This window comes from Vanellus vanellus, assembly GCF_965231255.1.
Source record: "Vanellus vanellus genome assembly, chromosome: 2".
NCBI classification, from domain to species: Eukaryota; Metazoa; Chordata; class Aves; order Charadriiformes; family Charadriidae; genus Vanellus; species Vanellus vanellus.
The window spans coordinates 104,251,480-104,539,837 of record NC_138906.1 but is presented as its reverse complement, the minus strand read 5'-3'; the positions used below and the strand labels follow the sequence as shown (position 1 = coordinate 104,539,837).

The 288,358-nt window shown below is 42.3% G+C and overlaps 2 protein-coding genes across 2 annotated transcripts; both read left to right on the top strand.

The window, feature by feature from the left end:
* The first annotated feature begins 47,093 nt into the window (after nucleotides 1–47,093).
* Nucleotides 47,094–246,373, top strand: CARMIL1 (capping protein regulator and myosin 1 linker 1). The gene is made up of 37 exons (XM_082479631.1): nucleotides 47,094–47,147; nucleotides 51,166–51,263; nucleotides 129,447–129,497; nucleotides 133,846–133,905; nucleotides 136,156–136,277; nucleotides 138,356–138,453; nucleotides 138,805–138,875; nucleotides 139,005–139,078; nucleotides 144,200–144,275; nucleotides 146,862–146,950; nucleotides 151,081–151,175; nucleotides 155,392–155,478; nucleotides 160,115–160,218; nucleotides 162,175–162,252; nucleotides 162,368–162,444; nucleotides 163,377–163,481; nucleotides 168,250–168,319; nucleotides 172,590–172,671; nucleotides 174,016–174,115; nucleotides 174,203–174,257; nucleotides 179,842–180,014; nucleotides 182,380–182,448; nucleotides 186,777–186,870; nucleotides 189,129–189,227; nucleotides 191,684–191,812; nucleotides 192,066–192,197; nucleotides 197,589–197,764; nucleotides 199,800–199,887; nucleotides 202,851–203,000; nucleotides 220,700–220,766; nucleotides 221,085–221,281; nucleotides 225,774–225,880; nucleotides 227,586–228,018; nucleotides 233,906–233,984; nucleotides 236,847–237,080; nucleotides 239,784–239,918; nucleotides 245,750–246,373. The coding sequence occupies exons 1-37, from the start codon at nucleotides 47,108–47,110 to the stop codon at nucleotides 245,884–245,886; spliced, it is 4,131 nt and encodes a 1,376-aa protein (XP_082335757.1). The 5' UTR covers nucleotides 47,094–47,107; the 3' UTR covers nucleotides 245,887–246,373.
* A 12,058-nt stretch (nucleotides 246,374–258,431) lies between these two features.
* SCGN (secretagogin, EF-hand calcium binding protein) lies at nucleotides 258,432–287,892 on the top strand (the record flags this gene model as incomplete). The annotated part of the gene is made up of 11 exons (XM_082499481.1): nucleotides 258,432–258,504; nucleotides 259,237–259,307; nucleotides 271,071–271,163; nucleotides 271,463–271,552; nucleotides 272,257–272,313; nucleotides 273,214–273,291; nucleotides 283,636–283,691; nucleotides 285,438–285,483; nucleotides 285,601–285,660; nucleotides 286,313–286,381; nucleotides 287,764–287,892. The coding sequence occupies 11 exons, from the start codon at nucleotides 258,432–258,434 to the stop codon at nucleotides 287,890–287,892; spliced, it is 822 nt and encodes a 273-aa protein (XP_082355607.1).
* Between the last annotated feature and the right edge of the window lie 466 nt (nucleotides 287,893–288,358).

The following is a 288,358-nucleotide window of genomic DNA, read 5'->3' as shown; positions in this document are numbered from 1 at the left end:
CTAGGCATACAAAACATATTTTTTCTTTAAAAAATGTCAAGTAACTAATACAAATCCACTGCACTGGAGAGCGAATGAAATCCCATGGCATCACTGTGCCCTGCTCTCACAGTGGGGAGTTTGGCAGAGCTTTGCTAAACACCCTGGCTATGACGTCCTGTGAGCGATGGCACCGCCAATGGGGGCTATGAGCACTGCCAACAGCTCTGGCAGCCTCCTGGGCAAGCGGACCGTCCCAGCAGAAGAAAGCTGTGAGCACAGCTTCTTACGTTAGTGCACTCTCGTTAGGCAAACACCAGCTTGTACTGGCTATGCAATCACTTAATCTGATTATGGGCTGGAAATATGGCTGTCAATGAGGTTCCTGTCTGAGAAGTCTGCCTCATGGAAAATACTTTGCTCCTCCTGACAGTAACTTGGTCTTTAAAGAGCAGGAAAAATGTTGAAATATGACACAATAAAATAATTACAAATTATTGCAGCATGTGCTCAGTCGCCTTATGCAAATCCCAGGGTGTGGTCTACATCTTGTGCCCTCTCGTCACAAAATAAACCCTCAGCTCTTTTCCTTGTCAGTGGATTTTTGGCAGCCAAGGAAAATGAAGTGCCACTAAAAGCTGACCGTCTTATTCATGGAATAACTTAAATGGAGAGTGGTTTGGATGTTTGTGTTCATTTTTTAGCATATCAAATGCCTGATTATAAAAGCAGCCCTGCCAGGAGGTGAAGACACTGCTCGGTGCTGGCTGGGATGGTCTCCGAGCCTGCGATGAGTGGTACAGAGCAGCCACATCTCCCCAGCAGAAGATGGTATTTCCGTACTCATCGCCATCCCTGTTGCTCTGGGAGGAGGCGAATGCCTGAGAACTCCCCTTCTGGCTCCCCCCAAACCCCACGGGGCACCTGCCTTCCCCCTCGGCATCAGGCTGGGAGCTGCTGGGGGCTGCCACCCACCACTGACCAGGACATCAGTTAAGGACAGAGGTACAGAGGGAAAATCTAGACACGTAGAAAATTAAAATAGGGCTGGAAGACACCTGCAGAAGTTCATTCTCCTGCCCCAAGGCAAGACCACTGCAGACAGATATTGGCTAAATTGTTCTCAAGACCTCTGGTAATGGGGATCTGAGCCTTTCCCAGCAGCCTGTCCCACAGCTCTGTGGTCTCCACCCTTAAAAAGGTTGCTTAAAGTCTAACCCAGATCTGTCCAGATGCAGTTTAAGACCAGACATCAATGCAACCTTTACCTTTTAGCAAATACGTTGAATTTATGTACATTTTAAAGCAAATACATTGATTAGGGATTTTTTCTTTACTTTTCTTGAGCAAGATATTCAGGAAGCCTTTATTGGCAATAATCTCAAGTCTTTCCCCTGAATTCCTTGTTGACAGTCACTTGTCAAAGGGATGACACAAAAGCTAAGATTGATTTAGGAAGCAAAAATATTCATGTATCAAAAAGACTTACGGTTCTGAGTCTAACGTCCCCTTTCTGAAGTGAAATGAGTGCTGCGGTTTCATGTCATACCCTCAGCTTTACAATAGTGACGGGCTGCAGAGCAGAAACAGCTGGGCTTGTGCTGTGGGGTGGATGTGATGGGTTGGCTGGCTGGGCTCCCTGTGGAGTGACTGGCTCTGGGACCCCAACCCCGTGGGCAGCAGGATGACTGCCGTGGGTGAGTGGCCCCCTTGCTGAAACCAAGGCACAGATGCTCCTGGTCCCCCAAGCCCGGTGCTGCCTGGTATCCCACAAGCACCTCTCTTCCTCCTCACTGCCTCCCTGTGCCCCACCAGGGGCTCCTCCCGCACTGTCCTGCGCTGACCTCACAGCTGGGTTTGCACGAGAAGACTGAACCACACCTGATACTTGTTGCTGCCAAGAGGGGAAGTTTCGGATGCTTAAGTGCGGCCACAGCCCTCACGCTTGGCACCGGTTCAGCTCTGCTTGTTGCCGGCCACTCGTGCTAGCGAGCATCTGATACTGCGCTGTACGTGAGGTGTAACGGGGAAACAAGCTGCTGGTACAGAAAAACCATGTCTGGGTGAAGCAGTTTTGAGTTGTTGGTGGTGGGAAAACTCTTTTTGTGCATGACAAAGAGGGGCAAAACTTATTTGTGGTGGAGAACGAATGGGGTGATTCAGCTGAAAAGCATCACGCATCATCTGTTGCGGTAGCTATCTAAATAGCATCACGCATCATCCATCGCTGGTAGTTTTCACAAGCAAAGGAAATAGTTCACCTAAGTAAAGGCTTATTAAAACCAGTAATAATAATAAAAAAAAATTAAAGGCAGAGAGGTTCATATCTAAGCGCACATTCAGGCGTATGCAGTGCCCAGCTGCAAGTGCTAGAGCACTCCGACTAACAGTGCAAATAGACGATGCTATGTGGTATTGCTTTCATTAATTGCTGCTTAGAAATATCTCACTGAGAAAATCAAGGAAAGTCATAAAATAGCAGCAAGTTGTTTATTTGCATGACTGTCCCAGCAGGAGAACGCTGTTTTGCACAAGGTTTGAAATCCCAGGGAGGGCAGGGTGTAAACAGGGGAACGCTTAACCAAGATTGCAAAGTATGGTCCAGCAACCCTAGCAGCCCCCAGGGGAGAAAAACTCTCCTACGTGAATGTTTGGCTTCATTCCTCAGCATCACAGGAAGGCTTTGGCACAAACAGAGTCTTTCTGGGCATTACCAAGATCATGGTTGAGGTAAAATGTTTCTAAAAACTTTTAAAAAGCTGTTTCTGGATGGCAATGAGAGGCAGGACTCAGAAGGTCTATGTGGACATTTCTGTGGCTGCTTGCTTCACAAGGGTGCTATGCCCAGTTTTTGCGGGAGATACGAATGGTTTTTCCTCACTAGCGTGTGGTACGGTGGAGCTACTGATGTCTTACTGTGTATGAGTAATTTCTTTAGTTCAGTGACTGGCTGAACACGCAGTGCTCACCTTGCCATGGTCAAGTGTCATCAGTGCTCTGGAGCAGCAAGCTCAAATGGTTCCAAGGTAGATAAATGAAGCGCTCTGCTTTTCCTGTGTGCTTTTTTCTGGGACCTTAGCACCTCACATTCCTGCCTGCTCCATGGGGTGGTCAGAGGTGCCAAAGCTCTTCTCCTAAAGCCATTTTTCTGTAGGTTTCTTGGTTACAGTCTCTGCCTCCATCTACCTCAACATGTCTACACAAGTGTACTTTGTGCATAATACATCATTTTGGTGTATGAAGTGTTTCGTTGACCCAAGTTATGCTATGGATGTTTCTAAACAGCCATAGTAGAAGGTAAGCTTCCTATCAAGTATGCCAATCCCAGAAAATTTTGTTGTGAAAATAAGTCTCCACTTGAGCCTCACCAGGACAAATGTGCCTCCCAGTGCCATGCAATGCTCTGTGCTGCTGCAGGAGTACCAGGCTGGGAGAGCCTGGGTGTCCCAGAAAAGGTCAGAACAGCAGGCAGTTCAGAAAATAAGTTTAAAAAAATAATAAATCATCAAATATGAAATCATCCGAAAATACACAAAGTTCTTCACTATTAAGGCAAACAGCCCCAGGATCAGCATAAAGGTTTGGGGTGTTACATGCTGTTCTTCAGCTCTGGACAAATCTGTATGTGAGGAGCAAAGGCAGCACAGCCATGCCAGAGCTGCTGCTGGTGTTTCCCAGCCGTGTGGATGGGAGGCACCATCAGAAGCCGTCTTTAGCAGCACAGCTGACAACTGACGGGCAAATTTGTGTGAAGGGAGCCCAAACCATCAACGCCCTTGATACGCACGGCAGGCATTTCAACAACTGCTGAAACGCAGCTGCCAGGGGAATTCCCTCAGGACACCCTAGCTCTACAGAAGGATTTTAGGAATCAGGAAGGGACATTTATTACCTATTTTTGTTATTGCATCACTTAGGGACACTAGCTCAAAACTTCATTTTTATAGCAATGTTAGTGTGGCTCTACTGGCAGAACTTTGGGGCTCTTCAACTAGAAAATAATAGCAATCTTTTCTAAGATTTATACTCCAAACTAGCTGAAGTTAGAGGGGCCACCTAGACTGTAACACATGGTCTATTAAAGTTAGGTGAGCCAAATTCCAGCAGTTCAACTGAAGCTTGAAGTCTGTACCTCTCCACAAACTGAGTTACTGGAGCAGCCCGGGTAACTTTTTGCTCTGTCTTCATGAAACGTGGGAGCTCTGGACTGCATCACCTTTGTTCACAGAACCTGAGTGTAACTGTATGTAATGTTTGTCTGCGATAGAAAATCTTTAAAGACAAGATAAATTAAGGAAACACAACTGAGATAAGATCAAAATAACTTGAAATTGGAACACTTGAAAACTTGGCAGAGACTTTGCTTAGGAAGTTTACATGGCAGGGAGGAGTGTGATCCCCCAAATGCTGGGGATCAAATTTCCAAAATTACAGCAAAGATATGCAATAACAACTCCATAATATTTTGATTAGGAAGGAAGCAAATAACATACTGCAGGATGCTGCTGCCATAGCACACCCCTTGGCAACACCCTTGTTACAAAAAAAGAAAAGAAAGAGGGGGGGGGAAAGGAAATATTCCTATTGCTTGAAGATACATAGAGGTAGAATTCAACGCTCAGAGAAGACATTTGCAGGCGCTTCTTCCCTTATCATCATTTTCCTCCCTGAATCTATCAAATAGCAATCTGCGTTTACAGAAACCCAGTTGTAGCCAAGTAGAAAAACTTCTCATCAAGACCATTGCTGCCAGTGATTGCTTCTTTGGGGTCTAACTAGTGTAGCAGGCTTTCCTCTTTTGCTTTTCTACAAATTCTTTACTTCATTCTTCATTCCTGGTCAATCCCATTAAGGTAGCACACACCTGTCACTGGTCTAGGCTCTCAGACAGTGGCACGCAGCGGCCTCTTCAGAGAGGACAACTTGGTTTTAATCATCCACTTCTGACAGTTTTGGGATTGAGGACGTTTGAGACTGAGGTTAAGGATGCAGCCATAGTAGGAACTGTTCTTGCTCTGTGGGCTAGCTTGTTCTTGAAACCAGGTTGCTGGGTGGTAAGTAGCACTATCAGTTCCTCTCTCATGAGTGCCCACCACATCACCTAAAATAGAGAAGTGTCCCAAAGGCCTTGTGTCTGCCCAGGGTACAGAAAGAAGGTGGTGTGTTATTCTTTCCAAGACTGCACTATCAGCACTCTCTGCATTTGAGTTCTGCTTTCATCCTGCAGAGACTTTCTTGCTGCATGTCATGACATAATCTAAACCTGAAAAACTAAAGTAGGCCCACAAAAATGTTTCTGAAGACTAGACCTGGAAGTAAAATTCATAACTCTACTAATATTAAAAAGTAATAAGTGCAGCAGAGAAATTGATTTCATGGCACACAATAATTCTCCCATGTCTTATCCCAGTTAATGCCTTAATGCGGTAACTACCTCTCTCTTGTTGTCACTCTTACAGGGGCTAATGACTCCATCACCCTTTTTCTGTCTAGTATTCCCCATTACTCCATAGTTACAAGCTACCTTTTTCTCTTCAGATGTCTAAATTATTAGTATTGTTGGGATAAACTCAGTATTTTTCTGAAGATATTCCTTAACTCCCAGTACACATGACTTGGAGTTAAAGTCTGCTGCTTCCAACCCGAAGAAGAGCTTCTGTGCCCAAAAGCCCAAATGCCTTTGCATTTTCAGTTATATCTGCCAGCTGAATAACAGAAGGTCTCCTTTGGTCTTGTATCACTGCAACTATTAATTTGTTACTTCTGCTCACTAACAACAGAGGGTTTTGAACCTGTTGACTAGGCTCATTGCTAGCACTGAACAGTTTTAATGTGGAAACTGGTGAGTGCGTGTGTGTCCATATATCCTGTGAGGAGTCTTATTTCAGACAGAACAGCTACCTTGCAGCGAGAGAACAGGCTTAGAAGATGCTGAAATTCAGAAGAACTGGTTTATATTCCTGACCCCTCCATTATACAGTTTATATAATTGGACATAATGACAAAGTTAGTAGTTTGTATCTGGCATCCGGTCCTCCCACAGATTCCAGTAATGTACTGCAGCTTCATAGCTTTTCCAGGTTCTCCTCTCTGAGTATTCCTATTGCTAAATGTTAAATGTCAGCAGTTAGCAAGTAAAACAACTCTCACATAACGGATATTCCAGCAGGATGCCTTCCAATACAAAACAAATCTTTCATCTTATTCCTAACACCTTAAAAATATCTTTTAGCAAAAACTAATGTACGTGTAGTAGGTCACTAGAAAATACACAGGTTACCAATTATACTATCTTTATATCATCCTCCAAAGAGAAAGAGGGTCCAAAGGTAATTTTACCAATCCTGAATCCCTCATGACTATTGCTGCAATGCTAATGAAGTTGCAGAGGGAACAAAAAGGAAGGACAATATTTTCCAGAATTACAAGAGTTGGAACAAACATAAGTTTAGACACATTAAAAGACAGTGAATGAAGCACAGCAGAAACCTATCACAAAGATCTCGGGAAGTGTTGCGAAACCAGAATTTCACCTGCTCTCTTGTGTGGTCCTGTGTGCTTATGCATAATGGACAGGCTAAGAAAACCAACCCCACACCCAAATGAAAAAGAACAAAGCATGTTTGCACCTACACTGCAACTTTAGTGGAACCCGGCCACCTCAGTCCACTGGTGACATGGAGACTCAAACTAGCCGAAGCTCCTCAGAGGTCATAGGCATCAAGATTTTCACCAGTAAGCATACACACACAAGGTTTCACTACTGACTCTTGGAGAGGGTACCAAATATCTCAGCACCTCTCAGACCTGAGACTGTTTTCAATGCAGCAGCCCAGTGTCCCCAGGCAGCTGGAGAAGGTTTCTTCACAGGATAAAGCCACTTATGTGGGCCTTGAGGTGGTCCCATCCACCCTGCTGTTGACACCAGCACTTACCTACTCCCACCATGAGCCCTTTAATGGAGTTCACACAGGAAAACCTAACCTACAAAAAAATTGCCCCAAGCAGCTGGGTCTCCTGGATGTGCTCGTGATACTCCTAACATACACACCAGCGTGTGGTTTGGCACAACACAAAGCAGCTGTGTCACTTTATTATTCAACATTTACGATTACCAGGGATGCTGGCCACGCCTAAATCCTCTTGTCGCTCTGGGCTTTAATTAGCAACATGTTCAAAATACTTTCAGTGCTTCTAGATGATAGCTATAGGGGCCTGCAGACAATGCTGGATGGTGCCAGCAGCCCCATCTGTAAAGGGAAATGTAGCTGGGTGTTAATGAATGTCACAGGTACTTATCATCACTCAAACAAGCTACAGAATTAATTTCTATCAACATCTCTATTTATAGAATCTCTGGATATTTAACAAAGGAACAACAGTGGTAAGTTAATAACCAAAAAAGACAGGAAAAGGAGGTGTTTAGACCATTTAAAATTTGCATGAAACTATTGTGGCTAATTAGCATGAAATCAGGAACTGAAGGTAATGAGGCCGAAGTCAGCTTCCTCCAGATCATGCCAAAGCTTAAACACTGTAATAAGGAGGCACAAATCATAGACTCATAGAATGGTTTATGTTGGAAGGGACCTTGAAGATCATCGAGTTCCAACCCTCCTGCCATGGGCAGGGACACCTCCCACTAGACCAGGTTGCTCAAAGCCCCATCCAGCCTGGCCTTAAACACCTCCAGGGATGAATCTTCCACAACTTCCCTGGGCAACCACCCTCAGAGTGAAAAATTTCTTCCTAATATCTAATCTAAATCCACCCTCTTCCAGTGTGAAGCCATTCCCCCTCATCCTGTCACTACATGCCCTAGTAAAAAGTCCTTCCCCAGCTCTCCTGTAGGCCCCCTTTAGGTAACCCTCCAGCTGCATACCTTGGTGCACTTACTTTCCACCTTTGCAGAAAACTCCTCCTTGTGCAAGATCAGGCCAATGCTGACAGGAGAATGACTTTTCCCCAGTATCCAGTGCTGTTCACTGCTCCAAGCAATTTATTTTTCTTCCCTCATGCTTTTTCTCCTTTTCTGCCTTCTCAAAATGGGTATTGCCGGCATGTGAGCAGTCTCTGGGCAATGGGTACCTGCCTGGCTACCTGCATGGGTACGGGGCCAACACAGAGCATCTGCGCTGCAGGTGCCAGCAGTAGCCATGCTTCTTCTCCGGCGGGGAGCTGTTATCTTATAAAAATCACAGCTCACAGAAAAACACCTCACACTCTATGAGAAATGCCTTCCTTACAGGCTGCTGTATTATCTGAATAAAAACATATACATTTATCTTATCTTGCATTTTAATATTATGAGCTGCAGCATTTGAGGATGGCTTTTTCAGCTTTAGTTGATAATTGTGCTAATTTTTCCATCTAAATTAAACCACACTATGCTTAGTAGGAAAAAGCGGATGCATTATGATGTGTATTACAGAAACGTTGAATAAATGTTATGAGGAAATGCTTTTGTGATGATGGTCAGCTGCCTTTCTTGTAGCAAGAAAATATGAAGGCATTGGGAATATGGCAGGACTCAGGAAACTTAGGTGGAGGGAGTTGGAGTTGGTCGGCCCGGGCAGAGTAGCTTGGAGAGTCATTGTTGATAAGGCTGCAAATGGCTTGTCCTCTTGTTTTCCCCAAACCTGTTTCTCTAGACCTGACGTAATTGCTTGGGAAGAGCATCGTAGAGACAAACTAATTTGTCCCTTTGAACTAGCAGGTAGGAGGACACGCCATCTGTAAGTAAGTGGGCACATGTTTTGAGCCCAACAGGGTGTGAGCCTGTAATGAAAGTGCTCTCTGTAGGAGCCAAACTTTGGTGATCTGTCTTAGACACCTACTGCTAAAAGGAGAGTCTATGTAAGTTTTGAGAGAGGGGTTGTTTCCTTTTAATTATTTATTTGATGTGGCTGCACAGGAGATACACCCAATGGAGCGCAGAGACCTTGGCAATAAAAGACTGCAGACGGGACTTCATCTGAAAGAAGATCTGGTTCTCCTGTTGGTGGGCTCAATGCACAGACTGCCTCAAAGGGGATGACTGTGATCATTACTGAGAAGGAGGTCACAGCAAGCTTAACCTTTGGCAGACAGAGCAGGATGTTGTACTCCTTAGTCCTTTTACGGTGTCATCTAAACCAAGGACAGGAGAATCACACCACTCTTCCTCAGCTTTACAGGGTGGTTTGTTTGGTTTGGGTTGTTTCACATTAAAGGCCATGAATGCCTGACAGATTGTACCAAATTCTGCATAATTTGGGGGCAGCTGACTATCAGACGTACTTTGCTGAAAGCCCCAGTCTCCAGAGTACCTTCTCTTCAGGAGATCTAGAGGAAGACTTTCCCTTGGGAGATTTTAGGACTTCATGCTGCATCTTTGACGAACTCATTGCAAGTCCATTGGTGGTCCTCACTCCCAGCATCTGGGAGAGGAGACTTGGGCCCTGTTTCAGGGGATGCACAGCTGCAGGGAGGGCAGGAGAGGCTGCAGACATTTGCTCTGCATCCCTTCTTGGGGAAAATGAGCAGTCACAGTCTCTGGTGGGACCCATGGGGTCTGGAAGGAAAAGGAGGCAGGTTTATCTCACAGGGCAGGGGCCATGGACCCCTCAAACCCCTGATTAAGTGTTTGCTGTATCAAAAATGGGCCACCAAAGAGCTGTGACCACTAGACTTACTCTATATTGTGTTAGTAAAGCAAGTGGATTTAGCAGCACATGTAGATTTATCAGGCACACAATTTATTTGCATTTATTGAGCTTTATCCTGCCTCCAACTCGATATGTGCAATATCAAACTGAATATTTCTGTTCAGACATACTTTGTTTCTATGTGTGTGAGCAGTCCTCATGAAGTAATGGAGAAAAAAAAAATACCCCTTATTTTTGACACTTTCTTTCTATGGATAACTTGACTAGAGGAGGCTGGCGTAATCAACTCAGCATCTCTGCTCCAGCCACACTGTAAAGTTACCGTACTAATGAAATCATAAGCTGGACATACATTTTTGCCTTCAAGGAATAAATGCTCCCCAAAAGCCATCTGCTACCACAGCGAGAGGGGTTTAAGCTTCTGCTTTTCAACAACATCAAGAGAAAAACCCGCAAAAGAAGGAAAATCAGAGCAAAAGCCTTCCACAGGTGTGTACGCTGCAGGATGGGCTATTTTACAGAGTGGAGAGCAATTTCAGGAGAGGGACTCTTTGGGGCTGTGCAGAAGGACAGCTCTCCCGTTCCCCTCCTGTGGTGGGTACAGCACCCCCCAGAGCACCCACTCCCATGGGTGTATCCGCTGGAGCACGCTGCCAGCCCTCCGACGCACACAACGCCTGCTGCCAGCGCGTCCAGCTCGCTCACGTTGCTGTCATACGTACACACCGGGCCTGTGCTGGAAGAAAACTTAAACTGAGAGGGTACATGAAATCTGTTGTTGCTACTCTTTGGGTTTCTTTTTTTTTTAAGTAAATTACATTTAATGAAAATACCTGAGATACAAAGTACGTTGTTTTCATTTTAAGTAGCAATTATGGTTGCTAATTAAAGCAATACCAAAATAATTGTGTCATAGTACAAAAGCAATGCACACATTTCTCCGTGCCAGAAAAATAAGATTATGACCTCCAGTCATAGTTCCGGAAGAGATACTGCTTTACTAATACTTTTACAAGGCTTAATTCAATGTGCCTATAAGAGAGAAGAACTGTGTACTGTATGGCGCAGGACACCATGTCACATAAAGACGCAGAGAGAGTTCGCAACAGTCCCTTTTCTTAGAATTGCAACACAATTGGACAAAGAATCAGCTTCAAGTAATCTCACATTCTTCTCTTTCTTTTGTTTTTCAAATCTTCTTTTTATGCTAAAATATAATCTGTAATTCTGTCTGTATGGTTTTCTTTGCCTGGTGCCTTCATATAGATACATCTTTGACCATCTACTCAGGGAAGCACTCATCGGATAAGACTGATTTCCTGCAACAAACTAAATAGTCTTTTAAGAATAAAAGAAAGGCACATCCTCCACAAAAGCTAATTCATGCAGCATGACTCTCTGAATATATAGTCTAGCAATACACAAGGGTTGGAAGTGGCACAAAAGATCCTCGAAAACACTTCTAATTGATTAATTCAGCAGGGTAGCGCAGTGGAAATGATTGATTTTAGTCTACCAGACCTCCCACTGACCTTTTCAGAGATGCTGTTGATTGGTACTTGAATGGACAAATTTGAATACAAATGGCAATGTCACAATAGCCCCCAAATTATTTAAAACGAAGTTTTCCCATCATTTTCATGTATCAAATTGATTGCAACAGGTTAAAGAGGCCCCAAAGACCAAAGCATTTTTAAATAAAAATGTATCTTTCAAATAGTGACAGCAGTAATGTCAGTATTAATGACTGATGTCAAATGAATGATCTGATTGACAAATACTAGGTGACTGTGTTCTCCTTAGACAACGATGAGGCATAACAAACATGTTGATAAGGACTATTAGAAAGGATAGGAAAAACCACAGTAGTAGTCTTTTCTGAGGTCATCAAGTTAGTTTCCTGTTTTATCTGGATTTGATACAGCCTTTGCAAACCAAACCAAGGGCGTGTTCATCACCAATGCTTACTTAAACTTTAGCTGCCCTTACTTTGCCAATCGATGTAAAAATATTAGTGACATGGGTCAATATTTCTACTGCTCAGCTGGAGTTTGGAGGGCAGGTAGTAGCTGCACTGATGACATACAATTACAAAATACTGAAATGAGAAACAGTACTATTTGTAGGTGCTTGATCCCCCAGGCTTGGTTCAGGCAAGCTCCCGGCGCAGATCTGACTCACTTTCAGAAGCCATGCAGACCTGCTGCAAAGAGAAGTGGGTTTATTGCCCTTCCTTTGTCAGAATAATGCTTGAACATGGCTTGTGATTTTAAAAATAACCATTTCATTTTGCTTCTAGAGTATTCATGTGAAATATTGATGTGCTGACAGCAAAGGAGGCAGGTGGTGGCTGTGAAGGTGAGGTGGTGGCCCCTCGCTTCATGGGAGGAGGATCACTGCTGTCCTCTGCCCTGAAAGAAACCTCTTGTTGATGAACTTATGGATTTTTGGAAGCTTCTTGGCTTCTCTGGGCCACTGTCCTGAGCCAGGGCTGTGGGCGTGACATGGATTTCACACATGGACAGCTGTGGGGGCAGTGGAGCAGTTGAGAGCTCAGCGGGGTTAGAGGACATAACCTGGCTCCTGGTTTGAGAGGAAAGGCAGCCTTTCTCCTTCTCAGCATCCCTAGTACAAAGTTAAATACATGGTTTACTTGTGCTTGGTGAGACTTGCCTAGATTGCTGAGCTCTGCAAGAGGGGGAAGCACACAAACTCATGCTCATCAAAGGTATTTGGGTACCTTCTGCTGGTATTTGCAAAGAGACTTTGGTATTTTGACATCTTTTGAGGATCTAAACCTGCTAACGTGGTTTCCCTTCACAGCTTCCAGTGGTCGCTGGCTTTGATCAGCTCAGCGATCAGACCCGACCTGTGCCATCAGGCAACCTGTGCCAACTGCGGAAAATTTCACTAAACAAGCTACAAGTGTGTCTTCAGATATCACAGTCGGGACTTATTCAGGCTGGCTGGGACTCAGTTTTACATGCATCTGTTTGTCTCAAAATTTACCAACTGGTTCTCTGCAATCTCAGCTCTTATTTATATATATAGTCAACATTTCTTACCGTTGTGACTGTAAACTGTTAAATTATTCACAGAGTGTAACCAAGCAGCAACACCTGCCCAAGCTATGAGCTGCTTGAGGGGGGTGTCAGTACAGATGTTCCTGGTGAGCACCCAGCAGTCCTGTCTCTGCTGCCCCACAGCCTGCAGAAACGCACAGCTAAGGAGGGGAGAGGATCATCTCGTACGCACCTCAAAACTTTTCCTAGCAAACGACCTAAGCAGATGGCATTCCACTTTGGAGCGAGGAACAGCACCTCCTGGAGAAGTCCATTCTTCCCCTCCACCAGCTGGCCCGGCAGCCAGGAGGGAAGGGCAGCATAGCAGGCTCACATAGGACAGGTCTGGATGAGGAACAAAGCATCTCCCACAGGGACTCCTCCCTGTGGCTGTCAGTCACCATGCAGGGGCGGTCCATGAGGCCATGATGCTTTTCTTCTTATCCTCTACCCCTTGACAGCTTACAGCTTTTTGGCTGCATGTCAGAGGCAGCCCAGGCGTGCTGGACTGGACTGATAGTTCTGCATCCCACCTGTGTGTCACACAGAAACAGCATTTTTGTGCGATCCCCCTTTAGGTCCCTCTTGCTAGGGCCGTGTCAGCACACCTCTCATTATTCAGCATCTCCATCTTCTTGGGGTTGCAACAATTTGGGGTTTTTCCTTGTTACAGGTGTATAGGAAGCACCACTAAAGTATGTGCCCAATTAAGCGTTGCTCGTCCCTGTCAGCAGTCACACACGTTCATGAAATTGTACACGGGCAATCGGAAATGGTTTAACCAAGCCTATTACTACAAGCAGAACATTAATGAGCAATAATTAGTTCACTCAGGAGCTGTTGGATTACCTCATGTATTTAAAAAGGAGTGGGTTTCTAATATAATGCCAATCTTCATTACAGAGATATCATCAGTTAATAGTCATCCCGGCATCAAGAAGATTTTGCAGTTTCTCAATTCCTGCTGAAAAAAAACTTGCTGAAATAGTTTGGTGTTTCAAAAGAGCATCTGGGTGTATTAAAAAGACCCCATAAGCATGTGTAGGTAAAATATTAATTACTTAAGTTTTAAACCATGCTGGATTTATCCAGCGCTCTTGTACTAGGAAAGCAAAGGAAGTACAAGCAATTACAGGCAAATCGAATTGCTCTGTCTACGTTTTCTTAGAAGTTTTTTTTCCACTCCAAGGTGATTTGACATTTTTGGGTTAGACTTAGGAACTCAGTGTGGGAGCCCGGCTTTGTACTGCTACTCCAAACAAGACATGATTCAATTATGCATCAGCCCACCCCTTCCCCAAAACTAAACCCTCTTAGATCCTGAACTCCCTTCAGCACAGGTTTTAAATAGAAAGGATAAGTAGGGTAAGGCTGGTTGTGGGAGCTAATTTATCTTCGATATTTTCCATGAGGCGATTCCCCTGACCTGGCTAGACTCTCAGGTCCCTGGCTGTGTTTTTCTCTTGATGGGAGGCACCGACCTCCTCACGCTCGGTAGATAATCAGGAGTGAGAAACGGAGGCAATTCTTCATTGCGGAGCTCTCCTCTGTAAATGGGTCTATCTACTACCGTGCCGTGATTTGGCGAATGTGACAGATTCTTTAATATAGGGGTTCAAGTTTTATCTCAGATTTTATATTAAATAAAAGGGCCTAGTTTCACTGAAGCATAGTTGTGTGAAAGCATTATAAGGCTGTTGATCTTATGTAAAAGTATATAACGGATATTCCTGCTGAGCAGTTCTGCAAACTCGGTGACAAACTTATTGCTATTATTTTACTGCAAGCCGTTTCCTTAATACTTGGATATGTTCATCTTTTGTCAGTTTTGTCTTAGTGGTCTAAATTCAGGATGTTGAAAACAAAATTAAAAATTTGAGCTTAATTGCTTTGTCATTTTTGAGTATGCTAGTTTGCATCCAAAGAGTTTATCCCAGCAGTTTGACTTCTTCCTGAGAGCAAGTGGTGTAACATTTTTGAAAGTGGAGAGTTTTGCTTGTCACATACATGAAAGCACCTTTTGGTGGGTATGTTGGAGAACAACTGATATGAAAAGTAGAAGTGAAGAGCTCACTTCAAAAAAATTGGCGACTCTAAGTTAAATGAAAAGCATTTTTCAATTTTATTAGCGCAATGGTAATATTTCTCTGTTGGTCTGTATTCCTCCCAGAATTTGTGCGATGCATACTGATATTCCCTAAGCTGTCCATCACTTAGAAAGCAGCTGCTTTCCATTATTTAATACAGACACATTACAAATACTTCTGTAATTCGGTTTCTCCTCAAGAGAAACACCCCACTCTTGCAGAGGTACTACAGCCAGGGGCGACTACAGCCCACGCCAGCTTTTGAAGGTGACTTGCAAAGACGACTTTGGGATCCGGTGGCTTTGATGGAAAGCTGTCACCAGCACTCAGAAGCTTTGATGAATGCGGCTGCTGCCTATGGCACAGGATCATAATCTGCAAGGGATTAAAAACCATTTCATCATAAACACCGTGCCGTAGCGTCTACCCCGATGACAAATTTATCCTGCTTGGGTTTAATTCTTCATCTGACATGACCTAAGTTTGGTTCTGTTTGATCTTTTAAAATATGTTACATGCTTTTAACTGGACTTCTCAAACCAGATGCTCAGAGTAGTGGCCACTCCATGCCTAGTAACTGTACTGAGGACTTTAAGGCTTTTACGCATCTTTTGCATTTCTTTAGCCCCAGTGTCCTCCACTCTGCGCAGGCAGAATCTGTTGTTCCTTTTCATCACTTTCCCTTTGCTTTCCAGCTTAGTTTTCCAACATGTCACTCCTTACTCAGATCGAAAGGATTAACAGAGCTAAAAAGCTTAAGTAAAGCAGTCATTATATTTGGCACAGGTTGACTAGTGCCTATGCTGCAGACACTGTAACCATTCTGTTTAAATGACCAGCTTTGGAAGAGCTGATTATTTTTTTCAGCTGACTGCTAAACCCTTATCTATTTTGAAAAAAAAAAAAAAAAACAACTTAGGATTGAAACCCTCTTTAGAAAATCACTACAAGGGGGATTTATCTTGACTAATTTTATCAATCAAGTTTTGGGACTAGCCTAAGCCTGTACTGTTCTTAGAGAGGAGAGTGGAGGAACTGAGGATCATCAGAGGGGTAATTCAGCAGGAGGCAGTGGTATAGCAATATACAAAATGTCCAGATTGCTCCATTCCCTTCATCTTCAGAGCAGGAGCTGAGGGTGTTATGCTCAGACGCGAAGGTCGTGCTGCGGTCTCTGCTTGGGAGAAGATGCTGTGGGGCAGTTCCCATCTCCCCCATGTAGTGCAAGGCTCATGCACCTCCTCAAAGTATGGGCTAAGTGGGATTTAAGTGATATTGGCCCTAGGCCCACTCAGGGATTTAATTCCTTTGGATTTTATGTAAGCAGTTACCAAAGCTATTTAGTGCAAGGCATTAGGTAATGTAGCCTGCTCTGAAGATGAGGGGCTTATGGGGGTTTTTCAGATGTTCAGCAGAATGGCGAAGTCCTCGCTTTAGGAACATAATGGGTTTAATGCAAAAAAAAAAAAAACCAACAAAAAAACAGTTAGCTGTTGGACGAAGTTATTTCTTTACACTGCCCCTAGTTTTTGGCAAGTATTGTTTTATGCTCAGATGAAACTCGCTGCAAGTCCCACGAGTGTTGGCAGAAGTTTACTGTCTGAACACCTTCCCTTCAGTCAGCCGTTGTCACCTGAGTGAGGAGCAGTAGAGCCACCACGACGACGAGAGCTATTGCATCAGCATGACACTTTTTAACTGTCGCTGAGCATGAGACCGCTATCACTCTGCATGAGAGTTATCAGATTTGCTGATAATTCAGCTGAGAATGCCTAAAATTTTGTTGTATCCAAAAGTATGTAACGGAGAGGGTGTTATAGCTAAGTCTATAACTATAAAGCAGAGTAGAACCCTCCAAAGGAAGGGGAAAAACACAACCAACAAAATAACTATTGCTACTGGTTTAAGTTTAAAAAGTTTTTGTCTGTCTTGCTCAGGCAATTGCAATTATCACCCATTTGCTAGGAATTTTTAATATTGGCACCTGTGAATTATTACATGTTATACAAACATCATCTACTACATTTTCATTGCCAACTGCCCTACTGCAGGGGTCTGCTGCAGCCTCACCATTAAGCTGTCAGGTTCCCTGGCTGTAATGAGTAATGACAAAGCAGTTCCAGCTTCTCTGAAACACACCTAAAAATGAATGGTTGGGGGTGTGATATTAAGAAAAACAAATCAAACCATGCAAATGTCCTTGAGGTTGTTTTCAAAGACTTATTGATGTGAAATACTCAGTATTTTAATTGGTTTTCGAAGCGTACCTAGAAACCCATTATGATTTTCCAGTCACTGAAGGATCGAGTCTAAGCATCACACGGCTACAGCGCTAACAAAGGCTCGGTGGGAAGAGGTTTTGCACAGCGATGGGTGAACATTAGTCATACTTGCATATTCTTTCCACATGTTAAAGGTCTGAGCAGACAAAGAGCTGTGCCCTGGATGGTTTTGAAATCCATCAATCTCCGTCGGTCCTGAATAGACCCCTCCGAGTGGAAAGGCTTTTTTGCCCACGCAAGTATCACAGCGCTGCACGGGGCATCATGCTGTCGGGTACGTTACAGTATGTTTTCCAAAGAACATTTCCCTGAGGTAAGAGGCAAAATATAGCTCTTGTATTCAATACTGCATGAAGTCTACTCCTCTGCAGGAACACAATCTCCTCCTCCCTTCCCAAAACAACACCACCATTTAAAACTACATTATTACCAAGAATGAGCAGGACAAACAGCACACTTTTTTTTAATTGCCATTTCAGGGTACTTTAAAGCCAGGCTCATCTATTAGCTTATAGAAGATTGTTTCCGTTTACAAATATGAACAATATTTCTGTACTGCTTTTCCTAACACCAGTGACTTGTATAAATACTTTTTTTTTCCTGTGAACAAATCACATGTACTATGAAATACGGTAGTTTTGATATTGCATGAGGCTATGCAGTTCATGTACAAATCGAGATTTTTCCATTTTTCTTTCTTTTCCAGATGACATTTTTGCTCCTCATTTCTTGCTTTTCTCTTCGTTTTGGTGGCAATTGATTTATTTTTTTTTTACTTGGAGACAAATTGAAATACACAGCAGACATTTTCCTATCTAAATTGTGCAGCCAGTTTGGAGCAGAAATAATAAAGGGCTGTTCACAACATTACTCTAGTAGTCCTTGCTGGTAAAAAGAAAAAGTGCCTAACAATGAATACTTAATGAGATGAGATCAAAGCTCACCATCAATTCTTTGCCCTAAAGGTTACAGGTTGTGAAAGCTACATTAGCACCAGAAGGATATCGCTTTTGAGGCCCACCCTTTCTAGGCAAACACTACACTGGACTCCTGATGCCTGGCAATGCCCCAGGACGGGTTTGTGGTGGTGACAGGCGGTGCTACCAAGGGCTGCACCCAGACCTGGACCTGAACCCGGACCCAGACCTGGACCCAGACCCAGAACCAGCACGGTGCTGAAGGTGGCTGGGGCTTGTGGGATGAAAGTGCAGATAGGCCCCAGGTGTGTTGCCTCCCAGCCCCATCTGGGATTATGGCTCTGAACAAGCCACTTAACATTTCTGCTGCAGCCTCCCCACCTCTTCCCCTTCACCAAATGCTTGCAGTGATACGTGAAGTGGTACGGATGGGTCCAATCCAGCAGAATAGCTGTAAAGACCACCCAAGACTGGGGACCTCACAACCACTGAGCAGTGGGCTGGCATGGCAAGCCAGCAAAAGCCATCCAAAATGCTCCTCAGCCATACACCCAGCAGAATTTCCCAATTTGCTGTCCTGCATCACGGACATACAATCCTTTTTCTCTGTGTGAAGTCTTAAGTTTTTTGTGCAAACCCCATCTGTTAAATTTCAGGAAAACCCAGAGAAAGCTCCTCCCCACAGATCCCCAGGGCTTTAAGATGTGTTGGTGGCCAGAAGCCAAGTACGTTTCGGGGAGTAGCAGTGAACAGCTGCTTTTCAGACTCTTCCAAACACAGTTTTAAGACTTGCTCCATGCAGTTAATACTAGCATGATTCAAACTCAGCTTCCAACCCTGGCCTGCTTTCCTAAGGAAACATTGTACATGTGATGATACTCTGATCATTAACGTTTTTTAACCCACTGGCCAGCTTCAGTCAAACTTAGCAGCCAGGCAGCAGTCTTGGAGACCCCAAGTTCCTACAAAATTTCATGAACCATATGTGGCTGGGCCGAGGGAAATGAAAGAAAAAGCAGGTCAATCTGTATGAGACCCCAGAGAGCCCAGGGAGAGGAAGATGCAGTGGATGCCCCACTCCAGGAAAGCTTCACAACATTTTTCATCTGTGTGGCTGCAGGACCATCTAGCAGGAAAGCAGAATCCATTAGTTCCAGTATTGGTTTTTACAGTAGTATCATGAACTTACACTCTCTGTCCAATGTCTCCCACAGTATTGGAACTAGCCCTCCCTGCGACGTGAAAATGGAGAGTCAATTTCATGAATGTCAAAAGCCTCTCAGGGGGCTTCTCTGGTGTGAGCTGCAGTTGCTTTCCCTTGGCCGGAGGGACAGCCACATCCAGCGAGGCGGTGAGGAAAATGTTGCTCTCCATTTGAAAACATGCCTTTGTTCAAAGCAGCATTTTTGCCATGAGCACACGTGCCTGTAGGGAGCTTCCTTCAGGGACTCGGCTGTAAAATGGGGCCAGAAGGGCAGGCACAGAAGGACTGCAAAGTCCTCCGGCTGTTCCTCTGAATAACTGCTTTAACAAGAAGGTACAGTGACAGTCTGTGCTCACAGCAACTTCGGAAATAAGCCAGCAGTAGTTTCTTTACTAGATTATTTTTTTTTAATTCTAAACTGCACATTTATAAACAGAAGAGTAGCAGGCCTCTTGTAATAGCAGCAGTTTTGCTGCAGCATCTCAGCAGAAGGCAGCTAGGGAGGACAAGCTGAGTCTGAGCACGAGGAACTCGTAAGGAGCAGACCCTCATGACTGGCCTCAGCACCAGCCACGGCCACGCCAGGTCACAGAAAGCCAGGCTCCTTCACCAATGCAGGCTAAAGCAATCTAATTAAAGATGCCAGAAGTTATTTCTAGTAACAAAGCAAACAAACACTCTTCTAACTGATTGATATTTTTCAGACGCATTTAAAAAAAAAAAAAAATCTTTATCCCCCTTTTTCTACTTTTTCAGTGCTGTAGTGTTTCCCTAAGCCAGAGGCAAGACAAAAAGATGGGCTGGGAGAGATATGCAAAGATAGCACCATTGTCAACCAAAGAAACCTCCTTCAATTATTCAGAGTATCTGCAGTTCTCAAATTTCCCATTCTTACAGCTTGAGCTAAATGGTGCTGCATGCATTTGGCAGTAGTTCTTATTAACTCAGAGGACAGCCTGAATAACATATGTATTCACAGGATAATTAATGTCTAAAGTGAATGTTGCGGTAAGGAGTTTCCATATACATTCCCCAACTATCTGCCAAATGCATATTTGTAAGGAGTAGGGAGCTTCAAATGGAAAAGGTAATCCTAAGTAGACACGAAACAGAACTGCTTCTTTTGTCTGCTCCATTAACAACTAAAAAATCGACCATAAAGCTGTGCCACACTAAAATACTCACAAAGCTGCAAGCATCTAAACCCAGTGAGCAACTAAACAACTGACAACTAGGAAAAGCAGACTTTCTGATATCTACCAGTAATATTTTGAATCTGAAAGGCAAACTAGAGTTCAATTCATGACAAAACCATATTTAAGAAGGTAAATGTGAGAGCTGGGTGTCTATACTGCAATGTTATGAGTTAGAAAAATTCGAACAGACCTTGGTAACTCCATGGATAAACTAGGCTAATGAAATGACGTGAGCTCTGGGCAGAGGTGTTGACAGACAGCATGCTCATTTTATCATATTTATCCTTTTGCAGTGTACTCTGAATGGCAGTCCCATTCCAAGATCCCTTTTACAATATATAACCCTCCTGGTAGGGGAGAGGATGCTTCAGTTTGTCGGCCACCCAGCCCATCCTCCCGAGTCACTGCGTTGCACCTCCTTAGGAGTGATTAAGCACTATAGTTGCCTGAACCAAAGAAATCCCATCTGTTTCCCCCCTTTGTCACAGATGTGTTACCCTTGCTGAGTCCCTGCAGAACCACTGGCAACATATCTCCCAGAAAGGGAGTCTGAATAAATCAGCTAGAAGTGGCTGGATCTCCATTCAGCGGCACCCGCTGCAGTATATAAGGTCTGTCATGGAAGGCAAGCAAAGTACCTCCAGTAAAACCATGGTGAAATGGTGAGTAACGTACCCCAGCACCTTACAGCAAGGCTGGATATACATCAGCTCAGTGATGTGCACGTCTTCTACCAGCCAAAGAAGCGGGAAGACTCAGGACATTATCTGACATTATCTGCATTGTGACATTTCACAAGCCACCGATCTGCTTCTGTTCCTTTCAATCCAACTCTTTTCATTCATGCAGCTGGTCAAAAAAAGGGGTGGGTTTTATTCTGCATTTTTCCATATTTGCCTTCACAAACACAAACCATCCCCTCATAAAACTCTCTTAGAAATGTGAAAAAGGCCATGCTAGGAAGGGACCCTTTAAAACCGGCCTCTCCATGCTGGCCCCATCCACATGGTGGGGTGGGTGCGAGCCAGCAAGGGCAAGGGCATGGGGGTGGACAAGGGGGAAGGGGCGCGGGGGGATTGTACGCGACACTTACTGCAGAACCGCCGCCGCCTGGCTCCGCATCGCCAGAGCCGCGTCCGCACCCAGTGCAGGCACGGGGACAGGTCCATGGCTCGAGGGGCTGCCCGTCCCCGGGGCCACCTGGGGCGGCCCACTCCCCACCGGGCAAACCCGTGGCAGCCCTGGGCTAAGCCCCAGGCCGCCGGGAGGATGCGGCGGGTGGATGCTGAGGCCCTGCTGTCCCTCCGTCGCCATGCCATCTTTTATGCATGAAGGTGGCGGCGCGTAATTTCATCCTGACTCTCCGCGCCCGGTGTGTACGTGAGCTCCTGCGACGCGGAGGAGCCACGGCATCGGTCCCTGGGGAGAGCGAGCTCAGGGGGAGGCAAGGAGTCTGCAGTGCTCCCAGGGTGGGGGAAGGCACCCGTCGGAGAAATAGTCTCTGTGGTATCGGCTGAAGTTCATCCATTCGCAGGTCTACAGGCGCTGTGCTCTGTGTGGACCCCAGAGCGGGAAGAGGTTCAGGGATATGAGGATTCCCTACAGAAACCCATGTGCACTCTGGTCACAAAACCATGGCCTGTGTTTGAAACCTCATCCCTGCTGCTGCCACGTGAGGAAACAGGGGTGCTGAGAGTATTTGAGCGCAAGAAAGGTTTAGCATGTCTACGTCAGTATTGCACTGGTAGGGGTGGTCAGCATTTCTCACTTTTATTCTAACTTCACTTTTGATATTACCATAATCCCCAGAGTGCCACTCATAACCCTGTCACTGCTGTCCGAAGCACTTGTTTTGTAACATGACTAAATGGCCTCTCCACCAATAAGTTGGCAATTTAGGAGCCTGATCTCATACCTGTAAGTTTTGCCTCAGCAAATACATTTATGTTTTTTACTTTAAATGTTCCCTAGATCACAAGAAAGAGGTTACTGTACACACACCCCCAAGCACACCCTTTACCAGGCAAGAGTAAAGCTAAGAAGTGGGTCTGGAGCACATGACCTGTGTTGTAAACCCGTAGGCAATGTCCTTCTCGGCAGGACTCCTAAAGTCTTTCCCTATGGCAGGTCCTGCTGTGAGACCACTGAGACCACCCCGTTCCCCAGGAGCCAGTACTGGGTCCAGTCTTGTTCAACATATTCATCCATGACCTGGATGAGGGGGAAAAGTGCAGCCTCAGCAGGTTTGCTGATGACACAAAACTGGGAGGAGTGGCTGACATACCAGAAGGCTGTGCTGCCACACAGCATGACCTGGACAGGCCAGAGAGTTGGGCAGAGAGGACCTTAATGAAGTTCAACAAGGGCAAGTGTAGGGTCCTGCACCCAGGGAGGAATAACCCCATGCACCAGTACAGGTTGGGGGCTGACCTGATGGAAGGCAGCTCTGCGGAGAAGGACCTGAGAGTCCTGGTGGACAACACGTTGACCATGAGCCAGCAATGTGGCCTTGTGGCCAAGAAGACCAATGGTATCCAGGGTGCATTAAAAAGACCATAGCCAGCAGGTCCAAGGATGTTATCCTCTCCCTCTATTATTCTCCCTTGGAGAGGCCACATCTGGAGTACTGTGTCCAGTTCTGGGCTCCCCAGTTCAAGAAAGACAAGGAACTACTGGAAAGAGTCCAGTGGAGGGCTACGAAGATGATCAAGGGACTGGAGCATCTCTCTTATGAGGAAAGGCTGAGAGACCTGGGTCTGTTTAGCCTGGAGAAGAGAAGACTGAGAGGGGATCTCCTCAATGCTTATAAATATCTAAATGGCAGGTGTCAAAAGGATGGGGCTAGACTCTTTTCAGTGGTATCCAGCGACAGGATAAGGGACGATCTTGTGCATCCTGCTCTAGGTGAACCTGCTTTAGCAGGGGGGTTGGACTAGATGATCTCTAGATGTCCCTTCCAATCCCTACCATTCTGCGATTCTGTGATTCTGTGAAGGCTGGACGGGAGGTGGCAAGCCCTGCCACATGCACCAGCATAACAGGAGAGCGATGGCTGGCGGGGTTTCAGGTTTCTTTGCCATTTGAATCCATAGTAGGGTCATCCAAAGGGCCACGGTCATCGATTTTTTGTGTCTGATGTAGGCAGGTAAATCTTGTGCTCTCATTGTAATGATTGATAAAACCCAGGAGATGTATTTGAGCTTCATGAAGAATTTGCTTTGAGTCTTGATTCATTGTGCAATAACTTCATTTTGAGACCAGTCAAAGTGAATTAGCGACATACTGTGGTGGACAACACTGCTGGCGTAACAGGGAGCAGCTGATCCAGGTTATTTTCTCTACCGACGTGCTGCTTGTATTTCAATTGGCATCATCACCTACTTCTGTTCCGATCAAGAAGAATTCATCATATGATGCTTTGGGTCTGATGAAACCATTGCTGTATCAGACTGGAAGGGATTCCTGGCTCTCCACGTCCAGTCTCCAGCTGCCTTGGCAATCCCAGCATATTTCCAGTCTTTAATAAATTATATCTCAGAATTAGGCTTCCTGCCCTCTTTTACTTGAGGAATAAGGAAATACGAGTTGAGGCAACTTTATGTGGTGAAGAGTCACTTTTTGATTAGAATTCAGCACAGCTGTGATCTTAGTGTCATCAGTTGCTTGCAGTGACTCTGATGCACATAATGTACAGCAATAAATGAGATATAACAGCAGGTATGTGTGGGCTGCAAATAGAAATTAGATCTGAAATGAGGAAGGTATGATGGCTTTGGTGTATTTTATGCTTAAATAGTGCTTATAATTGTCTTTTTAGAATCATACAGACAAATAAATAAGAATAATTTAAGACACTGACTACGTAGCATTCAATTTTGCTTGTTTAAGGAAAATACATTGCTATGTCAAGTATATTTGTGCTGACGATAGCTTGTTTTCTTCAGTATTTGATATTTGTCCTCCCGCTTTTTTGTTCTTTTTTAAAACACAAACACACCTAAGCTTAGAATAAGGTATTTGAAGATATGTTTTTACCTTAGAGTAGGCAGAAGTCATCATTTTCACACTTGATTGGTTCCAATTCATTATTATTTTCTAAATAGCATTCTGGGTGATTTGCATGCAGTCATCTGGCACCGAAGCGCAAAGGAGACTTTCAGAAAAGCTTAATTATGCACATCATTTTAGACACCATCCCCCCTTCAATTTTCCTCCAACTCATTTTCTGTAAATGAATGGTGACATGTCAGAGTCACAAGGCAGGGCACCCAGTACACGTGGCTTTCTGCATTTTACTTTAAAATCTTGGTGGAGGGGAAGAGACATGCAATTGCACAGTAGAAATAGGAACTGCTGAGCCAGTTCGCACCTAGTCACGTTGCTCCTGTAACTCTAATCAGCAAGAAAAACCTTGGCGACAGCCAACAAAGGCAACAGCCTTCAGTCACTGCAGAGTTTCCAGGGTTAAATATAACCACTCAATCCATTGCTCGTCATTGACCTACCAGCACAATGTGGTTTTCTAGCGGCTTCTGCTATTGCCCTACAAAGACAGAGACCTCCTGCAGATCGTGGTGGCCGCAAGTTGGTGCCTGAAGCCCTGACATGTGGCTCTACTAGTTTTTTCCCTAACATGCTGCTCATAGACACAGTTAATAAGCCTTTTCCATCAGCAGAGGTGATCTGTTGTGGGGCTATGTTCCCCTACTTCTCTTAAAGGCTTTGAGATGCTCTGACTGCGGTATAAACAACAATTTTTCAAGTTAGCAAACCACAAGCCTGCTAAATGTCAGATCATTGTACTTCGGCATGTCAGATGTCTATTTTGATGTACAGTGGAATTCAATCTTATTTAATGCTTGAAAGAGGTTGATAAGGTGTAGTGATGTTAGCGGATGTCAAGAGTACATAGTGTGCTCAGTGATGGAGTAGCGTTTCAAGGAGAACTTCCACTTAAGCCACTCACTTCGTGTGCTTCAGTGCAATGCTTCAGTTAGTTAAATCACTGGATAACAGGGTTTATAAATGCTGTAGGGGGAAAAAAAATAAAGTTAGCATTTGTGCCTCAGGATACAATCTCTCCCGCTCAACTCGCATACTGCAGCACAGTCCTGTGCTGTTCTTGTGCCACCTACTGACCGGTTCCTCCTAACTTTTAATTCTTCTTTTCCCTAAATGGAACATTTTCCAGTTTACTTTTAAATGCAAATATTTGATGTTGGATTTTGCCCAAGTAATTAGTAGCTAGTGAATACAGTCAGTCTTCATGCCTTGATAATAATCTCTAATTTAGAGCCGAAACACTATCCTACACTAGTTGGTTCAGTAGAAGAAGAACAGGATGGGCTGGACTGGGCTGGGCTGGGCCGGGCTGGGATGGGACAGAGGATGGGATGGGATGGGATGGGATGGGATGGGATGGGATGGGATGGGATGGGATGGGATGGGATGGGATGGGATGGGATGGGATGGGACGGAATGGGATGGGATGGGTCAGGACGGGATGGGATAGGACAGGATGGGATAGGACAGGATGGGATAGGATAGGATGGGATGGGATGATCTGTGTTATCCAGCATGTCAGATCCAACAGCGCTTTATGTCCTTAAATATGTAATTCCCAGCTGAAATCATTATGATTGCACAAATGTTCAAAAGCAGAAGCTACCTGGAGAGTTTGCTGTCTGTCCATAGGTGTTTTTCATGACATGGCTGAGCTATGGCAAGGGGTTGACCTCTTCTTTCCATACCAGGGAGAGGTATTGAAATGCAGGCTGCGGTGATTTCTTTTGGCTTTCCACACCCCTGAAATCAAGAACTACTCTGAAGAATTAAGAAAATGCTTTTGACTTTGTTATCAAAAATCAAGGCAATGGCTAAATGAATGTGTGTGTCCCCACCTGGGACTTTGCTGAAGTGCTTACAAAGTGGAAAACACATACCCTATTTGAGCTGTAAAGCTTTCTGGTTGCATCTGTCTTGGGTAGATAAACCCCAGATCTGTAGGCCGGCCTAAGACTGTCAGTCGCTCTGCCAGCCACTTGTTAGTAGGCTGGATATTGCTATTGCTCTGCAAATGTTTCTGATAGCCATTGTCTTCCTTGCTTTGTCCCTAGCAGTTAACCTTCTGAAGGGCTCAGGTTAAAAAGACTTATTCCAGCCCTCATGCAAGAAGCGACTGAAACCTGTAACGAGTGGCACACTGATGTGACAAGCCTGGGATTGGGGGTCTCAAGCGACTGCGGCATCAATCAAGAATTTCTCCAGAATAACAGCATCAGTGGACTGTGCAGGCTGCTATCAGAGCATGTAGTCCTTCCTGAGCTTTTCATAATGAAAAGGGTGATCAGATTGGCACCCTTTTCTACGTGTGGTCTTCAATGATCACTTTGCTCTGGGGCCAATGCAGCCTTGGCCAGGTCAGGGCATGACACTGGAGAAGTTGCTTGCAGCTGCAGCTTCTACCTCCCACTTCTGCTCTCCTCCAGCTGCACATTTCAGTGGGGCCACGACCTCGCTGTGTATTTTTTAAAATATGTGGAAAATAAGCTTTCAACTTCCTTCATTGCTGCCTCTTGCAACTCTTTCTTCAGCAGAAAGGGAAAAATGGGAAGATGGGATAATAGGCTTCTTCACCCTAATTTACAGCATAGTGGAAATTGCATATACTCTTTAAAAGGGATAACAAAGGGATCATGCATAAATTTTGTGTTTGGGGACACAATATTTTCTTTTTCATTATTTGAAGTTCAGTGTGTGATCTTAGTTAATTTTTTTCCTTGCATTTTACTTGTTGGCCTGCCGGCAATTTCTTCTAAAATTAATTGGATTAATCATTCCAGAAATCTCAACTGGATGATCACGTATTTACTAAATGGTTTTAGAAACAATTTCAGATATCGGCAAGCATTTGGATTATGCCACTAATAAACTTGGCACGTCATTGTACTGGAAGAAAGTTTCTCAGGTAACTGAGAGCTGTCTTATTCTGAGCTCAACTACGCTCCAGACAGGACCTGCCACAAAGCATCAAATATTTAGGATTTAGAAATAAACCAACATTTCCCACTTGTATACATAGATTTGAGTCAGAAACACTGCAGGAAGCTCACCTCTGACAAAAAAAAATGCTTTCAGAACAGCTTGCTGGCCCAGAATAACAGCAGGAGACGTAACAGTCATACCTCTTGAAATATTTATCTTAGCATTTTCCCATTAAACATCGAAAATGCAGCTGCACCACTTATGGGTCAATAAATATTGTACTCAAGGCACAAATCTGTTGTTTCCTTAATCTTTTCCTAAACTTCCCTCTTTTCACTTGCAGACAGCTACCTGGTGCAGGGCAGCCTGCTCACTGAGCCGGGCTTTCAGGCTATCCAGACTGTCACAGGTGTGAGAACTAAACCCTCTCAGATGGATAAACTCAGCGTGGATGGGATTATGTTTCTGTAAAAAAGGATGCCTAAAATGGGAGCTGCTGTGAGAGTGGAGCTCATGTGGCAGCTGCCAGAAGGACTTTACTGTTGTCGTCTGCCTCCTTGAAAAGACCTACCCAAGCAAAACACCAAAAAGTATACAGCAGACTCACGTGTGGTAATATAGTAGCCATGTTTTACTTAGATAAGAAGCAGGTTTCACTATAAAAGGCTCTTAATCAAGAATATTTGTTAAGTGATACCCATTCCCAAATTTACTGAGCTGCTTTCTCTCTTTTCCTTTTAAGCCTGTTCCCTTACTCATTTAAAGTATAATTTCTGATAGTCCTTTTAATCATCTCTTCTATCAGTTTCATCTCATATTTCTTGGTTTTAGTTCTACTCTGTATTCTCCTAAAGGTTATCTCTTCTTATTCTTTTTAAATATGTGTTGACTGTTAACACACTGCTGTTTTCCATAGCTCTGACTATATTTTTATTATTCTGCATCTTTCTCTTTGAAGTTACTTTTTGGCAATTGTGGTTCCAGCATGAAACACAGCACTCCAGGAGCTTCACAAGGACTATGTGGGCCAGAAACGTATGTCCTTTTGTACGGTTATGCTTTTGCAGCACCACGGTACATAGTCCCATATCACAAGGGAAGCTCACACACTGTTTGTTTTTCAGTCTTCACAATTGACTTTCTGTAAGTAAATTTACTTCTTAGGATTCTGATTTCATATTTATATAAAAGTGATTATTACTGTGCTTCAATAATTTTTAATAATATCCCATAGAATAAGGAATGCTTAGACATAACTATAACATATCTGGTTACCTTAAATCAGAAGAGTTCGCACTTAGACTACTAATAATATTTTTAAAGTTGAGTTATCATTTTCCTTCCACTACCCCTTAAGATAAATTATCTGCTTTAATAGTCCTGTCAGAAGGTGGGGCTTACCTTTTAGAATGGGCATAATCGAAGAATCCACAGCTATTGCAGCTAATATTATATGGAGTCCCAGTGCAGTCACGTGCCTTCATGATTTCTGACTTTGTAAAGCTGATAGAGACCCTAACAGTGTGATTCAAAGCCAAAGAAAAGTGTAAACCTGTATTCTAACCTATTGTGTTCACAACCTGAGGTTGCACAAGACATCTGGTAGGAAAGAAATAGGTTCAAATTACTCTGTAGTCTGACACGAAATTTCCCTTCCCCTTGCTCATGACTCAGATGCTTTTACTCGCTGACTGCCTTCGAGAAGCACGCCTGCCTGATGAAACATTTCTGGGCATTGCTTCTCCCCCCCTCTTCCAAAACAAATGACTGTATAAAAAGAACCTTTTAGGCTTATTCCAGGGACTATTGCAGAGAATCAGACTTTAACTCGCAGTGCGCTGCTGTGGAGGTTCATCAGTGGTCATCCAGAAAATACAAAAAAAAATCATTAATACTGCAAAGTCATGCTTCAAAAATAGTTTGCCTCGATCCCCTAGGCACATTCATTTTTGTCCTGAAATTGTGAAACTTCCAGGCTTCAAAAGCTGAAACTTGAAAATTACATCCCAAATAGTTGTAACAAAACTGCAAGAGAAGGCACCCTGTGTCTCCAGTGGAGCGTTAGCATTTACATCATGATGTAAATAAACTGTGAGTTAGGCCTGAGCTTCTCTTCAAAGTGAAGACCCTCATCATGGCTTTATTGAAAGATTTCTGGTCTGAGGCTCGGCTTGACATGTCACACAGCTCGCTGGGATAACTATAACTCAGAAAATGATAGAAGAACTGAGGTTGAAAGGGGTTTCTGGAGGTCACCTGGTCCAACTCCATGCTCAAATCAGGATCAACTTCAGAATCAAATGAGGTTTCTCAGGGTCCTCTCCAACCAAGCTTTGAAAGGTTTCCCAGGATTAAGCTAAGAAAGCAGTACCAAATACGTAAGGTCCTCTACCTACATTAAATGAACATGTTTGGTCCTGAAAACTAACAATTCCTGGTTCTCATCCTAGACCCATTTTTTAAAATGCTAGGACTCCTTCCCCTCCAAGTGTGTCCGTAACTGAAATTGTACCCAAACCTCACATCAGTATGTTTTCCCTGGGGTGGTCATCTAGAGGTGTCTTGTCCTCTGTCCTCCTTTCTGAGTGTAACCATGTTGTGGTAAATGGGTGACACCTCTCCTATGGGGCACAGTGGCACAGCCTCAAGGTGGCATCTGCAGCTGCTGGCATGTGGCACGGTGCAGCCTATGAGGATTTTTTTGTATTTTCTGGATGACCACTGATGAACCTTCACAGTGGTGCACTGCGAGTTAAAGTCTTTGATTTATTCCAGCAGGATTTATCCTACAAAGTGGATAAATTATTTTGCCTTTCCTGGCTTTGGTTCAGTGTGAGGAAGGTGGGGGCACAAGGCAAAACCACTGGCTTCTACTGGGACGGAGGAGTATCTCCTGCACAGCAAGGCCAGGAGAGGAGGATGGCTGCAGGGCGTCCCTGCAGCTGCAGGGCCCCTTGTCTGACCCCTTGCAGTGTCAAATGGGACCTCCTTGCATCTCTCTACTACTTGCACTGGGGACGCTGCCACCCCCTCTTGGGCACCTCTTCTGTGTGGGAGGAGGATAGTTTCTCAGGTGAGGGTTTTGTGACACAATTTTGGGTCATGACACCTAGGACCATATGAAATACTTTAAAGCTGTGTGAAGCAGTAAGAAAATGTGCTGTCTAAAGGGATGCCCCAGAGTCCAGGCAGGGTAATTCCACCCCAGCTGACATGCTGGGTGGTCAGGTGCCATTTCCATGGCTCTTCCAGTGCAGTGCTGGATCCCTCCGACACCCTCTGGATGGGCTGACAGAAATATGGTTGCGCATGCAAACCCCACAAATTTACATTGTCATGGGATTCGGCATATGTGAAAGCATGACCCCATTCACGCAGTGTTGGAAACGTCCAGTCTACTGCAGCTGAATAGCCTCATGCTGGGATCAGCCTTTATCAGAGGCTCCAAAATGTTAGTCAGCTCCTGAGCAGAGGTAGCTCCAGCCAGGAGGACTGAGGTGGTTGATGCAATAGGTGAGTGGAGAAAGAGCTGCCATCGCCTAACATGGAGAAGATAAAGAGAATGACATGCAAGGTAATGCACACAAGACCTGCAAACAGAATTGTTACTGCTGCCAAACTGAGATGCGGTTGGTGTATACTGGGAGGACACATGATGTCCAGGAGGGCTACTACACAAGCTAAATGTTCACATGAAGCCAATTTTTCCAAACTGGAGAGTTCAGAAGAGGCGTTGCTCTTCACTTAGGAAAGAGGTTTGGATGACTCTGTCAGCTCCAAAGTTCATAAAGGTTCACACACAAGTGATTTTACAGCCCATATAGCAACAGAGCTGGGAATCTGCAACACTCTGACTTCGATACGTTGTACAACTTAAAGCATCTTTGAAATTGTCACCATGAATAAATAGTCATTTGCATCACTGTAATGGTTACCTGTGAAAAAGTCAGTGCTTTTTTTTTTTTTTCCTGGGCATCTTTGAGAGATGAGTGTTGTACTTTGGGAGAAGTTGTGCACTCTGCACAAGCCAAACACACTGTGAGTGAGGTAACACTTTTATTGCCAGCCTCTGAACTAGCCCAGTGGACTTTTCAAGAGGAGGAGGATGCTTTGTATTTTCTTCCTCACTATCCTCTGTTCTTAGGACAAGCTTTCAGTCAAAATCTGAAAAAGTTAGACGTACCCTCTTTGACATCTCTGCTCGGAATTCACCTTTCCCATACTGACGTACAAATTCTCATCTGACATCACCTAAACTGGATGAGCAGGAAAGTCTGTTTTTCCCCCTTCACTCTGTTGCCTTGTCTTCCCAGCCCACATCCCCACCTTTACTCTGTTTTGCCTAGCTGACACTTCTTGTCCACAACGTAGACAGTGACAACGAGGAGATATCTAACTACCCTTTGAGTACTTTATTGGTACAAACCCCAGCACACTGGGTTCTTGGGAGTTAGTGTAACTTCAACAATAAAAATAAACCTCCACACAGGAGGAAACGCTGGGTTGAAGTGAGGGCTGTTTCAAGCCCTTTCCACTTCCTTGAGCTAAAAAGATTTTGAGGCTCCTGTTTTTTTACTAATACAGCAATCAAGAAGCCAGAGGTTTTAAGAGAATCTCAAAGTTTGTGTGGAAGTTTTATGGTGGAAGCAGAAGCAACATCCTGAAGTAGCCAAAATTCATCCTGTCTCCAGGTCACCGTGGTCTTCTTAGGCATTTCTTCTGTTGCCTCGGCTGAAGTCTGTCCTGAAATGGGCTGATGAGGGGTTGGGGACCCATGGTGAACAGTTTCAGCAATTTCCGCAGAGAGGCCATACTACTCGTGCTCACCCAGGTCTTGCAAATGCTTCCAGCAGAGAAAAATTATTCCTCAAATTCCAGCAAAAGACTGGGAGTGAAGTCTCCCACTGAGATGATCCTTGAGCTATCCTCTCCCTAAAGGGTAGTCTGGCTGGAGCAGAAAACCCCTACATGGCTGCTAGAGGAGCAGAGCCTCCAAAGGTATTTTCTCTTCCTGGAAGACGAGAAGTTTAATAATTCTTAACCATATAAAACCATAAGGGAAAGCGCATAAACCCATACTTATGCTGATATTTTTTTTTTACTCTTTAAAGAGCTAAATAAATGATGGTTAAAGAAAACTTTGCTCGATAGGGAATGGCCAGATGATTCAAAATGCAATAGGATTATTTTTAGTTTAGCGCTTTCTGGCCACAAGGTGTCAGTCCTTACTCACAAGAAGAACTGATGTCTGCTGTATTATTCCGGAGCAGAGCTGGAGCAAAGTTTACGGCTCTGCCAGGAGCAATGGCAGTTAGGGAGATAGAAAATGAAAAGGCAGCAAATGCAAGAAATAAGCATAAACCTCAGCTGCAAAGTCTTCACCTTTCATCTTGTACGGAGATCACATGCATGTTTTGTAGTATTAGATAGGCAGCTGAACCGCCATAGCTAATGGTTAAACCAAAACTCAATTCCATTATTATTTTTCTGCAAAATTTCAGTTTTGATGGGATAGGTTAAAAAGTTGTACTCACTTCAACATGTTTCTATTTAATGAAGATGTGAAAAAGACCAGCAAAAAAGAGAAAGCTCCAGAGGAACATACAGAAACACTTAACACTTCTGAATAACAAGTGACAGAAGAAAAAAAAAGTGAGAAAAAAAGAAAAGGGAAAGCCAGGCCTTCAAAAAGCTCGGCACCATTTAAATGTCTGATAAATAGCCAGATTTTTCAACAGTGCTTTAATAATGAAACCCCTTCTTGCCAACTGATGCTGTATAAACAGCATTTTTGTCTTCAGAAATCTTAAGAGAGCGCTAATAGTCCAGCTGAAATATAGCAAAGATATTTTTCCCTTTCACCACAGCTAATGGACACTGAATTCCCTCTGGGTTCCCCGGGTGAACTTAGTTTCCTCTGAGTGGCTGTTCTGCATTCAAGTACTCGCCCTGAGTGCTAACGAGAGAGAATAGTGCTGATTTGCTGAAGAGGAAAAATACAAATTACATGCCACATGTAATTTAGCAGCATTCTGAACTGTCTCTTTCAGTTCTGCTATATTTTTTTCCCTGTGAGCAAGGTTGTGTGTGAATATGCACAGATTTGTGCTCCATGGTGTCATATTGCTTGCTGGAGGGGAAGGGAGACACTTCTGTCTCCCTATAGGGATCCATTCCAGGATTGGAAAAAAACTAGAAAAGGGAGAAAACCCTTTCTGTCCAGTTGACAGCAAAATAGTCTACTAGTGCATCCACGCTTTGAAAAGTGACTAAAGATGATGCGTTTTTACCAGCGTAGGTATCTCCTGACCTTAATCAGTTTATCCTTGGTGCTTCCCATGCCTGTTAGAGCCACCGGAGCCAGCAAGCTGTCGCTGATGGCTTCAGCTGATGGCCACGCGGTCACGCAGGCGCAGACAGGGTCCGGAGCTTGTCAGCAGGACCTGTAACTACTAGTGATGGAGCCTAAGATGGACGAAATCCAGCTCAACTGCTGGAGACTTGGCTGAGTTGGCAGCTCAAGAAAAAGCTTTCTCTTTCAAACCAGGCCTAATATATGGGGAAATCTTCATTAGACAGTAAACATTACAAGGTCTGTGGAGGGTCTCTGGGGAGAGCAGAGCTGCGCTTCGGCAAGGGAATTAGCAAAAACTAGGTGGGTCTTCTGAGGGAATGAGAAGAAAATGAGAATTTAATGCCCTTGGAAAAAAGCAAGGAGGCTCTGAAGACTGGTGATGTTCCTTCAGGAGAGATCGCTTTGTGTAAATGTTATAGGGAACGCCAAAGACTTCACTGGGCAGCTTCCAACCCCTGCCCTCTCCCTCTGTCCTTGCCTGGCCGCAGTGTTTGTGCTTGGAGGGGTGAGCATCTCCTGCTGCCTCGCAGCTCAGCAGCTTTGGCACATGTTGCACTCAATTCTCTGGCACATGTTGCATTAAATACATTGGCATGTGTTGCATCTCCCCAAACTAAACGGTGTACGTTGTGTGCTGGTGCCTGGGCTGGTCCCTTTTCTGTGTGTGGCGAGGACATCCGGCACATTTTCCCCGACACAGAGGCGAAGGTTTTGTGGCTGAACATCCTTGTTTTGGAAATACGGCATCACGGGGGCCTAATTCCTTTGCTGAGAAAGGAAATGAGTCGCTCGGGTGTGTGCAACTGGGAAGAGTGAGGAGGAGTGAAGTCTTTGTGTTTGCGGCAGTTTTTCCCCTCTTTTTGTTGAATCATGGCTAAACAAATAAATCAAACAATCCAGGACGGCCATGGGACAAAATCCGAAGAGCACTCTTAATGTGCAGGTAAAGCATGAATAAGTTCTGCCAAATCCACGTTCACCCCGAGATGCTGACAACACGCATTTTGATGCTTATTGAAGAACATTAATTTCAGATGCCCTCTGATGTAAAACTGAAAATAGATACAGCTACTCCCAGGGCAGCAGCAATAAACTAAAGGTTCGCGGAGTTCCTAGCTTGCTGGGAAACATGCCTACGAGACTGCCCTTGGGAAGGGCTGCGCAGCAGCCAGCTCAGTTTGTGTCAGGCTGTTCCTGCTCAGCCAAAGGAGGAGGTGCCTATACCCCCCCCGCTGAGCCCCCCAGTATTCCCCGGGGAGAGGGATGAAGCCACGATGGCAATTGTGGCTGCTCTGTTTGCAGCTGGGGTAGAAGAAAGATGGATCTCCTCAATATTTTTTAAATATTGTTTCTTTTTCTGATGTCCACCTCTCCCCCAAAAAAACAAGTTTCTCTTCTCCCAAGATCTGTTTTTCAAGTGTCCGGCTATCGCTGCTGCAGAGCCCAGGAGTTTCTCCACCAGGGCCCTGACTGTGCTGAAGTGAATGCTGAATTAGCTCTTCAACTTCTAGTTTCACCCCAAACCACTCTTTGCCACCTCTGCTTGCCCCCCAGCCCTGTCTGCAAATATTACAGTATGCAGGTTGTACTGCAGACTCACTGTTTGGGATATTTTTAACAAGGTTGTTTCTGCCCCTCATTCTCCAAATTAGGGTTTTGCGTTATTGCGAGTTTTACCCTTTGTATTTAAATGCTCTGCAGTCGAAAGAGAGGTAGGAAAAATCCAGGACCATCTGCTCGCTTGCAGCAGGAGGAGCGGCACTGCCAGCTCCATGCTGCCTTGAATTGGGCTGACCTGCCCGGCTCCGCTCCGGCACCCGGGCACCTTGGTGGGGCCGGTGCAGCCCCTCGCTCCCTTACAGACCCCTCCGTCTGCCGCCAGGCGTATTTCAGGTCATATTTGTAACCCGCCCGTACGCCCATCAGAAACACAGCTGTGCTCACCGAACATTTTAATGCGAGTTGCCTGACAAAGATTTCAGGCTTCTGTTATGCTGAATGTAAACTAGGGGAGAACTTTGTAGAGTAGGGTAGATGGTTGGACTCGATGATCCCAAGGGTCTCTTCCAACCTAGACAATTCTATGATTCTACGATTCTGTGTGCGTAACACTGGCCAAGGTTTCCTGTTCATGAAGCTGCCTGGGGATAAGGGGGACTCACTTGTCTACCCAGATAAGCTCAACTGTACAGAAAACTGAATAAAGCCACGCCACGTGTACAGAAACAGTGCAGGTACGTAATTTTTTCCTATTGAGGTACATAATATGTCATAATTTTTTACTGGCCACGTGATGGTGTATCAAGTCAGTGCGAACACCTTGTGGAAGTTACACAGGTGACCTTTATTATTTGCATCAAGTGAGGTAGGTTTTGCCTCTGCTAGGATTTTATGCAGATTCAGCGGGTAACGTGTAAAACCAGATCCTTCGGTACTTCAAAAAAAAAGCCTGCAACAACATTTAGCTATGACTTTTTTAAAGCCAGCAAAACGATGCCAGGAGCCTCTGTGTGCACACTGGAACAAAGAGGCTTTCTTAAGAGTAGAGGAAAAATGAAAAAAAAGACAAGGAAACAACCAGGCAAGGCCAGTGGTAGACCACGGGGCTCTCTAGGAAAGACTCTTGGCTGCCTGTGTCACTTGCTGTGTCACTTGGTATGTCACAGCAAACCCTCTCTTTCCTCTGTGTGCCAACAGAGGCCACGGCCTACGTATTTGACATCCGAGAGCGATGGAATTTTCCAAAGCACAAAATTTAATGGGTTGTTACGAAACAAGAATCGGTTTTGACCTCTTGCTGAAGAATGGGGAGCTAATGCTTTCTATCAGCAGTGAGCTGTTAACGCGTTGAAAAGATGATGCTGATTCCTTGATGGCGGCGCAAATGAATTAGAATGAGGGAAGGCAAATTGTCATCTTGTACTGAGCACCTCATAATTTTGCTGTCAGTTGAAGAGCTAAGATTACTGCCAGCAGCAGATAATACACAGTGAAAGGAACCAAAAGCATCAAGTTGCAGAAAAAAAAAAAAGAAAAGACTAGCATGTGTGCAGTGAGGCAGGGAAGGAAGAAAGGGTAATAAAAACCTGTTCTGAACAGTAAATTAACCACTTAGGGGCAGACTGAAGAGTGCTAAATGCTACTGGATCCTTTCTGTTGAAATGAAGATGAAAAAAATTAAATTCAAACTCATCCCAGACGCTGCTTTGTTTCACTGCACATAATCATAATAAACTGATATATTTGTGCTTTGAGAAATTGCGTTACAGAAAATGACAGCCAAGGCTGATGACTGGGGAAAATGCTTCCAAAAATCTCTAATCAAACTCATGAGTAGATTTTGAGTCCACCGGGGGAGTAACCGTTTCATAATTGTTTTCAGAGATCATTTGAGCACTTGAACTTGATGAGAACTGGCGCTTATATGCTAAAAGCAAACTTCAGGCTGATTGTGAAATATGCTGTTCTTGTTGTGCTAGTTTATTATGTAAATAATCCAGAGCAGGAACAGAAATAATACCATTTGACCTATACCACTGACCGAAAAGTGCAGCTTGCAAATTGTGAATGTTATGTTGAGCCATATAGTTCCCTATTTTCTGTCTTTATGTCCCAGCCTAAATAATGTGGTCTTGTTTCTGCTCTTCTAGCTGGGAGGCATCTGTAACTGAGATCAAAATGTAGCTGGAGATCAGAAACTGCAAATAGTTACTCGTAAAACTGCGCTTTGTAGACAGTTGATTATTTTCTGAATAAGTATGTGGGTAATTCTTTTCTAATAACAAGTGTATTCAGCAACTATGTGGTCTTTTCAATGGTGATTTGAGATTAGAGAAATGGAAGAGTAGTCTAAAGCATTCACAGCAAGTTAAAAGATCAGCTGTGATTTTTTCTGGAGTATCTGCCCTTTATGAGTATGATCTCAATATCATGATATTCTGACTTGGTTTTCGCTTGGATTTTCTCACCTGGTTTATAGTACAGCCCTGCAAAGACCTGTAATGGTCCGGTGTTGTGGGTTAATCCTGGCAGGCAGCTCAAACCCATACAGCTGCTTGCTCAACCCCCGCCATGGGATGGGGGAAAGAATAGGAGGGGCAAATGTGAGAAAACTCATGGGTTGAGCTAAATACAGTTTAGTAAGAAAAAAAAAAAGGAAACAAAGAAAAAAAAATAAAAAAAACACACCCACAAACAAATGATGTAAAAAACCACAATTGCTTTCCACCAGCTGACTGATGTCCAGCCAGTCCCCAAGCAACAGCAGCCCCGGAAAACTTCCTTCCCCAGCTTTTATTGCTGAGCTCAGTGTTGGATGGAATGGGGTGGGATGGGATGGGATGGGATGGGATGGGATGGGATGGGATGGGATGGGATGGGATGGGATGGGATGTCCCTTTGGTGAATTTGGGTCAGCTGTCCCAGCTGTGTCCCCTCTCAGCCTCTTCCTCACCCCCAGCCCACTCGCTGGTGGGGCAGCATGAGAAGCAGAGAAGGCCTTGATGCTGTGTAGGCACTGCTCACAACAGCTAATACATCCCTGTGTTATTATCAATGCTGTTTTCATCAAAACCCCAAAACATAGCACCATACGGGCTGCTATGAAGAAAATAACCTCTGTCCCAGCCAAAACCAGTACACATGGTCAAGTGACCATGAACTGTGGCAATAGGGTGAGCAGAAACATCTCAGTCTGGTTTTGCTGATGACGTGCCATGGAACTGCAAGGCAGGCTTTCCTTCTGCAACCTCCTCATATTTGTGGCTTATCTCAGGAATTTCACAAGTGTTTTTCCTGCTACTGTTCTCAAAGTGCTCCTTTGGCACTGCTGGCTTGAGGTCATTGCCTCTGCAGCAAAACGTCCAGTCATTTAATTGTACTGGAGAAGTCCTCTGAGCACCCTTCATCATGCAGGGGAGGAGAGACAGAGCATGCTTAGGCTAAGTATATACTCCAGAAACAAACTGTGCCAGTAACTATACCCAGCCCCTGGAAAGCAAATATCTGCACTAAAAATCAGTTCTCTGGCGTAAGCCTGCCAAGTGCCACCTAGCAAACAACTCTCCATCACTGCACAGTGATGGAGGTGTTCCACGTACCCCTTTGAAGACTAAGGGAGCTCATTAGCACAGATACAAGACACCCCATGCTCATCATCCTCAGCACCCATCAACATCATACGCCATTCAATTTACTAGTAGAAATACAGCCTTTCTCTTCACATACATGGTGTAGCGGTGTTTCTCCTGCTAAAGCTACTGATGTGAGTTTTAACTCTCCTTTGCTGGGCAGCAGAACACGCAACTGGAGTGTGAAGTGAGGTTGGTCGGTTGTTGGTGGGCTTCTCTGTGGTACCCTGAGAGCTGCAATGAATGGCAAGAACTGGTTCTTGCCCCTTCAGCAGACCAGAACCTCTTGCTCCTTCAAAAAACCAAAACCTCTTACCACATTTGGCATGTGACCTGAAATACCAGCCACTTTAGGAATTAGAAATAGGGCTTGCAATTAATAGCCTAAAGATACTATTTTTCAGTAAGGCTGAGTAAACAGCCATAAGTGGAGGTGAATCTACTCAGAGGAACATATGCATGTACACTAATGAAAGGAGGGTGTGTGTGTTGGTGATAATCCCATTGCATAAGATTTTTTTTCAAATTTGAAAAATGGTGATTTGAACCTGAAAACTAGCATTTTTTAAAATAATTTGCTCCAAATTATTGGTGACATATATGTATCCAGAAAACTGTGTGACCTCAGCTTTGCTGTGTTAGTCAACCCTTATGTTAACATCCTGTTATGGCCAGCCCTAAAAACGGCAATCTTATTTTGCCAGTAAATTCCTATTACACTGCAATATCATATCTGATGCTGTTTTATGTTAGGGACATGCAGCTAGGATGTTCTTGCTGTTTGCTCACATTGCTTTCCCTCTTTGCTAATTCCTCTATATGCTATTGGTAAAACTTTCATAAGTTGTTCAGGGATGACTGATATTCCTTACTTTATTTTACAAAACATATAGGACAACTCTGGATGCTATGGCATGGCATAGCATCCATGGCAAGGAGATCCTCTAAAAGGATCTCATCCTCACACGGAGCTCTCTTGAAGTGAGAGGCAACCGTGGATTTCACAAGGTAGGTGCAAGCCTGAGTGCAAAAAAGTGAGTCCTCTAAAATAGTAACTGAACTAAGCCTAACACTACTCCAATCTGTGAAGAAAAAAGACCAACACGTCGTTGATCTTGACCACCATTCAGCCGAAGCTCTGTAAATGTTTTATCATCTTAAAGGGGTGCAGGTTCTTTGCATTACAGAGGAGAAAACTTGTGCAGAGGGGGCAGAAATACCACACCAAATATTACTGCCACGGATCATATCAGAGTTCACATCTTCTGTGTGAAAGGAGGAGAATCCTGCAGTTGTATGTTCTATCTGCATCCCTGTCTTTTCCTAAAGGTGGTAGAAATTCAAAAAGCTGGTAGCTCAATGTAGCTAGAAAACTTTTTGGCATGTAAAATTCATCTGTAATTGCTGCCAGTCTTCTCTTTAGTCACTGTATATTCAACTTTTTCTGGTCCCAAGGCAGTATAGTCCAAGATAACTTTTCCTCCACACTTCTCACTCCCTCTTCCCTGTCCCTCGGGCTGTCACATTGTGAGCTGGAGGGTTATGTGTCTCACCATTTAGGCTTAGCACGCTCTCTTAAAGGCTCTTCTTGACACACCACATGGTCACTGACCTCTTCAGAATGTGCTGCTTCTGAGAAAGCTTTTTGAGATTTAAACAACTTACTTTTTTGCAGTAGAGGTCGCTAAGTTGAACGAAAGGTTTTGGTATTAATGGAAGGGCTGTTAGTAGTTTCTGTGGGGGAAAAAGTAAGAACAGTAAAGGCTGAGGGAGAAGCTCAAACTTTTAAAAAGGAGAGAGAGAATTGTGTTCAGTTTGAAATTTAGGTCAGAACTACTCCAGATTTATTTTTGTATGGGTTCATTTCATCCGCTTCACTGCCATGAAGAAAGTCTATCCTCTTCTTCATTTATCTCGGACAGTACAAATAATGTCTATGGAGCACATTTCACCGCCTCGATTCCAGAAGATAGTTAATCTCGTGGGGCTGATGGAAACCCAATCAAGGCATGTTGTTTGATTAAGTTGGAGTCAACGGTAAGAAAAAGAGACTTGCTGAGACATCAGACATGATAAAGTCTCTAGTAGAGGAGACCCTAAAATGGTGCAGCGTGATTTAGTGACAGGTGAGCCGAGGAGCTGCAACACTCTCATACCTGTTTTAAATGCTTTAAAATGTTACATTTTCATTTGGTATCTTGCTAAGTGTATGTCATGTCTGACTGGTAATGCCTGGTACAGAACAGAGAAAACCAGGATGCCAATTTAGGAATCATCTGCTTTTGCCCTCTAGTTCCACATCTGAAGTCATAAAAATTATAACAATGTCTAACTAAATGTGATGGGATGTGCAGAGGATTATGCTTTCACGTGAGAGCTAAGTAGCAGGAGCAGATGAGCTCTTAAGAAACAATGATCCTGGTTTTATGCAAATATGCCCGCTAAAAACGAATGAGGGAAGAGGAATACGGAAATAGATGATATAATAATACAGTAGAGTAACCAGAATTATTCTGAATAGATTTCTCTTATTAAGATTTTCATGAAGCGTCAGCTGCTCTTTGTAATTCTCTTCTTAACACTACCATCAAAGTATGCCTTATCAAAATATACATCTTTGCTGCTGCATTTATATTCACCCCACTTAAAATCGAGACAAAATACGTTTTTTAGTGTGCAAGGTACTGAAATAATCATAAGAGCATACAGCAACCCATACTAAAGGGTTTGAAAAGACTCAGTCACAGATGACAGCAGACTACTTACAAGTGTGCCATTTCCTTTGCCAAACTAGTGATTGATTGATTGATGGAGGACATGCATTTTTCCCTATCAATTTTGTCTCAACTGGTGAAATCCAAAGCAGACATCCAATCGTTCAGCAATATAAGACGTATTTATTATTGTGCAATTAGCTAGCTACTTGTTTTCTGCTCTTTTTCTATTTAATGTTTCATGTCAAAAACATCCCTAAGTCCTGGAACGTCTACAGGTTTCTGAAAAGATGTAATCAATGTGAGGGGCCCAAATATCACATTTAATGGTATCACCACACATAGACAATGAACACAAAGACAATTATTGGGTAAAAATTATAACAAACAAACAAAAAACTGGAGAGAGACCAAAATTGGAAGCGCTATAAATTATTTTTAGGCTGAGTGGAAATAAAGCTAGCACAGATGGGTGGACTTCATGAACTCCTGAGCTTGGGCATAATTGGCAGTGTGTATCTTAATTGTGCTCCACTTGCTTCCATAGCGTGGCAGGTTAGCTGCCTTTCGGCCTTTAAAACACCCCTAATAATTGCAATGATTGAAAAGCAACATTTCCTTAAACCACATCGCTCTTGGAGACACCTGACTGGCTGGTATTGTGGCATATGAGACCATATGGCCCCATTCTGTGTGCATTCAAACCAGGGCAGTAACCAGTATCTATGGGGTGTCAAAGGCATAGCTGGGGAAGAAGTCACCCCTTTGAATTTGTTCTTAGAAATGCAACTAGCAAGGCTGGGTCATTTATATCCAGAGCTGCTCTCTGTCCTGTCTTTCACGAGACACTGTGAGCTTTTGCTGCATGCTGCAAAGCAGCTTTGCAAATCAGATCGGATCATCTGGTTCCTCCCACCACCACGGTGCTCTGCAGCAGGATGACTCCAGGGTGTGACTTGAACGTTTGTCTGACACCTGCTGTTGGCAACCAAAATCTTTCCACTGGCTTCAGCGGGAGTAGGATCACCCTACTGATCGCATCATAACATTGATAACATCATACTGTTGCTTCTCAGGAAAAAAAAAGGACTGAGATTCCTCAGTGCTAAAGCCATAATCCAAGTGACGGAGAAGTTGGCAGGGAGGACATGCAGCAGTTGAGACTACGAATAGCCTACTTTATGACACTGTGTGTGGCTTGGCACCAACTCATATTGACACCTGCCTTATCTGCAGGAGAAAGGATTTAGGCTGAGAAGGAGGACAAGGGCAACAGATTGGCTGGAAGACAGGAATATGATATACCGTATGACAATACAGGGCGTGAGATGCCGTGATAATACAGACCCGCGAGAGGTGGAGTCAGAACTTCCTCAAAAGTTACTTCATGTAATTAATGGTTAATCTGATCCATGAATGCTACTTTTCTTGAGGACATTTCCCCCCAACACCCCTTTCTGTGTCAATTGTGTCCCTGATCAACGTCTTCTGAAACTCCTAGTTCCCCCCTGCTCCGTTACTGTCAGTTAAGTATAAGCTGTGGATGCTGCAACACTCCCTGCAGCCGTCTGACACACACGATCCAGCCCACTACTCTCAGCAGCACTTTTGTCATACCAGAAACTGCAACAACTTGTGCAGTCTTTAGAGAAAAAAGTATATCTCCAACAAAACCACACAGACCCCATTCCTGTGGCAGACAAATCAGTTACCCTTTGAATGACTTTTAAAATCTCTTCATAGGTCTTCTGCTCTGGTAGCAATGCTGCGCTATGACTGGGGTGTGATCCTAGCTACGGCGCCCAAGTTGTGATCATTCGTATCAATGCAGGTAACGTGAGGTCAGGAGGCCCTGCTAACATAGCAAGGGACTGCTCAGGAGCAGCTCGGGGCATGAGCTGCACCTGAGAGTTATGGGAATGCCACTAAGATCAGGCAGGAAACCCAGCTGAGTCTGCCCCAGTTGTCCCAGTTTAGCTTGGGCAGCTCTGTTCTCTTCAGCTGTGCCGATGTGCCTCTATCGGTGGGCAAGGAGGGATAAAAGATGATTAAAATTCAATTACTGAAATGACAAAAATCCCCTTTATGACCGCCTTCACCGATTTGGGTTACAACGCGGTATCACAATTTCTCACACTGGCACAGCACAGGAAAGCGGTAAACAGCTGTGAGTGGGTCAGGGTGACTTGCTGTAGGGGGCTGAACTTCTTCAAGCATCCTTGCTGCTGGGGAAGACGCCTGTGACAGCTGCAGCCCTGCTGAACGGACTAGTGGAGAGTAAGGATTGCCAGGGAAGGATGAAAATCGCACGTCTCTACAAAGCCAGCAAACTCTCTATGGTACAACATAGCACAACACTGCTGAGAAGAGTCTCCATTTGGGATTGTCTAGGAGTTGATTGTTTGGGAACCCTGGGAAGGTGGTCCAGTCCTCTCTGCGCTGGGGGGGGCTGGCCCTTGGGATTGGAAACATCCTTCTTCTCACAGGCCAGACTGACATGATAGCACCAATATCTAGGCATTACCATAACTATGAAGAGCGGGAAGCAGCAGCCTGCCTGCGCAATCATGTTCTGCCTCCTGGCCAGGGAATAAGGAACGGGAAACGATGTAGTTTGCTGATTGAACCTGGCCTTGGGGGCACAAATCCACCTGAATTCACTCTGTTCCTTCCCTACCTTGAACCAGGTCCAGTCTCCTTGGCTTCAAACCAGGCATTATACAGTAGTGTTGGCAGCGCTACTTCATTAGCCTGTAGAGTTGGTGATTAAAAAAACAAATCAAATCAAAAAAGCCTTGCCTGCTACCATCATTCATTCTTTTTTTTTTTTTTTTTTTTTTCCTTTTTACACATCCTGGGCTTGCCGTGCTGGCCAGCCTGTGTGGTAGGAAGCAGGGAGGGAGGAGGTGCTAGCAGTATCCCAGCAGAACGCTGCAGGCAGGCAGGCCTGGAAGGAACGCATCATTTTTGCAGCTGATGCATGCTGAGAGGTCTGCGACTGTCTGGCAGCAGCCAAGGAAGCAAGGTCCACACTTCAAATACTGTTTCAGATAGAAAGTGGTTCAGTGCAGCTTGAAAAACTGTCATGCTTCATGTGTTAGCGGTCATAGATTCAAAAAATGCGCATTTTTTTGCAGAGCAGGTGAATAGTGATGGAAGAGAAGATATCTTTCTGGAAGTTTTAGCTGAACACAGACAGGCATCAGATTCAGCACAGAAGTAACTGCATGAAATTACATGGCCTTTCCTATGCAGATGTAATGATCTGATTTTTCCCTCCTGGGTATTAGAAAAGATGTGAACTTCTCGATTCTTTTTTCATTTCCTGCTGAAAGATGCTCATGTTCCTCAATGGAAGCAAGCTTGAGTGTAAACAGCAAACAAGAAACGCAGGCTGCTGCTGAGCTGTGAGGAAGAGGTCAGCAAGTATTCTGCAGAGACCAGAAAAGGATGCAGATACAGTGAGGAAAAGAGAGCAGACGTTCATCAACGGAAAAGGAATACAGTGCATTATATATATATATACACACACATACATATCCAGATAAGATTTGATTGACATTGCTGTATATTAAAAGCACACAGCTTCTTTACTATATTCTTTTACGGATATATTCACTTTTTGTTTATTTGCTTTAAAGGACGTCCTTGTTCGTTACATGTAAACATCAAGCTGGAAAGAGAGCAAATTGTAGCTATTTCTTTCCTAATCCTGTCTGTATTGGTAAAATCACCTCTGACATTATTTAGAGAGCTGGCTGGTGCCATGGGGAATCATAATAAAATTGTCTGACAAGTCACAACAATTTCAAACTGCTAGTCATGAAGACCAGGGTATGCAGTAGTTCCTGAGACACAGAGCGCAGCAGTGTGGCATTGCACCAGCAAAACAACTCTTCTTGGATTTACACTGTTGCTCTCACCTAATGCATTTCAGGTTTCTTAATTAGCCATAAACGACTTTGATCTCCCAGATCCATCACTCACTTGTAGAGTGCTTGAAATATGAGGTTTATGCAGTAATCCACCCCTTTAGGATGGCGGGCGACCAATCACAGTCCTGCTGCAGTGAAAATGATCCTTTTCATTGAAACTAGGCATCGCTACCAGAAGCGAGCCGAAGGATTTCCAGAGCTGCCGAGCCTCTTCCTTCACCCTCATCCAATAAGCGTCTTTCTGGCCTCATTTTTATAGGCACAATTAGGCAGCTCGCGTGCCGCGTTTCTGTAATGTGGCTGTGAACGGGCGACAAGAATTCTCAGCAGTGAAGCGCAACGAGCCAAACGTTGCCGCTGGTGGATTCTTCCTCGGCCCTGGGAAGGGAGGCACGTTCGGCTCCCCTCCGCCTCGCACAAGCTCAGAGCCTCTTGCCATTGCGTTCCCCGCACAGCCAGTTCGCCGGGCAACCCCTATGCAGGGCGTTATCTCAGAACAGGTGCGGAAGCGGCCGCCGTCCCTATGGAGATAAGGTGGTGGTGGTGGGGGGAGTGAGGGAGAGGCAGACGAGTTCTGGATCAAAGGTTACCCTCTGCCAGCGGCGTGAAGCCACCCAGCCTGGGCAATCTCCTTTCCCAGCTGGTGGGGACAGTGGCTCGGCGATGACCCCCCCCCCCCTTCAATACCACACACTTTTTTTCAACGACATGAGCCCAGAGGACAATTCCCGGGCAGCAAAGCCTGAAGGTGACACCTGCCAAAGGCAGAGAAGGCCGCTGCTGTTACCACAGACCCCGGTGGCGCCCGGGGCCTGCGGCGTCCGCGGGGGGGGGGCCGGGCCGGTTGAGCGGCGCCACTCGCGGCCGCCGGCAGATGGCTCCCGCCGCCGCCTTGCCGGGCCCGCCGCAGCGCCGGGGGCTGCTCGGGCGAAGAGGAGGGGCCGGCTTCGCCGCGCTGAATATCCCAGCCCGCTGCCTTCCTCCTCCTCCTCCTCCTTCTCCGCGGTGGGGCGGGCGCGATGGCTCCTTGAGGGCGATGCTCCCGGCCGCCGCCTCCACCTCCTCCGCCGCCGCCGGGTGCTCGGTGGGCGCGGGCGGGCGGCTCCCGGCGGCTCTCGCGAGGTGAGGAGGCCGGGCCGGGGCGAAGGCGCCAGCCCTCCCGGGGCGGGGGCAGCCTCCGCCGCCTCCGCCTCCTCCCGCCCGCGCCTCAGCCGCCGGTGCCGGGCGGGGGGGAGCCGGGCGGCGCGGAGGGGCCGGCAGTGTGAGGCGGGGGGGAAAAGGAGGGAGCCGGCGCGGGGGCCCGTCGCGCCTTGACGGCTGCCTACGGGCCGTTCCTCTCCGGGAAATGCCCCTCCTGGCCGCGCCGGTCGCCGGGGGCGTCATGTAGCGCGGCGGGAGCGGGCTCCGCGGGGCGGGAGAAGCCCCTTCCCTCCCTCTCTTCCCTCCCTCCCTCCGTCCGCCCTCACGGCACACACGCAGCAGAGAGAGGCGCACGGCCGGCCCTCCTCCCCCGCCCCGCTGGGTGCATGCCCGCCTCGCCTGGCGGAGGGACGGCGAGCCGCTGAAGCAGCCCCGCTGCCGGGCACCCCCGGGCGCCGGGCAGCGCCACCGCCACCATGGCCGAGGAGAGCTCCGACGTTCCCAAAGAGTTGATCGGTAAGGGACGGGGGATGGCGACTGGGAGGGCGGGGGGAGTCCCGGGGGAAGGTGTTGAGGGAAGGAGGGGTGGGGGGGAGCAAGTTTGGAGGCCGCCGTGCGCGACCCCGGGCGGAGGTAGGGGGGATGTGGGGAGAGCCGGGGGGGGCCGCGGTGATGGGGTGGTTTGTGGAACCGGGGGAAGCTCCGCGGGGGGCTGCCTGGGGGAGCCGAGGGGTCTCTGCGGCTGCCGGAGGGGTCTTTGGGGGGCGACGACTCCGAGGAGCCGCCGGGGGGGGGGGGCGGCGAGGCCGCGCCGCCGGCGCTTGGCCCCGCTGCTGTGTGCGGGGAATGGGCGGGCGGGGGCTGCGGGCCTGCGGCGGGCAGGGGCTGTACCCGCGGAACCGTCCCCGGGCAGCGTGGGGCTTCTCTCCCCCGCCCCCCCCCACCCCCGCGACGGGCGGTGACAAGCGACCCGGCGCCCGGTGTGCCCGCCATCCGGAGGTGACTGGCGGGGGGGTCGCCGGGGGCCCGGCAGAGACGCGGTGACAGTGGCCCGGTCCGCCCGTGCCTCCCGCACCGGGACAGCCGCCCCTCCGGCCGGGTCAGGGCCGCCCGGCGCCTCAGGCGGGCTGGGGCTCCCAGCTGCGGCTCCCGGCGTTGCTTTTTTTTATTCCCCCCCCCACCACCCATGGGCTTTGCGTAGTTTAAGACTCGTTTTCCTCCTATGTATGCATGAGAGCGAGGGTATTTGTAATTAAAGTTTTATGGCCACATGCAGACGAACCGCTCCATGTTCCGTGGTAGCGCTTAGGAAAGCGTAGGTGGTGGTAAGGTCCCTGAAAATGTTGGCATCGCTGTGGGGGGACCCTTCGATAAATGGATCATTAACACGGTACGCTGGTAGCCAGCGTCATTTGGGCTTTCGGCCTGGTCCTCAGCCACCTTGCTCGGGCCAAACTTCCTTCGGTTTTAGCTGCAGTTTTTGCCTGTCGAAGAGAGAGCTAAGGATGGTTTATTTTAAAATGTTGCCTATGTTGCCTTAATGACAGATGGGAACAGAAATTTGTCGAGCAACGAGGTACATGCTGCATTGAATGCAGTCCTCACGAGCCTCTCCTAGTTCACTTACGCTGTTGCATTTCCTTCAGTTTCGTCAGCCAGCGCTATTCACAGGAACTGGTTTTAACGTTTATAAAATATTGGTAAAAATCTGGATGGCAAGTTGCAACTGTTGCAGAATGTTTTTCTGTATAGACAAAATAGCTCTATTTTGCAGTCCTTTTAGCGTGCAAACTGTGCTTTAGTCTACAGTTTACTACTAAGAAGTGATGAGCTGGGAAGTGTGTTGGGAGTAGCTATAGCCAAAACCATTAACAACTTCTTTTTTAAAATGGCCAAGCATGTTGAGGTGCTAATACGTGGTACTTACTCACTGTGGATCTGCCCTGTACTCTAGTATGCCATGAGTGGAGTGTGGTGCATATTACAAGGAAGAGCAAAGAGACCATCTTCACTCATCCCATTCTCTGGTGCCTTTGGATGATTTTAAGAATTATCCCCCAGTCCTGGCACGCTGCACCCACCCAGGTTGCTTTGCCAAGGGCTCTTCTGGGGCATGGGGATCTGTTCACGTAGATTGGTTTGATTTCTAGCAGTATTTTGGTGTCTGCATGTTAAAATTTAACCTTTTAAATAGGCTTTTTGTAGTAACCTTATATTTTGAGAACAGGATGAAAGAAAGGATGTGCCTTAGCACTTAGTGATTGGAGTGTGGAGATTAAACTGGGAGTAGGAGTGTTTGAGCTGCAGTTTTTATTCTGTTACTCACTTCCCGTGTGACCTTTGTTGGGTCTCGTAGGTCATAGTCTTCAAAAAAACCCTCTCTTACTGTTGGCTTACCTGGATCTGTTCCTTTTGAGGTGCAAGTGTCTGAAGGCAGGCACACATAGTCTCCGGTGTTAAAAATGAATGAGCACTTGAAAATGAGAGCCTGAATGTTGTGTTTCTATCTCTCAGTCTGAAAAACTGTTTTGCAAGTCCACTTTCCGACAATGTGTAAAGAAGTACCCTCAGTCACATAGGAAGCATCTGTGAAATCTACGTCTTAGCTCTTTGAAGAAGCATTTCTAGCCCTTTCTGGCAGATAGAGCCTTGGAGGGAGCTGACATCCTGATGCTCTACAGAGGAGTCTCAGGTGCCAGGCCCTTTCTCTGCCTGTTGTGTGTTGAAGTACGAGTGCTGGAGCTGAGGGCCTGCAGTCGTTCCCACTGCTGCTGTGTGGGACAGCAAAGGGAAGCGGCTCTCCCCATGCTGGTGCCTCAGGAGAAAGTCCCTTGCTAGATGCAGACACTTGGAGCTGTTTGTGGGAGAGGAGAAACCAAAAGGCAGAGGCTGGGGGTGGAGGTAAAGTAGCAGAGACAGCAGCAATACCTTTCCTTCTGCAAGGTGGTAGGACTTTATGAAAGAGACTGTGTGGTCAGCTTGCTTCTGGGTTCCCAAGCAGGGACAGCAGAAAGACCAGAACTAGACATTAGCCATGGGAGAGGAAGCCTTAGGAAAACAGTTCACATGGGGAGGACAGGGCTGGACTTTCGCCCGGGCTTCGCGTACCTGGCTGCTCGGGGAGCTTGCAGCCTGGCTCCTGACCAAGCCGTTGCCCAGGGAGCCGGCCGCGCTGGCCGTCTGCCACGGGGCTGCCACAGCTTGGGGCAGGCTTCTCGCTGGGCAATCCGCTGCTACCGAGGAGCTTTTGTTTCCTGATAGGAAAATTAAAATTCCTGGGGAAAACATGCCGATTCTGCAGAAAGAGCTCTTTCTGGTGGAGAGCGGCTCCGACCAGGCGCGTTTCTGACTTGCACACCCTCCTGCCCTGCAGGCAGAGTGCTGTGGCCTGGGCTAAACGTCCAGGCTTTATAAATGGTGTGTTGTTTGCGCTAATGCATTCTGGCTACCGGATGAAAATTGTGCAGAAAAGTGCTATACAGAGCACTATAATTAAAAGCCTTGGAAAGAGTGCATTGACTTCATTTTTAGCCTTTAAACTTTAGCGTGCACGAGGGCAAAGTGTGTGTCTGGGGAGGGTGGAGACTTGCCTTTTACAGATGCCAGTTGTAGTGCTGGAAATAGGTTAATGTGTTTAAAAGATTTCTTTCTCATTTCTTTTATGTGGGGGCTGGAGAGTGAAATTTACGGAAGGTGCCAAATTGGCTCTTCTAGATGAACTCCTCTGTTTATCTCCTGATTACATCAGTGTCAGTAGTTGTACAAGCTTTCTGACACGATTCCCTGCATGCACTTTCCTTTCAGGCCAGGGTGCAAACCTTTAGGGGAGAGGCTGGTTCATTTTGTACTTGGCAGAGACCGTGTATGCATGTGTATGCCTATAAGTATTAAAACATTATGGCAATTAATGTAACTTTGGTGTTGGCACCATGAGGTGGCTACATTGCCGTTGAGACTTGGACCCAGACCAGTATTCCCTTCCATAGCATCTGCTGCATAGCTGTCCAGTGTTAGTATTTGGAAGTCTGCTTGATTTGCTTTGCAATGTAAATGTGCGAACACTGGCTTTTCCATTATCTGATCCATTTAGCCTCCTTGATATTAACAACAACAGGCTAAAATTTTTGCAATGCAAGAAGCTAATTTGCTTTAGGAAGCTTTCAGGTACAAATAGTAGCAGGTGAGGAATTTGTTGTGTTTTCCCAGAGGAGAACTAAGCAGTGCTGGGGTTTGTCTTGGGAATGTTTTTGATGTGTAAGTGGTGCAGGAAAGAAATATAAAATTATGTTTAGAATCCTGGTATATGAACTCAATAATCCTATCATAGCAGACATAAATCACTGTGTAGATGACACACAAAAGTTGCACTTGTGTTAGATTGTGTTTAGTACTGGTGCGTGTGTGTGAGACTTCCGTGAGTGCAAGCGATTAAACAACATAGCTCTGAGTCTTTCTGAAAAATTGACAGTGATATCTGTTCCCTTCTCATGTTGACACGGAAAGTATTTAATTAAGGTGTTTTCTTTTATTTCAGAAAGTGTCAGGGATGTTATTGGGAGGAAAATAAAAATTTCAGTCAAGAAGAAAGTAAAGCTGGAAACCAAGGGAGATAAAGTGGATAACAAAATATTGGTAAGTACGATAGAATGACTCTGCATATGTGAAGAAAAAGCCAGTATCTTTTCAGAAGGTGTTAATTCTCCTCTGTAAGGATTCTTTGAACTTTGTGTGCCATAAGATACACATATCACTTGTTTTCCTACTATTTTTGCTAGCCTGCACAAGTTCATGTGCAGGCATGCAGATGTGCGTACATGTTTATCACTGAGTTATTCTTCAGAGTTTACAGTATTGTGTTGTGGACTGATGCTGAATAACATGTTCTTAGAACCTTATTAGAACCTGTTCTAAAATAATTTGCAGCCTTTACTGCTTAGGTTCGCCTTTTGCATCCATAGGATTTTTGAGTGGACAAGAAATGCAAAATGAAGCCTGTAGAATTACTTACCTTTTGAGAATCTTCTGAAGCTGTTAGGTAGTGAAGAGTAACAGTAAAACTATTGTGCTTTTTGAACTCAAATGACTATTTGTACTTTTTAGTATTCTCTGTTAAGTCATACATCTGCATTTTAAAAGAAGTGCTTAATGCGTGGGATCCTCCATTGTCATTCCTAAAACTGTAGTAGAGCAAAGTGTCAAATTAATCTCACTTCAGTATGCTTTCCTGTTTTCTTGAGAATAGTTTTGCTGGCCTCTCTTGATAAGAAGAAAGCTGTGGTAATGAGCTGGTATGCTTCCATACTATCTTGAATACTTAGATATGCAAAAAGAGATAGAACTTTATTTCTTCATTCTTTTGATACCTCTCTATCAGGACAACTGGAATAACAAACACAAGTAACTGCAGTGCTGCTATAATATTTTGCAAGATATTTGAGATTTGGTGCTTTGCGTCAGTAAAAGTGCTATTGCATAGTTCAAAGTTTCATTGCCAAAACTGTTGTTCCAGATTTTAGATACATTCCCCAATGCAGATATTTTATTTTGTCTTTAAAAAATGCATCTTATTAATCAGTTCTGAATTATCTTCATAAATTACATGTTGCTTAGTAAAGCTGTTGATAATGGTCTACTTTTCAGTGAGAGCAGCTACTTAAGGAATTTGAAATATTTTCTGCGTAATATCTACCCATGTTACATATAGCTCCTGCGTTTACAGTTTCTGTCTCTCTACTGGAAACAGGTTAAGTATGTGAATGTTGATTGAGTGTCTCTATTTGAAAGCCATGTTTATAGGGAAGCCTGACAGTTTCACTGAAGCAGTAACACTTGATTGATGTATTGACCTATACGGAATCATTACTGTTATCAATAGTGAAATATATTTTGGAAATAGTGTTCCGATCTGATGGGACCGAAAGAATTTCAAGCTTTGAAGTGTCAATGAAGTTTCTGACGGAGGTACTACTTGGCAGTAAAATGCCTAAATGTGATGACTCAGTTTTTTTTTCCTTTCTTTAATCTCCTAAACTCTCAGGTGGGGGACTTTAACCTTTTATGACTGAACAGGTACTGAAAGGGAGGAACTTCTTTAAGGGGTTCATAAGTTAGTGAGCACTTCTTGTGTGCGTGCATGTTGTCTTCAGTGCACAGCATAAGGCTTTCAAGGGGATGAATTGCTGATGCGGGTGTTGTCTGGTAGAAGAACCATTTGTTCTTTGATGCAGAAATGCAGAGGATTTACATGGCAAAAAAAAAGGAGGAAGTTTTCATGGTTAGAGAAATTGACTGTTCACTGCTGGGGTTGGATTTTGTTTTCTTCTGCCAAAAAAGAAAACTGCCCTGTGTGAAGCTGTACAAATCACTACTGACAAGTTTTTGCAATATTTCTCTAATTGCGTGTGTGTATCTTTACTTTATGTGGGTTTTTTTTTTCAGAAGTGTGGAGTGTTGTCTTCTGTGGCAGAGGCCAGTGGAGGCTGTGGTTCTTTTTGAGGATGCAGAGTGCTCTGAAAAAAATGACGCCAGTGACACCTTAAGTCGAGTACCTCAAATTAGCGGAGACTTTTTTGCCTTACTATGTCTACACAGTCTCAGTCTTACTTCTTACCTGTGAAGTAGAGGAGATATACTCTCCTCTTATTTTCAGCCTCACTCTTCTGGTAAATAACCTTGCTTCAGAAATATGCAGGTGCTTAATGCTGAACGCCACAGGAAAGCTGCCAACACAATGAAGAATTTTTGTACTCCAAGCTGGGACTTAACAGTATTCAGTAAATAATGCATCTGACCACATTCTGACGAGGGCAGGTAAAACTGAATACAGACTTGCTATGCCTTGGGTGAGCATGTCAAACTGAATGCTGAATGAAGTGTTGGCGCAAAAGCAATTCAGTAATTAAAGACGATATCCTTAAGTGCATGCACCAGAGGGCTCAAATGTGATTGCATGGGCAACCTTCATGCCAGCACTCCTCGACTCCTGGGAGCTTAGTTTTGAAATGTTAATCTTCTGAGCATTGTCTCTTGAGTGTACGTGTAGTAATGAGTTATTTTGAGATTTTGGTTTAAATTTTATTAGTAGTTGGGTGTTCACAAGAAAATTAGGTAGTATGCATTGGGTCCGGCACTTAATAAGTAGAAAATACCAGTTACTCTCAGTCTAGCTAACCTCAGAGCCCTGATGGAATGTGTTCAAGGTTTTAGAGAGGGTTGATCGCAGAGGTTGGCACTGAGCCCTGGCACCCAAATCTGTGCTTTAATTAAATGATCTCTCATCCTTCTTTCCTAGGAAAATCCATCAAAATCAGTACCACTTTGAGAAAGGGAGATTATTTAAAAATGACTGCACTTTGCAGGTAACTATAAAAACACTTGACCTCTGGCCCTGTTGTTCACAGTGTATTCAAGGTGCAGAGTACTAGAACATGGGTATAACCATCTACTTAAGTCACTCTGCTCTAGGAAATTCCTCTGATAATTAAGATGGAAATTAGAATCTGAGACTAAGGAAAAAACTGGAGGGAAAAAAAAAAAGTTGTTGCTTGAAATAGTCCCTATGTTAAAGTGGTGAAATTGGTAGGTAAAGTCCGTGCTTGCCATAAGGTGCTTTAGAATCTGTGTGCCAGAATTTGGAAATTATGACTGGGTTCTGACATAAGACAATATTTTTTTATATTTTTTCAATCTGTACAATGAGCTTGCTGCCTCAGTAATCTCAATTTGCAGTTATTTAGTTTTTCAATTAGTCATAATGATGCATACTGGTAAACATGGTGAAGTGCTGAACTGCCTCTGGTCTGCTGGTACCAGGACTCAGGTGTGCAGGCAGCAAACTGGTATCCAACCCTGAAAAGCCAGTAACCAGCTTGAACAGGCAGAAGATCAGTCTTTGAGCAATTAGGGCCAAACCCTAGCCCTATCCAAGTAATCTTTATACTGTAGCACAGAAGAGCTGCCATTAGGGAGGGTGAGGAGACACCCAGGCATAGAGGAAACCTTGAATGGTGGCAAGCCACTGAGGAGGAACTGCCCCGTGGGGCAAGAGGGGTAAGGCATTGCGGGGCTCCCTGATGGGGTGCAGGCCCATTGTGTGCCAGCGAGGTGAGCAGAGCAGGACTGGGGGTGTTAGCTGGGGGCAGCTGTGCTCTGATGATCATTGGCCAGACTGTACTCAGATCCAAGGTCAAGCCAGGGAGTCGGGTCAGAGGGACAGGGTCAGCCGGGAAAATAGATGGACATAGGCGTAGCTGTGGCATTGCTCTGTCTGGGGCTCTGGAGCAATATGGGTAGCCCCAGTCAAGACTTCTCCCAGCTTTTTGGGTCATACACCTGCACTATGTCAGAGCTGGCCTTGGGTGCAGGCAGCCAAACTTCTGCAGAGCCCTCGGGCAAGCTGCCCTAGCTGGCTCCAAGGTGGCCCTCAGCCAGAGGCAGAGTAGTGCTGTAGCAGGAGTGGACCCCACTGTGTTTGGCTTCAGTATGGTTCTCGCAACAGTAGTCTTACTTGCTTAAAATAGATAAGGATGTCACTATTTTGTAGTTCAGTCAAGGATTGCTTTGGGTTTGTGGGATTGTTTTGTTTAAACCTGGTTTCTTATGAGGACACGCTGAGTGGCTGCAGTGTTCCTCCTCACACTGACAACTTCTGACCTTCTCTCTAGTTTCATCTTAAGCTGATAGGTATGTAGAAGTCTCAGCTGTAATGGTAATAGTGTGGGTTTTGCATATGTGTGTGGGGAGCAGCCAGAAAAAGAAGAGAAACTTTACACCTACTCCTTCCCCTCAGGGTCCCACATTTTGGCACCGTAAGGGATCAGGCAGAATGCCCTGTCCATAAGACAGATTTCGGGGTTTTGTGTTGTTTTTTAACCCAGAGGCCTCAGTGATTAGCAGATTATCACTTACAGACCAACCTTGGCAGGAAACTGGGCTTCTTAATTTCGGTGTTTGTGGTGCTGCTTTTCTCTTCCCAAAATACCCAAGGTGTCTGTACACTGTTTTTCTGAAGACTTCCCATTGCAGTTTCTTCCAATCAGATTTGTTGTAGTTGGTAGCAATCATTGAGAAGTTGAAATTGTAAGATAAAGGCAGTATGTTAAATATGTCTGACCAGCTTGTTATGAAATACTGATGTTTTCAGGAGTGGTTCATGACAGGCCAGAATTCAGGATTCCTCTTAGTTTTTCTTTCTTTACTATTAATAAAAGAAGATATTCCTAGTCTAGTTGCCTTTGAGATTAGTTTTCCTTTCCAAAATAATATTATTTTAGGCATCAAAGGTGAGGGAATATTGGCATTGCGTACTTGCTGCAAATGACTATGCTCTCTATATGGCTGGTCTAGGTTTTTTTGCTTTGTTGATGGGCTTTTTTGTTTGTTCTTTTTCCCCTGTTTGTTTAATGTTTTCCTAACCTTAAGGTCATAGAATAGTGTGAGGTGATGTCGTACCACGAGCACTTTATTAAGAAATCCCATTGAGGAATTTCTGTTTTGCTGCTCCCCCAGGTCATTTATGTTCTCTTTGTTAAAATATCACAATGCTACTTCTGGAACCGCGACAGTTGCTTTAGTGGCTGGCTGTCCTCAAAATGTACTATATGCCCAATGTGGATTCACTGGGAGTAATTTGTATGTCCTTGTCACTTTCCTTGGGACATATGCTTCCACGGGCTTTTAAAACAAAATTAGTGGACTCCTGTCAAATATGTTTATATTTGTTCTGTGCACATGGCCTGAGATTTCATGTTCTGATTCTAAAAACTCACTTATAAATGCTTAAATTCTATTAAAAAAAAAAAAATCTACTGGTATTTACTTTTAAAGGAGCAATTATGGCCGCTGTCTTGTGCACTGTCTGTGTGGCCTCTGAATGCTCCTTGAACAACCTGGCTGTCTCAACCAAAGTAGTTGAGAAAAGCATGTGTGAGCTGCTGCGCCTGTTCAGCTGTAAGGATGGCAGTCTCCGGGTAGAGGCAGTAATATGTTGCACTGCCAAAACTATTTTGGGATTAAAAGCTCTGGCACTTGTTTTCCATTGCTCATCTTTTGTCATCATGTATCCATGATATTCTACTCAAATAGAGATGAATTTCTCTATCTAGGTGCAAATGTCTTGCCTTAAAAATATGCACTTATGTTAAATCACTAAGAGCATGAAGCTCACAGGGTTGTCCAAGGTTCGTTTTACATAAAATGTGTGCAATCTCACACGTTATATCATGACAGCTGGTGTGTGATAATGATGTTAAATATGGACATTCTTTTAAAATAATGGTGTTTCCTCTTCCCTGCCCAGAACACTGAGTGTTATGACATATATCTTAAGCGTGTGTTTATGAAGATGAAAGGAAGTAGGTGTTGGTACATCCCTCATGTCAGAAAATCTAAACGAAGTGAGGTAATCGAAAATACTTATATGTGAAAATGTATTTTAATATATGTATTTTAATATATTTACAAGGCGCCTCTTAGAAAGCAGTTCAACTGTGGCCAATAAGATTGCTACAGAAAACTGAAATAATAAGAGTACTGCTGGAAAGAGAATTTATTAATCTGGTCATGCAGTTTTATATAGTCCCAAAATAGGTACTGTTTAAAAAATACTAATTTATGTGCAAGTTTTACTGAAGTATGTTATACACTAATCTATAATGTTACTTCTTAACCGGTGGGAGGATTTACAGATTGAACATTCTGATGCTGTGATGGTGCATGCACATGTTGAAATCCACTTTGTTGAGATGTTTCCACTTCTTAGAGGGGAAACAGGCCATCAGTGGAATTAACCAAGTTGAGAGGAATGATTCCCTTTTCTTTGGGTAACACACATTTTTTCTATAAATAATACACTGTAAATAAATACAAATAAATACACTTTTTTCTATACTGTATTCTTTGCGCGCTTTGGAAGGGGTGGTGGCATTACCATTACATCAGAAAAGCAGCTTGCTCGTTTTTCCTTTCTTTAGTTTTGGGCAACTGGTACACATAGGGAAAGGTGAGAAAAGGTAACTCATCTTTCAGTGCCCTGGAAGTACCTGCCTTTGCTCTATCTCATGTACTTTGCATGCTCACACCCACCTGCGGGTGTATATATTCTTATCTGTGTTCTGGAAGGAGGAAATATAAACATTATCTCACTCTTAGCGGCTTCTGGCTTTCTGTTCACAGCTCTAACAGCTATCAGGAAAAAGGAGTGGTGGGAGGCAGGAATCCAGTATGGCTCTGAATTGTTCATGGGATCTTTCCTTCTGTCAGTTTTTCATAACCCGATTAAAAACCATTTTTTTTTTTAACTGTCACACTCTTTCTACTTCTTTTGCTGAATATATAATGTACCAAAGTGGTTTGCTAATGTACTTTGGTTTCTAGAGGGCCTGACTCCTTGCCACCATTATTTGTGAAATGGAGCCTTCCTAAGCAAGGATTTGCATTGACATCTCTGCATAAAAGTGGCAGAAGACTGACTATTACATATAATTTCCCAAAAGCTGGAAATAAAAAATAGAAAATGAGCATTAGGGTCAACTTCTTGTCTCAGTCACTTTTCACCACTACTGTTTTTTTTTTCCTAAGAAAGAGAAGGCTCAGACAGGAACAGAATATGTGTTCTTTGGTAGACCAATACAAATGCAAAAACCTTGTCCATATTTTTTTGTTTGTTTTATTTTTTTCTATTTTTCTCTTAAGGCTTGTTTTGTCTGCCTGAAGTTACTTATTCTAAGGAAAGACTTCTCATGCAGGGAATGTGGTTCACTTTACTGTAAGTGGTGTGGAGGATGTCATAAGCTTGAGAAAGGCCACAAGGGCTGCTAATTCAGAAGTTAGCACAGCATACTGTGGAAAAATGCTTCTTGTTGCTCAGGGCCCCTCTCTTCAACCATTGTTGTGGAAAAATTGGTGAACGTCACTGATTTGTCTGATTATTAAAATACTTACTTTGGATCACCTACAATTCTGCTTCATTTTTTTTCTCATGGTGGTGGTAATTTAATTCTGTATAAAGTAATTACAGGCCCAGGATGTAAAATTATTCTTTAAATATAACTGCTGCTAACTGTGCTTTGTACTGCTACCATAGTCCCCAAGCTGATTTCTGCCCTTGTTCCTCTCTAATCTCTCCCTGTGTCTGAAATACCCACTCTGTGGCAACTCATGAGTACATTTTAGTTAATGATAGCTTCCCTAATTTGAACATTTAAGATAACAAACTATTATGATGGAAACTTAACTAAGAGCCAAAGTCTGGTAACCCAAGGCTTCCAAAACATACCTAACCAAATTAATTGGCCTGCTGGGTGAGGGAAGAGCTTGGGGCTCTTGGGAGGCTTGGGGAGTCGGGGTTGCAAAATAAGGTCCAAATAGCTGTGGGCTATGATTTTTAACGTTAGCAAACTGAAACAAGTTTCTGCTGGTTGGTACGAAGTTTGGAGAAGTTGCATTGCTGCTGGTGGGGACCAGGGCTGCGGCTTCTGGGAATGTGATGGAGAGGTGGGGTTTCAGCAAAGGGGAAGGCTTCCCCCCTCAGCTGAACAGTATAACAGTATTTGCTGATTGTTATATTACTGTGACTCTTCAGCGGGCTTTGCAAATGAATCTTGACAGCACTCACCCCTTTGAACAAATACAAATTAAATGGGTCCATGTGTCCTGTGTGGATAATGCAGGTATCTATGCCTGCAGGATAGAAACTGTGCAAGCAAGGAGCAGCTCCTACTTGGACAGGTTATGTTTCTGGAGCTTCTTTACAAAGTCACCTTTATTTAAAAAAAAAATAAATAAATTGTGGGCTGGGCTTGTGGATGCTGGATATTGTGCAGCTTTATTCCCTTGCTGACAAGTGCTGTTTGTATCCCTGCATACAGTAGAAGGCCTGTGTGACAGCAGGATGGGCTTCAGAAAGTGTGTGTGTGGGGATGGGAAACAGAAGGGGAGAGGCTGAGTCTATTTTCCTCTTAGGATTTCTGTCCTGCATTGCTTTTTCAAGTGGTGGTTGTTTCTGTGCTTTTTACATAGGTCGATAACTAGATTTCTGCGGTTAAAGCAGCGGTTAGCAGCGTGCTGCCTGCGAGGTGGGCAGCCATGTGGTTAGGACGTCTGGAAGCACTCTAGTAGCTAGGGCTTAGGAGGCTGAGGTCACTCGGAGCAAGCCGTTTCCATTTCATGCTCCTGAGTGCTTTAAAGATGCTTGCCGGAGGCACGTCTTTATGGAATAAGCACTTCAGATACATGTCTCTTTCTTCCCCTGAATACATCCTGAGCTCTGTGATTGAACGGTGTCTGCCCCTTGTACCTAAAACTTCGACAAACAATTGCTTTTGTAGAGCTTTGTGAAATTTTGGGGATTTGAGCTAAGTTACAAATAGCTACTTATTCTTGGGGCCTGGGGCGAAACCAAGAAAGTGATATAGCTGCTGCTGAGCAGTTTCTACTTAGATCTGATTAGGGGAAGTGAATGGCTGTTGACACTGATCTGAATTGGGAGATGGGGCACCGCTGTGTTTGTTCAGGGTTGACCTTTGAATGAAGGCTTCTCCCTCTCTGCCTTCAAGGCCATTAGCAGGACCGAAACTATTCATACAAAAAGGGGAAGCCTTTCACAGGCTCATCTCTTAACAAACACTTGAGCCTGGTGCTTAAGAATGATACCAGATTATAGCCTTGCATGTGAGCTTCTACTGGGAAGCAGAGCTCAAGGAGCCGTAGATGTGGGGCGGTGAAGGTAGGACAATACAGATGTTTAGATTTTTAGTGGAGCCAACTTGATATTAAAATCTTCTCTTCAGGTGTTTACAATGTTGCCAGTAAATTATTTGAAGAGGTGCTAGCTTTGTTAGGTACTGATGCCTTCTTGAGTAATAATGCAGTCTTGGTAAGCTTATTCATATTTCAAATCTAAAATATGTATTTTGTATTATTACTACTTTAAAAATTGTAGCATGTAAAATGTATTTTAAATGCAACAAACATTTTTCTTGACTGGGTTGCTATTCACATTTGTACCTTGCAAGTGTCAGGAAAGCAGTGTTTGGCTTTGGGCTTTCTGTTCTCTCATCTCAAGGTGCTGGAACGCCAGCATTTTTTCGAGAAGTATATCAGCTTATGCTGTGTACACTTGTTGCATACACTGTCGATATCATTATGGTCCCTTTCCTATCTTTCCGTCTGCCTCTTAGTTTTCCTGCCGTCTTCTGTGCTTCAGCAAGTCCTCAGAAACTTTCCTATGTGTAATTACTGTCAGGACTTGGGTTTGCTTTTTAGTCCTTTCTCTTACATTAGTATTCCTATTTTCCCAACAGTCTATTCCTCCACTAATGTTTCCTTTCCTTACAGAGGTAATAAAAACACCCCCAGAAAACCTTAGTATCCCCACAAATATGGGGATGATGGACAGAACATAATGTTGCTATGCTGAAGAATATCAATGGCCACTGTACATTTCTTCTTTGTTCTGTTATACAATTGTACCTGCTTGTGTTAGCCAAATTCTCTGCTTCCTTGTTCTCCGATTTCATCAAAATCTGTGCTAGATCTATGTTATTTGTTTTATGGAAGCAGTTTGGTTCACGCTGGGCATTATGGGGCTGTTAGTTTAACTGCGCTTTAGGTTCTTTTCACCTTTGCCAAGGCAGCTTTCTTGGGTTGAAAAAAAAAAAAAAAGTACTGCTACCATCTCAAGAGAATACCACATAAATTATAGTTGCCCTGAGGGGAAGCAAGAGCACAACTTATCTCTGGCATTGCGCTCTCCATCTCCCTAGGTATGAGCTGTTTGGTGGAAAAAAAGTGAAAACCAAAACAAGTAAAGAACTGTAGTAAAACATGGTAATTTAAGTATCCAGCTGATGTGGATAGTGCCAGAGCAGTCTAAAATACAGTAAAATAGTTTTAAAAGTTGTAAATACAAAACAATTGTAAATACAATGCTGAGTTGCCCAATTCTTATAGTTTTCTTTTTGCTTTGGGAATTTAACTGTTATCTTATGTAATCTGTACTGTTTCCCTCACAAAGGATTTCACAGTCACTTTTCTACCATTTCCTTACTTAGCTACACTGTGTATGCAAACTGCAGGAGAAGCTGAATGCTGACTCTTCTTAGACTTCTGTGTAGGTACGTCAACTAAAGCTTGGGAAAGCTGGTTACCTGGAGAAGAGTGTGTTTTCAGTCTTTAGCCAGATGCAAAGAAAAGTCCTTAGCGCTTAATACAGCAGTGATGTATGTTTTGTTTCAGTTGTGGTAGTGATGTATATTTTGTTTCAGTTGTAAACTGTTACTGTTTTTTTTACCTTCACTGAAGAATACTAACAATGGTAAGATGTGCAGGTCTCAACTCTTAAAAGTTGCGTATTCCAGTTAGAAAGAATTTAGGTGGTTGCAGGATTAATGCTTTCACTAAAAACACATTGCCTCTTTGCCTTCTCATTGTTAAACTGTGTTCTCTGTCGGCTGGTGAAGACTTATTAAACTTAGTAAATGCTTATTGTAAGCCTTAGAAATATATTTTTCCCAGTTAAATATTTTGAAAACATTTAGCAAAAAATAAAAAACCTGAAGATGAGTTAGTTTCATGTGGTATTTCCAGTCTAATGCTATCCTTTTAAAGTATTTCCTCGAACACTGTTAGATGGATCTGGTGTTGTTTATATGTGCATGAAATTGTGTGAAATTAAAATCCTACAGGTTTTTGTATGGTATTAATTTATCACAATGTAGCTATAATACAATTTTAGTAGGTCTTTGTTCAGCTTGAGTGGTTAAGTCTGCCCAAAATAGATTATTCTTCTATTTTAATTTTTCATTTTTTTTTCCATGTTTTATTTTCTATTTTTATCTTCCATTGTTTACTTTAGAATATTCCTTATGTTGTTTTTCCTTTTTGGAGGGTCTGTTTACTTTCACCATAAAGAAAATTATTGCAGACAATTGTTTGAAGTCAAGACTGGCCTTAAGGACGTATGTATAATTGAAGGAAACATTGGCAAGTCAGCTTCTCAGCCTCCCCTTCCACCTCTGTAACTGCTGCAGACTTCGACTGCTCTCTGGGAGGTGATTCATGTGGTGCTGATGGCGCCCCTCCCTTCAGCCAGGAGCTGCATGAAGCTTGTGTGGATAAAGGGGTAATGGCTTTAAACTCAAAGAGGGAAGATTTAGACTAGATAGAAGGAAGAAATTTTCTACAATGAGGGTCATGAAGCACTGGACCAGGTTGCCCAGAGAGGTGGTAGATGTCCCATCCCTGGAAACACTTAAGGTCTGGTTGGATGGGGCTTTGAGCAACCTGATCTAGTTGAAGATGTCCCTGCTCATTGCAGGGGTGGTTGGACTAAATCACCTTTAAAGGTCTCTTCCAACCCAAACTATTCTACGATTCTATGAATTCTGCTTGACACAGAGCACTAGAAACCTCCTTTCCTCTGCCTTCCCAGGTGCTGCCTGCTGATGATGCTCTCTGGCTCTGAGTAAATGCATTGTAGTGTCAGGGTAGCTTGGATCCTAATGAGAGGAGGAACACTGTTGGGCTTGTACCTTGAGATGTACTGCAAAGAAAGCTTTGCTGTGGAGCAGCCCATGCATTGCAAGTTCACAGTGTGGCTGTTCCTTGTGTAACCTTGTTCATGTGCCAGAGCCCCCAGGGAGCTGGAAGAGGCTGGGGCTGCCCTGAAGGAGGAGATGACTCTGCTTGCGCAGTTCCTTCTGTAATGCTAGACCTATCTCTTGCCAGATGCATGAATCTGCATGGCGCTGCTCGACTTCAGAACATGATGGGAGGGAGGGATTCGATAGCTGTACGTCTTCTGAAAGATGAGAGTAAGGGAGTTGTATCGGGGGACTGCTTGCTCTCACCAGCCATCTCACCGTACACATTCTGTGAGGGGCCAGCCTCAGAAATGTTTTCCCAAGTAATCTTCACCTGCTGATTTTTCACTTTTAGTGATAGTACTTCCAAAAAAAAACCCCAACCCTCAGCTTGTGCAAAAGGGGATATACAGCCTGACAGAACTGGCAAAAAGAAGAGGAATAACTTTCTCCACCTCCCTGTGTCACTGTTTCTGAAGTGGTAATAGCAGCTTTTCCTGGAACATAAAGAGGAAGAACTGGCAGAGACATAAGACTCTCAGTCAGAAGCCTGGCAGGAATTAAGCAAGCTGCCTTAGTTGTTGTGTTCTTGTGTTCTCTTGAAGTGCATTTTCCATGGACCAGGCAAAGGGACTGGTTATAAATACTGCACCAATTTCACTGGGCTTTAGTTCTCAGTGAAGTAATTTGAGATCTTTGGTAAAAGGTATTATCTTCATACATTGCAGTTACCTTTGAAAGAAACATTGTTTTATCACAAATTGCATAGGTTTTGTTTTTGTAGGAATACCCTTGTGGTAAATGTAGCAAATTGACAGAGGATTGCAGAAGTGTTTTAAAATACATGAGACTTGTTACAATGCATGGACATTGCTCTGCTCTCCCCCAAAACTGTTTCAAGCTGCTCATTAGTCTTGAGGCCCAGTTGTCTGAATTAAGACTTAATATATTAAAATATGCTGAGAAAATCCTTAAACATGTAGGGTCCAGATGCATCTTTGGGAAGTTGTCTGAGTTGTTTCTTACCACCTAGTATCTTGAAGGACACCGAGTAACTCGGGTATCAACTTCACGTCCATGGGTATTGGATGACCCTCCCTTGGGGAGCAGAGAGGTTTTCATAATTGGCTATTGCATAATCTGATAGCATTGTCTAAGAGAACAAAAAAAAAGTGTTCAGGTAGAATTTGTCTTGCCATGTCATTTAAACTTGGGTGGTGGAAATCCATTAAACACTGATCTGTTACATTTTTAAGCTTTCTGAATAACCCATCTATTCAGTTATGTTGAACTGTATCTACTTAAGATGTCACCAGAACCTCATTTTGGTTTCTTAGCTGTAATCTCTCATGGCCTAAGTATAGAGCGCTTTTGGACCTCACACTTTCAGGGTGAGGAGTGGATTGGATTGCCCTGGTCAGAATTTCTTGCACAGCCTGAGGATTAGTGGATCTGTTGGTGTGCTGTTGGTGCGTGGTGGGGACAGGCCAGTTGGACTAGGCATTAGGCTAATGCTTAGGGCATTGTGGATGCATTGACATGAGGAAATTTAGTATCTGGGTTACAGAAGCCTCTGGCAGTAGTGTTAAGCTGCTACTGTAAGAAAAATACTCCTTTTCTATTTTTTTGTTTTTTTTTTTTTTATATTTCCCTGTAATGGAAAATCTGTCCTGAGCTGATTTTTAGCATTACACAGAAGTAAAAAATCCTAGTGGTTTACAGTTATCACTATACCACTCGCTGTGTGGTAAGGTTGCTTTCAAGCATCTGTAATGGGGATATTGATGTTTTGCCTCTCCTGTAGGCAGAGTTCATGCGTAAAATTAATGTTGAGCTTTTAAGTGTGTTTAATAATCACACCTCCCATGAATGTATACCAATGCATATAATGTTGCGCATATTGATGCTTTAGATAGTTCTGTGACTGAAAGAGCCAGTTTGTTATATGTTGCCTAATATATTACACATAGATTATATACATTTCGAAGATTATTATGTTATACTATTATTTTAAGGTTAGTAGAGTAACTGAAACAAAAGGCAATAAAATTGAATCTTCTGAGCGCAGCATGCTGCCTCTTGATTCAAAATGATGTTCAGTTACTAAATGTGTTTTTTTTTCCCAGATAGCAAGTGCATCTGCAGATTCTGCAATGCCCATTTGTTTCAGCCTGAGCACACTCCTCTGTTGACACTTGCTGTGAAATACCATAGCCTGGTTCACTTTCTGTGCTGCTGAGTTCTTGTAGCTTTATCTGCTTCGTTTATTCATTATTAAATGCATGCTTTCTGCTTGAAAAGTGCTATAAAATCCGTTTCACTGTGGCTGAACCCAAGAACCTCCACTGAGAGTTGGGTTATTAATTTTTTTTAAATGCAGATACTACGCATTTCTACTTTCCACTGAAGTGCTCTTCAGACCAGACTACTGAACAGTCTGGTAGGTTCTCTCCATCCTGTTCGTTAAGCCATGTAGTTGTGTAAAAATGAAGTGCTAGGTTTTTCCAGGTTTCTACTGAAAACAGAAACAAGAATATCTCATGTGTTTGAAAATGTTTCTAAAGGTCTGGTAAGGTATTGGGTCTACATAAAAATGAATGTTCATACTACATGTGTTATTATATGTACTTCCATATTAATGTAGCTGGTATGCAGTCCCCATTAAGAACAAGCACACACAGCATAAAACTAAGGAATACTTTTCTGACATGAGCTACAAGGGTTCAAGCTTTCTGAAATTTTAATTTTAAAGTAACTCAGTTTAGACATCTAGTGTTAAAATGATTATTTTTTTTTATTTTAAGCTTTATGATCATTTGAGAACAACAAACAAATCAAGGCTTTGCATTTCCTTCCTAAGCTCTATCTTGTGTAAGCACGGGCTTGTCTTTCAATTCTTAAGCATGTTCTGACTCATTTTTATTACATTAAATTTTGTTTATTCTTTCTTAGATGAGCATTCCAGTATTTGGGAGCTATAAACATACCTTATACTAATTTAGGACACAAGCTTTTCCTATGAAGGGAGAAGAACAGAGTTAACCACTAGATTCTGGTTTGATAAGAAGGTAACCTTCCAAATACAGGCTTCTTGGTTTGGATTCCTCTTAGAAAATACAGCTGTGGTAGATCTTAGCTCATTCTTCACCTATGGGTATTTGTTTGCTTTGAAAATAACCAATTTGGGACTGTAAGGTTCTTTTTCTGTAAGATTCACCTCTTGGGTCAAGAGAGGTAGCCTCAGGACTTCTCAATGCAGTAGGATGTAAGACCAGCAGTGACCTGGAACAGCAGTTTTGCTGTTGAGATAGCTAACAGTGACTCTTTCCCTAGAAAAGAACAAAGCAGCAGATGGGAGGCTGTCTGAAGAATATTTCAAAGAAAGGCCAGTAAGAGTGAGATCAAGGCCAGAGGAATTACTCAGACTGTTGAGTGAGCCTCCCTCTTGCTTTCTGTACTTGGCAGACTGCAGCTGTGAACCTTGTCCTCCTCCATACAGCAGAAGGCCTGGACAGAAAGGCATAATTTTTTTCTCAATGTAGGGGTCAACTAGTGTTTCTCTAATTGGGTGAACAGAAGCTGAAAAGAAAGTGAGAGAGCTCAAGTGGCTTGGGGGAACTTGGCTCAGTCTACATGATAAAAGTTTTTATGGCGATTATTAGTAAGGTCCAAGGAATTGAGCCTTCCCATGCCTCAAACTCGTGTGTTTTATCTGGTCTCGACTGTGATCATCTTTGCTGTTCCATAGCTTCACTTTTACCTGGCCAAGGGGCAATTGTACATCTGTCCCGAGTCCTATAGCTGGTGAAATAGCTCTAGGGTAGGCCATGAGCATGGCAGGTGATGTGCAGGTCTCCTCAAAATGCTGTAAACCAAGCTGGGCGCCAGAAACCAATTTATTCTGACTGGTAGGCTCTTGGTCCACCACCCAGTGTTGAAATGGCAGGATAATTCCTTCTGGGTCCTAGTGTCTCCTCAGAGGAGAGATGCTGGATTCCATCATAAGTGTGCAGCTGTGGACCCTCACCCTTGGTAGATGTGTAGTCAGAACTGGTTTAGCACCAAATGTACCACTACCTCTTTCTACTAAGGAATGCTGTTTCAGTATCATAAGTGCAATTAACGGGTGCAAACTCTTCCTTCTCAGTAACACCAGATCTGCTGAAACGCCTCATTTCCAAAGCATAGGATCAACCTTTCCTTTTTGTTTTAGTGCTGCCAAAGGCATGGAAGATGTGGGAGCACTAATTGGAACCAAGTGTGTCATCTGCAATGAATAAATAATTGGATAAATTTGTATCCTTACCTCCTCTGTCTGGTTACGTGTTTACAAAAATGCTATGGTGTTTGTTTTCTAGGTGGATTTAACACCATTCCTTGGAAATCTCAAACAGATGTGCACAGCTCACTGTTCAGAGGCTCGGGTTTGGCTTATTGGGTATTTGTTTGAATGTTGTTTCCAGACCCAAACTTGCGGATGCTGGAAGTGTTCCTGGTGGGAATATTAGCGTTTGTCTCCTGTGAAAACTTATGGGGTGAAAGCCCGCTATCATTTCTGTGGGTGCTTTTTCAGTGAACTTTGTTTCTCAAACATTTGTGGAAAGAGTGAGTGCTTGTGTGAGAACGCTAGCCTACAGCTATTGGTGCTTGCTGAGAACAGTGTGTGGTTGCTGGCTTAGCCTTGCTGTCTAAAATCTGAGGTTTCTACTGCTTTTTTTCTGTTCTTTCTGCCTTTTGTCATTTTTGGGGAATGATTGTGAGCATATCTAAACTTGAAAATAAAACCTTTCTTTGTTTTTCTTTTGTTGTTGTTTTGCTGCTTCTGATGTCTGACCTCATAACACTTTATCAGAGTCCATGAGGATAGCATTAACTCTGAGTTACACTGCGTTTTAGCTGTTGTGTTTATGGGTGAAGAGTTAGAAAGTTGGGACCTGTCACACAAGCATTTATAACGGCAGTTTCTAGTGACAGAAAGCCAGAAGGAAAATCTTTTACCTCAGGTCATATTGACAATAGCGTCTGCTGTCACACTTATTTCTTTGGGTTTAATGGTTAAAAAAAACCTCTGAACATAAGCTTTAAGCAGTATATCGATAACTGAGTGAATGGTAAGTATAATTATTTAAAAGCATTAAATACTTAGGTGCATATGTATAAAAACCTCTACCCAGCAGCATCCAATAATCAAGTGGCATTGTCAATTTACTGTGGCCGTCACATAAATCATCTTATACCTATTCATGCTGAGGGTGTACCTTGGGTCGTCCCCCACATCCTCAAACCAAGACAAATCAAATCAATGTTTGGTTTTTTTCCCCACCAGACTCAAAAGTTGATTATTTGCGTGAAGTGAGTGGAATTGTTTAACGGCAGGAGAATAACATCTTGAATCCTGGAGCCATAAATGATGTTGGGAGCTTTCAGCAGCTGTCTGTTTTCATAAGAAGGCAGACTCTTTTGGAAAGGCTTCACTTTGCAGCTGGGAAAACACATACCAAACAAAAATGCGGTTTGAGTTGGGTTTGACGAACCAACTTTTTTTTTTTTTAATATTTTTCTTCCAAAGTTGTCTCTGTGCTCTGATAATGTAAGTGATTTCAGAGTAGTTCAGTGCTTTCCAGTTTGTGCTTCCCCAGTGAAGTCTATGCAATAAGCTCTCCTGGACGAGTGTTGTCTCCTTGCAACTTAAAGTGTCTTTGAACTGTATGATGAGCTGTGATATCCTGGGAAGCTCGGGGCAGATGTACCCACCAACTTGGACAGATAAATAACAAACTATAGTTAAATAATATGCTTTCTTACACTAATGTAAGCTATTCCTCTGTTTTGAAAATGCTATTTTTTTGAGATCTGTATAATTTGCTTGCACATTTTGGCAAACTAAGTATATTGCAATATATTTGTTATTAAAGGGAAAACCAACCAGAAAGGAATTGTCTCAGGGTCTCTGACTCTAGGAAATATCACCTCTAACTGAGATGTAAAGCTCTTCCCTGAAGTGAAACTCCATGTGGGCGGATTTATTGTTAGCAGGGAAAAACATATTGCAAGGTAACACAAGCATTTAACAGATTTTAATAAATACACCGTATGCAAGAACAAGAAAAAATATTTATAGTGTATTACAGGTCTGCTGATTTTTCAAATGACCTTCAAAATACGTAAGTGTGGCTGTTCTTGTTAATTTAATGTGAAAGGATGCTTCTTAGGAAAAACATGAGTCTGGTGGGGGCTGGGTCAGACTCTTGCAAGTAAAAAAACTTGAAGATAGTGACTGGTGACATTAGCATCTGGTTTGAGTTGGAAAGATCTACAAGTTTGAGGTATACTTTAGGAAGGTGTGTTGAGGATTTGGTAACCATCCCTGAGTATTTATCTGGTTTTGACTGATTAGACTGCGAAAGGGAAGTCTTTGCCAAGAAACTAGCTTGAAGGCAATGCTGCAGCTGTTAAAGAAGAGCTGTGGCTCTTTTGTAGTTAAGTAGTGGATATGAGCTACATAAATTGCTGGAGAAACTGGAGGTTTTCTAACTTCTTAGGTCCAGTTTGGTTTTGGGATTGATTCCTGAAAGGCAAGAGGTCTAGGATAGAGATTACCAACTTGATTTGTGTAATTCAGTAAAAAGAAAAGACAATATTTACATGGCTAGGATGGCCTTTGCCATAGGGTGAGAATGGAGAAGGGCCATGTTGAATGGTCTTCGAGTGTTTAGTTTCTTTGCGCTTCTCAGTTGTCTGTGTGTGTACTGAATAAACTGACTGATCTTGAATGTTCATGATCTTGTAAGAAAAGATTGTTTAGTTAGGACTTGTTGAATGCTGGACAGGATTAAAGTTTGACTCAGTCTATAAACTCTTCCCTTACACAGAGGAATATGTAGTGTAATCCTTTCTCTAGAAATTAACTAGTTTCCATTTAAAAGGTCATTAGTGTTTGAAAATGTATTTGGAAAGTTGTTTGCTACTAACTTTGAGAAGTCATATGCTGTCAGAATTTTTCTGCTGAGCTATGTGACTAATTAAACTGAATTCCCTGGGCTCTGTGATAGTTTTATCTTTTCATTGAAGAAGGTGCTTCACTCAGTTTGTTTTCCTCTGTAGAGAAGTCCATTGATCCCTTGAAAACTTGGTATAAGAGTAGTTATGTTTCTTTCTGTGAAGACCTATTCCCTTTCTGGTTTTCATTTTCTGAATGCTCCATCCTTTCAAGCAAGGTATTGCACTTGGGTTTATAATTCACAGGATGCTTTATCAAGGGAAAGATGCTGATGGGATTGGTGGTGATGTGGATAGTTGTATGACTTGTGAAGGAGCGACCTATGTCAAAGCCACACTTGGCTCATGTGGCTTTTCTCTTACCTGTGTTTAAAAAAAAAAAAAAAAAAAAAAAAAGCACTGGTTTCTTTGTAAGTCACCCTGCCTCTAATGAGAGAAAAAGCAGCAACAACCTGTGGATGTTTTGAAAGAATAAACCCACAGCAATAACTTTGATCCCTCTCCCTGCCCTGACATTTCCTTTATTTTTTATGCTAGCCACAGGTGAGACGTCAGGCTTTTTGTGGTGGGTTTTCATGTTTCATTGGAGGCTGGAGAAGAGCAGGGGAAAAGGCTTTCCAGCTAGACAGCAACTGCCCATTGCTGTGGCCTGGTATGTTTTCCCAAGTGAGCTGCTGTGATGAGCAGAGTGACAGGCAGTGAGTAAGCTGAGCAGACTCAGGCTGCTGCAGGGCAGTTTTACCTGTTAGTGTAGACTGAAGCCCGGTATCAAGTCAGAGTGTGGTGGAATTGCTCTTGTGAGCTTTAGCTAGCACAGGCTTCACAGGGCTGAGAAGGAAAAAGCAGATGGAAACGTTCAAATGCATTTCCTCCCTCCCCTTCCCTGTCTCTTGGATCTTTTATTTCAGTCAGTAATGGAAATCTGTGTTCTGAGTTTTGAATGAACGGCTTACACTGTGCTAATGTTAAGTACTTAATGAGCCTCGTTTCTCATAGATCTTGCAGTCTGCCTCAGTTAACCCAGCTGCTTTTTTAGGAGTACTTGTTTTGGCAGAGGCTTTTCTATGTGTATGAAGAATGCACAAATAAACCATTGTGCAATTTGCAATTAAAAATGAGGTTGTAGGGAATGGGAGGTTTTTAAACTAAGAGATCAGAGGCTGCAGAGCCAAGTAAAACAATTGCTCGGCTTCACTTTGTAGACCCCAGTCTCAACTAGAGCTGCATGTCTGCATTGCCTGCTGAAGAGAATGGCAACGTGAGTCCATGCCGGGGTGAGTCCTGCAATGCCTGTCAGGATCAGGCCCTGACAAAGGGATGTGGAAGTAACCTCGGAGGGCCAGGAATTGAATTGTTTGGATTTTTTTCCACTCCAAGGGATAATTGCAGTATGGCAGAACTTTGCAGAGCATGTGCAACAATAGTGGTCAGGATTATCATGGTTAAAATGAGTGAAAAGAGCAACTCTGGAAGCGTGTACTTTCTAGGAGTGTTTGAATAGATACAAATACATAAATCTAGAGCTCATCCACAGCTGTGAAGTTGTTTCAATTCATAGACATCAGCAGTCAGCTGTAAGAGTAGCTGTGCTAAGGTTTATCCTTATGCTAAACTCGGATTTCTGTGCTGATTAGGTTAGCTTTAAGCAGGGTAGTTTGGTCTCATGTAAATTTTATTTGGGATGGAAAGGGAGGAGGGCTGTTGCCTGGGTAATTGCATCACATCAGCAGTTCCAGTGACAGCTTGCTGTTGGCTAAAATTCCAATTATAAATGAGGTTTTAAAGACGGACCTGCGTTTCTCTTTTTCCTTTCATATAGGAATCTTGAACAGCTGTCTCCTGGGTGTGCTGCTTTAAAAATATTTTACCTTTTAGAAGTATCTGGAATATGAAAGCAGTTGTAACTACACAGGTTAAAAATGTCAGCTGTGGGTTACACAAACAATTGCCTGAATTGCTGGAGTTCAGATGTCTAGCATATTTGCCACAGCTGGTGCTTGCCTGCATGCCTGCTCTTACTCTGTGAGAAGTCCTGGGTAATCTACCTGCTCTTCTGTGGTGGTCAGCTTTCCGCACGTACTGCCATGCTGCTGAGATGTGCTGCTGACTATGGAGCATGCTCTGTGTCCAGGTTCTTATGATGGTGTTTGAACCTTATGTCTCCGTCTTACTTAAGAGACCACAGCTCAATTCTTTGCTAGTAGTCTGGGCAAGACAGAACCTGCTGCATATTTAGCTGCCTAAAAGCAGAGGGTTTGTTATTTGAGCTACTTAAATCATTGGAGAACAACTCTGAAACAGGAGGGGTGAATTGCCCTCCATGAGAGGGACCAAAGGGGAAACCCAGGCTTCAGCTTAGGCTAAATGTCTGTCTTTTAGACAGCTCAAGTTAAACAATTTTTTTTTTTTTTTTGCCTTTCTTCTCTGTGCTTTGCTTTCATGTTTGTGAAATGGAAGAGTGGTTCAGTGCTTCCTCATGGAGTAACCATCCTTTTGCTTGAATGGTATATCCTGCTCATTTGCAGGGTGTCTTCACTGTGGTGGGTTTCCACGAATGCACGGTACTTGGTTGTGCTGTTGATCTCTCCATTTGTATTGCTGTGGCATGCTATAATTGTGGCTTCTGGTCTTCTGCTGAAGCCTGTAATGATGTAAGGGGATACCTTCTGTGGGCTGTGGTGATGCATGTAGCAGATGTTTTGTGGAATCTGCTAGACACCCTTTCTACCCTCTTGTGCTCTTTAAAAACTGCTGCCTTCCTCTCTTCATTGCTTAGAGGCAACCTGGACTGGAACATGTTGGTCCCACAGAAGTTCAGAAGTGTAGTATAGTACTATCATACAAACAGTGCCCTGGATAAAACTAATGATGAGTCGCATTCTGGCTGTGAGGAAAAGAAGCTGTTGGGAAGTATTTTTAGAGATAGGTAGAGCAACCCTGAACGACTGTGGGTTTGATCAAAACTAGTTTGCTTGGGTTGCAACTGAGGAGGCTCACCTTCACTGTCTGGATGGAGACCTTTGATACTACCCTGCCATAGTGTATGTGGGAAATGCAGCAAGTGCTTCGGCAGTCCCCTTTCTGTGGCCAGGGTGGGTGCCTCTTCTGTGGTCCAAGCATGGCTGATGTCCCATGAGGTGCTGGAGGAGGGAGGTGTGCCTTTCGCCTTGAGACAAGTGCCTCTCATCAGGTGTCTCAAATTGCCTTTGCTCTGACCATGATACCAGAAGTTTTCCCTTTGTTTCTGAGAATAAATTTTTCTCAAAGAGCCAAAGATCAGGATTACTTTAAATAAACCCAAATTATTTAGAAGAGCTAAGGTAAATGCTTTTAAATTAAACATGAACAGAATAAAGTATTGTCTAATCTGTCGCCAAAAAACAATTTAACTAGATAGCAACAGTCTTGAGGGGACAATCTTGCAGGAGCAGTGAAATCAGTTCAGGGAGTAACATTGTTTGTCTTCCTCTCCTCACGCAGGAGTTTCTTGTTGCAGTGCTGGTAACACGCCTCTCAAAATGCAGCCTCTGAACTGATGACTTGCTTCACTCTGATTTAATATTATCTTGGCAGTTTTTGAAAGTCCAGCTGTGAGTCTACTTTATTATATTAACCATGGGATCCTATTTGTATTCAGAAAATGTTTGCTTAAACACAATATCCTGGGAAGGGTTATAATCCATTGTAAATATGATATAGCCACTGAATGCCTTATTTCATGGAGCTCCTGCTCTTTCTCCCTTCCCCCAAGAACTCTTAATTACTTTTCTAGGCTCTTGCAGTTACTCTCTGTAAGCATGTGGATTTATTTCTGTCTTCCCTCCCTCTTTTCCTCCTCCCTGTTTCTTGCACTGTAACGTCTGGTCTTAAATGTTGAAAAGCTTTGGGGGGTGATGTCTGTATTCAAGCAGGACAGCAGACTCTCATTCTAAAAGTATTTGTAGGTGCTGCTTGAGTGGAGATAATGAAATGTGAAGTGTTTGTGGTGATATGTTTAGCTTGGGATTTAAAAAGAGAGAAGTTCAATGACTAGCCATTAAAAAGTCCCAACCTACTCTTGCAAAAACTCAAAGTGTCTGGAATCCAGAACCTTTTTCTTGTATGCAATACTTCTGGCTTACGTTTCATCAACACCAAAAAATGGGCATTGAGCTTTGCTGTTGTCCAAGGTGGTTGGTGGATGTGACTGTAACAACCAGAATGGCACAGTCCTCTGGTGACTGTGGTCATTCCTCAGATGATAATCAAATCTGGGCGACTTGGGTGAGTGGATGCCTCTGCTAAGGTCAGTGAGCCAGGCTGTCATGAATATGCATGGTGCCAGGATGTTTAGGGTGATAGGAAAGAAATGGAGAGGTTGTTGTGTCTAGGGTTCTGCTTACCTGGTGTGAGAAGCACCTGAACAAAGACGCTTCTCTTCATGGATGGATGTGATCTACAAGGGTGCCACATATGTAGGCCATTTATATAGCTATTGATCATTCCTTCTGGGTGCTTCAAATAGCTGTCTGTTACTGTGGAAGTACCAATAAGCAGCTTGCTTATTGGTATGTTTCCTTGTATCTATGCCCTGGTCACAGAAAAAATTATCCCTGTATTAATAGGCTACTAAGACTGGGTTTTTTTGTTTGCTTTTTCATTACACCAGTGAGAGATGTCTTTTTCTTTCTCAGCAATTTTACTTATGTCTCAAATATGACATTTCAGCAAATGATGTTCCAATACTTCATCTTATTTTCCAGAGGATTTGGGTTAGAATCAGCAGGTATCAAAAAAGCCCCAAATCCTACAAAACTTCCCAAGCCCCCTAACCCTTGCAGAAAAAAGAGCACGCAGCAGCTTGCTTGGAGGATTCTTGGTTGTTTCTGCCTGGCCTCTGCCCCAATAGGACTGCAGTCCAATGGAGAAGCTGTTGCTTGTTTGCCTCCCTTTCTTCTGGAGAATAACTTCCCAAGGGTAGGTTTGTAATGGCCTGTAGACCCCTGTATTGAAGCTGCCCAGGGTGATTTGATTTGTAGATGCCATTCTTGCTGCGAGAAAAAAGCATTTTTCTTCTTTCTCAGTATTTCTGGTCTGTCTTGCGTCATTTTGAACAGCTGCAAGTGGTGCTTGATGCAGTTTAGTAGAAATTGTAGCCAGTTCCAAACTGAAATAATGACAAATTTTTTTCATCCTCCAAGTATGTGGTGTAAACACACCTGAAATAATTAACTCCACAGGAATGAGCCCTGAGGTATGTCCCTTTAGTGTGACTGCAAGTGTACCTGCCTCTTTCTGGGTATGTTGGGTACAATGATTTCTGATCCAGTGTTTGTGCTCCTGTTATATGTTAATGTAGTCCTAACAGGACAGGTGTCGAACAAGTGCGTGAGCATGGTGTGATGGAAGACAGTGGCTTTTATTTTAACCTCTTTTACTTTCCATTAATGGAAAGTAAAAATGAAATCAGGAAGTTTGCTCCTTCTGTCCTTGAGTCCTCCTGCCTGGCTCCTGTCTTCTGCCCCTGCTCTGTAGTGATGCTCTCCAAAGGGGCTTTCCGGAGCTACCAGGTGAGTCACAACACATAAGCAGAACTGGGGTGAGCTTAACTAAGCCTGCCTTGTGCTGTTGCAAATTAATATGGGGGCAAGAGGCCAACCTGGCAGGTGTGTGGGAAACAGAAGTGTTGCTCACTGTAGCAACTGGGACGACAACAGAGGGTTACTAAAAATTCCACAAGAAACAGTTAGTGTCCAGTGGCTCTGTTACAGCTAGGCCTAACGTGGCCTAAGCAAGCTGGGATTTATTGGCACAGGAGTGGAATTGAGAACAAGGATTGAGGCTGTTGCACAATGCTAAGCTGTTGTTGGTGTTTTTTTTTTTTAATAAAAAAAAAAATAAAAATAGAGAGTATGTCTGCAGGCCTCATGTCTGTTCTAGTGTGTGGTGCTATATAGTCCCACTAAAATTAGTGGCCACTTCCTATTGGTTTCTGTGATGGAAAATTTGGTCTTTCAAAATTGTATACAAAGGTGCTGCTTTTAAACCTGAGTGAGAAAGGTAGTACGCATCTCCCATTTTGTTTTAAATCTGAAATATCTCAAAGGAAGAAAACTGTCAGGAAGAGAATGCGTCTGTGTCTTCAAAAATGCATAGTTAGGAATGAATAATAGACAAATTATTTCATGCCCCATCTCCCATTACTTTCTCAATATTCACCCCACAGGAACACCTTAAAGTGTTTTCTTGTTTGTCACCTTACCTCTGTGAGTGCTGGTTAAATCCTACTTTTCTAATTTATTGACATATTATTTTCAAGAGATAGATATGTTAGATTTGCAGTATACCCTAGTGGAGTGAACAGAAAGGATCCCTTTTTTTCTACAGGAAACGCTTCTACAGAACAAAGGGCTACTAACTAAGCAGAGATATTAACTAGGTGTGGCAACATGTGCGGACAGGACTTTGATAGCAATTCCACATGTTTCTTGTTTCTTATATTTTTGAATATAAGGGTAGAATTTTCAGACTTTTAAAGTAAAGGGCATTCTGGACCTAACTTGTCTAGACTTTTTGAAAATCCAGCTTGTTTCATGGCTGCATTTATAAACCCCTGAATACCTTTGAAAACCTGCTTGATAGCTGGTAACTACTGGAAGATTAGAGAAGAAATTCCATTAATTTGTATTCTTTGTGAGGATCAACAGAGTGAAAGATTTTTTGGGAAAACATCATTTTCTGAATTATATTTTCTATGGAGTATTGCAGGGAAGTATCATGAAAGGATGTTTGTAGTGGTGGTTTTGTAGCCAATACAGTGGAATCAATTCTTGCAAACCAACACTTTTTATTACCACTTACTTCTTTATTGTTTCTTTGACTTCTGAGATGTTTTATAAATGTTCTATGTCTTTCTGAAAACATTAATATGATTGTGATAATCAAAAAACAGGAAAGAAAATGAACATGTTTGTGATAGAAGGCTAGAGCAGGAGGGGTAAACCAGATTAAGCTCTTCTTCTAAACCTGTTTGTGGAGACTGCTGTATCTTTCTGTTGATTACAGTTTACCTCTGATTTGAGGTATTTAGTTACCTGGCTGTACCTAAGCAGTATATTCTCTGCTGCTGTGAGCCTGAAGAACATGATTTGGAAGGAGCGAAGTTGTTTGTTTGGGAGGGAATAAAAAAGGGAGCATTACTCTACCACTACACAGATTCAGAATTTCAAGTACACAGTGTGAGGAATAGATTTAAAAAAAAAAAAAAAAAAACAACAAAACAAAACAAAAAAAACAAACCAAAAAAAAAAAACCCCAAAACACCAAAACCTCATATGTTGTCAAATGCAGGGGCTTTAAACTTTCCTTGGAATGTTTTGCCTTGACAGTTCATTAGTTTTATTGCTTCAGTTTGGCAGAAACCCAGATCAGCACTATTATGTCTGCATGGATAATGAAGACTCCATTTATAACTGTTAGAATAAAAAGCTATCGGTGTAATTTAAATGGGCTGTACTGGTAGGTGTGGTTCTTCATCTCTGAAACTGCTTGGTGGATTTATGTTAACCCACCCATCAAGTCCTTTTAGAAATCTCTCTTGTATATCACTGTGTTGCTTCCAGAAGGTATGTATTCCACTAAATTTGTGCTACAGTATAGGTTCTCTATAGAAAATGTTGTAAGGGGCCATACGTGTTTGGTTTTGGCACTCATTGCACTCACAGTTGACGAAATAGTCACTTGTTGGTGTATTGCTAGATAACCACATCGGAGAGGAATGCCGCCACAGGAGTGAGGGAAGGATGATCACTAACCAGCAGTGGCCGAAGTGTGGAAATTTCAGAACTGAAGAGAAATAGGCTAGTCCAATGTCCCCTTTTCATGTTTATTGTATTAAGAATTGAAGTACTAGTCCCCAAACACTGTAGAGTATATGAAATATCTTCCCAGCATATTAAATATTGGTTATTCCCCCTCTTCCTTTCTTCTTTTTTTTATTTTTAACAATTAAAAAAAGGTAAATTGCGTTGACTGGCTCAGTGGATTTATAATGAAAAAAATTAATAGCTAGATAGGCCCTTGTTTAGTATTCATAGTATGGTGTTTTCTAGGAAATGAGATTAAGCTGTTAAAGCATCCAAAGAGGCACTATTTTCTTTTTCTTGGGACTTGCGCTTACATTTAATTATGTGTTTTTATCCTCACTGCTAAGTATGTCATGCATCTCCGGCCTCAAGCTGTATCCCATGAAAGATTAGTTATTACTTCATGGCTGATTAAATCAGCAGAGGGAGATTATTTCTGGCTGTTGAAAACTGATGATGCTCCCTGCTCTGAGTAAGCTAAGGAGACTGACCTAATGATGACCCATCAAGCAATATAATGATAAGGTGTTGTGTATCCCAAAATCTGAAGTTTGCAGCTGGACTGGGTGACTCATGGAAGGCAGTGTGGCGTTCCTCTCCTTTCTCAGGCTTTGCCCAGCCAAGTTGCTACAGTGGATGTGGTGGAGAAATGTTATCTTGTTTTGCAGCTTAGATGCTGTTATTTATATCTGATAAAGACTGCCTGGAATTGAAGGGTTGTTGAGGGTGATGCTTCTTTTTCTTTCCACATTTAGTTAGCTGTAGGTACATGTTGAAACAGTGCACGCTTCTAGAGTAGAAAACTTAGTGAAGATGGGGGGGAAAATACATAATAAAAGTGAACAACAAGAACAAATTTGCTTTTAGAAGGTGGAACGGGTTCTCTCTGACAGCTGGGAGATGGTAGTGGGTTACTGCCTAGTAGGCATGGTTGAAAATAGGAAGAATAATTGCAGTTATCCAAAAGGATGGGGTGTTGGCAGACGCTCAGGAATCCTCTCATTGTGTCCCTGGCGGGACAGCAGTGTGATAGGAAGGGGACCAGGTGTGCCATATATAGAAACAGGGAAAACAGAGGTTTTTCAGGAGAGCACCTTGTGCAGTCTATGCCCACAGCTGTTTTATCTGCACAGGGAGAAGAAACACAGTGCCTGTTTAATTTTTATTTTTTTTTTTTACCATTGGATGTATATGCATGTATATTTATCCAACTGCAGAAAGGTCCTCTTCAAAAGGAATATGATGCAGCTGCCACTGGTTCCGAAGGCTTTGCCTTTTCTGATTCACATAAATATCTGTTTAACCAGCCAGCTTCCTGTCAGACCTTCAGTTCTGTATCTCTTGCTTTTAATAGCACATTTCTCAGTTTACTGCAGCAAAATAATTAAGATTTTAAAAGCTTTGTTTACCACAGGTTTGCAAAAAGGTGTCATGCTACAAGGGCAATTTCTTATCCTGATGATTAGTTTATAAGCCTAAGCTGTACTATCCAGGAATTGTGTGGGTTTTCACTTGATTTCAAGGCCAACACCGATGCTTAATATTGGAGGCTTGTGCATGACTGCCATCCCACGAATTGGGTGTGTTTCATGTGACTCTCCTCTTGTAAGATTGGGACTTGCATTTTGTAGGGTTACTGCCTTGTATTTTGTGGGGGGTTGTTTTTGCGCTATATCAATGCTATCAATATCCTGGATGAAGATATTTGTTCCAAAGTTTGGGTGAGCTGTGTCAGTACCTACAAATTTGGGTCCCAGAGACCAGCTGGCATCAGGTACCTTATGGTTACATGTATGCAAACGTGTAAGAGGTGAAAAAAAAAAAAAAAAAAAAAGTCTCTCAAAACATATTTGCCTCTGTGTTGTTCCACCTCTCCTGGGTGCAGAAATGCTGCCCACGCCACTGCGGCGGGTGATCGACCAGGAAGTGACGCGTGATGATGATTAGCACCGGGTAGCCAGAACAGGACGTTCGGATCGTGAAGGAACACAAACATTCCTACTTTTTTTTTTTTCTCTGTTTTTTCATCTGCTATTGTTTAAAACTGACCTGTTGCTTTCTTAGCTGGTGTCATTTTTCTACAGGAATGTGAATTCCGTGGTTGTAACTTTGCAGCAAAGAAATGAGTACTTATCACAATTTCATAATGATGAGGAGTCAATACATATTTGTTAAGATGAGGAATTTTTCCCCCACAAGAGGACAAAATGTGTCAGTAAGATGGACAGTAATAACGTTTTCACTGTCAGGTAACTGAGCTGAAAGCAAGTTTCTGTTTATGCTTCATTTTCATGTTGCTGGGTTGGCTTCTGATTTTCTACCTTTCACTCATTAGCATGTTGAGCCAAGTGAGTACACTGTTTGGCAGTTAACTCCCTGTTTTCCATCACTTCGGGATATGGATATTCATAGTGCTCTTTGTAAAAGCCTATTTCAAGGAAGGATTTCCCTATTCTTAATTAACTTTGTAGTGGAAATCACTACTTATTTATTTGCAACTCCTGATCATCAGTGCACACTGCTTTCCTCTTAGAAATGAATGTGTATTTGTATGGCTTTTCACTTTGTATATTTGCGGGTGCCTCACTGTTAAATGTTTCTGTGCATGTAAAAATTGCGAAGTGAAAATAAACTTGTATTTGTTTTATAATCATCTCTGGCTTCATATTTAAATATGGCTCACACTGAACAGTTCATTTTTACTTAATTTTGTTAGTAACAGGACCATTTTTATGTAACATTAATACAGCAGGCTCTAGTTCTGAGATGCTGTAGTCATTGGGCAGTACATTTGTAAAGTGAAAGCCATGTGTTTATGGACTTCACAGTTTCAGCTCTAAGTTGTGATTTAATGGTATTATCTAAAGTGGTGTGACTGACCCCTTCTTAGTTTTGCATGGTAGGTGATTTCCCTGCCTCATTTTGCTGGGGAATATCACCTAAACAGTGATATGGCTGCTGCTACTTTGTTATCAAATCATTCAGTGCCATGTGTTGTTGCGAGGTAAACAAAGACTGAAAGGTAGAATTACTTGCCCAGGAACATGCTGGCAGGGGAGAATTCGGGCATCAAGGTCTGGTAGACAGTAGAAGATGGGACTGGAAGACATCAGTTGTGCCTTGGGACGGGATAAACCATTGTGAAGAAGGATGGGTGTCTGTCCAGAGGTGAGACTTGTGGCACAGACTTCAGTGACTTGTCTGGAGTTACAAAAGGGGAAGTCTGAGACAGTTCCATATTTTGAACTAACATCTTAATCCCTGGTATCTGTGACTCCTGACCTGGATTCATAAAATAAGCAGTATTTTACTGGATTATTTGTTTTGTTTGGTAAGATATTTCCTCTCTTTTTATTCCTCTGGCAGAATATTATTTCCTGGCAAGTATTGCAGGCACAGGAAGCATTATCATAACTGCTTGTCAGCACTGGCTACTGTTGCAGGAAGAGAGTGGTACTGGTAGTTATCAGAGGAAAGAAAGTATATGTAGTAGCAACCAGTGTCTGAGGCTGAAGGCTCTCCTGGTTCTGTGGATCTGATGAGTGTGACTTGCTGGAGTGAGGCACTCTCAGATGTTGCCAGCCAGCGTTACCTCTGTCAGCTTTGCAAGTTGGGTGTTGCTGGAGAGAGTCTGCTCCACATCGCTGTGCCCGTGCAGAGGAGGGGGCTCAGCCAGCCTCTGCCGATGGCGTCTAGGTTGCTGCTTTCCAACCGCCTCAAGTGACCATCCCGGCTTCTTTGTGGCTGGGCTGCTCCTGTGGGACTCCTGCTTCCTCCTAGCCATGTATTCTCCAGTGCTCCACGCTTAGCCAAAGCTCACCTCATAACCTTGCAGGAACTCTTCAGGGAAAGGCTTTTCAAGGAGGGCAGCACTTTCTCATTATTAACATAATCAACTCGTATTTATTCAGCTGAGAGGTTGGATTGTAATAAATGCTTAGAAGACTTCAGCAGAAATGCTGTCGGCTCAAAAGCAATAGCAAGAGCTGATTGCTTATGGGCAATAACTATCTATGGCATAAATTATTTACAGCATGCTTAAATTGTCGGAGCTTTTGAAAGAGAATGGGAAGTTAGTTGTGTCCTACATCAGGGCTGGCTTGTTCAGCCTGGCAGGGAGAGGGATGGGGGTGAGCACAGCAAACATGATTCACTTGAACACAATTAACAACTCCTAATACATATGGAGTTTCTGGTGTCACACTCTGGCTGTTCATGGCCATCATGTCTTCACAGGTTGGCTGGTAGTTTTTACTGGAGCAGCAGTGCTCGCTTGCCATCCTTAACTCTGGTGGGGAGCTACTATGAAAGATGCTATGTTTTCAGAGCAGACTGCATGTCCATGACAAAGCATAATTTTATGTATTTGGGTCCCAAATGTGTGCACATATGACTCCTTGGACTAATAATATATTGAGCTCAGTGGAACTATGTGTGCATGTGGCTTTTATGTTTATATGCTATATGTAAAATAAAGCCTGCACTTAAATGTCTTCTAGGATTTGGTCCATAAGTAGTTAACCAGTTTGTAAAGTACTTGATAAATGTACAAAGCATTGTGGTTTTGCAGAACACTGATGTGACTATACTGTGAGACAGGGTAATGACGAGGTCATTCTTTGAAAATCAAGGTGTTTAGCATGCTGTCTCTGTGCTTTGTAACTGACTGCAGTGGAGAGCTTAGAAAACTGTTCATAGGTCTGTGAGATGGTTTGAGAAACTACTTCATTGGAGAGTTTTAAATCTGTACAGAAGGGAAATTGCTTTTATGAACATGCTTCAAATGGTTGTTGATGTATTTGGGGAAAATACAGTTATTTCCACTCCCTATCCCTCTTGAACAAGTTACAGCTATGTAACAATGTTGTATACAAATGTTTTCAAGTTGATTTTTAGACGGTCGTATACTGTACTTCAGTGTCCAGAAAGCATAACTAAGCAGCTACATCATATTTTCTGACATGCCTAGTACTGTACTGGTAGCCACAACATCCTACTAACTGTTTAGCTAACCTGGAGTATTTCCTAGAGAGGAAAGGGTTACATGTGTAAATATTTTCTTTAGCTGTGCAAAACACAGAGGCCAAAGAAAACAAATGCCATTAACACATAGCCAAAAATTAAAAGTGCATGCAAGTTACTTTAAAGTTAAGGCAGCCAAGTGCTGTCCAGGAATGGGGCTCACATGAGAATTTTACAAAGCGCCTTTCGCTTGAAGTGCTTCAGCCTGCGTAGGGTGCTGCTGCTTCTCTCTGGAGGGTCTGGAAACCTGTCACCTTTCCACTCCTTTTAGAGAACATAACACCTTCTGGATTAAATAATGAGACACACTGTTTGGATTCCCATTCAGTAAAGGGCTTGAACATTTGATCCAGAGCGCAGAAGGCCGTATACTATGGGAGCAAGGGCAGCGTCAAGGGATCCAGGGCTTTGGTGGATTATGTGACTGGTAGTATCGCTCACTGAAACTTTAATCTCCTGTTTTGAAGCTGGAATAAAGCAATGGAACAAAAAGCTTACACTAATGACTCGTTTCTATTTTTCTCTCTTTTTTTTTTTTTTTTTTTTTGTCATTGAGAGGGTGCTGCGCAAAATTATATGCAGCACTACAGTTTGGGTGTTTTTGAATGGGAGAATACGTACACCAAGGTTAAACAGAGCTTGCTGTTGAAACAAGACAGCTGTAATATTAGAACTTTAGGGAAGAATTTGTGCTGTGATAAGCTACAACAGAAATGTCTTTTGTTCCTTACATTAATCTTTGACTTCTGTGACAAAACCTAACATACTTAAAATAATGTCTGAGGCATTACTGCTTTTACAGCGGTAATGCCTCAGACAAGGCAGAAGTATTGCTATAGATGGCAATGACGTGAGAGGGAGCATCCCTAAAGCCAAGAAGAGTGGTATAGGACATAATAGCTGCATGTGCTTAATACAAGTTAAAACATAGATTGGGGAAGTCTTCTCAGTTCCATTCTTACAGTAATGAGCCCGATGCCTCAATCTTGCTTCCTCTTTATGTTCTGAGAGTCTAAAAATTGGCTGGAAGAAATGAGCACAGCCTAGGAAGCTAGCTCCAGGGGCCTGCGCTAAGAAGGACAAATACAAAGAAAACTTGAGCCCACACGCTGCAGCTGACACGGAGAAATTGGCTCAGGAGTTTCTACCAAGCTTACTGTTTGAGCTTGCGTCTTCTGTATATGGCGGTGCCCATTCAGCAAATTTGGATGGCTGCCTGTGAAAGTCTGCTCTGCTGCTGCAGAAGAGTGTTGGTTGGGACTGACCATGAGGGGCATGGCACAGGCACTGGCTTTTGCTGTCCCTCTGGATCAGAGGTGACTGGGCAGCAAGGACCATGCCTTGCAGTCAAGCGCATGCAGGACTGTCAGACTTGCTGCCCCTTCGTCCCTTGTCCCTTCCCTGCTGGTGCACTGCCTGGGAGCTGGTGATTTCCTTTCACCCAGTTCACATGCATTCCCCTTTCTTTTTATCTGAGCTCTCCTGCATCACCTGAACAAACACCCTCAGGCAGCTCCGTGGGGAAAGTTTGGCCTCTGAGGTGGCAATTAGGCATTTTACTGGCTTCAGCAAAGTCTTTGAATACCTCTCTGAACAAACCCAAGATAACCATTCTCATAATAAAGTGAGCTGAAATTTATTTTGGTACCTCCTCTGCTCATGTTTTCTGACAGTGTAAAATAAATTTTGTAAAATGTGCCATGTAATAAACCCTAAACCCTTATTGCCCAGTATCTCTCCAGCAAATTCTCTGCTGTCTGTAATATTCAATGGCATATGCTGAAGGCTGGGGATAGCAGAGAAATGAGCTTTTGGTAGTTTGCTCCGCATGTTCTTTGTTGTGAGGTTTTGTCCTGGTTCCGACAGGGATGGGGTTAATATCCGCAGAAAGGCAGGTATTCCATACCACGTGACCCATGCCCAGGCTTTAAGGGGGGGTCTAGCGGGGCGGGGGGGGGGGAAGGGAAGGGGGGCAGTCGCTGCTCTGGGGCGGGCTGCGGCAGTCCGGGTCCAGTCCGTGAGCGGCGGTACTGTAATCACGTCTGTATATCCCTCTATCGGTGTTATTGTTTTCTCTTCCCTTTTGCTGTTCTGTTAAACAGCCCTATCTCAACCCACGAGTTTTGCCTTTTTTTTCAGATTTTTCCCATGGCTGTGGGGGTTGAGTGAGCGGCTGCCTGGTTCTTTGTTGCTGGCTGAGGTCAAACCACGACAGGTTTACTGGTCACAGTTAATGCCATTCATCATCGATTTTTCTTTAACAGTTAATTCACAAATCTGGCATCAAGTTGTTAATTTTGAGGACCAGCATAATTTAGAAACTGTTTTAAATAATCTTGTGCTTGGAGTTATGTGCTCTACTGACCTTTTCATAGTTACTGCTATGTTATTAGCCATTACTAGAAACACTTTTAAATACCACAGTAGTATTTTTTTTTTTTTATAATAGAAAGCTTTTCTCAAAGAGTTTCAATGAACTTATGCCTTCCAGAGGACACAGAATGAGATTAGCAAACTTTGTAGAGCATTAGTGTAGCGTAAAAGAATTAAAATTTTAGTTGCAGTAAAGAATTTGTTTCTATAAACCACAATCGAAGAATTTCTTAGAATTCAAATTAGGATTCACATTAATTTGATAAAATTCAAATAAAATAGACACATCTGCAATAGAAACAAAAAAAAAAAAGAGAAGACCACAATCAGTTGATTTGTCAGATGCTAAAGACGACTTTATTCCAAATTCATCAACTACTCAGTGACTTTGAAAATTGTCCTATAAAATGTTGCTTGATATATTAGGGGCTCAACAAGTAATGCAGCATTAAATACTTTTGTTGGGTATTTTTTGTTGTTGTTGTGGGTTTATGTGAGTTTTTTGTTTGTTTTAGGTTTGTTTGATTTTTTTTTTTTTCTTGAAATGAACATAATAGGTACTGTTTTCTGAGAAAAAGTTATTTTGTTGCTTCAGTTTTCTGAGTCTATCCAAGGCTTTTCTTGACAGCCAAGTTTTCTAGGAAGTCTCAGGAGTGATTGAGATCCATCTGTGTTAGATAATTCCTGTCCCTTCGCTGCAAAATAGCATTCATTCCTGCTTTGTGGCTACCCCGGAGTCCTTTCTTCATTTTGTGGTTGACTATACTGGTATTGTTTTCTCCTGCCCCTTAGGATTAAGGTATAAATCCTTCCGTTTATTTCCATTGTATGGCAAGTTCCTCATAAACATTATTTGATTCTTTACTTCACTGCAAAGGAAGAATATTTTGCAAATGGGCAAGTTGCTTCTACAGCAAAGAACAAGGCTACTCTTAAACCCAGTGAGTTGGTCACGCTACCATCCAGCCTTCCTTAGCCATCAGTCTTTATCATGATCATTATAATATTTAGAAAAAAAAAATTAAATGAGAATAATTACTATCAATAACTTAAAAAAGAGAAATAAAACGTACAATAATTCTGGGTGTTCTCCCTTCTTTTCTCTTCTTTTTAAATATAGCCTTTATGATGTAGCTATGCTGAACATGTTTAATCCGCAATAGAGGTTTCTACGCAAGACACACAGCTTATAGGTGTCAATCTGCAGCAGATCCTAGGCTTGGGCTGCCCTCCAGCAGTCTCGTCTTCCGCCTAAAGCTGATGTGTCAGCAGTGGTATGCTTGATTTCTGAATTAATTAGGTGCTCTGCTACTGGGCTTGTGGGGTTACTTGAATTCATGAATTATTAATTTTGTGATTTCTGAGGAGGAAAGAAGGTGATATGTTGGCTGTCCAGCAGTTTTTTTTTTTTTATTTCTTGCAAGATTAAATACTGAATGGATGGTGATTAAAAACACTGTTGTTGGGTAGCTATTGTATAACTACAGTTTTTGGGTGAATTTTTCTGAATTAAGTTTTTCCTTCCATCTCTCTTCCCTTTCTATCATAGTATTTATTTTAGAGAGGTTTTCAGTGGCTGTGTTAGTGGAGATTTGATTTAATGGTTTAATTCAGTTGGAAAAACTTCAATACTAAGAAAAAACATATATATTTTTTTGTCTTTCCCTCTTCCTGTTGTTTTTTATACTCTTAACACTAGCACCCAGTGTCTGCTTTTTGAAAGCAGCAAGAACAAGAGTGAAACGCGTAGGGCTTAGGGCATTTTCAGCCTGGCAGGAGGGAAATGGAAGAGTGGCAGTAGAGGGATGGGGGTGGCAGGAAAGGATGGGCTGTTGTGACAGCAGGTTTCTTGTTGCTGTGGCTTGAGGGTGTGACACTGGAGAGGCTGGACATGGCTGTGGGCCTTCTACTCTGAGACCCGGTTTCATGTTGTTTTCAGAATGGAGAAATGGGTACAGGCAGAGGGTAACAAAGACTAAATCACTGCTGCACATCTGAAGACCTGTTTAGTATATGTGTGTGCCTGTATGGAATCATAGTACAAAGCTAAGGAAATAGGGAGCAACTGCGAAGTGCTATGATGTACAGTTATTACAGTTTATTTTGGAAAGTGTACATCTCTTGTGTGTTCCTGTACAGCCATCCCAGACTCTTAAAGTAAGTTTTTCTTAGCTGTTACACATGCCATATTGTTTAGATCTTTCATTTTCACAACCAAGTGGCAAGAGTGCTGTAAGAAACATACCAAATAGGCTTTCAGTTAAGTTCATCTCACTGTAAATTTTTTCCATACTTCCAGTTCCTAGCAGGTTGCCCATACTTAAGAGTAAGAGCAAATATCTTACATTCAAATCCCTCAGAGTAAAATCGCCCTTTTAAGTGCATCTAGACGGCAGCTTCATTTCCTGGGGATGGCCGTACCTCCAGTAAGGCTGCACGTTGAATCCCAAAGAGTACATTATGATTGATCTTTATTTGTTCAAGTTTCAATAGTGTCTCTTTTTTTCCTGCCACCCAGCTGACCTGGGGTGAACTGTCTGACTTTGTATGGATATATTTTCTGGAGAGACCATAGTCTTCACTTCTAGATTGAGCCTTTATTGCAGAGTTTTTACAGGGAGGAGTAAACCAAGAAGGCCTGGAGGACACAGTGAAAGAGCAGGTGATCAAGGAGGAAGTTTCTTCTGAAAGAATAAGGTGGCAGGTAGCAAGAAATGCATAATCCCCCTGACTGGGCAGAACTGGGATGGAAATCACCTTGCTTGTCTTCCCGTAGTACAATTCTGTACATTGAGTGGCAAGCTGTTGGGAGTTTACGAAGTAACTAACCATGCTGGCAGATCAAAAATAATCAGGAAATATATTGCTAGATACATAAGGAATTTATTGAAATGGTAGTTTATTTAAATAGAAATCATTCATGAAACAATCAATTCTTGAACTTGTTTGCTGCTTTTCAAGTGCCTTTTTTGAGGCAGGAGTCCTGCTTTTTCAGGCTCAGCGTTCAAAGCACAAGTCTAAAACATTGCATTTCTGTCAAGGGAATTTATTTTCTTTTGCATTTCTTTTCTTGGGAATGGTGGCATTAGATTGAAGTGTTTTTTCCACTGATTTATTGTATGTTTTTCCATATGGCCTAGGTTATCTTTCAATTTCTGTTTTTTAAGCAATCAATAATGTTGAGGCATGATTTAGGGATGTTGAAAACCAGGTGAACTGGGCGAACAGAAAATTAGTCTGGACCTTTAAGGTATTTCTTTAGTTTTCATGCCTGGTGCCCCTTATTGCCAGCGATGGTTAAATGGCCTTTAGTTGACCTCCTTCATTTCTTTGAAGGTTGTTTTTGACTGTTTTCTGTACTGATATAAGAGGAAGTTCCTGAACAAGTTTACATGATTTACATTGTGCTACATATCCCTCCTTGTTTCTTTTCCCTAAAGCTCTGACTGAAAGTACGTGACCTCATGGGGTGAAAATAACTTGCAGACCCTGTAAATCAGTGGCAAGTTAAATGTATGCTAGCGTTTCTTAAATAGATGCAGATATCTCATTTAGGTCTAAACATAGGAAGCTTGGGTGTATAATGAGGTACATTACTTTTATGCCAGACAGTTGTTTATATAATACAGTATAAAAATTTTATAAGTTATCTGGGCACCATTTCAGCAAAGTAGGTTAGCACATGCCGAAATCCAGCTATTCAAGTAGTACCTATACTTAAGCATAGGGTTAGGTAGGTGTTCATGTGATTTCTCAATCAAGAGCTAGAGAATTTTGAGCCTTTTTTTTTTTTTTAAATTTGAAAAGAATCTGTGTGACTAGAGACTTAGCTGTGCTGGATGAATTGTTCTAGGTTTATTCTTGATGTCTTATTAAGTAATGTTTGTTTGTGGATGTTATTTTTTTCCTGTGCAGTTATTATCTGAACATTGCCAATCTTATGTCGCAGTTAATAACTGATATTTTGTCATTGCGCAAACTCGTTCCTGGACAGTTGGAAATAAACCATTTGTTCTCGGAAGTGATTGAAGCTATTTGGACTTGTCTATTTAAGGTGGACAGGAAAGGTGTGTTGGGTGATCCTTCAGTGAAGTTCCTCTATGAATTGCTTGACACTTGGAAAAATCAAATAATGCCTGAAGACTGCTGAAGCATGTTTCCATTTACTCTGAGCTTTTGATAGTGATGAAAAACAGTATATAACCAGAGGTTTTCTTTCTGGTTCTGTATCAGAGGATATTGGTGGTGTGTTTGCACTAAGCTGCTTTGTCTCAGTGAAACTGTTTCTGAGGCACAATGTAAACCCAGAGAAAAGTGGGCATCCTGGGGGTTTCCCCAGATAACTTCTAAAGAGAGGAACTCCAGAGGACTTTACTGTTAGTGTTACAGTCTGGCAGGGGTCAGACAGCTCTGGGTGGCTTCTGGCAAGCCTGGAAAAGAAACTGTCGGGAAGAGAACAACTGTCTCATAGAGCTGTGTTGCACCCTAAATGCTGGTGGGTCATGTAGCTGGGTCATGTAGCTGGATGAAGTTCTTGTTTGTGGTTTGTGTGTAGCCATTGGCTTTGCACCTTTTTTACCCTGACGTATCTCATTGTGTAAACAAGCTATACAAAGAAGGAAAGTTGTGTTCTTCGGTCAGAAGCCTTGATGGGGATCTACTGTCTTACGGGGGACGTGTGCAGCAGGAATGACAACTTGCCAAAGAAGTGCTGCAGGGCAGGAAAGGTAATGGTAGTTCTAATGGCTTTATCCTGGCCACGGCACATGCTGTGCGGCACTGGATCTTACATCCTGCAGTGGAGTAACTGTTCATGAGGTACGTGGCCATGTTCACCCAAAACTTAGTGAACCAAGGATGAAAGCTGTTCACAGCAGTTTTATTAACCGCCTCACATTCAAAACTAGTTGCCTTTAACTCTCAGTGAATTGGCTAGGATCTCTTGCACAGACGTGTCTCTCCCCTGTGTGTCTTCTCTGGTGGCCAAGCCTGTTGAAGTGTTATGTTGAATTCTGACAAGAAAAGTCATAGGCCTTTCTGTTTGCAAATATGTGAGGTACCAGGTGTGATTTTAGTATTGTCCAGTTTTTTCACTGTACTGCTAATTTTTCAGCAAACAGAAGACATGCAGGATTTATTAAATAATCCTTAACAAAGATTCATGTCTGCAATTGTATTTTGAGTATTTCAGATTGAATTATCATCTCTGTACATGAAAGTACTCTTTCTACGTGATAGGAGAGAATCTTGTCTTATCACTTGCCTGTTCAAATTTCTCATTGAAACAATCAGTGTGATAAAATATGAAGCAAATGGCTGTTACAAGAAGAAAGCAAAACTAACTAGCAAGATCTGTATGGAGAACTTTCTTAGAGAAAATTTTGGATGTTAACTTTGTCTTTGGGGAAAGTTTCTTTTAAAGACGTTAGTAAAAACCTTATTTTTTGTAAGAAATTTAAATGGTAAATGCTTGCAGGAAGCCATGCTGTCACACCTCAAACATATCACAAAGTGATCGAGTAACAGATGAAGAGGTTTTAAGTTCTATCTCTGTCTTAGCAATGCTGAAGTTTATAGGAGTATGGAGAAAAGCCATCAGAGGATAAAATGAATAATACCTGCCATAAGTAATAATTTTCATTTGGCTTCATCAAACAAAGCATTAATTAGATACAATCTAAAAAAGTCACGATTCTCTTATTCTCGTGGTAGCTTTTTGTTTCTGTTAACACCAACTATGTACTTGAGTTGATTACAGTAGAGCAAGAACAGTTATGGTAATGCTAATCGTATCTTATTACTTTTAAACACAGTAGTACTCATGTGACAGAAATCCTGTATTACTCAGTCTGCTTCCTGAAGATTTAATTCACATAACAATTTGTAATATGTTTACCCAGTGAAATATGACAACTTGAAATATACAGTTCCAAAATAACATTATTCCATACCACCCTTCCACCCCCCCGTCTCATTCGGGTTATTCTGTGCCTATTTACTGATTCACTGTTACAGAATTTAATAGGAAAGAAATTGTTTTATACGCCCATCTTGCAAAATCTCAGTGAATGGAGGGGAGAGAGAAGTGAGGTCACTATAGATTGTGTAACTTAATTCATATCTGTAGCCTGTGGATTTAGAAGTTTATAGGTTCAAGGCATGCTAATAATGTGAGATGGAAAAAATAATGTACACAACCAAAAAGTGAAAAGGTAATTGTTTTGTGTTAAAAAACATAAATAGAGGATACTCTTAAATTTATTCCTAATTCATATTGTGGGAAAACTTTGCTGATACATCCAGAGAGACTTAGTGACTGCATCATCCGAAATAGAACAGGTTTTTCTCTGCTATCTTGTCTTTCCAGAAAGTAAGCAATATTCTTAAAGTTGTAAAGTCATTGCTTTAGTGGGGAAAAGGGAGGACTCAGTGAGACGTACAGTTTTAAAATACATTAGAAGATAGAGTTTTTGAAAAGGGAGGAAGGGCGGGTTGACAGTTTTGAACTTTCTGTAATCCCTTGATTGGGGCTTACTTTGATGTTTAAACTTGGCAAGAGCGCCTCCAGGATGAGCAGACTGGTTTTAAAGGGATTAATTTATGTGACAAGTGCTAATATTGAAGATTGATTCTGTGCTGGATTTATACATTTGTTGATGTATTAATTCTGACAAGTCTTAAACAAAAACACTAATCAACTAAAAGGCTTTTCATCCTTATTTAAACTCCCAGACACTTTGAAGTGGCTTTCTCAGTGAGTGGCTACACAGCATGCAAAGGGAAAAACAGTGCGCTAAGAAAGGAGGTATTTTTAATGCTAACAGAAGCGTCAAAAAAGCAAAACAAAACAATCCCAAACTACACAGCATTATTTAATTGTCCAAATGTAGGCCTGGCCGCCCACAACCACAGCCAAGTTTTAAATTCCTTAAGTTAAAAAAATGTTTATGATGAGAGCGCTAATGTACAACAAACTCAACAGTTCTGTAGCAAGCGATAGATGGTAAAGCCAACGCTATAAGGCTTTCTTTGAGATAGAGCTGAATTAGCGAAAAAAATATTCCCTCCCTCTTCTGCAGGATAGGACTGCACAGATCTTGCCCTCTTGCGTTTTTCAAACTGTGCTATTTTAATTTCTACATGCATGCTGATATTCAGCTGGTTACAAGTGTCTAATTATTGTGATTATATGCATGTCGACTTCATCGCTTTTTTTTTTTTCTAATGGAGCTGGCAGTGCAAGGGAAGCTTGGCATTTTATCTACTGTATAATTTGCTTGGTTTTATGCTTAGTGTAACAGCTTGCTGAATGAGTGTCGGAGAGAGACGTAGATAAACAACAGGGGGAGGGTGAGCACACGGGCGCGGGTCCCAAGTGGTCATTGCATGTATCTGAGAAGACCTATCAAACAGGTGTTGGGAAGGCCAAAAAAAATCTGAGGAACTTCTGCTGCTTGCGCAGATACACCTATTGACACCTGCATCTTCAGATTTTTTTTCCCAGGAGGTAATTTCTCTGTGGGTGAATGACATCTGCTACTTGAAGAGGCCCCCGTGGTGGCTGGTGTGTGCCAGCTTCTTCATGGGCGCAGCGGGTACCGGTGGCATCTCCTCAGGATGTGCAGGGGTGCGTTGGGGGGACATCCATTACCAGAGCTCACGTGCTGCCATCCATCATTTCTGGGATGGAGGCAACTGGCGACGGTGGCGTTACTCCATGAGCAGGACCTGGCCACTAGCCTGCCACCAGTAATTTATTGGAGGCCACCGCCATGTTCATTTTAACAGCTTTCTTGTCCCACAGATATCAGATGGCAGGTGAGCACTAGATGCCAAAGGCTCTGGCTTTGGTTCCTAGCCCCACAAACAGCTTGTGACCTGTCAGCATTGATAGATGGGGACGTACTAGAAGCAACTCAGGTCAGGCCAGGTGTTAATCTGAGCCAGTGCCTCAAATAGGTGTGAAGGCTCTCCATGGCCACGCTTGCTGCTGCTGCCCTTGCTTGTGATTCAGGGAGCCTCCCTGCCGCTTCTCCACTGATCAGACTCCTCATCCACCTTCTCCTGCATACACCAAGGCTGCAGGATGATGCAGTGACATCTGGGTTGTCTCAAGACTTGGCCAAGTTGTTCCTAGCCTGAATCGTGACAGGGAAGAATTCTGTGTGGATCAATTACTCTTCAAGGAGCCAGCTTAGTCACCCAGCATGGAGTCTGTGGCAAGCCAGGGGGCAATTTCCATGACCAGTGCTAAATGCTTTTGTACGCTGCTTGGGTGGTTCAGTACTGCTTGGGTGTTTCTATACTGGACCACGCTCTAAAACAACCTGCCGAGGACTGTTATAATCAAGTCATGGTATAGGATGTTACAAAACCGGTACATTTCACCTGCTTTTTTGGGCATGTCCCTTGGCAGAGTAGATAGAGCTGTGCTAGGAGCCTTCTTTCTCTCACCAAAAAAAAGTTAAGATTTCAAACTTGTGCAGCAGGACCTCTTGAATTCTGTTTTTCCACTTGACCTTTTTCTGGGTTTTGAGTTGAAAAGTTTGTGTTATTTGTGATTGTTCTTAAAGCTGTGGTTTGGTTTTATTTGTGTTCTGATTTTGTAGCTTTTAGAGTGAACTTTGGTAGCGTATGCAGGTTTTTCTTTGCAAGCCTGAGGTCCATGCTCAGGTGGTTTTGGAGAATAAAAGGGGCTCTGATATTACTCTGATATTGACATCAGGATGGGGGCTTTACAAAAAGCACTAGCTATTACGAGACTTGGCAGTAAAATGGTGAAAGGTACGTTAACATGCCTTCACAATTCTGCCTGAAGTGAGCTCATGGAAATTCTCAGTTACCTCTGAAAGGTCACTAGGTTGCTGTAGGAACCATTGGCTTGTGATAATATTGCAGTTTATTCATACTTTTGTTCTTTTGGAAATTCTAGCATTGCAACAGGAAATTAATGTTTTCTTATCTTCTTATCTGAAATTGGAAAAAACCACCCAATATTTTGGGAAGTATTCTTAAAATGAGAATTCTGAAATGCTATTGGGGGGCTCATGGAAATGTTGAATTTCAATAAGGGTGTGAAACTTTTTTTTTTTAAATTATTAGTTTAAGGTACTAAATAGAACTAGGGCACGTCTACTTTGGTGAATAAAGAGATAGAGGGCAAAACAATTGACATAGAAATGTCAATGTTATTTTAGTTTAAAATGCATATGTGCCTCTACATCTTTGCATGAAATGCTGAGCTTATGACCAAATGTTTTTTTGGGGGGGGGGGGTGGTGGTGTTCTTTTTTTCCCTTTTCAGTAAAGTATTCATTTGAAGCATTTTTAACAGTCAATCTCTCTCTCTCCTGCCCCTTCCTCTTTTTTTTTTTTTTTTTTTTTTTTTTTTAATCTGCCATATGCTGCATGTCTTCTTGCAAGATCACTGGGGATAGTTGATATCTAAATATACTTTTTCTCAGTTTTAGCTCAATGTTGCTCTGATCCTGATTGGGACTTGAATGTTCTTCAGGATAAAAATGTTAAGGAATATGATGCCATTTGTGAAATGGACTCTTTATGAATATGGAAGGTGCTGTGAACTTTCCGCAGAATCAGCATTTATCCAAAATGTCCTGTTATTTCAGCTGGATAAAGTATCAGCCAAAGCCATGAGATATGGCATATATATAGTATATTCTCATGTTCTGCTATGAGTTGTACATCCCCTGAATAAGGATTTCAAGACAGACAGATACATGTTTGGACTGCATTTAAAAATCTAAAGTTGAAATGAGGAAAAGAAAACTTAAACAAATATAATAAACACATCCAAACTGCCTTTTAAACTTTCTTCCATACGAATAATAGCAGCTCCTCACGTTATGTATGGTCTCTAAGTATCTGCCATGTTTTAATGTTGGCACGTTGAAGGAGCCATGTCTGTGGGACGTGTTTGGTTTAATGGAGACTGCCCCATGTGTTTTGCACTGTGCTGTGTTTTGATTTCAGGTAGTACCTGTGGCCACTGTGGGTCCCTGAATGGAGGTGAGTGGGAGTCACAAACTGAGGCAGCAGTCAGAATTGCTAGGTGAAATCAGAGCAGCACAAGTACACTGCCTGGGTGTCTCCTGGGTGGACAAGAGTAAGCAGGACGTTTGACTGAGCTCTCGTCTGTCCTGGTCTGAAAAACCAAAGATTTTTCAATATGATCTGTTCTTCTGTTATTTTTAATCACAATGTAGTCTAGAAATCCAAAAGTGATTATCTACAGTATTAAACGTTTGGGCAAGCCTAGACCATGCTAGCTTGGATACTAGAAGCTGTGTAATATAGAAAGCAGGAGTTGATAGCAGCAAATACTGGCTTTGTAGTACCACAGCTGGGCTGCTTCCTGAGCTATTTCAGGTTTTTCTATATGCTGCGATTCATGCCATCTAGACATAACTGCATATTGCCCAAGGAACTATCCCTTTCAAAAGCTTTAAAATAGGCAAAGAAAGGAAAGATTATGAGAAGAAGATGCTCTGAAGTAAAGGGACTTGCTTGGGTTTACTGGCAAGGTCCTGAACAGACTCAGGTCTCATACATCTCCATCTGGCTCCTATCTGTTAGGCAATACAGCCCCTTTGTAGCTTGTTCCCTAATCAAGCATTAGATGAAGGACATGGGGGTAAATGGAGAAGGGAAGACCCCTCCAGGGAGATGTTATAGCAGCTTTCCAGTATCTGAAGGGTGCCTGCAAGAAAGCTGGAGAAGGACTTTTTACAAGGGCATGTAGTGATAGGACGAGGGAAAATTGCTTCAAACTGGAAGAGGGTATATTTAGCATAGATATTAGGAAGAAATTTTTCACTATGAGGGTGGTGAGGCGCTGGAACAAACTGGCCAGGGAAGTTGTGGGTGCCCCATCCCTGGAAGTGTGCAAGGCCAGGCTGGATGGCGTTTTGAGGAACCAGGTCTAATGGGAGGTGTCCCTGCCCGTGGCAGGGGGCTTGGAACTAGACGATCTTTAAGGTCCCTTCCAACCCAAACCATTCTATGAAATAAAGTAATGCAGAAAAACTGTAAGCCTCTTGACAGAGTGATGTGGATAGTAGTTTGAGGAATGGCAAGCAAGTTTCCTTTGTCCTTCAGTTTTTTGGGGTGTGCTGCAAATCATGGACTACGGAAAGGAGAGCTTTTCTCTGCGAGATTCCAAATGTGACCAAAAATTATTTAAAGTCTAGGCTACGCTTATTGCAGCAGGCTGGAGGGAAGTGCAGTATGTACCTAGCATTATGGCTAACTTTGTACTATTCCTGTGTATGCAGAAGCACTTATATCTGGCAATTGTGTGCTGTTTGGGAATGCACAGTAACCTTTCATTAGCAGGACTAGTAAGAGATAGACTAAGTAGAAATCTATTTGCAGTTACTAGATGAGCATTGTTTTATCCTTCTTTACCATCTTCCCTTTTTACTTCCTCTGTTAGTAAATGTGAACTATTTTGGATTTCTAGGTGTTCATTTCATTATGTTACAGTTTCCTTGCAGCAGTTTATTCTGCAGCAGAGGAATCTAGAAGTGTAGCAGGTTTTTGTTTTAAATATTAGTAATGAAGAAATAAATAAAAAGTATTGATTTCTTTTAAGGTACACATTATTTCATTGTAGAGCTCTGGACTTAGTATTTATATAAACACTAACTTCCAGTTTGGAAATGTTATTGTTCATGTTACTGCAACTTACTGGAAGAAATAAGATCAGACTTACTGACTCATTTTACGGATATTTTGATTCTTAGAAAAAAAGTTGAGCAACTGTTGAGAGGGTTTTTTTTTGTTGTTGTTGTTGATTATCTTCTATTACTGCTCACATCTTACTTGGCAGCTCATTCTGTGTCCCTTACATACCATGCTGTTCTGGATTCGTTGCTTGTGGGTGGGTGTTTTTTGCTAGCCATTTTTTCATGGCTCATACTAAATCTTTTTCCTATCATTGCATCTACCTTTTTCCATCTTCCCAGTGAGATGTGTTAGTGGGAACACTCTTGTATAACCGAATTGGGATATAGAAGTTTGCTTTTTATATGTATTTGACATGAATTCTGTAGATTCAGGAGGTAGTCTGAGACTGAATGCACTGCTGGACCTACCTGCATCAAGCTGGGTCTAGTTACACCTACAGAGCTGCAGAGTCCCAGGTGTCCACAAGAATTTAACAACCTAAATTCCACTGGACTTCCTCTGGCTAGTCGTAAGACAGCCAGCCAGATATCAGTAGGAGAGGCCAGTCAGTGGGGAGTTAAAAACTTTGGGCATGTAAGTAGAAGTTAGGTGTCTGGGGTTTGTCTTGAAAGAAAATCCAGACCTTATAATGGCATTATTAAAAGTCACTTTTGCTAGTTCTTATTAAACTTCACTTTTTCTTAGTGAGGTTTGTGATTGTTGTATTTCAGCTGTATAACTTATTAACCCGTGTAGTGCAACATATGCTTTTTACTCTGCCACTTTGATGAGAAGGTGTGCTGGATGTTGCTGCCCTGAACCCAGCCCTAGAACTTGTTCATATAGAGATTCTCAGTGCCTCCAAGATGTGAAGATCCCACTGACTGGAAAAGCGGAAATATAACCCCCATTTTCAAAAGGGAAAAAAAGAAGACCCAAGGAACTACAAGCTGTTTAGTCTCATCTCTGTGCCCAGCAAGGTCACGGAGAAGACCCTCCTGGAAACTCTGCTAAGGCACATGGAAAATAAGGAGGTGCTCAATGACAGCCAACATGGCTTCACCAAGGGCAAATCATGCCTGACAAATTTGGTGACGTTCTATGACAGGGTTATAGCATTGGTGGATAAGGGGGAAGCAAAAGACATCATCTACCTGGACTTGTGTAAAGTGTTTGACACTGTCTTCCATGATATCCTGGTCTCTAAATTGGAGAGACATGGATTTGATGGATGGACCACTCAGTGGATAAGGAATTGTCTGGATGGCTGCACTCAAGGAGTTGCTGTCAGTGGCTCAATGTCCAAGTGGAAACCAGTGACAAATGGTATTCCTCAGGGGTCGGTACTGAGACCAGTGCTGTTTAACATCTGTCGGTGACACGGACAGTGGGATCGAGTGCACCTCAGCAAGTTTGCTGATGATACCAAGCTGTATGGCACGGTTGACATGCTGGAGGGAAGGGATGCCATCCATAGGGACCTTTACAGGCTTGAGAGGTGGGCCTGTGCAAACGTCATGAAGTTCAGGAAGGCCAAGTGGAAGGTCCTGCATGTGGGTCATGGCAATCCCAAGCACAAATATAGGCTGTGTGGAGAATAGATTGAGAGCAGCTCTGCCAAGAAGGACTTGGGTAGTTTTTTCCCCTCAGTCTTCACTGGCAAGGACTGCAGCCGCACTGCCCATGACGCAGAATGCAAAGGTGAGGATTGGGAAAATGAAGAACCGCCGACTGTAGGTGAAGATCAAGTGCGAGACCACCTGAGGAATCTGAAGGTGCACAAGTCCATGGGACCTGATGAGATACATCCGTGGGTCCTGAGGGAACTGGCAGATGAGGTTGCTAAGCCACTCTCCATCATATATGAGAAGTGGTGGCTGTCTGGTGAGGTTCCTGCTGACTGGAAAAGGGGAAACATAACCCCTATTTTCAAAAAGGGAAACAAGGAAGACCCAGGGAACTACAGACCAGTCAGTCTCACCTCTGTGCCTGGCAAGATCATGGAGCAGATCCTCCTGGAAACTCTGCTGAGGCACGTAGAAAACAAGGAGGTGACTGGTGACAGCCATCATGGCTTCACCAAGGGCAAGTCACGCCTGACAAATTTGGTGGCCTTCTACGAAGGGGTTACAGTGGCAGTGGACAAGGGAAGACCAACTGACGTCATCTGCTTGGATTTGTGCAAAGTGTTTGACACTGTCCCACATGATATCCTGGTCTCTAAATTGAAGAGACATGCATTTGACAAATGAACCACTCAGTGGATAAAGAACTGGCTGGACAGCCACACTCAAAGAGTTGTGGTCAATGGCTCAATGTCCAAGTGGAGAGCAGTGACGAGTGGCGTTCCTCAAGGGTCAGTACTGGGACCTGTACTGTTAAACATCTTTGTCAGTGACACGGACAGTGGGGTCGAGTGCATCCTCAGCAAGTTTGCCAATGATACCAAGCTGTTTGGTGAGGTAGACATGCTGGAGGGGAGGGATGCCATCCAGAGGGACCTGAACAGGCTGGAGAGGTGGGCCCAAGCCAACCTCACGAAGTTCAACAAGACCAAGTGCAAGGTCCTGCACCTGGGTCGGGGCAATCCCAAGCACAAACACAGGCTTGGTGGGGAATGGCTGGAGAGCACCCCTGAGGAGGACCTGGGTGTGCTGATTGATGAGAAGCTCAACATGAGCCACCACCGTGCAATCGCAGCCCAGAAGGCCAACCGTATCCTGGGTTGCATGAGAAGTGTGGCCAGCAGGTCAAAGGAGGTGATTCTTCCCTTCTACTCTGCCCTGGTGAGACCCCACCTGGAGTGCTTCATCCAGCTCTGGAGTCCCCAGCATAAGAAGGACATGGACCTGCTGGAGCGTGTCCAGAGGAGAGCCACGAGGATGATCCGAGGGCTGGAGCACCTCTCCTATGAGGAGAGGCTGAAAGAGTTGGGGCTGTTCAGCCTGGAAAAGAGAAGGCTCCGGGGAGATCTTATTGCAGCCTTCCAGTACCTAAAGGGGGCCTACAGGAGAGCTGGGGAAGGACTTTTTACGAGGGCATGTAGCGACAGGACAAGGGGGAATGGCTTTAAACTAGAAGAGGGCAGGTTCAAATTAAATATTAGGAAGAAATTTTTTACTTTGAGGGTGGTAAGGCACTGGAACAGGTTGCCCAGAGAGGTTGTTGAGACCTGGAGGTGTTCAAGGTCAGGCTGGACGTGGCCTTGGGCAACGTGGTCTAGTGGGAGGTGTCTCTGCCTATGTCAGGGGTGTTGGAACTCGATGATCTTCAAGGTCCTTTCCAACTTAAACCATTCTATGATTCTATATGTTGTCCTGTCACATGAGTAGGTGTCTCCTCTCAACCATTTACTGATGAGGCCTTTAGACTTAATGCTGAGGATTTTTATCTCAGTGTCCTGGATGAAATGTTGACTTGTCTAGTAGTCTGGTCTTTTTATAACCCTTGTTTTGTACCTAGTAGAAAGTTCCCTACCCACCTTTAAGTTCTAATTCCCACCTCCAGTGACCTAAGCAACACCGATGCATGCTGTAGGGTACACTCAGCTGTGTCAGAGCTAACATGTTTCCTTCATCTAGAAAATGAGCTGCTATGTTGAGAAAGACTGTCATGTTGGTCTGATGTGTTTTTCTTTTTGGTACTGGCAAACTGATGTTGTATTTTATTCTGTTTTCCTTTAGCCTCTTTCTTAATTATGCTTCCCTTTACAATGTGTTCCAACACCATATGTTTCCACTGAGGTGATTTTTATGAGCAGTAGTTGCCTGGATGACTTGGTTTTGTTTGCCACTTCCTCTGCCTTTTTTTTCTTTTAAATTGAGTTAACTGTGTTTGTTGAATGTTTTCAGATCATATACCACCTTATACTTAATAGTTTTATTAAAGTCCTTGCACCTAGCCCTGCAATGTCATTTGCCAGTTCTTTAAAAGTCCATAGATGGAGATTATTGAGGTTTTTCTAGCTTTGAGTGGATTAAGCTCTGAGTTTTGCTTCTGTTTTCATGCTCTCTGCCTCACAGGCATCTTGGATTTCCCAGGCTGTAAAATAAGAAAGTTAATTCCATTTGGAGACTGTTTAAAGTCGCCTGTAAGGCATGTTGATGTCGGATGCTCTGCACAAGTGTTGTAGCATGCCTAAGTGAAATTTTCATTTCATTGTTTAAAAGTAAGTATAGTGATGCCATGGAAAAGTCTAAAACTGTGTCTTGATTTCTTTTTTTCACCCCAATGGAGGCTCCCTCCCCACACTGCTCTGGGTGCTTGTTCACGCTGGCTGGGAGCGGCAGTAATTCCTCTTCTCAGTGGTCACCCCATTATTCAGTGATGTACCATCTGACAGGCAACCCTTCCAGGCACCTTGTCCTTTTGCCCAGGAGGAGAGTTGTGCTTGTGCTGCTGTTTTGCTGAACTCTGTCAATAAAAAAGGAGGCAATTTCTCCACTACCCTTCAGGATTTTGCAAGGACAAAAGAGGCAGAAACATGTGGGTGGGTAATGAAATGTCATATTTCCCAACAGATGATAGACCCCAAAAGATGCTCTCTGAATGTGTGTAGTAAAACCAGGAGTGGATTAGATGTGAATGATGGAAAGAGCCAGACTGACTCACTTTGGTAAGTTTAAATGGTTTGCTCAGTTTCCAGTTCACAGCGTCTCTGGTGAACTGTCTCTGGTTTCGCTGGGGAACTGTAGGGCAAGAACAGGTGAGAAGATAAAACCACCACAAAAAAGTGTATTTGAGGAAGGGTTGTGATTTTGCGTGGTGGTTCGTTCACTGACGACTTCTCTTAAAATAAAAACATTTAAAAAAAAAAAAGCAGCTCAGCAGATGGCCATCTAATCTGTTGTTGAGATTGTAAAGATGGAGGCTGAAGGGACTTCTGGATGAACTTGACACACCCTGACAGAGGAACAATACAGTGCGTTTCTCCTTTCATCCGGTCCTGCCTTCCCTTCCTTTGCCCTCCCCAAACCCTAGAGAGCAGATACAAACCTCATTAAATTCAGGCTGCTGTTTACAGAGGAGGGCTTCAAGCAAGTATGATTTTTGAAGCTCATGAAGCATCAATTCCCTAGCAGTGGTGTTTTCCTCTTCCTTTTTCCTCCTGAATTCCTCTGGGGACTAGGACTGAATCTTAAAAACTTCACAATTTTAGAATTTAAGATTTTAAAATGTAGAGTTTTAGAATCGGCAGAAGTGTGGAGGCAAGCGCTGGCATTCTGAACAGGAGAATTTATGCAGTGGGGATGATGCTATTGCTTAAACAACTGCCTGCCCCTAGACCCTTCTGTTTGGATTGCTGTTGGAGAGGCTTATTTGACTCTAATGTTTTTTGTCATTGCCAAGCCAACTTCTTTTAGCCTTTCACAGAGCAGAAAAGGAAAGCCTTGCTCACATTTTGAGGAGTATTTGAAACCTACCGTTGCCTCAAGCTTTAGCTTCCTGTGCTGTGCAGTAGAGTGTCTGATAATGAAAGATGAAAGCTTTCTATTTTTGTCTTGTGAATGTAGCTCATGTTTCATGGGCCAGATTGGTTGGGTTTTGTGTGTTCCTTTTCAGTGCTGCCTTTATCTTGGGGAAGGGGGAAGGAGGGAATAGCAACTTCACTGAGATGCTAAATTTAGAGTGGTTAGAAAAAGTGAGGATGTGTATCTGGAGTCTTCCCAGCTTTTCAGACTCAAGACACCTGAAGAGGTTGATAATGACCACGCATGTCAAGTTGAAAGGACGATGCCTGGGCATGAAAAACCCCTTTGCCCTTCACCCCAGTGAATATCACAAGTTGCAAATCTGTACACACTGTGACACATAAAGACAGTCTTTCTCTATTTGTTGTTTGAAGTGTATACTGCAGAGGTAGCTGTTGGTGGTGTGTTCTGATCTAGATGAGCTCAAAATACACATTTTAAAATATTATGATTGTTTCTGGGTGTGTTTTAGTTCCGTGTGCCTTGTACGCTAAAGAGCTTGATATAATAATTTATATTTACATAAAAATTCTCAAAAATGAAGGACAGCAGATTTGTGTTTTTTTTTTTTTTTCTAGCTATGCAAAGTACAGAGATGATGTTAAATGGAAAGGGGAGACTGCAAAAAGAGGACCTAGAAGAGAGGCCATGATGCTCAGTGCCTTGGGTGTCACATATTTTCTGCCTTAGATTTATTGAGGAAACTTGCTTATCTGAACCGGAGTTATCCAAGTGCTTTTACTGTATAAGTATAAAAGCAAAATATGATTTGTATTTTCTTTCTCTAAGACCTATAGCCTAGCTGTAGAATTAGTATTTTTTCATTATAGTTGTGCGTATTGGGTTGTTCTCTCACTGCACTTTGCTTTCAGATGTTGGTATTTCCACATTCTTTTTTAGCATGATAGATACCTTCATTAAAAACATGCCCACACAAGTATTGCAGAATGAAATACCCTGTCTATTCATGGTATGTTCTTGCTATAGGAACTTTTCTGTGGAGACAAAAGCCTGCATACTTGAGTGTCCAGTCTGAAGTGCTCCAGAGCAGATGCTACCCATGTTCTGCAGGAGGCCATAGTCCAGGATACAGTTCTGTCTGCAGACCCCAGCCAAGAAGTTCTATGGATCAGCCTTCCCTCTTTTCCTCCCTCAGCTGTTCACTACTATCACTTTCCAGTCTGCCAGCATAACTCCTCAGCAAGTGTGATCCCTGAGAGAAAATAACTGCCTAGGCTGTTCTGGCAGAACTCAGGTTAAGTGAATGCTTCTGGATTTCACCTCCTTCTGAGCACTGACACACCTGGATGGCATTCCACACCAAGGATGGCTAAGATCATAGAATCATAGAATCATTTTGGTTGGAAGAGACCCTCAAGATCATGGAGCCCAACCATTAACCCAGCACTGCCAACACCACCACTAACCCATGTCCCTCAGCACCATGTCAGCCCGTCTTTTAAATACCTTCAGGGATGGCGACTCCACCACTGCCCTGGGCAGCCCCTTCCAGTGCTTGACAACCCTTTCCATGAAGAAATTTCTTCTAATCTCCAATCTAAACCTCCCCTGGTGTAACTTGAGGCCGTTTTTGATCCCCTGCAAAACAGTGCTCTTTTCATTACAAAATAGTTAGGGTTGTTAACATTTACAGCAGGTGATGTTTTTTGTGATGGTACGCCCAAACTACAGCTTCAGAGTCAGAATGGCTAAGATGTTCTGTACCACCATGCTGCTCTGTTCATTATGAACCGGCTCGCATTGTTAGCATATTTACAGCGGGTCCTACTTTTTGGGATGGCATTATCTAAACTACTGTCTTATGGAGCCAGGTATCAAGTTTTCTTTTCTTTTTAAAAATGTCCTTGGCACTGCCAACAGAAGGCAGCAGCTTCCAGGTAAATCTGCTGGGTTGCAGACTTGTGCGTGTGTGAGAAGAGTTCAGCTTGTGTGTGCTTTCATACGCCGTCGGTAGCTCCTTGTCAGGCCCTGTGTGTGTAGTACAGAAATAAGTGCTCTGCTGCTTGGGCAGCCTTTCCTGCTGAGACAGGTGTTCCTCTGTGGAAAAAGCCGCATCTCACATGAAAGCATCTGAGAAGGCTTTATTCGGCTTCCTAAGTGTACCTTATTTTCTAGAAAGCGAGAGCTGCACTAGGGCACACATAGTCGTCGGAGGTTTCCTTGCTTTGAGTAAGTGAGAAGATTCAGAGTCATTTGAAAAGCTCCCAGGTTAGGAAGATGAGAATAGAGTAGAAATGATGAACCGTAGTGCTTTGTACAAGAGCTAACTTCATGTTTGCTCTGCAATATGAGCTTAGTGCTTGTTTTTACCTGGTTATGAAAATTCACGGATTCTTAATGTTTTGCTATTTCATACTTAAAAAACAGCATAAAGGGCATCTTACAGGGTATCCTTTTGATCCTGCTTGTTATAATGCAAGCTACTTTATTTAGAAGACATGTAAAAGTACATTTTAATCCAAATCAAAATGACAAAAATGTGTATATGTTAGAAAACTGCGTTTGGGGTGTAGTTGAAGTGAATTGCTGCTTGTTCTTCGAGTGCTCTGAGACAGAACAAGCTGTTGCTGTTATATGAGACCTTTGTACACCGATCCCCTGCCTCTCCCCAGCAGTTTAGGAAGCTCCTGTACCCTGGTATGATATATGCTTGACCTGGCACCTTGGTAAGCAAAACAGGTTGCGTTGAAGTCATTGAACAGGAGCCAGAGCAGGACCATCAGGCACTCGTGCTTTGGCTTGTGTGGAGGATGCAAATAAAGGAGGCCCTGTGCCCTGCTCTCGAGGGATGGTGTTCATGAGTAACTGTGTGTGCATGAGTGTGCACACATGCATACGTGTTCACGAGTAATTGTCTCCGTGAAAGGAATTGCAGAAAGCTGACTTAGATGTCTGGCTAAACAGTTACTGAATCGTGGTTAAGCTATTGCAGGTGGATCATTCGCAGAAATAATCAGTTGTCGTCATAGAGCAGGTTATGTCTGCCCTGCTTGTTTAGTGTGAGATAGCGAGTTGTTTTGCAGTGCATTGCAGGCTCATTTTGTTCAGCTTCATACATGCAGCTGTTACTTTTCCACACGTGTAAATTTTTTCAACATTGCTGGAACTAAACATTTGGGGTTTTTTTATTCTTAAATGAAATAATGAAATAGGGTTACAAAGATGATTAGGGGATTGGAGCATCTTTCTTATGAGGAAAGGCTGAGGGACTTAGGTCTTTTTAGTCTGGAGAAGGCTGAGGGGGGATATTATCAATGCTTATAAATACTTAAAGGGAGGGTGCCCGGAGGATGGGAACAGTCTTTTTTCAGTGGTGCTCAGTGATAGGACAAGAGGTAACAGGCACAAACTTGAACATAGGAAGTTCCATGAGGAGGAACTTCTTTACTTTGAGGGTGGCAGAGCACTGGGACAGGCTGTCCAGAGAGGCTGTGGAGTCTCCGACTCTGGAGACATTCAAAACCTGCCTGGATGCCGTTCTGTGCAACGTGCTGTAGGTCTGTGCAACGTGCTGTAGGTGACCCTGCTCTCTCAGGGGGGTTGGACTAGATGATCTCCAGAGGTCCCTTCCAACCCTGACCATTCTGTGTGATTCTGTGTCCACAATTGAAAAAAAATTCCTTGGTGAGCCAGGTTCCTGGTGGCTATGGGCTTGCTGGAGGATGTCCAATAGGGCTCACTGACTGAAGATAAGAATTGGAAAGTGGTGGTGTGAAAGTCTAGAAATTGGAAATACTGGTACTTGGCTACACGCAGCCAGAACCACTTTGTGAGCAGAGTCTGAGCACCATAAAACAGCTGGTGACACGTATCTATTTGAAAGAGGCTTTTGGCTTACAATCCACAGCCATGCTCCGTAACTAACAGCAAATTTCAATTAATGTTTGCATTTTGTTTGGTAGGTGGCTCTTGTTTAATGTTGCTTGGGATAATTTGTGATTTTCCCTTTTTCCTGTCTTCCTTCCCTCTTACAGTATGTGGTGCAGTTATTTCTCCGCAGCTTAACTGTTTTCCATCGGCTTTCTTCTTGCTTGTTGCTTAGGGCCATAGGGAAGGGGATTCAGCTCCTCTGCCTGTATGCTGTGTCAGCAACTGAAGCTGCCTCTTCAGAGCAGAGCAAGGAATGGAGATGCCAGTATCTGTAACGGTATCTATAAACTCAGAAGTCAGCAAGGTCCCATGCTGCATCAGTGTGACATTTCCATTGTTGAAAGGGGATTCCCAGGGTGGGGAAGAGCCCTGTTGGAGTCGGGTTTAGAAGCAAAATGGGCTGTGTAAAATCACAATCAATACCTGTTTGTTAATCATTCTACCTTTATGACAAGTTAGATTTGTGGAGAGGGAAATGATTATAGGAATCGACTGGGAATTATTTTAAGTGGAAACACCCACAATCATCAATGAATTTTTAGTGCAACATGTCTCTATTAAAGAATGTCCGTCCCGTCCCCCCCCTTTTTTTTTTTCTAAGAGACAATAATAATGAGCAGCAGTACTTGGATAAGGAGTCTAAACAAAGGCAAAAACCATCTCCAGCAGTAAAATTACTGCATTTATTTATTTTGTTTGTTTGTTTTAGTGACACCCTGATCTTGTTTGGTATTGCAAATCTCCCTTGCTGTTTAAATGTTTTCCCCCAGAACTGAGAAATTGTAACAGTTCATCAAAAATGATTGCATGAAAAAATTGAAATTTGTAAGACAATGTAAGACCATTGGAAGACCAATTGTAAGACCATTGGAACCAGATCCAGATAGAGAGGTGGTGCTGCCTGGAATACTGGTGCTCTCTTTGTAGGAAGGAGATTTTATTGCTGCCTGATTGAGAAGTGAGGTTTTCTAGAAGTCTTCAAGTTTTTGAGATAAGTTTTGCATTCTGTAATGCACAGTGGTAAAAAGCAAAGAGCCAAAACATCTTGATGATAACATTTTGTAGTTTATAGAGGCACTTTATTTAATATCATTGCTTAGCAAATGTAATTGTTGCTGATGAAAATTGGGAAGGTAATACTTACATGACCCAAGGCAAACAACTTTGAAACAAGCCCGTTCCTGAAGTTTTCAGTTTTAGCAGATGCCTTGTTTCAGACAAAACTTCAAATACTCGTGACTCATGGCCACCAACTAGAAGTGTTTTGTTGTTCCTAAGGGTACAAAACAATTTCTTTTGTATTTTGGGCAGTGAGTCATGGCTGAAAAGCATGTCGGTAGTGCTTCTAAAGGTAAATTAGATACAGTGATTCTGTGGGCAATATCTGGAGTTCAGGCACCATTAGTTATTTGTGGGGATGGACTCTGGTCTGCTGTCGTGGATTTACTCATAAAAGACTACCAAGTGGTTCATAAGGTTTATTCTGCTGCTGTCTTTTATCTCCTCTGGAGTCATAGGTGACAAAGAACTGTTAGCTTCCATGGTTTGATACTGGTTACAGATAGGTAAGACTGGTAATGGTTATGATTTAATGAGGCATGGGATTGTGCAATGAGCTGATAAGACGTGGCCTGATTCAGCATGCTTTCCCCATTGTGCATGTACCAGGATTTGCACAACATGCAGACCACTGTTGCCTCCACAGTGCTCTGTTGTACGGTCTTGTGGGGTGTCCAACACCTCCAGCAGGCTAGCTCAGGATCCATCCCATCAATTCCTCTCCTTGTGCTTTCTGACTTCTCACTGCATTTAACGTAAAATGAAAGTGCATTGCCTTCACTGTGAGCTAACCTGAGAACAGCTCAGCCTTGTGAAATGACAGATGTTTTTAAAAATAAAAAGACCTATTTCCCTAACAGTAAGGAAAGGGATGGCAGCGCTTCCTCTAGCGTGGTAGCTGTGGCTGTGGGAGGGAAGTGTTATTCTCACCTGCTCTTCCAGGTGAAACACTTCTGCCTGTGCATAGTTGGCAGCAGCAGTCTTGATTCAAGCTGCCTTGCGCGCCTGCAGGTCTGAAGTTGTTTTTTCCTGTGTTGGAGTGAGTTTTATGCTCAGGGTTAGGTATTCTGGCTGCACGTGTGTGACTGCCTCTCTGTGCTACCCTCAAGACCAGCGGTGAGTAGGGCATTTCAGCTTCCCGAGCTGCGACACGTGGGGTTTCTCTGGTTTTAGTAGTAAGTAGCATCTAGATGCAAAGGTGTGGGGATTCGCACAGCTGATTCAAAGTCGGGGTGGAAAACTGTAGCTGATAGCTGGCATGTCTTTGTAACTTCTCCCTCCTTGGTGGGCGGCTCTTCTTTGCTCAGGGCAGCAGGCATCAAACAAGCAAAAGGATGGAAGTTACCTGGCCTCCTGTGTGCAAGTATGTCACCGTTCATGGGGCAGTTGGGCAAATGACTAAGTTCCCTGGTGCCTCCTTCCTCAGAGGCATGGATTTGATATTGTGAAAGGTGTGGACTGCAGCTGACTTCCCCAGTGACTCCGCTTGTCTGCTGACAGTGTTGTAGATGGAAGATAAATTGCTCATCATTGCCGTCTGACAGCTGCCTAGAGAGCAGAGTAGGATTAATTCCTGAAGTTCTCCCTTAACTATTTCATTTACCTGGGTGGATGTTCACTACTGAGTTTCTAACTCCTTTACAGTGGTGCGTAGTAATATAATTATCTGTCTTGTTTGTTTTGTGTATGCTTAGCATACTAGATAATACAGCTAGTATATTGTTATTTATATCTCTTAGGAAAAAAATTTGGATTGTTAAAATAAGCTGGTAATGCAGTCTTACTGTATTTGGTTGAGGCTATTGCCTTGGGGTATGGCTTATCTCATTAACGAGCCATGAAAACCTTGCAGTTTTCCATCTTTGCTCTTCATCAGGTGTATTACCATTCATATTACCTATCTACAGTTTGTTCAAGGCAGTAGTGAGTAGCGTATTTGTGTATTCCTGGTATATTTACACAAGGCTGCTCTCTGATTATTGCAGACTCTGGAGCTGGGTCTGCATGTGTTAATGTACAGCTGCTCTGTAATTAAGTAAGAAAATGCCCTATTCATTCGGCAGGGAGATTTTCTTATCTTATATTGTGCCATTCAGTTACCTATTGAGGTGTTACCCTGTGATTGTGCTGTAATAGCAACAGGCTGTTGGAAAAGCTGGTAGCAAAACAATAGCCTGAAATAAGATACTTTCTGAAGGTGTCTCAAGGGTGGTTAATAGACAATTCCCGAGCTTTTAGCTGTTAAAACTCTGCTCTGAGATCCCGAGAGATTACAACACATGTTTTGTCTGGTAGTAGTATGGATCAGTGAGCCAAAGGGTTATGTACAGGTAAAAAAATCCTTTCTGATAGAGCTCAGGCCCTTGTTTCGGGAAAGCTGTTGAGAGTAAGAAGGAGTTAGAGTTTCTCCTGGGTCTCCAGCGCAGGAGTTTGATGGTCACTTAGGTAAGCAGGGTTTGCAGTATTATTTGTCATTTCAAACCCATCTTCCTCTAGTTCTTTTTTGCTACTGATAATATTCAATATTGTTTGGAGAAGACTGCTTATCCAGTTGATTCAGTATGGCCACGGCCTTCCAGGAGGCAGAAGACTTGGGTCCAAGGAGAGGGGCTGGGGAGCTGCGGGCACCATGGCGTGGGAGCGGGTCTGAGCAGGAGCAGGCAAGGACCTGGCGATAAGCTTGGGAGCTCAGAGGGGTGTGCTGGCAAGGGCTGGAGTGCAACCCCAATATGCAGACTCTGAACAGTGACACTCTGGCTGCCTTTGCTGTTTTTATTAAAATTGGTAAGTGGCGCTTTACAAATGTATAAAAAAGAGACCCTGGAGAACATTGAGTATTAAAATGTCTAGTTTCAGGTGGTTGTTTATTAGAGTATTTTTCTGAAGAGTCAGTTGTTTTTTTGGATGTCTTTGGTTTATTTGGGACCTTGAAAGGGAAAATTATTTTATAAAAAAGAAACCTTATTACTGTGTACAGTTCTGGGACAGATGCTGTATGTTGTCATGTTGCTGTCATTGGAAAACAAACATAAATACAGCTACAGCAGTGTTAAATGCTGTAACTAACCTATGATACTCTATTACATACTGTTTAAGATTTTATGCTGCCAAGCATGTTATTTTCTGCTGAAAGAACATTTGCTACAATTTTATTTTAGTAATCTGGAAGCGGTTGCTAAGTGTACATGACAAATGGATTGCTACCTGCAATATTGTGAAGAATATTGTATGAATATCTTGATGTTTGCTGTTCCTTTAGTACCAAAGAAGTCCTGTGGAAAAATGTCTGTGTACACTTTTTGTGTATTTTCTCCCTCCACTGTGTACCTGTATGCATGTATCTCTATGAGGAAAAAAAAAAACAACCCTGAAAAATATGTATTTTGTTTTCCTGTGTTTAATTGCTGATTACTTTAGAAGTAAGAGGACTGTCAGGTCTTGCTTTCATGTTTTTCCATTTCTATTTCACCAGCTGAATAGCTAATCTGGATAGATTAGATAGAGGTTTTTTCTTCTTTTACTCTAAGTAGATACAATGTCTTTTTCCATGGTGCTGTGGAGGTTAGCATGTAGGTGACCCCTGCTTTTTAATTTGTAAGCAAAGCGAACTTTGTATGAGCGTGGTCAGGCATAAGTTTTTTCTGATTACAGTTTATTTTTTTAAAAAAACAGTATGAACCTTTTAGAAAACTGCCTTAAGTATGAAAGTCCTTATCTTGGCTGATGTGATAGCTAAATGGAACTGAAAGGGCTCTTTGGAAACCACTTGTGTATCTGTAGATAGCAGGAATACCAGAATTACAGCCAACTTGTCCAAAATGACATGCTTTATGTATGTTAGGACATATGATCGAAGCATGCTGCCAGATTAATTTGCCCAAACTGAGAGCTGATTTTACAGTCAACTCCTTTCTTTGCTTCAGTCTTCTTTGGTTTGCTTTTTAATTCTGTGAATTAGCATCAATACACGTGGGAGGACATTTTCTTTGGATTCTGCACTAAATTATTCTGAACCGTGTAGAAGCCCTGACAGTGAGAGGAGTAGAATGTCTGTCTCCTCATCTATCCTGTTAATGGGCTTTTTCACTGTGTGTTTTTGGACCTATTTGAAACAGTGATATTAGTCTTCCAATTACTGTTCAAGCTCTTTGACTGTGCTGATGAGCAGTTATGCAACATGTCTGAGTTCCTTCCTTTTTCCCAAGAGTGGGCAAGGACCGGCAGGACAGGTATTCACTTCTGCCTGCAAATTAACTCTTGAACTGAAATTCAGAGCTCAGGCTATGGAGTCCCTGATAAGTGAGGATGAGAGGCTATTAAAGAATGGATGCTGTGTTGCTAGCACAGTGTCAGGAGAGCTGGATTTTCGTCTGGTGCTTCTGAAATGCTGAGTGCAAATTCATGTAGCATGCTCATCTTTCATCCACTGTAGGAAGTGGTGACTTTTAAAAATTTTATTATTTATATAGGGCTAATCAGCCCAAATGGCACCGATTGTTCTAGTGTAGTGGTTAAACAAATATATGAACCCTTGTGTGTGGGCTTGTTACTCTGCTGCTTGGTGCTCCAGTGATCTGCTGTACCAGCTTCCAGCATGTGTTTCTCCTTCAGGGACCTCCACCATGGCTGTGCTGATGCCCGTTGAACGTGGAGCAGCTTTGCCAGGTTTATCAGCAGAGACATCTCCAAATGAGGCATCTGTGTCTGGTGGGATGCTTGGGGGTGCAATGCCAGGAGCCAGGGCTAGGTCTATGTACCTAAATCATGCAATGACTCAGTCATCCAGCTGTGGTGCATCACTGGCTTGTTTAGATGCTTAATTGCATTGCCCTCCCTCTTCTGCTCTTTCTTACGATAGTAATAACCATCTTATGTCTAGTCCTTTCTAGAGAAAAGTTAGGCTAGAATTCTCTTCTGTCTTTGGAGGTTTGTCCTGTTGACAAAAAGCAAAAGGGTGGCAATACAAATCGTGGAACTTGTCCAGCTCTGAGGGAAGGCCCTCCTTCTGATATGAGATGACCAGCAAGCTCTGGCTGAGCCAGCTGTGCCAATTTTAGGAAGTTTCCATTTCCATTGGCCACCTGCCCCTCTGGCAGAGGTTACCACTCCCCCAGCTGGGTCGGTGGCATGGACATGGGCATGCACACATGCATCGGGTGCTGAAGAGAACTAATTAGGTGCGAGTGAGCGACCTGAGCAGCTGTGTGGCATTGCAAGTGCTGTGCAGCAGGGTGGCATCAGGGGGAGCGTGGGCTCAGCCTCTCGGGGATAGCCCTGCGGTTATGCTGGATTAGCCATAGTACGCAGCTGCATTGTAAGACTGCATTTTGGCATATGCACGGAGGCTTTGCACTTCTAATTGATTTCCCTCACTTGCTTTCCTGCTTCATGTAAGTGTGACCTAGAACATGGGGTGCCAAGGCCGATTCGATGCTCCTTGCACTGCAAGCAGTTTGATGCGTTATTACAGGGTATGAATTTAGTTCCCTTTTTTTAACTAGGAGATTTTTCATCTTGGGTTGAGTGATTTGGATTTCCTGCAGTTTATCAATGGTTTAGTGACATAGTCGGATCTTGGAAGAGAGCAGTTCATACACATAAACAAGGAAGAAAGAGGAGGTGGATCCTGTTTCTAGTGTTGGTGGATCATCTTCAAATATTTCTGCATGACTGTGTGGTTAGAAAAAAGGCATCGTGTATTTGTGTGACTGTTGTAAAGCTTGCTGTCTTTTGCTTTAGTATCCCAAATTGTGTGTAGCTATTGCCCCCCTCCTTCCCCATCCGCTTTACTCAATAACTAGGGTAAGACAGAGATGACTGTTCAACTCCAGACTTTTTTTTTTTTTTTTCTATATAGCTTTGCTGACTGTATTTCAATAACAAAATTGACTTCGGAAGCTCTACCAGAAATGTATCAGTTCTATGGACTGGTGAAATAGCATTAACTGTCATTTCTGGGTTTTTTTGTTGTTTGCTTTGTTTTTTAAAGGACATTAGCTTTTAATTCTCATTCTTTCCTTCGTAGTTTTCAGCGAGCCTCATTTGCTAGGAATTAGCAAATTAAACACAAAAGAAAACAGTATGGTTTTGTTGTTTTTGTTGTTTCTTTAAAATTGTTGGTTACCTTGTATTTGTAGTCCCTCTGCATTTATTTAAGTGAAAGAGAAAATAATACTTGAAGTAATGCTCCATTACAAAAGTAGTACTAAGTTAGGCAGATAAATCACAGGAGTATATGCATTGCAAGGGAGGGTATTTTGAACTAATAATCTGGAATAGGACAGCACTGTTTTGTTTAAACGAAGTGTGGTCCTGCGGCTGCTCTACGTTTTCTGCTGAAAAAGGGTATGTTTATATCATCAACAGAGTGGATATAGAGAATCAAAACATGTTGCATGGTAAAAGTGACCTGGAAAGAAACATTTTCATACAGTTTTATGTTGTCGCTGTTTTTCATTCATTACACACACACACATATCTCTCTGGCTGAGGTGTTCTTTTGTCTTGTTTGTTCGTTTCAGAAGCTTCCTGGCTTTTCCGTAAGAATTATTTAGTGTCCCAGATCTGCCAATTCTGAGCTTCTCAAGCTATGGGCGAAGGAGCAGAGGGGCGAACCTCCAGGCAGAAACCTGGTGCAAATAGCACCGAGGCAGCTGCAGACAAAAGGGCAGGCTGTGCACATGATAACATAAGAATCGAGTGCACTGGGATTGAAATGTAGGCATATGAAAGGTGACAAACCTAGCCCAGGGTAAACTGCCTTTGGGAGAGAGCTATTCGGGGAGAGTGTCAGGTGTTCACAGCTTTTAAATCAAGACAGCTTGACTTGGCACAGATTAACCCTTTTGTGAACCCCTATCAATCCTCGGTTTCTGCAGCCCATATACATTTGGGGTTTTCTCATCATATTATCTGTTTCCACTTGGGGAAAAAAAAAAACAAAACTAGGTGAAGTGTTGAATGTATGGTACATTTCTTCTGGATTTCCAGGCCTGTGGTGGTCCAGCTGAAACCATGGCTCTGAAGAGGATGATGGACATCAGAGATTGTGGTCACATCTACTCTAGGTATACATGAACTCAATAGTCAGAGTCAAATATGGCTTGCAAGAGTTGCATGTCAGGAAGCGTAGCACATCTCAAGCATGTTGGCTTACCGAGCATGAGCAAAGCAGCTATCATTTGTAGGCAATAGAGCAGCCCAGAAGCATTTGACTTGCTGTGTATAACTGCAATCTTTCTTGTTTCTGTGTAGAGCAAATCTTCTAGAGCCACAACTGAAGAGTTTGGTCAGCCTCAGCCTGATTTTTCTTCTTCCAAGTTCTTCTTCAGTATCTGCATTTTGCCAACAAGTAGCAACTTCAGACAATATAAATAAAAATCACTTTCCTTACCGATGAAGTCTTGTGGGGGATGTTGTAGTCTTTGGACTGGTAATGCAGCCTCCCAGAAGCAAAAACATGGCAAAGACTGGAAATTGAGTAAAGAGGAAAAATTCAAGTGTTAGTCCTCAAAATTGGATTCCCTTGACATTTGTCACTCCTGTAGCATTTTTGCTTTGCATTAAAACCTCTTTCCAGTTTGATTGGAGAGAAGTATCCATTTCATGTTCCTCTCCTCAGGAATGATACCCAGATTATGAGCGCCGAGGCTTGGCCCTGTCGGGTTGTATCTTACATCACATCTCCATTTGGTCACCTCACTTTTTCAAGTTGCAAAGCTTTATTTGTGGTAGCCCTGCCGGGCTATTGAAGCCTTGACCCTGTGCAGTGCTCCTGGAAGCTTGTGGTCTGCAGGCTTCAATTCCTTTGGAGGGGGCATTATTGAGTACCAGTGTTTCCAGACAGCTGTGGTTCATTCAGCCTGTGTTTATAGTGACATGATCATTACAGCTGGGGTCAGATCATAGATTGTGAACCTTGAGGAGGAGGAGAAGGTTGTGTTTCCTTAGCTAATTTACTGGGATTCAGAAAATTCATAGAATTAATTGATTTGTGCCACGAGTAGGTCAATGGTGTACTTTGAAAGCTCTTACGGATTTTCATGTGTCTCCAGAAGTGGAACTGCCCCCCCTTCCACAGTTGCATATTTTAAAGCAAAAGTCTTCAGACTTTTATTAGCAACCACAACAGACTCAGCTTCTGAAACTGCTCTGAGGGATCAGACTGAGGGGTTGAAGTTGCAGGCCCCATGCCGATACTGTTGGATGAAGTGCTGTGGTCTTTGTCATGCAAGAAGTGGGCATAATGATATATTAATATTAATTTAAACCCCTAGTATTTGGCATCTTTTCTTGAAAGGGTTTATAGCTACCTGCTTCTGTCATCTGCATTTTTAAATTAAGGCCTTAATCATCTGGCTGTGGATAGTAATATCTTTTAGGGTGGCAGTGGCCTCATTAAAAATGTACTTTATGATCACGATAATATGATCGTCTGAGGTGAAAAGCCAGTTTTTATTTTTTCTTTTAAATGCATTGGGTGGCGAGTGAGTGCCTTTGCATTCTTAGCTTGAGCAAAGTAACGTCTCCTGGAGCTTCTTTGCTCAGCCTGGAGTAGATGTCAATAGAGTGTCTTGTTGTTTTCATCTCCCTTGACCGCTACTTTAGGAGAAATCTCTGCCTGATAAGAGAATATATCTTAATTTCTCATCTTATTTATGACCAGGGGGGAAGTAGTGGCCCTTTCAGAATTGGTGGGAGCTCTGCAATGCAACTGAACTGGAAAAGGCAAAATTCCGCCTCAAACAAGTTGACATGGATGCTTTCTTCTCCTTGTCTTCATTTCTTGGTGCACTTGCTGTGTGAGAAATGCTGGGATTTAGGAAAGGGAAAGAGGGGACATCTGTAGCCTGTTTGCAAGGAAATTAAAAGTGGTAGTGTAGACAAATTGAGCGATCACAGGACCCTGACATAGAAGAAATGGAAAATAAAACAAGGTTGGGGCTGTTGTGGGTGGTGTTTCAGTGTTGCAATTGTGGTGGGAGGTTTTCAATGGCTGTGCTTTACTGACATCATCAATGCTCTCATCTGAATAATGAAGTTAATAGTCCAATAATAGGAGTGTTTCTGTGTGGGCAGAGTTCATATCTTCAATGTATCTCATGTTCTGTTGGGTGCAGTTTTCTGCAAACCTGCTAACAAGACCCTGATCATTCATTTATGGTGTGTTTGGGAGCTTATGTGTGTAATTAAAAAACTTTACAGTGATTTTTTTAAAGTTCTAATTTTACTTGTACAAAACTTCTGTGTTGATGTAAGTATCAGCTCAACAAAAGGAAAAGAAAACATATTTAGAACTTTAAGCAACGAAAGAGCTTGAGAAGAGATGATAAACTCTAAGTGGGTTGAAAAGTTGCGATTACATACATTGATCAGCCATTTACACAGCACAGGTGAATGATATTTTCCTTTCTGACTTATGTGAGAAGACCAGCAAAATTGACTGAATCCAGGTGAGTTTATTTAAGTAGTTAATGGATGATACATAACTCCAGCAATAGTTAATCAATGTTATTGTGAACTTAATTAGGCTAAGGTTGATAGTCACGTTAGAAGCAAATTTAGCTAAACTGGTGTGTGTGTATTAATACCATACTTTATAACTGGCATTAACTTAAAATTGCACTTGCAAGCTTTGCTCTTACAAACTAAACTTAGACGGACTGTCCTTTCACAAGTGAAGTTTTAGTTTACTTAGATCTTGCACTACCTGAACTAAGTATTAAAATCCGGCCTGAAGTTAATAGGTGACAAGGAAAGGCAACAGTAGCAACTGAATGGAATCCATGCTGGAAACTGAACATTTGTAGTAGTTTTTTGAAGGATAAGCACTAGCACATTATTGTGAAATATACTTACCAACATTTGGTTTCGGTTTTTGGTTTTGGGTTTGCAGTAAAAAAACCCCATTCACCAACATTAAGAATCTAAGAAACCACAGCTTAAAAAACCCAAGAAATAATAGCAGTACTTCTTTGAGATGATGCAAGATGATTTTAGCATGGATTTTCTCTCACTTACATTGGCAATGATGCTGTGATTATAACATGTTGGGGTTAAAGTTGTGCTTAAGGGTCTCTCTGTAGTAGGCTGAAGGCCTTTGGGGTTTTGTTTTTTTTAGGAACTGCCTACTTCAGAACATAATAACGACACAAATTGTGTGCGTAAACACCCTGTGTCAGAGTCAAAAAGGCAAAGCACTGAAAAGATACAGCGTGAAAAATTTTGTCTACGACGTGTTGGATTTCAGCTGAAGGCTTCTCAACTTTATTAAAAGCAGTACATCTCTACAGTAGGAGAGCAACTGGGTTTTCAGCCATGCTCTTGAATAGGTAGAGATAACAGGCCTGGGGACCCTGTGCTTAAAGGCATCCCGACTTCTTAAGGTTTTGGCTCTATTGATTTTTCCCTCTGTTTTCATCACTAGTGGATCTGCGTTGATGGCAGGAGCGTGGTGGTGCTTGGGGAAACGGAAGCCTAGAAAAGGCGTGCTATAAACTGCACCCATGCTGCAGTCAGGATACCTTCTGACTAGTCTTGTCTTATTCAATAAAGCCTTAAATTTCTGTAAAACCAGGATAACTTCAGTAGTGTGGAGCTCAGCCTAGCCTGAAAGACCTGCCCGTGGGATGGGGAAGTTGCTAAGCAGTTAGCTCACCTAGAGCACCGTGTTCCTGTGCCTCTGCTGCTGCTGGTAGCTGGGCCGTATTGCTGCTAAGCTGACCTAGGTCTGTTGTGATCAGGTGTTAGCGTGCATAAGAGGCTGCCTTTGGCTGTGCTGGGCCCATCTGGTGGTTCAGTGCTGGTGGCACATGGGGCTTATGCCATGGGGGGAGCTGGTCTCACCGCAATGCAAAGTCTGCCACTGAGCTGCTGAGCCCGGTGGGTGCTCCCCTTCTTATTTGTGGCCCTCTACCAGCTTTCCCTCTGTTAAAGTCCTTTAAAACACTGATGTCTCAGTTACAGTTTTTGAATCTGTATTCTGTCTACCCAGGGTGATTTTTAGGGTGTGCAAGAGAAATTGCAGCCTGGCTCACAGGAAGCTGATCTGACAGCTCCTGAGGTGGGGGAATTGTCCTGCCAGCTCCCAGGGGCTGCTCCTCACGGCCAGTGCTGCCGCTCTTCACGCCCCTCGTGCCGCACATACCCCAGGAAAAACCTGTGTAGGGTGGCTTCGCTTACTCGGCAGAAGAGCTTAAGCAGTTCCAGAGGGGACGGGGGAAAGGCTTGGCTAAGAGGAACCAAAGGCTTGGCTAGCTGGGGAGCGGGGCAGAGAGTTGCCTGCAGACCTGTCATCTAAAAAGAGCAAACCTTTGTGTCCCTTTCTGGCAGGCTGTACCTCCATAGCAAAAAGTAAAAGAATCTGCAAATTGAAAAGCTTGTAAATCATGATTCTTTATAGATAAAATGATTAAGTCCAGAAGGATCTAGTTAGCTTTACGCTTTTGGAGCTTGCACTGACAAGCCGAGTCAGTTGTTCAAGTTTGCAGTAGCAAAGTAACCTTTTAAAAGCTCTCTTCTTCTCTCAGACTCTTGTGCCCTAGTTTTGAAATAAACAATGATTAAGCAGCATTAAGCATGTGGCTCACTGCTTACAAGAGCAAAATTCACCCACAAAGTTATTCTGAGAAACAATTTGACTTAGAAGACCTTTGCATCAGAATTGCATGAAGGAATTGGGGGAAGCAGGCTGACTTTTTTCTGTTGTTTCAAAGGCAAAGGTGGTTTACAAACTGTAAGCTGACTCTTCAGTGACTGCTGGGTAGCAACTGTAGTAGTTGTACTTCGAAGTTTGAAGAGCAGAATTATTTGTTGCTTTTGCATTCAGTGAATTGTAATTTCTGCTTTTTAGCATGGTTTCTGACGTTTTTTTGGAAGTTTAGTTTCCATTTGGCTGTGAGAAATGGATGTTCTTGCCACATAAATAGGCATATTTTGTTATTACATGCATTTTGTTGGGTTAATATACTGTATAAGTAGCTGTACGAGTAAAACACAGGCAATATTAGCGTGATACATTTAAATAAGAACCCTCACAAAACCAGGAAGTATTAAAATAGCTTTTATATTGGACAGGAGCGTATTCATTTTTAATAATGAACAGCGTTAGATAATTGACTTCATATGACTTTTAAAAATCAGCACAAAGAAGAATAACCCTCTATCAACAGTTACTTTGTGGGCTTTGCTCAGTGCACGCAACTTTTACTACTTGGGCAGACGAGACAGAATGTGTGTTGGGAGTGGGGTGAAACTACTGCAAGTCTCTTTTTGCAGGATGTTGGAGGCAAAATTGCTTTCCTGGAATGTGGCAATTCCTGAATTTCTGTCTAAGGGGAAGCAAGATGCAATCAGCTGTGTCACTGCCCGAGGCCAGCCTCGCCTCTGGCTTTCCTGCCTACAGTTCTCCCTGCCCCAGATACAGACTGGGAGCAGGGGGAGGGACAGCAAGCTGGGATTTATCCTCTGTTGCAGAATTTCCGAAGAGATCCATCCACCCATCCAGCAATCTGGCAACTTGGACCTGTGTGAAGGGGAAGTGGGGACATTGTTCACACACCTTGGTTATTTGGCTGCCCTGGCTGTAAGAGTAAAGTGCCTGACAGAGAAGCTTTTGCATGGTTTCCCCAGGAGGTGCTAACTACTAATCAGATAAACTGGTGGGTGGGTGGGTCGTCGGTCGGTACTGGGTAAGCCAACAGAGGATGCCTGACCCATCTTCAGCTCCCACCACTTAAGTAATAAAGTATAGGAGCTATGCGAAAGGAGTTGCACTCGCGTTTGGGAATAGGCAGTGAAAGGGAGGTCCCTTCCAGCCCTGCCTTCTTGTGCAGAAACAGGGGAGTAGTTTGTTCTCTTTTTCCCGCTTCTGGAAGATGTTTTAAAGGTCTGAAAGAAAAGATTTCTTCAGCAAAGGGGAAATGTGATACCCCGGAAATAAAATATCTGTTAAAGAGATCATCTTATAAAACGTAAAACAGTATAACAGAAAATCCAGATTCGGGGATTGGGATTATAGTGGTGGCTCTTAAGGATTTTAAATGACCAAGTTGCTGGTTCCAGCACTTAAGTGCTATTCTTCTCTTGAAAGATTGATGGTCTTAAGATATCAAAATATAAAAAGATAGATAAAGACTTGCAGCATACCTCAGATGATTAAGGATGGAGTGGCTGTCACAGTTCTGTTAGTTCCAGTGTGTACTTTATGTTTTACAGATGATAGAAATGGAAAAAATGTTCTGTTGGAAAGCAAAAAGAGGAAATGGAAATCAGAGTGCACCTGAGGACTGCAGTGAGGCTGCTGAAGTGATGTACAGGAGCAGATCTTGAGTAATCCCCTCTGGACCTAATCGGGAAGAGGGTTTTGTCTTGCACCTCTAACAGTGGTTTCTTTGGGAAAGAACTGCCTTGGCTCAGAGGTTTTCATAATTCCCCACCCATAGATTTGGGTTTGTGTTAAAATTTGTATATGCCATGGAGAGGACAAAAAAGACTTAATTCTACAGATTTATTAAGCTGACATCTTTCTCTGGCCCTTAGCTCTCAGGCCTGTCCGAGGTCAACGTTATTGAGACTGTGGTTTATGGCGGTGGGTATTGAGGAAAATTGTTTTATGATGCTTATTTATTTTATTTTAATATGAAGTGGAACTAAGTGCATTGCACTTTGCTAATTGAATCTTCATTTCATTGTTGATAACTAAAAGCAAATATGAATAGCTGTAGAAGAGTTTCTTATAAAACGCTTGCATTATGGATCAAATTGAGTTTCCTCTGTCCCTGAAGTTTTTGTTTCATTTCCTGGTCTTTAAAGTTTTGCATTATGGTTGCATCTGACATACTTACAAGGAGAGCAATCCCGTCACCAAGGAACACAGCAAAATGTTTAATCTGGCATTTCTAAGTGATTAAATTAAAGAAGATAAGAATAAAAGTACTGTAATAGGAAAATCTATTTCCAGCTGCTTCTGCATAGAAACAGCGCAGCACACCAAAATGCTTCCAGTCTTACCTGCTGTCCGTAAACCCAGGAAGAGGCTCTGTGTAGGAAGAGGGAAGGTGTACAGTTGTTTCTTGCTATTATAGGGATAGGTAGTATGAGGGCTTTTCTAAAGGGTGCCTTTATGTTTTATTTTATGATGGAGAGAAGTAATGCAAGAGCATAAAAAATTGTTGCACAGAAGATGCTGGAGCCCAGGGCCTTTCAAATTACAAGTCAACTGAATGTCTTCAACATATTTTAGCTGACTGTCGGGGGCTAGAACATAATTACATGGGGAAGGTATCCTGCTGTGGCACTTTGTAACCTGAATTGGGGCAGTGAATCTGTGTAATGGCTGTATACAGAAGAGAGTGAAAGTGGGAAAAAATCTGAAATAAAGGTATATTAGCACTAATGTGGTAGTGACCTATTTATGTGTAATGTAGATGCAGAGAAGGAAAAACTCCCTTGGGGTTATATGCCTCATTGATGAGTTACAAATGAATATATGTGGTTTAGCCTGCACCCCTCCTGCTCCCCTCTACCCTGCAGGGGTCAACCCAGGCTGGGTCCAGTGCCACGGAGAGGACTTTGTATTGGTGAAATGCTGCTGCTCTCTGCTTCCTATTTTTATGGCTCAGAGCAGGCTTAAATAACACAGTAGTTAAGTCTTCTGGTATTTAGTGCTTTACAGCACTAGGGTTTTTCGTTGTTGGCAATTGTGCAGTGAGGAAGTTTTGCAGTCTGCTGGGGGTTGCCTTGGCTTAAGCGCTCTGTGTTGGACATCTCTCACAAAGCCATGAAAATCTTCCATGACTCACTGGTTGGAAGAACAAGGGAGCCCTGTGTGCGTACGCACACATGGCTGCCCCTCCACAAGCAGCTCTGTGGTTAATGGAAATGATAGGTTACAATACAAAATTAAGAAGTGTGAGTATGGTCTCAGAATCAAGGGAGTCCCAGTCTGCATGACTGGTGACCACATCCCAAGGTACTTCAAGTGACAGGAGCTGGATGTTTGGTTGACCAAGGCTCCTGTTGCTGCCATTGGCAGTGTCTGGCTAAAGGTGAGCCCCCATCTCAGCATCTTTTGAAATCCCACCTTTACTGGACTAGCTGGGCCATTTGCACATTGCAGACAGGGTGATAGCAAGTGTTTATTTGTGCTCTAGGCTTCAAGAAGCACAATTTGATTCATGCTTTTTTTACAAACAAAACAGTTTGGAGGGCTAGGACACTGCCTAAAGGTGATAGTAGTAGCTGTTTTGGTGTAGGCAAGAGATTTTGGTTTAATTTGCTGGTAAACCGCCAAGCTATGTTGTTTCCTCTCTTGCTCCAGAATTAGGAGGTGTTAACTCCAAGCTTCTCTTTCAAGTCTTGAACACTTCATTTTACCCTTTTGTTTTAGTCAAATCTCTTGGCATGTCCATGCCTCAGTTTTTGTCAGTTTTAAAATGAGGATACTTTTTCTTAACTGTCTTCCAGGGAGGACTTGTTCATTGTTTCCTCTGAAGGAGAAACTTCTCTGAATATTGGAACAGCTCTCCAATAGCTAGATTAGTGTTTCTATTAAAAGAGTCCTCTCTAATTTAGACAGAAAGGGAAATTTGAATGAAGCACTCCGTTGTGCCATCTTGTGGTGTCCCCTGTCTTGTTCAGTAAAGTGATTTGAAAGATGCTTTTCTTATCTTGAAACACAGCAGATTTATTGCCAGCAGTTCTGATATCTGACCCCGCTTTTTTGTAAAAACCCATTTCAATTAAAAGCTGTTCTCCATACTATCCTTTGCCATCCAGAAAATATGGAAAATGGTGGCCCATAACAAATGAGGCTTGAGTTTTTAATGCATCATGACGGTAGTAAGGACTAGTGAAAACCTGCACTCTGCACAGCGTGCCGGTGGCAAGTCAGAGGCAGACAGGCTGTCTGGAGCTCCAGCAAGGGGACCTTGTTGTGAAGATGTGGTTGACATCGGGGATGATCACAGCGAAATATGCAGCAGAGCAGTCCTTTGTGGGGATGGCCGAGGTCATTATGTGCGCTGCAGAGCTTGCCCCTGTCTTGGGCAGGAGACAATCATACTGATGCAAACAACAGCTTCCCTTCCTGCTGAGGGTCTGCTCTGGGGTGTGTTTTGCGTAGGTCTTTGGCTGGCCGCACAGGCATGCCTGGGAATGTGTTCAACTTGGCTAAGGTCAGCTCAGGGAGGGAGAAATTCTGTCTCGTGTGTGAATGCCAAGAACTGAATTGCACTAACCCTTTCCTGAAGGATCTTTCCCAGCTACAAAAGACTGCTTTAGTGTTGGTGGGTAAATAAGTAGGCATTTGGAACAGGAGTGAATAAGGTTTGTCAATGGTTTTTTCAAAGATGACAATTTAAAAGTCATCTTTTAAAAGAGACCAAATGATCAGTCTCAAATTCAACCTCAGACAACTGAGAGGGCTGTGGGTGAAGGTGGTGGTGCTGCGAGCCCTTAAGTCAGGGCTGAACTGGGCTGCTTTGCTGGCGGCAGCGCTCTGCAGAGAAACCCACCATATGCTAAGTGATACCACTACTTCAGAAGCAGCACACACATTCGTGTTGTGCCTGAGCTAATTAGCCCACCAAAAAGACCTCCAGGATGTCAGCTAGCCCCTTTGTGTAGAGAGGCTCAGTGCTTTTAACAGAGACCGCCTCACTTGATACCGGCTTTAATATCTCTAACATGGTGCTGAAAGGGGCCTTTTATCTAATCGAACTCCTGTTGTTTCAGGATGGAGCGTTTACAACATCAGGCATGCAACCCAGAAAATGAATGGTCGAATCCTATAGGGACTGAGAGAGACTAGATGCTCTAACATATTGATTCATCTGTATTTTAAAAAAAACCCAAAACTGTATTAGTGCTGCAGCTTTCCCTCACCTTATTATATGTACATTAGATATTGAATCAGTAGTAGTAATGGAAAGCTTATTATAGAAATCATAAAGCAAGTAATAAATTAGGAAACTTAAAAAATAATGATGATATTTGGGATAATAATGGTAATGAATGATGATAAAAAATAAGGATGGTATAACTAAGAGGTACATAAAATAAAGCAACTGCCTTCTGGACTTCAAGAAATTCTCAAAATGATGGATATCTAAATAAGAAAACCTGTCACAAATGCTTCTTTCCTCAAGTAAATTATCATGGAAGAGACTGAAGCGGTTTTGAGGCTGACAAAATGGCAAATTCGGGGGGGGGGGGGGGGGAAGAATCTACAGTGGAAGGAAAGGATCAGAGTATATTTCAAGAAGTAAAACTGTTGATCAAAACGATCAAAAAAGTACTAAATTTGGGGGGTGGTGGTGTTGTTTTTTTTTTTTTTTCTAATATCTGTGTCAATCAGTTTCCAGCAAGAGAAAAACATTTCGCTAGTCCGTCGTTTTTTTGAGATTTCAGCAGAGGGAAGTTTCAAAACATCTGTTCTAGTGAGTGGAGCGAGCATCACACGACTTCCCGGGGCCCATAAAGTGCTGAGGTGGTTTCATTTTGTTTTATATTTAGTCACAAAGCTGTGTATGCTCACTGTGTTTTCCAGAACTCTTTATTCCTGGGAATTTTAAAAAGGGTAGTAGTGATTTTTAAAAGATTTTTTTCATTTGCTTATGCATTTGAAACTGCTTTAAATATAGATATGGTGGCTTGAGTTGCTATGGTCTGTCTGGCAAAATACATGCAATTAGCACAGAGCTGTGTTGCTCTAATGATCTTCCCAAGACTGACTGCCACATAGGGTGGCTGGGTTAACCCAGTGCAGCCCTGTTAATTTAAATTACAGTGCTAAAATGGGTAATAAGGCTAGGATTTGACAATAAATCACAAAATGCATCTGTATGTTTATGTTTTGTTGATATACTCGCTGAGGATCTGTGTTCAAATTAATTTTATTTACTGAAACAAATTATTTATTCTGGTACATAGAAGATGACCTTGTAGGCCATGAGTCTCCGGAGAAATAATTTGCAGGGTATGTTTGTGGTGAACATTTCCAAATTAATTTCCAAATTTTAACTTGCTTCATGTACATTGTGAGCAGTGTAGGGAGAGTTACGGAATTTGGAGTGATAAAAACGTTAAGAAGTCATAACTTGAGTGGGTATCTGTGTGTGACTAAGAAGAGTCATTTAACATTGAAATGATAATCCTATTTTGTGCTTGAAAAAAAGGCAGAGTAGGAAGACAGATTGAAGCTACTATAAACTAAATATAATTCTCTTTTATTGTCGCTTCCATGGAGCAGCAGCCAGGTTATGTGCCCTGTATAAAATTCATCTGGATGTGCTTGCTGCCTTCACGTCAGTCACTTGCAAACCTTTTGGCTTACAGGTGTGTTAAAGTGTGAATCCACTCCTGAGTATCTTTGTTACATTACTTGTGTTTATCTTTTGACGGGATCTTTTAACTTTCTTTATGATTGAATACTACTTGTGGCCAAACAAAATGGTTATGGAGGAATAGGGCTGTGACTCGTTGAGCTGAACAAGTGATTATTTTTTTATCAGAATATAAGGTAAGTTATACACAGTGCCCAGCTGACATTCCTGATGGGATGTGAGGAGGGAGCGCTTTGTTCAGAGTTGTCCCTGGAATGGGGTCTGCTCCTCCGAGTCTCTGTTTTTCAAAGAGACTTTGACCCTGACACTCCACCTCGTCTAGTCAAGGTTCTCCAGGTCCAAAATAAGTATAACGGTGGCAGAATCTTCTCTGTAATGTGCCTGAGAACTGCTAGAGAGTAACTGGTGACCATTTTTCCTTTTTAGTTTCTTTGTATGAAGAAATTAAAAACCCCAGGAAATCTAGAATCTGCCTATTCATAAAACCCAGCACTCCTGGATACTTCTGAAAGCCCTAGACAATTGTGCAATTAAGCACATACTCGTTACTCATATCAGAGGAATGTAATAGAGACCTGGGACTTCATTCAGAAAAACAGCTCGGTGCTTAACCTTTTAAGGACTTGAACTGTCAGTGTGAAAACACCTCTGGTGCCTCTGTCTTTGGCGCCAGCATCAGATTTCGCAAGGGAAGGAATAGAGTGATACGTTGTTTGAAGTAGTCAATAATGTATGTTCTGTTGCCCTTGCAAGTACTAACAACCATGCAGAATCCTATTGACAGAGACATGGGTGAGCCTGTGTCTTAATAGCCATTATTTGTTTATGCGCTGCAGCCTTATTGAGGAGGAGAAGGAGGTCACTGAAAACTTTCATGTTTTGCAGCTTATCCAACAAGTCTCAAGTTGATTTGGGGTAGAGTCTACTGTGTTGCTAAACGTGAACAAAAATGGTGATGTTAAAATGCAGATGTCGCATAAAATTTTGAAAAGATTGAAAAAAACAATAATCAGAAAGCAGTAAACTAAAGCTGATTCTGTCAAAGGTCATGGTGCATACTCATGGATTTTAGCAGCTAAAATTGTGATAAATGCCAAGCCTTCTCTTTGCCAATTCTGCCATTGTAAAGAAAAAAAAAAAAGTCTAGTGCTGCTGTTGTCAAGATGGGACGTTAATTTTGCAGTAATAGTTAACCTTGTTTTCAATTGGCTTTGTGTAAAAATCAAACTCTTACCTGTTTGTGACAGTCTCAACTATGAAAGCTAGAAATCTCAATGTTACTGGATCAGAGGGCTCAGGCTTTTTTGTACCATCTTAAAGCTCAAGAGTAGTTTCTTTATGGGCTGAGTGAGGAATATCATCTTAGAGCACTCTTCTCCTTTGTATATAAATGCATCTTATTAAGGTAAGTGGGTACTTTAGCTTTGTTGGTTTTAGCAAGATCATTTTGAGAGCCTTGGTACCTCTATCACACAAAGGTACACTGACACGTGCCCTGTTGGAACATCCTTTTCCAACATAATTGTGTTACAGCCTTCTGGTTACCTGGTTTGCATTTAACTTTGTTATTTGCTCATGTGTACTGTAATTATGTTAAAGGGACCCTGTCAGTGCTTATAAAGTAACTTCAACCCATATATGCAGGCAAATGTTTTATAACAGGACTGTGATGTGATTTTCCTGTAACCAGCTGTCCCACTGTGGTATACACATGAACACTGATCTCTCTAATGTTGTAAGTTGCTACCTACAAGGTAAATATGGAAAGCAGCTCTTCAAAAGCTGTTCTTTCCCCTGACCCTCTCACCGCGGCACCTGAGATGTGTTGACCAGAAGCAGATGAGGAGAAGCTGTTGCAGCTGCTCTACCTACTGCTCCAAAGGCATTTTGCTGGTGGTGCTGGTGCAGGGAGGGTGCCTGATCACCTACCCCTCTTCTGAGCTGGACAGGTTGTGTGTGGGTGAAATGATGGGTAAGATGGGCACTCTTCTTGCTGATAGTGAAGCTTGTGAGCACACACAGTTGTGACTGGGGGTGTGATCCTCCCCAGTGGTTCCCAGGAGAGTGATTTGCACCTACTGCGGGTGGCTGCCCTGAGGAGGTGCGTGAGGGAGCGGAAAGAATCAAGGCTTTATTACTGTGAGAGCAACTTGCTGTCAGGCAGGGGAAACTGGTTGTGCAGTGGTTAAAGCCCTTGGGTTGACCCTTCCCCTTTCTTTGGGTGCTGGATTGCAGTAGGCATACTTGTGATGGGCGCAGCTGGGAGGAGAGCAGGGGAGAGTATGTCTCCCCCATGCGTGAGCGCAAGGGGACGAGGCAGGTCTGTCTGGCAGGGCCTGGATGTACCAGCTGAGCGGCAGCGGTGGTGTGCCAGCCAGTGTAATGGGCCTTCAGGGAAGGGGTGAGCCTTACAGGAGGCAACAGTTACTATTCCACAACGGTTTGGCTCTCCATCCGTGATAACCAGAGCACTAGGTCTGATCACATCAACCCTGAAACAGTCTGCTAATATCCAACACTAGTATAGCATTCGTGCTCTTAGGTTTTAGCAAGATGTGGTTCAGCTGAGAATACTGAAGCTGAAATCCAGTCTCCAAAGTGTTTGAATGGCGTTTGGAGCTTGGTGCTGGGTTGCCGTCTCAGGCTGGTTCTCCTTCCCTGAGCGAAGAACACACTTTGTGTCAACCTGCTCACCTGGAGATGGATACTTACTGAGCACAACTGGCTTCAGGAGCTTCCAGCTGTGTGAAAAGATCTGCATGTGCTGTGGGATTTTGATCCAGATGTTTGAATTAAGTTTGTTTCAGTTTTTTGTCTAGAAAAAGACAGTATCAGCAGTAGTTAATTCCATAGGCAGGTAAATCAAAAAGCCATACTCTAGTTTTGGAGAGTGAGTCATCCCTTTTGCAAAGCCTAAAATTTGTGAGTGGGATGCACTACTGGAGATTGGAGTGGTACTTTTATATATCATTATATTTCGATTGGCAGTAACTTCCGTCGTATTTTCTCCTCAGAGTCACTGGTCTCACTAATCTAATAATGTTTTTCTGTTGTCCTTGCTGGAGAAGACATGCAGGTGGTGTCAATGAGAAATCTTTGCATTGTTACTCTAGAAATGCACTGTGTCCAAAAGAAAATGTTTGCTTATGGTCTCTTATATTACTTATAATATCATGTTTATCTTGTGTATTTTTCTTGTATTTAAGTACATCCTGTGCCTGGTAGGACTTCTTATCCTTGCTTTTTTTTTAAATCTCACTCCGATTGCTATTAGATGTTCTTGAGAGATTGATTGAATAAATTTCTTGAGTTCGATGCTGTACTGACTAGCTTATAGCTGATCAGATTGCAGCAGTCTCTTCACTATGATCTACTGGATCTGAGCCCAGTTTTGCTTCCTTCACTGTATGACAGCAAAGAGAATTGACAGTCAGTCTACTAGAGGCTTTTTCCCTCTGGTGTCAGGATTTTCCTGGAAAGAATTTTTAATAATATTCCTGATAAATGAAATATTTCTTACAAATTCTGTTCTTTTTTTTCAATAGGTATTGGCATCATGTCGGGCATTTCTTTTAACATCTCGGATTCCCACCAAGGTAAAGCCATTCTGTTTCTATAAATATTCTGTTTTTTAGATACAAATGTAAGTTGCATTAACTAAGTTGCATAAACTTAGCATATTTTATACTTGTGCATCTGTTTAAAAAAAACCTAAAAATTGTGGAATGGTATGTTGCATGGTGCTGAGCTAGAGTCGCCCTTCTGTTAGTGTCTGACTTAAATTGTTTTGTCAGTTTGTATATACTGTTTCAGAGGAATTTTAACTGGCTGGGGCCGAGTGGCTTGAAAGCTGCCTGGCAGAGAATGACCTGGGGGTGTTGGTGGACAGCCAGCTGAATATGAGCCAGCAGTGTGCCCAGGTGGCCAAGAAGGCCAACAGCATCCCAGCCTGTATCAGGAATAGTGTGGTGAGCCGGACTAGGGAAGCGATCATCCCCCTGTACTCGGCACTGGTGAGGCCCCACCTCGAGTACTACGTTCAGTTTTGGGCCCCTCACTACAAGAAGAACATTGAGGTGTTGGAGCGTGTCCAGAGAAGGGCTACAAAGCTGGTGAGGGGTCTGGAGGACAAATCTTATGAGGAAGGACTGAGGGAACTGGGGTTGTTTAGCCTGGAGAAGAGGAGGCTGAGGGGAGACCTTATCACCCTCTACAACTACCTGAAAGGAGGTTGTAGAGAGGTGGGGGCTGGCCTCTTCTTCCTGGTGACAAGTGATAGGACGAGAGGAAATGGGTTCAAGTTATGTCAGACGAGGTTTAGATTGGATATTAGGAAATTTTTTTTCACTGAAAGGGTTATTAAACATTGGAATAGGCTGTCCAGGGAGGTGGTGGATTTGCCATCCCTGGAGGTGCTTAAAAAAAGGGTAGATGTGGTACTTGGGGACATGATTTAGAAGTGGTTTTGTCAGGGCAGGTTAATGGTTGGACTTGATGATCTTAAAGGTCCCTTTCAACCTCAGCAATTTTATGATTCTATGGACAGGTGGTGATGGTGATCTTGTTAAATAATAGCAAAGCATCAAAAAGCTCTTAAAGGCTAGGGCTTGGTGTACTAAGGAATAGCGGTACTTCTAGTTTAGCATTACAGACACTTCTCAAAACTCCTGTTATTAAATGGATTTATTTAATTGAAAAACTTGTTTCTGTTTTCATGGAAATCCAGAATACGTATGCTGTATTAACAAAATTGTTACTTTACTGATAGCAAATGGAACAAAGGTGATCAGAAGAAACTGTATCTACTCATGTTTTTTGTCAAAATTAAATTTTGTATATCTGAACAATTATTAGAATGGTTGAAAATGCACTTCTTTTCTAGCAGGATTAGTGAAACTTACTGAATTTTCTGAAGTCCGTACTATTTTTAAAAGCTGCTCAGAAGCTTTCTGAGCCCGAGAACTTCCGTGTAACTGACACGCAGTCACTGCTAGCAAGACAGCTGAGAACACGCAGCGAAGACACTTTATTCCTCCAGGGATCTCTCACAAAATTGAGTATGCTGAGAGATGGCCAGTTCTGAGTGACTGTTATTACATCTGATTCCAAGCTTCACTTTTCCTTAAACAATGTTGTTGAGATGTATCTACTAAACAAGGATCAAAGTTAAAAGGAATAAAAGTTGATTAACTATAATATCAACTCACACGATTATCCTTAAAGCAAAGATATTACAATGGCCACCTCCTAACTTTACACTCAGGTCCAATCAGTTCATTTCCACTAATCTAGGTGGATTGATAGGAAAGGAAGTGCTGTACTTAAAGCCTACTAATCCTTGCTACAGTCTATATAAAATGTAGTTGCAACATTAGTAAATGTTGGATGTGTCATCAAGCCCACAGATAAGGGTATGAAATATTTGTGGGAGTGTAATTCAGGTTTGTGAACATATTTCTAGTGCCAGCTTTCATTAAGTTTTGATTGAAAAAATTGGAAACTGTGAAATTAGCTGTCTTGGTAACTGAAGGGTCCCTAAATGAGAGGCACTCATAGACTTTTAAGAAGATTTTTAAAAATATGATTTTAGGTAATAAATGTGATTATGCATTTTAAAACCTTGTAAAATTATTTCATAGTTTCAGGTAGATGTTGCTTAGAATGTATTCTATATTTTTGCTGCAAAGGAAAGACTGTAAATCCATGTTTTTAAGTAGAAAAATGAAGCAAAAATGAGCTATAGAGATGTTGCCACATTTCCTGGTGTTTGTTCACTCTAGTCAAGAGGATTTTTGCAGATTAAATTCTTGAGTCTGGATCTGTGTAAACTTTTCTCAGGAGTAGAAAGATAGTTTTGATTGTGTGTACATATATATATGTTTGCACATAAAAAGTACATTGGCAAAATCAAAACCTTCAATCTGGTAGGTAAATAATTTGCAAAATAGGAAGGATTTCAATCATAGAAACTTTTCCCTAGAATTTCATTATGATTTGGGTAAACAAATGTTAGATAGTCTCATATGTTTGTTTAATTTGACTAGCACTGGAGAAAAAAAGCCTTTCACTTCTATACACGTAGTCTGGCTTACTCCAGTAGCCAACAACAAGAGCTGCTATGGAATATTTTTTTTTTTTTTTTTTCTTTCTGGCCCAAATGAACTTCATGGGATCATGTCCTGTCATCACAAAAGACTGCCAGTCTTAGCTTAGAAATAAGGTGCTGAAGAGGCCTGAAGAGAAGTGAATGCCTTACCCCTTGAAAGAATGTCAGACACCAGTGTGGGCAGTGGGAAGATGCTTGCACTGGTTCTGCCCTCCCTGCCTCGGTTCCCTGTGCCCACTCGCTTTGTAAACAGCTGTGACAGCACCTCTGTGGTCTGAAACTGCGGGATGCTGTCCCTGCAGCAGAGTAAGTGAAACAAAGCACATGAAGACTCCTCAAAAACTTCACAGTAAAGCTTGGTCACCAAGCTAGGTGCTTGGTGGACGGTGGTCTTTGCACAGAAATGGCTGAGGAGTGCTTTTATCTTGTGGTGCTGGGAAATCATGAGGGCAACTGAAGGAAAAAGGATTCAGAAAATAGGCAACAAAGGACAAATAGACAGTAATAACATCTTCAGTCTCTGCAGCTGTGAGTGGATAATGCAGCTAAGTGGTCTTCTATTTCATTAAACCCTCCTAAATTTCAGTGTATTCTAAATCATAACTGTTTTTACTGGAATTTTTTGGGCAGCCTCATCCTGCGGTAACACCGTTCATGACTACTTGTAGATTTGCCCGGGAGACCTTGGTGTTTAGGAGCTCTGCCTACTATCTTGCTGCTTCCTGGAAATCTTTTAGCTGGTTTTTATAGTTGGAAACTGATACGTTCCCAACTTCTGTGCTGTTGCAGCCTTTGCAGAGAGGGAGTCTTGAGAGCTGCGTCTGGGTTCTGAGCACCCCAGGAGTCATTCAGGGTCATCTTTTTAAAAAGATTGCCACAAATACAGAAAGAGAATAATATGGTGTTTGCCAGTTAGCCTGGGAGCACCCTGACTGTGAACCTAGGATAAGATAAAGTACAGGAAACTGTGCAATTCAAACAGACTGCTCAGTTACAATGGTTTTAATGATAAATAAAAGGAAATGATCATGCTAATGTCTTGCTCTGTAGTTATGATTCAGTCCAAGATGTTTGCTTCTTTCTGCATATCTCAGCTGTCAAGATGTTTGTCTACATAGCTGTGAATTCAGATCTTAGCATACTCCCTGTAGCCTTAGGTTTGTCCTTGGAGAAGAGGACTTTCCTGCCTTCTTCTAAGCTTCCATGTGGATTCAGTGTGTTCATCCTTCCCTGCCTATCCTGACTGTTGTATAGATAACCCTACTCAGGCAAAGCTGATGTATTATTTCCTCTTATACTTTCAGACATGCTAAAGCAATACTGAGCTTTTATATATGGTACTTTTATTTATACGTTAATATATATAAAAAATTGCATGTGCATGTCCCTCCAGCTTCTGTGCAGTAAGATTTTTTTCACATCTATGGTCAGTGTAACTAATGAAAGAGTAATATGTGATGCTGTAAGTATTGTAATTAATGATTATTAAGTCACAAGAGTACACATCAGTAGGGTATTGTATAAACAATGCTTTTTATAGTAAAATTTTGTCATAATTTTTATTATACGCTTATGTCCTTATAGCTTACAGTAGAAGGTCTAATGTGGTATTCCTATAACCTCTAATAACCATTTGAACCTGTAACAAGCAAATGTAAGTGTTCTTTTAGTGTAAAATGCGATTGGATAGATATTAATAAATACTTAGTGTCAATTACAGAAGCTGATGTAAAGTACCAGTCACCTCGCTCAAAGTTTTCTTAACTTCATTGAAAAGTGTAAGTGCTCTTTAAAATAAGATGTTTGCACTGATACAGCATTTTCTTTTTTAACAACAGTTAGAACTAACTTTCAGCTACTTGGAAATCCAAGGAGTAACTTCCAGTAAACCAGGTCAGGTGAGTGTATTCTAGATAAAAGATACTTGTTTACGCGTTGCTAAATCTGTTCCAGTCAAGGAGGTAATGCTGTCACATGCAGGTGTCCCCATCCAGTGAGCATGCTCTGTATTTGCATTCTTACATTCATGCTGCTTTAAAATTTTAACAATAATGATAAGAATTTAAAGTGTGAACCTTGGGAATGTGTTGTGCGGGGGGGATGACAATAAGAAATGACATTTTTTTTCCTAGTTCAATATGGTACAAATTTTCATTTGTCTGTAAATGAATATTTTTCTCAGAGATGGTAGAACAACGGCAGCTGGTATATAATCATCACCACACAGGACTGAATGGCTTCTGTGGCGTATACCTTTATGGTGATGCCAAAAACTACTGCTTACATTGCAGGCAGAATGGTTTGCTTCCAAGTGTTCTTGGTGCCATTACTGTACAACACAAAATATATTTGACAGCAAGTTACGTGCCTGAAAAAGTGAATGTCAAAGAGAAGGTGCCGAAAAGAAGAATGCCTTTGTTTTTCATTCATAAGATGAACATGTTGACAAGATTCAACAGTTCAATTGTATCACAGTCTTCATGTGTTTCGTGTGTGTTTGGCTTTTAAAGAGCTTTATAAAAATAGGAGCACCTGACACCTTATTTGAACTCTGAAAAGCTCTCATTGTGTTTAACGTGTCATCTTTTTAACCTGGCTTTTGAAACTTTCCTTAAAGGAAGAAAAAAAAAGTCCAGATGTTTACTATTTCAATGAGGACACATTTAGTAAATTCTGCGTCTGTTTTTGTGGCTTTATTAATTTAAGGCACCTAAATGCCATGGTAGCTAATGCTAATTATTCCTGGAGGCAGAGACAATCACTATTGTAGCAGGATTTACAAGGGATTTTCAGTAGCTTCACTTAGCATACCCTTTTCCTAAAATATATTTTAAGGTTTTGCATGTTTACATTCGTTTGTGTTTTAAATGTGTAAGGCTTATAGCTGAAGGCAGGCAGAATCCCAGATTATTGCTTGCAGGACAAATGGTATCGTTGCAGTTTTCCTGCAAACAGTGTGTTATATCCGTGATACCTGAAGGACGTAGTCTTGTGCTAGGTGTCTTGCAGAAAGCCATGAAGAGCTTCCCACTGTAAGATAAGTGAAAAAATGGACAGAACAACGTAGGGAAGCATTCTGTTGATATTGGTGACAATAAAAAACAGTAGTAACTTGCCCACTCATTCATCTTCAAGGAGCGACAGCAACAGGTTCAGAAAGGAGTTGAATTGGTAGGAAAAGGTGAAGATTCTCAGTGTGCTTTTGGGGTAATCCAGCCCCTTTGAGGGTTGTCCTGCTGATGACCCTAGTCATGAACTGGGAACCAAAAGAGTCCTTGGAAACAGTTTCAATGAAAAACAATCTTCTGTAGCATACTACGCAGCATCCCCTCTCGTATTGTCTGTCTACACTTCTTATTTATTCCTAATGTTAACTACTTACTGTGTATGCACAGCTCCTCATCTAAAAGAGTTTATAGCTTGGGCTGTGCTAAATGTTTGCATTGGAGAAACAGAAACATTACATTGCTTCCTGTAATGTGGCTGAAAGCAGCGGCAGACCTGATGTGTCAGTTAAATAGTAATCTGATTTGATCCTGAACACTCAATATATAACAGAAATGAGTTGCAGCAAGCTTTATTTTCCCCCCCTAGCTGAAGCAAGTATACCCCAGACAGTGGGACAGTTATGTTAACTGAGTTACGGCTTCATCTGAACTGAGACAATATATTACCATAACATTTTCTTAAATTACATAGATCAAAGCATTAGAGCTTTTCCAGAGGATCACAACCATTAAAGACTTTTACTTTTTGCTGGAGGAAGGCATGCTCTGCTGGTTCAATAGTTTCCTGTCAGGCTGCACTTGCTTCTCCTGGTGTTCTGGGATGTGTTTCAAAAGAGGACAATGCTGTGAAAAGTTCTTGGTTTTCAAAGTGTCAGCTGAGGTCAAGATCCTTTGAAACTTTTATTCCCATGGGAAGCAGGGCACTGTTAGGAAGAACAAAGTTTGAGTACCGGGGTCTTGTACATTCCAGAACAGCTTTCAGAAACATTACCTGGAGCATTGTCGTGTCATGTCTTAAACAATAACAGATTCCTACCGGCATGCAAAGCATTTAGCTGGCATTCAAAATACTCTTCTTTTTAAATGGATGTGAATTATACGACACCCAGTTCCTGCCCTCATATGCCCTCTTATTTACAGTTGATTATGGAAACTGAGAAATGCAGTATCTCCATGAAGATGGCATCTTCGGACGATGTGAACGAGGTGCTGGCGCACATTGGGACCTGCCTCAGGAAGATATTCCCTGGACTCTCGCCAGTGTAAGTGTCTTTTAGGGCATCTCTAGTGGCAATGGACTGTGTAGCAAGGGTGACAAGCCACCCCTTTTTGTCCATTGGTCTCCCCACCCTGACCTCAGAAATGCACTCAGTGTATGAGAAACTCCTTGAGGCAAGCACTAAGCTTTTATGCAGGTATATGACAGAAGCAGGAGGCAGTGCAGAGCGTAGGTAGGCTATGCATGCCCTGTAGGGACAAAAAAGCCTTCTCTTTGAAGGGGAGATGCAGGTATTTGGAGTCTTAAGTTTTCATTTTACCTTATTGCCTCTCCAACCTGAGGCATAGCTTAGGTTCCGGCTTTTTGTTGTAATTTACTCCTTTCCCCATAAACAGCTGTGATATTCAGTGGGGTGTTTTGTTTTGTTTTTCCTAGAAGTAAAAATCTGAGTTGGGAGAGGAGGGAAAAGTTCTGTTTACTTTCAGTGTTTGTGAAATGATGCACATAATTCGTTCTTCAAAACTGAGCCCTGGGCAGTCCTGTCTTGTACTTTCCATGGTGTAACTGGCTCCTTGGAGCATACATCTCCTTCTCCACCTTTTTTGCTCTGCTGCTTTATGCATTGTTCTTGTCTTTGGGTTTGTTCTTTTTTTTTTTTTCTTGCGTTTGTACCTCTAAATTTTATCATCTTGCAGCAACTCTCAGTAGTTTTTCTTCATTTTATTTTATTTCTTCTCTCTGTCCTTGCCTCATTTTCATTACTGTAGCAGATCATGCAGGTCTACTATTCCTCTCTTCAGCTCCTGGTTTTCGGCAATATGAGAGAAATTGGACTGTGCAAAAGAATTTTCCAGGACACATTGGTCTTTCTAAGTGAGCTTATGTATCAGACATTAGATGTGAACAGTCAGGCTACATTTACATGTTTTATTTTGGGTGCATGTCTTTATTATTCACCTTTCCTGTAGGTGGAGTAGGAAATCAAGTTCATAAACTGCAGCTAGTAGTTTTTTGCCTTTTTTTTTTACTTCCAGTTTATCTCTGTGTCAGTATTAACTGCTTTAATGGCGATCAAGCTCTCCCTTCAAAAAGCACACATACAAGTGAATATTTGTGAGCACGTTTGCCATAAAACCTCAGTAATGATGTGAGAAATGTAAGCAAAAAGAGCAGGGTGAAGAGGGCTGCAAGGCTGTGCATGTTTTTCTGGGCATCTGTGAAGGCCTTGAGACCTTGTTTTCTCCTTGAGACCTTGTTTTCTCCTTGAGACCTTGTTTTCTCCTTGAGACCTTGTTTTCTCCTTGAGACTTTGTTTTCTCCTTGAGACCTTGTTTTCTCCTTGAGACCTTGTTTTCTCTGGGCTTTCTCGAGAACACTGCTGGAGCATTTGGTGTAGCTGTATGGAGAGCTTGGTTCCCGGAAAAGAAATAAATTTTCTTGCTCTCGTCTCAGGTGGCATTACTTTCCAAAATGAAGACATTGGAGTCGCACAGATCATATAAGACCAGAACAAGCCCCGTTAATATCTTTTGTTAATTCTTTCTGTCTGTTTTATGGAGTTTATGAGGCAGTCCAGTCATTCAGAACAGATAGTTTAATTTCCTAAAAGGTAGGAAGGGACTGCGTTTTGTTTAGGGGAGGAAGAACTCTACCAAAATTACAAAGATTTGAGCTAGGTATCTAGAATGCAGCCTAGAGGCCACATGTAGCTACACAGCACGCTCTGTGGCTCTTTGCACCATAGTGCTTTTACTGCATAAAAGCACTGTATAAACAGCAGCAGTTTCGGGGTAATAAGTAATACCATGTCTCTACCCTATTTTGGGCATCCTTGTGTTAGTCGAGGGCCACAAGTCTCCTTAGCTTGGGTGATACTATTATAGAAAAGGGCTCAGTTGCTCCAGTAGTCACAGGCTTAATCATTAGAAAGAAAGAAGAGACGAATAAATGTTACTCCTGCTGGGCAATATCACCACATGTGTGATTTTTAGGCAGGAAAGTGAGTTGTATTAAAGATGGTAATTCTTCTTATGCACTCACTTAAAATTGTACTTAAAGATTTATGAATTTAAAAATACTTTCAAAGTCATGAATGATTTTCCCCCCCCTTTTTGTGTCTAGGAGGATTCTGAAAAAAGTAACTATGGAGCCTTCAGAAAGACTGGCTAATCTCCAGGCCCTGTGGGACAGTCAGACGGTGGCAGAACTTGGACCTTGTGGTGAGAATTAATTTCAAGGCTCAAATATAAAAAGGCTGGAATTGCAGTTTCAGGAAGTTTAATTCTATTTCTGGCAGAAGCTTCGAAAGGTGTAATTAGTTTTAAGGTGTAATTAGTAAGGAGCAGACTTCTGATTGGTAGGTGGAGGCACTATTTTAAGCTTTCTTGCAACCTGCTGGGCAAAGATAGGACAGTCTCAGTTTCTTTCAGCAGCGCAATGGGCAGCCTTCTGAGAGGAAGAGAGAGTGAGTTTTGAAAGACTGGATCTTTAAGTATTAGAGTATGCTTTTAGATGTTTTTTTGTTTGCTTGTTTTACTATTATGTTAAATACACTCTTGGGTTGTTTTTAGGAGGCTTTTCACAGATGTATGCCTGTGTTTGTGACTGGCTTGGATTTCCCTATAGAGAAGAAGTACAGTGGGTAAGTACGTGTCTCGTTCTGGAGCTCTTTTCAGCTGACTGTACAAACGATGAAAGAGCAGGTAAATCATAGTACTTGGAAAAAAACAGCAGTTCTGTGAAGATGTATTTGTTTATATATTTTTAACAGGATGTCGATACGATTTATCTGACGCAAGATACCAGAGAGTTGAATTTGCAAGACTTCAGCCACCTTGACCACAGGTAAACCATATGCGATAATCGTGCTAATATTTTGCAAACTTTCCTTATTCCCTTTCGCAAAGGGGTTCGCCTGCCCTTGCTGAAGTGGGATGGTCCCATAACTGTTACCTGAATGTGTAGATCTCTGAAATGACCATCTGTAGCGTCTTTAGTTTTCAGCCCAAAGCTGCTGGTTTTGCATGAAAGCCCCATGGAGAGCACATTTCATGGAGGAGCCTGAGAAGTTATATTTTGCTATTGGAAGCACTCCAAAAAGTTAGCAGATAGATACTTTTCCTGTGATGGCAGATATAAGAGCTCAAATTCAGCAGAGTAGACTTGCAACTACATCTGGTGGGAAAAGCAAAAAAGAAAATCATGCAGTCTTCTGCAGAATGTTTTTCTCATGGTGTACACAGTAAAGGAAATTATTTTTGTCAGCAAGTCGGTAGAAGGTTTAAGTTGTTCAACTGAATCCCAGCCAGTAGTTTCTCCACTTACAATAGATGCTATCAAAAATGTGTACTTCCAGAAAGGAACTAATTGAGGGTAATTTTGCTATGAGATGCTGAAACTTAGATAAGTGTTGTGTTTGGTTTACTGAATTTAGCTCGCTGAGAAAATTGGATTCTAAGAAAGTTGAATCTGAAGATACTTAAGTAGGAAGAAATGGGAGGAAATCTTAACTAAAAAGCATCATTATACAAGGAAAACGACAAATTTAAGAAACTGTAAATAGAATAGAGAGAGCATTTATTTCTTTGGGAAAGCCTGGTGGAAGAATTAAGAATCTGTCAGAGGTACGATATTAAAATATTGTAACAAGAAGGCTGAACTGGGAGGTAGGTAAATAGAGTATTTTGCCAGCATTCTTTGCAGCTTTAAGCTATCTAGTTGGTAAACTTGCAAGAAACCCCACTCAAATACTTACTCAGCTTCTGTGATGGGTTTTCACAGTCTGCATTGAATCCCATGGCAAAGTTACTAAGTTGTACCTATGTTGGCTAATTTAGAAGTAACTCAAACAAGATTACAGGACTGCAACTAGTGCCTGACGGGTGTAGCCAAAGATTGGTTGGTTTAGCCTTGCTGAGAGAAGATAAGGAAATGAATACTGTTCAGCATGAGCGAATGTGGGACAAGAACTTAAGAATGCTTTAAACATATTTCAAGGTGGAAGTGCTGAGAAGACCATGGGGCATTCTAGAGAAAGTGACTTAGAGATACCCAGCTTCAATAGAAATTAAATATTTGAACAATTTATTGTAGGTGTGAAAAATATTACTTATTAGGAGAGAGTAGATAAAAGAAATGTTTTAAGTATTTAGAATATCTCAGCTCGTTCAAATGAGTTGGCTTTTGGAAAATGGAATAATAGGTTTGTTGCTTCACAGAAGCTTTTCATTGAAACATACCTTACAAAATTGACATCACGGAGGAAATATATTTGTGTTGTTAATAAAAGTCTTTATTAAATATCTCAGGATTGTGTAAGTCAGAAGATTCAATATAATTTTTGAGCCATTTACATGCCGTGGAATCCATCTTGTGATGAGTTTCTACGTGTTGAGGACTGAACTGAGAAAAAGGTTGTGGATTGAAATTTCAAGAAAACTATTTTTTTTTAGGAAGCCAAAACCTTATGTTATTCATTAAAAATACAAATTAGGATCTGAGATCCCAGTCAATTCCAGAACGTATATGAGTGTTTTATGATATATTTAGCATAGTAAGAGTACTATGAATTAACAATATGCAGTCATGCTTTGGATTTTGACAGACTATTGTATATCTTGTCCACCTAACTTTTGGAATTGCTGAAACTATATACCTCATGTTGTGGAGTAACTCTGAAGTGAGGTAGGATGGGTGCACTAGTTCTCTAAATACAGTGGCTATGCATTGCAAAAATAAACAATTTGTGTTTTTCCTAGTAAAACATTTCTGTTAGAGGTCAACGTAAGATGGCATGAATTATAGATGAACTTAAGTTCCCAGAGTGTCTGACACTTGGAGTGCATAGTACCGCTTGCCACATGGGAACATGACTTCTGAGGTTTTATCTGCAGTTATGTTGTGCTGTGAACCATATAATTGTTTAGCAAAAAAAAAAAAAAAGGACTCAAAGTGAACAAGACTCAGTAGCATAATTTTTATCTTTGTGGCATATTTTTTAGCATATTTGGACATTCAAAAAATGGTCAGAAGAGCATGATTGGTTAGATTTTTTTCTTTGCCCTGTTTAGATTTCTTGCCATCTTAAGTACACTGGGGGACAGAGATGATGGAAAAAACATGAAGGCATCAGTGAAGCTTAAATGTCTTTGAAGCTTGTAGAGATTTTCTGTATTCTAGAATAACAGAATCTGTTCCCTTTTAAGATGGCACAGATTTACATTTTGTAAATCTTACTTTTTTTCTGGATGGTAGTTTAGTAAAGAAACTAGTAAGTATAAGCAATTCAATATAACTCAATGAGGGAAAGTTATGAGAAGGCCCTGCTTTTGGAAATGGTCGTTAGTGTTCTTTCATAGCATCTTGCAAAAGAATTCAGATTGTTGTTAGTACCACACCTAGAATTTAATAGAATAAAGTGAATAAAGCAGTGTATAATTTTGAAAAGGAAAACCCAGTATCAAGTGCAATGAGGTTAGACAAGCTCAAAGCAAGAAAAGGAGTAGGGGTAAATTCCTAAAGGACCATCATTGGTCAGTAGCACCTTCCAAAATTTGAACAAAATGAAAAAAAGTCTAAACTATGTAGTTTCTCCTTAAAATCAGATGGTAGAATCTGACAAAGGGAAATTTCTAGACAGTAAGGCTGCTGCAGAATGGGCAAAGGTTCCACTGTCTTCAGGCACGTGGAGAGGAAGGGTGCATGGGTGTTGCAGTTGATGTTACTGAAGTGTTCCAGTAGCTGTGCTTGTCCAGGGTTTGATCAAACACGCCTTGAATACTGTGGAAGACTAAACTATTTAAAGATGAGAATTTGCACATCATCTGTGTCAATTCGTTTCAAAATATTCCTGTCCTGCTGCAGCAATGTTTCTTTAACTTCTTGAAAGTGTGATGGTTTTCCCACTAACTCTGACCACCCCCTGTCCCTTGGCCATTTCCCTCCAAGGCCTGGGGAGGAGAGGGGAGAAAGGGATGGCCACTGCAGCCACTCTCCTGCCCAGAAGATACTGAGCTCTTGCCAGCCCTTCAGGCTGGCCTGCTGGCTCCCTGGTAGTGTAAATGCTTGCAGCCGGTGATCCCCAATTGTTCTCCCTCTGTTCCTTTGGAGGAACTGGTTCTCCTGCTGACAGCTGAAATACATCTGCTGGTGGTGCCTTCTGCCTCTCTTGGGGGTGGTGGTCCACAGCATGAACAGCTCTGCTCCACCAGTGTGATGGTGGTACCATCAGCCTGTTCAATGTTTGCCCTGCAGCATTCACCACCAGCTCTGGCTGGCTGGTTACCACTGGATGGAGAAACCGAAATTACACCTGAAAAACAACTCTTACATTCGTGTCACTTCCAAGGCGAAGGCACTGGCAAGAGGGACATCAAAGCTGCTAATCCATTACCTTCTTACCAGTGGCTCCAGGGGAAGGCAAAGGAGGCACAAACCTCTATGTGGGCATTCCTTACTCCATAGCAAGGTTCCTGCCTGCCCAGCTTAAGAGGGAAATACCTCTGGGTTGTTTTTTTTCTGCCCTAGCATTTCACTAGTCAGTTACTGCTTTACATGGGACAAAGTGTGTGTTACTAGGACCAGAAACAATGTGGTGGATGGAAATAAATCTATACCTTTCATGAAGCTGATAACTCTACTGTGCCAGTGGAAATAAATTCACCATGAGACTTGATGTGTGCTGTGAACAAGATGGAAAACAGGCTTAATCCTTGAAGGGCACCGCACACTAGTTCCTCTGCAGGAGTGCGAAAATGGTCTATTTGCATGAGCTTCACAGTTGGTGGGCTACAGTCTTTTGCTGCAAAATGCTGCACCTTCTTACTGTTACCTTAGTGATGGGCTTGTACTTCCAAATCTAGCGACTGCAGTTCCCAATATAGCCTACTGAAGGCTTGTCTATATGATGTTGCCTTGCGTTGTGGCTTTCATTTGCGTTTAACAATCACCCTTAAAGTGCCTAAATGTTCGTGGAGGAAAAGTGAAGGAGAGGAAGAATGAAAAGATGTGAGAAGGGTGCTGCTTGTTCAGTGCAGAGCTGTGCCTACCTGCATATGTCCTGAATGAAAAGCTGAGAGGGATGGGACTAGCTTATAAAAACCAATACTTTTAAATTTCTCCCTGTAAAAGTGGAGGCTCGGATGGAACTATTTTGCTGGTCAGATAAGTTCATGTATGTTATAGCTCTTCTATAAAGACAAGGGCTTTCTAAGTAAAGTCCAAGTGTAGATGTATATACATATTTAATATGTTGTGTCAAAGTGATCCAAGTGCTGCCCTGCTAAATAGCATGCTAGTGCTTGATGGATGATTCTGCTGGGGGGTAGTGTATGGACATGACATTTATCAATGTCTGTTATTGGAGAAACTCAACAGAGAGAGAGCAGATCACATTAAGAGGCTTGGAATGAAGAAAATGGAAATAATTTAGAATTTCATTTGTGAAATCCCTTTTACAATTAAGGAGGGTTTGTGCTGAAAGTCGCATTATCCTTTTGCAGGTCTCCTGCTTCCTGGGGGAATTCAACGATAGAGATGAGACAAGGAGGTGTTCTCTAGAAGCATTCAGTCATGGATTTATATTAAATCATCAGACTGCCAAAAAGCTTTTTAGCGTCATGCTCAATTATAATTAGAGGTGATTAAGAAGCTTAAATATGTCACAGGCTGAAGAAAAAGTAATGCTTAAAGTAGGAATGGCAGCCCAGACAAATTCAGGGTTTAAAAATTCATGCTAGAATGGATGACAGTTGGCCAGTCAAAAATTTATATTAAAATATGAGAAAGACACACAGCTGCTGGTGATGCTCATTTTTTAGAATGCAAAGCTTTCTGTAATGGAATGGTAGGCAATTAGCGTTGCAAAAGCATGGGGAATTAGATATGGAAGAACACTTAAAAGATTGTTTCAAAGACCAAAGCTGACAGTTATATGAAATGTGTGTAAAAGTGTTTTTCTTTTTCTAGAGACTTAATACCTATAGTTGCTGCTCTGGAGTATAATCAGTGGTTTACAAAGCTGTCCTCCAAGGATCTGAAATTAGTAAGTAATAAACTGAAACAATATACCTGCTCCTACTAGGCTGTGCTGTGTTTTAGAGGATCCTATTACATTTTTCAGGGTGAACTCTTTTAGACAAGTACAAATGGGCAATCTGTTGAAATTTTTTCCCCCCTTAATCATATCAGGAAAACATAAACTGTTAGATAGTTAAAGTTGTCAAAGTTGTTAGATTGTCAAAGTTACAAGTGAATAAAATTTGAAAACTTTGTTGGGCAGTAACAGTAGCCCATAAAACTACTTTGTTAGGTGTTGCTAGCTCCTTCAAACAATATAGGGTGACTAAATAGGAAACTAACTCGAAAGCAGCCAGAAATCTCAGTTGCTTTTTGGAGGTGGAAAGAAAATATCAGGATTCTTTTTTTTTCTCACATGTAAAGCGTATTTTTCCTCTTTAATTTTCATTGCAACCTGATGAATTTTTCTTCCAGTTGTCTGAAGTTAACCCTGTGTAGTAATAAGTATGTATTGATGTGTGACATTAATACTCTTCTACAACAGTTTTTCTCTCTGAAAAGCAAACGGGGCAAATCTAAACAAGTTGGACTACTGAAGAAAGGGCCAAGAAAATCAGTAATTAGGTGACTTTTTTAAAGATGTCAAAATGTACTTAGACTTGAAAACTTGTAGTCACAGGTGGAGTTAGTGGTTTGAGAAATTGCTTTCACACTTACATCCAGAAGCTTTTATCCTTAAAAATGAAAGTTGAGTCTTATCTTGTTTAAATCGATGCAATTTTATTGATCTGAAAATGCTCTTATTGCATTCCTAAGCTATCACTTTCCATGAAGATTCAGCAGCAACTAGCTAAAGTGATTCTTGGCAGAAGAGCAGGCAAAAAACTTTTCTTTCTTGCTGGGACATCTTACTCAGAATTATGCACAGAATGAAACTGAGGGTATCTTTAATCCTGATGTAGTTTGCTGTTAAAATCACCATTGTTAAAAGGTACAATGCAATTAATCAGTTTCTGCTTCAACGCAATGAGATAGTTTGCTTAGTTAGAAGACTGGCCGGTGTAGTTTGCTTAGGACAAGAACTGGCTGTACTATCTGTCTGAGCTACTTTTATGTGAAAGTTTTTTGGAATTCTTTGTGTTTTTTTTCCACTTTTGTGTGGAAAACAAATAAACTCTGTCAATCTTGAAAATACACCAATTCCTTTTAAAAACCAAAACCAAAACCACAAACAAACCAAAAAACTTTATCTTCCATGCATTCCATTTTCAGTCAGAAACACCAGGAAAATGTAATTTGTTGGACAGTAAATCTGTGTCATAGGAACATTGCTGAGGGTCAGTATGAGGTCAGACATATCCAGAGGCCATTGAATGCTTTGTGCTTCATGAGTCCTGCTCTGACATTGTGTTTGATAGATGGTATCCATAGTGTTTTTACAGTATATGCATTAAATTTTCCACTTGCAATGACACTGCTGTAGAAGCATTGTGTAATATGCTGAATTATTGCAATATGAAAGGCAAAGATAGAATTGGGAATATGGCTGAGTTGACAGTCTTTAGAAAAAATTGTCACCTTTACTGCGTAAAGGATTAATGAGATTTTATGTGTCTGGTAGATCAGAGTTTTTTTTCTTTTTAGGAGATTCAGTTAGTTTAAAATTTAAAAATCCTACAAAAAGTCAGACTGATGATGTCCCAGATATGAATGTCATGTTGCTTTTAAAAGTGGATAACAGAATAGTTTCAGCACTTCATGATCATAACTGAAATTCAGCTTTGGAGTTCACATGAATGTTGGTCAGTGCATGCTGTGGAAAAAAAAAAAAAGGCAAATCCAGAAGCAAAATAAAAGATAATAATAAAAGGTGATGAGGTACAGAGTTCACTGTATGGCTTTCGAATCATTAAGGTTTTATCTCCCTATTTGAACAAGCACAGCAAACAAACCCTTTTGTTACCATGTTTTGTTCATGGTACTTGCAAATGTCCATGCAAATTCTAGAATGCAACAGCACGAAGATCATGAGATGGGATTTACTTCTGCGTAAGCTGGGAGAATTCATACTGAAATAGACTGACCCTTAAGCCCTAGTCCTTAGCAGTCTTTGGAGGACCTGTAGCTAGAATGCTTTTACTCTTTGAGTTTTTTGGGGGTGTTTTTTGTCTGCCTTATAACATCTTTCTTTGTTTTTAGTTGTTATTCCTGGTCAGGCTCTATTCTCCTTTGCACTGGTTGCCACTTTCTTCTGAAGGATTAGCATGCATTTGAACAAGATTTCTTTAAAAACTTAAGTGAGCATTTTTTCTGAATTACAGGGTTTGGGTTTTTTACTATCATGACAGAAATTCTGCCCCCTGTGATTAGGTGGCCAGCTTCATAAATGGCTTGCTTTTAGTCTGCCTCTTACTTCCCTGGGTCTTTTCCAGAAGTCCTCTGTTGCCATCTGACTCATTCTCTGGGATGTTTGTGGTATTCTTACTTACTATTTATGTATGACAAAAAGCTGATCATGGCCTGGATCCCATTACGATGCACAGCTTGTAACTCAATAACCGTCTGTTCCATGTTTGTGTTCTTTAACACTGTTCTGTCTTTTCTGTGGCAGTCCACTGATGTCTGTGAGCAGATACTGCGAGTGGTGAGTAGGTCCAATCGATTGGAAGAGCTGGTATTAGAGAATGCCGGGCTTAGAACGTAAGTAATTCCTTTGAAATGTTGCATTAGTTACTGCTTACTCCCAGCAGAAAGGATGTGTGCTGTGTGTTAGCCAGAATAAGCATTAAAAAAGCTCATGTTTGATCTCTGCCTTATTCTGAGGAGCCTGTAGTCACAAGCTTTTTATCAGGTTTTCCAGAGGTCCCTTATGTCCAAGAAATCCCTTTAAACTGATTTTTTTTTTTTAAGATTCTGCCTGGAGAGTTGGGTTAAGTAGAGCAAAATGGATTGGATAAGAGCATAAACCTTAAACCAACTTACACTGTTCCTCTCCAAATACAGTTGCCAATAGAAGTATGCACACCTTTTTATCATTTAAAAAACAGCGTTTGATGTTTTGTTAAAAAAGTGTATTATTCCATCTTGCATAACAGATTATTGTTTCATTCCCAAGAGAGCTGTCTTTATCTTACTGTGGATTGCAGTCTGCTCAAATATAACAGTACTTATACATTAGCAACTTTTTTAAAGAAGCAAAAAAGTAGATAATTAAGTTTAATGCCTTGTCGTAGCCTTAAAAGAAAGGTACATAGAGGTATACCATGCATTTTAATCCTTGCATATGTTTTAAATACAGCAAGTTGTAGGTACTAGGTATTTGCTTTTCTTCCTATCACAGGAAATAGAAGCAAAGTTCAAGTTACAAACTAGCCCAGTTGCAAGTATTTGTAGCTTGTTTTAGTGTTAGAATAGTGTCCAAGACCATGTAGACAAGATAAACTCTAGCACTGATGAATTTTTTGTTAATAAAAAAGCAGCAGAAAGGTGGAAGAAGAAGAACACTATTGAGTTACAAATAAAGAAGGGAAGCAAACACAGGGAAAATATTTGGTGTGCTTTACATTGTCTCCTCTTTCATTGTTTGGGTTGTTCTCCCCTTATTTTAAAAAGGGCTTTGCACTGAAATACCTTTAAAAGAAAGTTGCCTAAATAACATAGGAAACTTGAGGTGGAGTTTGGAATTACACCCAAACTTTCTGATCACTAGTGCGCTGCCTTTAATAGCTGTCATTCAAACATAAGCACCTGATTTTAATCTTGGTTTTCTTGCAGTATGTGCCATGAAATCCAGTGATAATCATTAATATTAAAAGATACATTGACTACCGTTGCACATTGTTTACCTTAACTTATCACAATTGGTTTCACTGGTTTCAATTTTAACAGGACTTGACAGACAATCAACCTGTGACTTTGGTTTTCATGTCTCCATCTACATGCACAATGTTTGGCATTTTGCCTTGGTGTGTATGTGCTCTGATCAGCGTTGTCTGTCTTTTTTTTGTCAAGGACGCATTTTTCAGTTTTGCCATTTATCATTTTTACTTCCTTGGAGGAAATCCTGTTGTTACTGGGTATCTTCCTTGACATAGCTTACAGACCAGTCATTTTTAATGAGCTGTGACAGGCTGCTGGACCAGGGTTAAGAAAGACCTACCAAGAGCAGTGCTTTCAGAAATACCTTAGCAGCTGCAAGAGCATCTTTCTTCCTGCAGCAGAGTCAGTTTAAAATGATTTCATTCTTTTCTACCTCCAGCTACTCATTTCTGTGATTTGGTTTGGGCCATGGCCCCATAAACACTTGTCATTCTCCCAGCTGAGGAGACGGCAAACTATTGTGTAGTAATAGTCGTAAGGACCCAGGACTAGGGAAGTGCGTACTTGCTGTTGGGGAAAACAGGTTGTCAAATGAAACTCCCTGTCTGATAAGATTTGTGCCAGTTTAGATGCTCTTGAAAATTTTATCCCTGTTGCTATTTCTTTAACAGATCTAAAAAGTGCTGTCTAGATTACATTGTATAGATTTACTGCATGTAGCAAACACTAATGTTTTGGTAAGTGTGTTAACTGAGGTAGGTGATATCCGGATTTCAGGGAAAGGAGAAAAGTTCAGGATGACCTGAACAAAGGAGCTTGAAAAGAGAGTTAAATCACTGAGGTGTTTTAGAGGAATGGGGGAATATGTGATAACCAGAATATTAATTTCCATGAAACTGCAAGATGGGTTCTTCAGTCTGCAAAAGCCTGTTTGCAGGAGCATGTGAAAATTATCTATTTGTTGTGCTTAGGTACTCTCTGAAAGCTGGTGGGCAGACTATCCCTGCTGCCATCTGCATGGGCCTCTGCAGCCCTGTTCCAAAGGGAACAGCTGGCTATGATGGAGGGGGAAAAACAGAGGTACCTGCTGCTGGTACACAGAGAGCCTTTGATGTTGCATCTCATCTGCCGGTGCTGGGTGGGCTCTGAATGTCCTTAGACCTAACCGTGTTAGTTCCTCCCATGCACATCCTCTTTATGTTACAGGGATGTTGTCTTGACAGATCTTGAGGAGTTGTTTTGTTTATCAGAGATTTTCAGCTCTGTGCTATTCTTACCCGTGGTGAAATAGGCTGACTCTGCCATATGAGTAGTTACAGTGGGTCTTTTTTGGGCTTTGCCTCCAAGCTGGAATGTCCTCAGTTCAGGCAAGTGTGGCTGTGCAATGCATACAGAGTGAGTTTGATGCTTTATAGAAAGTGTCAGGCTTACGTTGCGTGCACTGTGGTGGAAGTGTGAAGCCAAATAAAGGAATAAATTTTAGGACTTGAAACAAAGGAGGGAAAAGGATGTCACCCAGATGCCTCCATTTATGGTAGGGGTTGCACAGGGAGTGGGGAAGTTGTGTTCTTTTTTTCCAAAATGAGCCTTGGAGCTCCATGTGCCCTACGTTGGTAATCCAGAGCTTTCTGGTGGTAGTGGATTTACTGTGCCTTTTCTAAATAGTTCACACACACACCAGTTGTCCAAAAAGTTCTGGTAATCCTGCCTATATTGGTGGGAAGAGCTGGAGCAGAGTTTGTAAGGAAGCCTGGAGACGGAGGCAGAACCTTCTAATGACAGGAATCCATTAGGGATAAAGGAAGAGGAGGAAACTCCCCACGAAGAAAGGTTTTTGTATTTGTTTTTGAACTCTAAACCTCATCCTTCCTGGTGGGACATAAGGAGCTTGATTCAGTTGCCTAAGCACAGGCATCTAGTGCCATTTGAAATGCTGGAGGGTATCCACAGAGTGTTGGCAAGTGTAACCGAGGGCCTACAGGAGATACATAGTCTTCTGCAGCAGCAGCTGGTAGCAAAGCAGGATACCCTGAGGCCTCTCAGGTGGCACAGATTCAAGCCCCAAATTTATTTTTGTTCAGCTGGTACCGACCAACAGCCTTGTGATTAATTCAAGGAACATGTCTCCACCTGAGTCGACAGCGTGGTTGTGTAGGAAAACCCAAGCTAGCTTTGAGCGTAAGGCTGTGGGTGGTGGTAGGTGGTGGCAGTCCAGCTGCAGCAAAACGCTATGAAATGGGGCAGCGTTCCCTTGCCTCTCAAATAGATTTGAACAGAGGTAGGTCATGCCACTACAGCTACCTGCCATAGTTGGTTAAAGTGAGATCAAAGCTATCTGTGCTACCTGGCCTGACTGTTGTGAGCATCATAGAACTGATATACTACTGTCTCTCTCGGGACACGTTGCTAGAACTGTGGTCAGCCAGTTATGTACTTTGATGCCTCTCACTGTAAAAAGCAAGAACAGACCAGTTCATCGGTGTGCTGCTGTTCTTTGAGAGTGTTATTCCTGCTGGTTTACAAGGTCAGAAATACTCCTAGTTTATTGACCTTCTGGATATGCTGCAAAGCCCATCTGTTTGACTGTTGGTAGAGAGCTGCTGCAAGTGAGGGGGTTGGCTTGTGAGTAAAGGAGGTAATGTTACACAAGTTGATGTCTATATTCCACCCGTGCATGGCAGGGAGGAGATGGAAGATGTGCTTGAGTTTTAAGTTATTCTGTGTAAGCCCTATTTTATATCTTCAGTTCCTTATCAAAAGCAGTTTGAGCTTTGATTGAGTTCCCTTCAGTCTCTTAGGCTACAGAATAAATAAATAATAAAATACTCTGCTTTGAAAGAGAGCAAATTAGCCAGATAAGCACTGTTTAAAACTCTGAAGAATCAGTTACTGCTCTGCGGTAGGATAGGTCACTTCTGTCTCGTAATCCCTTGACATTTTTAAGCCTCTGAATGTGCAGTTGATACAAGAGATAACAGGAGTCTGTCTTCCTCTCTCTTCTTTTCTTGCAGAGATTTTGCACAGAAACTAGCCAGTGCCCTAGCCCATAATCCCAACTCAGGACTCCATACGATCAACCTTGCTAGTAACCCACTTGAAGACAGAGGTACTGTGACATTGGTATTCTTCTCTTTCTACAAATGTAATAGGAGGATTACTGCTGCTCTGTTCAGCTTTGCCTGAATAATAGGTTATTGTTCTGCGTGTAATGCTATTGTAAATATCTGTTGTTCACAAATGACTGAGAATCACTGTTCTTTTTGATTTATATGTGTCTATTAGCTTGTAGAGAAATATTTAAATGTCTTAAATCAACCATGGATTTCATTAGATTTCATTACATTTTCATAGAGGTTTCTTTTAAAGGAAGATAGAACACAGTGGCTGTTCAGGACTAGAGAGTAAATAAAGTGATGTGCATTTTTAAAGGCAGTGTAATCAGTTGAAAGCTGAAGCATGAGGCAACTTTGTTGCTTGGATTATACTTTCCTGATGGTTTTGTGTTTTTATTTCAGCCATAATTCCATACTTATTTCTAGTATTGAAACTATTCCTTTTTTCAGCTTTGTGCTAGTCCATAGCATTGCCAGTACTTGGCAATGTTCAGTAGCGCTGGCGTAACAGGCATCCTTATGGAGCAAAGCGCTGTTGATTCCACAAGATGGAAAATCAAGCTAAACAGCTCAGCTTTTCTCAGACTAGGCACCGCTAGGCATGATTTCAGTACATATCAAGTCAAGTCATTCCCCCTCCCTCGTCTACTCTCTTTTCACCCGAGAGGCATTTATTTTTAAAATAAGGTTACATTCTTTCAGTCTGCAGTTGACCCTTCAGTGCTGCCCATGTGAGATTTCCATTTGCTTCACTTAATGCATTCCAGGCACACAGTGTTCTGGGATCAGGCTATCTTGTGCTCCTGTTGAGCCAGAAGAAAAATAAGAATTTTATACAGTGAACCTGTTCTTGTTTTATTTGGTTTGTTTGGGAGAAATTTTCCAGTCTCTTTACTGTCATGATTCAAAATGGAAAAACTGTTAATTTTGATTAACAGACAACCTGACTGTCTCAGAACGTTGATAACACAAAGTTTTGTAGGTATCTCTCCTTTCTTGCTGGTTCAGTGAGGAAAAAAGATGGGAAGGGGTTTTTTCCTTCCCTCTTTTGTATCGCTTTCATTTTTAACTAGAAACAAGTATGAAAATGTATTTGGTTTTGACTTATTCAGAGTGGTTTTTTATTTGAAATTGTTCACTTCTGATTACCTCTTGCCTGCTGATTACTGCTTGCCCTCCTTAAGAATCTATATCGCGTGAAAGCCAATGTTTTGCTGAAGAACATTATTATTGCAATGTGCTGTAGGCCTAACTGCGTTGTACAAAAAATTCTGTTGTGAGTTGGAAAAATGCTGTTAGCTTGGTGATTCTGCTTTTGAGGAAGCGTATTTAGATTGTGTTATAAGAAAGGTTTTTTTTAAAAGGAACTAATTTTCATCTTGAAAGCAAAACAACTGACCAAAGCATTTGGTAGATATTCTACAGTGCAGGGGATTTTATTTTTCATTTTTTAACGTATCAGTGTGGGTACTGTCTTTGCAACAAACCTATAGATTCAAACCAGTCTGCAGTATCCACATGCAAGATACAAATGAAATACAGAAACAACAACTTGGAGAAATCAGTAGGGTTTTTTTCATTATTTCAGTCCCTCCTACCACATAAGCAATTAAAATTTGACCTTTTCATTAGAGAATTAGATAAGTTATATGAGTACTTAAAGAGAAATTAACTATAATTGCAATGTGCAAATATTGCAGCTTTTTAGTTTAAGAAAGATTTATGTGTCCTGTAATCTGATATTCACTGGGTGCAAAGTAGATTCGACTTTATTAAACTGAAAGGGCAGCAAGCATTTCACAAATAAAAGCTGGCATAATGGAGATTTGTGTAAACATATGAATTTTGGCAAATATCTCTTGAAAAAACACCTCTGTAAGAATTGGAAGTTCAACCAGATTATATTGCGATTATAACATAGTTGTGTGAATTATGGTGAAGAACATATTGTTGTGCCTTGTTTGAACAAAAAACGCACCCTAAGCTATTATATATTATTGAGTACCCATAAGTAAACACATTGTATTATTACATTAATGCAACTGTCATAACATGGGAACTGTGTTTAGTTTAACTAAGGCGTAGGACCTGCCTTCAATTCAAATACAGCGCAGCGTTTATATGAAGTGATTCACACTGAGACCAGTCTCTTAATTTGTGATTGGCTTCCCTTTATGGCACTGTCAATATTTGTGAGACTAACACCTGGAAAGTTTGTTATCAATCTTGGCTTTAAAATCTAGGCGTGCTAAAGTGATGGGAGTTTTGCTTTGGACTCTACTGGGATCAGAATTTAATCTCATATTTCATTAAAAATAGTGCAAAACAAAATACTGAAGCCTAGAAATACTCAAATTCAAAACTATCTGCCTGGATGCAGTTAAGTTTACTTCTGCCATTAAAGCTCTCATCTCTGTTAGAAGATTAGCAAAAATGGGTGGCTTAAAGAGCGTTGAAGGGCATGAGTAACCAGAAGCCCTTTTTCTTTTCTGCACCCAATTTCTGTCTCTTATAAATGGGTGGATCCTTAACGCCTAGTGCTGGTAAGATGTTAAACTTGTTCAGCTTGACCGGAGTGATAAGTGGTCTGTAGGTTGTTAGCTAAATACAAAGATGGAGAGGTAAAATTATTTGCTGCACGTCTTACTCAAAGTGCTCCACAACAAAAATTACATTTGTGATATCCTTAATGATTCTGATTGTGCTCCTTTTTCTCCTCCTTTGCCAGCATAACTCTACCTTGATTTTGAGAGTAAATATTGTGACTAAACCAGCTTAACAAATGTGGACAGTCAGGTAGAATATAAATTCCAAGACCAGTTTAAGACAGATTGAGCCTCCTACTTCAGAGGAGCTAAAAGATAGAGTCTTTTAAATGGTAGAGCTATGAAAGAAAATCCTATTAATATGACTTGATTAATTCTTGCTGAAAGTTGGTGAAGACATCCAGTTACCATTGTGTTTTATAATAAACGATGGCAAGGCGTCATCGGTCTAACAAGGCGTCATCTGTCTAACAGTCTGTTGTTTTGAGCTGCGTGGACATTGCACCTATCACCAGCATAAACACCGTGCTTTTACAGAGCGTTAACACTCCCCCCCCCAGTATCTGCAAGGCAGCTGCTCTTTCATTATCAATGATAGGTAAAGCAAGATAAAATCAGAGTAAACTATGTGACATGCTAGTAGATTGTTTCCTTTCTGCATATGCGGAGAAGTGTATCAGCTTTTTCGTTTACTGTGTTTTCAAACAAATAAAAGGCTTTTCCCCCCTTCTCTGCCCTTTTCTCACCGAGTGAGTTGCTGTAGAGGACTATATTTCACACCTCAGGTTAAGCCTGGAGTTTCTGTGTTGATTTATTCCTCTAATAAATATTTCATGGATTGGTTCCGTTGTTATTTAGGATGTGCCCTCTTAATCAAATTTCAGTCTTGGTTAAATGGGGGGATTAAATTGATGGAGTGTGGAACTTGGATACGCTGAGAAATTACTTTAATGAAAAGTGCTCTTTTTTTTTTCCCCTTTTGTTGGATTTGTGCTGATGTAGTCCAGTCTGTGTCAGCATCTTAATAGGTTTTTACTGTTTGGGATCGCAACCCGTTGTAACATTTCCAAGCCTGTGTCCTGGCTGGTAACCTGCAGGCTACTGTAAGGGAGTTAAGTGGCCATTACAACTTTGTGGAGGTTTCAGACTCTTGGGGTTTACCTCAGGAAAAGGGGGCAATGTTAGCTAATGTGGGTGTCTCTCTTGGCTTCACAGCCCATCCTTTTAAAAGAAAATAAAAAGTCTAAATTTTCACATGAAGTACCAGTGTTGGGTTTTATTTTGTGGTTGGTTTTTTTATGTTATTTTTTTTTGGCTTCCACATTTCGCAAGTGCTGACTGTTTGACATGTGTAATATCTTCCCTTCAACTCCTTCTTAAAAGTATGTGTGCTTTATATAGTTTTTAAACTAGTTAAGGTGGCTTACTGATCATTAACAGCAAAGCTTCCTGTTTGTTCATTGGTGAGCAAAGAAGGGATCTTGACTACATCAGTCATGTCAAAGATTTATGGCCGTAAAAAGACAGGGTGGTTTTGGGCTCACCCCCCCAGTGGCTGCAGTTCCTCCTGTAAGAGTGTTTGCTCCTGGTGTGTTTGCTGGGAAAACCTGAGATCTCACAGTTAACCTGAAAACATCCATTTTTCTCTTTGCTCCTCCAACAGGTGTGTCATCTTTGAGCATTCAGTTTGCCAAACTTCCAAAGGGACTGAAACATTTAAATTTATCTAAAACCTCCTTGTCACCTAAAGGTATGTTTTAAAAGTATGCCTCTTTCTGTTCTAAAAGTTTCATGCTTCCATCCTTTTGATACCAGATTATAAAGTAATTTATTCCGTAATTGATTTACATGTGTATTCTCAACAGTGCAGCTGCTTTTTTGCAGTCCTGGGTTGCTGAACCGTGGGCTGGGCTCTGTGTCCCCTTCAGCGCTTTGAAAAACTTACATGCTTCTGTAAGCTTTGAGCTTGAACCTGTATTGGAAAGAAAGGTTGAATTTAGAATAGTCATAAATTATGTTTCATAGATTCTTCAAAAAGATGTCTGAAGCAAAAATATTTAAGGAATTTTCCAAATGTTTTGCACACAATTATTTTATGAAACCAAGCATTGTGACAATGGCTGTTAAGTGGTTTGCTCTGAGCTAAGACTTCTCTGTTTTATAGCTTACAAATTTCTGATTTGACATTCTACTTGAAATGTACGTATATATGTTAAAAGCAGTAACAGTACTGAAACACAAGTCAGAAGCTTTCAGGGTTTTTTGCATTGCTATGTTGCAAATCATAGATGCACTGACCTCTTAAACAGACCGCTCAAACCCAGGGTTTCCTGTATATAGAACATGAGTGTTAAAAATAGAAAAAAATGCACTGACATTATTGCAGCTTTTTCACAGATGTTGATGACCTGGAAAAGATGAGTGAGTTACAATCCAGGAAGGACATTAGTTGACAACAGATAGGAGCTGTGCTCTTTTATCCTTTCAATTATTGCTCTGTGAAGTGCAGATTCTATGTTCTCCTAAGCTTTAAGGATTGACCTGGGGAAATATGGGTGGGGAGAAAGGTTTTTCACTGGTTCTTGTGAGTGTTCTGTAGCTCTTGTTATGCTTAAGTGAATAGTAAACCCTAAACTGTATTTATTCAATCATGTATTTCATTAAAAAGACTTTATTAAACTCTGGGGTTGTTTTTTCCACTGCTAAACTCCATTTTTGGTGACAAGCAATTGATTAAGAATCTTGACTAACCTTACATGCACTCGAGATTAGATGTTCATGAATTTGACATAAATTCATGCAGATCTGGTATGTTCATTCATCCTGTGCTTTTCTTCACGTGATCTGAATTATTTCAGTAAGTGCTTGTGATCGTTCAGTCAAAAGAACACTAGCTACGCTTCTGTCTTCATAAAGAATAAATGCCAGCTTGGTGAAGTTCATCCACAGAACTCTTGTCAGTAAAAATAAGTTCTGAGGCTAGGAAAAGAATTTGGAAGGTTTCTAACCCACTTTTTAAAGACAATCTTTTAACAAAAGCTGAAAATATATTCCAGTATGTCTAATACTGACCTCAGGTGAATCCTGGTCCAGACTGCACTGCAATTACTATCAGTTCTCCAGAAAGTAACGTATGTCACCATGAATATTGCCTGATGGTAGCTCCTCAGAATTCCTTAAAGTGTATGCGATGTCGTTACTGGGGCCTGTACTGTTCAACATCTTTGTCGGCGACATGGACAGTGGGGTCGAGTGCACCCTCAGCAAGTTTGCTGATGATACCAAGCTGTTTGGCGAGGTAGACACGCTGGAGGGGAGGGATGCCATCCAGAGGGACCTGGACAGGCTGCAGAAGTGGGCCCAAGCCAACCTCATGCAGTTCAACAAGGCCAAGTGCAAGGTCCTACATCTGGGTCGGGGCAATCCCAAGCACAAATACAGGCTTGGTGGGGAATGGCTGGAGAGCAGCCCTGAGGAGAAGGACCTGGGTGTACTGATTGACGAGAAGCTCAACATGAGCCAGCAATGTGCAATCGCAGCCCAGAAGGCCAACCGTATCCTGGGCTGCATCAGAAGTAGTGTGGCCAGCAGGTCAAAGGAGGTGATTCTGCCCCTCTACTCCACTCTCGTGAGACCCCACCTGGAGTACTGCATCCAGCTCTGGAGTCCCCAACATAAGGAGGACATGGACCTGTTGGAGCGTGTCCAGAGAAGAGCCACAAGGATCATCCGAGGGCTGGAGCACCTCTCCTATGAGGAGAGGCTGAAAGATTTGGGGCTGTTCAGCCCGGAGAAGAGAAGGCTCCGGGGAGATCTTATTGCGGCCTTCTAGTACCTAAAGGGGGCCTACAGGAGAGCTGGGGAAGAACTTTTTACTAGGGCACGTAGTGATAGGATGAGGGGGAATGGCTTTAAACTGGAAGAGGGCAGGTTCAAATTAAATATTAGGAAGAAATTTTTTACTTTGAGGGTGGTAAGGCACTGGAACAGGTTGCTCAGAGAGGTTGTTGAGGCCCCATCCTTGGAGGTGTTCAAGGCCAGGCTGGATATGGCCTTGGGCAACGTGGTCTAGTGGGAGGTGTCCCTGCCTATGTCAGGGGTGTTGGAACTTGATAATCTTCAAGGTCCTTTCCAACCTAAACCATTCTGTGATTCTTAAAATTGGAATTCTTATAATCCTCTGGACCTGAAGAAACTCACTTCCATCTCTTTGGTTGTCTGCAAAGCTGTCTGTTTTAGCCAGTTTTCCTCTAACATAAGAAGGCAGTACTGAACTGGTTTTAATTTGGGACACTATTTTTGAACTTGTAATATTGAGGGGGGGGTTATTGTAATGTTTTCTGTGGGGAAAGTCTAAAGGAGACCTTGGATCTTGGATTCAGTATACTTCAAGGTGCATGGACCCCCCCCCCGCCCCGTCTTTTATTTATTTATTTATTTTGAGCTTTTCAGTTTCAGAAACTCTGTACAATCCCTCACTAGTTTTGACCTTATTTAAAAAGTGCTTTCTATTCAAGATGAGTTTCTAAGATTGAGAAGTGAAGTTCAGGTGGTAACTTCCCAGCTGATCTTTCTTCAAATATTGTATCTCAAAGTTCCTGAGAGCTATTAACAGTCTGAGCCTCCTGAGAGCAGTAAAAGAGCATGAAAGATTGTCTGCAAATGAAAGTGAGATTACTGTTAGAGTATAGCATGCAGTAGGTGAAGTTCAAACAAAAGTTTATTGATTTGAAGATTCTGATTAAATGGAAAATTCTAGTATACTCATTCAAAGTTAGGGCTTGCTTTTCTGAGCCCGAGCCAAAGGCTAATTAAAAAAATCCCTCATTCTCATTGTTTGCCTTCAGTGATAAGGCTGATTTTGAGCAGTTGGACAAGCAGCAATGTAACGGATTGTTTGACAGCTCCTCTTCTCCCCCAGACTCAGACACTGCTCCTGAATTCCCAGAATTGGTTATCAATAGTATATGCTGAGTTGTTGACAATATATTACATTTCATTTGTACTTTTTCCTCAAACCAGGACATCCTGTTGCTTATATATGCTGTTGAGAAGACTCACTAAAGTGAATCAGAGCTGTAAGCTCTAGTGGTTAAAGGGAGCTTTTAGATCTTTCAAATGAAACTTTGTAAATATTCATTTGCAGTTTACCTTTATAGATAGGTATAGATTGCATTCAACAATGCAACTTTAAGACAAAAGAAAAATCACGTGAACGAAAAGGTTTTGAGACTTGACAAAGATGTCACTGTGCTTTGATTCTTTTCAGTATCAAAAGCCTCCTGAAACCAAGAGCCACACTACCAACATGGGAGACTTTCTTAATATTTTGCAACGTGGAAAACTGAAGCACCTAAGTGGAGTATTTTGATCTCCAGTGGCTTGCTAGCTGCTTCCTCCATATTTTCACTGATAAATCCATTTCATAATAGATTTTAACTGAAGAGTGGACATGTTCCATCCATTGAATGCCAGTCCATTTTTCACTGACCAGCAGCTTTGAGAAATTGCAAAACATTGTGTAGTAGATCAAAATGCCTGACTGCTTTATAGCTTTGGCCAGGCACTTACAAAACACATGCATGTAAGAAACACACCCATGTAAGAAACATACTGCTTGAAAGGCAACAATAGCCATCTACAATAAATTAAAAACTTGGTAATAAGCTACAGAACCCTTAGGTGAAAGTTAGATTTGCTGGAAGTAGCCACGTTCTAATTTGTATTTGGAAAAGCTGAAGAATTTTAGAGGAAGAACTCTGACTGTTTTGTTCCTAATGTGAGCTTTTTAATTTTAATGTGAAAAATATGTATTTGTTCTGATCAAGAATTGAGAGTCTTTATGCATCTCTTGATATTTTAATTAACTATTTTTCTGAATTTACAGGCAAATATGTAATTGAAATATTTTTAATGTCTAGGCCTCATCAGTTGCTTTTGAAGTTCTGGCAATTATAATTGTTAATGTATTTGGTCTTCCACAGATACTCTTATCTAAATATTATTGTTTGCAGGAAGACACTGTCTTAACATTGTGGAGTAAATTCTGTTTTAAAAATCTGTTTCAAACTGGGATTGCACCGTTAAAGCCATTGCAGACTGCACAAAAACACTTCTTCCCCGGATCCAGGACCTATAAAACACTGTGGCTCCATCAGGGCATCTGATGGAGTGTGGTCCAGACAAATCCGGGCATGCTGTGGCAAGGAAGAGTCTCGTATCTGCCTGGTGGTCTGTCTTCCTACTCAGTCCAGTGGTGGTAACAGGAGGTCGTTAAACATTTATGTATATCTCTGTTCACTGAAATTGTGCACTTGCAGGATCTGAGCTAGTTTTGTCTAAAGTTGGCTGAGGTGACTACTAACATTATATATTTTTTTCGGCAGGGGTGAATAGCCTTTCTCAGTCACTGAGTGCCAACTCGCTGATCGCGAACACCCTCGTCTATCTTGACCTCTCAGGGAACGCCCTCCGTGGTGATGATCTCTCTGTAAGCACGTTCTTCTCTTTTGTGAGTTAATGACCTGATGTTTTAATTTATTGTTAAAAGAAGGGCAAAGCCGTTTTGTTTAGATCCTTTTTTGCCTTTATTTCAGTACAGTTCTAGTAGGGGTAGAAAATAACATTTTTGTCTTTATTCTTCCTTATGTAGTCAGAGAATTGATTTGCCCCATACAACTAAACAAATCCACATAATTTTAGTTCATGCTTTTAGTCCTTTGCTTCCACTGATAAATGAGAAAGCTACAAGTGTACCACGTGTTTCAGTGGGCTTACCATGCTCCCTGAGTTCTGTTTGAAAGTGACCAAAAGACAATTATAAAAACCCATGTTATTTTTAGTGATTAACTGTATTACAAATTTTTCATTGAAAGGTTGGAAACAGTTGATTTCTGTTGACTTGGAAAGACTCAATTAATTTCTGGTTTTCAATATTTTTGTTTGTATAAATAAATCTGTGCATTTCCTTGACACATGCTGTTGAAGGTTATGATTCTTTGAAGAATGTAATTATTACTTAAATTCCTTTCTTCAGTTTATCAATTGCCATAGAGGTGCAGCTCTAGTTTGTCCATAACAAAATCTACTTAGTTCTCAATTTGTTACATGTTCACTTTTTGACTGTTAACATCCGTATTTTTCTCTCACATCAAAAGTTGTGTGCATATAAGTGTCAGCTTTTGAATTCTTTAAGTATTGAGTATCTAAACTATGCAATGCTAGAGTCACCCAACCTTATCATTTAAAGTGCAGTCAGATACGACTGTGTTACTTTTTCACAAATCTTACTAGTTCAGATCCATCAGCACATTTAAAGAACCTGGCTTTTTCAGACATGAGGTGAAAGTTTCAGTAGGCCAAGAGGATTTAAAAGGTAACAAATACTTAAATGTAAATTAAGACACACAGTGAAATAATCTTAAAGAGGGAATAACATAGCAAATAATGTAAAAACAAAAAGTAAAATAAAATATACAACTTTGATAGAAAATGCTTAAGTCTGATGTCTACGTACAATATTTTAAGGGACCTAAATACAAAAAGTAGGGCTTTTCTCAGCCTGTCAGAGAGAGAGAGATGGTTCAAAGAAAAAGATTATTAATACTGGGATCTCTTAATCTCTGGAACAGTTTTCCAACAGGAGTACGGAAATCCTGTTATTTAGCATTTAAAATAAACTCCAGCAAAGCACAGGGATTTTTAAAGCAGGGACCTTTCGTGCACTGTAGGTATAGGGGCTAAATGACCTAATTTTTAGAAAGATGAATTTATTTTAGAAATGTTGAACATGCTCGGTTTGGCTGGATTTCATGTGGGGTTGAGGGTTTCACGTTTCTGTGAATTAGGCCATACTTCTATCTTTCTGTGTTGTTCTCTGAGACTAAAAAAAGCCCCAAATAAAACAGTGTATAGTAAGAGGTTTTACATACGCTAACATTTGCAGGACATATCCTATGCATTACTGGAGCCATCAATATTAAAATCTTGTTACCTGTTCTGTATTCTCCCTTAAACCTTTAATGCACTGCTGATATTAAGAAATAACTATGGGCTTCAGACGCAAATTAGTTGCTTCCCTCACACTTAAAGGGGCTGGCTTAAACTTACAAACCAATTAGCCTTTCTGAAACATAGCAGCAACCTGAGTGACATTCCAAGGTATTTCTAACTAAGTTAATTATCATTTGCTGTGAAAATTAATTGCAAGGAGTAATATTTGGTAGATGTAGTCTAAGCACCATTTTTTCCCACTATTGTTTTAAAAAATGATACCCTTCAAAAGTAAAATAGGTTGTATTGATTAAGTGAAGTTTCAGACACAACTCTTGCAGTGCAGCTTTATAATAAAAGCCTAAAATGTAATGAGAAGTAGCAATCCAGTAATCAGTGTCATAATACCAAAATTAATACGGATAATTCTTTTTTTTCTCTCCATTAATTATAGAGCCTGTACAATTTTTTGGCCCAGCCAAATGCCCTTGTTCACCTGGATTTATCCAACACGGAGTGTGCGCTAGATATGGTAAAGATGTTTTTTGTGGAGATTCAAATACGAGGGAAACATTACCCACCTTCTATCCCTAGGTACTTTTCTGCTTTAAAACAAAGTAAAATCAATCTTCTTTGTTTCAAATCAGGTGTGTGGAGCACTCCTTCGTGGATGTCTTCAGCATTTAGCTGTCCTTAGCCTCTCTAGGACTCTTTTTTCTCACAGGTACAGTTTAACTATAATTACTCTAAGCTCCTGCAATATTTTGTTATATATTTTTCTCACTCTCCTGTTGCACCTTTTTTTTTTAAGAAGAAATCGAAGACTTTATGAAAGTCTTAGAAGTCTTATTTTTCTGTGAAGTAGGTATTATTTATTCCAAGTAAAATATTTTCTTTCCCTTTCTGCTCTTTGCTAGATGGCTGTAAAATAAGCTACCTTGTCTAATATGTTTTTTGTGATACTGATGCAGTGGAAAGTCTTTATATATCTTTTGTCTCTAAGAGGCATAACATCAGGCTTTGAAGTCTGACTGACCTGATTCCTCTTTAAATTTGGTTTTTAAAGTTTGTATTTTTCATGATTTGGTGATGGTTACAAATGCTGCTTTTTCCTTTTTTGTTCTTTTCTGGGACGAAGTCCTTTTGAAATGCTTGGAGACTGAACATTGACTTTGTAGAATACTTGAATTGTAGGAAATATTAACATTAGCTTCCCTTTTCCTCAAATCAGTGTCTTGGGTCCATATCAGAGATGATACCTAGTTAGGGGTAAGCTACTCCACCATTGAGTAACTATTTCTAGTGGTGAAAACAGTTTCAGGGTTTTTGTAATGTCCTGTTTGATTTTCTACTCATAATATATAAGTACGTTCACTATTAACCAGACCTAAGTGGTAATTCTTTGTAGTTCACCAAACAGAAGCTACATAGTAATGTCTTCTGTGCAGTAGCACAATGCTGAGGATTGTTTGTTGAATCAACATTTTGATGACATTATATTTCTAAGCTAATTGAGATCCACTGATTACAGAGCTGTTGAAGGTAGAGCAAATTAAACATGTAAAAGATCATTACAATTCTGACGGCTTGCATTTACTATTTATTGGAATGAGGAATGTCTAGATGCTACTTCTTAATGAATTTGTTTACTTACAGAAAAGGAAAAGAAGTCCCTCCTTCCTTCAAACAGTTTTTCAGCAGCTCACTTGCTTTGATGCAGATTAATCTTTCGGGAACTAAACTCCCTCCTGAGCCTCTAAAGTAAGAATTTAATTTCATTTTCTCCTGTTGCCTAAAACCTAGTTTGCGTTGTTATTATGTGAGTGCCTCGTTTTAAAAATGAAGGGGGAAAGATTTTGCTTTTTTTCCCCATTGTACATTATTGATATTGCAAGAGTGAGTTTCATAATGATCACACATTCAAGAAATGTTGTTTCCATCACACAGTTGAGACTATTAACCATATTTTGTTCTGTGGGAATGTCACAGCTGTTTAGCTTCCATCAACATTTTTTTGTGATATATTTTTTACTTTGTGGCTTACAAACAAAAAAAACCATTTGCTTCACAGTAAAATGGGATTACGTACTTGTGTGAGTGCCATTCCTTTGAGGCTGCGGTATTGTAACAGCCATTGTGAAATTGAACCTGTTGCAATGCTTGGGAGGAGAGACGTATTGCACAGAGCTATGCCCTTCTTTTAGAGGGAGAGATGGTGGAAGCAGCTTCTGGGAATGCTAAGTGTTATGCATCTCTTTGCTCTATGTCACCCATCCTGGGGCTAACAGGTTCTGGTGATGTGGGTTGGGCACTTCCATTGTCCACCCAACACTGGAGAGAAACTCCTCTTACAGCCTAATGCAGGCTGAGGGAAATTGCGTAGCAGTGTGTCACCCCTCCTGTGATGTATGCAGTTTTGAACTGCGTTTAACTTTCCAGACATAAAATTTAAAGGTGTGTTTTTAAGTCAAGATAGGTCTAGATAGATAGATCTAATCTAGATGGGTCATTCTGTGATTCTGGCAGAATCCTTGTGTTTATTGGGCTGAATTAAAGAAAGGGCTCTTTCCAGAGTGTCAACTTGCTAGCTAATTTGCATTAAAACATACATAGCCCTATCTGTAGTAGATGCCCAGACATGTTCACTAACCATTGTGGGGAACACACCTCCAAAGTCCTAACCTGGACACAGATGTAAATATATATGTATACACGTTTATATTTGTGTGGTTGGGAGCCTGCCCCCGGAGGGAGAACAGGGAAGGGAAGTGGGCAGTACCTCAGCAAGGGAGTAGCTAATGAGTGGGAGTTGATGGCAAAATCAGAGATGTGGGATATAAAGAGTAGTTAGTGAGTACCGGATGTCTAGCTTTAGATAGAATCTAGGGGAAGCTAAGGGAGAGAAAAGTGACAAGTGTCGCACAGGAAAGAGTAGTGTACATTGTTTGGGGGTATTTTTTCTTAATGCAATTTGACATTGGAGAGGACAATACAATGTGATGCTTAAGTACCGATGGACTGGATTGAAATCAATATTCAACTGCAAAAGCCTATCATTTTAGCTCTGATCTTTCACTCTGTTCTGTGTGATGCTCTCAGTTGCTGTCTTGCTTGCTTAGACTTTGCTAAGATTAGGAAGGTATGGTTCTAATGTGTTTTCAAACAGAAAGCGATTATTGAGAAACACATTGGTTGATTCTGATGAATTTAGGACTATTGATTCTGTGGTGGAGGGCAGCAGGGAGCTATGCTTAATGAAGCAAGAAGAACAGAGGATGTATGTGACTAATACACAAGACAGTCTTATCAGTGCTACAGGAAAAAAAGAATGCTGTGAGACATTGAATATATCTACACGGATTAGGAAAGGTGAGAAGCTGCAAACACTAAGGTTCATATTTAGCTCTTGTCCTTGACATGTTTAGTATCTCCTGGGGTGTCAGGAGTTTTGGCAGGTGAGTGGTCTAAAATTGTCTGTGCTCACGGAAGATGTTGTATTAATTTATCCCAAATACTTGTGACCCCTTGATCTGCCAGCTGTGGAGCAAATGAGATCTTCCTAGTCCTTTTCAGCCAAAGTGATCTGTATTAGCAAAAACCTACTCTGATAATAAAGTTTAAGCTAATCTGGCTCAATTTGAGTGAATTGGGTTAGAGGGAGTTACTTGCACGACTGCTGTGGGTGGAATTAAAGAGGCAGTGATGGGTAGCATAGGATGAGCTGAGAGCAGTAACCTCTTTCACCAGCGCAGGTAGCTCCAGAAAGGACCATCTGTCCAAAGTCCAGCTGGACACAGAGGTCCAGAGTGTCCATGGCACTCTCAGCTGGCTGGCATTTTGGCATGGGCTTCTTTTGTTTTGTTCTGATGGCAGTATTCACCTCTGCCTAGGAGGTAAGACAGAACTTTTAATATTTTTTGGTAGATTCCTTCATGTGCTTTTTCTCTGACTTGAGTTTTTTCTTCAGTCTGAGCTCAGTGTATTTCACAACAGTACAGAGAACTATGATCTGCAGCACACCTTGCTTTCCCTCTCACCCTGTGTGGCTTGACTTACACACTTGAAAAGCATCCTGTGGAAGTTAATCTGGTGTTAAAAGGACTGAGGATGTGCTATATCCTGGGACAGCTGCTTAGCCTTTTGGTCTTAACTGTAAGAAATTTCAAAACTTCTACAGAACAATCAGGATCATAGGATTTGTTGAAGACAAGATGGAAACACCTTTTTTTAGACAGACTTATTTGTCATTGCCAAGATTGCAGCAGGACATGAGAGATGATTCCTAGAAGGAAAAATAAAAATGACAGTGTATGATAATAGTACTTCTCTGGCATCTTTGAACAGTGCATGTCAAAAAGCTTTTGACAATTGGGCCTTGGAACTGTCCTATGACAAAGAAGTTGTTGTTCCTGGTTTGTGTCCATGAACCAGAGGTCACAGAGTTCGATGTGTGACTCAAGATCAAGCCTGCCTACAGAAAAGTACATGGACAAAATGCAATTACCTAAGACCTTGAGTGCCAAATTCCCCTGATTAATTGTTATTTGATTTATTTTTTATCAACTACCTTTAGATCAACAGTTGTGGTATGTTTAATCACATATGCTAACTCAGTGAGTTTTAAGATTATTGGTTAATTGGTGCACTCAGGGAAGGAGATGAACTTGCTTGCACAGTGATGGAGGTGTAATAAAGCCAGACCTTTCAGGGAGGAGGTTTGCAAATGAAGATGTACTGCAGAGGTGGGTGGGGAAATGGTGCTTTTAGTTCTTGTACATAGTTAATGTAGTTAATGTTCCATCACAGCTTGCTCTTCCCCCTCCCCCCCCTTTTTTTTAACTGTGAAGCAGTTTATACTCTCTTTTCCTTGTTTAAGTGTATGTTGGCATTTTTGTTCATTTACAGACATTGCCAAAAGTTGTATTTTGATCTGTCAGTGCTATAACAAGACAAGTTTCTGATACACTTCTCATGCAAATGCTTAATTACAAGGCCATTTCTTGCATTCTGTATACACCACAGTTGACAAGACCTTTCCATGTATTGCCATGTGTGTGATTTAAACATAGGGGCTAAGTATAATGATAATACATCTGCCTTCAGTGCCTTTGAACGCTGGTGATTTGTCATGACAAAGAATTGAGAAATCATGAGATTTTCTTAGGATGAGTTTATAGGAAAGAGGTTAGGAAAAAAAACAACCCTTTTTTCTTCCTGTGAAGAGAGTACATTTGAAGCAGCACTGTGTCTCTTTTTCTATCTGCATTTTTTATGGTTGCACTGTATTTTTTAGGTTAACCCAAAATGTTTAGGAAGTTCTTTGCAAGGTTATCATCAGCCAGACCAACTTTGAATAAAAGTAAGCTTGAGAAGGAAATATAGACAAGCATCGTCTAAAAATTTGTAAAAATTGTTGCAAAGCTTTCACATTTTTCAAAGTCTGCATATTAAGAGCTTAAGAAGTAAATAAGCACAAGGTATTAGCCTTTGTTAACAGCAAAAATCTGATTAACATTTGTACCTGCAGGGCAGATATAAATAGGGTTTAAATGAAAAACCTTCCTGGGGCGCACACATTTTAAATGTGGCTTTTACACACTACTTGCATAACAAGTGTATAGGCAAATGGCTCAGCAAAATTGATGTTTTTTATCTCCATGCATCAGTAGTTTGGATTCTGTTAGCTTGCTTTTGGCTGAAATGAAGTTTGGGGAGGAAGTCCTTCTGTTTCTCTGTTCAATTACTAATTCAAAGCAGCATCTATTCTAAAGATACTAGAAGGGTATACACAGATTGTGTTTGTTCCTTTTTGAAGACACATGCAGTTGTGCTTTCTGATTTGACAGTATTAATACAAATGTGATATTAACACTAACTTTTGTGTGTGGAAACAAACTTCCGTAAGGATTTATAGGTGGATTTATGAAAATGGTAATCAGTCGTTGCTTCACGTTTCTGCCATTCTGCCTAAAGACAAAGGATACCATGGTGTGGGAGTATCATTTTGAAATCTGTAAATATTTATTGGGTTGCAGAAGTGGGGAATTGTGTGATACTTGAACACAATCCAGCGTTTGAGTGTTACAGGCACTGTGCCTGGCTCAAATGGCTGGCTGCACTGCATCTTGTATATATTAAAAGCCCCATTTTTTTCCTGAATTTTTTGAAAATCGGAGAGTTAGTATGGCCGTACAACAGAACGCTCATTTTGAAATCATTTGATACTCTTTGAAAGCAAATGTTGAAGAAAATTAATCTCTGATGAATGTTATTAAGTGCTGATGTAGCATTAGCTTTATGGTTTCTTTATTAGCTTTGTATCCCTGCAGTTTTTGAAGTTGGAGTGTTCTAAGTGTGGCAGGTTTGTTCTGCCATTGTCATTTAAGAAATAACTGCTCAGCTGGTGTGCTTTTGGTTTGAAATGGTTCTTCACATTATAGGTGTATTAACCTGTGATTGCTTAGATGATGATGATGTAAAGCTGGCTCTTTTTTTTTTTTTAAATGGTTCTAAAATTGATCTTTTTCAGAGCGCTTTTATTAGGCCTGGCTTGCAATCACAATCTGAAGGAGGTGTCTTTAGATCTCAGTAGCTGTGAGGTAAGGAATATTCATCAGGATGTGTTCAAAAGATGCAATGATGTGGAATTAGAGTTCCTGTGAAATCCACTCGGCGAGATGTTCTTTGTCTGTAGCCAAAAGTTATGGGAAAGGTAGAACTCAGAGAAGCAGTTATGGTAAAAATCAGCTGCTGTGTGTTACAGCATCATCCTAAATAATGAGCACAGAGGTTCAAAGCACCTGCAGCACCTGATTGGCAAAACTCCTTGCAGTGTAGCTGTTCTAGATACTGAGCCAGCATGCCCTTTGCTGCTTGGCAGCTTCTTCTCTCTGGTGCTGTGATTACACAGGACCCTGCAGGAGGTCTTTCCAAGGTGCCCAAATTTGAATGGGTCACAGGAAGCTGTGTGCCCTGAAGGCATGTCTTTGGTTTGATTGTCTTCCTTTAAAACCAGAGACATGCTTCCTCTTCTGCAGGTTCGCTTTATAACCTTGGGAGAAATTCTGCTTTCCTAATCAATTAATCAATTCAGGCCAATAGGGAACTTTGGTAAAAGTTGACCGAAGCATAACATTGATTTAAGAGACGCTGTGCAGATGGCTTAAAATATCTCAAGAATAAATAAAACCAATTGTGGCAGCTTGATTTGCTTTTTCTTGTTCCCTCTTGCTTCTCTGTGCTTTGCTGTGCACTTTCTCAGGGTAGTCCATACTCTTGCAGGATGATACCTGCACAGCTACAACTTACAACAAAACATCAGCCAAGATGCTGGGAAGCCAGTGAGGCAGAGTTACACAGAGAACTGTGTGGACTTTTGCCAAAACCAACACGAACCAGCTTTGGCTCAGGCCTTCTGTACCTGAGCAGCCACCCTTTCCTTTTTAAGGGGCAAAGAAAACATCTTACTTGTTAGGCAGGTCTTTCCAAGTCCATCACCTGAGTATTAACTATTCTGGAAGTGCCTTCAAATGCAATGGTTTCCCTTTAAGTAGAAAACATGACATTTCATGAACATGTTGAGGTGCAGTAATCCTTGCTGTAGGTTCGTGGTCGATTGCTTTTGGAGCGTGCACAGATTTACTTATGAAGAAAAAAACAAATCATTGTGAATGCATTTCTAGTTTGTTTTGCTATTTTATACTTTAAAAAAAATGGTATTACTTTGAAGAGCATTACATGTAAATTCCAAGTAGAAAAGCTTTCAAGTCAAGTACATACGCTTCTGACTTCTGAGTAGGGAGATCAGACGGATGATAATTTTTCTTTCAGGGGGAGGAAGGAAAAGGGAGGAGTAATTAAAGTAACAAAAATGAAGTCCTGTAATCATAACCTTAAAAGAATAAATCAATAAAACACAAACATAAGTAATGAGAGTATAAATTAGCAAGTAAATCAATGAGGGCTGACAAGTGAAAACATAAGCCTTTTATTAAATAACCCCAGGATGGGATATGGAGGAGCATTCAAGGGGCGATTAGCAGTATTGGACACCAAACCACAAGTGGTCATGGGTGACTCGCATGACAGAAAGGAAGGAATTGTCCCTGACTCACAGTGTTGCGTTCCCATAGCTGGTACCTCCAAACTGACAGCACTTCCTTAGATCCTTCCCTTGACATTTTTTCACATCACTGAGCTTTATTCATTCTCATGTGCTTTGGAAAGAAGAAATTATGCTTCCACCAGCAGGGGAGTTGATGTGCCAGGAGCCGGGAGTACTCTCAGTGGGCTCAACACCCCAGGGTCCTGCTCCATCTCTCCCTGACCCACTGTGAGCTGGGCAGGTAATCTGCACCCAAAAACAGAGCCGTGGGAAGCTTGGATCTGGTGACCTGCACTACTCCTAGTTCCTGCAAGCACACGCTGTTAGGCGGTTACTAAACTGATGCTTCAGCTTTGCCCTCCTCTTTCCTACATCAGGCAAGCTGTACACAACTATGGAAGGATAAATCTCTCTATTCCTTCCCTCTCTCACCACTTTTCATTTGCTTCCATAATTTTCTGATATATTAACTCCAAGCTTAATCATTTTATATTGCTTGTTTGTTTGTTTTTTTTTATTATTATTATTTTTACTATGAAAACTACATTTTTATTTCTACCTGCTCAGCACTGATGTATTTCACTCTTTTCCCTTCTGCTTCCCTTAGCTTGGTCACTGTGTAAGTACCCTCCATGCTTTACCTTAATTGTTAAATCAGTAAGCAGCTTTGTTTTCCCTTCCCATATTGGTACCTCATAGCTTTGAACACGCTTGGCATTTTTAATTGTTAAAGGGTTGTACTTCTTTTTCTGAATAAGAGTTTGTATTTGTAGTCTCAGAAGTATGTCATATAGGTGATGTTGCAGAGGTGGGTTTTTTTTTCAATATCACAGTCCACATTGACGAATAGCCCTCTGCTTCTTTATATATATATTATTTTAATAGAGTCACAATAGATTTTGGTCCTAAAAATCAAGTTATTATAACCCTCATATTAAATAGATATCACCATTTGTACACATGAAATGTTTGTGTTTAAGATTTTGAATATAGAGTTATCAGTACAAGATTGAAAACTGCTCCTGAAAAATTGTCCGCATCAACTCTCAAAGTATATATAGCATAAGCATTTGGATTCTATTGGGAGTATAATTTTAGTGTATAGAACTCTTACCATACCAACAACCAATCCAAGCCTGTGTATAATCTGCCAGTTCCATAGATTCTGCAATCTGAGGGAGCAGCACAGAGCAAAACTGAATTATTTTGCTATTCATAGAGCAAATACTACAAATGCTCTTACAAAAATAAAGTTGAGTTAAAATTGCAGCACTCCTGGCCCAAATACAGACTTTAATCTGACCACTTCTTGAGAGGATAGGGCGAAGGATAGGTAGGCTTTGTTTTATGCAGAACAGGAAAGGTGCCTTATGTTCTGCGTCTCTTACACTTCCAGATACGACTTATGATTTACATGTTGTCTTTGACCACCATTGTTCTTTAAGTGTTCAGGCCAAGATGTTGAGCTGCTTGTTAACCAATCAAATATCTCAAACTTCCTAAAAAGTGCCAAATAAAGTCTTTATTGAAAAATACTTCTGAAGGCATTTGTGGTTCTTTAATAATAGCATCGATAAAAGAGACTAATCACAGAAATATCAGCAGGTTGATTCAGGATATTTAGCCAAGTTAGTCAACTAAGTAAAATATTGCTCATTTTTATGCACAGGAGGTGAAAAGGCTATTTCATGTTTGAAAAAGCTTTCCGTTTTTTTGAAGCAAGAAAGGTGAAAACAGAAAATGCAAAACCAGAATTTTTGTAGAACTTCTCCCCTCTTTTGCTTAAGTCTTTCTCTGGGAGATGTTCATAAGTGAAAGGCACTTTATATGGTTTGCAGAGCTGCAAGAAATAAGAAAATGCTTGTGGTTCTTTGGGAAAAACAACCCTGTTGTTTAATTCAGTAGCATTAGTAAATAAGTGTGTAAGTTTTAATAATTTTGATTCTTAATGTTGATGTTTTCCCCAAGGCCATTTAATTGTTTTTCAATTAAATCCTGACATTTCTTTTATATTCTTTTCATATTTCAGATTAATAATATCATAATTGATACTTTCCAGCTAGGCATTTTTGTTATTGTTGCTGTTTTTCTCTTTTATGCCTATTTTTAAATTAAGAATAAGGTAAATTACTGATTTCTGTTGTTTATGGTCTTTTTGTGGCTATTTTACAGTTGGATTATTTAAATTTTCTTTTCAGTGACAGGGAAACCTAATTTCATCGATATCTATTTCTTATTTATTTGCTACTCATCTTTGATCTAGGCACCATAGCATTTTGTTAAGAGCTGAAAGAAGATGCTTACTATAAGCCTTGACTGTAGTGGAATTCAAGGGTGACAGAGTTGCATGCTTCTAGGCTGGGCTATGTCGATTTTTTTTTTTTTTTTCTCACTGGATGTTGGAAATGTCCTGGCCCTTTCATGTAGAGAACCCACCCCAAAGTCCTGCAGTCACTGCCTGGCACAAGTGCTAAAGGATTTGTTTTGTCTGCACCATTTAAATCTTTCCCCGATTTAGATCCTGAGCAGTAGTTTTAAGATAAAGGAGAGAGAGTCCCTTTTTTTCATTTATATGCAAATAGCGAGAGTGAAGGATGACAATAGTCAGATTCTGCATAGGCTCTCATATTGATGTCCGTAACTTCTTTTGCTGTTGTTTTTGCTGCTGGTAGTGCCTTCCGTATTCACAAAGCTCCTACCACTGTTTTCTGTGTGATCTTGAAACCATAACTAGTTTGCAAAAATGGATGATGTTTTGTCTCTAGTTAAGATCGGGAGGTGCACAAGTCTTGGAAGGATGCATAGCAGAAATACACAATATCACCAGCCTAGATATTTCAGACAATGGTAAGTACACAGAACAGGAATGGAGGGTCACGCAAGTCCAGAATCTGAGAAACACTTTCTCTTTCAGCTCACAGTGTAATCAAGGATGGTCACTCTTGCTTTATGATTATTGGCCATATTGGTTGTGGAAATGTCTCAGACCAAAAACTCTTATTGCTATAAGGTATATAAGAAATGTTTGTAGACTAACTGTACCCTCAGAAGTTTATGCTGTTAGAGATAAATATAACACAGCAGAATAAATTGATAGTAGCAAGTGTCATATTAGATCTAGAGGAAAGTGGGTTTAAGTACAAGAGGATGAGAAGCTAAATGACAAATGAAAGTATTGAAAAAAGAAAGGGAAGACTAGATACAGAATGAAGCTGAGGTTGTAATACTGAAGAAGCAACAGAGGGAAATTTGGAGCAAACAGTGAACCAGCTTCAGGTCAGAGAAGGCCTGTTTGAGTCTTTGGAAAAGTCTTGGACTATTTCTGCTTTGGAGGCTCTGTGCTGGGAATACCAGCTGGCTTCTCATCTTGAAAACTCATATTGTAGACCTGTGAAATGGAAGAATTCACCTGCTGTGTTTGTCCCTCTGACAGCCAAATGCAGAAGTATTTCAGAAAGAGATTCCTAGTACAGTTGAATGCCCAAGAAAGGTGAGATGGATTGGCAAGTGGAAAGCTTTGGGAGCTCCTGACTCAGTCCAATTATGTAAACAGATTGATTGTTATAAATAAAGATAGATATTTTGCAGCGAAACTATCCTGCAGATCTGGATCCGAAGTCATTGTAATCCAACTAGTGGATTCTTCAAATACACCACTAGTTTGGGAATACAATACTACAGCAAGTTATTTTTCTTACTCAGGGGCAGAATAAAATTTATCTTGTTTTTCAGGTCATTTTATTCATAGCCTGTTGCGTTTGCCATTTTGCACTTGAAGGCTTTGAGACCTTGTTGGTACACAGCTCTACTAAGACTAAATAGTAATTAACGTGGTCTCAAAATTCTCAAAAGAACTTCAGGCTCTGCCTGACCATTCAAAGAGCTACCCTTGGGTGATTGGACTACAGATAAGGGACTGTGTTTCTCTTCTGTGTTTCTGAGAAGTGGCTTCAATGGCTGATTAGATGGGGATTTAAAGGGCTCAATTTAGAGAAAACATTTATTCTCATAGAAAAACAGGCAGTAAAGAGGAACAGATTTAAAAATAGAAGAATTGAAATTTTTCTAGAGCTCTTGGAAATTAGCACACTGATATAGTTACTTGAATAAATACAGCATTAATAATTGGACCCTGTCTGGGTCTTTTGTGAAAATGTGTTTTAATTCTTAATCTAATCTGATTCTTTACAGGCCTAGAATCTGACCTCTCAACCCTTGTAGTCTGGCTTAGTAAAAACCGATCGATAAGACACTTGGCATTAGGCAAAAACTTTAACAACATGAAATCCAAGTAAGGCTTTTATTTCTTTTTAATAACAAGAGAATGGATGAGGAGAAGCTGCTGATTTCATCGTCTTCCTAACTTTTCTTCCCTCAGAAATCTCACTCCAGTACTTGATAATTTAGTTCAGATGATTCAAGACGAGGATTCAGTGAGTATCTTTCTGCCTACTATCATCATGTGTATTTGTACCCTCACTGACTATTTCTGATAATTTTCTTCATGGTGTTAATTTGCTGCATAAGATTTGATCATGATCCTGCATAGGTACATCCAACTTTTTGGGTTTTATTTTTTCAAATAATAATTTGGATTATGTGTAGCATGTAGGTAAATGTTTCCTAGGGTAGTCTTAGGGTCTGTGCTTGTTGAAAAATACTGATTCTGAACAGCTGGATGTGTTTAACCTAGTTGATTTAGGTCTAAACTATACAGCCCTGGAGGCAAAAATTTTCAAAACTTCTGTGTCCTGACAGGAGATTACAATGATAGTGTTCTCTAGGTGGTGATACTCCTTCAACAGATCAACAGATTTTTATTTTTCATTTTTTTAATTAATATAATACACTTTTTCCTGATAGCTGTTCTTGGGTATTAGCACTTTTTTTTTTTTTTTGCTTGACAAAATGCAAAATCACTGCAGCGATCTCCTGGAACTCAAAAGATGCAAATAAACTGTTCACTATGCTCTTCTTTACTTCTCCTAGTATATTAATCACAGGAGCAATTTCATAAAACCCTTTCAGAGTCCCTTGCTGGAATCCTTGCCAACTTCCTTCATTTCCACCCTCTCTCCCGATTCTGAAAGACTTCTGTGGTTGGGTTTGTGTTCTTGCCTTACGTGGCACCCTTGTTTTGTCTACAAGGGAATTTCAAGATGCTCTGTTACTCTCATGCTTGTCAGTTTTTATTCATCTATTCGTACTCCTTTCTCCTTCATTGCCCATACAAGTAACAAGCAAGCTTGGCTTTCCTCATTCTCCAGAAGTAGCCGACTGTAGACTTCAGTTGTCTAAACGCCTGCTATTCCTGTTGTCTTTATTGTCTCACCTCCAAGTTCATGGTCTCCACACTAGCTGCTTTCTTATTTTCTCCTTCCATCTGTGTCTGTCCCATCACCCTGCAATTCAGTGGAGCAGTTTTTACCAGGGTTTCCGATGTCTCCTTCCATACAAGGTCATTAGACCCATATTCTGTGTTCATCTTTTCTTACTTCTTAGTTGTATTTTAAGTGATTCGTTAAACTAGTCCTCTCCCCTCTCTGTGCCCTCTTAATTGGGATTAGTGGTGCTGTTTTTCTCTTGATTCTTTGCCTACATCCTCACTTTATTCTTTAAAACATGGAATGTCAGTGTGACACAGTGAAGTGCTGCATACGGATGTCAGAGCTGATTCTAATTGAGTTAGTATCTGTAATGAAAGCTAAGTCCTTGTTTGCACAAGTCGGATGGAGCATCGTGCTAAGAAGTTTATTGGTAGATCTCTGTATTACTACTTGTACCAAACTAGCCTTTTTGGTTTGCAGTGTGTGACCACCTCCTTCTTCTCTGTCTCTAAAGGGAATGGTTCAGGGCTGTCTTCCCCTTCTCTCCTTTTCCTGTTGATACTGTACTGAGGGGTGGTATCATTTCGTCAGATATCACCTGCTGCTTCTGTTTGTACATTTGTCTCTGTCCTGCCCTGTATCTCATGCTTCATCTTTCACAGCTATCCTGAAAACTGTTGTGTCAAACCAGATTAATCACAAGCAAATGTAATTTAGTACGTTTTTTCCCAATTTCCTTCATCCCTTTGCTCTGTTGCAGGTGAACATTTCTTCCCACTCAGACCATATCCTAAAACACCTCTTCAACACCTTTATGCATCCTTTCAGTATCCAAACCATCTTCTCAAACATGCTGTTGGGGTTTTTTTCTTCTATTTATATGACTATCCTGTTCATATTATCTGTTTGCAAGGATAAAAATTCCAATTTTCACCTTATTGTCTCCATTAAGTATTACAACTTTCTGTTTATCTTTCCTGGCTTCTGTTTTTGAAGCTTCCAGGACAGAGAAAATGTAGCTGCTAAATTTTGGATGTATCATTCTCACAGATCTCCCTCCCTTGCATCATCAGCTTCAACTTCTTGTGCGCATTTTCTTTTCAGCTCCTAGGCAATGTCGGCCATCACTCCACTCTCTGCCTTTGCCACAATCCAGTGGTCAGTTGTGCTCCTGTAATTCTTACTCACCGTGTCTTTCCTGAGCTAGCCTACAGGACACTCTGTGGTCCCATCCTGTTTTCAAACAGTGTTACAATGAAATAAGCCACCAAAAAGTTATTTTATTTAGGTACTTAAAATAACTGTCTCTCCTTCAAGTCATATATTAACCTTTGGGATACAGCATGTGATCCTGTTGGTGTTAACCTGTCTCTTCTCTCCCCATGTTCTTTTCTCTTGTTAATCCTCTTCAGTGAAGGAATCTCGTTTGTTTCTGATTCATCGGGTGCTGAAGCATCTCCTAGCAGCTAAAGAGTTGAGGACATAAACTCTGTAGTACTATGGGAAAAGCGTGTTTTGCAGATAGCTAGATGGTTCTCACTCTACCTTGAGATAGTACAATGCTTAGAAAATGATTTTAAGGTTCTAGTTATTTTGGTTTGATTATGAATCTTAATAGGGGTAGTCCTTGTTCTGCCATTGCTATGCATTTACTGCCACCAGGCATTAAAAAGTAAGGGTGGAATTGGAGAGCCCAGGGTATCATGTTGCCCAGAGCATACTGCTTGATCAGTATTGCCTGCAGGCTGGTACAGTTTGGGGACCGTGCATTATCTGCATGGAAAGCTGAAGCAAGAGGCTTTAATCTAAAATAGTCATCTGCCAAATGCTTCTTCATGTATTTACACACACACTTTAAATAGATCTGTTGCTGTGTTAATATGAGTCGTGAGTAAAACGATTTAAACGATCAATAGCTTGGGTTTACGACTGTAGAAATACAGCTAGATGCAAATGTAATTCTACGCAATTTAAAAGCAGTAGTAGTAACCTAAACAGCAAAAATTCCCAGGTGTTTAATATAAACAAGAATGTAACGTTTGGATTTGTTTTTTGGTTTTGTTTTGTTTTGTTTTTTTCTCTTTTTAAGTAGATGCTGTACTGTGCAGGCTACAATAACGTATTATTATTATTATTGCAAGAAGTGTCTGAAGCTATATGCTTACTGTGCCATTTCTTTTTTCTTGCAAAGATAGATGTTACACTGCAGGTACAGTGTACCATTACTCAAAGCAGTAGTCAGTCCTGCATAGGTGCAGAGGATTACTACAGCACTGAATTGTCTTTAGTTCTTAGTTCAGTGTTCGTTGCAGAATTGGCCTTTAGAGGGTTTTTACAGCATTTTTGTTTGTAGGAGAGCAAATTTAGCTTGATTTAATTTTTAAGTGTTTTCCAGCAGGAGTATGACAAAATCAATGAATACAATCATAAAATTTCTAATTCTATTCTTTAGTTTAGGAATTCCTCTTCCTCAATAAGATTGTGTTAAGACATCTTCACTGTGTTGGCAAAGTATCTGTTTTCTGCATCAGGGACACTGAAGTGCTTGTCAGACTTCTGTTTTCTCAATATCCAGCTAAAACCATTAAGTTGTTGAAAGTGAATGTTTGTAGGCTATGTAGACTGTTGCCCCTGTTTGTGGGGGAAGTGGTTTTGATGGTATTTTTTGTTTGTTGTTGTTTGGTTGGGTTTTTTTAATGTAATGGTCAGATAATGTAATGAATATTTAGCAGCCCGTACGTTTAATCCTACAGAGTTACGTTCTGATTCTAGTTTGCATTCAGCGCACAAAGTGAGTCCAGAGGTTTTTGCTTCTTGCTCATTGAGTAAACGATAAGGGTAGCTGTGCAAGAAAACTAGCAGTTCGTCCTCTTCAAAGACACTGCTGATATAACAGGTGCTTTACTGCACTATAGGCGTCTTTTGTATGTGGTAATAATGATGTACAGGTGCCAGTCCTTGCAGAGCACAGTGCAGAAGCGTTTTCAATCATGTCCTGTTTTGTCAGAGGCGAGAAATCCTTTCCTGGGAGGATATTTGAGGCTTAGAAAATTTGGTATCGGGGAGGGAGTACTTCCAGCTGTTGCTTGAACGACGCTTTCTAAAGTGACACCTGAGAAACAGAAGAAACTTCACTTCCACAAGCTTATTGGTGATTTCTGTCCGAGTGCTGCGTGATGCTGCTCGATGCTGCTCTTCTGTGAAACTGTCACAGGAAGTCACCTCAAACATGTGCCAAGAGCTCTAAATGCCATTCGAATGCAGTGCTAATATTCTTTAGGGTATATAATGTAATAAAATGGGGAAACACAGACAGATTAAGGGCATTAACATAGTAATGTAATAACTTCCATTTAAAATAAAACCAGCATGTTGCTTGTGTTACTGTTAGACTTTTTAATTATAAACCTGCTGTGCCTCCAAATTTTTATGCATTTCCTCATTTATAAGTGCATTTCTTATTGTTGCAAGCTTTTTGGTTATCCCTGTAATCCACTGGTGTCTGGAGGCTAGGCTCCCAATGTGTAGCAGGTACCATGCAAGCATCTCGGACCCTGGAAGGTGGGCACAGTTCAATTGGTTTATTTATATTAATCTAAGCTTTATGCATCTAATGTAGGTGACATGGTTCATCCTTATGAGATGTTGATTTTCCCATAATAGCAATTTGGAGATTTTAGGTTCCTAAAATTCATCCTCCAATACATGTCTAAGTGGGTGTATAATGGCACTCTGTATAAACTCATGCCTCGAGCAAGGGAAATGTTTTGTGGAGTACTTGTACATCAGCAAAGGCAAATTACAATTTTAGCAGCTGTAATACCTCTGCAAGGCATGGTGATTGATAGACTGTGGTTCTTGCTCCTGCTGTTATGTGTTGGGACACTGAGAATGGAAGGAATGAAGGCATTTTTCTTAAGGCTTAAGAGTGTGACTTGCAGGAGCCCAATAAAGTAGTTTCATCTTAACAAAGTGTATATATATTAAAAAAAAAAAAGTTACATAAAGATATTGCAATCACAGGTGTCAGAACACCACTGTCAATAATATCCATTGGTTTGCTCATTTTAACAGGTAGTCTTCTTACTGTTTTTAATTTCAGACCTGCTACAGTTTTGTCTCTTTCCTTCCAAATGTCCATGCCCTTAGTTGAAGGAACAGATATACAAAATCACTCCCAAGGTTGAAGTAACAATAATAAAACAGTTTAAAGGAATTGGTTTTGTACTAACAATGTCTCAGATCCTAATTTGCCCTTGGATAAAGCTCTCAGTCTGAGAGAGAGGAGAGGCGTGATAGATATTTTTATTTCTCGCGGACAGTGAAGCATGCTGGTTAAGCAAAACCCACTGAAATCTAGAGATTGTCTTGTGAAGCTGGTTGTTGCTAATTTGCCTCTTTTCAGGTTCCCGCTGTATTCTGTAGTTACTAGGACACAGGACATTGGAGGCGCTGTCACTTAAATTTTTTTTTTCAGGATGTTGCAACTTTATCTGTATGTGTATATGACACCTGTGGTGTTAGTTGTTGACTGCCAATTTACCATGTGTTCTGCAGCAAACAGAAATAACTCTTTGATGCTTAGTCCTGTCTCCAAGAGTTTGGGGAACTCTTAACTTCTTTTGGTTGATGTTTGAGGAATGAGTGCATTATCACTTGCTGTTATCAGTGCCTTTTCTGTGCTCCCCAGCCTCTGCAGTCATTGTCCCTCGCAGATTCCAAGCTGAAGACTGAGGTCACCATCATTATTAATGCCTTGGGCAGCAATACTTCTCTTACGAAAGTGGATATTAGTGGAAATGCCATGGGAGATATGGGAGCAAAGATGCTGGCAAAAGCCCTACAGATAAACACCAAGCTCAGGTAAGGGAAATGTATTTGCGGTAAAAGATAGAATGGCTTAATAATACTGAACTTGTTGGCTTATTTTCAAGCTGTTTTTCTTCAGAACCCTTCTAGGTACCGCCACTTTATACTGTCTCCATTTGGAAAGACTCTAATCCTTTTTTCTTAAAAAAATAACCCAACAAACAAACCACAAAAAAAAAACCCAACCAAGAGAAGGAAATTGTATCTGCAAAAACATTTCTATAACTGAAACTGGAGAAAATTACATTTTCTAAATTTAAACAGAAAGGCCATGTTGGAACAAGAGAGCTCTAAATTTCTTAGTATCATAGCAAAAAAAAAAAAAAATTACCTTGTTACAGAGCTCTGGATGTTATCTAATCCAATGTCCTTCTCAAAGCAGAGCCAACTTTAAAGCTATCTGAGATTGCTCAGGGCCCTGTTCAGACAGGTTTTGAAGATCTCCAAGTACAGGGATGCTGCAGTGTGTCTGGGAGCCCTGTTCCAGTGCTTAGCCACCCTTTTCTGTTCTGCTCTCTCTTTTCTACTGGAGGCCTTCCCAGCAGAGAAAATTCTGGTACTTGAGTCGGAGACTAAAGGAAATTATTCTTTGTCTTCTGGAGTATCAATTTGTAGAAGAACTAAGATCATGTGGAATTCAGAATGAGTAGCAGCACGACCCATCCCTCCTTCCCCTCTCCCCTGCCTACAGTGCTGATGGACCTTGGCATCTCTTCTCTGCAACTTTATCTGCCCGACAACTTCACTGCTTTTCCCGACAGCTTCACTGCTTTTTTGCACATGTCTGGCACTGATAGCTTGAGAGCATCACTTTTTTCTATCCAGCATGTGATTAGAAAACAGTAAAACCATCAATCAGCATTGATCTGGATGGGGACATCTAAATATGTCACCATCATCAGGAAAGCTAATCCTCACTCCTCCTCTTGTCAGACTGTGCAGATGAACCTTCTTCAGTGTATTGTCTCCGAAGAGACCACTTTGTGCTTGGTCTCCAAACATTTGTTCCCTGGGGAATAGGAAATTCCCCAGAACAGTCCTGGCTATTTTGTTCAGAAGCAGGGATCCTGGTCTTTGCATTGCTCTGCCCAAACTGAATACTGAAAATGTCAAGAAAAACACTGGAGAGGTGGCTTTGGTTTATTGAATGTATTAACCTGAAATGACCACAGTACCTGAAGAAATAAAGCCTTCATGGCTTTCAGGGTGGCAGACTGAAATGTTCCACAGTGCACTGAATGTCTCAGTTGACATAATGTCACCACAATCTATTGTGTGATTACAAACTGAATAATGCAATGGTAACTAGCCCTGCTTAAAATGTTATAAAATCACATCCAGGTAGAAATATAAACACACTTTCCAATGATAAAAATATCTGAGATTTGACTTTAACCATATCTGGGGATCTCTGCAGAGTGGGTGGAGAATCTCTCTTCCTCTCTTCCTTACCTCCATCTTTCTATCGAAAAAACAAAGGGATAATTCTGCAACAGCAGAAGGGTGTCAATACCTATGAAACCCTTCCATCTATTTATTTTTTTCTTCTTTAACAGCAGAAATCTTTGTTTGGTTTTGCGCCTTTCTTTTAAGAACAGCTACCACTACTGCTCTTGCACAAGCAAGATTTATCTGCTTGACACTCTCTTCTGACTACTAATGAGATCTTTGAACATGTGTTCGCAAATTGCTAGGCAGTCTGCTTGAGTGGTCTAAATTGGGGGAGGAGGGGGAACGCTTGATCACTCTTATCACTATTGTGAATTCAAAAGAGCTGCAATTTATGCACCTAACCTAATGGCTTATATTGGCAGCTAGTTATGTTGCGTGTGGAATCATAGGAACTGTATGATGAGCTAGTACAGGATTGAATATACAATAGCCTGCAAATTTTGACCAGCAATCAGCAAGAATTTTTTAAATACCATTTTCTATAACTGTAGCCATATAGCTTATGTAAAACAGATATTGATCACTTACTGGAGTTTACTTGTTTTTCAGTGTGGCCTTGCAAAGCAGATTTTTGATGCTGTTCCTGGAAAAAGCTGGAATTTTATCTCCAAATCTTGCTATTAACTGTATTTTAGAAAAGTTATTTTTTTATGTCAGTGATGGAAAATATAATACAGAGTCCCCTTTAAAGAAAGGGAAGCTGAATTTTGTAGTATCTTTGTCCCTAACTTCTGTCACTTAAAGGTTTTAGCATATAACTAAAGACAGGTTTTTAAAATGTTGCTTTCCAATATACAATTTTGAATGTACAGCGCTGTGTTATTTCAATATGCAAAGTTTCAATATAGGTTTATTCTGTGGTTCTTGTTTAACTTTTTTTTTTTTTCTTTTCTCTGCCACCTCTCAGAACTGTAATATGGGACAAGAATAACATCTCTGCGCAGGGCTTCCAGGACATAGCTGTGGCACTGGAAAAGTAAGTTCTTGAGCAACTGAAGGACTGATGAATAGGCCAAAGACTTAGATCCTGAATGATCTGAGCAGCTGCACTTCTTACCGCAGTCAATATGATCTGAAGATGCTGAGTGCTGTCAGTTTTAAGCATCAGGGTGTTTAATCTAAAGGAAAATTTATGACTTCATCCTTCAAAAGGATGGGAAAAGGCTCCTTGGCTTTTTCATCCATACTCTGCTATCAGCATTAAGGCCATTGAGTTCTGCTGTTAGCATTAAAATTCTGAATCTGAGAATATTTTCCCTTTTCTTCATTCTCTTGTATTGATGGCGTGCAGAAATTCTATTCTAGTCAGTGAACGAAGCTGTATATAATAACAGAAAATTACTGAAGCATGCCTTTGTAGTCTGACTTTTTTTCTTTCCCCCAGCAAGTTGAAACTAACAGTGATGATCTCAGGAACTGCAGTTGTTCATTGTCATCGCTGTGGTCTGGGTCATTTTGCTTCCCTGAGCTTACTCATAATTGCAGCCGTTACCAGTGATAGATGCTAAATGACTTTCATCTCTCTTCATCTCCATCACGTTTCTTTATGTTGTTATTACTTTTCTTAAGAGGGAAAACTACAGATTTAGATTAAGAAGCAGTTGCAGTTGTTTCACATCGTTAAATCCCTCAGACAGGAACAAAGGCTCTTTTTAGAAGGTGTAGGTAACGTACAATTGCTAGTTTCTAGGCAAGATGTCCTGCAAAACTGTATAACTACTTAGGGGAGCATCTTAACCCTTGGAGAGGTCGTGAGGCTAGAGCTTATAAAGTTACTTGTTTTATGAAACTGTGGTAGTTTATATACTTGGTTTCAAAATGAGTTCAGTTGCACTGATGGGAGAAATTATATAAATGATGTATAATTAAGCAAATAATCTTGGAATGATTCCATTGATAGCAGTGAATAATTTGCAAAGGTTATTTGTCAACTTGCAGGCATTTCTCTTTTAGAGAGCAATAGCACATACATTTATGAGAAAGTCTGGTAGAGAAGAAAATATGCTTATTTTCTGGTTAGCATCAACTTTACTTTTCTGTTCTGAAGTGCTTGGATAAGTGAATAGAAAGGAAAGGGAAATCCTAAGGCAAAAGCAAATCATGTAGCAGAAAAAAAAGAAATGCTACAGATAATTGCGCGACATTGCACTTTGTTGAGGTGACATCTCATTTATTTAGCTTGGAAGCTGAAGTCATTTGATGTCTCCTTTAACATTTGAAAATTGTTAAAACCATTGATAATATCACAAACTAAGCCATAAGCCACAAAGGTTTAAACTTGCAGGAGAGGGACTGTCAATACTGGCTGAAAACAATTAGCCTTTAAACAATCCATCTCAAAGACATATTGAGAACATCCGCCACCATATGCTTCCTAAAAATAAAAACCATCAATATTCTGTAGGAAAGAATTGTTGCTTAAAATGGAATGAAATATACTGAAGGTGCTTGGGGGTGTGTGTGTTGTTTTGATTTTGTTCTTAAGAAAAATAGTCATATACTAAACAACAGTAAAGATGAAAGCTGGGCTTTCATAGTATGATGAGGAGGCTGAGGAGAGTTGGGAGGGATTGTAACAGACTTTAAAACAGGCTGAAATAATCTGAAGATTTTTTTTTTTCCCATCCTCCCAACTTTTCTTCATCTATTTATAGATGTGAGAAAATGTTCCTGCAAGGGAATTCCAGAAGCGTGGCTGTTGGCAGAGTTGCCCCAAGGGTGTCCCAGACAGCTGATGTGAGATGTTGAGAGGATCTTCTGTAAAGTTCAGTACAGGTGTCAGTTCAGGAAAACATTTGAGAACAGTGGGCAACCTATTTGGCCTCGCCATTAAACAGGGACTTGTATCTCTGTAATCTTAATATGAAAATAAGCATGTGCTTGTGTGCTTTGCAGCCTAGAGCCCACTCTGTCATCTAACTGTAGAATATTGTCCCATATTAATTTCTAAAAGATACTTTTTCTGTATGGACTGACTGACAAAATAGTTCAAGTTCTGAAATCTGATGGGAAATGCTAGGATTTGTTAGAGGGCTACAAATTCTTCCCCTAGCAGTGATATTAAATTTGCATGCCCAAGCCTGCAAAACAGATGATCTTATTCCCGTTCTAAAAAAAATAGGCAGTAAAATCATCACTCTGCAACAGAGAGTGTATGTCATGAATAGAGCAGAAGTTATGACAAGGGAAATAAAATGTGATGAAATGTAGGACTGTTGTGACACATGCTGTATGTAGAGGAAGAGACAAGAGGTTTTTGGAACACCCTTTCAGTCACCTATCTGAAATTTAACACCCTTTAAATACGGGTATTTTGCTGAGAGTATTAATGTGTTATGAAATGGTTTATTGGGTTGGTAGAGAAATGCAGTCTGTTACAAGAGACAAGTGAAGTCTTAATATAAAGAATGGAGGAATATTTTAGACTTCAAAGGAAACAGAGGAAAATGAAGTGTGAAGATAAATATTGCTCTGATGATCAAAGTTGAAAAGCGACCTTTAAATTCCTAATTTTTTGCCCCTAAGAGCTGGTTAATTCTTAGATGAAAATGAAGTAGCGTTCCAATACAGTGCTGTCTGTCTGGAAGAAAACCAAGTACAGAGCCTTCCTTAGGGTAGCGGTCTTCTAAAGTTCTGCCTCTGTGGCTGTGGGTCCATGAAATCTCCTTGCCTTTCATTTCCCCCTCCTTCCTCTGTGTCTCTCTATGTGTGTGAGGCAGGGTGCACTAAGCCTTTGACTAAATTGAATTTAGCATATAGTTACTAGCATGAGGGCTGGCAATTACAGATTTCAATGAATAGGATGTATTAAATGTCAAACAGCTGCAGAGATCCTTGGAAATCTACCTTTGTTTCTTTTTAACTAAATAAATACCCCACCTGCCAGGTAGTAGTCAGGCAATCAGCAAGTTCTGCAATTATTATGTGTCTTTGAACTCAGTATCTTTGACATTTAAAATTTTTCCCCATGCTGGTGGACAGCCATTTATTTGCTGTTTAGTATTACATAAGGACACATAACAGGTCTATATAGTTTGCACAGTTCTTATGAAGGACAAGACAACTGGAAAGAAAAGTTAATAATTTGGCTGTGACACAGTAGGCAGTTGGACACTGTGGAAGGACAGGGACCTTACTGACTCCACGTGAGTAACTGCCTGCGACTCAGCTATACATTGCCATATTTACGTTGGGGAAGAAACATGCAAGTCTTACGTTATCATTTAAGGTAAAATGGTGGGTGGTATCAATGAGGAATGAGTGTGTTTGGCAGTTCAAAAGACCGCTGCACTTGAGGGTGGTGTTTCATGTGGTTAAGCAGCTGGTGGGAGAGGAGGTGAAAGAACTATTGAAGTTCACGGTAGTTAAGGTGTCTGCTGTTGGAGTTAGTGCATCTAGTGAGGGATGGGTCCATTGAAGTCAATGGAGTTGACTCGATTGAAATTGTCAACTTTAAAGTGCTCAAAAATAGAGGGTTCCAACTGTATTTATGTAGCTGTGGATGGAATAGGAACAGACGGTTAGTGGGATGTTTGCAGACAGCCAAAAGAGAAGGAAGAGATGTTTGCAGGAAATGAGGCTAATTGAAAATAAGAAGAATAATTTCCTTTCCAAGTTTTAAGAACTTGCTCTTTTTGTTTTCATTTATTCAAATCCGAAGCTGTCTGGACATACCACTGCATGTAGCAGGTTTAACTGTGTCACGCTAGCCAATTTATGTTCTCAGAGTAAATACACTTTTGACTCAAGACCAGAACCCTGTCTTTATTCTCATATTGCAGCAGGTGGACAAAGCTAAGGGAATATTTTGCAAACAAATAAGTAAAATGCAGGGAGCAATTGTTTGCATAAAGTGACGTGGAGTGCTACGCTTGTTTTCTCAGCTTTTATTAAAATTTCAGCAAGCGTCTTCAAATTGTTGTAAACACAAGACGTTACTAAATAGTAAATTTTTGAAACCCAGTCTCTTAGTCGCTACTTATCTGTTACTAAATATTTCCATTTCGACTTAGATCTGATAGAACTGCCAGCAGGCACTGACACTCACTGTTCTGTTTTGATATAGGAAAAAGTAAACCAACCTTGTGCACAAAGGTACAGAGAACAGTTAGGCCTTTAATTGACAGCCACTGGGCATTGGCCGCTTAACTGCATTTTTTGATTTTCAAAATACATTCTTAGTACCATTCTTAGTACACAGACAAGCTAGATGCATCTTTTTTCTCCCTTCTAGTTTATTCTTCATAAAAAGATACAGTAATTAGGCTACCTTTTAATATTAAAAAATCTTTTATTTTTCTTTAGGAATTATACTTTGAGATTCATGCCTATACCGATGAATGATGCTTCCCAAGCACTCAAAACAAACCCTGAGAAAACAGAAGAGGCACTGCAAAAGGTATTGCATATACCACCAATGTACAGAAATAAAACCACTAAAGTAAAAATTTTAAGTGGCTGTGATTTCATGCTTTGCTGAGTAAGAATTCTAGGCTAGGTTCATTGTTTGCTTCATATGCGTGGGCATATACGTAGTAATCAAGTGTTGCAAGAGCACGTAAGGCTATTTATTCCAAAGAATGGAGTTGGAGTGAAGGGTGATGGAATGCAATGACGTAGTATCAAAAAGTCATAACTAAATAAGTGCAAGCTAGACCTTGTATTGCTGTATGCATAACTATGAAAGGGAGAGTCAGAAACCGGCATGTGTGTTACATATGTGCTTGTGCATATTTCCATATGCGTAGAGTTACTGGTACGCGTTTTTTATTTTGGCATAAAAAGTGCAGTCAGTGCTGTACAAGACAAAGGGTGCTCTTTAATTTGGGGGAGGATGAAAACATTTACTGCCTGTGTTTTATATTGTACGTATAAAATTCACATAGTATGTTGCCCTAAATAAACAGCTGCACCAACGTGTTCTTTTGGATGAAGAGGTGTTGACAGTATCTGTAGCTGTTCCACTTGCATGAGTTATAAAATTCCCAGCTGAGTTTCAATATAGTAAATCTTGCAAGCTCCAAATGAGCCTCCTGCTCAATCAGAAAGCATACAGTTCACATCTCTTTAATGAGCAGTTTTCCTTCAGCCAAGATAAGGTCATAACAACCTTATAAATAGTTCTTACAGATAACTGTGATTAAAAAGCAAATGTCTGTGATCCTTATTAGTAAGGAAATTTTCAGTAAAGTGATTCTCATAGGGAAAAGTGCTAGTAGTTAGCGCCTTTTTCTTTGATGCATGAAAACGATCTTAATTCTGCTTTAAAAAATCTGAATCATGGGAGATGGACATATTTCTTACATCTCATTTAATATAATTGCACATAGGTTCATATCTAGAATGATAGATGCATCCCTGAAAAAAATATCATTAAGCTTCTGATCACAGAAATTTAAAGTCTACGTGTTAATTAGGCATTATGTACAAACAGCATTTTCTTTTATTCATGTCAAAGTTGCTAAAACTGTGTGGCCCTCAGTTTGTTTTAACATGTGTGGTTTAGGCTTTCTTTACACAACACGAGGAAGTTCTCTCCAAAAAAAAGGTAACAGTCTCAGGAGTGGTTCTGCAAATGCAGCTAACTCCGTACAGGTAGGAATGCCTGCACACAAAGACAAAATTGTGCTGCTGGGCGCAGGGACGCCTGAACTGACTGACTGATATCTCAGGAGGGTCTGTAAGCTTCAGCACACCGCAGCTTGAGTGCAATGAGAGTGCTCTTGGCCCTGGTCCAGCACCAGATGGACATAGTAGCTAAGCTCCTGAGCTACGGTATCTTTGCAGCACGCTTTACTTACAGCATGGGCAAACTGGATAAAGCCTGCATTGCTGTGGGGCTTGGTCAGACTGTTGCAGTTCTTACTGCTGATGCAGGTTTCGAGGTGACCATCAGTCCCTGTTAGTCTTTGGCTCACAACCTGCTGGCCACTTTACGTATCCTTTTCCCTTCTCTTCCTTTCAGACCAGATCCATCACCTTTGATGACCCTTAAACAGTTTACTAGTAGGTTTTTTTGACTTGACTGAGTTCGATAGAGCCAGGTTAGGGGGTTACTCTATGTGCCATTAAGCTGGTTAATGGTAGGTGTTTACTGCTGGTGACAGTTGTGGTGGGCTGTGACCAGCAGCTGTGGGTAGGAATCACTTGTCTTTGAAGAGCACTTATGTACTGCTTAGCCTTTAACTTTTGAACTGAGGCTCCTGTATCTGTTAGGCGCTTTTATATATTTTTGCTTCTCTCCAGACCATACTGCCATATAAATCTGTGTCTTTGCATCTAAAAGAAATTAATCAACTATCGTATGTCATCATGGTTTCTACAATAACACTTTATGGATAGAGTCCCTTCAAATATTTCTCAAACCTGCATCTACTCCTTTTGTCAACATAACTTACTAAGTTGTTCGGAATAGACTAATTTAGAAAACGCTTGCAAAAACAATGTTTAATGGTGTTTCACTAGTCTGTGAGTGAATGAGTATTTGCCGATGTGATTATTAAGCATTGAGACACACAGAACAAGGTTTGCAGATAACAAACAAATACTTGGGGCAGTTTTTCATGTCAGTCCTCATTTTTGATATGGCAGCAAAATTGAAAGCAAATTACTATGCAAAGAAGCAAATCGGTTTCCTAATCTGACTTTGTTTTTTAGATAGAAAACTACTTGCTTCGTAATCATGAAACCAGAAAGTACCTACAGGAGCAAGCGTACCGGCTGCAGCAAGGCATTGTCACTAGTACCACTCAGCAGGTGAGAACTTGTTCCTTACTGGTATTTCTCAGTGTCTAAAAATCTGCCTGGGGACAGAGTTCTCTCTCATTGCATCAGAGTAGCTTAAAGCAAGGTGCGCGTCATGGGTGATACTTTGTTTCCCAAGAAACAATAATTATCGATGCTAATATTTTTGGAAGGAAAAAAGCTTTTGTGAGAGGGAGGTCTTATGTATAGTAGTACTGTGTAGAGAAAGACCCGAGCTATTTGAGTGAGCAAATGTTGAAACCACAACAGTTTATTTCATTCGTGCCCAGGAGCCCAAGTTTTCAGCAGGCTCTCACCAGTGTGACAAGCATCATCACAAGGCTGTGCCAATTCTGGTGTCTGAGTCAGTTCCAGTCTCTTTGCCTAGCACTGGGCAAGGATGTAAACGTGCCCTTAGATACCACCAGAGCAAATTGCCTTAGAGAGTAAGTCATCATCTACCTTACACCATCAGAACTGTGGGTATCATGGGAAAGGTTTACTTAGAGGGAGGGAGCAAAGAAAGGTAGAAGTCTTCCGTGCTCTTTATAGCCTGGTCAGCTGAAAAGGCTTCCTGTCTAACACAGCCTGAAATATTGCTTGAAGCTGGGAAGCTTTTCTGTTTTGTCAATCACTACCAGGTTTCCTAAATGCCATGTGCTGTTCTGGTTTGTTGTGTTTTTTTTTGTTTTGTTTTGTTTTGTTTTGTTTTTCCTTTCTTTTGAGAGGTCTACAAGCATTTTCTGTTCTAGTGCATTTCTTACCAGTACCCCTCAGGGCTGTTTTCAGCTCCAGTACACCACTGAAGCAAGGCGTTGTAAGCAGAATAAAACTTGTTATGGCCTTTGGTTTAGATTTACTTCTATGTTTGTTTGCTCCAGTTGTGTTCCCATGCAAATGGGAGACTCAAGCAAACAGGAGAGGAATATCTGTTTTACTCTTCACCTAAGTCAATGAAATTTCTCTCTGTTCTCTGCACTTTTTTTTTTTGATGAAACTTAATTCAAAGTGGCCTTTTTCTACCTGTGCTATTAAAATTAATGAGATAGTGTTTTATTACTAGAACCTGAAATTATACCCTAACCTCTCGAAAGAGAAAATGGTACGTGGAGATGTCCTGGCCCTAAAAACTGCAAAAGCAGCATCACTTTAGTAATTTATCTGTTCCAATGCCACTTTTTTTCCAAGTTAATAATCTCCCTATGAATGAAGTTTAGATCTTTTTATAGCTTCATGGTTTTAGTTGTGCTTTTCTCCAACAACCACACACACATCAGGTTTCAGTAAATGTAATTTATTGTTATTTTGAAAGTAGAGTAAAATTACTCATTTCTATATTAAATTGTGTACAATAAAGATGGATTTTAAAAACAATTTTAAAAGAGAGCTAGAAAAGACTCTCTAGTTAGTATGGTAGAATTGCATTATTATTCCCAGAGTGTATTTTTTTTTTAGTCCAGATGTCCCAATGAGACTTTCCACTGTCTAATAATTAATTAGCTTTTTGTACTTGTACAAAAAAACCACCCTAAACCCTTTGAAGAGGAAGAGTCATGCGGAGCAGAAAAGGAGCATGCTGTGAAATTATTTCAGTTCTTGTTGCTAATGATATAAGATACTAGAACTGTGGACTTTATATGATGATGACACATGTGCTCAGATGTTGCTTCAAAATGTCAAATAGCCCCTTCTAATGAATGCTATGTGGGCTGATAAAGACTTTCAACTATCGTATCTCCCTGCTCCGTGTATCTCAATCAAAACTGACTATATGTCAGGCATTCTTATTGGTTTGTCCTGTAAGGATACAGATATACCACCTGCCCTGTATTTGCAGCATGTTGAATGAATCATGTTGCAGATAGAGATTAAGTTAAATTTATCCCGCTGTGAAAGGTCAGATGGAAACTTCTACTTTGGTAGTTATAGTTCCCTTGCAAGTAGGAATATTTACATTTTGGAAAAATACCTCAGAAGCCTGTGCAATTGCATTTTGCTCAGACAGGAGAAATCTCTGTTGGTGTTTGTTGAATGGATAGTGACAGAGCTTTCTTTTACTGCCTGAACTTCTTAACAATTCAGGAGTCTTCAGAGCTAAGCGTTAGGTATATCGACAACATTTTCAGCATTAAACTTGCTCAAAAAACAGAACAACACTTGAACTGGGTAACTTGTTGCTTATTTACACTTACCCTGGAGGTAACTGTGGGGGAAATATTCCAAAGCATTTTTTTTTTTAATGGTAAAGTTTTATTTATTTTTCCAATGTTTAGGTGTGTTTATGAGATACAATGCTTTCCTTCAGTCACATTGATATATCTCTAAGCTCTGATCACACATTTCCAGATTGTTATATTGTTACTACAAATCTCATCACACTACTATTGATTTACTACCTGGACTGAATTCAGTTTGCATTGGACCAACATTCTGATGTTTTATCTTTTCTATTTCTTTTGTTCAAGTAGATGATTGACAGAATATGTGTAAAAGTGCAAGATCATCTCAACTCTTTAAGAAACTGTGGTGTGGATGCTGTACAGGAAGATGTCAAATCTGCAGAACGGCTTATGCGGGATGCTAAGAACTCCAAAACAGTAAGCCTTTCCCAGCATACTGGTAATACTGAGAGCAGCTTGGTGTGTGCTTGCAGCTTTTCTTTTTGGGGGGAGTTAAAATAACAAAAGAGTATTTTCTTCAGATGATCAGCTGCAGGTAGTATTTGAAGTGACAAAATAATTCTAAATTATAAAGACTTTGATTTAGCAGGGAGATTTCCTCCTGTTTTTCTGGATTTGAAGATAGGTAGTGATGAGCCTACTTTCCGAAGATATTGTTTGTTTCTTACAGCTCTTACCAAATCTGTATCACCTTGGTGGAGCTTCTTGGGCAGGAGCGAATGGTTCACTCTCCAATCCAATCCAAGAGACGCTTGAATCCATGGCTGGAGAAGTCACAAGGGTTGTGGATGAGCAACTTAAGGTCTGTGGATAGATGTGTTACCATCTCTCACATGCAGAAATAACTAAATCTGAGATCTTCTGTTGCTAAATGCAGTTTTGTGTTTTGTTTTGTTTTGGTTTTTTTTACTTCTCAGTATATTTGTACGTAAGCTGTCTTCTCATTATTAGTTTCTTATAACTTTGTACCTTATTATCTAGATACTTTCCAGGTTGGAATGAAAAAAATTGCTTTAGTGTTTGCAGTGGGTAGAAGGAGCATATACTGTTTATTATCATCTTATTTTATCTTCTAGAAGGGGAAGACTTACCAGTTGCTCCTTAGGCCCTTAATAAAGGCATCTCTCAAGCACCCCAAAAAGTCTCATGCCCTGGAGAGAAGTACTCACTAGTTAAGGTAGCCCACTGGAGTGAAAGCTGTTTTTCTGTAGACTCCATTGTAGATTTTTTTTTTTCGCCAGTGACCACGTTTGAACATGGTGCAGAACATCCACTTTAACTGTTTGGTTTGGATAAGTTGTATTGAGAGTGCCACAAGAATTAGTACAGGCAACCCTACAGGAAATCTTTTCACAAGTTGCCTGACCAACCTCAGTTCTTGAAATAGATGTTATTGATCTGTAAATATTCTCCCCTGTGCGTTCAGCCAGCTGTTGCTCAGAAATTTCTACCTTCAATTATGTTAGATCTTACTGTATAATAAACAAGGAACGTCCGTACATCATGTGCAAAGGAATCAGTCCAGGAAGAAGTCTAAGTGGGGAAACTTCAGCAACTGTTGGGATCTGTATGGAAGCTGGTGAATTTAAGAATATGGTTCTAGGCAATTCAGATCAGCTTAAGTTTATGACTTAGCTACCTTGCCTGTGTTTGCTTTATTTAAACTTATCAAAGAATCTGAAAGTGAAGGTTGAAATTTCAGTTGAAACAACATGAAAATGCTTCAGTCAGTGGGAATGTAAGGGAGAACAATAACAATACCACATTAGAAACACAGAATCATAGAATGGTTTGGGTTGGAAGGGACCTTAAAGATCATCCAGTTCCAACCCCCCTGCCATGGGCAGGGACACCTCCCACTAGACCAGGTTGCTCAAAGCCCCATCCTGGCCTTGAACACTTCCAGGGATGGGGCATCCATAACTTCCCTGGGAGATTTGTTCCAGTACCTCACCATGCCCATAGTGAAAAAATTGCTAATTAGTTTTTCAAAATTAAAAAAGCTAATGAGGAGGAAAATGGTGCTGAATTTTTAATATTTTCCTCCCTCTTCCTATTATATGAAATAAGGTGAAGATTCCTCATCATTTTTTTAATTTATGCAGAAATATGATTTATCCACAAAATTCTTCTCAGTGGAGTTTCTGTGCTATTATTGGGACAGGAATAGTTGGGCCAGCCCTTTGTGCGGGGCTCATGCACTTAAATTTAAGTCCTCTGCATTTTGCAGAGTCTTATAGAAGGGGGAAAAAAAGCCTCTTCAGCCTTTGGAATGTTATTTATAGTTCCCGGCATAAGATTTAGTTAACGCGTCTTCCATTTATGCTTTTACACATTTACAGCAAAAGGCACTTTAGCTCAACCATTTTAACTTTTACATTTACTTTTGATATGTGCTGTGTTAAATTTTAAGTGCCTTACAAGAAAATATAAAGTCATAATGCTCTTTGTATATTGCAACACTCATTTTTAATAATTTTACACTCAAGGCTGAAAGGTTTTTCTTTAAGTTCTATGGTGATGTTCTTCGCATGGAGGAGAAAGCATTGAACATGGATTAGGACTGGGCTTTTCCCAGTTGTTTAGGTCAATTCAAAACATCATATAGAGTTTATTATTTCTGAAGGTAGATAAGGGAGCTCACATAAGTACAGTTCTTTTTGTAATTGTTGGGGAAAAAACATTCTGAGTGCTGTAATTGGAGTTTTGATTTTTAGCTTCCATAGCAACCAGAAAGAAGTCTTCGGAGATTGGGTAAAGTCAACGAACGCTCTTCAGGCAAATAAGAGATTTTTATTTTTATTTTTTTTTAACTTCAAAGAAGGGCAGTGGGGGGAAGGAAGAAGTTAGAATAAAGAAAAGCAACATCTTGGAGTGAGTTGAGTTGGCCAAAGGAGAAATTATAGCAAGGCCCTTGCATTTCTCTTCTCCTGCTGGTGTCACTGTGGACACACAGAACCAGGAGATGTTCTTTGGTTGGCAAAGGCCCAAGGAAGAATCACAGGCAAGACAAAGGGTGCTTGCTTAGGCAAGAGAAGATTGTTTCGTAAGGACAGGAGTGTTTGAACTATTCCTCCTCAATTCTGTCCTAGTGCAAAGGGTTTGTTTGCTCCATCGCCTGTTCCATTTTTTCTTTAGGTATAATCATCCTTCAGTCTCTTTACTCCCTGTACCTTTCTCCTGAACGTTAAGAGTCATTAACTCTTGGCAGGACTTCCTTCTTTTCTTTCTGCATGCCTGCTGACTGGCACTTGTGGCCTTGTGACTGAAATGTTTGCCCTTCCACAGTCAGTGTTGGTAGCTGTGAGTTTCCATCACTGAAAAGTTTTGGGATGGAAGTAGGGGGTGGGGAAAGGCTTTGGTAGATATGATAATAGTCATGTGAAATCAACAGTTGAAATCCACCACTGCAGAAATTATGTTCAGCTGGGCACTTAAAGAAGAGATCCAAACTCTATTTAATTTAAATCGCACATTCTCTGAGTATTTTAAGTAAAAATTAATTTTGAAGTTTTCAGGTAAGGTCTTTAGTCTTTCCTCCTACTTCCCACTGACACCTTCACGCAGCATTTCTTCACATGATCCATTTTTGCAAGACCATGCTTAGACCAATTGTAATTCAACATAGCAAGTTTCTATAGCTTTTATGATTGTGAGCCACTGGTGATTCTTGGGAGGCTGAGTGTGATTTTTCAAGATAGATTACACAGTTGCACCAGTGAATAAATGCCATGAGGAAAAATGGATGTGTCAACTTCTCATTAGTAGTTTACCTGGCTCAGTTTTCTCTGCCATTGAAGTTCTTCATCCTCCACATGGGTATGGCCACAGGGGCTTGAAAGGCTCTTTATTAGTGTTATGGCCTCAGAATCTGCTTGGGGATTTAAGGAGGGAATGCAGGAGGAGTCCTTACAGTGCAGAGACATTGGGAACCCAGAAACAAGCTCCATATTAGCTATAATGGCAGTTGTTCCTTATACCTGTGAATCAAATATTGTAAAGATCAGGCTTCCCTGTATGCAGTGGTTGTTTCATGCTGCTGTGTTGTCCTCATGAATCAACACTTAGAAAATAGTCAATTGAGAGCTACAGACTGAAAGATGCTGCTTTGAATCATTAAAATTATTATGCAGTAATGGTGGGTTTGTTTCTTACTCAGTATCTGCATATGAAAATTGCCCGTTTTGGTAGGGCTGCAAAGAGGAAAAATGAAAACTCTGATAAGATGGAGTTTAGCCTGAGGTCACTTACCTGTGGAGTGAAATTAAGAAGAAAAATGAAATCAGTAGAGTTTTCAAGGGGTGCAGTTCATTATTTTTGTACAATTCAGAAGCACCTAAGTTAGAGCTAGGCTTACCTAGTATACCATTCCAATGAAACTATGATTTTGTATCTTTTTTTATTTGTAATTACCTTTTTCTGTTTGATTATCAATCATCAGTCTTACTGGAAGCGACTTGGCCCATTTCAGTAAACTGGGCTCTGCCCTGTTCCTCTCCCTCTCTTCTTTCCACCTTCCTTTGGTGAAAGCATGCATCAAGGACAGTATCTTTATTCTCCCTGCCATTTTGGAAGCACCAGGGAGACCCCACAGTCACTGGAGTGCAGCAGCGTGACAGCTTCAGCACGCAGAGGGACCAGCTGCCGGAGAGAACCATCTCCTTACTGATCTTTTCTAAGTAGCACTTCGTGCTGGGAATGGACGCAGAGAGTTTGTTTTCAAATCCCATGCTGATGAGCCTTGACCTCTTGCAACCTCTGAAACAAGTTATTTGATGGGAAATTAATTAAGGTTGAACAGCTTTCTGAAGATACCTAAAATAGATTTCCGAGGTTCTGGGACTGATGATGGGGTAAGGTGGAGAGAATTTGAACAAATAACAAGTTCCAGTCTTGTCAGAAAATGCTATTTTGTGTTTATAAATAAATCTGTTTTACTGTACACAGGGTATATATCAGCATGTAGATGAAACAGTATGAATTTAAAAATTAGTTTTCCAGATGACCAGCTGATTTTTTTTCTACTTTCTGTAGTCCTACGCAAGCTTTTTGGATACGAAAATTGAAAGCAATAGAGGAAAGATGTTTCAGTGATACAGGGCACTAGTAGTGTTTCTATGTCTCATCCTGATCCCTATGTTTAGAGATTTCCTGCACTTTGTGACACAAAAAGTCATACATGGATGATTACATGAGGGACTGTGAGCCATCACCTGCACCTGCAGTGAGGGTTCTTTATCCTTCTAGTTGGAGCTGGGGTTTGGAAAAGAAACCAGTAGGTGATAAAACAGGATTTAAACCAGGATTACCTTTTCTCACAGGCACAGATAGGAGATAAATCTAATGCAATTGAAAGGGGCTTCGTAACATAACTTCATAGCATTAAGGTATATATGAAAGACTTTTCTAAGAGGGAAGAACTTGAGTTTATACCATCAGCAGGGGAGACCTTATTTTAAGAAAAAGAAAGTTGAGGGGATTGGGGGGTTACATGGTCCTGTTTCTGAAGACTATATGGATTTCTTCTGTCCTGGTTTGGGGGTGCGATCAGTCATTAAAAAAGAATAAAAATCGTTGACTGCAGCTAAGGTCCACTATGGACTTCCATGAATATAAATGAGATACGTATATGGAAGGTTTGTATGCTCACTGCAAATCATACTTGTAGCTGCTTAATATTTGGCTAGTATATTCCAGTCCTGTAGAGCATGCCAAGTTCTCATGAGTCTCCTTTCTTCATATACTGATGCCTCTTACAAATTTGCAGGTCTGGAGCATTGATGAAAATTGCTGGTTTGGGGCACAGTTTAGAGCGAAGGCAGCTGCAGCAGAGCATCCACTGCTGCTGCAGCATGCAGACACAGCGGTGGTGGGTGCACAAGAGAAGCTAATTTATTGTTCTGACAGTTAACCACACAGAGATGTAAATGTTTCATATTTGAAAAGGCAAACAAGTACAGTTGTGGATCATTTTCTAAACAAGTTTGTTGTTCCTCCTTAGCTTTATTTTGTAAAATGCCTTTTATATTGCAGCTGAATTGCACAATGGATTGGAAATTAGGAAGAAAACTTGTAAAAATTACAAGTCTAAAAGTGTGATATGTCATGGTGCTAGGCACCAGAATAATGCTGTAATCTTCCAGCTAATGAAAATCTCAATACCTGATGTTAGCTTTTGCTTCCTGTGCTGCAGACACTCCTTGAGTCTATGGTGGACGCAGCGGAAAACCTTTGCCCAAATGTAATGAAGAAAGCTCGCATCCGTGAAGACCTGATTGAGGCTAGCACTGAGAAGATTTCTATCCCACGCACTTTTGTGAAAAATGTCCTTTTGGAGCAATCTGGAATTGATATCCTCAATAAAATTAGGTACCTTAAAAGACTAATCTAACGAAATTGGTTATACAGTTTGGATTTTGAGTTGCGTGTTTGTGTAGTAGAAGATTTTTGGAATGCTTTTGTGACTCACAAGAAACCATATTAAGGCATTCAAAGAGCAGGAAATTGTGCTACAGGTCTGGTGAACGTAGTTCAGGAGATTCAAATATTTGGACTCTCCAAGACTGTTGGCTTGACCATTAATGATTGTGTTTCTGTTTTATTTAATAAGAGTTTTGGTATATGGTACACAAATAACATTTTCATGACTGATACATTTTTTTAAAACCTACTGATGTTCTCAGGTAACACTGAATTACAGTAATAGAAGGAAATGGCACTTACTTGCTTTGAGCGTTAACCGTGCTTTCTCTTTTGCTGCATTTAGTCTTGTCCTGTAGCTGCAGCAATCACATTAAATCTTTTTATTTGTGTGGGAGTTGTGCACAGCAGACAGGCATTCTTAAAAAATGGAAACTTGGATATTCAAGCTACAAACTTGGAACAGAAACAGTTACCCTAAACAACTCTTAGTTCACTCTTTTTTTTTTTTAAAAAAAAGGGAGGGAAAAAGGCTTTTACCTGACCTTTTACTGCATCTTTTTTTTTCATATTGAATATATACCAGAGAATATATTTATGCAGTATAATGTGGTTGACCTGTACTTAAACCTTTGCAGTTGCCGTCATTTAGCTAAGGAATCCTTTTTGCTTGATGGTATTTTGCATTATGATACTAATATCTTTGCAGAAGAAGAAAACATTAAGGGTTAGAAATTAGTTTTGCAGAGTGCAGCAAAATTGGCAGGAAAAGATGTTAAAGACTTTAGCGGTGCCAGAGTGCTTAAAATGGTTCAGAGGAGTGAGTTTTCTTCACTTCAGTCCTATCACACAAATCATGACCCTGAGAGATAATAGCGTCCCTTCCACCTGTAGAAGCTGCAACTGTCAGTGGGGTGAGGGTGCCAAACTGTCATCCTTCCTGCCTCATATCATTTGAAAGTAATATGTAGGTAACTGAGGGAAGTCCATTCACTCTCATTCTCTTCCCCTGATGGCTTGGCCACCGTTCTACCTCCCTATGAATTGCATTGCCTTTCCAAGGAGTTTCTTACCTTTTTCCCCCGGACTTTTTGCAGCAGTAGTGGTAGCCCTAGATAGAAATGGCTTTGTTAACCCAGTGCAACTCAGTCCACACATAAAAACACTGAAATAAAATCATGTTCCTCGCTGCTGCAAGTGTCAGTTGAAGCAGTTGGCCTCGGAACCACAGAGGCAGGAGAGAGGGAGCTTCGGGCTGCAGCTCAGGCGTATATGCTCGTCAGCTGGAAATCAGCTGCCCTCCACAGCCTGAGCTCCTTTGTACTGTGGCCAAGGACAGGACCCCAATGGTGCAATTTAAGGTACACATTTCCTTGTTAGGAAGTTACCAGCGAGACCTAAAGTCAGTGTACGGGGGTGTTGGTTTTCCATGTACGTCTGTGTAACGGGAATGGCTCACAGGAAGTTCTTGAGACATAAAGTGGTAACCTAGAGCAAAAAGAGGAAGCAAAGTTGTGATGGCAAAGACTGGCGAAGCAACATTGTGCAGTTGCCCTTCAGCTGGCAGACAAACACAAAAAGGAGTTGAGGAAATGAGTGGATTGTAGTTGTTCAGTACAGTACTGTTAAACAGGCAGCGCTGTCCTAATCCCATTCATCTGAGATTGGTGTTTCTCCGACTTAGTGGCGAAGTGAGTTTCACATGTGGTTTCTATTCAGCTCTCTTACCCAGATGTTTTCATTTCAGCTCTTAGAAAAATGTTAGAAGCGGGATAAATATGGTACAGAGGCTCTTGTGTTTATTGTGTGATTCATGGGTTTATTTCTGAAACCTGCAGTCATGTATCCTGACACTCTCTAATGTTTTATTTCAAATAAAGTGACAGCACTATGGATAATCGTTGGACTGTTGAACATGTAATAAAGACAAAATCGTCCTGCGTGAATTAAAATTTTCTCTGTCTCGTTTTTAACTCTCACACAGTGAAGTAAAACTGACAGTGGCTTCTTTCCTGTCTGACCGAGTTGTAGATGAAATCCTGGATGCGCTTTCCCACTGCCATCACAAACTGGTGAGTATTTGCACAGTTGATAATCTTAATATGCCGGGTATCTTAACTATGCCATTATATTCATACCTTGTTCAGTTTCTCCTTAGTACAGCTCTATTTTGAAATTGGTATTTTTTTCATTGGCCTCACAGACATCATTTGAAATATGATCATGGGATTCTGCCTCTTTGCTTTAAGGAGGATACAACCTCGGAAGAGGCTGCATTATGTATTTGTCTTGTTATCTTTTACACTATTATCAGATCTAAAACTAAAAATGCCATCAGTATGCAGCATTGAGCCATTAGTTAAGAACTGTGCCAGTACTTGTCCTGGTGAGATGATAAAGGTTGGTTGCTTGTGAGATTAGAGGTAAAATTGCATTCTTTAGAGAGAGACTGCTGAGATCTTTTTCTGTGAATGAAGACATCTTGAGGCCACTTCAGAATGTAGGTATCAAATTTGAAGAGAAAGGAGTAGAAACATAGAAAAGGAAACACTTTGTTATTTGGAGGTGCTGAGCTGTCAGGAGTCACAGTTACTTTTTATAACGGTACTTGCTTCCTCAAGAGTAGAAGAAATAAACAGCTGTGTATCTACAGAAAAAACATTTTGACTTCTAACGCAATTTCTAATGCAATTCTCTCTGTAAGAAGAATCCAGCACTGTGTTTTTTTTTTTTTTTCAAGAAGCCAATTTGGGTGGTCATTCTCCTAACTGAAATTGCTCTTCATTTCTATTTGAAATTTCTCTGACTTCGGTTTGCAGTCATGAGTTTGTTCAGATGTTTTTCCCCACAAGATAAGGGAACCATATATATTTATCTTTATTTCCTCTCTATGAAAGTCCTCATACACAGAAAAGAAATCACTCCTTCCCCCCTGCACCCCCCCCCCCCCCCTTTTTTTTTTTTTAAATAAATTAAAAGACTGGGTTATTTGAGGGTGTGTTTTCATGATACAGAGCAGCATTGTGTAAAGATACAACCTCTGGTCTCAGGAGCTATGTAGCTGTGTGAGTGGCCACATTTATTAGCTCCAGTTTGTCCTGGAGCAGGCTCAGCTGGCTGTCTCTGTCCAGTGGTATTGCACAACTTGGACATACTCTGACTCTTGCGCAGAAAGTCGTTTTCTCCTGCCTTTGAGTCACTTCAGTAACAATCCTCTGTGCTTTCTCCAGCTATTTTAAAAGCCTCTTTGAAAATTACGGTTCCCAGAACCAGACAGACTATTCCAATGTTTTAATCAACACTGTTTATAGGAGTGAAACTGTTTTTCTCCTGATACTCTTTACTCCTTCTATTTACATAGACAAGGAGTTAAGAATTCCTTCCTCTTGTCAGAATTTCAGTGGTAGCTCATTTTCAGGACTGGGTTTGCTAGATCTTCCTCCCAGTAATGGCTTCTGGACGCTTGACACTTGCTGCTTTTCAGGATTGAGTCTATAGCTAATTGCCAGTTCTCTTAGTTCCTAGGGAATGAATGTCTGTACATTTGATTTGAGTTGATTTACTTTGTGATCCATTTTGGCCTACATTAGTAACGTGTCCCTTTCACGGTTTAACTGTCCTATGCTTCTGTTAGCTGCAGATTATTTCAGATAGTATAGCACTGATGAAAACGTTGAAGAGTACAGTTCTCAAAAATGCTGGTAGAGGAACTCCTGTCTAACTTGTCAGCGTTAATCTTCAACTGACAGCTGCAATCTGAGAGCTGGCAGCTAGTTCTTAATACAGCAAAGATTAAATGCACTGATACAGTTCTATGCGAGCTCCTTAAATTGGAGTGTCACGTACTACTAGTTCAGCCACCTACAAATGTCTGTGTGTTGCATTGACACAGTAGTGTTTGAGGCAAATTTGAAAAATAAACCTTGTTCAACAAGACCTGAGTTTGCCTAATGTGATGGTGATTACCATTAATAATTCTTCTAGCCATTTTAGTGTGATTAAAGACAAATCTCTGACAGCTCTCTGGTGGTTTTTCCTGTGTAGATGTCGACATTAGACTAAGTGAGCTATAATTGACTCAGGTCATCTGTTTGCCCTTTTTGATGGTTAACAAAACTACAATCCACTGGTTGTCGTGCTGATGTTAAGCAGTTGGACTACGGCTCTCCTTAGCTGCCCCTTTGAAGGCTTCTGTGACTAACTGATTTGGGTCAGCTGGTCTTCAAATAATTGCTTTTAACAGATGTTATTTAATATTCTCTTTAGTTACCAACAGAACTAGAAAATATTTCATAATTTTCCTGACAACATGAACCCACTCCATTCCAAGTACAATCCAGGGTTGTTTATATAACATTCTCTGTGATCTTAGTAACAGTTTTTGCTATGCAGGTCTAAAAATGGATTTTATTATTGTTAGAGTTTTCCTTCTCTGATACTTTAAAAAAATGTATCTTATCCTATAGATCTATCAATGGCGAATTTTTTTCTTTTTATGGTAAACCCTACCTATTTCTTTGGTGAAACAGAACTGAGGTATTTAACAAAGCTGTCCTGTTTCTTGAATAGCGGATGGTAACATTTTGGCCATCTAATAATTATGAAAATTATAGTAGCTGAAATTGTGTTATTTAATTAAAAAAAAAAAGCTCCAGGACAAAGCTTCTCTTCCACTCCTTTATTTTCTTTATAATAAATACAGGACAAATGCTGAGGAAGCCCCATAAGAAGTCAAAAGTAGGATGGCTTTTTATCTGACCTTTTTCCTATTCTTTTTTCCTGTTAGACTTTCTCCCTTCTTTCTCAGAATGTGTGATGGAAGGGGTTTTCCATCCAAAAAAAGACGGGGTGGGGGGGAGATCCACCAAACCAAAATGAACCGTGTGTGAAGATTAACAAACACAACTGAGCTTTGCTTCTGTAATTGGTCTTCTAGGATCTGAGATCACTTATGTTCTGTAAGGTTTCTGGTTGGGTTTGGTTTGCCTTTTTAACAGTTTGATTGATGTGTTCCTGTCTTTATCCTTGCCTCCAGGCTGACCATTTAACTAGACGTGGCAAACCACTTCCACAGCAGGAATCACTGGAAATTGAGTTAGCTGAAGAAAAACCAACTAAACGCTCTATTATCACAGTTGAGGAGTTGACAGAGATAGAACGTTTGGAGGATCTGGACACTTGTATGGTAAGACACATTCCTCAGCCCATTTGGTTACGCATGCAGATAGCTAGCAGAAGAATGTTTTTCAAAATTTCATTTGGTAATTTCATGGTATCAGGAAACTGAAGTTAGGAATTGGCTTCTAGAAAAAATAAATGTTAGCTTACGAACACTTTGTCTGAGTTGCGCATTGCTGTTCAGCAAAGGAAAAGCTTTTCCCTTTTCTTCACTTCTCCTTTCCTGGTACCTGTTCAAGGACCTTTCCCTTGCATACATTGCTATGATTGAGCAATAATACAATAAACGTCCCTTCCACTGGCCACAGTTTCACAGAGGTTCAGTTGCAGTAATAAACGGGACCACGCTATCCTTTAACGACATTCTGCTTTCTACCTTTGTCTTCATTCTACTTGACATGGATTCCTTGGATTCCTCTGAGCCATGGCAAAAAATACTTCTGCCTGGAAGTTATATTATTGACCATGAATGAAAGTTGATTTTTTTTATAAATTAGCTTTTGAATGTATGGAAGAAGTCTTAAAACTTTGAGACCAGGCTGTAAATGATCCTAGAGGGTAAGCTTTTCAAAAGTAAATCAGTTAGGTGTGTGATATTCAGTAAAAATGCTGAACATAAATCACTGAAGTGCCTTGTAAAATCCCATGTGTGACTTTTATTATAAAATGGCTCCATGCTATGTGATGATTCTTTACAAGATGTAAATCCACAGAATTACAAATAAATGGGTTGCTGTTTTCAACCTCAAATCCCCCTCCACCCAGCTGAGTATGTTGAGGAACTCTACTGTAGACAGGAACTTCAGGGGACCGCTTCTCTATTACAGCTTAGTCTAATAGGTGATGACTGCTGCAAGTGATGGGCTTTCTCCTCTGCCCTCCTACCTGGCTGTTTGGTCATATGCTTTCACACATGAAGCTAAACTGGCAGAAAAAAATTATTTCATCTTTTTGTAGAAGAAGTTTTGTTGATTCAGCTGCCTGACTAGACTTACTGCATAAATCAGATAAGTACAGCTGAAGAAGGCAGCAGGGTTGCTCCTTTCTGCAGCAGCTATCTGTTGGTCACACTTAGCTGTAAGACAAAAGCATGCCTTCATTGGAAATATCAGCTTAAAATAGGTCTCTCTCCCTTCCGAATCTCCTTCTTCACCAAGGTTTGATTTGATGCAATGTTTGTCTGAACATCCCAAATCCCTGTGGAGCGTGGGGTGTTGATGGCATTGTCTGGCTCATCACTGGTGCTATCAAGTTCCAGAAGGTTTCTGTAGCCAACAGTCAGTAATCATTTTGAGCCTTCAATCCTATGGGGGAGAGACATCCCAGTAAAATATGTGGCATCTGAACCTTGTACCTGTACGTTAGTTTTTGCGTGCTGTCTTCATATATAGAAAAATAAGCTAAACGCTCATTTTGACACCCCACCCCTCCCCTTTAAATATATTCTCGAGCCTCTTAAGAATAATAATACTGGAAATTTAAAAAATAGCTCCTGTCTTTATCTCATATCACCATGGTTATATGAAAGAATCATATCGCTGTGCTGTTATCTTTCACTTTGGTCATATTAAAATAATGGAAATGTGATGGTGCTTACACTCTTGAAAAGATGCATTAGATGCTAACTGTACTTATCTCACGAAGTGTTTATATCTCTCATCATTCTCTTCATTCACCTTCACCTTGCGCAGAGATTCAAATACCTTTGTGACCTAGATTCTCATCAATATCCAATTTCTGAAGAGAATGAAGCATCAAATAAACACAAGGCAGTGATCTTACTCAGTGGTAAAGAATCCATTTATTAAAAACTGTAATCCATTTTTAAGAGCTGCTTTTTGCATCCTGAGTGCAAATGATACCGGTTGCTGTTGTAAAAATAAATTGATAAATAGATAGCCCCAAGAGGCCGAGTAGTACAGGGATTTTTATTCAGCTACTAGTGTTCTTACTGAATTTTTTGCAAGTAAAAGCATCTTAAGAATGGATTTCTTGCATCTTCTGGGTGGAGTTAGTAACTTCAAAGATAGTGCTTTCCAAGCTATGGAAATAGCTATGGAAAATCCTACAGATTTCAGATATTGTCTTGGAAAAATTAACCTGATTTGTGGCAGTTTTTAAGGGTCATACAGATATTTGCATAGAAATGAGGAACCTTCTGAAAGGGGCATCAGCGAATGCTTTGTGAGCTGGTCAGTGCAGAAACAGATTATGTTGCTGAAAGATTTTACTGGAAAGAGAAGCATACGTTTTTATGAACTATAATTATGAATCTAATTAACTATTTTTAACATTAAATGAGAAATAGCTATTTAGATCCCGCTTCGAAAATGGCATTAGTCCAGAACACTGCCTTGTTTGGCCATTGGAAATCCCTAAATGTTACAAAGCGTGATCATGAAACAGATCTTAGCCCTGCGAGTAGAGGATGCACCTGGCTGTGTATTCTGCAAACCTCAAACCTGAAACCTTGAATTGCAGCTTGGTGGTGCGCGTGTTTGGCAGCCTAATCTCCTGTTCCCAAAAGAATATGGAACACAGGGTGAGGCTGATCATGTTTCTGGGATGCCAGGAAAAACTCGCCTATTCTAAGCCCTGGCTATCAGTTTGTTCCAGCTAGTTGTCAAGATGTCTGGGAAAGAAGACATTTTGGTCTTATAGGAGAGGCACTGAGGTTGGACCACTGTTTTAAGGGAGCTCTGTTTTTTCCATTTGCAAAACTGGATTCATTTTGCAAACCTGTTATCTTCAGCAAGCTGGTTCTCTTTGTTCTTGTTTTCTTCAGCAAGCCTATCAAGGATCAGTATTCTGGCGGAGGCAACGTATACGACAGTGTGTTGTTATTCACCAGCCTCCCTTGAAGCTGTATTTGAACAATTTGGGGAACAACCAGATCCAGGTTCAGTTTTGACTCTATGGTTACAGGCAGATTTATAACACTGAAGCTAAGTAAATGACTATGAGTGAGGCAGATGTATTTATAATAAAATGCTTATGAGCTATTTGTTCTCATATGCTGATTGAAAGTGGAAGACAAGAAGGTTTGTTTATAAAACTTGAACTGGCAGCATAGAGATCTGAAACCTCCAGTGCCGGTGACAGAGCGGACAGGCAGGCACTGGTGTGTTTCACAGCCTGCCCACCGATTCTCAAGCTGGGTGCAGAGTGGCTGTGGCTGGGAGGATTTCCCTGCCAGAGTAGAGAGTTGCCACCCACCTACCTCGAAGTTTGATATGTGTAAACGACACAGACAAGACAAAATGAAGTATCACAAATGGGGCCATGAAATGCACCACTGAAAAACAGACTTTTAAATGTTATTTCTGGTATTTTTTGTGGTGGGATTTAGGACTTACTTAATACCAAACTGTGCAGTTAAAGCTTATTAGCTTCAATTTAGGATATGATTCTCATCCAGCCTTTAACGGTGACCTGAGAGCCCATAATATGAAAGATTTGTCAGTCATACCATAATTTGCTAGTCTGTTAAATGAGTTCTGAAGAACACTGGGAGTGATTGAATGGTCCAGTGTAGGACGTGATAGCTGCAACATTATGGACCTGAGAATTTCTGATATCCCTGAGCTGCAATACGGTAAATTGATGCTTCCCTAATCTACAGCTGTCTTAGTTGTCTATGTTTAATTAGAGCTACATTGATGGTAATAAGTCATTAGATGAAAGTTGCGTGCAAGTAAGATGGAAAGAAAAATCTTTATGCAGAAAATTACTTACCGTTCTTAGATTAAAGGAAAAACCATGGCCTGTTTTTCAGAGCTTAGGCTCTGTCCTGGTTTGAGGGGAGCATCTGTCGTTTGTTTCAGTGGCCAGCCGGGCCCAAACCATGACAGGCTCAATCATGAATTAACTTCATAAAATAGTAAGGTTTCTCTAAATTTGTCCGTGCATATGTGACAAGAGTAACACATTTTAAACTAATGCATGCATTTTAAAATGAACTTCAAAGCACCCTTTTTTACTGAGATTAAATATCGTATCTTGGTTTGTGTAGTTAGATACTGTCTGATTTAATTTTGTGTAATGCATCTAGTTGTACTTTATTTTTTCATAGCCATTAGTTCTTTGCAAAAGTAAGAGATACTAAATAGTGCTAAATTCCCCACCAAAAGGTAATGGAGCATCTTTGATAGATTGTGTTTAACAGTTATGTTCTAAAGCTTTTTTTTTTTTTCTCCAGCTATTTGAATACTAGTTTGGCTTCCAGAATGCTAAAAGGAGATCACCAGAGTTGAGCCGCTATTATAAAGAAAAGTTCTGAGAGGAATAGCTTTTTTACTAGAAATCCCTGTACTCGTCATCTTTAAAATATCCATTTCAGGAATATAATTTTGTTACTATAGGTAGTAACAGGCATACAGCCAGAATAAGTATTGTTTTTAGAGCAAAGCAGAGATTATTTGTGTTATGAAGAGATATGGTAGGAAATTGTTTGAAACACGTAGAGGAATTGTAGGTTGTAATACACGTCTACTTCTAAATCTTCTTTAAAGCATTTCAGTGTAAGATTGAAATGCTTGGATGGTAAATTATGTGTTTGCCAAGATGCTTGTCTAATAGAAAAGGACTGCCTGTGAAGAATATTGAATCTTAGCCATTTCTTATCTATTTCTAATTTTAATAATAGAGATACTTCTACGACTTTAATGGAGGAAAATAAAAATAAAATAATCCCATGAGCAATGTATTAATGTTTCAATCTTTATTGAACAATAGATTTCACTTGTACAGTAGAGAAGAAAATTTGCAGGAGTAGCAGAACACTTGTAGATTGGTGATGTATTTTCTTTCCTGGGAATGTACTAACTAGCCGTTGTCAAAAGATTTAGCAGATCAGTGCAGTATCCAGGTGAAGACTTATGAACCCGTGGGTTCTGAAAGACAAGGAGTGCATGTACCTCAGTGTTTTCAGAGAAAAGGGAGAAATTGCACTCACCACACCAGAATTATTTTTTTTTTAAAAAAGAAAACTCATAAAGCACCACCTGAAAGCTTTTCTCTCCCCATCTCCTCATCCAAATCAAGTCAGAATTAAAACAACAGAAACCCCTCCAGTTGCTTTCACTGGAGGAAGGAGAAAATCATGGTACAAACTCATGTACATGTGCACAGGTGCTGTAGGAAGAAACGTTAAAGTAGAGATTCTCTGGTACGTCCTGACATACTACCCCATCTGTTTGTTGTTGCTCTCTATTTACCTGCAGCAGAATTGTGGCAGGCATAGACAGTCAGCTTTTTGGATGAAAGACTGAACACCTACTGCAATAAACCCCCAGTTCCTGTTGGACTCTCTATGTTATCCTGTGCTATAAATAAAGCTCTAGCTCTGTGACTGGCTTAATCCAGCAAAAATCATTGTTCTTGCTGAAAAAAGCATTTTTACTTTCCCCTGCACACAGCTCACTCTTTCCTGCCCACACCCTCACACTTGTACTGGTGTTCACACAGCCTCAGGACAAACTGGGTGTGGGAATTGATTTAGCTGAAAATAAGGCTTTTTACAGAGGATTTCTTTCCCAGGTTAGTTTACAGACTGACTAGTCCTCTGGTGGAGTTCACAAAACAAATCCTGAGCGGCAGGAACATGCAGACAGGGATGAGGGCAAAGGCAGCAGCCTGGATGAATGCCGGATTAAATTGATTGTGACACTTGAGTTTCTCTCTTGTATGCATTAGCAGAAATGGGCCTTTGATGTGTAGTAAATACAGCGCTCTGTGGGAAGCTAGGAATTGGCATTATGGTATGCGAGAGTATTCTTGGCTTCTGAAAAGGCTCCATCACAGGCAAGCGAGCAAATCTGCTTCCGTGGGAGTCCAATGATATTCCTGACTCACCGCGAACTAGGACAGCTTATGAAAACGTCACCAGGAGGGGCACAGCACAGTGCCACTGTGCTCCCGAAGCCCTTCCCGGCACATGCAGTGCTGGGGCTGAGAAAGTAAGAGACAAAGGGAGCCAGTGTGATAATTTTGTAGAACCTGTGAATATCTTGTTTATTTGCAAGTTGTGTATTTCTATGGTAGCTTCACCACTAGTATTATGATTACATTAATTTTAATTGTGCATATTTCTTACCTGCCTTTTCCTGGGTTCCTTTATATATAGTTTTGCAGCATCCTCACTGCCCTTAGAGGTCCTTATTCTTGTTAATTCGGTGCCTGTTACATGTATAGACTATAGACTACACTCTCTTTCAGGCTCGTGAGGGTTTATGTGTTCCCAGCTGAAATGCTTTAAAAGAAACCTGGCTTTCAATGTCTTTTTCGTGGTCTCTGAGTGGAAGGAGGTGATGGTTAATTGATATATAGTATATTTTTCTTAAACCAACTGAGATTTCTTAGTCATAGTTCAAAGATGTTTCTCATAATGTGAGGTACATTATTGGCACAATATAAAGCCAGTGAAGAATGTGATAAACTGCTTCTGGTAACAGCACTGCATGCTTACTTAAGAAAAAAATTAGTCAAAAATTGGAGACTGTTTTCTGCTTAGGTAAAAATGAAAATTGTGAAGTGCAGCTGCTGAGTATTCTCTTTGCATGGTGGCACTTCTCTATCAGGAGCTTGTCTTCCCATAATGCTGATGCTTTTTTTTTTGCCTTAGCAGACCCAGATTTGTATTGGGGGTGGAGGGGAGGGTGCGTTCTGACGCACTTTGTGGCAGTAGTTGTCTTACTTATGCCGAGTTTCCATAATTTTATTTCACATGTTGGGAAAAAGCCACATTGAAAGGAGAATTCAGTAACAAAACGCTCACTGAAATGCTGGTCTTGAGAGTTTAACTTCCCTGCAGTGGTTTTAAGAGGGAGTTTACTACTAAGAAGTTAGTTCATGGTGGACAGAAACGCCTTGAACATGTAGCCAAGCAGTCTATAGGTAGTGCCAGCCCCGGCAGCTCGGTCGCCACTCTACTAGGAAGAATTTGAATACCTGGGCTGCAGGCAGAGTCATCTCAGCAGGCACCAGCGAGCTGTTGCGGGCTGTAGCCTGCTGGTGGACACCATCCACCACTCGGTGAGTGAGGTGACTATCCTCACCTGGGTTCACTTGCCCTGCCAGCCAGCACTCGCCCACACAACCAGCAGCGGGGATCACCCAAGTGCTCACTTACCTACTTCAGGTAAAGTTAACAGGTTATAAGGACAAAGCCCCTTTGCGTGGGCTGGGTCAGGGGGTATTTATGTGATCCCTTTTGCCAGCAGAGCTGTGGAGTTAGCTGATGCTCAGCACAAATAGGTACAGAATTAATTTTTCCACAGCCTCTGTTTACAAGAACCTGCGTGTTATTTCCCATGGCAGATTAGCAAGAGCTCCTTTGGAGGAGTTCTTGCCAAAATCTAGACTGTAACCTTTGGCAGAGGGACAACAACAAACAGCATGAGAATAACCTCTAATAGTGCTGTTTCTGTAGCACACATCTGTCTGCAGCCATAATGCTTCTTAATTCAATTAATATCTGGCAAGTTGATGTTCTCAAGTGGTTGAGGAGTTTTCTCTATAGGTTGCGTGGTCCTTTCTTCTGCTTTTTCATTCTTCCAGTGTCTTAAATAAATAACTTGGCACAAGTTACTTATCTGTGTCATATGGGGGAGTCTTGTTTACTCTGAAATCTGGAGAACCTACTGAAAATAGCACATGCACAAGTCTGTTTCTCTAAGAATGCTTCAAGGTTCTTGCTTCACCCAGAAGAACAGGAGGCCTGTGATTTTTTGCTCTGCAAAATTTATACCTCCTGCTGCAGGGATAAAGAATAGTTGCTCACAGGAAGAGGGGCGAGGAAGTTTGTGGTAGGGCAGGCGGTTATAAAGTACCATTTGCTATATTTTATCAAGGAAAAGGAGGTCAGGATGAGCTAGGTTATTGGAACAGGAACTTGTAAATAAATAAATAAATAAAATCATACAAAGAGTACATAGTGCCAAAAGGCTAGAAGACAGCTTCCGCGTCATCAAGTCTCATCCCTGCTATCACTGACAGCTGCACCACACCATCCTATTCATAAATTTATAGGGCTTCATCTCAAAACATCTCTCTCTCAGGCTAGAGGAGAACTTAGAGGTAAATAGGTTCTTTCTTCTGCTGTTATTCAGGTCAGCTAAAGCCTCATTGCAAAGTGGTGGGTGTATCTCTGCAGTAAGATCTTACTTCATGTGAGTAAAGATCAAATTAATGTGAATTTTTGAGGTCAGTAGTGCCAGGATTGGAATATTGATCTGAAACCAAAAGCACTTAAACTAGTGAAAAAAACCCTTCAAACAAGCAAATGTTAAAGAAAACTAAAAGGAATGAGCAGAATAGAAAGACAAAGCGATTGAAAAGTCAGGGTAGTTTCATTCAAAGCTGATCAGAAGAACCTCTTTTTATCTTGTACATTTTAGCGGTGTGTCATTTCCAATACCATGGTATTTAGCTACTCCAGGGGAAGTTTGTGTCCATACTCTCTTGAGAAATTGCAGAATCCAGTGCCTTGTTGCCACCCAACACTTAATTCCACGCTTGGGGATGAGCAGTCCTGCTTTGCAAGGTAGGCATCTTCCTCTTCTTTCACGGTGTTTCTGTCCTTCCTAGGCTTGTGTGCTGCCCCATGACTGTCTGACCAAGCAGCATTATTTAAATCATGTGTCACGCTTACCTGCTGGTGCTCCATAGACCCGCCTTTGGGTTTTGCCATCCTCTCTTCAGTAATTATGATTGACCCTTTCTATCAGTTTGTTTTAGAGGAGAAACTCCAATACTCTACTCACATATTTCTGTTTCCCATACAGGGTCTTAGAATATTTGCTAGTTGCCTATCAAGATATCTCCTGGTTTTAATAGGGAGATATCTTGATACAGTAGTTCCTGGCAGGACTTAAAATTCAGAAGGTTGTTGTTGGTTTTTTAATGTTTAAGTTCACAAAACACATCTCAAAGTGTCTGAGGGCTATAAAGATTTACTGTGCATGCTGGAAAGATGTCTGGAACAAACTTGAATTAAAAAAAAAGAGCAGCAGCTCAAGTATGCCTGGTTTTCAATGGTAAAACTTCCCATCATACTTCTGAGCAGGGAGGCTACTAGTCCGCTTCCCCATCCAGGGTAAACTGTATCTAATTCACTGTGATGAGTCTCCCTGTAGTGTTTCTCCTTTGAAATATCATTGCTTCAGTGCAAGCGATGCATTGCCTGCCCCCAAAGGGCCTAACGATGGTAGGAGATGACTGGTGGTTTTTGCCTGGATGACTACTTATCTTTTTGGTAGCTGCTCCGTTCAGGTTGTCGGAAGGAAGGAGAGATGCGGAAGTTGTATTGGTTCTCGGTCCTGGGAAGCTGTAGGGCAGGCAGGTACAACTGTTCCCATTCATAAAATCATAGAAAGGTTGAGGTTGGAAAGGACCTTTATAAATCATCTAGTCCACCTCCCTGCCATTGGCAGGGACATCTTTCACTAGATCAGGTTGCTCAAATCCGCGTCCCACCTGACTTTGAACACTTCCATTCAGGAGTACCTTGCCTCAAACTTGCTGTAATGATGTTATTGCCCAGAGCACCTGATACATATGGTCTTTAGAGAATTGCCTAAGAATATCTGAAATGGCTGTCTACCCCTCCATATTTGCTGAGCTTAAGAGTTTTTTCTTCTTACTATATGGAAGTTTAGGTCAGGAACAAAGTAATTTTTGCGTCAGCGTTTGCCAGCTGAAGGTTTACCAGTTTGCAGGTAATGAACAACCACAAGCAAGGCAGGTTGTGGTGGCTTAAAGAGATCGTTTGAGCCACCTGATCTGCAGCAGCTTGCTGTTCAACGCTTAGTTAGTTGGAACCATTCTCTTTGTTCATCTTAAAGCCCAGCTGCTATAGAAGAGGCTGCTAGCCTCTTCATGAGCAAGTGAAAAACAGAACTGATGATACGGAAAATTGCTTGTTCTCTTGCAGGTGGTAGTTTCAGGCAGAGTTCCTTGCAGGGTATTCATTCAGAACATAAAATAAAAAAATCACTGTAATAGTTTTAGGAACTGCTTGGTTTAATTCATGCATTTGGTTTTCTGCTCTTCATAATAAAAGCTTTGGATACTTATATGCAGGAATATTTATTAGCAGCAATTTTACATGACTTGAAAGATGTAAATGCAGAATTATTAATTAAAAGAATACATTGAAATACTTGGTGAAATATCACAGAGTACATGAGCCACATCTCAGCAAATAGAAAAGCAAAGGTTTCTTGGCTAGTAAAATGAAACGAGCTCAAGGGCAAATCTATTGAGCTTATCTTACTGCAGTGCTGCTCCTTTTCTTTCGGAAAATGTTGCTGTACAAAGTAATTCTAAAGGTCAGGCTGGTTTAGATGAGACTAATTGAATTAGTTCTGAATCACAGCTTGTTCTCTAGAAATTCAACTCTTGAGGAAGGGAAGGGAATAAACAAATGTATGCCTTAAATTGATGTATGGATTATTTGTATGACATTTATTTACAATATCTATATTTATATAGAGAGTTTCCATATAGACAACAACACTCTGAAATACAAGGTCAGGACTAGATCCTCTGCTGATGTGAAAACGCATAGCTGTATAACCAAACAGCAGCCTATGGCAGCTTGGCCTTGGTTTCTAAACGATGTGTTAGTGGCTTTACTCTCCTGTCTCCTCTAAAATACTCCATTAGCTGTCATGTATTTTAGCGTTGCATTTAACTTTCCAAGGACAATAGCACTCGAGGGGGAGATTCTAAGGACAGGGATTCAGGTTAACATTGCTGCTAGTACGTAGCTAAATATCTGCAAGCCGTGCTGAGGCTTTTACCCTGGAAATCATGTAATAAAATCTTCAATAGTTGAAGGAAGCAATAGCAACTTCCTAGCTTCCATGGCTTTCTATGCTGATGGTGAGACACTTGTGTGTCCAAAGATTCATATGCAAAAACCCAAAGTTGGTCAATTTACTGCTCTGCTTTATAAAGAATACCTGAAGATATATATATATATATTTTTTTTTTTAAATGAGAACAGATATGCGACATCTGTGTCAAAGGTAGGTAGACTAGAAGCAGCATGGAAAACGACAATTAACTGAAGTGGTGTCGTGGCAGCTTCGCAGGTCAGGATTCCTTACAGCAAAAGGAAACAGCAGGACTTGTGATAAAATGCCCTGTTTTCTTATGCCTCTTTTTTAAAAAGGCATACTCCACAAAATACATGTAGCTGAAGCAATTTGGCACTGGTTGAAAATATTTTGAAAGAATCCTTGAAAATATTTTTTTTCTGACAGCTCATTCCCAGTTGGCACACTGTTATAATTCCCCAATCCAGTTTCTGGGTTTGTTTGGGTTTAATTTGGTTGGGATTCTTGGTTGTGGGTTGGCGTTTTGTCTTTAGCAGTGGCCCATGTACACTGGGAGGCAGACCGCTTTATTTTGCAACTGTGCCGATTGCAAACGAAGGGAAGGGTCGGGTGGCCTCATGCTCTGGAATACTTCAGGGGTCTGAAGACTGGCATTAGTTTCCCTGCAGAGCAGCCAGGTTCCTTGGTGACTTCAGGCACGTCCCTTAGCCTTTGCTTTGCTTAACGGTGCTGCCTTGTCTAACCTGTTGCCTGCTGTGTGCCTCCCTCTCCTCCTTCTCCCTCCTTACTCCCCATCCACAAGCTGTTTAGCGCCTTTTAACTTTTCAGCAGCTCAGTAGTCACACTCACTTAGGCGAGATCACTGAAGTGTGGAAGGTAGGCATTTCCATAAGCCCTTGCTGGATCAGGACCGTAGACTGTAAACTCCCCCAAATCCTGGGATTGCTTCCTGTTATATATGTATTGCTTTGCACTTTGGTCCTAATCACGTTTCCAGCTGCTGGTGTAATATAACTAACTTTCCCGCCTATGCATTAAATACATAGAACACACTGCAGTACTACCATGAATGCTGCCTGAAAGGGAAAGTGCGTTACAGATTGATTTTTGATGTTTGCTGGAGATTTATTTTTAAGATGGTTTCAGTTTTCGAGATGTTTCTCAATGGATTCTGCAGTTTCTCCAGCAATCTCAGAGCAGCCCTAGCGGATGGTAGTATAGAAGATGGGCAAGAGAAGAGAGAGCATGGATTCTCTCAGAGAAATGGAGTAAGAGGGTATGTGTGTGTGGACAGCATACAAGAATAAGAGTAATGAGGAGGTTTGTCTGAATCACTATTAGCTGAGAATTCCTGCATAAAGCCAAAGTTTCTGAAGGTAAAAGAAAAAAATTAAAAACAAAAACCCACAACACAAAACAAACACACAAACAAAACCCTGAGGACAGTAGGAAAATAAAGCAGTGGAGCTGTGTGCAAGAACATTATTCTTGCTATTCAAAGGCAGCCCATTGTATCTTTAAAACTTTTAGTTAGCTACAGTTAAGCTTAGAAGTATGAACTGTGACAGGTGGATCATTATTGTTGAAAATGTCAAAGCATTGAAAAACTGACCTTAACATCCCTTCAACAATTAAATGATGAACTTCATGTTGTGCGCAGACTGTTTTCTCTGCTGATAATTAAGCACCAGTCCAATATTCATTTTAAAAAAGCAGCACTTCCTTGTGGAGAAGTTTAATCCAGACTGTGACTTCTGCCACAAACACTCTAATACCTGCAGTGTTGTTAAAGCAGCACTTCCCATTCAACTTGAAGACAAAACCGCACTTCTAATAAATACTTTTTCTTCCTCTAAATTAAGGAGGAGCATGATTGGTCATGTGCCACACAAGAGATGGGGTATGGCATTTCTTCATTTCATATGAATGCTGTGCTGCTTCCTTTTTTTCTTTTAATTTTTTGAAGGTGAGAGGAAAGGTTGTGCTTTATTAATGGAATAGCATTCTTCTAATGTGCCAAAAGCGCTTGAAAGCCTGTGTCCCTAAACCTCCTTATGGGAAGGAGAAATACTTTTGCTTTGGATTAGGTTTATTTAAACCTCGGGGGAACAGACTCGCATCCATTTTCATTCTTTCAAAGGAAGCTTTGTTTTGTTTTCCTTGCTCTCCTGCTTTCCACAACAAACTGCTGATTTTTAATTCAGAAGCTTCCTTCAGACTAGGGAACAACAGAATTATAGGGTTTTTTTCACTACTGGTGGCAGCAAAATGAAAAAACACAGTACATTGGGACAACAGGTGGAAGGTTGGCACCATTGGTGAGTGCCGTATATTGGAACTGAGCATCTGAAAACCTGAATTTGTCCCAATATAGATGCAACAAGAGATCACATCCTTGTCTGGTTATACTCTGGAAACACTAAGTGTATGGCACCTCCAAATGCGAGGGACTTTTACCTCATTCTTGCATGTCACCTTTCCTGCTAAGACTTCCAAGTGTTTTGGCTTTAGTTTTCTTTCTTTTGGTGACTTCTGGTTTTGCCTCCTTTCCTGAGAACTGCTATTGCTTTGTCTTCCCCATTCATATTCTTTTTTCTTTCTTTTTTGCTGCATGGAGACTCTCTGCTGTACAAGTGTAAGTATTTTTTTAGCTCTGCAGTTTTTGCCCTACTTGTTTACGTTTTTGTGCTCCATTTGCCTCTGTACTGCCTTGCAAGTCTCCTGGGAGACTGTAGTGCCATCCATCTGCACCTACAAATGAAATAGGCAGCAGTTCAGGGATGAGATTGGATTTTACAAAAAGGTTCAGTTAGCACAGCATCTGAATTTTAAGCATCCCTTGGTTTTAAGGCCAAACCAAAGGAGAGTGCTGATGTCGGGGGTATAAGTACAAATGTTACTGCTTAGAAAGAAAATCTGGTTTTATATTCAAGCATCATCCAGTTTAATGAAAGAATGGCTTAAAAATGGGCATAAACCAGGGCTTTCTTGCCACTAGGATGGAAAAGATGTCAGGGGTTATCTCAGTTTGGTCAGTTGTGTTTCCTTTGTCTAGCTGAATCACCTTGATGTTTTGACTGCTGTCCTCACCATCATGTGCTGCCGCCCTGGATACGTTCTTGACGCTGAAAACCCATATGTTGTTTTGCAGGAAGGAGGGTTGGGACACTGGATGGGGAGCTGAATTTCAAGAGGGAGGGGGAAGTTGTTCATTAGTTTGTTTGAAATCTTTTGAAAGGGAAGTGACAGGAGGGTCACAAAGCATCTCTGTATCTAATAGGATTGAATATAAATTACTTCGGAGAAGGAGGAGAAAAACATGGAAATGAGCATATCCCTCAGCGCTGAGAGTAATTTCAATTATCTGTATAATCAAGGAATGTAGAGTATCTGAGACCCTGTAGCTAAAAGCACACTGTCTTCTAGCACTCAAAACAAAGTGATTTTAGTTGTTGTTTTTAATTCTCCAGATACTGATGTTCTTCCGCAGTTGGTAATATAATTTTAGAAAACTCAAGACAACTCGTATAGTTTTATGTGGAAAGGAGTCAGAAGGGAGGAATCTGGAAAAGTGATCATGGGAAGAGATCCTGGGAGTTTAAAGTTAGCTTGGACACATGAGAGTGTCTAATTCTAAATAAGCCCTTATTTGGGAGCGCGGTGGAGATTTGCTGGCTCCCATCTACTGCAGAGGGGTACCTTTGTGGAGCCATCTCCAGAGATCTCAGTGGCGTAGGTGCAGTCAGACTTCCAAGAGGGCCTCCCAAGACCCAGAGATTGCAGTTAATCTTTTTATCTGTTCTGCCAGGCAGCCTACAGTGTGCTCACGGAAAAGTAAGCAAAACAAGGACGAAGTTCAGGAGGTGGTCTGCTAGAATGGAAAGTCCCTGGGAGATGTGGAAGAAGTGAAGGAAGAGGGGTTGATACGAAGAGCTATTCCCCTGTAAAGGCCATGAGTGAAACATAAGGCAGGACAGCCACGTTGTGCTTCTGTGGCCAGAGGTGGTGGGAAGGCAGAAGGGGCACATCTGCTGAGCCAGAACTGCTTCCATGAGCTGTGGGAAATGGGGCTTAGGCTGGGGAGAGGCAGAGAACTTTCCCTAGAGGAGTTCTGATAACTCCTCAGATAATGACGTGCTCTGCTGCTGTAGCATATTGCACGGTGGCTGAGATATTAAGCTGAGATTAAGTCTAATATTTTGTAAAAAGAGCACACTGGCCTATTTAAATTAATGCTTTGACCCATTTTGGTCTGTGTGTGATCTAGAAAGTTCACTTGGCAAGAAGCCTTTCATCTGTGTACTAAACGGGCTAGAAAAGAGAAGGTTTTCGAATAAAAGTGTATGTATAGCTGTTATTCATGCTGTTAAAGCAAATGGGAGGCATCTCTATCCCTCTGCCTTTATCCCCAGCAACCAAGCTGCTGATGGATCATGCCAAGCTGACAGAAAGTTATAGCAGTGATCCAGAGTCTGGCTTATGGTCATCGGCACAAGCTCTGCAGGGTCAACTGGGGGCATTTTCTTATCTGGGAAGGAAGATGAAATCATTCTGTTCCTGGCTGTTGGGGGTGTGTTGGAGCATTTAATTTCCTGCACAGGAAACTCAAAACTTGCCCCGGGCAAGTGGGTGCCCGGGCTGATGCAACTCTCAGCTGGCCTGTGTTCATCCAGGAGCACTCTGAACACTGGCCATGGCTGTGAAGTCGCTGAGCGATTAGAGGTCACCCATCAGCCTCGTTTTCTGCCCTCCTTTCTGATCTTTAGCACACAAGTTGCTGTGTTATCCTACTAGATGTAATTTCCAGTTGCACCACAAAAAAAAAGTGGCAAGCAGACCAAAATGCGTGCAAATGTCCATTAAAAAGAGAAATGGGTTATGGCTGGAAATAAAACCAGGGGACTGCTGACAGTGACTCCTAATTGCTGTTCCCCAAATGCTGAGCTGCTTCAGCTCTTCATTACATGAGGTGCGGATGCCTTTGGTTGTTTCAGGTTTGGGTGATGGATCGGCAGCTGTTAAGGTGTGCAGTTCAGAGGCTTCCCAGCTGCGTACCTATTGCAGAATCCACTGCAATTTTGACTGAAGAAGTTCAACACCTCTCCAGCCCCTTGCCATTGAATCTGTTGCATTTAATTTATTGATAACTCTGAAATGTAATGTCTGACCTTTTGATTCAGTAACACATCATTGCCCTGCTCATTAGTTTCAGGGTAGAGTCTGTTCAGGTGGCAAGTTATTTCCTGGCTGGTCTTGAAACTGTTGTGTCATTTACTGATGCTTGTCAAACATGGAAGTGGAAGCGTGCAGCAGCTGAAGGTATCTTTTTTTCCCAGCGATGTGCATGGCAATAAAAACAGAATTCTGTTGCCCAGACAGTACTATCACTGCCCGCTCTGTAGTCTGCAAGTCCTTTTCTGGTCTTGAGAAGATGGGTAATAACTTTCCTGTGACGAAAATCTGTCATAACCCTGAGCATGTGAATAGTGGCATAATAATCCTCCTGACTACTTTGGATGGGAATATGAATTCAGTATATGTAAGTCTTTGCACTGAACTTTCCATACATAAAATCTAGCAAATGTTTACCTTAAACAACTCATTATTTGTCTGAAATGTCAGTGCCAATTGTGTCTTTTCTGGCTCATATGAAATTAATACTACTAAACTTGATTAACAGTTCTGTTAATGAGTTGTGAGCCGTAACAGTTTCCTGACTGACACACCAGATTTGAAGCCACTAGGCTTCAGGACTAGCAAGGAAACGGAAGTATATGGATGCACTAAAGCCAGCACGTATGACGCTACCACAAAAGGCGCCCATCTTTGCAGAAGCTGAGTCATTTTAAATTAACTCTTTAGAAAACCTGCAGGTCAGCTTGTTGTTTAAAAGGCTTACGATGCTGAGCTAGGTTAGAGTTCGGAATTGGTGATGCATGCATTTCCTGTAGCAAAACTGTCTTTCTTGCCATGCAAACTTTCAGAAGAGTTCAGGCAAGAAAATAAGGGCAACTTTCTTCCAAAAACAGCAAATTCAGGTCTTAAGTCTGGGTATTGGCAGTCTTAAGGCAACATACTCATTTTTTCTGGGAATGTGAATACGAGAAGAATAATAGCACATAACTTTCAGTAATGACATTGAATGTGTGCCAAGGTGACTTTCCACCTATTCTCAGTGTATCTGAGGTCCAGGGAGGTCATGTGTTTGCTGGAGATATTGCTAACACTGACACCGTATTTTTGCTTTTTGAAGAAGGGCTGTGTGCTGCAAGACTGCATATTCCTAGGAAAGTTTGGTGAGCTGTGTGGTGGTGCCCAGAGGCATAGATATCTGAATTTTAATCATTCTCAGTACCATGTCACTAACAAATGAACTGAGGAAGTGTATTTTGTATGAAAAATAAAAGCCAGAACAAGGGGGAAACTATTGTCATTAATTTAATGACAATGGTATTGTCATTAAATGTGCAGTACTGGATGCAGTAATTAATTTTTCTGTGCCTTATGATCTCAGATGCAGAGGTGAGGTTTTAATAGTTCCCTTGTTCTACAGTTGAGGATCAATGAGTTAATGCTTGGACAATTCAAATAATCGTCCTGTGTACAGCCTATGGTTTTAGTGAGAAGAATAAACTATCTCCCTGGTTCTGCTCAAAGTCAGGTGAACAAAATTCCAATTTAGAAAAAGGTCTGAATGTTTGAGAAGGGGAAGAAAAAACCCCATTCCCTCCTGGTGTTAAACCCGATCAGATCTTGAAATGATACGCAGGCTTGAAGAACTGAATTGTTGGATAGAAAGGAAGAGGTGTTCTTTGTCATTTCTTCTGCCCTCTAAAGTAATTTTTGTTTTGTTTTATGTTGCTAGATGACTCCTAAATCAAAAAGGAAAAGCATCCACAGTAGAATGCTCCGGCCGGTGTCCAGAGCTTTTGGTAAGTGAGAATTTCTTAAAACCTTTTTGCTTCTTTCCTTGCCTGAGATTCTTCGATGTAGTTTTTGATTGAAAAGCACGGATGACTCTCCCTCCCTCTGGATTGCATCTGAGGCCCCCACTGGTTGCTTTGTTTTGTGACTCTTCTAGTGTGTATGGTAGTAAATATTTGCTCACAGTGCTCTGCCTGCTCACAAACATGTTGTGGCTGAGTTCTCTAAATGTGTTTATAATTATTTAGCACAAAAAAGAGGAATGGCATTGTCTTTTGTTTTAAATAGCATGTTAAGTCTAATTAGAAAGTTTTGATTTCTCTTAGAAATGGAATTTGATCTAGATAAAGCACTGGAAGAAGTACCTATCCATATAGAAGACCCACCATTTCCTTCCAGCAGGCCAGACAAACGAACTTCTGGATTCATTTCAGAGCTGCCATCAGAAGAAGGGAGAAAACTGGAACACTTTACAAAATTAAGGCCCAAAAGGAATAAAAAGCAGCAGCCCAGCCAAGCGGCAGTGAGTCTACATTAAAGTATCGCTGGTGATATTGTCTGTTGATTGCGTTTTTGCATGAGTCAGGTCTTGCAATGTAATGAGGACAACTGTTAAAGTTTTAAAAGCCATAAGAAACTACTTATTTTTTTTTTCCGGTATTCATGTCTTTCAGTGTGCAATCCCTATTACAAGCTTTTTGTCTTGTTTGACACAGCCTAAAACCAGGATATGTTTTATCCTTTTTTAATTTGCTTTTGTTTTTTCATGGAAGAGGTTTCTGGAGGTACTTGGAGCTTTCACAGGAAACGCACAAAATATCATGAGACTTTTCAATTATATTGCAAGGGTTTGTTAAGTCTTAATCCTTTTTTCTGCCTGCATTAAGACGTGGTGACTTGGCATGGATTCTTATTTCTATCAGCTCTCAGAGGAGCTACTCTGTGACACCCAGCTTCCCACAGCTCCTTGACTAAAGATGGTGTTTGGGCCAGCAAATCTGCATAGTCACGGATCTGCTTTTCGTGCTGGAGCCTGCCTTAGAAAGCCAAACAGAAGAGCACTGTCTGTCTACGAAAGGCATTGGTGTGAACCCAAGTATACACGTGTGGGGTTCCCACAGCTCCATTTCCTAGGCATACCACATCAATAAAGATTTGTTTCTGTGATGGTATGTCCTCAAGGTACGTAAGGACAGATCTGGAGGAGTTACAGAGCTATCTCACAGCAACAGAGCACAGCTGATACAATAAGTAGTCCTTATCAAGGGGCAGCCATTGCTTCTCTGAGTTATGCTGCCTCGTAATGAATGTCTGTGGCCTCTTCTGCTCCCTGAGAATTGTCAGCAGAGAGGACCCTTGAAAATTTGCCTGGTGCTGCGAAAGATCGTATCAGGCAGCAGAGTGCTTTTTGCACCACTTGGAAATGGAGAAACCTTCAAGCAGATGGGATATTCAAGCCAAGTTTCCGTTCCCTTGCGCTTTACAGGGAAGGATAGAGGTAGCAGGAGAACGGACTGGTCTCCGTGTTGTAGTGAAAACACATCTGTGTTTACTTCTTCCAATTCCAGTTCTGCAGAATGCACATGTTTTCCCAGTTGCTAAATTTGCCTCTCTTCCAAACTTACTCAGTGCATCCTGTGCCATCTGCACAGGGGTGTGGAAGGAGTGGGGACATGGGAGGCAAGTGTTTTGCTACCAGGCATGGAACTAGGACATACAACATCTTGCTCAACAGAAACAAAAAGCTTACTTCTCGTAGAGGAGAAGTGTTACTTCCTATGGCAGTGCAATGTTGTGGGAATGCTCATCCATATTGAATTAATTAGGAAATTGAGGGTTTATTTAATTGCAGAAATTGAAAAGAACTTTTTTACTTTACTCATTTGTCCCTGTCTTGTTTTTGTGGACCATTTAATTCCTTACTAGTTCTGACCTCGTAACAAGTTTAAACAATTTTTGAAAGACTTAAGATGTTTGCTTTGATGCTTCCAAAAATGAAAGAGCCAAATTTTGAAGGCCAGAGTCATAAGTGGACTGTGGCATTGTATGCAGAATTGATTTGCTGCTGGTTTTGCCACTTTGAGAATACAGAAAGCAGTGGTTAAGAAAAGAAATGAGAGAGGCAAAATCTTGACCTTTTCTACCACTTAAAGCAGGTCCGTTGAGTTGTTTGCTGTTCCCATTATTTCCATTTAGGAATGTAAGGGGCCTCAGATGATCATAGCTGTACTTCTCCGGTTTTGCTGGAAAACAGATTTGTTCTTTGTAAGCTGAAAAATGTAAGAAAAAAAGGGAAAAATGGAGGAAAAAAGGAGAATTGTAAACTGCTAACTTGAGGTGTGTGGGAGGGCAGAAGAAAGGCGTAGTTTTGTGAGAGTGTTTACTGAAATGAGTGTTCAGAGGGAAAAAAAAAAGAGGGGGGCAAAAAGAAGACCTCAGCACCACCCACCCCCTAGTGTCTTGAAGCAATATGTTGAAATGGTTGTTTATCATTTAGATTTTTGTGAGGTCTTAACTTCATGAGTTCTTCCGCCATGTGTGAAGACTTAGTACAACAAAGAGGTGAATCTCCAATATATGAAAGAGATTGTGATTCATCTTACTTATTTCTGCTTCCAAGCCAGTTTTTCCTCAGTAAAGAAACATAGAAGGATCACTTTTAAACTTAGGCTAAAAAAAAAAAAAAAATAATTAAAAATTGACATACTAAAACCTAGCTTTTTTTTTTAGCATTAGGAGCGTAAAAACACAAAATAAAACAGAGCTCAATCTTTTATGTTAACAAATCATATGAAGAGCGGTTGAAGGAGCTGGGACTGTTTAGTTTGAGGAGGAGGAGGCTGAGAGGAGACCTCATCACTCTCTACAACTATTTGAAAGGACACTGTAGAGAGGTTGGTGCTGGTCTCTTCTCACAGGTAATTAATGACAGAACAAGAGGGAATGGCTTCACGCTCCAACAGGGTAGATTTAGACTGAACATTAGGAAAGAATTTTTCACAGAAAGAGTGGTCGGGCATTGGAATAGACTGCCCAGGGAGGTGGTTGAGTCACCATTCCTGGATGTGTTTAAGAGACGTTTAGATGTGGTGTTGGGGGATATGGTGTAGGGGAGATCTTTGTAGAGTAGGGTAGATGGTTGGACTCGATGATCCCAAGGGTCTCTTCCAACCTAGACAATTCTATGATTCTATGATTCTATGATCACTAAAAGGCATTACAGTAAACATCTATAAGAAAATCCTGTGCCTTGAGGACCTTATTAGGCCCTCAACATTTGTGTATGCTTTTAGTACATTTTTAGGAACTTGCTGCTTTTTCAGATGCAAACTGTTTTCTTTTTTGAGGTAGATCTTCTCATTTGCTGTATTGGATTCTTGTATTACTTCCCCTTCAGGAGATGCACTTGCCTTTGATGCTTATGTGTTTGTTCCTACTATCTGGAAGTCTCTGATATCAGTATTAAATGGTTTCTCGTTTCTGTTGAAATGCGTCAGCCACTTTGGTTGACACTTTTCAGTTGAAATGTCAGTGTCAACTGGTTTTGACTGAGAAGGTAAATATTTACATTGAGACAACCAGCACTGGTGTGACTGACCCAGATGTCAGTATGTGCATTGCTGCCTAGTGTCAGATGTTCCAGCTAAACAAGTTCTCTACAGAAAACCCCAAAGGGGGCAGAGTTGGAAGTCTGATAAGTCATTGTGCTTCTTAGAATAAAACTGATTTTTATAGAAAATAGGCAGTTTGACTGGCAACAAAGCAGTCATTACCAGGTGGGCTCTTTTCAGATCAGAATTACATTGCTACAGCAAGTATCAATAAAATCTTAACTATTGTATTTCCTAACAGAGTATATACTAGGCTTCTAACAAGGTTCAGCCACTGGAAAGTAAAAAGTTCCGTGGATGTGTCAAAGCATTAGTTCACATGCAATCCGTTGTCCTGGCATAATGAGGCTGGGTTTGATCTTAACAGCAGCTTTTAAGAGTATTTTTCTTTTTAGAGGCATAAAACAGACTGCGTATTCCAGCCGAAAAGGGAAGCTGGGATTACTCTGAGTTATCATGGCAACCAGGAGATTCCTTGATTTAAATGGTTTCAAATTATGAACACTGCTGTTTTGTGGCAGAGTATTAATATTACCAAGAATACAACTGGGTTGGGTTTTGCAGAGTCCTCTGTAGTCACCTAAAAGGTTTCCATACGGAATTTAAATTGAAGGAAGTCTTCTCTACTGGTAATAGAGCTTTTCCACATCAAAGCTACGTACAGGAGCTAGACCAGTTGCGAAATCCTCCCAGGAGATGGCAGTTTTCATATTCAGGAGGCTGTAGAGTCACCAGCTAATCTTCACATGGCCTTTGTGGTTGGCAGATATTTCTCAGTCAGCCTGGTTTAGATGCCTCCAGTCACCCACATTCAGAACATAGGCATTGAAACAAAAGAAAAGGAGCAGGTTTTTCATTTTCAGACACTCGGCGAAAATCTGTGTTCGCTTCCTAAAGTGAAACACCTGATTCTGTATTTAGAGTCTCTGCTTTTGGAACTGCTGGATCGAATGAATTATAAAAGGCTCTGTTAGCCTACTGGAGCTGTGTTTCTAAGTCCAAAATCCAGAACATTTTTTTTTTTTCTCTGGATAGGGAAACAAGTAGCTGTTAAAAATACTTTCTCTTCAGGTCACCACCAGTTCAGGATTTAATTTTTCCTTAACTGCTATTCTTCTTTTCTAACTGAACTAGTGCCCTGTTCTCACAAGCCCGAGGCATTTGATTCCTGGTCTCCTGCATTGCAGTATCCAATTTGTCACTGGTGTTTTGGGTTACTTTGCATTTGACTTAATACATCAACTGGCCTGACTAAAGGGGGAATTCCAGTGGTGATTCCATTGTCTGCACCGAGGTTTAGTTGACACACGCAAATTTTTATAATGTCTTGACTCTTTAATTATTATCATTGAAACAAGTATGCTTAGATTATAATATACTGGAGAGGTTTCTTTCTTCTGTCAGGTGTCTGCCGGAGTGCCTCCAGAAGGGGATCAGAATGGGCTCATGGGGAGAGTGGATGAAGGCGTGGATGAATTTTTCACTAAGAAAGTGACAAAAATGGATGCAAAGTAAGTTCAAATTTAATTTTTAAAAAAATGAAATAAAAATAATAAATCCATCCTGATAGCTGGGCATTTCTAAGTTGTATTTGACTTCTGTTTCCAACATCCAGGGTTGCTGTTGTCAAAGCCAGAAAATACCTTAGTAGTCAAGACATTGTGAAGTCAATTACTCTCCCTTAAAAATGACTACTTTGCAATAAATTGCTTTAATATACCATGTGGAAGGGATTATTGACTAGTGTGTATTTTTTAATTCAGTTGATTTCATTTTACCCTTCAGTGGAGCTCATTAGAGCTGGAGCAAAGCTGTGTATTGGTTGAGGCTCTCTTCTCCAGTGCTGGCAGTACGCACAGGTGTCTCTGTCTAGTAAGGACTGCCATTGGGCACAATGTTTTGGTAGATGAGAGTAGATTTATGTTATTTTAGAAATATGTTAAAGCTGTCTTTGACCAATTTGTAGTATTCCAGATTTAGGCAATACATTAATCTGAAAGATAGGTGGTCTTCAGCTTTGTATAAGGGTTATACAGCTTGTACAGTTGCTTTGTAGCTGGTTGTATATTTACAGAACCATGGATCTAGATGTTCTTGCATTCATGCATGTTTGTACGCATACACACACAGAGACACAAATACTTGCCTAAATAAATGGGAAAGCTAGGGCAATTTCCAGACCATTTGGAATGACCCCGTCTGTGCTGCATGTGACACCCATTAAGGAAAATTGTAGGTGTTAACTGGTAGATAGCTGTGGCAGGAAAAGCAAATGTTTTAGTCACTGTGAGTTATAAATATCTATAGTGACACGTGAAGCCATGTGTGATACACTGTGTGTAGCGGTAAAATCGTGGTAGCTTTGAAAAATGGATTAGCCAGGTTAAGTTCAGGGTGCTCACAGACTGCTGCATCCTCCCATGCTTCCCTTGGGCGCTTGCCAGCCGCTCATTTCGGATATCCCCATGAACTCACACTATCCCTGTGTGCCCATCCCTGGCCATGCCCATGGCTAGGGGTCTTTGCTCCATTTGTTGCACTGGTGGCTCTTGCTCCAGTTGGGGTGCTTATATGCAGATGTGTTAGGCACCCAACTTTCCCCTCGAATGTGAATACTCTGCTTGTAAGATGACTGTAGGAAATCTTACTGGGAGGTGGGTTGTTTGGGGGTTGATTTTTTTATTTTGAGGATGAGCATCTGCACTATAAAGGTGACCTCTCTGTGTTCCTTACTGAGAGAAGGTGGCTGTGCCAACTAGTTCCTCTTTCAAGCAGCGCCCTTAACAGACAAGATCCCCCAAAGCTGTGTAAATCATGTGCCTGGATCACTTGTTATCCTTTTACTAATGGGCAGATAAAAAGCAGAGGTAGCTCACTCTGGAAACAGAGTGAAATTGTATGTGCATAGACAGCTTGGGCAGAACTCCACTGAAGCAACACCTCACTGGTGTTGGAAACAGCTGGGTGCCCAGTGCAGATTAAGTGGCTGCCTGTTTTCGTTATAGCATGCACAAGGCCAGCATAGGAATCCTCAAGACAGTATGATCAATGTTAATTGTCCAGTTTTTAATTTAGAGACACCAGCTAATGACTGAGCCCAGGGCAACGTATGGATCATACAAAAGATTGGCTTTGCCCAGGAGAAGTAATTTGGTACTATTTAAAAGAGAGCGAGGAGGGGAGTGAAGAGTTTAAAATGTCTGTGTTTTTTATTAGGAGACCATCAACTAAAAGTTCAGACAGCAGTGAGCCCAGTGAAACAGGTGATGAGAAGAAGAAAAGGGACTCAAGGAAGAGTGGCTTCCTTAACTTAATCAAATCAAGAGGCTCCAAATCTGAACGTCCCCAGACTGTGTTGGTGGCAGAGGAGCCCTCCTCGCCCAAGGTTGCTGCAAAAAGTCCAGCTGTAGACACAAGCAAGAAGGAGGTAAAGCCTGCAGAGCAGAACGGTGGTACAGAGCGATCCGAGGAATTAAAGACACCAGACTCGCTGGAGGAGGCGCAGCCAGACGATGCTGCAAAAGCTGAGAGGGGTGACAGCAAAGGAAGCCCACAAGGAGGCCGGAGGTATGGCGTGCAGGTGATGGGCAGTGGACTTCTCGCAGAAATGAAAGCCAAGCAGGAGAAGAGAGCAGCCTCTGCTCAAAAGGTGAAGGCAATTTGATTTCTTTTGAGTTGTTGAAAAAATAAGCAAGAGCGAGGTGTCTTCAGGGGAGGTGGGTTGGGTCTACAAGTGTTGGTGGCTGAGGCTTGAGACATCGGTCCTGCTTTCCACCAGGGATTATGGTGTTCCTGCAAGAGGATTGCTCTCTGCTGTGGTGGTTGAACCTGAATACCCTGGCCAAGGAGTAGGCTGCACATGTAGAGCAGGAGATGCACACTTAAGCCTGCACTTTCTCTCCTCTTGTGAAGGAGGTGACACCAGCTCTTGCACTTGATGTCAGGCCATCACAAGCACAGAAGAGGATACATAATTGTTTACATGCATTATGGAGTAATTTTGGGGCAATTAGTAAGCATAGTTTGGATGCCTCCACTCTATGTGATGCGTGGTTTGTTCACGTGTAATGGAAATGTGCTGTACAAGAGATAAAGCTGGGAGAGACTATTAGTACCTCAGGTGTTTGGCAGAGTTAACTATAGTGGTAGCTATCTGTACTCTTCTCCTTTGGAAGGTGATGTAGAAAGGTGGAGAGATGTACTATATTTTAAATTATGTATTCCATACAGAGAAGTAAATCTGGCTTCCAGACACTGTTTACAGCTATTCAGCTTATAGTTTTCTTTTTGCACTTTTTTATTTTGGTGTCCTTTTGTACTACACCTAATTGTTTTTATGCCTTTGATTTCTGTATTTCAAATACTAACACTCAAAGAAATAAGCGTACATTTTTAAAAAAATAATCTATTCCCAGTTATGTGTCCAGATTCCCTTTGCTCTATCTAATTTTCTCCTCTGTGAAGTACTCATGCTGAGCCGGAACCCTGCTTCACTTCACAAACACATGGAGTGGAATATCCGTGTGTTACTCCAAAGCATTTTGTGCCAAATTGTTTTGCTTGATGCCCATTTTCCATTGAACTTCCTCCTTATCAGCCCCTGCTTCCTTCCAGCTGAAGTTGACATGTTCTAAAATTACCAAAGGATCAGCCTTTTTTCACTCCTCCTCTCTTCCTCTTCATCGTGCAGTGCACTCAGATGCTCTCCGTTCACCACCATTTACGCCCTGTGATTTGGAAGGTGTTACCTTATGACAAAGCTCATTGCAGGCTTTGCTGTGTTTTCCTTCCTTTAACACATTGCAGAATTATCTTACTGTGACTGACCAAGGCACCCAAAGTTCGTTTTTACCTTTCTTCATACTCTTACAGTGCTTGCTATGATCGTTGAATCATCATAGAATAGTTTGGGTTTGAAAGGACCTTTAAATGTCATCTAGTCCACCCCCACTGCAATGAGCAGGGACATCTTCAGCTAAAGATTAGGTTGCTCAAATCCCCATCCAACCTGACCTTGTATGTTTTCAGGGATGGGGCATCCACCACCTCTCTGGGTGACCTGGTCCAGTGTTTTACCACCCTCATTGTAAAAAATGTCTTACTTATATCTGGTTTATCTGTCCCCATCTTTCTTATAAGCCCCCTTTAAGTACTGAAAGGTCACAATAAGGTCTCCCCAGTGCCACCTCTCCTCCAGGCTGATCAACCCCAACTCTCTCAGCCTTTCCTCATAGGAGAGGTGTTCCAGCCCTCTGATCGTTTTTGTGGCCCTCTTCTGGATCTGTTTGAGCGGCTCCGTGTCTTTCTGCTACTGAGGACCCCAGAGCTGGACGCAGTACTCCAGGTGGGATCTCATGAGAGTGGAGTAGAGGAGCAGAATCACATCCCTCAACCTGCTGGCCGCGCTTCTTTTGATGCAACCCAGGATACGGTTGGCCTTCTGGGCTGCCCCATTCCTGCAGACACTGAGGTCCTGTAATAAGCAGATTCAGATATAATACGGTACTCTATGGCTCATTAAAGGCACCTTCAGCACAAAAATTATTTTTCTAAAGAAATGAGCAATTCCCACCTTTCTCATTGGTGCTGAGTAGTGCCCATGAATAGCCTCACTGACTTCTAATACACCAAGTGAAATGCTATATGATTTTAAATGAGTGCTATGCTCTGCCCATAACTTATAAAATACCGAGTTACTGCAGATTATATACATTTTTACAACTGCATAAACTGTGTGTACTTGGTGCTCTTCAGGTTCTTAACGCTTGTCATCTAAAGTTAGTCAGATCTGGAATGATGTCTCTGAGGCAGAATATTAGCATGAGTAATTTTTTTGTTAGTGGGGAGAGTAAAAGTCTGCTTCCATTGATTAGCGTTCATAGCATTGATTGAAAACTTGAATTTAGGCTATTGGAAAGAAAGGTTGTTGCCTTTTCCCAGTATTTTTTCCACCCTTTGCTTTGTTTCTGGTTGGAAAGTTTATCCCTCTTCTTTGTGGTTTATCATTACTTTCCTGTTCTCTTTAAGTTGTTGTTGTATTAATATAAAAAGGAGAGGCTGTTAAGAAATTATTTGTTTGGGAATTTAAAAAGTTATTTTATTGATCTCATTTTTTCATTTGATTTTGTAAAAAAAAATATATTTATGGAATGCAACAGTAGGTTTGCTTAGTGTTTTTTGAGTGACAAGAAAACTGAATTAAAATAGGAATCTGTATGCAGTGGGGCACATCCATTCTTGATGTTTCCCAGACCACACAAAATCAAACTACTGTTCAAAAGAATTTTTCACCTACTTTATCCTAGATTGTAATATCGAACAATTTAGTTTTGTACTAATATAATTCATTATATTCATGAAGGTGAAAATTATATGGTATCCTTATGGTTGAGCTATGGCAGAAAGTGTCCCACTGCTTGTTACATTGTTTAGGATGGGTATGACATCAACTTCCCCAACATCTTCAAATTTATCAGAATTCCAGTATGATACAAAATTGTGGGTTTTTTTAAGGTACAGATGGCTGCTTATATTCTGAGCTATTTTACGTGAAAACAAAGCCAGAAGGAATTTACTATTTCATTCATACCCTACCGCAGTCTTGTTACAGATACAAGTGATGAGCAGGTGCACAGTAGATGGAAAGATGGTAGATGCTTTTTTGTTTTCTTTTGCTTAGAATACAGCTTGTGAATTGGCATTAATGGTAGAAACGAATATTTGCAGATTAGCGTTGCCTCTAGGCGTACATAAAAAGATCTTTTAGCTCCATCTAGTGTTTACAGACTGAATTTTTAAATAACTCTAGCAAGACCTATGAGCAGACCAAAATCACCTGTAATGTGTTTATTCACTTTCAGTGGCACTCAACTCTGTAGTATTTCCCAGCCTTGCATGAATTCCTATTAAAAGCAGAGCCTGGTCGTTATTTATCTACGTGATAAATTCACCTGCATTTATGTGACATGGGTGACAGCTGCTCAGAGTAAATTTTTGCAGCAACTGTTTCATGTTGTCTCAGGATACTAAGCGGTTTGTAATGTGTGTACAGTAGGTAGCCAAACAAGCTAATGTCCTAATTGCATTTTTAAGTATTACACTAACAGATGCCAGCACTGGCTTTTGTACTTGCCTCTGTAGATGGTCATATTTCCCCAGTAGACCCATAACTAGGGAGGGACGAAGGAGTTATGATGAAATTAGTTTTCATATTGTTGCACAGCTCTCTTAAAAGTCCTTTACTGTAGCTAAATATTATGCATACATCTTCAATATTTACACAGGAAAATGAGTCAGTGAAAGTTCGTGAGAATTCACATTCCATGAAGAAATTGTTGGTAAATTTAGTTCTCTAAGTTTGTTTTTTTTTTTCCAAGGTATGGAAGAAAAATCCAGTAAGTGGCGACTGGTATTCCCTTCGAATATATTAGTCAAGACAGTCTTACAAAGAAACATAAAGCTTTAGGAGGTGGGGAGGTGATAATTTAGCCAAAATATCAATGACAGTCAAGAAACAGGAATAAAAACTGAGTTTTCACCCAGTGGTGCAAAGCATAAAGTTCCCGCTAGCTTTAGAGGGGACTTTGTTTTGTCCATATGGGCACCGTAGCTTACCATTCTGGCCCTACAAGTCATGGCATTTCTAGAGTGCTTCTGACCAGAGGACTTCATTGTTTGGCTTACATGTTTTTTTAACATACAGATGATTTTAGACTTAAAACCTGTAGAAATATAATCCTTTAGAGTGGATAGTTATATCTGTACCAGGGTAGTTTTACAGTGCAGGAAGTTTAATGATGATTTTAATAGCATCCTCCTTAATGCAGTGTGCCATCTTAAGTGCACACCTGTACTTAGTGGAGAGGTTGGGAGGTAGCATTACCCTGCCAGGTCTCGCACAGGAATGGCTGGCACTCAGCATCTCCATACTTTTCTTTGTTATATTAAAGAGAGGCTTTGTTTTAGGAGCTGTGATATTACATGAAGAAAATGGAGGTATCAGTAATTCTGTAAAGGCCAACCACACTGTATTCTGCATCGCTCCCTAAAATCTGCTTCTCCTGAAATGTCTGTCTTGAATTATCGCTACAGGGGAAAGACACGTGGCCAGCATGGATACTTAGTGATCATTCCTTTATGTTTATATTTAAAATACTAATTTCACTCTAAATCTGTCAAATTTTCTATAATTAGTATGTGCTTCTGCTACTTGTAACCATTCTCGTCCTTCCTACACTTACTGTTGTCCAGTTTTTATCTACATGCTATACCTAGGAGTCTTTTAGATTGTAAGCTCCAAAGGGCAGTGATCATGTTTGACATACACTGTGTGGCACATGGTAGAGGTTTCTAAATGCTGTGGGACAGTCAGATCCCAGTACGAGTCATGCAGATTTGGTGTTGCAGCAGTAGTAGCGGTGTCCTGAACATGTGAACAGGACTTATGTGTGGATATATAACTAAATGCAATGGTCATTAGCACAAATCACGTGTTTTAAGTCATTTACCTCACTAACTGTCTTGAAATAGTGAATCAAAGTCAAGATTGAAGCTACCTGCAAAAGTCCATCCCCACGTTTTCATTTTCAAAAAAATCTCACTTTTTTGCCTACTCTTACCTTTATAAGGTTTTCTGTCATAGTATATCCTGTCCTTATTTCGATGCACTTTTTGTATCCTCCCTGTTATCCATCTGCTTAAGCATTGGTAGCAGGTAAGACAGTAAAAGGAGGCCGATTCTTTTACAAGCACATCAGCTGCGTATCTAAACTTCTCCTGGTGAACACTTAGGTTTCAAGCTCATGTGGGCTGGACCTGTGATATGACGAAAGCCTTCACACCATTTCTTTTGAGGCCAGGATGTTAGGAAAGCTATGCTTGAGAATACAAGACTTAGACTTATCAGCAAGGTAAACAAGACTTATGAGCACCTGAACAAGAAGCCCCCTTTCTTTAGAGGTGCTGAGCGTCCAGCAGCCCTTGTGATGGGTAGCTATAAACACCTTTCAAGAAGTAAGGTCTATTTATTTTAGAAGGAATCCTGTAAATATGTGGGCACTGCTGCTTCTGTAGTTGTTATTTTATCTAAAATAAAAAGTTGTTTGTGTGTGTGGAAGAGCATAGGATCCATTCAGCAGTCCTATATTCAAAATCTAGATCTTTAAAACAAAAAGCCTTTTTCTGAACCTAAACAAGGAATTTTTAAATGTGGAGTTATCTTTGAAGAAAAGACTGTTTCTATCTATCACCTTTAGTTGCAACTCTTGTCCATTAGGAGACCTGTTGCTTAGAAGGCAGGCTGTCATTGCAGCCATGCTAGACGTGTGGCAGTATTATTATCAAATCAGCATATTTTTATTCCTACCTAGAACTCCAAGACCTCAAAGAGAAACAAGGAGAGAGATTCCACCATTTATTACTATCACTGCTTTCTCTGCCTTATGGCTTCCAAATTAGAGGTTTTTTTCTAACAGAGTAACTGAGTTGTATTAATTACAGATATATTATTAATATGAGAGCTTTTCTCACTCTTTCAGAAACTTGGGAATGACACAACTCCCAGAGAGTCTTCTGACACAGCAATGAGCTCAGAACGACCGGATGGAAGTGGTACAGGTACCTTTTGGTTTTCCCGGTATAAACTCTTTCGAGAAAATGCAAAATGCCTAACCCTCAAAATTTCACTTCCCTCTTCAGATTGTGTACCTACAATTGCTAAAGCAAAATATTAGCTTAGGCAAAGTGAAGAAGATTAGAAACAAGTTCACCTTTTGTAATGTTTGACAGCACTTCCCATGAAGTCAGCTCTAGGGCTGACCATTTGACGGCTCAGCTTTTTCTCTTGTGCTTCACTCTTGTGCTTCATGTTGCACAGGAGGGAAACTACTTGGTGCACGTGCCTGGGGCACCTTCGAAAGGAGGCTGACTTGCAATGGGATCAGCAAAGCTGAAGTTGAACCCAGGAGCCAGCAAAAATGTCGGCGCATGAAGAAGTGAAACTCCTGAATGCACCTGACACACCTCAATATGACCAGTTTGCAAGGTTTATAGTAGTCAGTGCGGGTACCAGCTTGAGTAGTCCTGGCTTTCAGCTATTAAAATAGACATCTCACAGGCGATGGCAGCTGGCTCTTCCCAGGGTTTAGCCAGCTCGACCGAAGCCATGGCTGTCTGCGAAGCTGTGGAGGCCCTGGGGCACTGCACCCATGCACAAAATGACTCCCCGTCGTGTACAAAGTGGAGTCCAGCCTTGTAGGGCTTACAGCACTGATCGCCTCTGCAGCTTGCCCTGCTATTATGCACTAGTCAAGGGGCCCATGGCAAGCTGTAGTCATGGGGCCTGACGCGGCAGTGCCTGCAATGCAGCCATCCGAGTACAAGAGGAAAGTCTGGTCTCTCTGCATGCATGCACACGTTTGGGACTGGCCTGTGAAGTGTTCAAAAGGGATTCAGTTCTGGTGATTTGTACGCACAACGTTCAGTGGACCAAAGTAGTGGGCAGAGCGGGGAAATCCAGGTCTGATTTCTCAACAGTCCCTCAAGCACGGCATGTAGTGTTGCCGCCATATACGAAGCAAGGCTGAAAAAACAGACTGAAATCTAAATCCAAGTGTGGTCAACTTGGTTGAGCACTTCAGAAATCCATTTTGAGTTTTTGTACCTTTCTAAAGCTAGTTTTAAAAGGCAGCATATTCAGAGCTCTATAAATCAGCGCTTTTAAAGCCTGCTTATCTTTTGAGGAGGCCCTTGTGTACTATATGTGTCTCCTGATGTCATCAAACTAAAATCAGAGGAGCAAGAATAGTCTGTGCTCGGGGCATTAGAGTAGCTGGAGGTGTCTGACACTAATTTTTCTCTGGTACTTGTCTCTGTATATGACACATTTTATCTCCACCTCACTGCATTGGGCATACCCCTTCCTTTTGGCCTCCAGCTGTCAGTTCTTTCTTCACCGCTCTTGCTTGAGAGCCCCCTGAAGCTATTCTTAGATGTTGTGACTACAGTTTGTCTTTGCTTTAGGTTAATTTATTTTAACCTATTGGGTTCTAATAATATTAGCAGGCCTGAGGTTAGGAAGGCAAGAAAGAGAGTTAATAGAAAGTTGCTGGATGTTGCTACAGGAAAACTACAGATAGTGATGCTGCAGGAGAAGAAGGGGTTTTGTTATTCCTTGCTTCATGTCAGGATATTACCTGCTTTTTTGCATGCACACACACACACACAGGTGGGGAAGGTGTCCTGCTGTTTCACTTGCTGCATGAAGGTCTATTGCATGCATGCAGACACGAACTCTCCCTGTCATGTGCTCACACAAATATATATGCACCGCACAACTCTCTGGTTTGCCGGAGTTTAACTCCAGCTGGGCTGGAAAACGGCTACATAAGCTGGAAAAACATATCGGAGTTTGACTTACAACAAATTATATCAATGCTCCCCTCCCTCCCACTGCCATTAAAACGTCTGTGCTCAGCACTTTTGTAACAAGTAGGGTTTCGGAATGGGAATAGCAGGTAGATAGGTCAGGCCATCATCTGTGAGCACGTACTTGGCTTTGCCAGGTACGAAGGCCACCAATCTGCATTTCAGTTATTCTCAGAAGAGAACTATAGACTAAAGATGTGACAATTGTTGAAAGTTCCAAGCTAACATAAAAGTTCCAAGTTTTTCATTATACCTGCTGCACAAAATCCTTCAACCTTCATAAAGCTGCAGAGTAGAAAAATAGGGCAGGCGTTTTGCTTGTTTGCAACCTAGAGTCCAGCAGGCTTTCTACCAACTTGCACAGCTAGATAGGACTGATTTATTGCTTGGAAGTCAGTGTAGCTTTGTCTGTAAATACCTTGGGTTTTGTTTAGGATAAATAATATGTTGATAAACTTGCTAATGTGTGGAAACCATAATCCATATACGGTTTCATTAGATAAATCAAAATATTATATAAAGAACACTTTGATCTCGGCTAAGTTTCAGAATCTCCTCTAGAGCTTGCTAAAAGCAACAAATAAAAAGATGTAGCCTGCTGATCGCATGTTTGGGATTTATTTTCTGGGCCAGGATTTCTCTGTTGATCTTGGATACCCAATGTTTTGTCTGTAGAGGCACAAAACAGCCAAAGGCTGCCTTTTCCACTGATCCATCACTGCTTTCTCAGCAGGTAGGCTGTACCATCTGTTCCCAGAAATATGAAGGGAGAATAAGGTCCAGCCAGCCATTGCCCCAAATATATTAAAAAGGAGGAGATGCCATCACCTCTGAGGCAATTGAATTGTGAAGCTTAGCACATGTAAAAACTGGTGGGTTTAGATGCTTTTCTTGCAGTGATTTTGAATGAAATGTTAGGGGTCCTCTTCCACACTCACACAGCAGCACAGCAGTGATATGTGAGCTAATGATGATATTTTCCACACAAGCATATCTGTGCACAGAGCTTTCTGTGTTGCAGGAGACTTTATTTTATGTGTCTGTTTATTTTAGTGCCTAAACTCCAGCAGACCCTTCCAGAGAGTCGGTTTGCCTTGAATAAAGGTGACTCCATTTCAGCAGCATCAGAAAAAAATTCAAAAGCTGAACCAAAGGCAGAAGCCGGTGCAAAGGCAAGAAGTTCTTCCAATACACCGACCAGCCCAAAACCCCCTTTGCAGTCAACAAAGCCCAGCCTGGCAGGACGACCCACAGTGCCACAGAAACCACGCTCTGCCTCTCGTACTGGTGAGGAGCTCTTCTGGGCATTTATCATGGATATCATTTGTTATCCCCAGCTGGGTACTTCTGAGTGGTGTTTGTGTGGGCTACGGAGGAGATGCCCATGGCCGCATCCTGAACAGAAGTTAAATGTAGAGGGACGGGTTCTTCAGCCACTTGCTCTTGACTTGCATCCTTCTTTTTCAAATCCCTCTGCCATAATTCAAATAAACTTATTAAAATTGTTTAATCTGTGATCCACAATAGTAAAGCCTGAGGAGAAGCTGTTTTGAGTCAGCCTGCTTTTGTGGAAGAGGAGAGCATAGAGAGCTATTTCAGCATCAAAGCCCTGTTGTAGCAGCACAGACAAAAATAACTGTTTTCTCTAAACACCTGGCTCTAAATACTGAAGTCCTTGGGGTTTTCTGGCAGGCTGCTCTTGGCCCCTCAAGCAAATGCCTGTTATTCTTAATAACTTGCACAAACCAACTGTGTCTCGCTCTCTTTTTTCTTTGTTTTGCCTTTGTTTCTTTCCTTATTGCTTTATAACCCTGCAAGACTGCCATTTGAATGACTGTTAACTTCTGCTCTGTCCTAACCTCCTGCCCAGATATTATCTCAAGGTTTCCAATAGTGGGAAATATTTCAGCAGATCTCCCATACACTTGTCTGTCTGCTGCTTAATAGTCCGGTGTCACAACCCCCTCTTCCCAAAGTACAGCCACTGCCCTTGAGGGAGATTAAACGCTAGTTACTGACTCCCCCAGTAGCTATGGCAAATGCAGCTTATTAATCGCTAATGACTGAAAAAGTGTGAGCATAGCCACCTGTAAGTGCTCACAGACCTCTAGGCTTTTCCCATACTGTTGACCTTAGAAAGATGTCATTTCTGGTGGGGATGAGGGGCAGAGGGATGTTGCAGCCTCCTCCCTGCGCTTGATGTGTAACCTGAGCATTACTTATTCTCTGCACTCCAGTGGGTAGAATTGTTCAAATACAGAATCACCTTTGTGTTTTAGATGGCTTTAAATTTGTTTTATTGACCATTTTGGAAATAGTGATAAAAGTGAGAGCTGTTGGGTATGATGTTCATGAAGATGAATACAATAGGAAAGCATGGCTTATTTGGTGATGCTTAATCTGTAAGATACGCAGTGTGTTATCTCAAAAATCTTGGGTATCAGAAAGACCCGAGCTATCTGTTTCTGCCAGCTCCTGTTTCCTGCAGAGAGAGCATACTGTGGGTTTAACACAGAGAGTAATTAATATTTACTCATAATAGGCAAGCTCCTCAGGTGGCAGTAAAAGCAGCACCATCTCTGTTGCAGTCTAACTCCTATTCTAGCACTTGTAGCGACCTGCTGGCTAAGCATGACCAGGCAACATGATGAAGCAGCCAAGCAATAATCCTAGTTATGCTTTTACTCCCACTGTTGTTTCCAGCGCTGTGGCCAGGCTAATAGTAGCAAATTTTTGCTAGGTAATCTGAGGGCAAAGGAGCACAGCTCAGATGTCCACAATTTGTCAAAGACTGAAAGTGGTTCCCCAATAAAGCACGTAACAGCTTTAGTTCAGAAATACATAGCTGTGTTTGCCAAACACTGTGCTCATCCGTATGTTGATACCGAGCTTCCCAAAGCAACTGGCCTCACAGGCCCATCAAAAGCATGGAGAAGGTCCAGGATTTGGTGTGTCTATTCAGATCGAGTTGCATTTGGAAGGTCATCACTTCCCTGTGCTGAAAGTAAAAAGATTGACTCCTTTGAGGTGGCTCCTCAACAGTGAGATAAATTCCTATTAATTTCCAGTATGCAGCTGAATTAACTCATTGTACAAACATGCAATACAGGTGATACTCCGAGTTCCTTTATCCTTCTGTCAATACTAATGTGTCTTCCTAGTTCCTCTGTTGCATACACGTGCCACTGTTTACTCCTTGGGAAGCAAACATACAAGCAGTTTAAGTCATCCATTGAAGCTCTGCTTCCCTGCTGTCCAAACAAAGGCTCTCTAGTGTCAGACTGAAAAGGTCTTCCTTTAAGGACTGGAAAGATGATAGTCAACCTGCCATACATAACACATATCCAGCCTTTTAGAGAAACGAGATATCCAGGTGGTTTAAACTATGGATTTGAATTTAAATTCCAGATTTCATCACAGTCTAGAGGACAAAGTATTTTTTCTATTTATAAACTCTTTGCAGATGCTATCATGTTATGTACTGGCAATTTATTCCTGGAAGTACAGAGTTCTGTAGGCTATTTATGAAATTTGTGTCACTGATTTGCTTTTATGCCTTATGACTGTGAAACAGGACATCTAAATTGATCAGTTCATTGTGTTTCAGAACAATAAAAATATAAATAGAACAAATATTTCTAAAAATCCATCCAAAATAATTTTCAGCTGTTCTTTACAAATTGCATACTTATGTCTTGCAGGAAATTCAGTTGGTCCCAACAGATTTCTATTTGAGCCACAATAGCAGTACACATTAAAAATGCTGGAATTGAGATCTTTGCTTTGACTGTTAAAATTCTTTCACCTGGACTGAGGGCCATTATGTGTTCTTTTGACACGATGTAAATTCCTGAATCCTCCTTCTGACACAGATTCTAGCTGTTTCTTGTTTGTGTATTGTGTTGAGCTTTGGCCCCTCATAACTGCACCATTTCTGCAAGCGACAGTGCAAATAAGACTTCTCACCCTTTTTTTCATGGTACTCCACAGAGGATGCTCCAGAGTCTCCCTCCGGCCCTAGTTCCCCAAAAGTTGCCCTGCTTCCACCTGTGCTGAAGAAAGTTCCTTCTGATAAAGAAAAGGATGGTCAGAGCAGCCCCACAGTCAGATCGTTTTCTCAAGAAGGTAGGAGTGTTGGTATAACTGCTCTACCAGCATGCTTGTCTTCTGCTAGAATTCAATGTGTCATTTTCCCCTGATTTGTTTTCACTTGGAAGGGAAGAGGGTTATTCATTTGGAGGAAAAAAGGAGCAAGGAAAGTGTATCTGGTCACCTATTTCCCATCTCCTCCACCCATGGGTTGATGCTCTATATTTTCTTCCACTGAATAAACCAAGTGAAAGCTTAATCCCTTGGTGTTAATAATGTAGCTGAACAATTAAGGGACTTCTTGTGTTTATTATGATCTACTTTGGTCTGAGTCAAGATGCTGATTGGTATTGGTCACACACAATAATGTGAAATGCAGCTCTGTGGTTCAGCATGTTTCCAGGGGAGCGGCCATGATTTTGCTCCGTGCAGCCAGCCTGGTGCCGTCTGTACTCCTCCTTTCTGTGGGGTCGCTGCATGTGACCGAGTTCACCACCTCCTCGGGCAGTGAGTCTCTGTATGCCAGGGCAGGGCTTGGTATATACGCACAACAGTAGGCTGCTGCCTTCTCTTTGCTGCTTTTCATGTGTGCGCTGGATCTCTAATTTTGCTGATGCGTTTGCTTGTCCAGAGCTGGCTCTCAGAAGAGCTAAGGCTTCCTCTGATAGCATGGGATATGTGGAGAAGTAGTCACAGAAATATTGCTCGATGTGGTGTTAGCAGGCACAAATAACAAGGTTGGACATCTCAGGGTGAGACCTCTTCCTTGCTGGGACTCTCTGCAAGAAAGACGGTGAGCCCCATTTTCATCCCAAGGTGACTGCCATCACTTCAGCTGTGAGACAAAGGGGTGCCCTTTCACACTCTGCCAGCAGTTTTTTCAGTGTAGGATAGGAGCAGACAAGTCAAGGCAGATATGTAACATGGGGTTGTGAAGACTGAGCAGTCGTGCTGCCCACCACTACCCTCTAGATGAGAGGAGGGACAAAGCCATCCCCAAAGCAGGATGGTCCAGAGATGTATTTTGAGAAGCTTCTCCCTTTCTCTCCTAGAACTACCACTTCCTTTATGAAACTACATACCTGACAATCTGGGTTTTGCTCTGCTTGCAAAATTGTTGCTGTGGTAGCTACCGTTTGGTGACCGCACGTCAGCATTTGTCTACAGATTGTGGCCTCGCTTCAGCCACCTGTATGATGTGTTTGGCTGCTCTCGTGCCATAAAGGTAGCTCAGCAGAACCACCATAATCTCACTGAGTTATGTAGAGCTAGCAAGACACAGCACACCCAAGGACTTCCCCTGTGCCTGGAAAGGACCGAGGGTTCAGATTGTCCACATTGCCAAAAGCTGCCCAAGTCTGTGGCTCAGGGTCCCGAAAAGACATCAGAGTGTCTGAAGTGCTTCCGGGTGGCTGTGGCACTGCGAAGGCTGTTTATTCTTCTGCTTTTAGTCCCATCAGAGCCTCTGCTGAGACAGGTGAACTGGGCTACAGCTCAGGAATCAGACTCACTACACTGGTGCCATCATGCTGAGACTGGTGGCAGTCAAAGGCTCTTGCCACAAGACAGCTCTCAGCTGCTGTCTGATAACTGCATATGCCATAGTCCTTGTTTTCTTACCAGCTTTTCACCAGACTGCAAGAGAGAACTTGTTACTGCATAACTAGAGAAACACGATGTAATGGGGCCTGTTGCAAGTACATTTTAATGTGAAGTTAACCTCGCCGTTTCTCTGCTATATGCCTTCTCCATCCCCCTGTCAGGAGAGGGGACGTATTGGAGAAGCAGGGAATAGCAGATCGTAACTACAGTCCTTCTGTGTTACAGCAATCTCTTAACACAGCAGAGATTTGAGAAGGTTTTGCAGTTTATGGTTGTCACATGAGAATAGGGACAATGGCTTTATTTTTAAAATGTGTTTGCTATTTGCAAATCCCTACGCAAAAGCAGTCAGACCCTGTGCTTTCCTCACTCCTTGCTACCTTAGACAGACCTCCACAGACGACTTGGCTAAACATAGGGTTTTCTAGTTGCCACTACATTGTGCTGTACAAATTTTATCAATAATAATTTAGAATGGCTAAAATTGGGTTTCTAGGTCCTTATGGAGCTGCTACGCTTTGCATAAAATTGTTTGGTAAAGAGTAAATTCTGTTTCTTTTATTTTTTTATTCTTTTTCAGGTTTACCTTTTTCTTTGTTACCGCTCTACTTCCTTACTCAGTCATTCCTCTGTCCTTGCGTTCTGCTGCCTGTCATACTAACGCGCTCAATTTATTTCTGCCACTGGTAAATCACTGCAAATCTGCCTAAATTAGTAAGAAAAATTGTATCTCCTGCGAAAGAAAGCTGCAAATTAAATGATACTTGATTACAAAGTTGCTTTATGTTAATGTTTTTAACTGTACTTTGTGGGACAAAGTACACCTCTTTACACAGCGTACCTGTAAGATCGAGCTGCAGTTACCAACATACGCAAATATCTGGACTAAATCTAAGCAAGCATCCGGCATACTGATTACTACTCTTTGAACAATTGATTAAATGGGATGGATAAGTGAAATTATTTATATTACTTTCCATACGTGTGCCTACAGAACAGCTTAGGGGTATAAATGAATCCTTTTCCTTGCTAGAGCAAACAGGAGATTGTCAAAAAAGCGATACAGCTCATGACTGTGCCAAGCCATCTGGCAGCGTGAGAACCACTTCGGGGCAGTATTCTACCAGTGCAGAAGAGGAAGCTAATGTGCTTGGGCAGAGGAAGGCACAGCCCACTTCTGGTTAGAAGTTTTCATTTTTTCATCGAGACGGTGCTTGATAACTGGCACTAGCAATTGTTAAGAAACGGTGATAGCAAAGAAGCTGCAAAAGTGGGTGGGTTTGTCATTGGATTATAGGTAAAAATCTCATGGGATGCTAATCTTTCTCTCCGCGTGGGAACTACGTGGCGTGAAAAAAAAATCCAGATAAGAAATGTACATGGATTTTTTTCCTTTGTGGCAACACCAGTGAGCAGTATCATATAGCAGCACCGGCAGCCCCTCTGCAGAAGAGGGATCCTCACAAACTGTGATTTCTCATTGCAGTGATGCTGGCACGAGCTGTGTAAGTACGCTGCCGGTGGACCCTCCGCAGCTTTGTGTGCTTACACAACTTTCCTTTTGAAGATGTGTGCACTGAAGTATTTCAAAATACATTTCAACCTGAATATTGTTAGTGCCAGTTTCAGTACATCACTTCCCAAACCATTTGAGAACTGGGTAAATCAGATTATTTTGACATAGTACTTTGATTTTCAGCTGCATAAACAAACAAACAAAAAAAAGCACCAAAAGAACCCAAACTCAGCACTGACTGGGCTGCACGCTCAAGCTGTGCTTCCTGAACAGCAGCTTTGACTTATAATGAACTCATTCAGTAAGCTATAAAAATGTTTGGTTGATCTATGTGTTTTTAAAATATAAAAAGCTCCTGTTCTCAAATCGTATGTGTTTACATGCTTCTCTTTACCTCTTAACTGGTTTGTTTTAAACAACGATTCAAAATTACTTTTTTTCTGAAGTATTCTAATGAGGTATTTGAACATCTTATGCTATTACATTTACCCACAGTTTTTCTACTTATAAGACACCATGTATCCTTTTTGTAACATCCCCAGCCCAAAATGTATAAAGTGATTTTCTTTTCATATTGTAGAATCGAACTTAACCCACCCAAACTTGGCAACTCTTCTCCCTATCATAATCAAATTGTTATATTTTAGTTTGTTCTAAGATGTCTCTCTGATATAGTAAGTTTCAAAAGCTGCGATGCTGCCACAGATCTACGTGGGTCACCTTTGTATGGTTTCATAGGGGCAAGGGTAAGCTTTTGTGGCAAAAGACTGCCGGCAATATGTGGACTTAAATGCCTGATATATATATTTCATGCATTTTTGGGGCAAACTACCTGTCGTGATTTTATCGGGCTATAACCTAAAATGCCTGCTGCAGGATGTGTGCTGGGTTTTGTTTGAAGAGTGAATGGAGGTGAAACAAAAGCCATGTCATTACTTTGGCAAGGTGGAAATGCCTAATTTTTTTTTTACAGAATTTAGGTGTTTTAATCCTCTCCAATTACGTTAAATAGCTTTAAAAACCTTTCTCAGGACCCTTTCCTCTTCTTTCCCAACTTGCAAAGCCGGGATAAGAATGCAGTGAGCGTGTGGCTGTGCTGGCTCTCATTTCCTCCCATATTTATGCTAGCACAAATTAAGGAAACGGGTATTTTGGACTCAGGAGGACTGTTTGGGTAGCAAATGTGCCATGTGTGCGGAGGTGGATCTCCGCAAGACGCACACTGGATGTGTCCGTTCTGTTCTCGTCACGGCAGAGATCCAGGACTGGACAATGTCTGTGCCAAATTGAAAACAGCCAGAGCTTTCTGTCCCCTCTTTCACGGCCTGTTGGGATGCACCAGCGCTGTCTTGGGGAATCGTGCCGTATCCCCAGGGATACAGGGAGCATCCCTGCTGCAGCATCAGCTCCCTCGGGATTCCTCTCTGTGTTTTCCACATTCCTGGCAGACCCTAACACAGCCTGGCACGATTTGAAAGGGCTGTGGAGATGTCAGCGACAGCCTGTTCCTTGTCTGCCCCTGCTGCGGCTGGAGCTGCACGCTGGTGACGGGGCCGGCTGTCCCTTGCGGCAGTGAGGCTGTAGGTGAGCGGTACGGAGGGAAGGAGAGGTGATGCTCCATGGCCACCGCGGCTGCTGATGCCTTGTTAAGAGCGGCACGCACAAATGTGGACAGGCACAAGGGTCAGCGTGAACCAAAGCCAGATGTCTCTATCTGAAATGGTGGAGCAAAGGTCTCGTAACTGTAACATTTAACTTTGTGGGGGTAAAGTAAGATGACGTGCAACGTAGTCACATTTGAGGGCCACTGTGTGTTTAAAGGTTCATTTTAATCGGAAGTATGAGATTTCTAAAGCTGTCAATCCTTGCCACAACGCCACCGCCATTGATGTGTGTAATAACTCTTGTGTTACCATAGAAATGCTAGACCATTGATTAGATTAGAAATCTTAATGAGGTTTTTCCATCTTATTTCAAAGCTTCCAGGTTAGAGGAAAACCCTGGCCTCGCCAAGATTTTATAGTGCTGGGCGAGCAAAATGGGTACTGGTTGCATTAAGATCATGGGAAGTGGGCATGTTCTCCTGCTTTCTCCACTGCCGAGCACAGCGAGGTGCAGAGCCCATGGTCTCAGCTGGAAGAGATGCAGGTTGGGCTCAGAGCCATGGGTGTCCCGCCCATCAGGAACAGGGAGGTCATTGGGACCTGGCAGTGCTGGTGGGCAGGGGGCAGCAGTTCAGGTGACTTGGATGCCAAGGTGAATGTCTGCCCTGATTAAGACTGCTGCGTCAAAAAGGAGAATATAGATGTGTCCTGCCAGGGAGACAGACCTGCCTGGGACACGCGCCGCTGGTGTGAGGGGTGCCCAGTGAGGATATCCACCTGAGCGGTGAGGAGTGCATCGGCTGAGATCCAGCCCAGCTGGAAAAAAGAATGCTCTTCTGGTTTTGAAGTGGTGCGATGAGATTCCAGGCCTGTAATGTTTATCCATGTCACAGTGAAGTACTGAGTTTCATATTTCAAGTTTGCCTGCTTGCCAGCCGACAGCAGAATAAAGTTTGCTCGAACTCTCTTCTCTCTCACCTTTTTCTGGGTTGAAGAATGAATGGACCTGTGCTACTCCTACTAGTGCAAATGAGTTCAGTGGGAGCAGGAGAAGGTCCTGTGTGCATGAATGACTTTTTAAAAAAATTATTTTTCTTCCTCTCTCTTCTCCAATCATTACTAAGACCTATTTCTGTTTTATACAGCTGCGAAAAGAAGCCCTGGGCAGCAGTCTCATGAGTTCCAGGAACTGAAGCAGAGGTCCTTAAGTAAAGATGGCCATCAGGGAAGCAAGTCCAGTGACTCTGGCGAGGAAGCAGATAAAGATTTTATTTTTGTTTAGCAATCAATACAAGTGCTTCGTAGCGCAAGAGCTTTTTATAACAATCAGGGTACAGCAATCAACAGCCCTTTCTGGCCAGCTGCTCTTTCACCACAGGTACATTTCCATGCAGAAAACCTGATCTTCCAATCATGATTTACAGTACACTTACTTGGCATTGATTCGGTCCTTAATTTCTGTTCTGTACAACGCAGACATTCCTTTCCATGCCTTTGCTAAAGCCAGCAATTCTTTCCTGTGTTCTACTTGAACTTCTCTGAAGCAGCTACAAAGAGTGCCCTGCATTAGGGCATTTAGAAAGCAAAACAACTTAACTGGACGCTGTCTTATACTAATACACTGTACAGCAGGTAACGTGTTGTACTGCTGAATGTAAATGTGTCAAATCTGCACGTGACTTACCTATAAATATATTCTTGCGGTATGCAATTGCACATTGTAATTATATTAAAAGAGCACACTAATAAAATAATTTGTATAGATTATATATATTAAATGCTTGGGTATGGTTTTTACATTCTCCCATAGGGAGCTTCTTTCTTCCTGTTCTCGTACTGTACATAAAGCTCCAACGCTTACATTTGTGTACCGTCGAAAAGCACAACAGAGAAGGATTTGGATGACGTATAATCATGGTATGCTTCCACATTCATATATTAATGTATATAGTTGATTGGAATGAGGGCAATTGAAATTTTATTAATATTGGTGTTTTCTAGAGGCCTTCCTCAGTTCTGTCTGCATATTAGCTTCCTTTCAATGTGTAATTCTACAAGAAAAATAGTTTGACATCTGTAAAAATATTTCAGCTTTTGGGGGAGGGAGTGCAAATTTCACAGCTACCCACTTACATTACAGGTTGAGGGGATTTTATTCATATGTATATTTGTAACAATAAAAAATGATTTTACAACTGAAATACTAATCTCCGTTTTTATGGTGCTATTTTTGGTCTGACGGTCTCTGCTCTTTGAATGATGGCATTGTGTCAGGTAGACAAAGTGTGCAGTTAAGACGCAACCCAGGTAATCTTTCTGCTTCTAGTTAAAATGTCTGTTCCTGCTGCAAGGGACACATACATATCGTCTTCTTAAAAGATGTCTTTGCTAATCTCCTCCCTTGGGATCTTCAGCAAAGCAGCCTTCACATGAGCCAGAAACACCTGCTATCTAAATTCCTTATTTTGGTTCCATAGGACAGAACAAAATTGCTTTGGTAACTCTCTCCCAAGAGCAGTTGACCTGACCTTGCCGTGGCTTCTTGCCTGGGTAGAAATGGTCCGATACCTGTCTGTCAAGTGACCTTCCAGTGACCACCCTGCACACATACTCTCTATTGCCCCTTCTCCTATTGCAGCATAAAGAACTGCTATGTAAAAACCAGCAGCCTTTTATACCAGAACCTTTTAGAAACACTTTGTAGAGGTTTAAATCTCAAAAGTAAGGTTACGAGGCGGTGGGAAGAGTTCCTTAAGGATGAGGGTTTGTACCTGAGTACCATGGGGTTTGCACTGTCTCAAAATTCTGCACTCATCTATAATCATTAAGAGAAAGTTCTTCATTTTCACATACGTATATTCTTGATTTATTGGGCATCAGTGAGAATAAAAGATAAATTACAGAGGAAAACTTGAGACGTTTGTATTAGAAAGGAAAAAAAATCCAGTTATAAATAGTCCAGTGCAATTTTCATTTCCATATAACATGGAAAAGACAACTGAGAAGTGCAAGTATACAAGAAGGGTTGCCTGATTTGTTGTCTCTGTGAATTAAGGACAATTAACAGCAAGGTTTGTAGTATTAATAAATAAAACAAAAAAGACTCTGACTTCCAACAGCTGAGAATTTCTCTTAATTGTGCTTGATGTCCTTCTCACCAGTCACACATGAAGTATTCTACTGGTCCCGCCATGAGAAAGCACAGCAGTAGTGTGTGCCTGTCGCCCTGGTGTCAGTAAACCAAAGATGGGGATGTCTGAAATGATGTAGAGAAAGTATGTGGTGATAAACAGAAGAAGAAAAGCTCTGATGCTGTAATTAGTTGTCTGCTGCAGTATAAAGGTTTCATTAGATGGCAATGTTTTTCCATATTAGTTATGGAAAGCTTTTCCAGTCTATTCCGGCCATCAGTGTGTTGTGGGCAGGCTGGATGGTGGAGAAACGACTTTAGGCAAGTGCTAGGGTGAACTCTTGTAGACCCGGGGTTTGTTTTTGCACATGTGTGTGCTTTTGGGTGTGGGGAGGAGTGATACTTTTCATTTCTTTACTATATTTTTGCCAGGTGAGCCCAGCGCTCAGCCCAATTGCATAGAAGTCATGTTGCATCCAGAGCACCCCTGTTGTACCTCTGCTACTTTTAAAAAAATAGTCATTTTTATTTTCAGTATCTTGAACCCATGGAGGCCTCGGATAAGTGCCAGTGTGTATCGGGGGAGTAACGACCATGGTACCCTGGTGCCAAGCCAAGCTAGTTGGGAGGTTTGGGGCGTCACGGCTCCAGGGGGCAACAGAGGTGCTGCCTTTCCATGGGCTGTGGGCACTCCGAGGCAGGCGTGCAGGTAGGGGAACCCTCAGAATCACAGAATGGTCAGGGTTGGAAGGGACCCCTGGAGATCATCTAGTCCAACCCCCTGCCCGAGCAGGGTCACTTACAGCAGATTGCACAGGACGGCATCCAGGTGTGTTTGGAATGTCTCCAGAATGGGAGACTCCACCACCTCTCTGGGCAGCCTGTCCCAATGCCCTGCCACCCTCAAAGTAAAGAAGTTCCTCATGTTTAGATGGAACTTCCTATGCTTGACTTTGTGCCCATTACCTCTTGTCCTGTCACTGGGCACCATTGAAAAAAGCCTAGTCCCATCCTCGTTTCCCTTCTTGCCCCCCTGCTGCCTGAGCAGCCCTGCAGATGCTCTGCAGTCGGTCGGTCGGTCCCCCGTGCTCCCTGCCTGTCCCAGGCCATGCGCTGCCCTGGGAGGGTGAGGGACACAACCCTGAAGCCACATTCAGCTGCTTTGGTGGGATGCCAATGGCAGAGCCCTGGAGCTCCTGCGAGGCTGAACAGAGAGATCAGCTAGTGATACCACTGAAGAAAAATGCTGTTACTTGTTCCCCCAGGGCATCCATAGCATCTTTAAATACCACTGATGCTCTGAGTTCCTCCCAGTCCCATACTGGGTGCTGCCTGAGCATCCCTGGGCCGTGCTGGCAGTGGGAGCAGAGGTTGGCACAGGAGGAGAGGTGGCATGCTCCTGGGCACGCCGCCAGCCTGCCTCTCGCAGCTGAGGGCATCTCTGCAACAGTGTGCTGTGCAGTCTGTCCACTGGGAAAGGGCTGACAGGCTCCAGCTGGAATTATGTCCAACACAATAGTTTGGTCCCTGGACCATGGCTGGTCTCAAGCAAGACAGTGGCTGCTTGTTGCGTACGCTAATTTTGGAGGGGGGGGGGGTGGCAAGATCTGAGGTGACAGGAAGGGCCTCTGAGTCCCTCCATGCACACAAGCATGTGTAGCATAGAACTAAATCAGCGTGAGGGACCCAGCGGCCCTGGCCATCTGGTCAGAAACGCTGCCCTGGAAGGAGTCCGGCTGCCAGCATCGCCAGTCAGAGCTGCACTACTTGATCCAGCCTTGGAAAAAGGGGGCGAGAAGCTCTCGGAGGGAGCTGCCCTGGCCTTTTCTGCTCCTAAATCTGGTTTTCAGGTTTCACCGTTGAAGAATTTCCCCCGTGGTGTAGGTGGCAGGAGCCATCTCCCCATCTAAGACGGGCTGGAGAAGGGCTGTGGTTGCCGGCCCGGCTCCAGCGTGAACTCGGGCGGCTCTACACCACATCTGCAGAGGCCTACTTCCCACCGCCTGCCAAAGGGGGTTAAAATCTGGCTGATAGATTTTGAGTGGTTTAAAGTAGTCCCTGATGGGCAGTAACAGCAGTAAATAGCTGCTTCCTAAGATGGGAACAGCAATCGTCTTAAATCCTGCCCCTCCACCAGAGCCATCCAGCCAGGCTGAAGTGATTTGGGAAGTAATGTGGCCCATTAGTGACAAATCTGCACGACCCATCACATTTAACTGAGAGCTGCCATCAAGCTTTTGCTGCTGCTGCTTATTAATTGATTAATGTGGAGACAATTTCTCTCTCCCATTGCATAGGGGAAAAAAAAAAAAAAAAAGCACTACTGAGACACATTTTCTAGGAAAATACCAGAAAGCTCTGCCCCTGTTTGAAATGCTGCTTTCTTGTGGTCATGAGAGAGCTGTGCTGCTTTCCCCACAACCAGGGATGCCAGCGCTGGGTGGGCTGTGCCTGAATCCCACCTCTTGGGATTATCCTCTGTTTGCACTGAAGCTGCAGGGAGGTTTCAGGCAGCGACACTGTCCTTCGCTTCTCCTGGAGCTGTGGCCCAAAGGATCTCAAACAAATACAGCGCAGGTGAGTACCAGGGATTTTCATTTGATGCCAGACTCTTGCTGATCATGCCTGGAAAGCAGAGCGGTCTTTCCCCATCCTAAGAAAGTCTGTAAACGGGGAGGATGAAAATTGCTACACAATGGTGATGACCACCTCTTTCCTTCAAGTGTAGGAGATGACAAAACCCAGTTGTTTGAACCATTCCCTCCCAGCGCCGTCAGCCCTCTCCCCATGAGCACTTTCTGTAGCTCCGGGCAGGCAGACGGTGGGCCAGTGCCCAGAGCCTCACTGCCCTCCCCATGCCCAGCTGAAACCTTCCTAACTCCTCTGGATGCCCCAACGGCATCGCCAGCGAGTCTCTCCAAGATTACAAACTGCTCACGGGATAATCAAAATGCCTTCAGTCTGTTGTGTAAATATTAACTTGTGTCCTGCTAAAGGGAGAAAAGTGCTGCCTTGGGTTTGTCTCCACCTCCCCATCCTGGATATAAGAGGTCAGAGGAAGATCTGCCAGGCACCTTCCTGGCTTTCCCCCTCATCCCTGTGCCCATCCTCCTGCAGTCCCTCATGCCTCTTCCCAAAACGTGAGCATCTCACCAGTGCCACGGCAAGTGACTCTCCACCTGAGCCTCCACCAGTGTCTGACATCTCCAACGCCATCATGACCACAGGCAGGGCAGGACCCCACAGCGGCCAGGGTGACTTCCCCGGGGGGCAGAGAGGGGCACATTCATTTTTTGGTTGAGAGGAACCAGCTCCACCAAACAGGCAGGGCTCCCTGGCCCTCAGGCCACGACTGCGCCTCACTTCATCGGGCGCTGCCGACGGCTGGCAGCTTAAAATGCTGCTCTGATCATTGCACACAGAAATCTTCTTTTCCCTTCACGAAGCTGAGATTTCCCCAGCTCTGAAGGGCAGTTTTCCAGCCTTGAGGATTTGCTGGCAGTGTCAAGGCTTCAGTGGGTTTGGCCGTGGGATTCCTGCCACCTCCTGCTCCCCTCCTGTGCCCCATCCTGATCCCTCGAGACACAAAAATGGGTGAAAAACTGTCCAAAGCACTTCAGCCGAAGGCACTGGGGCTGCAGGCTTGTCCTCGTGTTCCTGACCCTCGTCCTGGCACTTGGCCAGGTGGTAACAAGGGCAGAAGGGCTGTGGGGTGTCGAAGGCAATACTTCATCCTGGAGGCAGTGATTTATTTTAGTCATTTGCTTTGGCTATTTATTTATTTGGGGTTATTTTGAGAATTGCTGAAAGGCCAAACACTCCTGGGTTGTCCTGAGGCTCTGAAGCTTCTGAGCTAAGCGGTGCCAGCTTCAGCAGGGGGTCCTGTGCTCAAACCAGGTGGTACCTGGCGAAGGACATGGGTCCATATGTGAGGTGCCATTGGGAGATGGTGCCCGTCAGAGTTTGTGTGTTCATGGACCCAGGAAGAGGCATCTGAAGTGGGTGAAGAAATGCAAAAGTGAGGTGTCGTGGTGAGCTGCAGGGCAGTGAAACAAGTCCAGCGGCGTAAAAGCTGATGGCAAGTCCCTAGAAAGCAGCCTAGGGGTAGGGGGGAATCTGTGTCCAAGCATCCCTGGGGGAACGTGAGAGATCCTGGAGGCTTCGGGGTCGCACACAGTGAGGGGAGAGGAAACCAGAGCTGGTGGCAAGAGGCACAGGTGGCCCTGGCCAGCCAGTGCAGAGCAAGGGCAGAGCTCAGGCCCCTCATGTGAGGCTTGGAAGAAGAGAAAAGAGGGAAGGGATCAGCTTCTCTGCCTCTGCCAGCTTAGATGAAATCTCTTGAAACAAAGTTACCCCATTTTCCTCTGTGTTGGGGACAGGCTGGTCCGTGGGATGAGGCGCTTGCCTGGGTGGCAACCAGGACCGCTGTCCTTGCCCTGCCCTGGGCAGCCTGTGGCAAGTCCCTTTGCTTCACCGTACCTGGGGGTGCTGGCTGACTCCTGCCCCAGCACATCCCACCCCTGGTTGCTCCTGCTGCATCACAGAGACTCCGCAGGGGCAGGGGCTGCTGCTGCCCTGGGGGTGCAGGTTCCCCCAGTGCCAAGTACCACGGAGAAATTGCTGTAAGAGCAACGATGCTCATCAGCACCAAGAAGCTGAAGAGTGAGACCCTGTGTTTTCAAAAGGAGAAAGAGAGAAAACACTGCGAGTCTCTGTGCAACAGATGAAGGGGAAAATGCATTTTTAGAGATCTCTTTGCAAGGGCTGTGCTATCGCAAAACCTAATTTCTTATGCTGTATCCCACAGCAAACTGAGGAAGAGGCTCCTGCCGACATGAGAAGAGTCTCTTCCCACCACGAAAGCCACTCTGCCTTTGACACCGTGACACCGGGTGTCCTGGGGCTTTATTAGGTGCCGGTTTCAAGCAGCCGCGTTTGAGAAGCCCACGTGGGAAAGCAGAGATACTGCTATGGTCCCTCCCAACCCCGTGGCAGCGTCCTCACTCCCATGCCGCTGTGCTGATGCCGCTTTGGCAATTTGCGATGAGCTCTGCCAGCTGACCCCAGCCCCGACCCTTCAGAACCTGTTGGTTTTTTTTTTCTGCTTTTCCAGTAAGTTGAATTGAGGAGAAGAAAAGCTGCGTGGGAGAACAAGCATTTAAATTAGATTGCTACTGGCCAGAGAAGGCAGGAGAGGGGCTGCTAGCTTGGCAAATCCAATTTGGTTTAACTGAATGGAGGAGTAAAATTAACTCTGTAATCTCTGCTCAGCCCCGCTTTGTGGGCACCTCCTTCCCTTTCTCTTTGCTTGGGTGGCTGAGACCCAGCGGTGGGTGGAGGAGAGCCCCGCGGAGGCTGAACAGCCCCCACTTTATTTGGACGACACAAAATTCTAGCAGAAGGCTGAAATAATGAAAGTTGTTAACGGCAACAGAATGCAGCCCCTGGTGGGGTTGCATCAAGCAGCATGTGGCTGGGGGAAATGTCGGCTTTTCCTTTGGGAAAGCTCTTCCTAGATCCCATGTGATGGCCCGAGTTCCAACCTCTCCTTTCCAGCAGCATCCTGGTGAGAAGGGGATGGTTGTTCCCACCTGTAACACTCATAGGATCCCCATTGCTGGCCCAAGAACAGGGAAGAGGACAGAGGACCGATGCCTCTCAGTTTGGGGGCCTGCACAGGGAAGGCTGGAAAAACCTGGCCTTGGTGGGAATCTGTGGATGGGAACATCTGTGGGATGGTTGTCCTCATGTCACATCGCATCCGTCAGTACCAGGACCTGAACTGCCTGTACTCTTCCATGCACTCTCGCACCTTGCAGTAGCTGAGCCAGGAAGGATGGAGCCAGCATCCAGCCTGGCACGGGGATGCCGGATTTGCTGGGCAGAGGGAGGGAGGGAGGGAGGAGGGCATCCGCGCTGGAAGGTGTGGGTTGGGATCTGCCGCTAATAAGCAGCTTGTACCCATCTGAGGGTGGGGTTGGAAAAAATAAGAGTATATTTCTTTTCTGCAGCAGACAGCTTTATCTCTGACTTGATTTCCATGCAAATGGTAGGGGGATTCACTGACTCTGTTATTTCCACTTTGTTCCCCTTTCAGTTTGTCTTTCATCTGATTCTTCAGCATTTTCCTTTTTCTGGGATGCTCACCAGCCCCTTGCCAGGCAGCAGCGCTTCGTCCCCACCCTCGGCAGCCCCAGCTGTGCACAGCTGCTCAGCTGGCACCCTCGCCGCCCACCGCGCTGATGCAAATCAGGTGCTGGGGAAAATGGGTGCCACGGAGGATCCGGGCTTCGGCTTCCTACAGGACCCATGTAGGACCCAAACATCCTGCAAAACACATGCTCGGTGCAGGAGGAAATGCTGATGGGTGTCAGCAGTGGCTTCCTCGGTGTGTCCGGTCAGCGCAAAGCTGAGGAGAGCTGAAGCCATTTGATGAGGAAAATTATTTCCATTTATAAATCCGCATCTCCGTTTCTATTGGAATCATCTTCTGAAAACACAAGGGACAAAGTTGTGCCACAAATCCAGAAACTGATTTTTTTTTTCTTTCCCTATTCTGGTCATGGAAACCCAAATGTGTGACATCGATACTTTGAGTTTGGTCCAAAGAACATGGTATTTGCTGGCTGCCCCTTTTTCTGTTTCCAAATCAGCAATCTGCACTTTTTTGCATGTTTTCCCATTTACAGTGGCTTGATTAAGCCTTTCTCCAAAGGTAGCCGAGCCTGGGATTTGGCCGCGTGCTCCTTACTCTTCTTACTTCGGAAAAGTTGCCATTTTTTTTTAATTTATTATCAGCATCAGCTAAATAATATGGTGTTGCTGGTCTTCCAGGGCTGGAGGCCTCCTCGACCCACAGTGGGGCCACTTAACAGCCATGCAAATGCTTCCAGCCTTGAGGCACCTACTGAAGCACCTTCATTTAAGGGCCAAAAGCCACCAAAGTCAGGGTGTATCCGGGCCATTTTCTCCTCTTGCAGACGAGAATGTCTTTGTGGGACACCTCCAGGCAGGATTTTGGGAAGAATGAGGTGTGCTGTGGAAGAGAAGCACCTCTCGGGGAGCCCGGGAAGGTGCGGAAGCCGGGTCGGAGTTTCCCTGAGCGGGGAGAGTGGGGGCTGGTACCCACCAACATGAGACTGCCGGAGCTGAAAGGAGGGAAGAGTTACCGGGAGTAAGTTGTTCATTTCCACTTCCCAGTGAGTCTTACTTACCTATGTCCCAAACTTTTGGTTGCATTTTTCAGGAGCCTTGCAGATCACAGAGGAAACAAGTTTTTTAGAAAAAATAGCTATTTATATACTTTTTCAAAGCTATTTTACACACCCAGATTCACATTAAAAAAAAAAAGGAAAGGGACATTTTTTATTCTTTGATGTCTAATTGCTGTAATCTGAAAATAAACCAATAAAAGAAACATCTGAACTAATGATCTGTCATCACAAAGCCTTAATGGAAAAAATCATCCTGTCAACTATTATTACATTAAAGCCATTTCAGAACTTAAGGAAAAAAATAATGGGACAATGGTGTAGTTCTCAAAATATGTATCTTTACAAATCTATAATGCTCTGAAGCCAAATAATTCAATTGCCTTTTTTTTTTTTTTTTTTCATTTTCAGCTTTTCAAAACACAGATTTGAGATCTCCTACCTCAAGCGTTACTGCACTCTGCAACGCCGGAGCCAAAGGAGAAATCCTTAATCAAAAGCATTCCCTACTTTTTAAAATACTACCTACCTTTAATTCTTATTTATTCCCTTAAGGAAATAAGCCAAGGCAGAGCGGTTGCCGAGTTTGGTACGTGAGCTGCACACACAGCAGCTGGCTTCTGTTTGTTCCTTTAATACTAAGGGCAATAGATCCACAGTTCAATACGCTCCTCAAATTTACGGTACCCTGCAGAAAGCCCTGCCGAAGCAGTAAAAGTTGCTTTCAGCTGGTTTGTTGGGATTTTTTTTTTCATTCATGCTTTACTGAGACACCTAAAGGAACCGGAGAAACCGAACCGTTTCAGCCATGCAGTGGGGCGGCTGGATCCTCACCGCGGGATGGGGTTTCTCTCTGCTTCCCTGGTTCCAGACACTTGGAGCTAAATTTCTGTGATTCCGTCCCTGAGACCCCTAAATCCACCTTCTGCGATACAGAGAGGGGCAGAGCAGTTAAGCTGTGTGTCTATGGGGTGGCCCCTATATCTATAGGGTCTGGTGGTGGAGGCTTTTAGGGGGGAGCAAAGGCAGAGCTGGTGCGAACAGGAGAGGAGGCTGTCGTCTCTGCTCCCTTCTTCCTCCTTCGCAAGCACGCTCTGCTGCTGTGTGAGAGCGAAGCCTCTCGCTCCCGGGGCAGACTGACGGCACTGAGGGTGCATGGGAGGGAGGAGAAGGACGCTGAGACGGAGGGACACCTGTCATCCACACCTTCATGCAGAGGTAATGATGAGTTTTTGTTAGAGCCCCTGGTCCTTTTTTTTTCTCCAACCTGGACCTGGTTTCACTGAGGTTGTGTGAGAGCCTGAATAAATATTGGCAGGTTAAATAAGGTGGTGCTTCTTGCCTGCTCTTTCTCCTGTGAGGGCACGGGGGAGAACCAGCTGTGACAAGCTCTTAGTGCCCGCAATTTTTCATCAGTTCCCATAAAACCTTGCTCTCTCTGTCCCTGTGCGGACAGCAGCATGCTTTCCCTTGCAACTATTTCACAACATGGGTAGTATTTCCTCTTAAGTTAGCTTTGTTAAGACTATTTTTAGTAAGAAACTAGTTGTCATGATCATACTACCAAGCACCCTTGGCTGGGTTGGTGTCAGACGTGGTGATGCTTTCCAAAGCCACGTTACAAGCCTTGCTAGAAACCGGTGGGCAGCTCTTCGTTAAAAACCTGGATCAGGATGCTCCCTGTCTGGGGCAGGTGGGCTCTGGGTCCTGGGAAGAGAGATGGGGCCAAAAAGTGGCCTTCATGCCCCACCGTGCCATGGAACAGTGCCAGGTGACCTCATCCCACACCGGAGCTCAGGCAGCTCCCATGGGCCACAGGAGGCCACCGCTGCCGGGGAGCCATGGTGGGAAGCATTGAGAAGAGGCTGCAGGAGATGCTCCATGGGGGAGCCATCACCCCAGGGCCAGAAATGCCTCGTGGCAGTGAGGCAAGGACAGGTCAAAGAGAAACCTGTGGAGCAACTCGTCATGCCAACAAGGGACTTGTGCAGGTGTCCCCTAAAAATTTAGACTCCCCTGTGTGTCATTACCTACTGGTCACACACTCCTCTCCCGTGCCGGGGTCCCCTGTCTGAGCATGCTTATGATGCCCAGGGAATGTTTGTAGCCATGTCATCATGTTAGTATCCTGACATTCATTTTTCTGAAGTCCAAAGGTGACCCCGAGCTGCCGGCCAGGGAACCCCTGTTCTGAGCCACCGGCATGCTGCTGCTTAAAGGCTTCAGCTTCACGGCATCTCCTCTTCCTTTGCACATTGGAAAAGCTGGACATCGCTGTTGTCATCTCTCTGAAAGAATGTAATTTGCAGACCTGATATTTCCTGAGTAAAATGCAACTTTTAGTTCTTCAGGTGTTTGGCTTTGTTGTTTGTTTTTTTTTTTTGTTTTGTTTTTTTTTTTCTCATACCAAATAGGACCATGCTCAGGGGAAACATCAAATACTTTTAAAAAGCCTTTTCTGCTCTGCTTCTGAGAGCCACTCTAAAGCAATCAGTATTTGCATAAACCCAAAATATATATATATGGACTCAGAAGCAACCTGGAAAAAACTATCTGTAAGGGATTTCAAAGGAGATAATGAAGTTGCTGTAAATTATTCTGGGAGCAAACACAAAGACCTGGAACCCATCCTCAGGTACTTGGAATCACTGCAGATGAATATACAGGTGACATTCAAATGACATGTAGTCCCAGGCAGGACCATCATGAACATAAATATCAGCCTTCCCCTGTCAGCACTGAGAGCTCAGACCCCAAGGTTTCTTCTTTTGATTAGTATTATAGGAGGAAGAGGGTGTAGATCTCCATCCGTCTTCCTTCTGTGGCTCTTCATTCCTGCGAGGGAAACCTTCCTGACAGCTGGGAGGGATGAGAGGGTGAGAGATCCCTACGTGCTGCTGCTTCGCTTTCATAAACTGAGGAGGAGGGTTACAAGTTTTAGCAAAGTTGTGGGTTTTCTTTTGGTTTTCCCTAAACACCACATCTTCTCCAGTCTCACCTACCTTCGCCTGGGGAGTTTTGAAACTTTAAAGGTTGTTTGCAAGTGGCTCCCAGCTCTTTCCAAGTGATGGCTGCAGGGTTGGGTGTTTCTACCTGGGAAGCCCGAGATCACCCCTGCCAAAACCTGCACCCACACGCTCCCTGGTTTAGACACAGCCTTTGCTCCGTGGCCGCCCCACGCCCTCGCCACAGGTGGGATGCGGGCAACCAGGCAGCTCCGGACCCGCGGCAGCGCTGGCAGGGCGGGCGTGGTGCGGGTGGGACGGGCCCCGCGGGGCCGTGCCCACGCGTGGGAAGGCGGGGGGCTTTCCCTGACCTACCCGCGCCCCCCCGCGGGGCCGCCCCTGGGGTGGAGCCTCCGCCCTCAAAGCCGGGGCCGCCGGCGGGGCCGCGGGCAGAACCTGCGCGGGGGTTGCGCGGGAGTTGCGCGGGGGCTGCGCGGGGGCTGCGTGGGGGTTGCGTGGGGCGGGCGCCGCCGGCAGCACCATGGAGAGCGGCGCGGAGGGACGCCTGGACGCTGCCGCCTTCCTCGGCGCCTGGCGGCGCTTCGACGCCGACGGCAAGTGGGGCCGGTGGGGACACGCGTGGGGGGACCCACGCGTGCGGGTGTCTGCTGGGCGGATGGGTGCCCGTCTTGTGGGGAAGGGAGACGCCGCTTAGAGGGTGCCCGGGCGGGTGGGTGTTGTGTGGGTGGGTGTTGGGGTGGACGGGTGGGTGTAATGTAGGTGTGGCCCACGGGGGTGGGTGCCACGGGAGGGGGAAAGCGACCGTCTGGGTGGGTGGTCGTCTGGGTGCGCATGCAGGTGGGTGCAGAGTGGGGTGCCTGGGCTGTTGCACGCATGGACGGGTGCCTGTGCGAGTGAGTGCCTTCCAGCGCGTCCAGGCTTCACCCCTACAGAGTGTAGCCTGCAGGTGTTTCAGAGCCCCCCTCTTTCTCCTCCTCATGCCCTAACATCAGGTCTGAAAATCCCCCTTTTCACCCCAAGGTTTCTGCCTTTTCGTCGCCTCCCTGTTCCTTCTGCTATTCCCTCTTGTGGTCCCAGTTTGTGAGGTTTTTTCTGGAAAAGTTTTCTGTAAAGGAAACTCCTAAGGGAGCTCCACAATGCTGTGCCCAACACCCACACAGCCATGAGCTGATCAAATTGAATAGGAACCCCCTGAGTGGGCAGGCAGGGCCCCCAGCTGAGACCCCTACCATGCAGCCTTGGGGTCCCCTGCACGCAGCCCATGACTTGGTTCCCAGAGCTCCAGCAGTGCCACCTGACCATTAATATATTTGACTTTTATTTAGACAACGGTTACATAGAAGGGAAGGAGCTTGACAATTTTTTTCAGCACCTCCTGGAGAAACTGGGACCAGAAGTAAGTACTGTGCCGTATCGGTTGTGCATCAAGTCCAAGCAAAAAGGTCGTTATGCTGAGAGATGATTTGTATTTGTTGTTCTCTGGTCGCGAGCTCCCTTAGCAATCCCCGAGGTAAAGAGGTCTTCTCTTGGCAACAAGGTGGCATTGAAGCAGGTATGACAACAAGTGCAGTCACTGGAGAAGTTTGATCAGTTGTTTTCAGTGCAACAGCTGGTGTCACGGTGAGGTGGCAGCTGGCACCAGCTGAAGGGGCTGGTTGGAAGTGTGGAGAGTAAGTCATTTACTGCCATTGAACAGAAACAAATGAAAAAGCACTAGCACACAGTCTGGCAGGGTGAGGGGGAGAACAACAGGGATGATTTATTGAAGGGAGCGCTGATTAGTTTTGTTAATACAATAAGTTTCTTTCCGAGGTCATTTTTTAACAAATATACTGTCATTAATTTTAAATGGTGCTTATGAAGAGGATGCCCATCTATATCACTGAAGATAGCTGGAAGCCAACCAGGAGTCAATTATGTTGCTTGTAATGTCAAGACCTGGCTCTCAAGTGTTTCTGGGTTTCTCCCCTGGTTTTCTTTCCTATTTTTGGCAGCATGTCCCCTCTCTCACTCTCTGCATCTCAGTTCTACCAGAAGTTGCACAACAATTTACAGGGGCTGGTTTCCTCAGCTCCAGGTCATACCTTGCCTTTGACTGTCACCGTCAGTGAAGGAGAAATCCTGCCACTCAGGTCAGCTGCTCAGAAGTACATAAAGAATATGTTCTGATAATGGGCTTGATATTTTCACTACACGGCATAAGGTCAACTAGGAAGAGAAAAGGAGTTAGCATCTTCCAAATGGAAGGAGAGGGTGTGCTAAAACCAGAGATGAAACAATTCCTGTAAGCAAAAAGTAATTAATGAAAAGTCAATAGCTAATAAAAGGCATAAATTCATGAATATAACGTGTAAAATCAGAATTATATTTACAAGCCAATTAGTATTCTTGGCTCTTTGGGGATATAATGAAAAAAAACAAGTTGTTGTGAATATTTTTGCTAGCAAGTTTTTGTTTAATTTGCAAGAAAATTTGGATTGAAATGGCTGTTTCTGCAGAAATGTCTTTCCAGAACATGGATGGTTAGATGAACAGATAGCCATGGAAAAATCTTCAAAGTAAATCAAAAAAGATTCAAAAATAAGCGCTAAAAATCACTAGGGACACCAAAAAAAAGATTTGAAGAGAAACTGAAAAGCTTGTAGTCATTTACCCAGGAACAAAAGATGAAATTGGGAGCTGCTACTCTTGGGGTATTGAAATGGCAGAGCAAAGCCCGCTCAAATGAACCCAGGGACAGCAAACACGAGATGTTGAAGGAGAGGCTTAAACCCAAGCTGAGGAGCTCAATGCTGCGGCGGGTCACTGAAGCAAGGGACCTCCAGATGAGGGTCTCTGGAGTGAGCTGTAGCTGGTGATAAATCTGAGGGTTAGCTGGGGATCTCACACTGCGGGCAGCTTCCTAATGGGGACAGCTCAAGAGGAAGCTTCCAGCCCCACTGTAGCCCATAGCTGCTCTCGCACATCCCTCACGTGAGATTTCGGAGCCAGCGTGACACCGACTGGGTTGCAAACCCGGTGTGTAACAGCAGTTCTTGTGGTCTTACTGGTATCAGTGTGAACGCTACTATACAGCATTAGGTACCAGCATGCAGAACGTGCGAAATGAGAGTGTTCTAGCAATGGACTATTCTGCTTTGAGAAATCAAAGACAGTTTCACCCTGTGTAAAAAGCCACTGCTCAGATGACTCCGGCTTAAACCAGCACCCTCATCTAGCTTGCATCTCCTTTGCTTCTGTTGTCTAGGTTTTGCCACTAAAAGAAAAACCTTAACACAAATTGAATGAAGAAAGAACCAACTCTCCCTCTCCCTATTAAACAGAAGAAACAGACTAATTCTGGAAGAGAGTGCTCAGTAACTGCCAGGCTGCTCAAACAGCCTCTCAAGTGTTTCTGGTTTTCTTCCCTGGTGTTCTTGCCTATTTTTGGCAGTATTTCCCCTCAAGCGGTATTACCCTGAGTAATAAGATGATGTGTTGCCTTGTTCCCCTTTGCCAGCAGTCTGGTTTTGGTTCTCAGGCTTGTGCAGGGACAAAACAGTCTCCTTCCCCTCCAGCGGGCAGCAGGCACAGCGGTCTGCCTCGGTGGCAGCAAACCCAAGAGGAGCTTTGTCCTGGGGGAGTAAGAGCAGTCCCCTGCCCTGCTCCCCTAGGCATGGGGTTTGCCTGTGGCGCTGGATTAAACAAAGGTCACTACTACCTTTGTACAATGAGTTTGTCGAACAACGTTGAGCCATTTTTCTCTTTTTTGCATGATTTATGTTGTACAGGCTTGTGGTTAAAGCAGGAAGGGTAAAGGGTCCCCTTTGCATTGGTTTTCACCATCCTACAGAAAGGAAGTGGTCTTCGTGATACAAGGAGAGAGCTGGGATTGAGCATCTCTGTGTTTTAATGTTTGCGTTGACCTTTACTTCTTCTTTAGTCTTTTAACGTCTCAGTTTCCTTCCACAGTGAAAAGGGAAGACGGCAATACATACTGGCATGACTTCCAGATGTGTCACAAGGATTAATTAGTGACTGTGTCTGAAGTGCTGTACAAGTGATAAATAATGTTATCAGCACTGGAAGTTGTCTCTGCTTGAATAGCGAACGGCTTCATAATTATATTTTTTCACCCTGCACTCTCTAAGCTGTTATTTTTCTTAATGACCACTGTAGTCCTTCAGCTCTGTTTTTCTTCCCAGCTACTCCGCAGCATCCCCAGCTGACACTAAATGCCAGGGGATGGGAGCAGCTGGGAAAACAATGCAAAAGAGAACCCATCGGGAAGCTGAGATGCACAGCTCTGAGCAAGGAAGGAAACTTGAAATGCCATCCAGTGAGGGAGGCTAATTCATCATCTTTTATTGAACCATCAAGAATTTTGGGGGGAAGGGAAACTGCAACAAAGGTAGACCTACGATAAGCTGACCCAAATCCCAGATGCTGCTTTCTATCTCTCCTCCTCCAGCAATCGCCTGTTGCTGGAGACATTTGGACAATGTCCTTAATGACATGCTTCAACTTTTTGTCAGCCCTGAATTGATCAGGCAGTTTGACTAGATGATCACTGTCGGTCCCTTCCAACTGAAATATTCTATTCTATTCTATTCTATTCTATTCTATTCTATTCTATTCTATTCCATTCCATCCCTTTCCATTCCTATTTCTATTTCTATTTCTATTTCTATTTCTATTTCTATTTCTATTTCTATTTCTATTTCTATTTCTATTTCTATTTCTTATTTCTGTTTCTTTTTCTGTTTCTGTTTCTGTTTCTAAGAAAATACATTCAGTTTCCAGGTGTGCGTTACGTATCCATAAGGCTTCAGTGAAACACGGGGGATTTATGACACTGAAATTTATATGAATCCTCCATCAGCTGGCAGGGCTTCTGTGGTTTGGTTTCTCTGGGGGATATGAGGCAGAATCGAGGATAATTCAGCCACACACCAGCACAGGTTTGTGAACTGCTGGCATTGCCCATCTGCTGCCATTATTACTCCTGTGACTTCTCTAACTGAGCCTCCAGCTTCCAACCTGCTGCTGCTGCTGTGAGCTGTCTGTGCTCTCTTCTGCTCACTTGTAAACCTCTGTCTTCTACATTATGGACACCTTCCCATGCATTTTCTAAAAGTTTTTATACTGAGGTGAAAACTTAGTGAAAAGGACAGTTTCTTTCAGCACTGAAGAAGTAACTTTATTGGAACAGGAACCACAGCCCCTGCCTTTCTCTCCTATACTGCTGTACATCTTTATTTCTGTATAGAGATCATTTAGGATCTTCCTTGCTTGCTCTTTGCTATAGGTTTAATATAGCTCTATGTATATTCTCATAATAATTAGGCAAGAAGAGTTTTATAGATGAATGGCTGTAAATTTTGGGTTTGGATTGCTGGAAGTTTCCGTAAAACCAATGATGTCTGGGGAGGGAAATGCACTTTGCCATTATGGTTGCAGGGCTTTCACAGAAAGGTCTTTCACTTTGCTTAAATTATACTAAAATTAGACAGAAGACTTTCAGATAACAGTTGGTTGCCCTCACCTAAATGTAAGTGTGCGAGACACCACGTGTAGAATTCTTTTAATTGTAAATTTGATCAGGCAAGACAGGCATTAGCCTTGTTATAATCCCCCTGCCCCCAAACCACCTGGATAGTTATGACTGGAAGGGACTGAAGTTAATCTTCAGGAGCTCTGAACTCCCACCCTGAACAGCCATAAAGGATTTGTCTTTGCTTTTTCCTTCCAAAGAAGATGATCAGCCTCCAGCTACTCTTGCACTTCATTCTCGCCTTGCACAATGTATTGCGTATCCAAATTATGGGTTTAACTTAGTATCGTCAGGAATGCAGCAGCTAGTCATTCCAACTAAGTTTAATGGCCAAAATATCAGCCAGCCTCAAAGCCATCCAAATTAGATTTCCTCTATGTTTTGCCATCCCAAGAGACCCAGGATCACAGACCAGGTCTCTGGTGACCAGCAGGTCAAGAGTAAGACGACCCTTAGCAGAAAGCATTCATCTTGCATCCTCCTCCAGACTAATTCAGAAATCTAAACCCTGAGTCGATCCTGATTATTTAGATATAAAGAAGAAACTCTTTACTGTGCGGGTGGTGAGACACTGGAACAGGTTGCCCAGAGAAGTTGTGAATGCCCCATCCCTGGAGGTGTTCAAGGCCAGGCTGGATGGGGCTTTGAGCAACCTGGTCTAGTGAGAGGTGTCCCTGCCCATGGCAGGGGGGTTGGAACTCAATGATCTTCAAGGTCCCTTCTAACCCAAACCATTCTATGATTCTGATTATTGCCAAATACAGTTAGTTCATTAGGTGTGGCTTTTGTCAGCCTTGATTATCCTGACCAGTTCTTATTCCTGTTTCTGCAAATTAAGGCAGGGCACTGCAAGTGCCTGGAAGTATCTCTAAATGCAAACTCAATGTGCCTATGGGAAAAAAAACAGTCACGATGTATCTTCATTGCCCAAAGGCATGTAAAAAATCTTTCAGCCTAGCAGAAAGGACAGAACAAAGAACCTCTCCGAAGCCTAACCACAAAACCGTGATGGCACAGGGAAGGCTGTAATAGCCTTTGTTGGATGCTGATGTCTTCTACATGAAAAAAATTCCCATATATGTGCTGATGAGAGCTAAAAAAAGAACCAAAAGACAACATGGGATGACAGGCTAAGCGCTCAGCTATTGTAGCATGCAGGATTACAGTAAATCCTAATCAAAATACAGGGCCAAATTCTCAAACGATAGCGCTGTAGTTAAGTAAGCAAGATTGGCCCAAAGGAGAAGTTGGCCCAGGAGCTGCAGGGTGAAATCCCACGCTAACGCAGGCAATCCGATGTGCAGCTGCATGGATGAAATAAGTCATTCGTGTAATTCATTTTTGAATGCTATGGGATTTCAAGAAGAAATGTTTGGCCAAAAAAAGGTTCTTCTAAGGTCAAAGTGTATGTTACTGCTGTCTCATCTGGTCTTTGCTGGCCTCCTGTCTGTACTGTGTGGCTTTTGGCATGGTAATAGTTGTTGAGTTTGTTTTCCAACTAGCCTTGGCAGACATGATTTATTTTCATAGATCTTGTAGGAACTTGATATCTCTGGGGCCCTTTGCCCTTCTATCAAATTTGGCTGAACCGTTGTTAGGCGAAACGTGTGCTCAAGCCAGCATTTACAGATAAGCCTCTTTTTTCTTTTTTTTTTCAAGAAACAGGCTATAATAGTCACTTACGTTTAGTTTCTCTGTGCTTTTTATACCCTTATCAATATAGTGGCTTGCTTCCAAAAATCACGTCAAGAAGGAAAAAAAAAATCAATTTATGACAAGACTATCTTGATCAGCAGGAATTAAATGAGATGTCCCCTTTCATCAAGTAGGAAAGGCTCCACAGTACTCCATACATTCACTTTTTACCCCCCAAACAAATGACTCATAGTTGTGTTTTCATCAAGGCAACCTGCTGCCAAGCACATGGATCTCTTAAGGAGCAAAAATTTAATTAGACAGCATGAGTCAAAGAGTGCAACAGTATAAAAGGAATGGGTTAACAAAGAAGACAGATTACAGCCAGGTTTCCCAAGAGTCAAAACCAACCACGACAAAGAAATTAAATGCTGTGGAGATTTAAAAAAAAAAAATAAGCATGCCCTTTCCATTATTGCAGACAGTATTAAAAAACAGGTTATCTTTGCGATGCCAAATACTTGTAAAGGGTTCTCGCAAAAGGGAAGAAAAAGACTGGCCAGGGAAAGGAGAAAGCAGAAAATTCATTTGTTATGGCAACTCGAAGCATAGAAGCTTTTCTCTGAAAAACTCCGCAGAAGGGCAGCAATACTAAGAAATTTACTCCTTAACCCTGAGAAATGTAGGAACAAAGCCAAAGCAATATTTTAAATTGTGTGTTTTTATGAGGGCAAAAGTGACATGGCCTTCTCCTCATGGTACGTAGTAAGGATTTCTTCCTTGACCGGACAGTGAGAACATGCAGCGGCTCTTAGAAACCACAGAGCATCCGACCTGTGAGGGACCAGGGCAGCAGAAGCTTTACAACTCATATGAAGCAACCTGAAAAGGGGTTAAAGCATTTCTCCATTCCAGGCTAGGTCCCATCATCATTCTAGTCCAATGAAGATCATATTTCATGGAAATTAGCAGAGGGTTGGGTTTTTTTTTCCCTTAAATGAGCATCAGAGAGACATTGCTGGGGCTTTACTTCTGCTGCAGGACCCTTTCTTGCCAAGCACTTGCTCTCCCAGCAACTGCACTCTTCCTCAGCCCAATCCTTAGCAAAATTGGAGGCAGGTCCTAGTTCAAGTATGTTTTCCAGACTGTGGCAGGGAATCTTCTTCATTACAGTGGTGACTGATGCTAAATGTGAGCATCTCTAAAGCTGTTTCTGCCTTAAGTAGGCAGCAATTCAGGGGACGTTGTGCTCCTCTGTCGATTAGGGCTACTACCTCTTGATTAAATTCTCCTCCAGAAACTCAGGGAGGTGTACGCAGGTGGGAAAACAAGGAATGACAAAAAAGGCCTCCCCGTAGAGACACCTACCAGAAAGGATGCGACAGCATGCACTTAAACGTTCACAAAAGGGAAACTTTAGTTAGCTCCTAACAAGGCTGCAAAATGTCAGCCCAAGCAGTGAACACTGGAGAAAGCTTTGCAGACCTTTGAAACTGGGGAGGGATCTGTGGCCTGAGGCAGGCAACATAGTCAAGACAGCGCTAGCTCGGATGAAAAAAGCTGTGCGCACCTGCAGCTGTTTTCTTGCTGCACAGCCATTTCCCCCTGTCCCGGCTCATAGAGACAAGAGGCACAAATTTGTATCGTGCTATTTGTTACGGGTGCTTTCCAGAATAGAAAGGTGGTGTTGGTTTGTTTGGGGTTTGGTTTTTTTTTTTTTTTTTATTACTCCCCCTGTAATTCACAGAGCTTGAATAAATGGAGCGTGAGCCTGAAGCCTTTGAAAGCAGAGCGTGTTTGGTTTTTAGGCTTTCCTGCTTGTTGCAACCTGTAGTTGAACAGCAAGTTAATAATTAAAGGGAAGGAAGGAAAAACAAACTTCCCAGGGAAGCCGGTGGCCATAGCACCCAGCGCAGCACCTCTGTTTCTGTGTAAATGCTGTACGTCTCTGCCTGTGCCTACCTGGAGGTCTCCCCTTCTTCCTCTCCTGCTCCTCATCTTTCTCCCTCCACCATAGGTGTTGCCCTGATCTGGGAGGCAAGGAAATATTTGTAGGAGGCAGAGAATAAAAAAATCAGACCTCTTGACCATTGAGCTGCCAAGCTTTTACCTTTGGCCTCAGCGACCTCATCACAGGGCGGCCAAGGCAGCGAGGGGACCCCTGTAGCCCCCAGCCCGGGCCGGTGCCTCTGTGCAGCCCCGCACTGCCCCCGGCATCCCCAGCTCAGCCCCGGCTCCCGCGCTGGGTGAGAAATGCCCTCTCACTCCGCCGGCTGGTTACTGGACCCCAGCCCAGATCATGCCTGCAGAAACTGCCTCAACAGTCATTTCTTACCTGCCAATATTTATCTCATCCCTTTTAGGGATACCTGAATCTTGTCTGTACAAACCACTAATACACAGTATCTGCTTAATAGACTTAGGTGACTGTAATTGGTTGCGATATCTACAAGGCTTTTAAAAATTTTAATAGTCCTCATGTTGTCTCTCTTTATTTCCCCGCTGACTGGTTTTGCTTGCTTTTTGTCTTCATCCGTCTCGTTCTGAGCAGAGCTTGGAGTCCCAGCTGGAGTGCTCCCTCCTAGGGCTCCCAGGACATTGTGCCAGTACAAATAAGACCAAGGACAACATTTTTGGCTATTAAAATCCTACCTCGGCTCCATAAATCCTGGAATATTACATAGACAATACTTCTGTCCAAATACTTTTTTCCCTTTGTTTCTGGAGCATGCTCTTGTCTGAGCGTTAGGTTCCTGCTGAACCACACACAAGCTTCCCAGTGTCGCTGCCTCACTGTAGCAGAGCCAAAGCCCTGATTTGGAGGCAAAACAGTATACGAACAAAATGTAAACAAGCCAGAAAATTGAATATACTCCCTAAACCTTCAGGGAGGGATTAGCACATCCAGCCATCTGCCCCACTGTCCTGGCTCTGCCCTGCAGCCTGCCCAGGCTGTCCCACCACAGGCCACACACCTCCAAAATCAGATTACACGGTCAGCAAGTACAATCTGCAGTTCATATCCTTGCTTGGACAAGGGGAACAAATCATGCAGGCTACATGCGAGGTTTTTTCCAACCTTTAAAATGTTTTTGGAATGGAAAGGCAATCAGAGCAAGCTACTAGTCTACACCACCAGTAGGTCGGCTTTGGACACCACGTCTCCCAGTCTTGGTTTCTGCTTGAAATGGTTGACTTTGGAGACCAGGTCTCCCAACCTTAGTTTCTGCTTGAAATGGCATGTTTTATTTGATCTTTTTTAATCTTCTGGGATTGGTTTGGGTTTTTTTTTGGTAAATTTAAAGGTTACCTTTGAAACCTAATGATCATAAACCAAGACGTGTCATTCCCAGTGTAAAAAATTGTAATATACAAATAATTTTGCCTTGCTTGCTCATCTTGGGAAAACCAGTTTGTGCAGTATCTTTTACTTCACTTTTATTCTTTGGGAGTAAAGATTGGGTTTCAGTAGATCCATCACCTTTTGTGTTTCATAAGTAGAATATTCAGGAATAGAAAGAGGTTGTCCAATTTGAAAAAAGCACTGTAGTGTAACACCATGGACTAAAACCTGTTGGAGCTGTGTAAATACTGTAAATACTTTGGGTATTTACTTGATGTATCCCATAGTTTAAACCAGTTAAAAGTAAAAAAAAAAAAAAAAAGAAAAAAAGAAGTCAGTCCTGGTTTTATGCAGATGACAATGTTCCCGCCACACAAAGCTCGATGAGTGGTGGTTAATAGCTGGCACAAAATTGGGCCATAAGCTCTCTTAACAAATGACTAGTCTGAACTCCACAACGCACTTTTCAAATATCAGCTATGATTATCGTTTCAGAAATAACTTACCCTACTGGGCACAGAGGAGGATAATTTCAGAGTGCTTTGCAAGCCTATTGAAGTCAGCAACTGATAGGTTTGCCTAACACCGAGGAGGTGTCTCAAAGCATCAAGGTGCTGTCAGGAGGCAACTGAAATAGCACGAGTTGAGGATATAATACTGAGGTGAAAGAAAAGTGTACGTGCGTGGTCAATGGTATGCTATGTCCCCAGTGCTTGCACCCAGGGGGGCTGGCAGTGAGCACAACCGGGGGGCAGTGGTGTGGGCACGTGGCCACGCAGCCCATAGGGCTCACTGGCCACCACCATGGGGATGGAGCATCCTGCAAGTGATCTTGCCTCTTAACTGGGAGTTGCCAGCCCTCACCGCTGTGCCCCATGGATGCCGCTGGGGGATATGCTCCACCTGCCCTACAAAGAGCCATGTGAGTTCCCTGTCCTCCCATTCCTACTCCTAGATTCCCAAATTTTCCATCATCTGACATCACCAATGCTTACAAATATCTAAAGGGCGAGTGTCAAGTTCAGTGGTGCCCAGTGATAGGACAAGGGGCCACTGGCACAAACTGAAACACAGGGAATTCCATCTCAACATGAGGAAAAACTTCTTGACTTTGAGGGTGACAGAGCACTGGAACAGGCTCCCCAGAGAGGTTGTGGAGTCTCCTCCTCTGGAGACATTCAAAACCTGCCTGGATGTGTTCCTGTCCAATACCCATCCAAAGTGAGAATGTGAGCTGCAGTTGCCAGGCCATGTTACTGAGCTCAGAGGTGACAAACCTTACAGAAAGATCTCCTACTACTCCATGCAACTTTTGCTGCTCCAGTTCACACTTTGCAGAATCAGTGCCTGAGGGAGCACATAAGGCAGTGAATAAGCTGAGGCCTGGACACGCTGTCTCTGGGCATCACGCAGAGCTTGCACACCCACTGTTCGCTCTGCCAGGACAGGGCAACCGAGAGTGTCCTTTCCTAGGCATGAGATTTGTATCTGCTCAGCCTCTGAACAGCCAGGCAGGAGGCACTGAGCTGTGCACTGAGTAAATCTGAGAAAGTATCTCATGGTCTTGTGTCAGCGTAGTAAGAAAGGGCTTACACAACATGATGGGCCTGCAATAGTAGCTGAAAGGACAAGAAATTGGGTTAGAAGACCCAGGAACACACAGCTATAGTCCAAGCTCCACCTGGACGTAGAGAAGCTTTGAAGTGTTTTTCTTCAGGGGTTGGGAAGAACTTAATTTATTCTCTTGCAAAAAATGCTACAAATGTATGCCAAGGACCAGTCTGCATTATCCTCCTCCCTCTTTTGCCTCCCAGAGAGGGCCACCTGCCACGGGGCTGGGAGAGGAGTCAGGACCTGGTTAGTGCCGGTGTGGAGGGTAACGTTGGACTTCATTATTGCTTGGGAGACAGTAACTAGGTGAGCTTCTCAGCCCAGCCACAAAGCTCGTCTGACCAGAAGCCTGGCCCCAGGGTGGGGAAATTGCACTTTGTGTTGCCCAGTTCACCCAGATACCCTAAAGGTTACTGCTAAGAGAAAGAAATCATGCCTAATGCACCTAAGCGTTGTATTTCACCTGTCTGAGCAATGCCAGTCAAAACATAAAACCTGACAAGTCCTGAAAACTCCTCACTATGTATAAATTGATTAAGGCGTTGAGCAGATGCAAAGGGAATGTGAATTGCTTGAAATCCCATGCTATTAACCCAGAAACACTGACAGAGATTGGTGCCAGGTCTTGACAGGCAATAATAAGCAACAATCTAGCTCCACTGCCAACTTTCAAGGCTGATGATCTAATGAACTCCAGGGGTGTAGTTCAAGGATAAGGACATCTTCCTAAACAGAACAAGATGAGAATGATCAGCATGGAAACAGCTGCAAAACCAAATTCCAGTGATATAGTGGGAACAGCTGGCTAAAGAAGCAGGTGTCACTGAAATATTTTGGGGTCTCCAAACACTGGTCTTCCAACTGAAAGCTTATTTGCTACAAAACTGTGCATAGCACTAATTTCCAAAAATTCATCTAAGGTGGTGTGTTTGTGGGCTTTCAGAAGCATTAGCTCCCGACTGTAAGGATGCAATGATCCTGGTGTTTATCTGGGAGCCAGGAGAGATTTCATGCGTGTGTTGTTTTCTGCATGGCAGAACACCATCACAGAAGAAAATGTTCAAAGGATGAAGGAGCAATTCATGTCTGCCTACGACAACACCACAGACGGGCGCTTGCAAATCCAAGAGGTATCTCTCCCTGGCTCCAGCCTGGGATTTTTTTTACAGAAGGTGGGAGAATTAGGACCTAGAGCAGACTTGGTAGATATGGTAGATAGAGCCTGGGTGGGGAGGAGGCGAGTCATGGAGTACTACATTAGCCAGATCTCTTGGTTTAGGGTTTATTTCCAAGGCAACAACATGCCCAAATTTATTTCCCATATGGGGTCAGCAGTCACCCAAGTTTTTTCATATCTTTACTTTCATGGTTTGGGTTTGTTTTGGGATTTTTTTATGTGTTTGTTTTTTGTTTTTTGTTTTTTTTTCAGCTTGCAAATATTATCTTGCCGGATGATGAGAACTTTCTGCTGCTTTTCCGATGGGAAACTCCCTTGGACAACAGTGTGGAATTCATGCGGGTCTGTATCTCCACATTGTCTTTTCCCCTTGCACACCAACAGCTTCTTCAATATGCACACTTCCACCCTCCGTAGAACATGGCGTGGGAAATACGTGGTTTTTGTGGAAGCAAAAGACTTTCTGACCTGTTCAGGTAGACAAGGTTATATCATTTTACCCTCATGCATTATCCTGGCAGGGTGTGAGGGTAGAAATATCCATAAGCTGGGCCAACTGAGGAGCAAAAAACCCATAAGGTTTCTTTAACCGTGCCCAATCTCCCTCCACTCTCTGCCCTTAAGTATCCCAGCACAAAATATCAATTTTTCCAAGACTGCTTGCAGTTAGTTTTATTTCACACCCAAAGTGGGGACTTCTGCAGATCAGTGGCCAGTTGTGTACGGCCTTGACTTTTACTCATACGAGAAGCTGCGTGTACAAATTAGGTAAGAAGCATAGAGGGGTTTCTTAGTCTTTTCTTCCTTTTATAGACAGTGTGTCTGCATTAAATATACGATAGCAGCGTGCACACATACAGCATCCAAGTGAAAGTAAAAGCTATTGTGTGGAAAGTTTATTTTATGTCTTCTATAATTAATTGAATATTGGATAATACAACAGCTTGCTCGTTATGGAAGTTCTGATTTGAATTTTTACGATCTATCACCCGAGCAGATGATTAACTGCAATATTTATGTGGTCGTATCAATCTATCTCCATTCAGATCTGGCGCAGTTACGATGCTGATAGCAGTGGATTTATTTCAGCTGGCGAGCTCAAAGTAAGTTATTTTAACAAGTCTCTTTGGGCTTGATCTACAGCTCGCTGATGTCAACGGGAGCCTTTCTGTCGGCTTCACCAATTTGCTGTCTTTTGTGTGGATGATGAATGGCATTTCTAGGTTGTTAACGACGAGTTTAAGAACTGGGGACCCTCCAACCTTCTGGCACGGCTGCAGGGACCCTGCCGGGAGGGAGGACGCTCTGCTGTTGCCCTTGCTGTCCTGCTTCCCCCTCGCCTCGTCCCATGACCCCACTTGTCTCAGCGCCCCCCGAACACCCAAGGAGCCCCCCAAGCATGCCTTAACTTTGTTTTACATATGTGCCTCTCCCAGCTAAACAGAGCCAAAGCCATTGTGTTTTATTAGTGGGATCTTTTCCCAAGCCTGCAGATTTTCTGAGCACTGGTTTCTTTTTAAAGCTCAGGCTATTGAGGCAGAAGCCTGTTCAGAAACTGTAACTCGAACACCCTGAGCCAGCCGGGCACAGAAGTCTGGCCCTGGGCTGCAGACCCTGCGCTGACCTCTCAGCGTGTGGCTCCAGCCTGCGCCCCAATGAAGACATAAAGGGATGCTTAAGTGTTTTGCCGAATCGCGAATATTTTGATTTGAGATCGGTTAACAAATATTGCAGGATTTAGTGTCATCTTTTGCTTATTTTGTGAGTTAATTATGACCTGTTCCAGTATGCCTGCCCTGGGTAAATTTGGTTATTTTCTAATTTATTTGAAAAAATATGTTTCAACTAAAAAACCATGAACTTTATGTGAAATTGCAGACACTGGTACTAATCAGGAATGTGAAACTAGTTTCATGTAACCCTGCTGAGTTTGGATTGAATTTCTTACTGTTATTTCTTTAATTTACTCTAAGGAGTAATATTTGTCTCTTTTCTTACTGCAGGATTTCCTGCGAGATCTCTTTTTGCAGCATAACAAGATGGTTGCTGAAGTAAAGCTGGAAGAATATACTGATACCATGGTAAGAAAAGATAGTGTTGATATTGTTTAGATTATAGTACTGCCTAAAACTCTCCTTCAGGGTCAATGTCCGTGGGGCCATAAACGCCCTCTGAAAAGGTGTATCTTCTCCAAGAGGTCCCTTTGGAGAGTTGGCACGTGCTGCTGCTGTTTCTTTGCACTGCACCGGACATCAGCTGTGAACAGCATTTCATATATTTTTGCTTTGAGTTGAACTGTTTCTTATGAGAAAACAGCTCAACTTTACGTCAGAGCAAACTGAGCCCTAAATCCATTTGAAAACAGTAGTTGAGGTCCGTTCTTTTTCAGGGTACGTTCAGCTTCAGCCAGATCTCCAGCTCCTTCCCTCCCTCCCTCCCTCCTAGCAAATCCTTTTGCTCCCAAGACACGTAGGTATCCGGCTCTTCTGCTCTGCAGAGCCCAGCAAGCCTTGTTGGCTCCCTGCTGCTTCCCTGAAAGGTTGGGAGGTTGAAAGCTCCAACTCTTCCCCTGCCTTAGCACAATATAGTTTTTATCCCTCAATCAGCAACATAATATTTGGTGTAAGTTTAGCATCAGTCACCTGGATTTGAGAGCAACTTATTATATCTAATCATCTAAAAACAAGAAAAGAAAGAAAAAAAGCTCATTTCTGATCTCATTCTCAAGGGTATCATTTGAGTTCCACTAGCAAATATCTACCATTGCAATTTTCTAAATTATTTTCAGATGGGACTGCCTTGATTCTTGGCACAAAATCTGTGTTTGTACCTAAAGAACAGCTTGGTATACAAGCAAACAAGGAACTGCCCGCATATTTTGCAATACCATGTTATGTGTACATGATGCATCTGTGCCTAGAAATGTGACCCTTTAATGCAAAATGAAAAAAACTGTACCATTACAGAAAAGTGTGGACTTTTTTTCATCTTTATAGGACAGTGAAGGGAGAGGAATCCAAGCTACAGAAATTATTTTCCAACTGGCAGAGCTTGAAAACAATAAAACCCCATAAACTACAGCTAGAACAAAAACCTTCCTGGTAGTGCTTGCAGGTAGCAAATAGCTTTTATGCCTCTCCATTAAGGTTTCCATCCCCAGCAGCTAATCTCTGATCAGGTGCTGGGGAATAGGCGATCTGAACCTTGTAGACATTTGGCGGTTCATTTCCTCCAACTTCTTTCCCTTTCCAATAATTTCTCAAGAAACATCTGCGATTCCTTCTGCCCCACCACAGCCAGATATCAATGCAGCCCGGGGCTGACAGCCAGGAGGTCTGCTTTCTATTCCCATGTTTTTTTTTACAGATTGGCTTTGTATCTTTGGAGAGGCAGTTTAGTCTCTATGCTACAGGATAAGATTTGATCTGGGAAAAGGGATGCTTTGCATATCTGGGGAAATCTACGATCTGAAATGCAAACCTGGCTTGTGAGGACAAAAGTTTGCAAAGCCACAATGCCAAAAGAATCAGGGATGTTAATGGTTATTAGAAAATGAGGATATGGCAGATGATTTTTTTTTTCCTTGTGATCCTTTGCTATAAACTGAAGATCGAGGAAGTTTACAAACACACCTGATCCTGAGAGCTAAGGCAGGATGTGAAATTACAATATGCATAATCTTACCCTGTGATATCCTGTAGTAAAATAGAGGATACGAATTCTGTACATCACAGGAAAGTAGCCATGTGGACAGGATCTCTATAGTAGCAGATGCGCTGCCTGAAGTGATTGCATGGGAACTTACCTAAAGTAGGAGGGCAAAATTACAAGGAGGGAAGAAAGATTCAGTCTTACATTTGCAGTGCTGGATTAAAAAGGGACTTGAGGAGCCAAGACCAAAGTATGATGTCAAGGCCCAGGGCAATGAGAGCTCTTTGCTTTCTCTCTCTGCTTTCCATGTGGAGTGGGGGGCTGCTGAAGTGCCGAGTCCTGATGGGGCTCTGCTACCATCACTACTCTCCAGGAAAACAAGGGGACAGTGGCCCTTGCATTTCATTCCTTAGGCTTTCATGGACTTTCTGTGGTATCATTAGCAGCCAGCAGCACCAGTCCCTTTACGGCAGAGTGGAAATATTTATATTTCTCTCTCCTATTGCTTTGCTCCCACCCTTTTCTCTGTTTACAGCACAAGGTCTTTGGGACAAGGGCTTGTTTCTGCTGCACATAGACACAGGGTCTCTCAGGTGGCCCGTCTATCCTACTCAGGGCTTTCAAATGCCACTGTAATAACATTCAGTTGAAATAAGCTGTGTCCTAAGGAGCTGTAAAACCATCTGTCTCCATAGGGCTTAACAGATCTCTGCCCTCTTTTCTGTACATCCACAGCCGGCTGCACGCATCTTAAGCAGCTACCGATATACTGAGTGGATCCTACAGCCGTCTGGAGATGGGAATAAATGGGAAAAGATAGAAACTATCATTTTAAAGAAGCTAGCCCAGGCACGAGAAAAAAAAAAAAAAAAAAAAAAAAGCAATTTATGATTCTGTGCTGGGTATTTGCAGCTTTAGCTTGTGAGAAACGTGAGCAGATATCATACCAACCAGGACATGCTAAATACTTGCCACTTACTTATGCTGCTATGAATGATCTTACACCACATTAAACAAAGCTGGGATGAGGGAGAAAGTATTTCTTTTGGAAGGGATTTGTTGTCTCCAGAAAGGAACATCACTTTGTCAGGTTGCTTAGAAGCCGTTTCTTAAGAGGCTATTCTGTTTCCTTGTGACCTTGACAGCCTCTCTTCAGAGAACACTGATATAGATTAGGGATTTGATGAACCCTTGGAAAGAAAACAGGTAGTGAACGCGTTGGCATTACACAAGCCCCACGAATCTGCTAAATCAAATCTTAAAGAGCACTAAAGCCACTGGGGAAAGTCACGAAAGAAGAACATTTGAATTCTCAAGACTCTTCATGAAGGGAATTAAAATAGCAACCCTGTGCTGAGGAAGCCCCTTTGCAGGCAGAGTTTTTGTTAGTTTTCATGCCTACATGTATATATGTTTGTATTAATAGTCATTAAGTGCATATTAGTATTTATTTGCATGCACCCACTTGCATGAGAAGATACATAGTCATGTGCATTTCTGAACCCTTGAAAACAATCTGTGGGTTTGTCCTCTTCCCGTGGGCATAGACCAGGAGCTGTTGGCAGGGAGCAGGTGCTCAAAGGCAGAAGTGAAGTATTGCTCTGAGCCTCTCTGGTCCATGAGAAGATGCCCCAGGGGTCCTGCAATGCGTGCTCTGGGAGACAGGGTGGGCGTAGCTGAAAATGCAGATTTTTAAGAGCATGGTGAGAATATTCTCCTTTCCTGAAATGACACAAACTGGAGAAATGAAAGTTTGCCCCTCACTGCTTCATGATGAGTCGTCCGTGGAGGATGACAGCAGTACTAACAACCTGTCCCCATCCCTCCCCACCTCCCCTCAGCCCCCAGAACTGTTATTAGGCTTCTGGGTCCTGGTGAAGTTTCAGCCCATGAACACCCAGATCACACGTGCATTTGACAACATTTTGTCATGAGTGATGACGGCTTCCATACCTGTGCGTGCATATAGCTACGTACTTAAGCAAAATATTGTAAATGAATACAAACCACATATATGATGTAGTTTTTGATGAAATTAAGTATTCAGGGAACTGGGGTTGTTTAGCCTGGAAAAAAAGGAGGCTGAGGGGAGATCTTATCGCTCTCTACAACTACCTGAAAGGAGGTTGTGGTGAGGTAGGGGTCGGTCTCTTCTCCCAAGTAACAGGTGACAGAACAAGAGGAAATGGCCCCAGGTTGCACCAGGAGACATTTAGATTGGATATCACTAAAAAATTACTCACCAAAAGGGTTGTCAAGCATTGGAACAGGCTGCCCAGGGAAGTGGTTGAGTCACCATCTCTGGAGGTTTTTAAAAGATGGGTAGATGTAGTGCTTAGGGACATGGTTTAGTGGTCGACTTGGCCATGTTAGGTTTATGGTTGGACTTGATAATTTCAAAGGTCTTTTACAACCTAAATGATTCTATGATTCTATGATCCTTTTTTCTTCTGTACGAACAAAATTCTCACTCAGCTTTTCCATCTTGGCATATATTGTTACCTTGTTCATAGAAACACTGGTAGTTCATCACTCCCCGGATAACAGCACACTACTCTACTTTGTAATCTCAGTGTCTGCAAGCCACGTGCCGGGATGCAAACTTTAGCAAATTAAATTATATATACTGCTGAAACAGTCGCACATGCAACACTAGCATTCGCTTTTTGCTTTGTCTTATGCTGGTAATGTCAGACTGAGCATAAAAATGTCCTTTAATTTGAGCATTATTATATTTTAGCAAAATGTAAAAGGTGCCCCCCACCCAAGCCAGCATACCATCTTTGTCCACCACCAGCTAAAATTCTAGAGAAGCAATAATGTAAGTAAGTGCAGCGAATAATATTTCAACAAGCATTGGTCATGAACTACGTGCTACTGCAGCATTTGAAAGTCAGTAGATGGAGACAGCAGAGGATGAAATCTCAGCCCCAGAGGAGTCACTGCAGAAACCCTCTGAGCTGTAACGATGCCAGGGGTTTGCTGGGCTCATCTGCAAAGGTTCTCCTGGGGACTGAGCTGCGTACCCGGAGCACGCCAGCCTGCAGCTGGCCAGCTGAGGGCTCCTTATCTTCTCAGTGCAAAGGGGAACAGGCTGACTTCTCCCTCAAGATGGTCCGTGTCCACTGGAGGCTCAGTGTGGCCACTTCTTTGGCTGTGAAAGCCTGTCTGTCTGTCTTTCTGTCTGTGCTCAGTGCCAATGCCAGTGTACTTATGTAGGGAAACAGAAGTCAGAGCACAGAATATCCAGGTGATTTAGCCCCTTAACAACTTACTGGCCAAGCTAGCTTATCCATGTTAATGAAGTCTCTTATGAACACCAAGGACATGGTGTAATAATGGGTCGACAAATCTTTGTTGCATTGACAAAAACCTAAAGAGAGTTTGTTATGTTTCTTAACATGCTGAGCAAACTTCCCAAAGCCCCTGAAATATGATAGGAGTAGAGTATAGGCTGGTTGTCTACAGGAGCAGCCTTTGCACATCCCTTCTCCTGGTAGTGGTCCATGCTGGCCTCCCTCCCAGGTGGCTCTGTAAGGATGCCATGACCCCCAAGAGACTTTATATCCAGTGATGGACTGACATCGCAACCATCACATCTCCTAACCCCAGCCACCGCTATGGGAGCCCCCCCCACCCCCCACCCCTGGGGAGCTTTCTCCTGGCTTTGCGTAGGTGTGATTCCTCTCATTGCTTTACTGTGTGTGATACAGAGAGGACCCACACAGCTGATAAGCACAATGGAGGGAAATCTGCCTCCCATATCCCTTCTAGACTTAATCCTGGTGGTGCTGTCACCTCCGGTTTTGCACCACGCTTGCTGTAGCATAAGCCAGGGGAAGCAGAAAATCCCATTTAAGATCCAACTTAATTTCTGAAGATCAAAACCAATAGAACTCAGGAGCCTGCAGGCTTTTGAAAAGCCCAGCAGATAATGCCTTGGTCTTTTAGGAACCAAAACACCCTTAGAAATCCTGCACTAAACGACTCTAGATTACACAGGCAATCTGGTCGGGCAGAGCACTGAGGTTTTGTGCAGAGGGGAACTTGCTGGTCACAGGGCCCTTGTGTCGCTCTGCAAAAGCCTTTGTGCCCTTATCCTTCCTTCCCCAAGGAAAGAAGCTGTAGTCAGCCCTGCAGCTCAGGCACGTGCCTGTCTTTATACACCCTCAATAACTTTTGTACTCACTGGCCAAGTTGAGTTACAGCTGTCGGGTATAGATGCCCCCAATATATATATTTGTGAGAGCAGGAGGTCAGGCAAGAGCAAACTCTTCCCGTGTCCCACCTGAGGGATAAAACACTTTACTACACGCAGAGAGCCAGAACCAGAGAAAGTTTAAAAGCATGCTTTAGTGACTCTATTGATCATAGAGCTTTATTTTGGTTGTTTACTTCTCTCCTTATCTCTGTCAGAGAAAATAATTCAGATTTATAATCATATCGCTCTTCCAAGCACACGTGTCTTTGTCATATCCTAGTGTTTCAGTGGCCTTCTTTACAACACCAGACCGGGAAAGCAGAGATATTTCCTTTGCTGAATTCAAAGCCAATGGCAGTTTTGGTTTTGCACTTAAAAACCCCAAGATGTAACTACTCTTATTTTGCAAATCCAGCTCTTACTTACTCTCTGCCTGCCTCAGAGTGCATGGACTACATTCAAACAAACAGAACTAGGACTTCCCTGATGCATTGCCATTAAAATGTCAGTGAATTAATTTGTGCAAACACTTTAAAACACGGAGGAGCTTGACAGTAAAATAAATGCATCATTTTATAAAGCATACTGCTGGATGCAACAAAGCTTTTAGTAAAACTGAGTGCTGTTTAAACATGCCAGACCTTATCCTTAACCACGTTGAGATGTTTCATATCAGCCTGGCAGCATAAATATACCTTTTGAGAGTGTAAACTGAAAATCCATCAAGTTTAACATATCAAGATGGCGTGTAAAGGCAAAAGTTTAAATTAGAAACAATCTCATAATGATTCCAAATATCTACTTCTCCCATGATGTATGCTTTGTCATATGGGATGGGTACCCTCTGTCATTCTTTGTGTACTTATGTACACAATTAGCAGATCAGATCAATGCTTGAAATGTGAAAGTTTCATTAATAAACATTTCCCCAGGCTTTTCCCGAGTAATGCAGGCCCAAGATTGCCATGTAGCGGGTATGCATGAACACCAGTTGTCCAGATAATAGGATTAGGTCTATCTTATTAGTTGTGGTGCCTGAACTAATTCAGTGAACACTATTCCATCTTCCCTACATGTTTTCCATCTTTCATGTGGAAGTCACTAGAAAAGAATTAGCTCGGCCTAGCTCTTCCAGCCAGACTTCCCTTTTCTTTCTGTTGACTGGTATGGACAATCAAAATATCACACACGTTTGAAAATTTTATTCAGGATATTTGTTGCAGAAAAAGACAAAACAATTTGAAAACACAAAGATTCTCTCTTGGTATTGCAAAAGCAGAGAAGGAGGTCAGAGAGGGGAGCTGGTTAGCTGTAAGTAGACATGGTCAACCACTGAAATCTTAATGTTAAGCTCAAAGGTAGGTGCAAATGAAGCAAATTGACTGGGGATGTTGCTTTTCATTGAGCATTCCACTAAGGAAAGTACTATCTCTGCAGTTAAATGTGTTTTAATGGGGTCTGTGCTACTGCTGGAATGTTGTAAAGGGTTCAGAAATGGATAGAGTTGAAAACCACGGGCTCAGAAAATGCATAATGAAGCAGAAAGGCTTTCACATCTAAACCATCACCTCTAATCTAGACTGTTTCATTAAGGGTGCACAAAGCTCTTCAGCTTCCTGGTTAATTGTGACTTCTGAAACTGCGAAAACATGCTGAACCAACCAAGCAGAGCAGATGCAGGGGAGGAGGGACACTCAAAGTCTCAAGACAAGAACAGTGATGCCAGGGTGCTTATTTATTTATGCTGTGAAAAAGGAGATAAGACGCGAGATGTTTCACTGAAAAAGAGACTCGTGGCTTGTCTCAGACAGTCCTATGTGAAATGAAAAATGGGCCCTGAGTCTGCCTCTTGGATTGGGAACCACCAGGTCTGCCCTGGTCCCTGAAGCTGACGCCATGGTCAGCACTTATAAGTGTTTATCAGTGAGTTTGTACAGAGGTCAAAACCTTGTGGTCACGGAGCAGAACTTCTCTGAAAAGCTCTGTGTGTTTGCTTTCCTGAGGCATCATAGAGGGAAAAACATCTGAATCGGAAACCTAGGCTGAAACATTGGCTTTTAGTCTCCAGAGAGTAATTCTGAGATGCACAGAGAATGGGAGAAAATAAAAAACACTTTCAGGAACCCAGAAACATGTAGGAGAACCCTGGTGAAGTCCAAAGACTGCTAAAGACAGTAAGTTTTAATGTGTTTCGGTAAGCATTTGTATCTTTGTGTGAAGAAAAGACTAGTGCCCTCAGCCAGAGCTGCCCCAGGCAGCAGTCCCTGAGAGCTTTACCCTGTGCTTCCCACCAAACGTTGTCCTCTCCCACCACACCAGGCATGCTGCTTTACGGTGACTTCTTACAGACCGTGTGGGTGCACCTTGGTGGCCTAAAAGGAGGGATTTAGAGCAACATTTTCAAAAGCTCTTAAGTTACTGTAGAGCCTAGGGACTGTGGTATTCCCACCACCCTAATGTTGGTACTTTCTCTAGCTGGCTAAATAGGGTTATCTCCATAAGCTTGTTTTACAGACTATTTTTCAGAGTAATAGCATAAGCGGGATGTTGCAAAGCCGCCTGCAGCGGGGAGTCTGCTAAAGTGAGCCAGTAAGGGTATCTCCCTCTCTCCTCATACAACAAGCAAAACCAGATTATGTCCCATTTGGAGAGAGGCTTTTAAAATCTTATCTGGGATGATTTACTTCTAGAAAGGACAGTAACCATTTTCTATTGCCTGCAGAATAACTCCTTCATCAGCCAGGAACTGAAAGCTGAGGTTTGTCTCTCTGATGGCAGCTTGAGGATGTCATTGTGAGGACATTTCTCACATTGGTGGCACCAGTGGAAGCAGTTCCTGCCCCCAGCCTTGTCCAGTTGTGGCCCCAGCAGAGACCAGGGAAAAGTCCCATATTGCAGTGGGATAACTGATGGGGCAGAAAGCAGAATGGAAGGAGTTAGATAAGCTGGAGAGGGACAACTTGGACTGACACAGAATGAGAGAAGTCCTCAGGACAGCTTGGCAGCTTTATTCACCTCTTCAGCTCGAGGGCTAAGGCAGATTCAGAGGTCTTTCTTCTCTCATTTAGTGGCTCTATACAGAGCCCAAGCTCAGCAGAGGCCAGTGAAAGGGGAAAGCGGCTTTCCTTGTGCCACTGAACAACTGCATGGCTCTCAGGATGTGTTTTTTCCCAAAGACATCAGTGTGCGCCTTCAATCATTCATAGGAGTTTTATACTGTCTTTCAGTGGGAGGAAAAGTGAACCCATACCGAGTGCTCTTCAAAAATCTTATCCAAACCTCAGTAGAGTAAATCATACAGAATAATTAATGGAATAAAATCCTGCTGCAGAATCTTATCCAAACACAGTGCAATAACGGGTTACCATAGGCTCACCATCCTTAGTGTAGATTCCTGCCCTCAAGTAAGGGGCAGAGAGGAGGCAACGCTGACAAAATAGGCATCGCATTTATGCAAGGGCTCCCTGTGAAATTGCAGCTCTCCAAATAATCTCTCCTCATGCACATGTCAGGGTCTGCCCCAGTTTCACATGGCCTGGAGCTCCCACATGGTCAGGCTGTGTCACAGAGGATGGTCCTCTCCCTCTAAGCCACCTGAGATGGGGACTGGCATGGGCCTTCCCCAGCAAGTGTGCAATTAATTACACCAAAGATTTGTAGTGATCTGGTTACTTACAACCGTTGAATACACAAATGAGACTGATGAAGGTAAGATTAAAGCATATTCCATTACTGAATATCTGACAAAGAATGGCAACTCATCTTAGTAGAATATTAATCTTCCCCACACACGCACAATGTGGAATACATTTTTACTAGAAATTTGAGCCATGAGTTATTCAGGTTTGCAACCCATTAGACATCTCTCCCTCTTTGCCTGTAACAGACTCTTATTTGTGCCTTGCTGAGAAACACAGTATCGCAATAAATAAACAAATAAATAAAATCTGGTGGTGACTCATCGAAAAGATCGTATTAAGGCAAAGATAATATTTAGGAAAGGCTAACTTTTGTATTCACACAGATTAACCTCTTGACATTGGCAGCCTGAATCTCCTTCACAGTTGTAGCGTTTTCCGATATCAGGCTTTAAGCCAAGCAAAGCCCACTGGCTTTATCAGCATAAAACCCCAGCTTGAGTGTCTATCGGAAGGTGGCATTTGCACCTCAGCCACTTGGTAGCCATGGCAACAGTAAAAGATAAGGATGGAGTCGGGGTAGCAGTGTTTAGAAGTTCCCCTCCCTTTTTTGGCATTTTTTCAGGGGCCAGTAATTAGTTTCTTAAGGAGTTTGCTGGAGACCTGTCTTTATCCCTGTGTAAGGCGGGAAGGGAGGAGTGCCGGTATTTGATTGCTTGAGTTGTCGCCGTCAGAAAGCAGGAGGGGTTTGCTATGCTCTTGTGCCACCTTTGCACTTGGTGCTAGCAGTGGACACCGTGCTGCCTGCAGTTTGGGCACGGACCCTGAGCAAGCAGAGGTTAGGGCACAGGGCAGAGAAAAATGTATATTGGCTTTCTTGTATGTGTGTTCTCCTCATGGCCTGTCTATCTTATCTCTGTCTTCTTGGGTTTTAGATGAAAATCTTTGACAAAAACAAAGATGGACGGCTGGACCTGAATGACCTGGCAAGGTAGGCTTTAATAATATCGATGGGTTTTTTCTGCTTGCAGTGGCAGGTCCAGGCAAGGTGATGATCTCCCTCTGGGGATGAGCATTTGAATCCTACCTCCTTTCAAATTAAATCAGGTACTCTGATGTAGGTATCCCAGGTCTCTAAGGCATGATCCCCATTGCAATAGAATCATAGAATCATAGAATTGTCTAGGTTGGAAGGGACCTTTAATATCATTGAGTCCAACCATCAACCTAACACTGCCAAAACCACCACTAAACCATATCCCTAAGCACCACGTCTACCCGTCTTTTAAATACCTCCAGGGATAGCAACGCCACCACTTCCCTGGGCAGCCTGGTCCAATGTTTGATAACCTTTTTGGTGAAGAAATTTTCCCAATATCCAATTTAAACCTTCCCTGGCGTAACTTGAGGCCATTTCCTCTTGTTCTAAAGTAGTCTGAGAACCTAGAGCCTCTGAGCAATGCCAGGACCTATTTGTGCATCACCAACATGATCTGTGCTACCTCTGCGATGCTCCTCAGGAGCTGACAAAGCACCCAGTGGCACCATTTCTCCAAAAGGAGGGCAATCCCCTTCAGCGGGTCACAGGCATGCATTTATTTTGTATCATCATGTGTAGCAGGGATTGCAAAGAATTTTTGCTGCTTGTTTGAGGAACAAAGGCGCCACTGCAAAGGAGCTCGCCAGTGGCAGTAAGAAAGGATTTGGAGAGACAAGGTGAAGACACTTGTAAATCAAGCTGGGGACTCAGTCACGGGTCTCTGTCTCTATGCTGTCCTTGATACCTCACAGGCTTTTATATGATTTTCACTGCATACAGATAGAGAGTATGCCTATCTCTGTAAATGTATGTGCAATGACCGGGTGGGGCTTTAAACATGCAGGTACAGTCTTAAAACAGTGGTGTGGGGGATGAGAGGAGAGAGGTGCTGGTTTGCCACCGTGACTTTCTGCTTGGGGTCATGACGAATGCTAGCACAAGTAACTGCAGTGCACGCGGCAGCTTGCTTTGATCACTGAATGCATGAAAAGAATGGAGAATATCTAAAGAGGGTTGCTGTCGCATTTTCCTCTTAAATACGGTTCCCTACTGCCCCCTTTTCCCACGCCAGCTGCGGCTTCTCTCTGGTCTGAGCACGCTTCTCACACCCCAAACCCTTCAGTGCACAGACACAGCTCAGCACACTCGGGGTCGCAGGCTCTAAAATCCACGGGGTTAGCAGAGCAGCTGGAGAGACAAAAGCTTTTATCAGTGCTGTGAGGGGTTTGGGGAGAGAGGAGGGGAAAGGAGAGGAATTTGGGAAGTCTCGGTGCTCATGCCAGTACTACTTTGTCCTTTACTTTTACAACCGCCTGTTCTCCCTCCAACAGGGAGCGATAAATTACTCTTTCCTTTAACGCAGCGCAGCAATCCATTTACGAGGAATGATTGTCTGGTAGCTCTCGCTTCGGAGGCTGACCACCTCCTTTGCTCTGGACCACCAGAAGTGCTCTGGGAGAAGCAATGGTGCTAAGAAACAGGTTTGCAGTGAGCCAAAGGGCGCCCGCCATTCCCCGTCAGACAGGCAGCGAGGCATGTGTTCCCAGAACAGCACTCCGTAAATAACCCCGCAGGCGATTTTCTTTTTTTAAAGGTCTATAATCTAAAATCTCTTTGCTTTACGAACCAGAAGAGTTCGGAATAGTTTGCGTGCAGACGATAAAGCGGAAAGATCGTAATTTAAATCTCTCTATTCAGGATTCTGGCGCTCCAGGAAAATTTCCTTCTTCAATTTAAAATGGATGTAAGTAGTGCTGTTTTTTGATGCATCAATCCTGTCTCTCTCAGCTAAGATAACCTGGGCCCAAACTTGAGTCTTTTCTGTTTTTCTTTTTCATTTGCTTGTCCTCTCCGCATGCAGGCTTGCAGCACGGAAGAAAGGAGGAGAGATTTTGAGAAGATCTTTGCACACTACGATGTTGTGAGTCCCCAAGGCCCTTCCTTTGCGGTCTTTAAATGACACAGATTTAGCATACGCTGCTCAGAGGTCTTCCTCCTGCTGAGTGCTGTGGGGGTCACTCAGGAGCTGCAGCTGTGCCCGAGCCCATGGGCCAGAGTGTCCCAGGCACCAGGCTGGGGGGGTAAGGTTGGGGATAGAGGTGAGTGATGCCCAGAGACTTCATGGCCAAGGACCCATTTTTCCTTTCTTCATCACCACGGCTGGCACTGCTGCATTAGCTTGTATCTCCCTGCAGGCTATAGAGGGTATGGTGGCTTTAAGTCTAATGGTCTCTGACAGTTTGGGACCTGCATCCCCACCTTGAACTTGAAAAATAAAACCCCTTCCAGTACTGAACCAAGGGTTATCTAGGGAGTCTGGTCCAGGATGGACATGACCTCCTAACTGCCTGTTAGAAATCAGCAATTCAGTGGCACTTCTGACAGTCACACAACTCATTCAGGGTGGTGACCAGCAAGCCTCACAAAATGGTGGGAGAAGTTGCTACTGTTTGAGGGGAACAGATGGTTTGGGAAAAAGGAAGGCATCTTAGAGGTCAGTGACTGGGTGGACCTACTGATTCATAAACATTGTCATGTTTTTTTACTTACTAGATGTTTCTTCCATATTTCAGAGTAAAACAGGAGCACTTGAAGGCCCAGAAGTGGATGGGTTTGTCAAAGACATGATGGAACTGGTCAAGGTAGCTTTGTGGCTCTTTCTTATTTATTACTATCCTATATTTCTGAAAGGAAGGTGCTTGATTTGGAAAAGTTATGTAGATAGAGAGGCTAGTAAGAAGATAGAATAAAATCTCACTTTGGTCAGCAGCAGAAATGAATGTCATGGTCTCAGCATTTCACTGTAGAGCATTTCACCACAGCACGGAAATTCTGCCTGACAAATTAATACAGCTTCATTCAGTAACTGTATTTAAGAAAGGTCCGTTCTAGCCCGTACTCTGAATTAGGCAGAAGTTACAGCACCACAAACTGTGTTGACGTGGATCAGTCACCAGAAGTTCTTTCTTCTGTTTTCACTGTGGATATGGTCCTCACTGGCGTGACCTCATGGTTCATTAGTTCATCACAAGGCTACACTTGAAAATGACTTGAGCTCTGCCTCTAATCAGGAATACCATGCCCAGTGTGTCACCAGTTTCTTACAGACAGCAGAGTCCATCTGCATTGGATTACCTTGATTTTCCAGATGCAGTCCAAGATATAGTTTTTGATCCAAATATAGTCTGGTCTTTGGTTCCTTCCGAGCCTGCGCTGCTGCATTTCCACACGGTGTGGCCTGACGCAGGAATGCCTGCGCTTCCATGTCCGCTTAGCAGAGAGCGGAGACTGCAGCTGCGTGCTGATGGCGGTGTTTGTATCTATGTTACAGCCATGCAGGGTGTAGGGAAGGGTGTGTTGACAGGCAGGAGATTGGATTTGTGCACGTGTGTCCAAAGGAGGGAAGACTGTGCTTTCCCTAAGGGCCTTCATCAGCATCATCCCTGGGCACCACAAGCTGTGCATGTGAATTGGATCTCCTGAGGAAGCGGGAAGCAGAAGTGCTCCAGCATTAGGAGCATATGGAGACAGTGTTGCCTGTAAAGTATGCCTTTAGCGTCCATTCGATCCACTAAAGTTATTTTTAAGTTGCTGGCTTGCCTGTAAAACAGTAGCCTGCTGACAGAAATGCCGCGTTTCTCTTCATGTAGCAGGTTTGAGAGAGGAAACCAGATGAAAGCACAGGTCCAGTAGCGCAGTGATCTGTATTGCACACCTTTCTGCAGACTTTTGTTTGATACGGGTCAGATACTGATGGCCTTGACTAAGCACAAAAATCACGTTGCATTTCCATACAGTTACTCACAGTTACTCACAGTCCCATACCCCTTCTGCTTTCGCAGGGTGCCCCTTCCCCATTACTCTGTTCGCTTCCCCACCTCGTATGAACTGATGTGGAGTCAGGCTGTTTGGTCGCTCCTCCTTGGGTGGATTTCCCAGCCGCTGCAGAGTCTGCTGCTTTACAGGGCTGAGGAAATCCAGAGCTGTTTTCTCTCTCAGCAATGTTTTTCTATTTTGCCTGCAGCCCAGCATTAGCGGGGTGGACCTGGACAAGTTCCGCCAGATCCTGCTCAACCACTGTGACGTGAACAAGGATGGGAAAATTCAGAAATCTGAACTGGCTTTGTGTCTTGGGCTTAAAATGAACCCATAGCCAGGAGAGTGCTCGTGGTTGTGTTTCCCTTGTGAGATTTGCCTGCTGCTCCTCATAGAAGTGTGTCCATGCTGCCAGGTGAGCGGTGGGGAGTAGGGGCACCGCGCTGCTGGGCAAAGAAGTGGCAGTGGGACCTGCATGGAGGGCCTCCTCGCTCCGCCACTCCCTTTGTGGTCTTCACTCACTGCCGTCACTTGTGGGTCCGCTTAGCAATGTCTCTGTCCACAAGCGCACCAGCTGCTCAGAAAAGGGGTTGCTCTTCTCCTCCTGCCCCCATGAAATGCTGCCCTGCCTGTCCCCTAGGATAGGGAAAGAACCTCCTTAAAAATGTCCTGTCAGTGCTCTCAGAGTGCAGCTACTAGGTGCTTCTGGTGGTCGCCTTATGTGTGAAGTCGTTACTTTGGTGAGTGTCGCGCTTTGTCTGTGCATGCAAAATATTGGATGGATGACAGTGTATTTGTGCAGA

Excerpts from the sequence above, each read along its gene's own strand:
- CARMIL1 (XM_082479631.1), top strand. The coding sequence starts at position 47,108 with ATGGCCGAGGAGAGCTCCGACGTTCCCAAAGAGTTGATCG. Across the intron at positions 133,906-136,155 it reads CTTCCAGTAAACCAGGTCAG|TTGATTATGGAAACTGAGAA; the intron begins GTGAGTGTATTC and ends TCTTATTTACAG. Across the intron at positions 239,919-245,749 it reads CAGATCGTTTTCTCAAGAAG|CTGCGAAAAGAAGCCCTGGG; the intron begins GTAGGAGTGTTG and ends TGTTTTATACAG.